The 288,358-nt window shown below is 40.7% G+C and overlaps 1 protein-coding gene and 1 pseudogene across 3 annotated transcripts; one reads left to right on the top strand and one right to left on the bottom strand.

Moving 5' to 3' along the window:
• The first annotated feature begins 60,896 nt into the window (after positions 1-60,896).
• SIPA1L2 (signal induced proliferation associated 1 like 2) lies at positions 60,897-271,881 on the top strand. Of its 3 annotated transcripts, XM_075995462.1 has the most exons (24): positions 62,051-62,315; positions 112,331-112,380; positions 165,245-165,393; positions 166,023-167,771; positions 181,033-181,166; positions 183,128-183,316; positions 189,586-189,760; positions 194,326-194,429; positions 203,038-203,195; positions 207,677-208,253; positions 211,869-212,143; positions 225,722-225,979; positions 227,975-228,058; positions 229,487-229,587; positions 229,977-230,080; positions 231,808-232,196; positions 238,858-239,082; positions 243,313-243,466; positions 245,754-245,973; positions 254,799-254,930; positions 266,037-266,090; positions 266,644-266,767; positions 267,706-267,787; positions 270,431-271,881. In XM_075995462.1, the coding sequence occupies exons 4-24, from the start codon at positions 166,289-166,291 to the stop codon at positions 270,575-270,577; spliced, it is 5,169 nt and encodes a 1,722-aa protein (XP_075851577.1). In that variant the 5' UTR covers positions 62,051-62,315; positions 112,331-112,380; positions 165,245-165,393; positions 166,023-166,288; the 3' UTR covers positions 270,578-271,881. The 3 variants fall into 3 exon arrangements, with proteins under 3 accessions (XP_075851579.1, XP_075851578.1, XP_075851577.1); XM_075995464.1 differs by lacking the exons at positions 62,051-62,315; positions 165,245-165,393 and adding an exon at positions 60,897-60,995; XM_075995463.1 differs by lacking the exon at positions 165,245-165,393 and having other exon boundaries at positions 62,048-62,315.
• LOC105856459 (centrin-2-like) lies at positions 111,020-111,530 on the bottom strand (annotated as a pseudogene).
• Positions 271,882-288,358: the final 16,477 nt, after the last annotated feature.

Raw genomic sequence — 288,358 nt, 5'->3', positions numbered from 1 at the left:
TGTATTGATTTATGACTTCATGTGTAATTCCTGTCTCCATGAAATGTATATAACTCAACCGTGGTGAGACCACTTGCTCAGGGCTCCTTGGGTGTGGCTCTCCGGGCCATGGTCACATATATTCAGCTCAGACTAAACCTCTTTAAATTATTTTACAGAGTTTGGGTTCTTTTCCATTGACACTGTTACCCATCTGGTCTCTGGCTCCTGACCTCAAGTGTCATTCCACTTGGGCCACCCAAAGGGCTAAAATTCCAGGCATGAATCCCCATGTCTGGCCCTCATAAACTTCTTTGAGAATCTATTGAAAACCATGAAGCCTCTCTCCAAAACATACACTCACAGCAAAGTTTGCATTTAATTTCAGGAGGTTCACAGGAGTCGTGAACCCCCTGCTGGGCCCCCTTTGGATGGGTTTCTGCCTGTTCTAGAGAGATGTCATCCGGCAGAGACGCGTAATATAAGGAAATCACACAGAATTTAACAACCTGAGTCCCACTTACCAGGTACTTACTAGCTGGGGAATCTGAGCAGGTCACCTGACATCTCTGAGCCCTGCTCTATCCCACATGGTGTGTTAGGGTCGTGGGCAGACCTATAACAATGCTCAAGACCCAAAGGTTGCCCCAGGAAGCTCGCAGGCTGGCATGCTCAGGGAGACAGAAGGGTACCCATACACAGAGAAGGAGCAGGGTCTCACTCTCCCCTATGCTGGTCCCAGAGAGCCAGCTTCCAGGACACTGGCTGGGACCCAACTGCCACAGGGTGGAGCGGCTGCAGGTTTTGAAAGGTTACATTTGGGCATGCCATGTGGTCTGCTTCTTCCTGCTTCCTGCACTCGGGCTGTGGACACACCCAATCCTGCTCTCTCCCTGCTGCAGCTGGCTGGAGAGAAAGGGGGAGCCGGCTGCACCGGGACTTGACCTCTGGCTCTCTTGTCTCTTCACAAATAAACAGGCTTTTCATTTGGAGTTCAACACTGCCTTTACACGTGGGGAGCTAGAGAGGCCCTACGTAGGCCCAGAGGCTCATCCCGGTGCCGCAGTCTGCAAGGCACCTGAAAGGAAAATACACTGGGCCTTGCTTGGGTTTCCCGTGCATCATGCCTCATGTGTGCATCTCCACCAGGGAATCGGGCAGGAGGAAGAGGGCTTGATGGGTCGAAGTTTAGGTATTCCTGAGTCCCCTGAAAGAGTGACAGTGCCCACACCCCACGTGAATGCTGTAGGTGCTCTGGGGGGACATGAGCTGCTGTGCTGGAGGCGGAGAGGGGAGCATCTTGTCGTGGGTGACGATGTCACTGGGCTGACCTCTTGCTATGTGAGGAGGGCATGAACTGAACGGTACACAGGAGCCTTGCACATTGCAAAGAAGAAAGTGAGATGCTGTAGTCGTATGTATGGGTGACGTCAGTCCCCCAGTTTATCTCGGGGGAACGGGGCTGGCTCGAGTGTGTCCTCCCTTCCTTTTCCATCTCTCCCCCAGGCAGGCCCACCCTCCCTCCAAGAGGACTGCTCTTCAGTCATCTGTCCTCCAATGGGCTACCTTCCCCAGCCCTTTGAGACTGTGTTCCTCTTCTCTCTTCTGGGAAATAAGATTCTGGGTCAGAAAGTCTTCTAAATTTAAAAAGTTTGCTTAGAGAAGAACATCCTCTTCCTCTGCTAAGGCTAAAAGCAACCTGAAACCCCGTGCTAATGAATCGGCAGTGCTGGGTCACAGCTGGGAACTGCCCAGAAGCGGGTGAGAAAAGGATCTGACTTAACTGGAAGTAAATTGTGCTCAAATGATGTGCAATCGCTTCGAGGCCATGTGGAACTCAACTGCAAGCTTTCCTTCTTTTCCACCTTCTTTATCTGCTTTCCTTCTTAGATTCTATGGGCTGTCAAGTCACGTGATATTGGGAAAAGTGTTAGCACAAATGTGGGCACATCGTCTCCCCAGAGTTGCAACCCAGCTCTCTCTTAACAATGGAAAAGAACCCAAACTGTGTAAAATAATTTAAAGAGGTTTATTCCAAGCTCAGTATGCGTGACCACAGCGAGGACAGCCACGGTCTTGCTGTGATTGGGTCACAGGTTGGTTTTATACATTCCATGGAGACAGGAATTACATGTAAAGTCATAAATCAATACATGGAAGGTATACATTGGTTTGGCCTGAAAAGGTGGGACATCTTGAATGGAGGGATTACAGGTTATAAGTGGGGTTAAAGATTCTTTGATTTGTAATTGGTTAAAGAAATGAAACTTTTTCTAAAGGCTTGGAATGTTTTAAGTTAAGATAAGGAAATCTGTTGATCAGAGACAAACCACTGGACATATATTCAAACTCCACTGATCTGTTAAGTAAACTGATGACCTGCAGGAGTGGTGAAGCTTTGTCTTGCACAGCCTTAGGCCCATCAGTGAGTTACAAAGGCTATCTCCAAGAAGTGAAGGGGGCATGAAGAGGCAGGTCTGACCTCCCTGCTCATGGCCAGCAACTCAGCTTTAAGATATTTCTGGGGTCTCACTGGCCAAGAGGGGTTCCATTCAGTCAGCTGGGAGATTTAAGATTTTATTTTAGTTCACGCCCTCCTTTGTCTACAGAGAGAAGGCACTGACAAGCTCCTCCTCTCTTCTGTCTAAATTTAAAATGGCTCAAGTGAGTCCCCTTGCCTCTCGTTTCTTAGATGTGAGGGCTCACCATTTTATATGCTTTGCTTTCTACTCTATAAAGTTTTCCTGTGCCTCAAAGAGCAGGAGCCCTGTTTGTTTGTGTGCCAGTTTGGAGAGCCAGGACTTATCTGCAAATGATTAAGCACATGTGCAGGCCACTCAGGAGCCTGTATGTGGAGCCTCGAGCCTCCTAGGCTGAGTTTCCAACTGGCTCTCAACACTTCTCCATGTGCTCCTGGCTGGGACCCAGCAGGGTGGCATTGGACCCAGCCTAAAGCTATGGCACAGGGTAGAGGAGAAAGAGCTTGATGTTTTCATCTCATTCTGCAAAACAGGATTTTGAAATCAGATAAGAAGACTAGAATTTACACCAGTTTGCAAGTTAATTGTCCGGGATGTAAAGAGATGCAATCTGCATATTGATTTGCATTTCTGATGGCAGGAACAGAAATTCAGTGACTACTTAGAAGAGTAAGAACTCCCTCATGTGAAAAATGACTAGGACTAAATGCCATTCTTGGCTTGGCTAAGACCTTAAAACAAGTCCTCCTCTGTTACATTAACATAGTATTTATTCCTTCACTCTATCAAAACCCTGGTACCCACTTGTATGTGTCAAGCTGGGAACAGGTACTAAACAAGAGACATTTCCTGCCCTCAAGAAATTCAGTCTTGTGGAAGATACAGACAGGTGAATAGTGTAGCATAGTGAAATGGAAATGTTGGACAATTAAAAGAACAGTACTTCTGAGTCATAGAAAATGACACAACCTTCTTTTTCCAAAATGTTGTTGACTGCAAGGGGTTTTCATTCTAGGTCTAGTTGCTCGTCACACAAAAATTCAATTATTGAGACAAGGATTGCCAAGGAAGAAAAGAATTTTTAATATTTTAATATGACAGATGTCTTGCTGGGGGAAAATGGGAGAAGCTGCCTCAAATCCATCTCTCCAGCTAAGGGATACCATGGGCTTTTAAAGGAGGGGCAGGTGGTGTTGTATATCACAAGGGGCTTTAAGCATTGGGGGCAGGTTGTGGGGGGTGGTGAATCTTGGCATTAGGAAGTCTGCTCTGGGCCTTCAGAAACTCAACTCCTTTGTCTTGTAGGAAACCCATCATCTCAGGCCAAGTGTGGTGGCTCACTCCAATAATGCCAGCACTTTGGGAGGCCAAAGTGGGAGGTCAAGGAAGTTCGAGTCCATCATTTCCTGGAAACAACTTAATGGGTCCAATAGTTACTTAAGAAAGAGGATTTAAAAAGCATATAGGAGTTCATGGAAACAGTTACAAAAAATTGAATAACTCCAAGGCAAAGGATCCATAGAATGTCCATTAAATCCATGACATTAAATGTATATCACTTTATAAATGTAATCTATAGATATCTATTTTTCATGGATTACTGATGTTGTTTATTATGGGAGTCATTAAAACAATTAAACAAATTTTTAAAAGCAGATGCCAGGACAGGTTTGTGAGGTCCAGAGTTGCACTCTGTTTTATAGTAGTGACATCATCTCCCTTTTATTTGACACTGTCAACAATTCTACCCCATCCAGATATCATCAACCAAGGTTCTGCTGCAACATGCTGTAGGCTTGTGTGACGAGTTGCAGAAGTGGGGCCAGGACTGGGGGAAGATGACTGCCAAAGAGAGCCAGCCACCACCCCCCAAACTAGTTTGGATGGTCCTGTCTTTGCATCCTGGTTTGCATTTTTGAGAACAGGGTGATCACCTGCCAGGCAAAGTGTTCTCCTCTCTGTCTTTATGATGCTGTGAGCAAAGCTCTGCCCAGGTGCCCCAGTGCCTTAATGATCAGAAAGCCAAGATGCCTGCAGTGAGAACCAAACCTCCTCAGCCTTCTTTGGCCAGGGACAGGGCATCTTTCTGCAGTCCTGGGATCCTGAGGGTTTGGTTTCATGGCTCCCGGGTGACCACTGGGTGATGTGGCCCGTGTCTCATGTGTATTTTCATATATTCTCAGACCAAAGATGCTACTGTGATCTGCAAACTCTTCTAGAAGCTTTGCTACCTCTCTCTCTCTCTTGCATTATTTTTTTCTTTCATTAGGTTGTGTTGAAGTGTTTCTGCAGCTCTCTTAAACTATTTACTGACAAAACACTTTGGCCTCATTTCTATTAGCTTGTCCTTAGGGCACCTCTGGGAGACACTCAATATTGTTCCTTATGCAACACACAAGCAACTGCGCCTTAGGACTTAAAGCTTGGCTGCAGGCAGACGACTCTACAGAATGCTAACTGGGGCCTACGAGAACAAAAGACTGAATTTTTTCTCTTCAAGGGCTTTGATTCTAGTTAGGGACACAAGACATTTACAAATTGAAAAACAACAACCTTTTCTCATAAACACAAAGAGATAACCTCTGCTTCCGCAGCCGTCTGTACACGAGGCCATAGTAGCAATGTTCTCATTGCACTGGACGCTTTGCCCGTCTGTACTCCAAGGAGGATAAGCTCTAGGGAGGTAGGAACCATGTCTTTCCAACTTTGCATCCCCAGGGCCCATCCTGGTGCTTGTTACTTGGTAGATAATCTACAACTATTTGTTAGATGCTAAATTTGTTGAGAGTTAAAGTGGGTGAACCAACTTGTCTCCATTGACTGCCGTTGGGCAGAAACAGTTTTCACCTACTGAGTCGGCTATTCAGAAGTCTGTCGCACACTGTTGGTAAGAGACAGGATCATGTGACCATCATAATGTTAACATCAGCCAACATTTCCTCCTTCCCCAGGAAGTATCACCTGAACACTGCTCAGGGTAGCAGAACAGCAAGAACAGTTCTATTCAGTAGCCATTATGTGGCATATACAATGTGCGTGTGTATGTGTGTATGTGTGCATTTACAGACATGTTACAGACATATGTAGAGATTTATATGTATGTGTATATGTATTTAATATATATTTATTCACACATATATATACATATGTATAATGTGTTTGGAGGAAATACTGAGACAGCCTTTAATAAAAATATTTCCCCCCCATTACCTCTCCCTAGCCAAAGGATGAATGTGGGGGAGGGAGGTCTTATGAAGAAAAGAAGGGCTTTTTCCTGTGTCAGGAAGCGGGTGTTGAGAGGCAGGGACACTATAACCAACTCCCCATCCAATGAATTTCAGCCACCCCTATATAATCCTCCCCCTTAACTACTTGACCTTTTTTGACTTGTTTCCCAGAAATGGTGAATTTTATGCAAGACAAAGAAGCTGAGATTCTGAAGGCCCCTGGGCAGACTTTCTGGTGCCAAGACTCCCCATCCCCCACAACCTGCCCACTGTGCGCGAAGCCCCTGGTGAGACAGACAGGACCTGCCCCAAAGCACTTGGCCCCTTCTTTAAAAGCTCATGATCTCATTAGTCTAGTTGGAGAGACGGATTTGAGGCAGCTTCTCCCGGTCTCCCAGCAAGACGTCTGTTGTCTTAAAAATTCTTCTCTTAGGCTGGGCATGGTACCTCACACCTGTAATCCTAGCACTCTGGGAGGCCTAGGCAGGAGGATCACTCATGGTCAGGAGTTCGAAACCAGCCTAAGCAAGAGCAAGACCCTGTCTCTACTAAAAATAGACAGACAATTATCTGGACAACTAAATATATATATGTGTGTGTGTGTGTGTGTGTATATATGTATATGTGTATATATGTATATGTGTATATATATATATATATGTATATAAAATTAGTCCAGTATGGTGGCACATGCCTGTAGTCCCAGCTACTCACTCAGGAGGCTGAGCCAGCAGGAGCCCAGGAGTCTGAGGTTGCTGTGAGTCAGGCTGACGCCACGGCACTCTAGCCTGGGCAACAGAGTGAGACTCTGTCTCAAATAAATAAATAAATTCCTTTCTTCCTTGGCAACCCTTGTTGAGTCGATAATTGGATTTTGGGCGAGAAGCACACGGAGCTAGACTCAAACCCCTTTGCGGCTTAGATAACACCAGCAACCTGGGACAGGGGAGCAGGCATGAGAGGGCTCCAGGGTGGAGCGCAAAGCGGGGCTCTCCCACCCCAGGTCCAGACACGGGAGGACAAGGGTTGACAGTGATCCTGTGTATTCAGAAGAGAGTCTGGGCGGCTTACCCACGTGGGCAGCAGAAGGGGACAGGGCCCCGCCTTCATTCCCGGGCCACTCCAGCGGCAGGGCGAGCACCGCGGTTCCCAGCCAGGCCGGGCTTCTGGCAGAAAGTGTGTAGAGTCATTAGAAGCACGTGCTTGAGAAGATTATTTAACTTCTTTCAGTCCAGGGTTTATTTTTTTCTTTTCCAAAATGGAGCTACTACTCAAGCTCATAGGCCCGTGGAAGGAATTCAACAGCAGAAAACACTCGACATGGTGCCTGCCACGTAGAAAGAAATACATGGTCGTTTTTATTAAAAAGTCATCAGAAATGCAGGGAGAGGCATCTGAAGGTGGCTGAATTCGCACTACAAACCCCTGAGATGGGGCCAGACCTGGGCCAGACAAGACAGTTCAGGAGAGACAGTTTATATTAACACTTATGATCGTTCAGAGATATCTGGGAAGCATAATCTCTGTATCATAGTCACTTCTACCTTGGTTGGAAAGAACTTTTTTTTTCTGAGAGCTGGTTTGGATTTAAACAGAGAGAAGCGAAGTTAAGAGAGGACATGAGCAGTTGGAGGGGGCGGGAGGCGGGTGATATCCTGGGAGGAATTTCCACATTGTTGGAGAAAATGCATGCTGAAAACAAACTCCTTCCACTTGCCCACTGCGCTGCTGAGTAGAGCAGGGCTGGCCCTAGGTAGTAGCTCCAGTGACACTGCCCCACACCCTCGTCCTGTTCCACTCCCAGTGGAAGTGACCAAAATGCCCAATCTCCTACCTCATGAACCACCACCTCAATTCCCCAATCGCAGAGTTCAATCCCACCTCGTCTGTCTTTCTCTGATTCCCAGATGTGATTCAGCATGCTTCAGTTGCCCCAGATTCTTGTTTCCCACGTTGAAATTAGGGCTGAATAGGTGGAATTTAGCCAACTTGATTCTCTGTCAATTTGGGAGTCAAATCTTATGATTTTTTTTTTTTTTTTTTTAGAGACTGGAGTGGAAAAAAAAATTACTCAAAAGAGAATTATTCTCAGGATACTTCTGATTTATCTAGAGCCAGAAAATTAAAGACATTTATAAAAGGCAGGTTTCTGTAGAAAAAAAAATTTTTTTATCATTCCCTTACCTGAAAGCCAGATTGTGTTTAGAATGTGCAAATTGGAAGCAGATTGAATAAGTGCTGCTGCTTATGACTTGGGCCTTTTGAAGTTGAAAAAAAGCCTAAATGTGAACCAATCGATTTGTCTGCTCTTGGGAGGCTGATGTGTCAGGAGCTATTATTCTACATTGCAGTAGTAAACATGTCTTGCCTACTGAAGAGAGAGGTGTGCAATGCTGCAAACTTCTAAGAGGATATTCTAGGGGCAACAGTTCCCAACATATGTTCTAAGAGGAACTAGCTCCCAAGGATGATAAAACATTATCTAACCAAGCTTGGAAAACACCACATTCTATAAAATAAACTTCAGTTTGTTTTTCCCTGAATGTTTGGTCTTTAAAATAAATCTAATATACATATTTAATATTTATTTGTGATTTTTCAGGAGTAAGTCAATATTTAGCATTTCCCTTCTAAACCACAGTAGAGTCCATTAAAAAAAAATAGCATTTCCCAAGCTTATTTGACCATGGAATTTTTTGTCTATGAAAATAACTGTGAGAAGCTCATGTTCCACAGACCACACTGATGTGAAATATTTCACAAAAGTTATTCATGGGTCTATGGATGACTGGTGCATGATCTACTATAGAAAATAATAAAAAATTTTCTAGCATTCTAGATTCGTGAGCCATCAACTGTCTGAGAGACAAAAACTCATCACTAATTGTAACACAATTAATCAACCTTATTGGAACTAACTGAATATTAAACCAACATAGTTCCTGCATGGAAGATGTTTAAAATAAATATTAAAGGCAACACTCGGTGTTTTGTTCTGTGGATGGAGTGAGTAGAAACTGGCAATTATCAACTGAGCAGTGACTTTTCTTTGTAGCAGATTTCAGCCTGCAGAGACTTATGGTAGACAACGTGCAATCAACCAAGATAATAATTTCCTTTATATTGATTAACATTCATTTCCATCCAAAGAGAGAACTGCCATGGAATATATCGTCCTGACTGAAGGCAGGAGTGTGCATGTCAGGTCTGTGAGCCTGCACGATGACGTTCATTAGGGTGACACGGCCTGAAGATTTAAGGATTCTCAGAGCACCACTGTGTACAGGGAAATAGTGAGCACATATGCTCTCTCTTTCTCTCTCTCTCTCTCTCTCTCTCTCTCTCTCTCTCTCTCTCTCTCTCTCTCTCTCTCTCTCTCTCTCTCTCTCTCTCCTCCAGGTTATGTTAAAGATGAGAAAGGTAAAACCCAAGCATGCTCGCCATCAGAGTAGCAAGATCTGGGATTTTAAACTCAGTATTTCTCATTCTCATTCCACTAAAAGTAGAGCTTTTTCACTGTAGACAGCCACACCACAGAAAGCTGGAAACTGGTTAAAAGAGAGAAAATCAGAGTGTGTTTCTCAGTCTCCTGCTGGGCGATGCCTCTGCTCTAACCCAGGGGTCAGTTTACCAGGCAGCCTCCTGATTCCACACATAGTAAACGCTGCTAGGGAAAAAAAAAATACGCAAATAAAAGTCTTCCCTCCAATAGACCCAAATCGAGAGTGGATTTTATGGAGCCAATTATACTGTTTAGGCAGGGATAAATTGCATAACAGAAACAAACTGCTGATATGGAGAAGAGAGAGTTTAATTCACACATGGAAGTTGCATCGGTCTTTGAAAGATGGGTAGAATTTTAAGATATAAAAGGAGAGAATGTTGGTCTACCAGTTGCCCAAAAGAACATGGTAAGTCAGAAGATGAGGAGTGCTGTTGTTTGGTGACAAGGCTTCACTGGTGACAGACAAAACCAGCTGGAGAAGCAAAGAGGGCTCCAGCGCCAGTCCCCAGACATCTGCACGGGAGTAAGAGCTAGCGAGAGAGGTTAGCAACGTGACGTGATGAGCCTGAGTCCCACATTATGAACTGGTCAGGACCAAGGAGGCATAGGAGACAGGCATGTAGGGAGGAAGTTGAACAGCTAAGACCAAGAGAGGGCAGCCTGGCAGAATTTTGATGGATAATTTTAGAGCCCTGATTTGATCCTGATTTTAAGGAACTCACCGGATTCCTCACTTTCTTTGTGAGTCACTTTAAAGGCATCACAGGGGAAGTGATGGGGCCCAGGAATAATGAACAAAGGCACAGAGGTGAGACAGCGCCAAAGGCCTAGAAACAGCTGGTGTGTTGAGGGGTCAAGGTTGGAACACATAGTCTACCCTTGGTATCCCTGGGGACTGGTCCCAGGACCCTGCAAAAGACCAAAATCTGTGGACGCTCAACTCCCTTATGTAAAATGCTGAAGTACTAATATTTGCATAGAACCTACACGCATCCTCCCAGATACTTTAAATCATCTCTAGATTACTTATAATACCTAATACATTGTAAATTCTATGTAAATAGTTATTATACTGTGTTGTTTAGGGAATAAGGACAAGGAAAAAAAGAAAGTCTGGGAATCCCCAGTATCTATGCAGCTGTTTTTCCCACATGTTTTTGATCCTCAGTTGGCTGAATCCAGAGATGCAGAACCCACAGACATAGAGGACAGAGTGGGTAGTGAGCCCTGCCCTCCTCTGCTCTAGAAAAAAACCAGTCTGGGCATCTAAGAGAAAAGGAACAAAAATATAGACCATAACCCCATCTCTGCTGAGGGAATGACCGTCTCCAAGGGCAGACCTCTTCAACCACGAGCCAATCCCTTCTGTCAAACGAGCCACCACCGGAAGAAGCTGGGCAGGGAATGGCCTTCGCACGTGAATTCTGAGCCATTTGGAAAAGTGAACGCCATTGCAAGGGTAAGAAGGGCTGTTTTTGAGAGGAAATGAAGAAGGCCTCTTCTTGTATATGTAAGGCTTTGAAGCGTCACCCCAAGTTGCTCTAGATCTTTTCTGTTCAAGTAGACAATATGCTATGAGTTCACCCCGAAATACTAGTCACCCCTTAGGATCGCACCTCCTATGGGTGTTTAGTCTAGAAAGAGGGCAGGAAGGGATTCAAAGAGTGGATTACGATCAAGGAATTTTAGACCCAGGGCTTCTGAGAAAGGGAGGTCTTGCAGGGATCAGAGACTTCCCCATTGCCCCTGGAAGTATGGCCTGAGCACGCCCAGCAGCTTCAGGACAGCACTACCCACCATGCACTGCACTGGGTTGGGGGGGGGGGTGATGCTTGCTCAGGGTTGTGGACGCGGCTCGGAGGTAAGGAAGCTGGCGGTGGTCAGAGTTGAGCTAATGCTGCTGCTGACTTAGTCACAGCCCTGGAAGAAACGTAGGGGTGACAGGACTGTCACCAGAACCAGCTTCCCCATCACACCATAGCCTGAGTCAGCACTGGCTCGGGGACAGGTGCCCCCAGGGAAGCCTGGGACGTCAGGACTACAGTTTCCTCTTTCTTCCGGATGAGTTCAGATGACTCTTAACTGAGTGTGTGTTTCGGGAATAATGGGATAGCGTGGGCAAGCCCGGGTCCCGACACCGCTCACCGGGAAGGTGACTGACGGGCTCTGTCACGCTCCCGAAGGAAGGGAGTTAGGATCAGAAAAGAACATGGGCCCCAGGAGGCAGCCAAGAGACATGTTCCATGTCTCTGGGGTCAGCTTTTCCTGAGGGTCTCGGTATCCTGTTTAGAAACGTGTTTCGGTCGTGTCCCAACCAGGAGACATTATCATCAAAAAGTCTTGCAATCTGGCCATCTGGACACTTGGTTGCCCTGAGGTCTGTTGATAAAAGCAGGCCAGAAAAAAAAAACCCACCTATGGATGGGACATCTGGCTGCCACTACAGAGTCCTGAAAAAAACCACCAATGGTGACGAGCTGTCCCTGCAATTAGAGTCACGTCTCTGCCAAGGAAAAGCTTTCCCTTCTGGAAAGTCTCATGTCCAAAGCCATTTCCCAAGTGAGTTGAGGTCCTCTTTAGAAATGCCAATCAGGTATGTCTAATTTTGGGGAATAGCACTCTTGCGTTCACTTGGAGTGCTTCCGTGGTGCTCTGTTGACCTCGTCGTGGAGATCCGATGGCAGCTTTGGCACTTAAATCCACCTGCTGATGCCAGTTCCTGGAACTGCCCATGGCCTTGTAAGCACTCGGTCAGCAGCACCGCAGGCTCATTCCTCAGAGGGAGCCCCGAAATCCCACAGAGGGCCAAGTCCTCTGGCACAGGTGTATTCGATTCCTTCATTCATGCAGCACACATGCAGCAAGCACCTACTGTGTGCAAGGCCCCGTGCTGGGTGGTAGGAACCTAAAGACAGACAGAACATAGTCTGCACATACTTGGAAAAGAAAGCAAACCCTTCGTAAAGAGAAAGATATCTGATGATGTGAGCCAGGGCAGGATTTGAAATATAGGAAAGTGTGAAATTTATTCACTTTGTGACCAGGATAGACTATATACTTTGCAATCCAGCAGTTTCTTTTTTCAAAATGAAGGGAGCGGACAAGATGAGCTACTTCAGACCTTCCACCCTCCATTGCGCTCCTGGGGCGGTGGGTCCAAGGCAAGTCTTTTGTCTGCAGGGTCTCTGCAGAGGAAATGCCAAGCCCCAGAGAAACACCGGCTGTGGGACTGGAGCATGGTGGGGAGTTCTTGTGATGTGGGCGGAGAGAGAGTTTGGAGCAGAAATTTGACAAAGGACAGAGAGGTTTGGATGGGCATTGCCATCTGTGTGAGATAGAAAGAGAAAAAAGGGGAAAGGAATTTACTAGAAGTTTTCTTGAATAAAATAAATGAAATCTCCTTTGACATGTAGTGAGAAAATTCAGTAAAGAATTAAAATGATTTATACTATTGGGATTGCTGCAACTTTTTTGTTTCTTAGATTGAGGCATTATGCTAATCCTGGATCAGGATGTGTGTGTCAGACAGGGTTCTCGGTTACAGGTAACAGGTACTCTCATCGATTAAGGAGAAAAGGAGTTTAATAAAAGGATTTGGGGCACCTCACAAAACTACTGGGAGGGTCAGACAACCTGCTTTGAGCTAAACTGCCAGGACCAATGTCCACAATTATGCTGCAGGACGGGCTTGCAAGAAACTGCGGTGACCTTGCCCCACTGAGCACTAGAGGAAATCACAGTTGCCATCCTACCAGTACTGCTGCCCAAAGCTCAAGCCTGGCAAATAATCTTACCTTCAAAAGCCGAATGGCTCTGCTTCCACGTGCACTAGCAAAATGGATCCATACAGTTCGTCCTTTCTCTAATGTCCAAATGGAAGTTTCACACAAGTGGGTCTGACTGGTGAAGCCTGGGTCTCACACCTGTGCCTTAGCTGCAAAGCAGCAGAGAAAGATGAGTTTTCTATGTTATTCTTTGCAAAAGCCAGGTCCACAGGGCTTGATATTCCCCAAACACAGCTTCTAGGCAGCCCCACAAATGCCAAGACCCCTTAGACTCGTGGATCTCTGAATTCCCCTGTGGAAAGTGGCAAACTAGGCAGAAGGTGCTGACTGTCTGGGCTGACAGGGCACTGACCAAAAGCAATCTGGAAGTTGCTGCAACAAGAGAAAGGACAACTTGCTCTCCTTAGCCCAGCCACTGACCTCTAACCTTAGACCCATCCCTCAAAGGGGAGAGCTGGAAAGAGGGGATGCTGGAAATAAGAAGCAAATAAGGCTCTGAGGGGACAAGGAACGAGCTTCATGGGGCTGCAGGCTCTGCTTGGAACTAACCTGCTCTACAAGAGCAGCCCCCTGGCCACACGGAGCCTCAATTTCCTAGGCCTTTTTTGGTACCTGTGCATGGCCCTAGAGCTACAGGAATAATTTACATCATAGTACTGAGGTAGTCACCTGCTATTCTTGGGAAAGTTTATTCCCACCACTGAGAGAAAAAGAAAAAAAAAAAAAGCACTTGTCCTTCTTGATTTTCTTTCTAACTAGTTTCTTCTCAGCCCCGTGTGCCTAAGAACCTCATTGTTGCTTTGCAAAACCCATTCCTTCCAAGAATAAAAGAGGAAGGAAGGAAGGAAGGAAGGAAGGAAGGAAGGAAGGAAGGAAGGAAGGAAGGAAGGAAGGAAGGGAGGGAGGGAGGGAGGGAGGGAGGGAGGGAGGGAGGGAGGGAGGGAGGGAGGGAGGGAGGGAGGAAGGAAGGAAGGAAGGAAGGAAGGAAAGGAAAGGAGGGAGGGAGGGAGTAGAAAGAGAGAGACAAGAGAGAAAGAAAGAGAAAAAGAAAATTACCAACATCCAAAGCATTTTTCAAAGGGAAAGTCTTTCATAAACTTCTCTGACAGCTCCAGCCAGAATGAATTACCAAGCTCCTTCTATGCCATTGCGGTAATTCTTTTAAACCTTTGATGGTAGCACATCCTGCACTGCACACAGCACCTCACCCCTGCTGCTGTCTGGCTCAGGTGTCCGAGGCTAGATAAGCTCGGCCGTGTTTACCACCCACGGTACAGTTGCGAGTCATTAACCCTGGGTCAGAGTCTGACCTCATTAAGGATGGACGAAAGAAGTACCATAAATTTCAATGTCCATTCTACAAGAGGAGTTTTAAAGTATGTTTGGAAAAAGGTCAGCATTTAGCGATTAACTGGAGAACTCCTTTGCGGTGACTCTTTTAAAAGACGCAATACTTATCTGGATATGTAGGTGTTCGGGGTGTTTGTCTGCAAAGAAAGAAGTCTTTGTACCTAAGGTCCTTATTAGCTTTAGTCTCCATCCAATTGAGAGTGAGGGGGGAGCCAGCACTCTGGCTTTCCGGTCCAAGCGTGGGCAGGATGCATGGTTTCGGCCCCCTCCATCCTATCCCCTCTCCTCTCCCCAAGGGACACCAGGATGCTCAGGGTTTCTCCAGCTTCCCCTATAAACCACTCTGAGGGGAGGACCGGGACTGGCCACAGGCACTGAGGTTTCAGTAACTAACCTAGTTCCACGCGCTCCACTTCCCTTGCCCGGGGAATAAAGGGCAGACAGCCCTAGAGTCTTTGTTTCTGCTTTCTTCAGAGGCAGGAGTTATTTTTAGGCAGGGCCAGATTAAAGGGTGAGCAGGTTGGGCAGCTTCCTAGAGGTAAATCTGAACAGGGCACCCACTATCACTGAGATAAATTTAAATTATGGTGCTTGTTAACTCAGGCTTCCATACACAGCTTCTTACACAGCTGGTGAAATATAAGTTGATCCTCTTTCATTGAAGTTTGACAGAGCCTTAGGGAAGAAAAATTATAAAACAGACTTTTCCTGTGCAACCGTGACTACTAAGAATTTTGAGGCAAATGGGGCAAAGGCAATCAGCTGAAGTTCAGCGGTTCCCCGAACTCTGGCAACCGAGCTAGGCACAGTGCATGGGTGGGAATGAGTGATGCGTGTTATTATCCGCGTGTTCAGACATTCAGTGTGCCTCCCAAGAAGCACTCTAGACCCAAGGAAATCTGAGAATAGATATTTTAGCAAAGTGAGAAAAGTCTCGCCGATTGTTTTGAGATCGTGGATTCTGTTTTGGTCAGTGCTGATTAGTAAACTAATAATATGCTTCTATGTAAAAAAAAGTTTTACTAAGAGATAATCAGTTTGTTTCTGTCTCCCATTAATAATGTTGAACATGAATTTTTAAAATCCATGTTGTATGTTGAACATAAATTTCCAAAAACGTATGTGCTGGCTGGAGTCTCAGCACACCTTCATCCCATAATCCCACAGCGATGGGCCAGGACCGTACACACATGCAAGCTGAAAAGGCCACCTGTGACATGACTGCAGGACTCAACTCTGTCCTGCAAAGCCATTCCTGTTGTCCATCAAAGCCTACAGCCTGCCTGTTCTGACATCCATGGACCACCCAGCCCCTGGCAGCGTATTCCTGCTATGATTAGTCATTCTCACCTCGTAACACCTCTATTAGTCTCCTTGTATACATAGCTGCCTATTTTACCTGTCTATAAGCTCCTTAAAGGATCATTTATTTATTTATTTTTTCTTTATACTCCCCAAGAGCTAGCACAATGCAGAAAACATGGCAGACACTAAGTACATGTCAGTTGAATTTAAAAAAAAAAAAAAGATGAATTAATTACACAGATTTGAACTTTTGCCTGCCTACACTTGCAAGCTTCCACCCAAACTGCCTACATGTTAATACTTCCAGTCCTGGCTCCAGCGCTCTCTGCCTTGCCTTACTGCTGTCTACACCCTGCATAAATAAACACACAGTCTTCAGCCAAAGGAAGTGGTGGAATTTCAGTCATCACTTCAAAGGTGGGGAAAATTTGAATAGAATAGGAAAGGAGGAAGGGAGGGAAAGTAAGAAAAACTTTCCAGAAGTCCTGGATGTACCTTTTGATACATACTATTTTCCCTGCCTTGACTGCATTTTATATCTCCTCCCATTGCCCCCAATCCTGGCAAAAAATAAATAAATAAACACACACACACACACACACACACACACACACACACACACAAAACCATCCTTCAAAGCTTTTATCAAAGGACAAATCTTTTACAAAGCCTTCCCTGATGACACCAGCCAAATTAGTTACTAACCTCCTTCCTCAGTAATCTTAGTATCTTTTTTGAGCCTTTGATTCTAGCACTTTCTAGCACTTACTCCGGGGTCTTAGTTGTTTGTGTTCGTTTCTGAGCTCCACAGCTAGATTGCAGCTTCCCTGCAAATGAGTTTTTCTTTTCATCTTTTTATTCTCTTAAGTGCCTAGCACAGTTGGTGTTCAATAAATATGTACTGCATTAAATTGAAAGATGCTACAAAATTACAATTAGGAGGAACAAGTTCTGGTGTGGTATTGCACAGGAAGGTGACGGTGGTTAACAGTAAGGTAGAGTATATTTTTAAATAGCTAGAAGGAAGCTTTTGAATGTTCTTACTGAAAAGAAATAATGAATGCATGAGGTGATGAGTACTCTACGTACCTTGATTTGATCATCACACAACATACATGTGTATTGAAACACCAAATGGTACCCCATAAATATGTACAATTTTAATGTCAATAAAATAAAAGTAAAAAATAAATTGAAGAATGGCAAAGACTTCCAGAGTGACTACTTTAAAGGACAACCCTGAATTGAATGTTGAGTCACCTGGTATCTGTGTAAATCCATCCTTACCTGTATACCACGGGCATCATTTCCACATTGCTGACTTACTATTACACTTCTGGCTTCTGGTTATCCCCTGACTATTTCAAAGAGTCTTAAGTATCGTAATGATTTTGTATATTGGACTAGATTAACAGAGAAATGAAGTCACTCCTTTTAAAATGAGTGGCTGGCAGACCCGGAAGCCCAGGGCCCCTGACTCTGAGCTCCCTGGGTGCTCCTATAGCCACTACAGTCGCAAGAACGTCCCACACGTACATGACATGGCACCTCTTTCTCTGGGCTTCCATGGAGCTCTATAAACAGTAATTAATGCAGTTTAGACTTTAGACTCAACTGTTTACCCTGGCTCTCAATTAATTAGTTAATTGCCACGCTAGGAAAACACGGTTTGTGTATACTTTTATCAGGGCACGCACAGGGGTGACTCATACTTACAGATCTGCTCTTTCGTGCAGCACAAGGTACACACAGGCTGCGGCGACAGAAACCGTCTCACAGCCAGCCAGGCTTCCAGGGTTCTCTGGAGGCGGGTGCTGTTTATTATAACCTCCCCCCGCGCAGTGGGCGGCATGAATCACCAAAAGGCCAAACAGCTTTTCCAAGGTGCGAGGAGACCTCTCTCCAACTTTGTGTAAAGATTGTTCTGTTTGCGCTCACGCGTTTCAGAGTGTTCAGAGGAAAGGGCTTGTCCTCTTAAAATAACCTGTGTTAACAGAAAACTATAAAGTCCTACGGGAACTTTCCACAGTGCACTGGCTGATAAAGAGGAAGGGAGACGGGCGTTGGGAGCTGCCAGCTGTCCCTGTGACCCAGCTGAGGTGGTCTGGGCAGCCCCTTCTGCAATGCCTTTTTTAAAAAAAATCTTATGCTTTTATTTTTTTAATTAACAAATAGAAATTAGATATTAGATACATTGACTATGTTCAACGCGGTGTTTTGATTTATATATACACGCTTTGAAATGATTACCACACACCAGCTAATTAACCTATCCATCACCTCACAGGGTGTTTTCTGTTCCATTTCGTGGTGAGAATGTTTATGATCTATTCTCTTGACAAATTTCAAGTATATGATACAGAATTGCTAACCATAGCTATTGTGCTGTACATTAGATCCCCAGAATTTATTCATCTTATAACCAAAAGTTTGTACCCTTTGACCAACATCTCTGCACCTCCACTGTCCCAGCCCCTGACAACACCATTCTAATTTCACTCTTGCTCTGGGGAGTTTGGCTTGTTTATATTTCACATATAAGTGAGATTATGTGGTACGTGTCTTTCTGTGTCTGGCTTATTTCTCTTAGTGAAATGCCCTCCAGGTTTATCCATGTTGTAGCAAATAGCAGGATTTCCTCGTTTTTTTATGACTGAATAATATTCCATTATATATACACACCACAATCCCTTTATCCATTCATCATCTGTCAACAGACACTTGAGCTGAATGCCTGTCTTGGTTATTTATCATGAATAATGTTGCAATGAATATGGGAATGTAGATACTGCTTTGAAATACTGATTTTATTCCCTTCAGATAGATACCCAGAATTGGGATTGCTGGATTTAAAATTGGGCAAAGGAACTGAATAGACATTTCTCCAAAGAAGACATACAAATGGCCAACAGGTACATGAAAGGTGCTCAACTTCACTAATGATCAAGGGAATGTAAATTCAAACCGAAATGAGATATTGCCTCACATCAGTTAGAATGGCTATTATTAAAAAGACAAGAGCTAGTGTCGGTGAGGATAAGGAGAAAAAGGAACGCTTGCACACTGTTGGTGGGAGCATAAATCCGTACAGACATTATGGAAACCTATATGTAGGTTCCTCAAAAAACCGAAAATAGAACTACCATGTGATCCTGCTCTGCCTTTGACAGAATGCAAACCAAGAGTGCCTGGTGGGCTCCGGAAGGAATTAGCAAAGCCAGGAAGCAAAGCTCACCCTGCAGGTGCTTTTAAAGCAGGATTGTGCTGAGTGCTACAAGCACAGTGCAAAAGGCTCTGGGTGAATCAAAAGCAAAAGGCTCTGGGAACCTGGGGGGCTCTGGAATGAAAATCAGAGGTGAATTTCAATCTCAGCACAGCATGTGTGCACACTTAGGCATTTATCCTTCATTCACCAGACCAGGAATTGTACAAGGTGATTTTAATATATTTTCATATTGAGCATATTAATGCCAATCACGAGGTGAAACAAACAATATATATTTTAAAAATTATAAGAAGAAATGACCAATGTCCTCAGATCTTACTAAGTTCTCAGTTACTTTCTCTTGCTCTTGACAGCTTTCTGCCTCACTCAATTTTAATTTTATTTCATATTTTTTAACTGTGCAAGGACCTTCAGAACTCCTTACTTTTTTGGATTTCATTTCTGAACCCAGGGGGACATCACCATGGTGAAGACAGTATACTCTCCCCTCCTAAATTCAGTACATCCTAGCATCTAGTGATATTAATATCTTACCTATGTCCGGGCATATAAAGTGTTAGCATCTTACCCAGGCTGTGGGTATAACTGTCACCAGGCCTGGGCCTGGGTTAAGCATCATGATCTTCACCAGGGACTTCTTCCATGTCAGCCCCGAACAGTCAACCGGTGCTTTCTGGAAATGACTTCTGATTATTCAATCAGCTTTGACTCCACCAAAGGGAATTCATCTTATGCATATTTCACAATTTTATCCATAAAAACATCAAGGTAGAATTAAGTTGACATGACATACTCTTAGTAAATCTGAGTTGCGTTAGGTAATGAATATATTATTTTATAAACATTGATCAACCATCCACCTAATAACCTGTTGCATCATTTTCCAAGATATTTTCATAGGTTAGGTGAGCTTGGCTGTGCTTCAGGATAAAACCTCAAAGGCTTGAGTAGGTAGGGACACTGAGGAATATAGGACCAGGATACAGCAATGATCCAAGGGCCAATTCAACTAGGGGACTGGCCTCTGAATTGATAGACAGCCAGTCTAATGCATGTAGTGCCTGAAGAGGCATGGGGAATTTAGGCTTGCTTTGAGCTGGAACCCACATTTAAGGCAGTTCAAGTTATTTGGGTGGATCAGAGTAACTTGAGCTGAGGGAGAATGGTTTTCCATTCCGTGCAAGCAGCATTCTCAGGGTCCTGAGTGGGAAGTCTCCTGAAAGTGGGACCTCAACAGGTGGCTGTGGGTTTGGGAAACTGAAGTAAGCTGCCGGATTGGGGAGGTTGTAAGAGTCAGGCAAACTATTAGAGTCCCAACCACAAAGGTTCTAGGGTAGATGCTAGTCTAGGAAACCGGAGTTACTAATTGAGAGACCTAAAGCAGAAAGCAGGGTCAACAGGTCAGAAGTTTGGGTAATGATACAACATGTACCCCAGGCTCCCCTTGTGTGCCTGAGATGCCAGGTCTCAGGTTCAGGGTCTCAGCCCCCTCACTTCTGATGTCCTGGTGGTTGGGTGAGCAATGGTGAGTGCTCCTGGGAGCAGAGGTCGTCAGCTGTGCGAGTAGAACTGAGCAGCCCTGGGGAGTATTCTAGAAGCCAGCAGTGAATCCTACCAAGTCAAAATGCTCTGCCTTTTCACCGTCTTGAAAATCAAAACAATACTTACCTTGCTCAGTTCTAATTCTAAATTGTATGTTTCCTTAACGGTTGTTAGTTAAACAAAGACAACAATTAGTGTTTAGCTAAAGTTACGTTGTGATCTTAATGAAAGGTTATGTTTTCATAGAGGAAGCAATAGGGGTAGAATAGGAGTCTATTGCTGCTTATCTCGGTGAACCGTGGGTGAAGGATACTGATTTGCTAGATCTGTCTGTCCATTAACAGTCCCCAAGGGCTACTCACCTGTTAGCGTTGTCATTATTGGAGACATAGGGTGGAATTATTACCTTCTTTAGAACTGAACTGCAAAATTAAACCTATTTAGAAACAACATGTGTGTGTGTTCAGCATGCCCTTCCTTCTTTTCTCTCTCCCTTCCTTTACATTTTCCTCCCTCTCTTTCATTTCTTCTTTCCCTTCTGTTCTCTGTCTCTCTCTTTCTCTCTCTCTCCTCCCCATCCCCCCATTAGGGCACAAGGATAATGACCTGCCTGATAAGAGTTGATAGGTGCCCACTCCCTGGGCACGGCAGGGAAAAGACCAGGGATGTCTATCTGAGTCTGGGGTATCAGAGAAGCCTTCCCAAGAGAGCTGAGTCTTCAGGGGGTGTAGGATATGGCCAGACGGAGAAGGTCACCCTCTGTAGAGAGCATCACAGATGTGGAGCCCCGGCAATATATAAAAAGCAGGGCTTATTAGAAGAACCGCCAAGAGTGGGCAAAGCCTGGCACAAAAACACAAAGAGAGGGAGCCGCCCTGCCCTGGGCACCCAGCTCGTGGGACACTGACTTTAAAACCAGCCCTGCCCGGGGCTTCCTCTGCCTTTTTATAGTCTCTGAGTATAAGCTTTCATCATAAATAACACATTTCCTAATGTCACATTTCTTTTTCTTAAAAGACTCAGTAAAGAGCACCCGTGATGGAGAATAACTTGTCTCACATCCTGGGTTTTCTTCATCTCACAGACAGCTCCCTGGAAGACATTGGCGAGCCTTCCTGACTTTGTACGTGATTAGGGCACAGCAAGACGGTGGCTCCTTGCCCACACATGCTGGGTAGGATTTAGATAACCTGGGCGTGCTCTTTCTACATCCAAAGATGTATGGATATTGCCTGTTGGGGAAGGACAGAGACATACTTGGCTCCCGGTGTCAAGAGGTAGAGTGCTGGGTCTCTAGAGGCCAGCCCCTAAGAGGACAATGAGAATGCCAGGGGTAGCACAGAAAATGAATATCAAAGTCTCCATCCTTTGCCTCTCTTAATAATGGCGCCAACCCTCTCACTGGGTGTGAGATGTGTTGTTGACAGGAAGAGCATGGGTTGGGAGGGAATTGGAGATAACACGATCATCTGTAAACTCTTTGGGAAAGTTTCTTTCCTTCAGCTGGGCTTGAGTGTGTCTGCTCTTTTGTTGTTATCTAGCTCTGCGAGAAAATAAAACTTCTTAAGTTCCTTTTAGTTTCCCTTAAGTTACCTTCAAGGCCTCACAGAGACCAGGATCACCAAACAGGAGGGAGATGGGTACCAGTAACATAAAGTTTTGGGGGTAAGTTTTAGAGTGGGAAAATGATAGAAGATACAGCCAGGCTGGGCGTGATGGCTCACACTGTAATCCCAGCACTCCGGGAGGCCAAGGCTGGAGAATTGCTTGAGCTCAGGAGTTTGAGACCAGCCTGAGCAAGAGGGAGACCCTATCTCTACTGAAAAAAATAGAAAAATTAATCTGCCACAGTGACGCATGCCTGTAGTTCCAGCTACTTGGGAGGCTGAGGGAGGAGGATCACTTGAGCCCAGGAGTTTGAGGTTGCAGTGAGCTGTGATGAGACCACTGCACTCTAGCCCAGTTGACAGATCAAGAACCTATCTCCAAGGCCGGGCGCTGTGGCTCACGCCTGTAATCCTAGCTCTTGGGAGGCCGAGGCGGGCGGATTGCTCGAGGTCAGGAGTTCGAAACCAGCCTGAGCAAGAGCGAGACCCCGTCTCTACTATAAATAGAAATAAATTAATTGGCCAACTGATATATATATAAAAAATTAGCTGGGCATGGTGGCGCATGCCTGTAGTCCCAGCTACCCGGGAGGCTGAGGCAGAAGGATCGCTCGAGCCCAGGAGTTTGAGGTTGCTGTGAGCTAGGCTGACGCCATGGCACTCACTCTAGCCTGGGCAACAAAGCGAGACTCTGTCTCAAAAAAAAAAAAAAAAAAAAAAAAAAAAGATACAGCTAGAAACATAGGCTAGGGCCAGACCTTGACGAAACACCACCAAGAAGGGCTTGGAAAGTTTTGTTTTGTTTTTTCTTTCTTTAGTATCACCACAATTCCAGACTGTTTATAATGAAAAATTGAATTTGGGGTGGAGACGAAGAGCTCACAAAGAGATAAGCACAGTTACTGGGATTCACTAAGGTAAAATTCCCTCAACGCTATAAGCCCATTACCTTTGCCTAATATTTCCTCAAATTATTGTGCTAACTTGCTTCTCAAAAACAGCTATAGGTTTGAGTTTATTGGTCCATTATTTTATTTGAGGAACAACCCGTTTGAGAAATAACTACTCTACCATTGGTTATTATATTCTCTATGAATTTTTTTTTTAGAGAAATAGGAAAAGAACACTATAAGGCTATGTAATTTTTAATGACCTTTCATCACCCTTTCACTCTGATGCCATAATTTTTTTCATGCTAATCCAGACACCGAATTTTAACACCATGACAAAAGTCAGGACTGGCAAGAACAAGACTTCCAATCATCAGTGGCAAAAGGCAAGGCTATGTTCTGCTCCCTTCCATGTCACGTCATTTGTAATAGCATGAAATCACCCTCAGATGAACTAGACACATGCCTCTGCCAGGAAAATGGAGCAATATCTTATATGGTCAGGTTAACCAGGAGAATTTCAAAAGACATTAGATTCTGGTAAGTACCATTGTCATAAAGATGGCTTGGAACTAACCATTCTTTGAAGGGGAGGTTTTGAGAATTCCATTCATTTTAATCAAATACTTTCCTGCAGTTGCTGTTGGTTCGGTTACCTGGTGGCGTATTTGGAAGCTGATCCTTGCTGATGGAGTGACAAGGCAGCTATTTTGCTCAACAGACATTTCACAAAAGCATTTTAAAGATTTTCCCATAGCCCTGGTGGGGACAGATTAGTGAAGCCTATTTTGAACATTTTCCAAGCCAATGTCATCTGAGCCTTGCTCTACAATCTCGAGCTTCAGGGACACAATCGAGCTCTTATTCATTTGCTCAAGCAGACAAAATATACCTTCCTGGGAAAACTGTGACTTTACCTGCAAAAATAAAGAGTAAAGACATTTGGGGCTGAAAACCAGAAGCCGAGAATGAATAAAACCATGTGGACCAGGGGCGATGAGAAGTTTAAAGAAGTTAGAATTTTGTTCTGCATTTCTCAGAGGAAGAGGTTAGTATTCTGTACCGGGTACAGCACCTAGCGAGTTACTCAATCACGGGCGGTAGTGGAATTCTTGGTTGTAGATGAGACCTCCGGGGGCAGGACAAGCCATATAATTCGTGGGATCCAGTGCAAAACGAAAAGACGTGGGGACCCTTGTTCAAAAATTAGGAATTTCAAGATGGCGACAGCAGAGCATTGATCAAAGGTGGGATCCTTCTATGCGTGGTGCCAACTAACTGCACAGGTTTCATATGCACGAAGCAGGCCATGCCTGCAGGGAGGAGACAGAGTGAAAATAAGAGTTAATTATGGAATTTTAGGAAAAATCTACCTTTAAAAGGAAGGTAAAAGAGAAGCAGGCAAAGACACTGAGCTGGGGAGGTCTTGTAGGTAGGAAAAGAGCCATAAGTGAATAGTATCTCAGAAGTCAAGGGAAGTCATACTTTTAAGAAGACGCCACATGGACCTTTTTCTCTCTCCTTGCACTTCCAGTACTCTGGCAGAGAATAACATCCAACTGCTGCAGGATGCAGTCACCTGTCTCATGTTACTAAAGGCCAAGTAACATAAGTACTCAAAAGTCTTCTTGCCTGCCATAGCTAAGAAGTCATCACTGGTCTAAAGAAAAATGTCTCAGGAATCCAGTGGGAACAGCCAGACTTCAGACTGCATTGGTGAGGAAGGGACAGGGAGGTGAGATGGGGACAGGGCCAAGCACCTCCCTGATGAGCTTGAGGAGGGAGGATAGAAAGGAGAACAGTCCCTGGAGGAAGGCACTGGACTGTGATAGCCGTTATTGCTGGTGGTGGTAGTGGAGTTTCGTTGTTGTTTGTTTCATTTTAAGCAGCTTTGTACAGAGAAGAAGAATGTCAATAGGAGAAAGTGAAAAGTCCGAGGGAGAGAGGAGAAAGGAAAGAGGAGAGAAAACAGAAAAGGACAAAAGATTGGAAGAGATCATTCCTGAGTGATTGAAAGGCATAGAATCCGGGTGATTACGAAATAGCACAGTCAAAGGACTGAACAGATGAGGGTTAAATATGCTGGTAACTTGCAAATATTTCTGAGCTTTATGGACGATGCTACATCAATCAGATAAGAATGGTAAAGACTTAATGTCCAATCCTGGCAGGGCAGCCCTCTGAGGTTGGGAGTTTTTCTTGGTGATTGTGTACACTAAACTATAGATGAACTGCCATTTGGACTAAACTATTCATTTTTGGAAAAAAAGGGAAAGTATATAATCATATGTATGTGAGGAAAATAAGGTAAAAATGGAGTGAATGATGAATGAATATACATTTTTATGAATATGCTTACATTTTGGGGGAAGAGACTTGGAGGTTCAGGAATTAAAGTATTCCATGCCTTTGTTCTTCCTTAATTTTTTGTATGAAGTAGGAGACAAGGTCGTTTGCTGAGGATAAATACTGAAATACTTGCCTAGTAATAAAAAAAAAAATTACTTTGATTTATATAGTTCCTTCCCTCTGGGCACTTCAAAGTCCTGTAGCAACTGCTACTCTCTAGCAAACTATTCTGGTATTTTGATAGACCTTTTCACTGTGGTATTAATTTCTTTTCCAACAAATATCAAAGACAAACTTGGAAATTTGAAACATTTCTACAAAGACCTAACCTCTATCAGAAATAGGTTTTCTCTCTATAGCATTTTATAGGGCAATCATTTCAGAACACATAGAACTCAGAATCTGAACATGATGTCTGGAAATACAAGACATTTGGGGCAAGCCCCTTGCAACCCTAATTTCCCTGGGAAAGAATATTGTTTGAAATATAGCTCTAGGTGGGAATGATTCTGTTATTTAATAATTTTACTTCCATAATGCCATTGATTCCGTTTCTTTTCTGCAAAAAGATTATATCTTAGTCCAAATGGCAGCTCATCCGCCATAGTTTAATACACACACAGCAACTAAGTAAAAATCCCAACCTAAGAGGGTTATACTGCGAGCGTTTCACAATGAGTCTTTATTATTCTCATTACTATTATCTGATTGATGTAACATTTTTCATAAAGCTCAGAAATATTTGCAAGTTACCAACATATTTAACACTCATCCATTCAGCTCTCCCAAGGCCTTAATTGTGCTGTTTTATCGATTTAACCTCCTTTTAACTTCTATATAGTTTACCTATTTATTATGCTTATGAGTCACGTCTGCCCTCTAGAATGTAGGCTATGTAGGCTGTATGAGAGCAGGAATCACGGCCTGTGTTCCCATCCCTTAGAACCATTTCCATCTATAAATAAGCACTTAGTGAATATTTGTTGAAAGAATAAATGAAAATACATGTTAAATATTTTCTATTTCAGTATACCACATTAACTCACACATAGATATGTAAAATAAATTTCTGTTCTGAATCTATGTTTCTTTACTTAAATCAATGATAGGCAGTCTTTAAAAAAAAACTCTTGGGCCAGGTGTGGTGGCTCACGCCTGTAATCCTAGCACTCGGGGAGGCCGAGGCTGGAGGATTGCTCGAGGTCAGGAATTGGAAACCAGCCTGAGCAAGAGGGAGATCCTGTCTCTATTATAAATAGAAAGAAATTAATTGGCTAACTAAAAAAAATATATATATATATAAAATTAGCCGGGCATGGTGGCACATGCCTGTAGTCCCAGCTACTTGGGAGGCTGGGGCAGGAGGATCGCTTGAGCCCAGGAGTTTGAGGTTGCTGTGAGCTAGGCTGACGCCATGGCACTCTGGCCTGGGCAACAGAGTGAGACTCTGTCTCAAAAAAACAAAACAACAACAACAAAAAAAACTTTGTGTTTGGGTCTGGGGGAAGTGGTAGTTACACCAAACTGATTCGCCCCATCTCTGAATCACAAACAAATGGTAGAGGATAGTAAATCAATCTACCTAAACAGAGAATCTAGAACATCTACAAAAGGGCAATTTTCTATGCTTCAACTTGGAACAGTGCTGGGTGTTTTACATTTGTTAAGTCATTTATTTCTCAAAATACTTTTATGATACAATAATTATTATTCCCATTGTTACAGAGGTAGAAACTGAAGCTCTAAGAGGTTAAGTTGCCCAGAGTTAAAAAGCTAAAAAGAAGTCTAAATTTGAGCACAAATTTTATTTCCAAACCTGAGCTTTTCCTAAAATTGTTTGAGATTTGATGAAGTGTATGTACCGAATACATGATTTGATAGAAGAAATAAGTCTTCGTGTTAGATAAATCGGTAGGGTGACTATAGTTTACAACAATCTATTGTGTATTTCAGAATAGCTAGAAGAGAAGAGTTCAAATGGTTCTTGCATAAAGAAAAGACAAATATTTAAGGTAATGAATATCCCAAGTACACTTATTTAATCTTTACAAATTATATGAATATATTAAATCATCACATGTGCCCCAAACTATGTATTAATATAGCTATTACACATTTATAAAAAAATTTAAAAATAAAAGAAAAAATTTTAGAAAGTGCATTGTGCCAAGAAAGAAAGAAATAGAACAAAACAAGATGTATTTCACCTTTTAACAAAAAAAAAAAGAAGAAGAAGAAAAAGAAAAGAAAAAAAAGAGGGAGGAGAAACACATGCCTGCAGTTTTCATCAGTAATTCCAATAAGGAAAACAAATCTATTTCCAATTTGCGAAGCATCTAGCCCTCTTAGAGAATTGATATTTTGGCTTGGATATGAGAAACCACATAGATCTAATTCAAAAATTATGAGCAATTGAGAAATAATTTCTAGATGCAAAAATGTCTGAGGCAAACTTCCATTTCTCCTCAATACAATGAAGGTCACTCGTCTTTGTTCAGGGCTATGTTCCAAAACTTATTATCTTCCACTTCTCAAGAATGATTCATACAGTTTCATCTCCCACAGACTTGGAGGAGGTGAAAGGTATCAGTAGGTAACTACATTATAAGCCCAGCTCACTCTCTTACCCCTTTTCTCCTTTTTGTCTTTTATTTATAAGCCACCAAAACATCTGGCCAATTTACTTAAAACCCAGATGCTTTTGGCCTACTTTACTTTGCTATTTTTTTTTCAACTGTATGTATTGGCTTTATGGGTAAATATAGCCTGAGTGAAAGTGAGTGAAGGTTGTCAGCTGATGGAAAATGAAACTAACTGGTAATCAACGATCAACATCTGTTCCTCATTTTTCCATTGCTTCCTGGCTCAATCAAAACTAATGTGCCTAATCTTTGAAGAAATTCCTAGAGAAGTAAAAAATCACTTGACAGTCTTTACCTTATCTGGACCACAACCTGAAAGAATCTAGACATGGCCAAAGTCAAAAACAGGATCTATCTCAGGGAAATGTCCTGAGTAGATTCACATCACACCACGGGGGTCAAATTAGGATAAGAATTCAGATCCAAAACTGTCAAAACCATTAGTCACACCATCTCCACCATTCATGTTTCCTTTCCAACTTATCCCAGCATGTTCACGATAAACTTCGTTAATTACCTTGGTATGATGCCATTCTGGGAGAGTCATAGACAAATGCTTCTCAATGCTCTTGGCCTGAGAACTGAAGCACCAATCTAGCCTTAGAAGCTGTGTTGCAACGGGAGTCCAGCCCTGTGTTCCATGGTGGTTGTAATCCTTGACCACATTGTTTGGGTCCAACCAGACAATATGATATTATGTACAAACGAAATCACATGTTATGCCCCTCCGTGCAATTTAGAGCTAATAATTACATTGAAATATGTGTGACCATTCCTATCAAGCTCAAGTTAATTAATTTCTAGTTAACAGGTCACAAGGCAAAACTTTTATCCTATAAATACTATGTTATTGCTGCAGTTCTAGACTTAGAAGCATATTTAATAACACAGAAACACAAAACTTGACCACTGAAATTCACAAAGAGAAAATTCAAATATGAGTTTACAACTATTAGTAGAACTTTTATGTATTTTATCTATTTAACTATTGCCTATATTTCCTATATAACTATTGCCTACATTTGACCAGTTTTGAACTACAAAAACAGCAATTCCATTTGGTTCAACCAAATATTCATTTACTGAGCATCACGAGATAGGTTATTCTATTTACTTTTATAAACTTTGTATGTAAGCATAACATACAAGAAGAAAAGTGCAAAAATCATACATTTGTAGCTTGAATTATCATAATTTAGTACACCTGGATAACTACCACCTGGATCAAGAAATAGACCATTACCATTACCCTTCAGAAAACCCCCCACCCTGTGCACATGGTTTATTCCTTCATTTGTTCAGTTCTTATTTAATTCCTCTCAATAGTGTTTTATAGTTTCTCTGCAAAGGTCTTGTATATCTTTCTGTATATTTATTACCAAGTGTTTGATAGTTTCCAATGCTAATGAAAATGGTTTCATTTTATAAATTTCATTTTCTGTTTATTGTTGGTATAAGAAAATAATTTTTAATATTGAATTTAAGATCCTTGATAAATTTATTTATTCATTCTAATGCTTGTAGATACTTTTGGATTTTCTGCATAACAATCTTGGCAGCTATGAGTAGTGCATTTTGTTTTTTTCCTTCCTAGTCCTTGTATCTTTTCTTTTCCTTGTCTTATTTTGCTGGCTAGAACCTTCAGGAAAATGTTGAATAGAAGTTGTGATAGTAGGCATTTTTGTCTCCTTGATCTCTCTAGGGGAAAACTTTCAACATTTTATCCTTAAGTAAAGTATTTTCTCTGGCCTTTTCTATATACTCTTGGTATTGTGCTTAGGCTGGCCTCACTAAAAGATCTATAAATATTCTATTTTGGGAGACAATTTATGTGTAATTGGAGTTACTTTTTAAAAAAATGTGTGGAAGAATTCACTAATGAAGTCATCTGGGCCTGCAGTTTTTGATTTCAGGAGGTTTCTAACTATGAATTTATTTTTTGAGTGTGCCAATTTTGATGGGTTGCATATCTTTAAGAATGTGTCCAATTCAACTAAAATGTCAAATGCATAAGATTGCTCATTATATCCTCTTATGATTATTTTAATATCTGAAATATATGTAGCTTTGCTCTGATGTTAGTTATTTATGTCTTCTTTATTCTTTTACCTGCCTTTTGTCTAAGATTTAGTAAATTTATTATTTTTCCAAAGAACCAATCTTCAGCTTGTACATTCTCTTCATTGTGTGTGTATTTTCTTTCTAAATTCTGCCCTTATCTTTACTATTTCCTTCCTTATACTTTCTTTGGGTTTTTCTAACTTGAAAAAGATGAACAAATTGTTGACCTTTCTTCTTTTCTGCTATAAAACCGTAAGCTTCTCTTTAACCATGGCTTTAGTTTCATCCTATATGTATTATCACATAATAATTTTTAGATCATTCAATTCAAAATATTTTCTAATTTCCGCTGTGATTTCTTATTTTACCAATGTGCTGTTTCAAAGTTATTGCTTAATTTTCAAATATTCAGAGATTTTCTAATTTTGTTGTGGATGTTCCATAGTGATCAGAGGACATCGTCTGTGTGACAGTCCATTATAATTTGTTGAGATTGCTTTATATCTCAATACCTGGTCAATTTTGGTAAGTACCCCATGTAAACTTGAAAGTACATTTTCGGTTGTTGGGGTCGGCGTTTTATATAAGTCATGAGGTCAAGTTTGTTCATCACATTGCTCTGGCATGTAGATTTTTGTACGTGCATTCATTCTATCAGCTACTGAGAAAGCAATGTTAAAATCTTTTAAAATCTCCCATAATGATTTCAAATTTTTCTATTTCTCTTTTAAGTTCTGCCCATCTTTGCTTTCTATATTTTGAGGTTTGTTATTAGGTGGATACAAATGTAAAATCTTTATATCTCCCACATTCCTTTTTATCTTTAGTAATAATTCTTGCCTTAAAGTCTGTGATGTGTGAAATAAAATATTTACTCCACCTTTCTTTTGTTTGGAGTTTGCAAAGTTTATCTTCTTCCTTTTATTTTCAGCCTCTCAGGTTCTTTTTTTTTTTTTTTCTAGATGCTCAAATATTTATTAGCTCGAAGTTGGTAAGGCTTCAGAAGGGATATATCGAATCCCTGAGAACTAGATAATTCCATCTGGAGTTGCACAATCAGTTTTAAATGGATGAAAAGTGATGAAACACAAGGAGATAGGACTATCAGTCATCTGAGGAGATAATATATTGTAGAACCAGCTACTTAGTCTCTCAGGTGCTTATATTTTATATATATCTCTTCTAAGCAGAATATACATTTTTATTCAGTCTGAATATTTTTGTATTTCAATTGAAGTATACAGTCCATTTAAATTTAATGTAATTACTATTCGTACCAACTTTTTCTGTTCTTATTTTCTTCTTTCTTACCACTTTGGGATTGATTGTTTTGATTATATCCACATCCACTATCTCATTGTTTCACTACTCTTGTAATAGCTACCTAGGGTTTAGAACATCCTTCCTTGACTTATTAAAATCAGTGCTTTTCCCACTTCCTATACAATCCAAGGGCTTAGTATTCTTTAACATCATCTACCCCATCCTTTCAAATTCTCCATATATTTAAACCATCCAAGACATTATTGTTGTTGATTTTTATAGTCAATATTCACTTAGATTTACCCATATATTTACCATTTCTGTTTCTCTTTATTACTTCCTGAATCTCTGAGTTGTCACATGAAATCATTTTCCTCATTCTAGAATTGCTTCCCTTATTATGAATTGGCTGATGAGGAATTCCCCCAATTTTTTCATTCATTTGAAAATATAGTCTTACTTTCATTTTGAAGACATTTTCATGGGATATTTTCTTTCAACACTTGGAAAATGCAGTCATTTTCTTGACTGAAAACATTACTGCCTGAAAGAAATACTGAATGAATAAATAAATAAATAGAGGCATGGTGTTATATCATTAACAATGAATAATCCCATGTGGCTAGAGTTCAGAAGAGGGAAAGGAAACCAAAAGCATGTGGAGGTATACATGTGCACGTACACACATGCACATGCACGCATACACACAGGAACAAAGTCACATATTCAACGAATTCATCAATAAATTCATTAATTTACTAAATTTCTATTTTAATTAGGATATTACTATACTAGATTCTATAATACAAAATATGCAAACATGTTCTTTTAATTGTCCTTGGGGAGCTTATAGTCTATCAGTGGTGGGAACCTGTGGGCTTCTAGGTCTTTAAGTATAGCCTATACACATTCTTACAAATGACTATCTTTGGATAAAAATAATATAATATAGAAAAATAGTGTTTGCGCTAAGAATATCTGTGTTTGATAGCTCAATAGAGGCTAACACACACTTCCTAAAACACACCCAAACTTTATTATTTTTATTTATTTATGTGAGACAGAGCCTTGCTCTGTTACCTGGGCTAGAGTGCAGTGGCATCAGCATAGCTCACAGTAAGCTCAAATTCCTGAGCTCAAGCAATCTTTCTGCTTCAGCTTCCCAAGAAGCAGGACTACAGGTTGCACACCATCATGCCTGGCTAATTTTTTCTATTTTTAATAGAGATAGGGTCTCTTGCTCAGGCTGGTCTCTAACTCCTGACTCCAAGTGATTCCCCCACTTCAGCATCCCAGAGTGCTAGGTTTATAGGCATGAGCTACCACACCCGGCCTCAGATAAACTTTGAATTGGGCAAAAATGTAGGTGATGCTTGCTGGATGTATTCATGTTGAGAAGACAAATAATAAACATTCAGGGCAAATGGAAGGGAGCTGATGAGTAAAGCCCTCCTAGAGAGAATGAATTCAGAGCAGGCTTCTCTAGAAGAGAGGCATGTTACAGGCATAGAAGGAGGAAAGCATCTACCATAGAGTGTTCCCTCTGTCCTGTTGCCTTTGCAAGGCTCCATCCATGGATGGCTTGCTGCTAAGAGCAATAATCAGCAGTCTCGAGCATGGCACAAACGTCCTCTCCATCGTCACCTGTTTAACTCACAGGTCCTTGTCTTGGTTCTCCGCGTAATTCCAACCCTTCAACCTGTACCATAGCCTCCCCAAGCCAATCCAGGCCCTTGCTTCTCTGTTTCTCATTTGCGGGCCCCTCCCCACAACTAGCTGTTGTCATTCTCTCTTGGACCTGATCTGGAACTTGCTCTCATACTCCGTGCACTGTGGCTACAGCTAGAGGAACACTCCTGCCTGTCTTCCCTGTGCCCCTACTGGCACTATTCAATTTTCTTCTTCTTTTTTTTTTTTCTGGTCCATAAAATTAATGCCTTTTTTTCTGGACTCTGCTATCAAAAAGTATTTATATGTTAGACTGTTATAATATAACTGTCAAAGATATGAAAACATTGAATACAAAAATTCAGCAAAAAAGGCTTTAAAGGTGAAGCTGTGTTTTCTTTAGAAATTCATAGGAAGAAGGACAATCTTTAAAAGTAATCAACATTGTTTTCTTCTACCCTGCATTTAGGATTTAGAGAGCTCCTTCAGAAATAAAGAATAAAAATCTGTAAGCCCTACCTTGTGTTTTTTAATAGCCTGGATTCATCTGTTTCCTCTTCTCCATGGTTTTATGGCTCTCTCCTGGCCCATCAATTACATGGTAGCAGGAGGCCCTTCCAGAAGAAAGGGACAAAATGGGATAATTGACATCTCCCCCAATCTCACAGCGCTGGAGTTCGATTATGTTTTGCTTTAATGGACATTTCCCCCCATCTCCCTGCCCCAACATAAATCATATGCTATATGCATTTCTAATGAGCTTCTCAATCTAAAAGAGTAGGCGGCAGGAGAGCTGGTTTCTAGTCTGCCATTCACAGCAGAACTTTGGCATTTATCTACATAGCTCTGTGCCCACCAGCCTCATGTCAGATGTGCTTTCAGTTCAGTGCTTGTGTTGGGAAGGTGGCCACCCAGGACAGGTAGCACAGTGTCTTTGGTAGTGATCCTTGCTTCTTTTGCCAAAGCAATGGCAGACAGAGGTGTAAATGACTATTCATTACAAAAGACTATAATCAATTGCATTGTGCAGTGCAGCCCAGTTAAATCTATTCTCCAAATGGCTTGCTAAGTACTACAGAGACTATTTCAAAGCTCAGATTCCTCCCCTGAGTATATTTTTACTCTAGGGGGGGAAAAAAATCACTCTTCTGTTGTTATTAATGCAATGTGACTTGGCATGTGCCTGCCTTTGGGAAAGCAAAAATCTCTAACTTGAGGTTATTTGTGTCTTAGACCGTTCTGTTCTGTCCATTATGAGGAGTTATAGCTGTTGGCTAAGCAGCAGTTTGATTATTTAGCATATTCTTAAACTCAGTAGAAGCTGAACCACAAAAGCCTCTGAGGATACGTGAGGGCAGACTGAGTCAGGCAGACCATTCCTTCACAGTCACTTACTGATGAGCTCCTATCAATGTAATTGTCCAGGGGGATAAAGGTTTACAACCTGAGATACCGTCAGTCGCTAAACCATATATGTTCACTCTGAGATCTCAGTCTAATATATGCTACCATAAAACACTGAGACTATCCAAACCAGAGGTCACAAAGTCACAAATTGGCAGATAACACTTAAGAATCATAAGATTTCACATAAAAATTGGTGCTTATAGCTTGTCTTGAAAAATGGAGAGTTTGGGTAGCACTAGGCAACATGACCTCCATCAACAAAAGGTAAGAAAACACAGCCTCCTACAGACAGGACTTGGGCTTTCAGGTCACAGATCTGGCTTCCCTGGACGCTTGAGCTTGTGAATCCCATAACTCCTTTCCTAAAGTCCAGTTACTCAGTATAAACTTGCTGCACAGGGTCAGGGGTCCTGAAAGTGTATAGGAATAGGCAGACAGGCATGATAAATCCAGGAGCAGGAATATTGCAGCTTTGTTTCAAGCTCTACCCATAGGATCTGGCCCATTGTGACCAGTGCCTAATAGAATTACAGAATCATAGGGACCATTTCAATCTCTCCATCCCTGCACGTGTAATAACCAGCTTTACCATATGTCTATATCACTTTCATTCTCACTCATAAGATTAGATTCTGTGGCATATACGCTCTTTTTCTTGTTTATGCATGCTAGTCTTGCCACCTTCCAACATAAATGCAAGCTCCTGAAGGAAGGGGGTGTGTCATGCAGTTTCTTTGTATGCAGTTTCCCATATTATTTAATACATATTAAATGTTCACTATTTATTGAATGGGTCAATTTAAGACGTGCTAATTCAACCTTCAATGTCTCAAGTTATTCATTCACAAAAAAAAGAATTCTCCTTTTTATCCTCCTGAACTTCATTTACATCCTTGAATCTATGTGGGACACAATGAGGTTATTTTATAGAAATTGCTTCTCTACTGAGAGTTGCTTCATACACGCAATGCATTGTATTAAAAATAACATTTTGGTAGGAAGAAGCTCTGGTCTCAATGCTATAGAAGGGTATAGTAGTTAGAATGAATCTTAAAGTTGGAAAAATGTGATTTTTGTGTTCATTTTCAAAAAAGCAATTGTCCTAGAGGAAATAAATTGTAATATGCAGGAAAATGCCTCTCCAGATATATTGATAATTTTAATGTGGGTTGTAGGAAGCATTTTTGAAGAAGAGACTATATGAGTGCTACAAAAGACCCACCAAAGTTGGGTGAAATGGGGGTTTTGTACACCTTCTCCTTCTGTGTTTCAAAGTGTTAGATCAAGAACTTAGACCTGAGTGGGAAATCTTAGGTCATTTAGTAAGTAGCTCTTTTAAAATAAGCTATACTGTTACCTCTCCTATTATTACTGTTGAGTTGATTTGAAAACATGCAAAAGGCATCAGTCAGCACTGCAGACGGCCAAACTACCAAGCCAGTGCTGATTCAGAATGTTTCCCCTGTGTTACCTAAAGCTACTTTTCTTCTTTTCATTCAGAATATGTGGCTTTCCCTGAGTTAATAAATCAAAGTTTATTTCATCTGTTAACAATTCTGGAGTAGTTAGAAGGTATGGAGGGGAGGGATGGGGAAAGAATACATTTCCTCTGTTCTCACCATAAGGGACTACAATGACCAGCTCATTGCTGAAAGGTACCAGTTCTTAGGAGAGATGTCTGTTTCTGCCTAAGTCACACTCTTTTCTTTCTGGAAGTGAGCAAAGGGTCAGTTCAAAACAAAGTATCATCCCTTAAGAGTCAGTATTGAAAGTATTTTATTCAATGCAGATTAGCTATTTGACTTATATCCCAGAAAAAACTCATTTTGAAATTGCCTTGAAGAGGACAAAAGTCCTGGTTAGCCACCAACATGACTTTAAGAAGCACAAACCTGGTCATACCAATCAAGTCCTCTTCTCAGATGAAAATAAGCCAGAGAGAACTCCAGAAAACCACTGGTATATAAACTCACAGAGACATTTATTCTGGTCTATGTATAATATTATACTAAAATATTAGGACTACATGAGCTAAGTTTCATAGCTATTATGTGACCATACACGTCATGGGAGATTCATATACAAGAGGGGCGTTTTCAAAATAGCAATACCAACTTAAAATTGCATAACAGCCACTGCTCAGAGGATTTTGCTTCTAGACCTAGTACTGTGTAAGCCCTGGATAATGGAATGAGAGCCTCCTTCATTAGTGTTGCAGTTAACACACTAAGATAGGTGGGACATAGACATTGGAATATAGAAATTTAGTGTGTCCTTTGGTAAACTAGCAACTTGAACTAAGAAAAGTACATCAAGGACAGAGAAAAATGTGTAATTACAAGAGAAAACAACTACATACATAAATGGTAGGAAAAGATGGAGGGGTAACAGTAGATAAGGGGATGATGTCAAAAGGCCGAGAAAATCCCATGTGAGAACCAAGAGGTACTGCACCTGAATCCATGCAGACAGAATTCTGGGTCCAGGAAAAAATGAGCTAGAGAGATTGGAGGGCGTGTAGCACATACCTCCACGCATGGTTTTGAGGAAGAGTTAAAATTTTGGCAGGATCCTGTCTCTAAAAGAAATGTCTGAGAGTGATACTACCGGCTTCATGAAAACAAAAGTCATTAATTACATGGTACCGTTTCCATCTTCACTGAGATAAGTAGAAAGCAATAGGGACTTTAGCTATGATAAGAGGATTTGCATATATCGTACTTGGAATGTTATCAAGAACTTTCCATTTTAGATCCTTCTCTGGACTCGTTTAACTCAGTCCAGGGAAACTGAGATGTGATTCTGCCGAGAACTAGAGGAGAGTCTAGGATGATTTCCCATGGTCCTTTCTAGATCAATATTTGCATAGCATTTTCACAGGTGCTAGGAGCTTTAATTCTCAAGTTATCCCCATTGTGTAGGAATTATTAGTGCCCTTCTCAAAGGGTTTAAGTGTCCTATCTGGCCTTCTGTCCAGATTCACTGACTGCAATTCTCATGCATGTTCAACTATGTCATGCTACCTACAATTACATGAAAATAATGTCTCTTTCTCTTTTTATAAGTCCTTGCAAAGACGAAATGAACCATGATGTGTTTCGCAAAATGAATTTCCTTCTGGGCTTCTTTGTCTAGGGCAGAAATTGAGATAGCAAAAGCAAGTGGACAGCCCTTGAATTTAGGGGAAGTGCTGGTGGACTGCAGGTTTTGGAAAAATCTTCTAGTTCATTTCTTTCTTTCTTTGTTTCTTTTCTCCAGCACAGTCTTTTCCTAGATCAATCATATGCTCTATTCATGGAGGACATTTAAGAGCAAGATATATTTTCTTGTGGTATGTCTTCATGTTCTCAACTTGGACTGCTGTTTTATTTTCCTTCTTAATGTCTAAAGTTTAGGAAGCTAGGTAGGTTCTGTCTCACTGTGCAGCACTGTGCAGCAGATGCTGAGGCTGGTCCCAGCTGCCCGTATGTCACATGGCTGTGCAAATATCACTCTGTCCTATTTGTTCACTTAGAATTGATCTGAAGATATTGCAACAGCTTTTTAAAAATGCATCTCCATAATTAGTTTATGTAGAATTCAAAGTTGTCTATTATCTATTTTGAGGAAAAATCAGTTAAAAAGGAGGCTTTCATCTTTGGCAGAGAGAGCAGTAAAACTTGAAATGCAGTCTCATCACATTCCTGGAGAGATTATATGGTGGCCATTTCTCAATCAGCAATACACAGGGGAATTTATTTTCTATTCACAGCTTTCCTTTCTAATGGATATATTGCAAATACTCTAAATTAACAACAGCCTCCTCTCTTGAAACCATGTCTTGCGTCATTCCTACTGATATAGAACCTCTTCTGAATGCTTATATTTTACTGCCAGCCTTACTGCCTGCTGTCCCTCATGTGCACCTGGGATGTAGCCTCTGCAAATGACAGTTCTTCAGAACACCGGTGACACTGGGGAGTGAATGCCCACGGAAACGGGCTCTTGTTCCTAAGTTTGCAGCAGCTTCTTTGTACTAAATATTTTTTCCCAGAGCCATTCTTTATTCTATGTCTGGGCTTGACTTTAGTAGGAACTACTAAAGTCAATTTAAAGGAACGATTGACTTATCCTAGTATGATTATGGCTAGAAGTTTATGGGAAAAAAAACACAAAGCTATGATGAATCATTTCTTTTTTTTCTTTCTTTCTTTCTTTCTTTCTTTCTTTCTTTCTTTCTTTCTTTCTTTCTTTCTTTCTTTCTTTCTTTCTTTCTTTCTTTCTTTCTTTCTTTCTTTCTTTCTTTTTCTTTCTTCCTCCACCTCTGGGAATCTGTGATGCTTCACAGAATTTTTTAGGAATAGAAAGTAGAAATTAAATTGAATATCTCCCCCTCAATCTTTCTCAGGTTGGGGTTGAATAAGAGACTGTGTTCTTATTTTATCTTTAGGATTTTGTTCCATAATAACATGGATATCCCTTAGAAATGCCATAGTTCATTTGCTTGGTGGAAACTAGTTCAATAACACCATTATATATTTATGTGGTTTTGTGGGGAAGAAAGATCAATAGAGGTCCTTCCAGCCATGTGATTATAATGATGGTTTTCTTTTCCTGCTCTATTTATTATTTATTAAATACTTCAGTGTGAACCACAATGTCCTAGATCTTGAATGTGATTGAATGAGAGGACTGTATATGGGCTCTGCGTAGTGATAGCATCTTGGAACTTTGAATTTTATTGAAATGTGTTTAAAATTATAGAAGATATGACCATGACAAACATTTTATCAGTCACTATCATGTTTCAAAATAACATTGAACCACACTTTCAATTCAATACATATCTTTATATACTTTGGAAATGGACCAAATTTAATTAGAAGCATTCAAGATTTTCTAAAGTCATCATGAAAATGCTGACTTCAGAAAAATGAATGAGAAATGAAATATTTCTCTGCCTGGGTGCATTTTCATGGTGACTTTAGAAAAGTTCTAAATGATCAAGACTGAGCTGAAGCATATCTTATTTCACCGGGTCAACCCTTTCATAAACGTGAACATGAGATACGTTCAGTGCAGATATCTTCCCAACAAGCATAAGGGAGAGGACTGCATTTTTGCAAAATATTGGAGGAGGAATGGCACAGTGGTGGGTCTTGAGTGGGAAGGTCAGAAAGCTGAGAGTCTTGTCCCAAACATGCAAACTGTGATCTGCATAAAACACCAGCTGGGTCTGCCAGTGTTCAGAGAACTTGACCAAGAAGTTCAGAAATGAAAGAGTTTCCTGAATTGGCCCTGAATTACCATGAGTAAATGTCCTCTTCCACTATGGAAAAGTTTGGCATGGGGAAGGAGAGGTGTATAAGTTAGCTTGAGCTCTAGTCTTCACCAGATGCTGCACAGTCTCTCGTAGCCAGCTCGGCTCCTCCCCGGCTGGTGCTGTCACTCGTTCTCCACCCTATTCTCAGGCTTCCTTTCACCTGCTCTTTGAGAGAAAGGAGGTTGAGCTTCTGATTTCGTCCTTGCTGAGATGACAAAGACTACTGAATGCCTTTGAAGCCATTCACTGCATGGTAGCTGGGGTCTTAAAGGGTTCATTTCCTCTCTTGTGGCTATATAGTTTTGAAGTTTCATGAAGGACTGTAGTAAACAAAACATGACACAAGATCAGACCTTGAAGTGGGTGGCAACATGCTCAGTTCTATTAACACATTGTACTGGAGCCAGGGAAGGGAGGACAGGAAGGTAAGGGAAGACAGCTTTACAAAGAGGACCTCATCAGCCACATATTGCCTAAGTGGAGGTGAGTCCTGCTGATTCTGAGTTTACTCCTTTTCCTGGCTTTCCTAGTGGCAGGGGCATGTCCACCCTGTCATTGATTCCGGGTGGAGATAAAGCAGTCTCTCTCTGGTGTTATTCACTTTTCCCTCCGAGTGTCTCTCGCAGGTTTTCCCAGGTGCCTTTGTTGCTATGGTTGCTTCTGAGCGCACACATGATGCTAAAAATAAATTCCAAGTGAAACTTTCCAGCTGCCTGGAAAAAGAGTTTTCTGCTCTCTTTGTACATATATCCAATTGGCGTACAGTTGATATGCTCTGAGAGGCTGGATCGAATACAGATGCCATGCCCGGAATCAGCAGATGGGCTGGGGGTGGAGAGAAACTTTATAGGTTAGAGACTGCCAGCGGAGTCAAAAGCCTACGATCCATGACCTTGCCTAACCGTGTGCCTTTGAGAAAACTGTGCCATTTCTCAGGGTCTCAGTTTCTTTAACTGGGAACTGCAAAGAGCATCAAAGAAGTATTCTCATTTTAAGAGAGTGCTTACTGATTTTGAATTTAAAACATTTCTGTGTACTAGACCTAACTCTTAACCCCAACTGTGAAAGCTTCGACAGCTGATCAGTATTGCTCCAAATTATTATCAAAGAGAACTTTAAAAAAAATATACTTCATGTGACCTGATGTTAGGCTTCATATGACAAAAATTATACACAGACACACAGAGCCCGGTTTTTGCATTTGTTTTTTCATTCATGCACTATTTTCTTCATTCAATAAATCATGACTGTGTTCTTTCAAGGTGCCAGATTTTTTTTTTTTATACAGCTGGCATTGAGCTGAGTGCTGTTAAGAAAAGTAAGTGCTGCAGAGCCTTAGGTATCAAATTAAAAGAATATAGACTCAGGAATGAAATGATATTAACCTTAACAGGGATAAAATATCAACATAAAATATTTATATGTTTTCCGATTATAAAAGATTGTGTTACCTCTTAAATTTATTGGAAAAAATATTTAAAGTTAACATTACTTGATTTTCTATTAACAGTAGTCCTGACATTATATCATTTAATTTCTGTTATGGTAATTGTGCTAATCTGAGATATAAGAAGAAAGGTGGAAAAAAAAACAAACCAAGGGATAATGGGAAATATTAATATGTTCATGAATTAAATGGAAGTCTCACAGAGACTAAATTATGTAGCTGATTAGTGCCAGTAATATTTAATACACACCAAATGTGAAGAATTCAAAGATTCAACTAAAATCTACTTACTAATCTCCAGGAGTGCTCCGTAGGGCAGCAGCCACTAGAATTCTCTAGTTATAGAACAAGAACAGAGTCTGAAAAAGGTAAACCAAGACTCTATCAGCAGTAGACATTGTTTTCCAGAATGTTTAAGCTTTCTGCTAGGCTCCATGCTCTGTATCCTTATGTGGAGGAATCACTACCATCTTTCTAGGGAGAGTGCAGGACATTTTTTTTTTTTTTTTTTTTTAGTAGGTGTATGTAAAGTAATTAAATGTGGTAAGCCTGTGGCTTTGTGTTCTGAAATTAACCTTCCTGGGCTTGGAAAACCTTCCTAAATGACAAGACAGTGTAGAAATCTCAACATAGGGCAGTGTGAGTACACAGACGTGAGGAAGGGTGGAGCTTAGGGACCTTGTGAATTTGCACTCAAATTTAGAAGTAGAGGATTCCTTAGGAACTTTGAAACATATTGAAATGGAAGGTCATGCTTTGAAATAGGGAGAGATGGGAGTCTTCTACTAGCTGCTGATACAAGGCAGAGAAACTGCAGAAGGGAATGAACATTGCATCTAATATCTCATGATAACAAATAGGCCTAAGACTAAACCTTTGCTTTTCCTACCTGCAAACAAGAGGTGAATAAGCAGAATTAATTGGCTGAGTGCATCCACATTGGTAAGTTGAACAGATCAGGGCCAAGAGTAGAACTTAGAGGAACCCAATGTATAAAAGTCTTCCACGCAGTAGGCAAAACTGAAATGATCTATATATGTAGATACCTCCTTCCAAACTTCCCCTTGCATTTCACCTCTGTTTTGGTGTTATAACAAGCACTACAGGAGCTGCAAGAGATATAAAATGAGTTTGCATGTAGTAGGGTGTAGCAGTGGGGAAATTAGCACATGGGTGCTCAGTCAGTAGTGTATGTTGGTGAGATCATTATAAATGGTAATACAGGACAAATGCTAGTGTAAAAAGTGGCAGGTGGCAGTATCACAGACTACACAGGACAATTAATTAACCAGGTAATCATTACAAGAATCTTCTAAATTAGACCTGTCTATTTGGGAAATAGCTGATAGATGAAGGACCCTCAGTTTATTTTTTTTCAACAAATATTCACTCAGTGCCAAATTTATACAAGACATGTTAAAACCCATACTATAAAGATACAGTGATTTTTTTTAAAAAAAATTAATTACTCAAATGTGTACACCTTCTGTGACATCTCACATTTTTTTGAACTGGATTTTGTTAAGGGGGAGAGAGTGATTGGAGTGGAAGCAGTAGACTGTGCAAACATCAGAGGGCAGAAAGTCACAGGCAGCCTGGGCTGGCAGAGAGTGTGCAGTTGGACCACGGAGAGATGGCATGGAAGATTCAGCCTTGGCCCCTTAGGGAGAGAAAAGCAGGAAATAAAGCTGGCAGGGGAGGAGGTGCCAGTAAAGATTTTTGAGCAGAGAAGTTGCAAGGAGAGAGCTGTTATCGAGTTTAATCTGGTAAAATTGCACGTCAAGCTGAGCTGCTTCTATTTGTTCAAATTGATCAGTCTGGGGTGAGGGGAAAATGATTCCATGTGCTCAGAGACTGAAGTAAACATGAGGCTCATTGGACAATTCAGCAGGGAAATGCACATCTGAGCAAGACTCTCCTACTAACATGACAGAAGACAATTTGAAGAATGGTTACAAGTGAGGATTCAGTTGTTGTTGCTGTTGTTTTTCTTTTTTTTTTATGTGAAAGGTCATACTATCTGTACATGTTGGCAACGACAGAATTTCCTTTCTATGCTCTTGCAAGTTGGGAAGGTATTTCATTGGTAAGATCTAATCAGCCTCTCTGCATCCTGTGTCTTTGAGGTATTAAAGCTGAGCCCACTGTTGTACCCTTAGGCTCTGGCCCAAGACCCTTTGATGAGCAAACGATGTGTTTACTTACAAAAGGGCAGACAATATTGCTGGAGAAACCACTCAGTGTAGCCCACATAATCTTCCTAGAAAATTACAAAACTATATCAAACCATATAAAAGTCATTCCTAATGTCCCAACTGAGTATAGGATGGATTAGAAGGAAAAGAGAACAAAGGTTAAAAAAAAAAGGCGATAAGGAGTTTAGTGCACTAGCTCTAGACAAAGATAACAGGAGCCAAAACTAGTCAATGGCAAAGGAAATAGACAAGCAGAAGAGAGGCCAGAGCACTCACAAGGTGGAACACAGAGGAACTGGGAAAGGCAGAGAGACAGCTAAAAGATGACTGATATTTAGCATTAATGGGAAGACAGACAGGACACTGGTTTAGAGGTCAAAGCCAATGTCAGACACACATGCTGGTTTGGAAGTAGTGGGAGGCTGACTGACTTGAAACTCTGGCTAATGTGGAACTGGAATTCAAGGAGGGGCCAGGCACTGGAGGGAAATTAGGGAAATTCTGCAAAGAGGTATTGAAGAATTGAAGGAAATGTCTAAGTTAGTCATATGGATAGGGAGTTTTGCCAATTTTCAAAATTATGAAATGTGTGACAACCAAATCTAAGTTGTATTTTTTTTTCTGGACTGTTAAGACTAGCCTGACTTCTACTCATTTATCTTAATCTTTTTTTCTGGAGCCTTGTTGCTTCACACTGGAAACCTCCTCATCTCATGTGGGTACCCCAGTCCTTGCAAAGTACTGAGTACACTTTCCTTGGTGCCTCCAGAGCCCAGCCCAACCCCCTGCTCCCTGTCACCCCTGGCTGCAGTGGGTACAAAGGCAAATACTCATTCTGTATGCCCTTCTTCTGGCTGGAGGCACAGCTATGACCCACCCACAGGCTGCGAGAGCTCGAGGGGAGGGATACAAAAGTAAATAGGCCTCACTGGGCTTCTTTCCCTTTCATCTTCATCGTACCTGCCACATAGACATTGTGCCTGGAGCCAGGATGGCCCTACCTGCTGTACTGAGGCAAGAAGCATGCAGGGAAGTCCAAGAGAAGTTCAGAGGCAATTGCTCTGATAGAGGTAAGCATCTAAACCAATGCCGGTAGCATTCTACCTTCTGTCTTCCTGTTAAGTGGGCAAATGAAATCCCTGTTTGTGTAAGCCATTCTTATGTCAGGTTTTATGTGACTTCTAGACAATTTTATTCCTGACTGATGTACTTTGCCACTTTTGGGGGGATTTTGGGGAGGAGTCCCTAAAGGGTATATTATAGTTTTCTATTGCCTGTGTAATAAACCACCTGAAAGCATAGTGAATGAAAACAAAAACCATTTATTTTGTGCACAAATCTGCAATTTGGATAGGGCTCAGTGGGGACAGTTTATCTGCTTCAAGTGGCATCATCTGGAGAAGCTCAACCGGGGACAAGAATACATTTTCAGCGTGGTTCATTCGTATAACTAACTACTTGGTTTCGGCTATTAGCTGGGTGAAATTGGGGTTTGAGGCCAGAGGCCTCCATTTCCAACCATATTGACCTCTCTAGAGCTGCCTGGGCTCCTCACAGCATGGAAGTTGGATTCTAATATGGAGTGAAGCAAGAGAACGCGGTGCAAGTTCATGGCATTTTTATGATCTAGCCTTAGATGTTATAGAGCATCACTTTTGTCATATTTTACCAGGTCTGTCAGTCAAAAACACCTACCTACATTTAAGAGGAGTGGCTATCAATGCCATCTCTTAATAAGGGTATGGCAAGGTCCTAGAACATGTGGGATGGAAGATACTGCTACACCCATCTTTGGAAAATACAATCTGCTAGCAGGTATTTTATAATAACTCAAGTGCCACCTGGACATTGCCTACTGTTACCTTTCTTGCTGTACTCTAGAAATTATGTGTGGTCACTTATAGAGAAGGGGAGTAAATCAAAATTAGAGTATTGATTTATTGTAAAAATCCTACCAAAGTTTTCAAAAAATAGAAGTCACAATGGACTCACAGATTACCTGCTTTCTCAGGTGTGGTGTTAACCAGACATCCCAAGGCCTTCCTTGATGATCAAATGCATTTTGGAGAGTCACAGTTAATCATATTCAGTTAAAGGTGTCCTCTCTGGGGTACAGCTGTGGAGGAGCTGGTATGTTTTTCTGTCCCCCATTCAAGTAAGAAAACTCCACCATGTGGGCAAGAATTAAGTGTGAGTGTGTGTGTGTGTGTAAGGTTGGAAGATAGCACAGAGCCTCCTCATAAGAGAGCAAACATAATATCTTTTGATCCTAGAAAAAGCTATAATTACCACAAAATAGTTCTCATTATTTCTTTTTAAACCAGTCAAATTTAGCAGTGTGTGTGTGGGTTTATATCACCTTTGTGACGCTAATGTTAACAAGTTCTGATAACCCACTACCATAAGACCAGCTGAAATAGTTCTTTTTAGATTAAATTAAAATCCCCTTGTGTCATTTGTCCAGTCACATAAGAAGATGTAAAAGGATATTATGCTGGTGAGTAGCCAGTCTGCTCTCAGACCCATCCCCTGCCCTTGCAGTAGCACATAGAACTACATTTGCAAGACCTCTCTGCTATCTGGGGTCCTAGGAGAAGACTAGAGGGTGAGAGAAAGGGAGAAGTCATTCTTCTCTGCTCTCTTTCTGTTTCTGGGCTGTCCTTGGCAGTGTCTGTGTTTCCTTGCATGGTAGACAGCTTTGGCCATGGCTCCCAAGGACTCCCCGCTCCTGGTGTTCAACCCCTACTGTGGCCCCTTTTCCTTGAGAGTGAGTTGCACCTCTTCTAATGAACAGAACATGGCAAGAATGATGGGACGTCACTTCCAAGATTAGGTGGAAAAAAGACCATGACTTCTGTCTTGTTCCCACACTTTCTTCCCTTCTCACCTGTTTGCTCTGATGAAGCCAGTTCTGATTTTGTGACCTCCCTGACGTGGAAAGAAATTGAGGAATGCCTCTGTGCAGCCACCAGTGAGGAGCTGAGACCTGCTAGCAATCGCTTGAGTGAGCAGCCCACACCGGTTGGGCCTTCGGGCGATTGCAGCCCTGCCTTGCCAACACATCAATTACAGGCTGGAGCAACGGAGAGCTGCCAGGGCACCCAGCTAAGCCATGCGTAGGTCCTTCACCCACAGAAGCCATGAGGTAGTACATGGTGCTGTTTGAAGCTTCAAGGTTTAGATGGATTTGTTCCACAGTCAAAGATAATACACAGAGGTTCCAGTTCCCTCCTGAAGCTGCTTCCTGGGCTATCAGCAGACTGGGCTGGGCCTGGACTCTGGTGGCTCCGCTCAGTCACTGAGCCCTGGGGCGGAGGTGGCTCTCTGCTGTCGCTAATTGCTATGTTGCCTCACTGTCCTGTGTTTGGGTTCTGAGATCCCTTATCAGCTGTGTAACCTATTCCTATATGAACTTCCCACCTTGAGTACTTTTTGGTTTTTTACATGAATCCTGACTGAAAAGGTTACAGCTCACAAATTTGGTGAATTTGCAACTCTCTTTCATGTCCATGGAATTTTTTCTCTTTGCACAAAAACCAGAGGCCTGAAGGTGCAGGGCCAAAGCCAGCAGCACAGCGTGAGTGAGCCCTATAGCGCCCGGCACTGGCATGGAGGGAGAGGGGCAGAGAAACGAGGCATGCTTTCATCTCTAATACTGTGTTTGCAATTTTACAATCTTCTTTCTCATAGGGAGCAGATAAATGTATTTAAGCTTCACTTCCATCAGTGTGGGGTCTGCCCCCTAATTCAGAGACACTGGATGCCAAAACCACTGAAGGCCTAAAAACATCTAAATAAAACAGCACTTTAATTACAAAAAGAAAATCCAGAATAAATATTCTACTGCCACTTGCCAAAAGCATTTGATCTTTTTTTATTTTCTTCCTATCACTTAGGCTTTTAATTTCTACTTTCATAGAAAAAAGAAGTACCTAAGGACTTAAAGCTCAATAGGATTTACCTTTGTTATAGTGGACAAACTCATACAGTTAGCTGTCTTTCTTGGACGGCCAACCTCCTGGGCCTTTGCTCAGAAAGCAGGCCTATGTTTTTTCTTACTTGTCACATACCAGGTCTGCTTCCTCATAAAATTCTCTTCCCTTTAGGGAGAGGTTAGTAACTAATGAAAGAAGAATGAATGAGAGTCACTACTACTCCCTGGAGAAAAGCAGAAGTCACTACAGAAGAAATTTCCATGTGACAATCATTTTATTAATGATAGACAAGGCCAGGAAGATCTGTGATTGTGAAGAGTACAATACCTTAAAAGAGAAGATCCCTGCTCAGGCCCAGGCCAGTGGGATATAGACACAGATCAATACTAATGAAAAATTAATGGAAAGACACACTGTCATCACATTAAGATTCTTTAAGGAAAATAAAATTTTAAAGAACTTTAAAACAACAAAGGTTCCCGTTGGTCTTGAATTGTAGCAGAAAAGACCAGGAAACCTTTGTAGTTTTCTTTGAAACTTCCAGATTCTGTGATCTAGGATTCCATTGCTCAGAAGTCATTTCCATTCCACTCAACCAACCTTTAAAATGAAGTGAAAATAATATATTCTAGATGTAACTGCCTTAATTCGCAGAAAACAGCAAGGAGGCTAACAACTCTTTTTGGTCATTAGTTTTAAGAAGAAACATCCTGCCCGAAATAGGCTTTTGTCAGAACAAACACAGAAGCACAACAAATTGTATTTAGAAAGTGGCATTGTCTGAGAGTCACAAATATTTCCCTTTTATAATTGAGCAGAAGCCTCTCCTAATACAGTGGCTTCATGCTAACCTTGTAGGATTGCATCCTTGCATCCATTTGTTACAGATTCCTACATCCTAAGAGCGAGGAGGGATCCTGGAAGTTATTCATTCCCTCTCCATAGTTAGCAGCCAAACACACTGAGGTGCCCAGGGATCTAGAGAAATCCCTGAATCCCACAGTGTGACTGGCAGAGCCAAGCTAGACCTCTGATCACCTGGCTCCTAGCTCAATGAAAGAAGAGACTGTGTTACCTGGCAAATAGGGTTATGTGTAAAGTCATCTTATAATGGCTTTATCTTTCCTTAGAGGCAAATTCAACACTCTCTTCTTAGGAGAGTCTCAATTGTCAACCTTTTTGTGGTAGAACCTGTCTTACCTGAGTGATAAACATTCTGCCATGAAGAGCAATAATCATGGAAGTGATGAATCATTGGGTGAATGATTGGATTGCAACAAAGATGAAAAATATTGTCATATTCTCTGTGGCGTCCAAACTGTTCCCAAGGTAGGAGCCAGATTTCAGTCTCTTTCCTTAATGTGTTTTATTGTCCTTCTAATTAGCTTTGTCTATTTTCCTATTTATATATGGGATAAACTTTTTTTGTCATAGCAGCTAAAAAGGTAATACAGCATCTTGTTTTGACGTCATGTCATATTTCCATTGGAAAGAGCCAGAAAGGCTTAGCTAGCTAAGTTTATGTTCTGAAGGAGAATGGAAAAGCAGGTAAAAATTCTGTAGGTGCCCAATAGTAGAACCTGCACACCAAAAGAGAAATAAAATCTATATTCTCTCAAGTTAAAATAGAATTTCCCTGTAAATTCCAATAACTCAGTACAAATACTGACTAAAAAGTTCAAGAACAGGAGATTATGTTAAGATTTTTTTTCATATAAAAATTACTCATGCAGATTGCAATTACTAAATGGATCACATGGTATTTAAGAATTTATGGAGAATCAAAAATTATGCCCATGTCACATAGGTGGGCTTATGTAGTACTCAGACTTACACTTTTTAACATTTCCTTGTATCTGTTAAATTTGTTAAGTTTCATTTTGCTTGCTTACCTTTCTAGCCAGAAGGTAAAAATGGATGAAATGATAAAGCAAAGAAAAAGAAGAACCTTAGCAAAGCAACAATTTCAGGTAAAAAGACTAGCTTAAGATCTTTAGGTAGTAAATGTATATGTAGGTTTAGGAAATTTAAAAAATTTCATCTTTAAGAGTAAAAGATTTTTTTTTTTTTTGCCTTGTCTCTGAACTGGAAAAAATTTCACTGTATTTAGTTCAAAAACAAACTTAATACACTATAACTTTGAGCTGAAGTCAATGGAAAAGTTAAGATACAGGGAACTATTGCTTTTATCAGCATCAGCTGCAGGGTGTGGAGAGGTGGGGAATAGGTAAAATCAGAGAACAAAGGCATCTTAATCCAAAATAGGCTTCTTCTCCACTGGGCCAATACTTAGCATTCTTTGGGGCTGACTTTAACATTGTATCTCTTCCTGGCTGCTGGAGTGGATCCAAGTCTTAGTGACTATCCTTTTTTTTTGTTCTTCTTTAGAATTTCTCATCTGCCTGTTTGTCTCTTCCACTAGAGACTGAGCTTAAATACCTCTTTGCACAATGCTTGGCATATAGTAGCACACAAAGAATATTTGATACACGAATGGATGGATGGTGGATAGACGGATGAATGAATGAATAAAAGTGACTGAATAGGTATTTACCTTCAGGTTGTTTTACATCTTTGTCACCTGCCCTATAGTCTTTGGGACTTTTCTGCCTCAAACTAGATGTAAACTGGTTTCACCTTTGAGATATACCTGTGGCATTGCACCCCTTCTCCCCAGGAGGGTGCCCAGCACACAGTAGGAGTTCAATATATGAGGCCTGTCCAGAAAGTATCCAGCCATTCTTAATATAATATTTAATATCACATGGCTGGATACTTTCCAGACACACCTCATATATATGTTTGTTAAGTAGCAATGATAGAAAGAGATTCTCTAATCTCCAAGTAACATGTAAGAAATCAAGATTACTGATTTTTCTGAACAGGGATGAGAGAAAATAACACATTTGTAATGAATGAGCTCAGTGCTTCAACTCTATGTTTACACTTGATACAGACACACTTCCTTTTTGGTGTCTTCCCACAGTACACAGTGACCCCCTGTCCCAACCCTCTCTTTATGCCCATGAATTGGGAACAAAGTGCCAGCAAATTTGATTTTATTGTTCCACATGAATGCTAGTCAATTTTCCAAGTGGGAATACTAAAGACGATAATTGCATGTTGTCTCATCTTGTCTGGATAGGTCTCCTCTAGTGGTTTCCTGCTGGTAAACCACCGAGAGCATGAAAGGATCGGAACAAGAGCAAATGAAATGTAATGTGGTGCATTCTTTGAACTAATGGGGACTCCTGTTTGGAGAGTATCACTGATCTGTATAGTGACAGTGTCAGGAAAAACTCAAACTGTTTTTCCTCTGCTCTTATACCAACACAGTAACAGTCAACACAGAGGACTTCTATAACCCTAGAAGATGTGGGGAGTCCCCCCACCAACAAACAAGCAATCAAATCTGCAGCAGACACCATCTGGGTGTCCTCCAATTCAGTTCTGACACCATCCACCTGGAGATCCCACAAGTTGGCTGCTCAGTACCCAAAATTGCTCCCTCCCTTCAGACATCAGTTGCAAACCTGGGCCTTTGGAACTTCTCACCAACCTGCTTCAACTTGGGGTGCCCATGACCCCTTCTTTGGGTTTGACTAATTTGCTGGAGTGGCTTACAGAATTCAGGGAAACACACACATTAACTGGCTTATTACATAAGCTATGACAAAGGTTTCGCATAAAGAGATGCATAGGGTGAGGTATGGGGAAGGGGTGTGTAGCTTCCACATCCTCCCCTGGTGCACCACCCTCTAGGAACCCCCACATCCAGAACCCATCCATCCAGAACCTCTCTGAGCCCTGTCCTCTTGGGATTTTTTTATGGAGACTTCATTGGACAGGCATGATTGACAACCATGTAGAAATGAGCGATTGGCCAAAGAGTGCATGAGCTGAACCCAACAAGGCCTGTCCAGATTCTTTTTGGCCCCTCTGTGCAGCATTCCTTCCTCTAGCATGTGGGGCAAGACCGCCTCTGGAATGAGGGTCTTATAACCCATGGTCAGATTAGAGTCCTGCCTTGGGTAGGCGAAAGGAAGACGGGAGAAAGTCCACGAGAGAGATTCTGTTTACTGCAACAGGGGCCATGGGACTTATGAGCCAGGAACCGTGAACAGAGACCTGTATATATGTATAATGTCACAGACTGATAGACGTAGACATAGTTAGCATATTTTCCCCATTAGGCAGGATTCACTGAGGGAATGTAGTGAGCAACTGTCAATAGGAGGTATGGTAATAAATGAATGGACTTCATAGTTTGGGCACTTGACTGATTACTGTGGCTGGTGATGTTGTAGGTGTCATTCTGCTCCCGGGGAATGCAGGCTACCAGGGCTGGTAGTTGGTGGGTAATTACTAGGCAATCAGAAACAGTCTTGAACAACACACGGGCATAAAAAATCTTATCTGAGACTACATCGCGTCGTATTTTATTTCACATAACTTGTCTTTTGGGAGGAGACGATCATACCCTATTATTGATGACTTGTGCTGTTGCGTGGAGAGAAGGCATGGATAATGAGCATAATAGGTGGCCCTAAAGCAATTGCTTTTGTTATTAGAACGTTGTTGGAGAGGGAGACCACTTTATCATAATTACTTGCCCACATATACCTTCAACGCTCACTCTTCACACCCTTCTTCTCTAATTTCCTCTGGGAAATAGCTGGGTAGATAATGGAGAGAATGGATGTAATGGAGAAATGACCATGTTTACATAGTAAGATTATCAAGGAATTGTGGTTCCAGCCCTGGGTACTTGACAGACAAAAATCCCATTAGCATTTTCCGGGTTTTACGCCCTCAGAGGGGCAAAAACCGATGAGTAATGCCTCCCTCTGTGATATCCGCTCAGAATAACACCATATGCTCTTACCATTCCTCAAAGCTCCTTGAACAGTGGCCAAGGTGCTCAGACAGACTTATCTCCATCACTTATCAAATGTGGTTAGAGAGACAAGACGTAGATTGCACCCATCACAGTAAGAACGGAGTGTTTGAGATTGTATCTATAAAGCCCAGTGACAGTGCAGTCGATGTGTGTGCCAGCAGAGATTCCTTAGATTGGCCTCAGGTACAGAGGGGGCCATGTTCAGAGTAATCATTTGTCTTTCGTTGGCTTTTGCTCCATCTGCTAATACAGAATACCAATTCTCTACAAAATCATTACCTCTCTCATACGTGTCTGGGCATCTTCAGGGGCTGAGTCTTCGTGTACAGGATTGAATCTACTGGTAGCTCTGTGGCTTCCACTAGTGCGCTGTGTCAACTGGTATGCTGTAGCTGGTAATACGGCTGTGGCTTCCTTCGCTGGCCTGGATAAAGCCACACCTGCTAGACACCATTGCCTCTCCGAGCCTCTGGTGTCCCCTTCCTGGCTGCCCTGGTCTCCTGACTGGCTGTGCTGCTGCTTCTGCTACCTCCTGCAGGACATTGCTACAGATGTGCCCATGCTGCGTGAAGGTATGTGCTCAACCTGGGTGCAATCTCTCTCTCTGTTGGGTCCCATTGTAACAGAAAATGACAAATGCAAACGGCTTGTGTCATCGTGCCACACTGAATTTTAACTGATAATTCTAAAGTATAGCCCTATCTCTCCCTGTAATACAGCTATAGGGATATCAGTATGAGTGGTAGGCATCATTTTGTCTTGAAAATCATCCCTGTTCTCCAACTCTAAGGTTCTATAAGTGGCCAAATGTGTCTTTTTCTTAGGATGAATGGGTTCCCTGCCAGCATGTGAGTCCCTTAGCAGAGGCAATAAATCTCTACTGGGCCGAGCTCCTCTGTACCAGCAGAGGTCCATCTGGGGCCAAGGTTGGCATCTTTGGCAAAAGCTATCGGGAGGTTAGATGTAGATTGGGTTGTGGAGAAATGTTCCGTGGAGGAGGAAATTAAGGCTCCTGCACACTTCCTATCTTCACAGAGTTTACATTTTGGTGGGAAAGTCAGAGGCCACATGTGAGAAATCACAATGAGGTTTAGGATGGGTCAGCTCAGGGAGCCACAAGAAGAGGAGCTGATCATAATCCTAAAAGACAGAGTCTCAAATGCTGTAATCCCAAATGTTGAAATCCCAAAAAATCAAGCCTCTTAAAATTTAATTCCGGAAAAAATAATTGAGAAATTCTTTAAAAGATATTTATTTACATTTTTGAAAGGGGATTTATTTGAGAAATGTGAAAATATGACAGAACATTTCACAGGCCACTTTATATAATAAAATAGGCAATAATAACGTACATATTTTTGCAAGCATAAACACTCAGGTATACTAACATCAGTCACGCATTGTAACAGTTATGAGCAGATGAACCATATTCATAAAGAAATAGGTCAAAAAGGGAAATGTGTAAAGGCATACCACTACGGTTGGTAATTGTGTGCATCCAGCTTTGTAACTACAGTCATCTGAAATATGGTGATGAACAACCTGACTCTTGATGAGATCAATCAAAAACCAAGATGAGTCACCACTGAATATGCAGCTGTCTAAAGAGCTGAGATCTCAAGAAATACTATCTTTTACAAATGCAGATGTACAAAAAGGACATCCCTTCATTTACTGAGGAAGTTACAATGTTTTTACATACATGCACAATGCTTACATGCAAAGTCAATGTTGTAATTAATGCTCTTTCATGGAGTCAGATTTCCAAAATATGGATAAAATGAATTAGAACTCTCTAAAAGTCTCTACACAATTTGTACCTCCAGTATTGGAAATAATGTGAAGATGACAGACATAGCATAGCAAATTGTAAAAAGTAATGCTGACCATTTAAAATAATGAAAGAAACTAAGAGAAAAGAAAAAAAAAACCAAAAAATAAAAAGCCTAAAAACAAAACTCAACATATGAAAAAGTGTGTTGCAGGGATAGAGTATGGACAATTGCACAGAGATAGTTCAAAAGAGCTGACCTAACAGGATGCAACTATCTTGTGATTGTGATTTTTCAGGATTTTAGATTTTAGGATTTTGATCTTTGGGGGTTTCAACGTTGGGGATTATGGTGTTTGGGATTGTGTCTTTTGGGATTATGATCCAATACCCCCCACCCCAAGGAGATGTAGGGGTGACCCGGCCTGAGGGGATCAAGAGGGAGTGCCACTGACACCTGAAGGATGAATAGGGGTTAGCAAGGTGGAGGCAGGGACAGAGGAATTGCTGGCAGTCTGTGTGGAGGCTCAGAGGTACGTGTGAGTGTAGAAGGACTGAAAGGTGTTTGGTATTGCTGGAGAATAGGGAGCAGGGCAGGAGGCTGCAGAGAGAAGATGAGGCCAGGTCAAAGAGTTCAGGTATATTCTGTATATTTTATATGTATATATATACATATATATTATATTTGTTTATTTATTATTTTATTTTATTTTTTTGGAGACAGGGTCTTGTTCTGTCACCTCAGCTAGAGTGCAGTGGTGTCATCATAGGTCACTGCAACATCAAACTCCTGGGCTCAAGTGATGCTCCTGCCTCAGCCTCCCAAGTAGCTGGTACTACAGGTGCATACTACCATGCCCAGCTGATTTGTTTTTCTTTTTCTTTTTTGTAGAAATGGAAGTCTCTATGTTACCCAGGCTGGTCTTAAACTCCTGGCTTCAAGCAATCCTCCCACCTTGGCTTTCCAAAGTGCTGGGATTACAGGCATGAGCCACCGCACCTGGTCTATTTATATATTTAGATACATATATATGCCTGGGTTCCTGGGAGCTGAATATATATTCCTGGGCTGTTCATATAGGTTCAGGGGTTCCAGCATAAGTCAACACTGGAAAGGATGGGATCTACCAGGGAGAGGGGGAAGGGCAGGATGAAATCTAGAAGAGCATCAGATGTGAAGATGGTAGAATAGGAGTTTCAGAGGCAGAGAAGTGTGCTTGGAGAGGAAGGAGGGATTCCAGGAGAAGGTAGCACGATGGGGCAAAAGCAAAGTGAGTGTTCCAAGAAGGAGAAGATGTTCTGCAGTGGTCAGTACTGCTAAGAGGTCCAGGAAGCTGAGGTTGGAGCCAGACTGTGGAAAGTTTAAATGTGTGTAAGTTGAGGAGAATTTGGACATTATCCACTCAGCAGTCGGAATCCCAGGAAGGATTGTGAGCTGGAAAATCCATGTGCTTAGGAGTAGTGTGTGCCTGATGGTTTGGAAGTCGGGGGACAGAAAACAGAGAGCTCCTTTAAGAGAGCTGTCCACACTCAAGGACAAAAGCACCTTGGAGGACGGTGGCCCTGCAAAGGGAAAGGAGACTGGTGTGAGAGATCTTTAGAGGAAACCAGAATAGTTCCTTGTCGAATTGTGGAAGGCAGAGAAAGAGAAGAATCCAAGAAGATTCTGTTGGGTCTAGTATTTAGCAGGGTGAAAGCATCTTTATCACAAATGTCACAGTTAGCAAGTGTTTCCAGCCTTTGAGGAAAATTGATAGGTTAGGCTTTAGAACATTGAGTTGTAGACAATATTGTGAAATACTGATGGGATGGGGTTTCTTTTGTAATTGGATGAAAGTGGTGCCTGCCGCAGGCTCTCTACTTAGTCCTTTCTCTGCATTTTTGGAAATAAGGAAGTACAATTTCACAGTCATCAGAGTTCAGTTTTGCAAACTCCACACCTAATTTTACAATTTCTGGAAACAGTGGAATTAGGAGTGCCACAATGTTTTGTTTTTGTTTTATGGTCCTTTTCTCCTTATTTACTTTTTTTTTTCTTGTTTACTCTTGATCTAAAATTTCAGCGTGGGCGTTCTCAGTCCATATCAAAGGTATTTTCAAAAGATTAATGTTATTTTCAGATTTCGTGGCTAGAAGTCACATTTCTAATCCTTCTCCACCTTTCTGAAGTTTCTCTCTGATTACCTCCTGACTCTTTTCTCCTTTCCCATCTCTTTCCCTCAGCTTCCTCTGCACTTAGGTCTGTCCCCAAGAAAACTCAAGTGCAGCTGTTCTGCAGAGAAGCAAAGGCCAGAATGAGGAAATGTGACCTTGCTAATCCACCTGGGAACTAGAAGGCAGAAACTACCTGGTCTTGACAGGAGGTGTCACATTTGTCTGTATTTCTTTCTTATAACTTTTAACATTTTTTTAAAGAATATGTCCTCTGATATGATTCAAATGTCATAATATAAACATCTGCCTCTTAAATGTTCTGATAGTCTTTCTTCATGAGATAGCAAGCACAATCCCAAAAGCATTTAATGCCAGGTGCCCAATCCCTAGTTGTTGAATGAATGAATGAAGAATGACGAAGGCAGGCAGAGCAGTCTGTTTGTCTTATTTCCTCCGCATTGCTTTCAACTTTTTCTAATTTTTTTCCTAGGGGGTGTTTTTTTTTCCCCACCAGCATTGCAGAAAAGATTTGGGAATAGTCACCAACTACTGTGAAATATCTTGCACATTGAGGCTGCTTAGAGTTTAATTAACAACTTCAAATTGTTACAGAAGACTGTTAAAATTAGGATCAAGTGGTTTGCCAAGTTATAGGCAGCCCTAGATTCACAGACAAAATTATGAAGAAATCATATGTAAAAGGGGAATATGTATATATATTAATATCTGTGTATACTGCATATGCCTTTTCTGTATTAATTTCTTTAGAATTATTACCTGGCAGAGCATGTGTGGTGCTTTTAATAATAGCATTATTATTGATAGACGCCATCTAGTGGTATAGGATAACAGCTGCTCGTAGACCAATCCTACTTACATGTCATTATCATTTTTACTTTATTATTTCTTAAAAGTAGAACTCAAAGCACTGGTTAAAGAATAGTGTATGTCCCAAGTAGGAATACAGTTTGGAGGGATAAGACATAAACTTTAAATCTGCTGTAGCAGAAAACAGACAAAAAATACAGTGCTTTATCTCTGGGTGCGATCCATCCACCCACACTCTTATTCATTCATCAGATATTTATCAAGTCCCTGCCCTTTGCCAGGTTCTGTGTGAGGTGCTGGAAATAAAATTCCAGTCTCTACCTTGAAGAAAAGAGCAAAATGGTAAGCACTGGTGATCTACTGCATCTTGCCAGCCACAGCGCTGCCCAGTCATACGGCATCATCACCATGGCCCTCTGAGGTTTTATTACCTCCACTTTTTAGATGAGAGAAATGTAACTTTTTTATATTCGTGTATCTAATATGCTTCTAAGCCAGATTCAGTTAGAGTTGTCTGACCCCGAAGTTGTTAGGCTCCAAAAAACCCACTATTTGGGCTACTAAAGGAAAAGGCAAAGGTGGAAGATGCTTTTAAATTACATGCAGTTTAGGCTCCCTTCCCTTCCCTTCCCTTCCCTTCCCTTCCCTTCCCTTCCCTTCCCTTCCCTTCCCTTCCCTTCCCTTCCCTTCCCTTCCCTTCCCTTCCCTTCCCTTCCCTTCCCTTCCCTTCCCTTCCTTCTTCTTTTCTTTCTAAGTCAGGCAAGATGAGAGGACAAGACACCTGTAAGAGTTATAAGGTTGGTACAACTTGTTTAGCTGTGGGTCTGGACTAGAGGAGGTGAGAAAGATAATAAGAGGTAGAAAATGTAAAAAGCTATGGCCAACATTTTGACTAATCAGAAAAGAAATAACCCACCTGTCTTGGAAGATTCTTGGATTGAGCATGTTACAGCAAAGACAAATATATAGGATTTTTTATTTGTGAAACATAGGATTAAGAACATAAGAAGCCTTTCCCTCCTAAAAGATATTTGTCTCTGGTTCTTGATCATTCCATCTACCAGTGCTTTTCCAGATCTCCATGGTACACATCTACACAACATCAAATTCAAGTCAGCAATTTAAATGTATTGTCTTTGCACTAGTCTTAGAATTGTTTCCTATGTAAAAATCCTGAATAGGCTGTCTTGTATTTCCTTGAGGATGGTCTTATTATTTATATGTAATAATCTTCTGTGTCCTCAGAGCAGAAGTGAGCATAGAGTAAGTCTGACTATATACTTGCAGAACTGAGTTTTTATTTTTTTTTTTATTAGATGGGTTTCTTCTTAGACTTTTATGGATAGTATGGGGTATTTATCACATTATTTAATAATGCTTACATTATTCCACTGGTCCTCATTTTAAGAGGAACATGTGTTTTGTTTTTATCAGCACTACTGGTACACTACCAGACTAGGGCCAGTAACCCAGCTTTCTGAGCTGCCACTGAACCATTTCTTTTTAAATTGCAACAGGACCTGGCACTTCTGATTTTACTGCTCAAGACCATATCCAAACAAGTGTCTGCTATAAGAGGCTTCCATTCTGGAAAAAAGGTGAAGCGCTGCCCATATGCTCATCTGAATGTGCGGATTTCCTAAGAAGAAAACACGACCTGGCATGGATGAAGTGCCATGTAAATGTTTGTGATATAAGTGAATAAGCCTGTGCTTGGCCAAAGGGCACAGCTGTTTCCCAAACACGCCTTTCACAGTCGGTTCCTGTGTCCTTGCCCACTGTGCTTTCTCTCGCCAGTGGTAGCTCTCTCTTTTCTCCTTCTTGCCTGGCCGGTTTGCTATCCCTGAGGAAGCCTTTGCTCCTTGGCCCAAAAGCCACCTGCAGAGAAGGCTTGCTCTCTTGCTCTCCCTGCGGGGCACCACTCATTGGTGGGCCTGAGCACCTGCTCTTAAGTTCTGTTCCTTGTCATAAAATTCACATATTATGATGAATGGCCCTCTGGGTCCTTTGAGTCTAATATAATCCCCTGAATGTAGTATGCACTCAATGCACATTTGTTGCAAATTATAAATACTCATTTGACATAAATGAAATACTTTTTAAAGAGGGTTGATAGTAGAAAGAAGAAGGAAATAGGAGTGGGAATGTAAACCCTTATTTAACTTAGCTATTCAGGTTTATTACAGTGTATGCATATCATCTGTAAGTAGAATATTGCTGTAGTGTGTCAAAAAATTGAAACCCCTGCTTTCCTAAATCCAAAAAGAAATAGATATAAGTAACAGGCAAGGTCAGCCAACAAATTCAAAATCTTGGAACAGGTTAGACAGCTGGTATGTCTTTGAACTCTGTCTCTTTTTACACTTCTTAGAGAAAAATAGGTAAGACTGATGTTGGAATTATTTCAAAAGGAGTGGATGTACTGAATCAGAATTGTAAAGAAAATTAACCCCTTGAGTTTGCTTCTTTAGGCATCCCTAGAGCATGATGAAATTCACAGGAGAAATAAGAGTTTTGAGGGACAGAAAGGGAGGCTTGGGGAGCAAGGGGAGAGAAAGTCTTGGCCTGGGGGAAGGTGAGAGTGAGAAGATAAACACATAGATAGTTAATTTTAGCTCTTAGGCTTCATAGTTAATGTTTTTCCTTAAAATTTCAACAAAATGCATAGCTTTAATAGAAAAAAACTATTTTCAGTAAGATATCCTGAGGCCCAAATGATGCATTGATATCTTCGTAGGTGCTGCAATTCCAGTCTTTGCTGGAAGTTTAAGGCTGTTTACCCTTCCTTAAGAAGACAAGAAACAAGAGGGCTGCTGTAAAGAAGACCAGTGAGGAAAGACATAAGCATTCAATCTAATGGTATTTCTAGAATATATTATTTGAAGAATGTTTGAAATCATCCCTGAGCTGTGTCTCTTGAAGATCTCTCACAGCAGGCCAAAAGGCGGACACCTTGTGTGTCTTGCCCGCGCCTGTGTGTATCACATTGTTCTGCCCAGGTGTGGCAAGAACCCAGGGCTCGCTCAGCACCTGCTTGTTCAGAATGTTCATCAGGAACATTGGATGAGGGCAGGCGGCATGTGACCTGGGGTTCTGGGAAAGCCAGAAACTCTTACTGGACTTACATAAATGCACACAACTGTTTACTCTGCATGATCATTTATGGATATTTTTTAAAATGCTGATGACCTTGGGTTAAGGGCTTCGGATATTTCAATTTTATTATAGTTTGCAAAACACAAGAAGAGGGATGGGAAGTGGGAGAGGAACAGAATTATGACTTATGTCGAGAGTGTCTGGTCAGACTTTTATATATAATCATTAGGTACTGGATCTTACAGAACACATCAGAGGGCTAGGTTCCTTCTCATTGATGAGACAGTGGACAGCTGCAGCTGTAGCAGCAAGACCCATTTCAGTGACACCCCACTGCCCCAGGATCTGCTATGTGCCACAGTCACTGCCTTAGTGGTCAAAACTTCAGAGGAGAGATAGTTCTTTCTTTTCCTCATGGTCCTTACAGAATAGTGCATAAGACAATGAAACAATAATGTGAAGTGTGAGATGTCTTGTGATAATTGTTATCAAGGGAATTGTGTCTTTCCTAGGCACTCCCAGGACAAGTCCCTTATGAACACTCCTGTAGGATTTTGTTCGTACCTCTTGTGGAGCATGTACAACCTATGAAGATCTACATGTGTGAGACGGTGAGCTCTGAAGAGCAGTTCTTATGTCCTGTGCATTTTTATATCCCACTTAGCATGGGCTGGAACATCACAGGGTTGCCATACATGTTTGTTGAGTGAATACAGGACAGTTTTACCAATGCTAATGGGTTGATAATTTCTCAGGAATTTTATCGGGTCACAGGATTGCTTTCTGTCATGTTTGATTATACCCATACCCATATAATATGCCAATGTCTTAAAAAGAGATTGTACAACGTGTACATGCTTTAGATCACAGAGAAATATAGTGTGGGAGGGACTGCCTCTACTTAACTTTGAATAGGGCTGTGTTCTAGGAAGTGTTTGTGATAGAGAAGTAAGATAACATTCTCTCTGCAGGAAGAAGTCTGCCTGTAGAGCAGGAGGAACTGAAAGCTCCAATCCAGTCTCAGGGAACCTAGCCCGAAGCTCTGACCACAGCCTGCTTCAGAAATCATACGGCCTGGAAGGTAAGTCAGAGGCTACCTAAACCTGCTTTATTTATTTATTCTTGCTTATAGGTGTTAGGCACAGACAACTGCAGTCTATCTTAAAAGATTCTTCTGAGATTCTTTAATCGCCCAGCATCCAATTCAGTGTCAAGCAGTTGACATTAATAGTTCCATGCAATGCTTTGTCGCCAGTGATCGACATTTCCTAGGCAAGCAGAGAAACTGCGTATAAAAAGTTGAAGATCCAGGAGCTTGGCCTGGCGGGCAGGGAGGAAGGGGCGAGCGGCCTGGACTGCTGGGCTCTCCCTGCCTCCTCCCTCCTGGCTCCGAAAGGTCTTTCCTCAGCCGCATTTCCCGCACGCTGGCGGCCCTCTAACCTCTAGTTAACATTCTATGTCCTCACGTGTTTCTCCGTGCATCCCACCCCCCAAACCCTGGGCGCAGGGCACCTGCTTCGGCGGTGCGAGCTCCCGCCTCGCGGTGACATTTTCTGAGGGGATCGCTTCAAAGCCTGGCAGCCGTCTACGCGGGCGCGGGGCCGGCGTTTCTGCGGCGTCCTGGGCTATGCGAGTCGCGCGGCCGGCGACACTCAGGCTCCCGAGGCGCAGGGACCCGAGCGCCGGGCCTGCGCGTCCGTTCCCAGCTCGGGCGAGCAGCGGCCGAGTGGGTCGCGTCTGCGCCAGGGGGCGGCTCGGAGCCAGATTCGGGGTTTTTAACTTTCTCCTCAGAGGGGCGAAAGCGAGTCCCGAGGAGAACGACGACGGTTCTCCAGACGCCGGGGTCCAGGTAGGCTGCATCGCCCCCAGCTCCTCAGCGCCCGCCCCGCGCCCCGCAGCCCTGCCGGGGAAGGGCGCCGAGCCCCTCCCGCACGCACCGCTCCCGCGCGCCTGGGCCTGGGAACCGCGGGCCGGCTGCGCCCAGAGCCGGGCGGCCGGTGGGACGGACGGCGCCCGCGCCCAATCGCGGGGCGGGGCCGAGGGGGCCTGCAGGCGGCGGCCAATGGGAGGCCGCAGAGCCGGAGGGGGCGGGGCCGCAGGGCGGCGGGCGGCGGCGTCGGGAGCCGGCGCGGCAGACTGGGAGCCCGGGAGGAGCCGGCGGAGCAGGAGGAAGAGGAGGAGGACGGAGGAGGAGCGCCGCGCCCCCGCCGGCCGCCGAGCGCAGGCCGAGAGCTCTAGCCGCAGCCGGCGGGTCCCGGGGCGCCTCCGCCGGAGCCCGGCGTGGGGAGAGTCCGGGCCGATGGGCAGCGCGCGGCTGCGGCGGGCGGCGAAGCGGCGGCTCCGGTACGCGCCGCCCGGCGCGCGCGGGCTGTAGCAGGTCCCAGCGGACGGCGTTCCCGAGGTGCGTGTCGGTGGAGCGGACGGGGAGCGAGGCGAGGGTCGGCTGGAGGTGGCCCGGCCGGGCGCGGACTGTCCCTGAGGGAAGGGGCTGCCCTCGGGGGTGTCGGTGGGAGCGGCGGGCGGCGCGGGTCCGGCTCCTGAGGCGCCCTCGCTCCGGAGCCCGGGGTGGAAGAGGCGCCGCGCCGCTCGCTCTTCTCCCCAAGTTCTCGGTCGGCGGGAAGGTTGTTCCCGTCTCGGTGACACGGGCGGCGGCAGGACCCTTCCAGGTGCCTGAACTCCGCTCTGACCGGCGCTCGGGGAAGGGCTCGCGCTTGCCCGACGCGGCTCCCGGCGCGCCGGCGGGCGGACTGGGCGAACTTGCCGCGAGGCTGCTGCCTGGAAGGGACGCCCCGCGCCCTCCCCGGACCGCTCTGTCTCGGTGAGGCTGCGGGCAGCCGGCGAGCACCCTCCTCGCCCGGCGCGACCCGTCTGCCCCCTCCTCAGCCAGCTCGTGCCCTGCTCGGTCCCCGCTCCTGGGCCTCTTCTGGGCCCCGCATGCCGGTGAGGGACGCCGGACCCCGTCCGGGGAATATCCCAGGAGCACCTACAGATTAATTCTCAGTCGCGCCGCAAACCCAGAGAATCAATTTCTGCTCCTCACCCGCAAGCGGGAGCCGAGGCTTCCCGGGAAGAGAGAACAACTTGGCATTACCCCTCTGGGAGATATTTGTCATCATTAGCCGGCCTCGGTTAAATTAATTCAGCCCAAGATGACTCCAGCGTGAGTGTTGGAAAAATCAAGTGCATCGGTCACGGAATGGTGTTCACCAAAACGTGATTTTGTTCTAAATACAATTTTAGACATTTTGAATTTTGGTTAGATTTAGACTTGCTTTTGACAAGGATGGCTTTAAAAAAAAAACACAAGAAAACCAAACAAAAAACCCCCAAAGAATCTTGGTGATTCTCATGGGTTTGCTCAGTAAGTTCAAAACAGTCGCGCAGATTTTTCTTTTCTTTGCCTCTTTTGTCTGCAGTTTCCATTTCTAAACGTTAACACTAGATGGCTTTCTTATGACAGGCATTTAGTAAACTGCCCATTTGAGTTGCCTATGTTTGCTGTCTAGGTTATAATTTTTCTAGTCTTACAATTAGTTATTGAAGAAAAAATCTCCAAAGCTGTTGCTTTTTTTTTTTCTTTAATATATTACTTCCTTTGAAAAGTTATACAAACCAGTATTTTGCAATACTGAAAGGTGGCTTATTATTTCTGGCATTCCTAAAGGTGAATTTCAAGAGACAACTTGGTTACTGGATTTAGTCACATATTTAAGAATGTCTGTTCCATGTTTGGGCTTATTCAGAAGAATTCAGAGTTCTGTGAGTTTTATAATCCTGTTTAGACAACATTTCCACTTACAAGATGTTTTCTGCTTGATTGAGTTTCACTGCTTGATTCAGAGAGGTATGAGAGTATATTATTCATGGGAAAGTGTACTCTTTCTTGAGTTTTGGGTACAGATCACATTGATTCTTCCTAAAGATGCTATTGATCCATTTAGGGAAGAGATGCAGCTGAAGTGTATCTGCATGATTCATACCGGGGATTGTATCAGGAACATCTTTATTTCCTTCTTCTCAGATGATGTTTGGTTTTTCATTTCTAAGCACAACCCCTTTTATGACAAGCACAATAGCCTGTAGTTAACCATTTCAGCACCACCAGCAACTGCAGGTTCCCAGTTACATTTTTAAGTACTTTTATTCTAAAGCAAGACCACGGCAGCCAGTCCAAATCCTGCCTACATAGACAAATTTATATATAAACTGGGGAAATATCTTGAGGTTATCTTTATAGCTCTCATTTATTGTGTGCCTTCCTCAGCTTAAACTATGACATGTTCAGTTTGTTTGTTCTAAATTAGAGTGTATTCATAAATAGCTGGAGGAAAATGAGAAAAGAAAAATTACCGAGCAAACATTTGGGAAGTAGGAAATGGAACAGCTTTTATCAGTACCCACATGCTACCTATAGATGGGGTGAAATGAACTTGAATAAGAAGCTGTGTGAGCACTTGGTCTGGAAAATAAAGCCAGAGCTACATCACAGGTATGGGGGTGGAGCTTCTGACTTTGGCGTTTGGGCTGCAGATTTTACCCAGTTGATTTAAGTATATATTTTTCATAAAATGCTTTTTATGTGTTTAAGTCCTACATGTTTCTCAAAGAGCTTTAATTTTATGCAACTTTTAGTCTAATAGAATTACCAGATCATCATGGTATGGCTTCTATGCTTATTGTAGTTAAAGCTGTGTAATATGGGTTGGAAGATTTTCTTTTTTATTTCTCTCAAGACTGGACTGTTATTTCGAAGGATTCCTTGATACCTGAACTTAGTAAACACCTGTCCACCTGGGGATCTTTTTACCTGAGGCAAAAGGGGAAGTAGATTATTCACTTTGAAATGAATAATCTATTTCTGAAAGTGAGGGAATAGTGAGCTCCCCTGAAAGGACAATTGTTTGGTAATTGAAACTGGTTTAAAAGTATTGTGTTTGGGCATCAAAACTAGTTTAATTGTGGTTGTGTTTACTGAATACTTTGTAAGAAGTATGTATTTATGTGGATACAGCTCCCTACCCCAGCCATAATTGGTAAATGCAGGATTATTTTTTGAGACCCAGGAAGGCATTGAGTCTTTGAACTGCTGATCTACTTAGGATGGTGGTTTAGGATTACAAATCCTTTCAAAGGTATGCTGAATTTGAAGAAAATTTAGACTGTTATTGTTAACTGAAAAAACAAGTTTTTTTTTTCCTGTCTCAAACTTGAATGAAATATGAAGTACAGTCCTAAAGAATACAGTGAACCATGACTTAGATTTTTCGCTTCTATTAATATACCTAATTCCCTTGCTGGGTGAGAGTAGAAAGAGAGTAGGCAGAGGGACAGGAACCTTGAACTTCCTGGCTCTTTCACTGTCATGAATGAGTTTGGTTAATGTATTTCCATGGTACCTTTCAGCAATACGATTTTAGGTTTCTTTAATGTTTAAAATAAATATTAGAGTAATGAAAATGCCTGTCTGATTTGGATAGTTTATATTTTTCATGATTGTCTTTTCTTTGTCTTGGCTTATAGTAAGTTTGTGAACACTCATGAGACTTATAGCTACTTGGTTTACCTTGAAATTAATATTCAGAAATTGCTTTTCTGTTCCAGTTGACATTTAGCTATGACTCCTTTTAAAAGAGGGCTAACTATGTGATAGGAATTTAAAAGCTGTACAACTTTAGATATAGATTACTTTTATCCTTTTTGAACTTGATTCATAAACTTTGGTTTCAAAGAGCAGTAATAGTAGAAGGGAGCCAGATCGTACTTGCTGTTTTACATCAAGTAAAGTTCTGTTTCTCCAGAATTTCATATTTAGTGTAACTGAATTCACTGATGATTTTTTTTTTTACCATGCATAACACTATATAATCAATTGGATAGTAAGAAGAAAGAAAATATGCAGCAAGTTGAGTCTAGTTGTCATAATATCTCTGGACCAGAAAGGTCCTTAAAGGTTATCTTTTCCTATTGTTTCTATACTTTTTGTTTTCATCTACCTGTAAAGTTTTTTTTTAAAAAAAAAGCAAGTTTTCAGGGTTTGTCAGATTTGTCAGCATTTAATGTTGCTGCATAAGTGTATTGGAAATTAACAATAGGAAATCCTATCTATTGTCAAGTGCATTTCATTAACATACATTAATACACCAAAAAATGTGGGGGAAGGGGGAAAGATATATATTCTTTCAGGCTAAAGGAGAGTTCTTCCCAACCGGAGAGGAGATTTGTTAAAAATTACCTCACACATGTGCATATACCCACCCACACACAGACGCTTTTTCCTTTTGCATGGATCATTGAAGATTTCACTAAGGGCCAGGGTTTGGAAATCACTGAGCCTCCCAACTAACCCTTCTTTGATACTTGGATCCCTTTATGTAATCTCTGTAAGTGGCCTTCCAGCAATCCCCAACATTGTCAGTAAAGGGTGGAGATCACCTTTTTGATGGTTTTGTGTACTAGAAAGTTTATTTTTTAGTTTTTGTTTTTTTTTTGACCTGTAGAAGCAAAATGTAATTCAACCTGTTTATTCGATTGCTATTCCCTTGGTGGCCTATAGAACAAATCCTCCAGAAATATTTCAGTTATTCAAGGAGCAGTACATATCTGTAAAAGTTGGGCCCACAACTGAATGTTCTTCATGCAACTTGACCTTTGTGGGATGCAGCAGGAGTGCCCTTCCTAGGTTACATGTCCTGCTTGCAATGGTTTAGTCCAAGTTTACATTCATTCTTCCGGTGGCCATGCTACTTTGACTAAGTGAGTTTCCTGTTCACTAAAACCCCAGAGTCCTTAATCACATGCTGCCATAGAGCTATGTCTTCCTATGCTATACTAAATGTAAGACCTAACATTTGTTGTGTTTGATTTGTTCTATTTTAGCCGATCTTTCCCATTGTACTTTTTGGAATTTGATTATCTTATTTAGCACCTTTGCCCGTCCTCCCAAAGAAATACTGCCTGCACATTAGATCATATGGTCTATAAGTCACTGATGAAATTGTTCAAGTGGCTGACCACCACAGATATTGTCTCTGGAAGCTTCCCTGTAGGTTTATAAAGGACTCATACTCTTTGGTTATAATTTAGTGCTAATATGCTTAATTTCTTATAACTAGCTGGTATATCTCCACCTTTCCACGCAGATTTCCTGGAAGAGCTTGTCAGACCTCCTTTGCTGGTTCTGCTGACCAAGTTATTCTGAGTAATAAATGAGTTCATTTTTAGTGTGTCCCTAGTAACTAGGACCATATTCTGCACTGTTTGTGATTAAGAAATAGTTGTTTAATGACTGACTGGATGACTGAGAAACTAGGGCCATACTGTGACCTGTGATTTCTGGAGCCTTAGGCACTGAAAAGAGTATAGAGTTGTTGGACTTTCTTAAACTCAGTTTTCAGTTTGGTATTGTCTTATGTTGAATTGCTTTCAGATAGTAGGGAAGAGAAACACAATCTTTTCCTGTTTTCCTAGTGTTTTAATTAGTTGATACACTTCTCTTCCTATTTCATTAATTTAGCCATAAGAGACATGTTGAACTCTTTCTATTAGATTACTCCATATTTTTCATTTTTGCATATTTGCTAAATCTGTTGTGAGAAATCGCCATTTAGTTGAGCTGTTCAAGAAATCAGAGTAGTCCAAACTAGGCTATTTAGTTGTATATTCAATTACTCTTAAGTAATAAACTCTGGGTAAAGAGCCAATATTAAAAATTGTTACTGTGGAAACTAAGAACTCTTTGGGAAAATAAAAACTTAAGTTTGCTGAGATAAACTATTGTGTGGAGTTATAAGAAAATTTCTGACAAATACTTAGGGCATAGTGTCTTGTATAGTTAGCATAATGATTACTTTTGCTATCTTCTAGTGGTGTTTTTGATAAGACATTTGGTTCCTTGTTGAACACTGGTTTTTCACGTGGTTCAGCAGTATTAATAGTCTGGGATACTGTACTTTTTGTATTGGAATTTATAAAATGTCATTTAGAAACTGAAATTCCAGGAAGGAAACACTGCTGTTTCAAGTGTTTAATGCCCTCAGGGTCTCTAAACGTTTCCCAACATGCATCCCATCTATATACACTCACCTATCTAAGTGTGTCCATATATATGCATATACATACATAAATATGCATATTACTGTCCATATATGTATGCATATACAGATACATGTTTGTACATCTTTGTACATATGTGTATGTCTGTAATACATATGTATGTATATACATATACTTTACTATGCTAAGATATTATGGACATTATAAAACATAAACAAAAATGTAAATTTTAAGATGATGATACTAAAAATAAATAGAAGTTGAAATATTTTCTCTTGCACCTCAGGGGCTCATTTGTTATCCTTTGAAATGTGTAGTTCCTGTCTGAAGACCACTGCTTTACCACTGTGACTAGTTAGAGTTCATAACTGTTCAGAAACAGAATTTCTAAAGGGCCTGCAGGGTCTTGTGAGGGAAGCCCAAGGGAGACTTCAGTCTTAATGGACCCTATATTTATTGTATTTATTCTTTTTTTTCTGAGCTGACTTTGGCTGGTTTTCTTACAGAACTGCTTGTGGGTCACTTGTTTTGACCTTCCTTCCCTCCCTCCCTCCCTCCCTCCCTCCTTCCCTCCCTCCCTCCCTCAGTTATACTTTTCTCCTTGGAAAGCTTCTAGTTGAACTTGGCAAAAGAAGCATCATACTATTACACTCAACCATCACCAGTCTCAGGATCAGGGTAGAAGGACATGACTAATCATTTGCCCATCCAGCAACCTCTAAAAGAGTAGGAACAATGCTACAAATGTGGATTAACAGTGTAGTTTTGTCTGTATGTGATTGGCCAGACAGAACACGGTGCAGAGCCACTGCTGGTTCAGATGAGACCTGGCTTCCCAGCCATTGGTAGAGCATGTGGGCTGGGAATGGATGAGGAGAGAGAACTGTAAGCCTTGCTTGTCTCTCCTGCAGCTTCCAGCTAAACTAGAACCGACTCCCACCTACCCTGCTTTGCAGTTTTAATCTCCAGCACTTACCAATGCTGATAAGATATTGTATCATGTTTACCTTTTATGTTTACCTTCTGTCTCACTTCAGTAGAACATAAGGGCATCATAGAGACAGGGACATTTCTGGTTTACTACTATATTCCTTGCACTTAGGTGGTTTTTGCCACATAATAGGCTCTCAGCAAACAAATATTTATTAAAGAAGTGATTTGGAGTTGTGGATTTGGACATGAAAGAACTTTTTGTATCTTGACTTTTGTTGAATCAAATAGTGTTGCCTCAAAGTTCTGCTTGTTTCTATTGTATATGATCTGTCTCAATAACCATTGTACCTCATTTTATATCTTTTCTGAGTCATTTGACCTGTGATTGAGCTCTGATAGGGAATTGGTAAAAATGTGGAAGTTGTTTCTGAAGAGGGTTTTAACAGTTTTCCATCTGGTACATCAAGACCTTTATAGCTCCATTCAAAGGGGTGTGTGTGGTTCCGGGGAGTCTGGGCGCCCTTGGGTATTCTCCTTTCATGAGAGATTGTGGTTTACATCTTTCCCAGGGTTCAAAGTCTGGTCCCCATTCATGACTATTTGAAGCCTATGAGGCTGCAGTTCACTTAAAAGCCTTGGTTTGGGCTTATTAATAAAGATTACTGAAAAGAAATGATTTCTGAATTGTGCAACTTTATCTGTAGTTGTTTCTCTCTCAACCATTAGCAATGATAATTTCTACAGGAAGTAATGATTTTTTAAATCCCATTCGTACATCTTTTGTTGATTTAGTACTTTAAATTTGAAGTTTGCAAAGGACGTTAGAATTGTATTTATGCCTTTAAATATAGTAGGTGTTCAGTAGCTGTAGCTTAATTTTAGATGGTAAAAATACTTTACTATCCTGACATAATACTAATTCCTTTATTACATGAAACCTGGAGGATATCATTCTAACTTCTGTTTGTTTACATTTGTGTATTAAGGCATGCTATATTATGGGAGCTGTATGCAAGGCTGAGAGAGTCTTATTATATAGAAATGTCCAATTTATTGAATGATTTTGTTTGAGGATCATTTTAAGTTATTTGCTTGGAATAATGGATCAGTTTTCCCATTTAAAAAGTTTTAAATTGTAAGAGTGAGTAAAGGAGACTAATGTTTTTGAGTTATGAACTGAATAAAGAATTGGGGAGAGCTGTCCCCAAAGGCAAATTTGAAAATTTATTATACTTGAACTTTCATTTATGTTCTTTCAGAGATAACTTAACAAGAACCTTTAAGCCTGGTAGGATTTTTCCCTTTTACAGATGCAAAAACTAAGGTTTAATGAGAGAAAGTGGTTTTCTGAATCCTACTTCTTATATATTAAACCTAGGTCTCTTGACTCCAACTGTAGTGCCTCTTCCTTGGTTCTGCAGCTGCTTTGTAAGGTATGGTAGTCTCAGCAAATCTTTATACCAGAAATGAATGAAAAGAGAGGGAGGAAGAAGGGAGGGAGTAAACAAGGTGTGTACGTATGAGAACGTGGAATTATCCTACTTACTCTCCCTGAAAGGGGGAATGTGAGGGCTGAGGATTGGGCTAATGAGCTTATTGTTCTAGTCTAAAAAATGCCCTGGTCAATCAGCTAGTAGATCATGTATTATTAACTAGAAATTTTGTAATTTTAAGTGAGGTAGCAGTTCTCCTGATTGAATCAGGTTATATATTCTTTGTTGAGAAGCAAGTGGGTTCTGTGATCATGCAGAGAACATTTTTTTTAGCCCCTGAGTCTTTGCCAAGATTAAAAGAGGTATGAGAGGAAAACAATTTTTGTTTTGCATTTATACTTTGCTAGATTTGCATAATCTTTGTTTAAGCCAGTTGAATGTGAATCCCTAAATAAATTTCAGGCATTTAAATATTTAAAAGGATTCATCCACAGTACTTTACTCACCCAAAGAATAAGTGCTTACAACAAAGAAAATAACACCCTTGCAGATGTAGCCCATATAGACTTTGTTCACCTTGTCATTGAATTATAAAACATTAATAGCGAAGCTAGAATTTGAACATTCACTGAAATGCTTAGCTGGCTCTGTTCCAAAATATTGTTTCCCTGGTAGGGAAAGCAGGACAATTTGTTTAAAACTGGCAGTTTGCCAGTCAGGATAGCTCTGACGCAATCATTGCAGTAACTACTTTGCTCCAACTGCTAATTTTAGGGCAGTTAAATCTGGGTGATGTCTGATGGCTGCTGTCGCTGTGCGTCTGGTTATGTGGAGCTTTCTAAATTCATCCTCTTAGCTTGGCATCATAACTAAGTTCTTTCTGAAATAAGCTGTGGAGCAGAGGGATGTTGAGTCGGCACAGGATATGTGCATAGAATCAGGAGCAAGGCCCTAGGAGAGTTTCAGGAGACACGCTCTGATCTTACTATTTTGTCATTCCAACAGCAAATACTTATCACATCTGTACTTCCCTTGAGATAGCACCCTGGGAGGTGTTGAGGGAGGAGAGAAGTGTATGTCAAGGCACCTCCCTTCATGGAGCAGGGTCCTGGCAATAAGCACTTGTTTTCCTGCTCATTCCTGCAAGCATTAATGTGTTTAAAGGTGAATTTTTACTTTCTCCTTTTCTGGATAAGGTAAAACTAAGGAGAAAAATGGTAATTTATTTAAAAAAACCTACTTGGAGCATTGTATAGAAGAGCAAAGTAGAATTTCCTGCTATTGCAAGAAGATAGAGGTGGGGTGAAGGGTTATTTCGTGGCCTTGTGTAACTTATTCAGCTTCTTGAGGCAGTAAATATGATCCAACTTTAAAATGAGGATGTGGGGCCACACCATCTTGAGGTCTTTTTAAACTCTGGCATTCTAAGAGTTCCATGTTAACGGGGGCATCCAAAGGTATGAGACCACTGATGGCAGGTACCTTGTCCTTCTCTCCCTATCCTCCAGCTCCAGGTCAGTGTCGGGTACAGTTAGAAAATTAACTGACTTTGTAGAATTTTAGGACTCAAAGGGGCCTTTGGGTGCTTCTCTAATCAGACTTCCTGTAACCAATTCAGAATTATCAGAGAATGGTTTAGCCACTCACCAGACCTATTGCATGGGTGCCTTATTAGGTGATGAACTAATTACCCATTCCACTGTAAGTGTCTGGCAGAGCTGGTAGACAGATATATTAGGAAAAGATTCCTGTGTAAATGAGGGCATAGGAGAGATGGCACTACAACTCCTTTCAGATGAAAGACTCCATGGTTAGCTGAGAGTAAGGTAGGTTTGCTTAGTCAGGAAAACATTCAAGGAAGGTAGAACTTAAGCTCTGGAAAATGGTTAGGGTTTGAATTTTTGCTGAGGGCTTCTTGTACTCAGGGACACTCCAGGCTCTGTCTGGGACCAGCATGTATGTACAAAACACTCTCAGTTGTTCATTTATCATGGTAGTGTCTCTATTAACTCGGTCTGCTTAAAATCAAACTCATCTCTTTGCCTGGTTTAGGTTTTACAACTCCAGATATGGATTTTATTAACAAAAGCAACATCAAAGAGAAGTGATGGACAGTATTTTTGAAGTGGTGATTATTAACTTGTCTATCATACAAGATAGCCATTCTGATTTTTTTTTACTGTAATTTACTAAAGGTTATAGAATATGTCATAAACCTAAAGGAAAAATTATTTTGGATGCATTAGCAATATAATTGATGTTTTGGTATAAAACTACTGAATCTGTTTCAATTGTTTGTCCAGAGTATATACACACAGTTTTATATTTGAAACTCAAGATCATGTGTTTTGTTTTGAGGCTTTATATTTTGGAATTTATAACTTGATAATTGATTTACCAAAGTAATTTGTTTGAAAATTATTCAGAGCAATAAAAGTTTTAAATCAGGGCAGCATTAGGCAGGATGGCTGTGCACAATAAGAGCTTGCCTCACCTGGGTGTCCCATGCACTGTCTGGTGCACCATGCATTTTTCTCTGGGATGTGTGTTCATTTGCTACTGATGTTCTGTTGCATGAGTTCACTTCCATTTTTATGTCCCATGAAGTAACAGAAAGGGCTGGGTAAGATTTGCATTATCCCTTAAAGTTTAAAACAATAAATCTTGATGTAATCACCATATACTTTCCTCCAACATTTTACTATGCAAATTTGCAAACATACAGAAAAGTTAAAAATATTGTGTAGTATAGTGGACATCACTGTACCTACCACCTAGATTCTACAATTGTTACATATGACACTATTTGCTTTATAGGTAGCTATCCATCTTCTACCCATCCATTAATCCATCTTTTTTTTTATGCATTTCAAAATAAGTTGCACACATTAGTACACTTTACTACTAAACACTTCAGCATGCATGTTATAAATAAGTTAAAAACTTTTACATTTTTTTCTGAGGGAAAAGGTAAAGAGTGGAATGCACAAGTTTTAAGTATATCATTCTGTGAGTTTTGACAAGTGCATATAGCCATGTAACCCCACACTTCTGTTTGGATCTGAAACATTCCTACCACTCAAGAAAGTTCTGTCATACCCCTGCCCAGTTTACCCCTCCACCCCTCACCTTCATCTCTGTCTCAGGCAGTCGTTTCCCCTTCCCCCCCTTTTTTTTAACCATAGATACGTTTTGCCTGTTCTTGAACTTTATATACATGGAATCATGCAGTATGCACTGTTTTGTGTAAAGCTTCTTTCACTCAGCAAATTATTTTTTTTACTTTGTCATATACTTTACAATATTATTGCTACACTGTGCTTGCTTTACCTTCATCTTGATCACATGCCCTATTCAAAGGTCATATCCATTTGTCAAGTGCTAGTAGGAGCAATTCCTTTTAGATGCTTGTGTATTTATCTTAAGTCACATCTCAACTTCCCCTTTCCCTACAGGGTTGTGATTTTCATATTGGATCTGGCCATTTTCCTACTGGGTTTCTTCTTATATCCCACCCATATATTCTGAAAATCAGGTGCTGCTTTTGTTAGTTTGCTAAAACTTGCTGCAGGGCTGCTCAGGCTGTCTCACGGCATTGGGCTGAGCTACTGAAGAGATGGATTCTGATGCATTACTTGTTTATTGGCATATGCTACTAGGAACACTTCAGGTGAAATAAAATACATCTGTTTATCTTTGTAAAACTGAGGAATTATTTCTAGTTCAAATGCAACAATTATTAAAACTAAAATTTCCTGAGTTCAGTTTCATGCTACTATATGGAGAAGACTAATCAACTAAACCTAAAAAAAAAACCCAGATTTTAAAATCACTTGTACTAAAGATACTGGCTAACAAAATAAAAACCTAGTTGACTTAAAAATAAAATTCTAGACTTAATTAACTGCCCTCTTTGCTGTTTCCTTTGTTGCTGAAGTTCTGAGTTGCTAACCCTCCCCAGCCATAAACCAAACTAATAAAAAGTTTTCTTGGCTGGGCACAGTGGCTCACACCTGTAATCCTAGCACTCTGGGAGGCCAAGGCTGGAGGACTGCTTGAGCTCAGGAGTTTAAGACCAGCCTAAGCAGGAGCAAGAGCCCGTCTCTACTAAAAATAGAAAACAAAATTAGCTGGTTTTCATGGCACAAGCCTGTGGTACCAGCTACTTGGGAGGCTGAGGTAGGATTGCTTGAGCCCAGGAGTTTGAGGTTGCTGTGAGCTATGATGACGCCACTGCAGTCTACCCGGGGTGGTGGAGTGAGACTTTGTCCAAAAAAAAAAAAAGTTTTCTTCAGCTGTAGTGGGTTAATGACTGTTTTGCATATACAACATGTCACTATAGGAAGATTTTCTTTAGGACCATATCTGTTTTGCATATACAATGTGCTGTCAGTATAGGAAGATTTTTCTTTAGGACCATATTGGTTAGGGTAGCTCTCCCTGCTCTAAAAGCTATTCCAAAATGTAATGTCAGGCAAGAGAGAAGCTGATGACTTTCTTGTGGGACAGCCTGAGGTCTGGGCAGGTGGACTGCTTCCTCCACCTAATGCTCATGGACCCAACTGCCTTCCATCTTGTTCTCTACTTTAGTGCGTTGGCCTCACCACACCGTACTGCATCGAGTGGTCTGCATTCAGGCTTGCTGAAAAGGGAAGGGGCACCCAGGAAGTGGGTTGTCTAAAGTGCTGGCCCAGAAGGGTCTATATCACTTTGCTTTTATTCTTCTGGAGATTTTTGTGACATGACCTAACTTCAGGGAATGCTGGGCCATCCATTGCTTCCATTTTAGTCCTGTGAGTTAGCATTGCCAGTTGTTTGATTTTGCTTTGCTCGGTGGGTTTTATGGTGCTTTGCTTGATGCTGGATATTAGAACTCTGTGTTTGGGACTTCCCTGGTACCTGCCTCTCTATTGCAGAATAAATGTCCTTGTGATCTTGGGCCGCTCGTTGCAGGCCTACCCAGATATTTTGAGTAGATCACAGACGTGCTAAGACTGAGGGGCCTTTTCCATGGTTATGGGACTCATAACTGCTTCCTCTTGAAAAGACTAAGTTTCTGCACCTGTAAATGGAGAAAGTTGGATCTGCCTCATAGTATTACAGAGAAGATTTGTTAAGAAAAGCTGCATGTCTTATAGCAGATGCTCACATGTGTTCATTCACTTGTCAGATACTTACTGGATGCTCTTTTGTGCCACGAACAGTTCTAGGGACTCAAGAAATGGCAGTGAGTGAGGCAGATAGGGTGTTGCCCACGTGGTGCTTTCATTATGGAAATGCAGTTGATTTTCTAATAATATTTCTCAAAGTAGTTTTTGGTTTTGTTTTTTGCTCCATTGAAGGCGGTTTAGTTCTGGGTGGAGGAAGGGAGGCTAAAGTCTAATAATAATGAGATTGCAGACAGATTCTGTAACTTTGAAAGAAATCTTACTGGGGACATGGATCAGGGGATGTGATAAAAGACCTAGTCGCTGTTTAAAATTCAGACTCATAATAGAAGGCTTAAGAGACAATTGATGAATGGAATAATGGTAATCATTTATTCAGGAGCCAGAGGGTTTCCTGGGAACAAAAATTTTTCGAATGTCTGCAGGGCCCTCTGGCTTTCCTGCCATTCAGAGGAAGTTCCATTGGCGTCCAGGCACCATCTTCTGCTCTGAGAAGAGCTGGGACAGGTCAGGGGCAAATAGTAAGGACGCAATTGTGCGTGTGATTCCCCCCCATAATGAGCTCACATTACGCTGCTTTAGCCTGAAAGGACCTTGAGCAGACTGTTGACTAGCATCTTGAAAGACTCTCTTGAAGAGCCCGTTCTGATCCATTGTAGGCTTTGGAGACCATGTGGAGTAGATTCTGAGTCTCTCCAGGCTAAAGGAGGGCAAGTGCCTTGTTAAACACACCATGGTGTCAAGAGGGTGTGGGGGTGGAGTGTGGCCCCATTCCCCAGGCCCCTTGAGTTTTGTGTTCTCTAGAGTTATCCTGTGAGTTTTCAAGGGTGTGTCTAGTAATTTTGGCGATACCAGACACAAATATTCCTTCCATAGGGTCACCTCATAACATCCACAGTATACGAGGAACATGAGCTTATTTCTTGCAGAATGCTGGAGAGAACAGATTTGTGGTCAATTTACTTGAAGCTAAGGGAGTGTATGCAGCTTTGGGCTGAAATTTTATTTTTTTCTTGGAGGTTGGCGTGTTCATGCTCCTCAAGATCTACAAAAGAAGGAAAACTTAGTGATAGGGTTGCATTTGTCACTTTCCACTATTAAATTAGAAGGGTAAGACAAACTTCTGGTTGAAATAAATGACGTGAAGTTTTTTATAGGATGGAAAGGCTGAATGGTTTTTATGTTAACAGGAACATTATGGCATTTTGATAATCCAAAAGTTACATTCTTTTCCTTTCCATTGCTACTGTCTGCTCAGGGTATATTATAGATGGGTTATGCAGATTTTGCTAATTTTTGCTGATAATTTAAGCATGGGAGGATTCAGGGAACCTCCTGAGCAATGAGAACACAGCTGAGCATTTCTTGAGCCTTCCGTTTGATTTGGGGGCAGTAGCTGCGGCTAAGCAGCTGCAGATGGTGTGTTTTCAACTCATGCTGTGGCAGTTTGGGAATTTTTTACATGTTTTTGTTTGTAGTGAACAAAAGAGCAGTGTGGGACTTAATCAGCTAGATCAAATGTATATAAATTTTGAGGATGGTGTTTCTACTGTATCTTAACTGAAATATTAAACTTTTGTATAAGTGAGGAAAACTGGCCTGATGATTTATGGTGTCTGATTAAATCCCACATTAACATGCTTCTAGAATGTGTGTGCTTTCACTTTCCATTAATGGGTAAACATTTACACTGGCCTTTACCCTTATAATTCACGATTGCATCAGCCAAAACCCTTTATCTTTTTCTGCTTACATTGTTACATGAAGTATCTGGTGGCCCCTGCATGGAGCGTGAGCCTGTATTTCACATGACACCAAGGGTAGTTTGTTGGTCAGATAGTTTAACTGAAGGAAAAAAGAGTGCTTCTATAAGAGGGTGAAGGTTTCTCAGAGTTCATGTCTTCGTGGGAAGAGTGGGAGGAGATGCCAAAGAAATTGCAGATATACTAATAATCCTCAGAGAAGTGGTTTTTACACAGCGCCCTCCCACTAAGTATTCTGTTATTTTTGGACTCAGAATAAAGACCTGCTGGGCTGTGCCTCTAATCCTGTGGGTGATTCTTACATTTTTGTGTTCAAAACCATCTTGGCTTCCTGTTGCTCAGATACTGGGTGTGTTCTGTGGGTTTAAAAAGCACATAGCACCTGAAAGATCATATTTTGTGCTCCCTAAATTGATATGAATTAATTTGAGCTACATCAAAACATGTTTTGACATTATATCCTTTTTGTTCTTGAATTATAACTTAATGGAAGTTAAATTTCTAAAAACTGGATCCTTCCAATCTTTATGATCATATCTGTATTTTGTTCACACCTTCTTTTAATTCTTGCACTATTCTTCTGAGTGTTGAGATTTCTAGTAACTTCCAGGATTGTTGGAAGGCAGTTCCATGTCGGACACCTGTGGAGGATGTGTAGAGCATGGTTAACACTTGGAGATGGTTCCCTCGACTCCATAATAAAAGTGAGTGGTTTGCTAGAGACCACCTGTAACTTTACTTTTTCTTCTCTTTATGCCTTCTACAGTGTTAGAGTCAGGATGTGTTTTTTTAAATCTGGTATAAAGGGTCATGCGAAAATATTAATATTTTCAATAATATCTTTTGGGGTAGAGACATTGTAAAGTCCACTGCTTACCTTTCCACCCATTCTGGAGGAAAAACTGATGCATGTGCTAAAGGTCAGAGAACCTTGGTGGCCCTTAGGGCTTTGGGGCTATTGTTAGTGCAGATTCCCTCTTTAGATTCCCTCTTTAGCCCATTTTCTTACAGAAATGTAAGTTAAAGCTACGCCCTCTTATACTACCCTTGTTCTACCTCATGTGCCATCAGGCCCCTGCCCTGGGTTCTGGTGCGTTCCCACTCAGAGATGCATGTTGTCAAGGTGCTTCCTCTCCACGTTGAGGAAGATGAACTGTAAGCTCCTCTAAAGGCCTGGTGTTGGGCCCAGATGTCAGGGTGTGTTGCCGGTGATGTTGTGTGTGTGCTTGTTTGCTTGTTTACTTGTTTTTAAGCCTTGGAGACAGATAGTGGAAAGCGTATAAATATTTTGCTGTTTATCAGTATCTCTCAGAATTATGTATTTTACTTAAAAAAAAACAAACACAGAAATAAGTGAGGCATGTTTACTTCCATACATCTTCTGCAGCACTGAGATTTTGCTCCTTACATTAGCCCCAGAAGCGTGGTGTCCAGCACCTTGGTGGCCGGGCCCTTGCCACGCCTAGCACTGGCAGGGGAGTTTCTCCATGTGAGTTTGGGTCTCATCCAGCGTCTTGTTGCCATCCATGTCACCCAGCACAGTGTATCTCTGTGGCAGAGGACTGAAGGAAATCGAGTTTCTTTCATTTCTAATTCCTCACAGGTTGGTACTTCTGAGTAGTAATTATGAAAAAAACAGAAATATACATTACAAAATTAAAAAGCTCCAGTGTTTATTGTTAGATCTAACAGACATCAAATTCCATTTCTTTAGATATAGTGACAATAAACATAACATAGGAAGAAAAGAAAAGCATTGAAAGAATTGTTTGTTCCCTGAAAGTGTGCGTATCAGAGATTTATAGAGTCACAATTACTCTCATAACTTTTTGTTGTTCAAATAGAAGTTATGAGTAAGAGATCAGTTTTCCGTATTAAAGTCTAATAACAAATTTTGAGCAGATGCCATGCATATCAGTATTTAATGTGATAGGCGAACTTGCTTCCTTTTTGCTCGGTAACAGGGTTGAACTGATAACACACTATTTAAGGGGATAATAGGTATCTAAATAATTTCTCTGTTTTGCTTTAATAATATTCATTATAGAAAGACCCTCTTACAGAAGTACATTGATGGAAATAGAAGAAGTGATTTTAAAGCAATTTCAGCAAGTTCAATATGTTCACTCTAAACTTTTATCCAAAAAGTAAGCTAATGATATTGTATTTCAGAATTTATCTTTGATCTGTCATTGGTGATTAGGTCCAACTGTTCATTCTGTAAAGGAATAGTTAATTTTTCTTTGAACAAAATGGATTCTGGAGTTTGTACACGTTTGTATTAAACAGTTGACAACTAACTATGAAGCCACAGTGGTAATACTGTCCTAATGATCACAATTAGTCACATGACTCACCATACAAGTTCAACAACATCAAAACTGATTTATGGGTAGATTGATGTGGGTGATTATCCTGAGTTACTTTTCAGAGAAACAAAAAAAATTGTGGAACACAAAATTATTAGAAAAGAGGTTACTTTTTATAAAGGGATTGGGTTTGGGGTTAGTGTTAGATATGTGTTTGACTTTATGATGACAGCCCTATTGAGAGTAAGTAGCCAGTGGATTGAGAATTCTTTGAAAGATTTATTTTGGGGCCATGGACTTAAAATGGAATAATGGAATCTCCTAGTCCCTCTGCCTGGGTGAGCCTGTCTACAACTTAGCCACTGATCTGCTTTCCTTTGGGCCAGTTTTCTCCAACCTTTTTGGCACCAGGGATTGGTCTCATGGAAGACAATTTTCCCACATATGACAGAGCAGGTTGCAGGGGAGCAATGGGGAGCGGCTGTAAATACATATGAAGCTTTGCTAGCTCACCTGCCACTCACCTCTTGTGTGCTCCCCCATTCCCGAGTTTCATGGAAGACAATTTTCCCATAGACAGGGTTGGGGAGGTGTGTGTGGGCTGGGTGCAAGGAGGGCAGCAGAGCTCTGTGGCCTGGTCTCTAACAGGCCATGGACTGGTGGATTGGGGACCGCATCTTTGGGGGTATGTTTCTGGTCTCTGTGCCTCTGCCTCCCTAGGAGTACTGAGCGGTCTTCAGCTGTTGATGGACCACCTCATGTGTGTAGTATGTGCAGAGAGATATGGGTGTACAGCAGTAGAAAAACCTTTATTAACTTGAGTCCCCTGATAACACCAAAATGTTAAAATGTTTTTCTATTTTAAATGAGGGAAGGCCATATAAATAGTTGAGCCTGTGCTAAAAGGATAGAGGAAGAGAGAGCTGTTGAACAGAGGGCACAAGCCTGTGAATTCCAATATATTAATTTGTTTTCTGTTATTTCAGAGTCATCACTGCCTTTGCAGATGGTCTGTCCTCTGCAGCAGTCCCCCACTGGATATTTGTTCCCTTGTGTGTGGCTATACCTAAAAGATTTCTCTGTCCATTCCCTTCAAGAGGGGACAGATGGGGAATGGGTACAGAAGGGAATATCAGCAGGTAACCCTACACATGTGCCTACAGACTTTGAACAAAGCAGCCCTTCCATGGCACTGGGTGAAAGATTAATAGAGGAAGAGAGAAGAAGGGACAGTTTTCTTTAATGCTTTATACTCCAAGCATAGTTTTCCATGTTTTCTAGGTTACACCTTGTGCAATTTTTAGTAAAGTAGAAGATTAATAATTGTATGAGGATTTAGGGTACAGAATTTACCCCAATGAAATAATGACAAGTGGTCAAAAAAATTTATGTATAAGGATGCTTAATGTAATATTAATTATAATATGAAAAAGTGGAAAAATATTGGTAGTAAGATATTAAATGATGATACCCCCTAGGATCAATGATTTAAATCAATTAAATATCTTGTTTCATAAGGCTATTTAATGACATGGGAAAATGTTCACAGAATATTAAGTGAAAAAATTTTGCTAAGCAGTAAATATGCGTATGTATTAATGGAACAAGGATACATTAAAAAATTTCCAGTGGTGGTTGCTTGTGGTTGTGTTATGTGTAATTATAGTTTTCTTTTTACATTTGTTTCCAGTTTTTCTAAAATGAACATATTAATTTGATAACAGGAAAAACATGCTATTAAAATACATATTTTAGCTCATGAATTACTGAGTTATGTGCATGTTAAACATGATTAGTCTGTGTCAATGTACTTTCCTGGTTTAGTATAGTTAGGATTTATTTTCTTTTGTTATATAATCTTCCTTGTTTTATTCTTTTAAATATATTTAACAGATATTTTCAAGGCAAGTAATTAGCAAATGTTATTAGACGTAGATGTCTGATAAATATATTTTGGTACATGTGTTTACCATAAAAGCATCTATGATTAAAGTTTACTCTCATGTAGGCAGATCTCCTTTGAAAATTATCTTCTGATCTTATATGATAGAATTTATTATATTTTTTTAACCTCCTGACTACCTCCTTTTATTTAAACTTGTAACATAGGAAGAAATACATATATGTGTATAATTTAAAGGCATTGAAATTAATTTAATTTCAGGATGTTTATATTTTACTGTTAATAATGTAATTTATTGGTAAGGCATTGACTGAATGATTTGCTTTTCTATACATACATTATTTTATTTAATTCTCACAGGTACCCTTTCTCAACAACAGGGACATCTTTCTGAGTTGCTATAAGAATTAAGTTAGAGATTTGGGCATTTACTTTAAAAATTGCTGTTAAAGCTCTCTGCTTATCTTTGAAAGCAGAGATACCTTGACCCAGATAACTTCCATGTCTTTTTAGCAGTATAATTGCCAGCCCTTTGATACTATGCTTTTTGACATTTACATTAAAAATAAAAATTAGCTAATTTGTAAGTTATAAGGTCTCAAAAAAAAATAGTTCATTCCTCTTTCACGCCTGTTAATGCTTCTATTAAAATTCTGAAATGGCTTATTAAATTAAATGCAGTGTCAAAGGCTAATTGTCTCTCTGTGAATTAGTCTACATGACTTATGAAAGCGTGATTTAAGAATTATGTTTGAATAGCAACTCTGAAGTCAATTTTTAGTATCTATCACATTGTAATGATAGTAGATGAAAAGTATTAATAGATTATGAAGTCCATTCTCTTGCTGTTACAAAAGAGGCCTATAAAATATATTCATTGTTAATGCACTTGAAATTACTCGAAATTATTAGCATTGTATGTCTCAGGCACAGATAAGTGGTTAGAATGGCATTGTCTGATGGATCAGAAGGCAGCAACTTTATCTGCTTTGGGGACAGGTAGTGCATATATGATGTGTGTAAGAAATAGTATATTATTGGAGAATTGGAAATCCTAAATTTTTTTAATTTTATTACAATTATAAAAAATTATATTTCACAAATAAGTAAAATTTTAGTGGAGTAAATGTGAAGTTTGGAGTAATTTTTATTCAGCATGTTTTTTGCGTACCTACCATGGTTTGAATGCTGTGGTAACCCAAAGTTTGAATCTGAGCTCTGTACCACCTTAGGCAAGTTCAGCCTCAATTTCCACATCTTTAAATGGGCATTAAAACACCTATTGTGAAAGATGTTGTGAGATTCTCATCATGCTTATAAAAGTGCTTCACATAGTACCTGGCACATAGTAGGTGCTTCATAATCTGTACATTCCTCACGTGCATTATTGAGCATCTAGTTTGTGCTGGGTGACTTGTGTGCCCACCCTAGAGCATAGTGAGAGGGAGGGGTGGCTGGAAAGGAAATGAATGCAACTGCCTATAAAAGCTGAGTGAATTTTAATGAGTGAACAGTTTTTGAAAGTCAAAATATAAAAATTATATTCAAAGATTAATATTCCTCTCATTAGTGAGAGTCAAACCACAAAGTTGATTTGAAGAAAGTTGGCTTAGATTCTTGAGGTGAGGTTCCCTCATACTTGACAACCTGCTGGAATCCTTTGAAATTCTCAAACTGTGATAAGCAAGAATCTGTGGGTGTGTTGTATCCTTCCACTTGATGTAATTAATGGAATCATGTTGATTTGTGTGAAAAGTGCTATTCAACAGGTGCTGAAAGAGATAGCTTATAGGTGACAGTTGTGATTTGAGTATGCATGATGTCCATTCCTGTCAGACTCCCTGTTCACTTCACTTTTGTATTTCAAGAGGTCTGTTTCTACGGGATACCCTTTTACTTAGTGGTCAGAAGTAGGTCACTGGAACCTTTCTGGTAGTCTCCATTAGGGCCTAGAAGAAGATAGGATCTTGGTAAAGACTTATGTAGTCATGAGGCTGGTGCTTGAGCAAGGCCTGAGGACGACATGTGGATCCAGATGTCACTTGAATTGATGGATCACAGGGTCTGGAGTGAGAGGTGGGTCCCCAAGACCTCTTTACTGCTATCCTAGCACCCACCAGTATTTCTGTCCCTCAGGCCCCTGCTGTTGCTGCCACACTCGTGTCCTCAGGCCATATTCCTTATCATCTGACCTGCTGTTTCTACTCTGTGGGTCTGGACCTTGCCAATCCTGTGGCTTGCCCACTGACCCCTTTGTGACTTTCCGTTCCTTTTGACCATGATGAACACTCCCCTGTTTAAACACCTCTGCTTCTCTCTTCTTGGTTCTATGGCACAACTGCCTCCACTTCTCTTCTTACCCCTGATCATTTCTCATCTGCCTTTGCTGCCCTCTCTGCCTCTGACTATCTTTTAAATGTTGGGGTTCTAATGGTCTTCACCATCCAGGTGACCAATCATACCTTCCTAAGTGGCTTCTTTTATTACCTCTATGATGACTTTACCTGTCTGACCTTTTTCAGTTCATTCTAGTCATCTTCCTTGGATAGTCTTGATACATTTCATGGTAAATGAGTCCATTTTGGATCTGTTATCTTCTCCCACAAATCTCTTCATCTTAGTACTGTGCTGTCACTGTCAATCTAATATACCCAGTTAGACAAAGCTCAGTGTCCTCCTTAGCTCACATATGTCTAGGTATATGTCTAGTTGGTCACCAGCATCTGCCAATTCTGCATCAGAAATGACTCTTGAATCTTATTCATCTCCCCTGCTCCTTCCTTACTTTGGGACATATCATTCTTCTTTGAACTTTGAAATAGCTTTCTAGCCTTTCACTTTGAGGCTGTTATCTCTGAGGTTTCTGTAACTTGGCTTGAACATTTTAGCATGGGGGGGATTTTAGGTATATTTAAGAGAATCTATGTCATTGACCTGTATTTCTTTGGTTTTTCTGAATCCAGAACATCCCCAAATAGGCCAGGTTTCACCTATAGCAGAAATACGTTTAAGACTCATAAAAGTTGGAAACCATGTGGAGTCAAGGGGGCATGATTAATCATTAAAGAAGATAATCTGATAAGTTTTGAGTTATTTCTTATTTGGTGCCCCAGAAGTTTTTAAACTTTGGAATAATGCACCATAGTAAGATTTCAGAGAGAGAGGAACGGTTGGAATGACAGGAATGCCCATCCATTTCTGGAAGAGTTTCAAAGGGAAGGTGAGCATCTGGAATTTGATTCCTTAAACTGTCCTTCAACTAGTAGCTCTCCTTGAATTATGCACAGAGCCTCTCAGGGAGTCTTCATGTCCTCACAATTAGGTGCTCATTTGGATGACTGCAGCTCTAGGACAGAGTGATCTTCATCCTGTCTGTGTCCTAGCACCTGGCCTGGCGCTGGCTAGAAAGGCCTGCCTCCCTGTTTTAACTGGGCACAGCCTCCCCAGCTGGTCCCTTGCTCTCCCCTAGAAGTGCCATTGGGGCTGCTGTTGATGCCTGCTGTTGCCTGTCAGTTTGTGAGTTACCTCTGGCCGCAGGAAGCAGGGACTGACGTGATACCTTTCGGCGGAGTGAAAGTATTTTTGTCATGACAAACAATAACTGTGTTAATAGAGGCCTGCATGATTTTATCAAGCATTATATAATCCATTTTGTAGGATGGCAACAATGTGGCTGTGCTGGCTGCCTAGCTATTGATTATGTGCCCTGAGGTTTGCACATGAGTCTTCATGGAGTGACTGCCACCTCTTCTCTGGACCTGAGGACTGGAGGGGTAAGGGGGGGGCGCTTGGGGTTAGCCTCCTCCTGCTCACTTCAGAGGTAGGGCACGTGGTGACCGTTTCCTGGCTAGTTCACAAATAGACCACATTATGCCATCCAGCAGGCACGTTCTTTAATTTAGGTTATTGTCTCTTTCAGGAAATTATATAAGCAGAAACGCTTGGGCAAAAACCAAACCAAACAAAACAGCCTGTTTCAGACAACAGTTTGATTCTCAATCACCCCAGCAACCTGGTTCTCTCATCTCTTCACACTCAACTCCCACTTTATATAGGGGGTAAGGCGTTGCCCAGATGGGACACTCTGGCCCTTGGAAGCTTGAAGTAACCAAATAAGTTAGAAAAACTTGATTACAATATAAAAGGAGTGTTGATTTTTGTCTGTAACTTATTGGGGAGGGTAACTGGGAAAAAAAGTTGATTTTATAATTCTTGTTTTCAGAATGTGTTTTCTTATTCTCCTTACTACAGCACAGTACAGAAATTCACAGAAATGATTTTTTGTTAACTCAATCACCAACACTGCCCCTTACTTTTCAAACACAGAGTGGCTGCCATGCTTATAGCTCCTTCTGGAGCTGAGCTTAAAGTTCTCAAGCATCCCTAGAAAGTACTCAATAAAGCCCCAGGTCTTGCCTTCATGGCCAGTTCAGTGCTAAGAGTGCTACTCGGGGAAGGGGGTAAACTCCAGCATGGATTAGTGTCCATGGTTCTGGCAGGAGCCCCATATACATGCAAGCAAAGCCCAAGTGTTACTGTCTGCTCCCTAGTGCATTAGTTGCTAAATTTTTCATCTGATAAGTCTGAGAGTAACACACTTTTAGGAAGGTGCTTCTTATCTTGGACAGGAAATGCTTAGGTAGATACATGAGTAGTGAATGGTATGTTGACTACTTTTGAGCATATACTTTCATAGAGTAGACTAAGATTGTGTTGTAGCAGTCCTCTAGCCTTGCGATGTTGTGATTGTAGTTATTTTAGTGTGAGGCTCAGGTCTTGCTAAGAAGCTGTTGGCATAAATGTGTTTTACACAGCTCTGCTCAGTGCTGCAGCAGGGGACCCGGAAGAGTGATGGATCCTCTCTGATCTCAGAGGGGGAGTTCTGCCCCAGTGTGCAGCCACTCACTAAAGCTCCGAGGCTGTCACAGCTGGTGAACCACGCAGGGTGGGCACACAGGGGCACACACTCATAGTATGGACTTGTGGAATTGGTGACACATTTTGCTCTAATAATGCACAGAAGATGATACAACTTCCTGCACGGGGTAAAAATTTGCCCTTGGCCACAGTTCTTACTGGCAGAGCTTCACCGAAGAGCTGTCAGCATTTTGCTGCCCTGGATCCGCTGCCAAGTGGTGCACTTAGGGTGAGGGAATACAGGTGTTGGGAACAAGCCTTTGGATTAGGCTCCACTGTCAGACTCATTAAGCTATTACTGGCCTCGGCAGAACGCATAGTATCTGCAGAAGCCACTGTGTTCCAGCAACCTCTGTTATTTATTCAGAGTGTGTAATCTGAATCCAGAACCCCCACCCTCATTCTGGCACACGACAAGGTTTAAAGCATGTAGCTAGGTACTGTTTACCTAGTGCATGCTCATTATTTGCTAAGGAAGTAATGCTATTGAATTTAATAGATTTTGGTCATTAAGGAAATTGCTCCATAAAGCAACTGTTGAATTACATTAAAATGCACAGGCTAAAAATTCCAGCATTTAGAAGTCTTTTTTTTTTTTTTTTGGTGAGGGAGGACTGCCACATAGGTAACAGGCTTGTTTCGCTAGAATTGAGTTAAATGCCCAGCTGCACCTGGGCATTTGTCTTGTTCATCGTAGCTGGCTCATCAGTTTCCACATACTATGATCTGAATATTTTTGTTGCCCCAAAATTCATATGTAGAAGAAGTCTTCACCCTTAAAGTGATGATATTAGTAGGTGGGACCTTTGGGAGGTGATTAGGTCATGAGGGCCGAGCCCTCATGGATTGAATAAATGTCCCTGTAAAAGAGGCCCAGGAGAAGAAGAGTCTCCTTTCACCCTCTGAGGACACAGCAAGAAGGTGCCATTCTGTGAACCAGGGGAATGGCCTCCCACCAGACAGTGAATGTGCTGATGTCTTTATCTTGGACTCTCAGCCCACCAGAACTGTGAGATTCTGTTGTTTATAAACTACCCAGTTTATGGTATTTTGTTGTAGCAGGTTGAACAGACTAAGACACTGTTTGTTATATCTATATATTTCTAATGCCTTATGGAGGAATGAAAGGACAACAGGTGCTTTTGAGTTGGCTACAAGCCGTCTTTCAAAGTAATTATTGATTAAACAAAGCAAGCCTGTGTTTGGGAGCCAGATAATGAAAATTAAGAGATCATAGCCAGGCTGAGGATGAAGGCAAAATTATCGGTAAGCCTTGTTAGTTTTCGATGCAGTCTGTAGCTCACATGCAGGTGTGCCTTACTTTAAGAAATTTGAGCTATAAAGAACTTAATACATAGAACAGATTTTAATAGTGAGGTGTTTCTTTGCATTGTGAAAGTGTTCTTTCAGATGCCTTAGACTCAGCTTGTCTTAAAGGAATTCCCCTTTGAGGTTCTGCCTCTGAAATTGCCGTAGCCTCCACTATCATTAGAAGGCCAAGGTCAGCCTCCCTTGCCTGGAACATGACAGTGGTGGCCTGGGTAAGTCTTCTGACTCCCAGATCAAATCTTGTTACTACTTTAGGTGGAAGTTCAGGTCCCTGAGTCCTACCATAGAGACTGTAGTCACCTGACCTCTGCCATTGCACTATGCTCACTTTTGTGCCTTTTCCTCCAGATCTCTGGATTGTCTTTTCCTGGGGGCTGCTGCCTGGCCTACATGCTCTTCCAGCCCCTTCCACTCTATGCTTGCTTGGCCAGCTCTGCTCACACTTCACTGGTTCTGGATTCAGCCCCATCTTCCCTGGGAGGGCACCCACATCTTCTCACCAGGCACTTATTAATATAACACCTCACTCTACCTGCCTGTTGAATCACCCCTTCCCTGCCAGGCTGCATGCTTTGTGGGATCAAGGACCAAGTGATTGTCTTATTTACCATTTCGAGCCTTGATTTCCAGTATATTTCTATACATAATGGGCAGGATATTTTTGTGGAATGCACGTGTATTTTTAAATTGCAAGCATTTCTAATACATTTCAATAGCCACCTTTCAGATAAACCAATCCTGGTGTAAACTTCGACGTTCTAGTTGTGTGTGAGGGGTGGGTATCTCAGGAGTGAAAGGATCCCAGAGTTAGTTAACTCCTTGAGCCGTTCATGGGTAGAAATGGGCAAGAAGCACTTCTCATTAACAGTAAGCTTCTTAAAAACTCTTCTTTTTAGTGATTGTTTAATATTGATAATGATAAGCTGTTGCTTCTACAGAAAGATAATTATGTGAAAATTTAATAGATTTTTTATTGAATTCAAGTAGTGAAACACCTTATTCTTCCTGCAAATGAACATTGGTATTTTAGAATATATTTGTTGAAATATTTCTTGTTTAATCTTTTTTTGTTGAGTTTATTTCTCTTTAAACAATTCTAAGTGTTTTATAACAGTATGAATAAATTCAGTAACCAAAGAATTATATTAGGGTCCTTCCTTGTTTGTTATTTGGGTACTAATTCCGCTGTGCTTTGAGCTCTCATTTAATTTCAGCAGTAATTCTATGTTTAGAATTCGTTTCACATATAGAAAACACATAGGACAGTTTTCTCGTAGCCATGTGAGTGTTGCAAGACTCTCCAGAACAGTGCTCTGTTTGGTGCTATTTCATGAGGGAAAATGCGTTTGAGAGAGTGAGCAGTGAGCTCAGAATATGCATTGTATTCAGGGTAAGCCTGAGTGGGGGCATCAGTAGAACCACTTCAAGGCTAGCCCCTTGGCTTGCTGGAATCCTGGTTGGCCTTTAGGTAGAGCTTTCTTTGTCTTCTCCTCCCTTTCCTTTCTTTGTGTCTAGGCACCACCCTTGCCCCCATCCCTAGCTTAAAACTTGCTGCTAACCTTAACCTTTCTTTACAAAGGTAGCATTCCAGAGGCATCATTAGCAAATATGAACAGTTTTGGAAACTGCAAGGGAAGTCACTCACTTCTTTCCAATGAACTCTAAGGTAATTGTTAGCCATTGTGGAAAATAGTATTTTCGTTTATTTTGATTTGGTTAAGATTTGATTTGCTAGTGTTTTGGGAACCAGTTGATCATCTGTACTAGAATTTGAATGATTCTGCCTATTTTTTTTTTTTTTTGAGACAGAGTCTCACTTTGTTGCTTAGGCTAGAGTGAGTGCCGTGGCATCAGCCTAGCTCACAGCAACCTCAATCTCCTGGGCTCAAGCAATCCTCCTGCCTCAGCCTCCTGAGTAGCTGGGACTACAGGCATGCGCCACCATGCCCGGCTAACTTTTTGTATATATATTTTTAGTTGGTCAATTAATTTCTTTCTATTTTTGGTAGAGATGGTGTCTTGCTCAGGTTGGTTTCGAACTCCTGACCTCGAGCAATCTGCCTGCCTCGGTGTCCCAGAGTGCTAGGATTACAGGCATGAGCCACCGCGTCTGGCCGATTCTGTCTATTCTTAATGAAAGCAGATTTTTATTCCTTGATATTTTTAAAGGAATAAAAGCTCAAATTTCAAATATCCCTTAAAGTTAGATTTTCCTTTTTTAAAAAAAAGGAAAAAAAAGAGCATCAAAAGAAAATGGTCATTCACAGTGGGAGATTTTACCTAAAGGTATTGTGTTCTCCCCCTCTGCCTACTCGTTGAAAGTTTAGACAGTTTATTTGAAAGTCAGGACTCTGAAAACCTCTATTGTGAGGGGACCACAAAAGATGACTCTGCAGACCCAGAGCAGAGTTTGAGCTGGTGGAATGAGATGAGTGTGCTAGGGGAAACGTGTCCAGTCCCTGGACCTTCTCTCCTTTGTGAGGAAGGTGACAGCTGAAAGGAGTCAGAAGCCTCCAGTGACAGCAGTGACAGTCCAGCACAAAGAGTGGTGTGCTTCCTGCCCTTTGCTAGATCTTCACTTATAGTTAGGAACCCACACTTTTACATTTTTCTCTTTTGTGGCTTAGTTTAATTTGTAGTCAGTTTATTAGAGTAAAGCCTTCTTCGTTGCCCTGAGGCTTTGTGCCAAAAATCAGGTGAGCTGGGGGTGGTGGTGCTAAGTATTCTTTGTATGAAAGAGAAGGGCAGGGACCAGGTAGATGCTGAGTTCCAGACCTCACTAGCCGTGGACCAGGGACTTCCACCTAGCAGGAACCACTTGTAGGACGTGAAGAAGCAGATGAAAAGTTGTAAGGAGGTAATGTGTGGGAGGGGCAGCATAAGTACTCACTAGGAACTAGCTAACCACTGTTATGGAGCTGCTCCTGTTCCTCAGAACAAGCACCTTTGCTAGGGTCTCTGTGGAGTTGTCTTAAATTTGGCTGCCCATTAGAATCACCTGGGGCATTTGAAGAAAATATGAATGCCTGGGCCCCACCACAGAGATTCTGGTTTAATTGGAATGGGTGCAGCCTGGGTGTGGAAGGTACAGAAGTCCTTCAGGTGATGCTAATATGAAGCCTCAGCTGAGAACCCTTGGCCTGAGACCTGAGGCGCTCGCCCACCCTCACTGTGCCTCAAGATCACCTGCAGGTGGGATCTGGGTGCTCTGCTCTCCTCTCTTTTCACCAGTATGGTATGGACACTCTCTTCCTGCTTTGGGGAACTTGAATTTACAAAAAAGTTAAATGGTGATAGATTATTTCAGGAGAGGTTCTAATCAGATCTAAGAAGGAGCCTGTTAAATTCAGGAGACAGTGCTATTTAGGGTTGTTGGACTTGGAAAACTTCAGTGGGAAGAGTGGAGCTATTGCTTTTCCTAAAACCTTAAAGGGAATAGTGAGAACAAGGCTGGGCAAAGGAGCATTGAGCTTGGCTCCCTTAAGCACTGGTCCCAGCAAGAGAGGATGGAACCTTCAGAAATAAGTTACATGGGCACAGCTGCTCCAGAGTGAAGGCAACGCTTGATCAGGAGCATAAACTGAGGTTAGAGCAAGAATCCTTGCCCCGGCTCTGCTCAGTGTTAGCTAATGCCTCTCCTTTGTGCTCATCTTTGACACTAGCTCCTCTGACTCAACTTTTCCTGGTGTTTTTAGCTCTCCTCAGCACCAGCTGTTGATCTTTATTCACTCTGGTTCTCCGCACAGCCTGTTCCTGGCCCTCAGCAGCTCTGTTGCCCTCTCCTTTTCCCCTCCGGTGGTAACGCTCTCCTTTTGTTCTTGTTTTACATTCACTTTTATGTTATCAGTTACGAGGTGCAGGAGTCATGCCCTGCAAGTCTGTTCTAGTCGGATTGGGTAGATGGAGTGAGGTCATCAAAAGATTGGAGGGGAGAGGCGAGTATGCCGCCAGGGTGGGGTTTTGAGAAGTAATTGGGGGCTGAGGTCAGGCTTGTGGGAGGCAGGGGTCAGAGGTTGTACCCCTTGCTCAGGAGGGAGGGAGTTGGTTGAGGTGGGCTGACTGAGGGGCTTGAATTTGCCCTTGTGGCTTTGAGGAGCCCGTGTTAGGGTTGGCATTGATCATTCAGACAAGCTGGACTGTGCCTACTCAAGCAAGGTGCCTGTGATGTGTCCACAGAGAATAGAGGTAGGTCCCTTAGGGGAGGGTGGTCTAATCATTTGCTGAAAGGTGGCTTTTCTAAAGACCTATTCCCTCTCTGTGAATATTGCTTATTTGACATGGTTTTTAGAAATGGGATGTTTTTATTTTGTTTAGTGTGTTGCTGAGAATTTGTATCTTTTGACAACTTGTTGGAAAATCCTTGCCACTCTGCTAACTTCCAAGATGCCTGGCAACGTTTTATAGATAAACAGTTTCTCTCTAATCATTTTAATGAAACTGTAACAAATCATTTTAGGAAAAGCACCCTACAGACAGTAAATCTAAGATTGATTTCAAAATTCCATATTCGGGGCCGGGCGCTGTGGCTCACGCCTGTAATCCTAGCTCTTGGGAGGCCGAGGCGGGCGGATTGCTCAAGGTCAGGAGTTCAAAACCAGCCTGAGCAAGAGCGAGACCCCGTCTCTACTATAAATAGAAAGAAATTAATGGCCAACTGATATATATATAAAAAAATTAGCCGGGCATGGTGGCGCATGCCTGTAGTCCCAGCTACCCGGGAGGCTGAGGCAGAAGGATCACTCGAGCCCAGGAGTTTGAGGTTGCTGTGAGCTAGGCTGACGCCACGGCACTCACTCTAGCCTGGGCAACAAAGCGAGACTCTGTCTCAAAAAAAAAAAAAAAAAAAAAAAAAAAAAAAGATTCCATATTCGGGAAAGCTACATTTCTTAAAATGTAATCTTCTAGGTCAGGTCTTGAACACCCCTAATTAATATCCTGCTATAATTAGGAATATGTGGAAAAATGGAGTTTGTGTTAGCACAGAAGCTAACACAGCCTGTGCCTGCGGTGCGGGTTGCTCATCCCAGGCCACTGTTCCTGACCACAGAAAAGACTCAGGAAAACATGACCCATCTTTATTACTCCCATTAGTTTGTTAAACAGGCATTTGACCAGATAACTCATTTTAACATTTTAAAAACATCTCTATGGGAGAGTAGAATATTTGACTTAGTACTTTTAGAGAAAAATATAACCTTATTTTTCTTAAATGTGTTGTTTTTGTTTGTTATAAATGTGATATAAGGTGTAATAATTTATGCAGCTTCTGAACAGAAGTGTCTTCAGAGTCATTTTGCAGCTGCTGTCTGAGTTCCCTAAGTAATTGGGGTTTACCTGGGTGTGTCCAGTGGCTGGGCTGCTATTAAAACTGAGTCTCCTGAGGTCAGGAGTTACAGGGAACTGATTCTCTTTATTACATGCAACTAATTTCCTCCTTTTGTATTTTTCTACTTATACAAGAGAAGAGTGTGAAACATAGGGTTTAAAAAGAGAAAGGCATTTTCACTTTTCATTTTTCTTTTTCTGTGAATATATAGATAGGATAAACTGAAGCTGGAAATATCAGTGCTCAATTTTATTTTATATTAAGAAATTAGGCTTGTTGCTGGTTTTCTAAGGTTCTTTAAGGTAGTGTCCCCAACCTTTTTGGCACCAGGGACTGTTTTCATGGAAGACGATTTTTCCACTGACCAGGGAGGGTGAGGATGGTTTTGGGATGATTCAAGCGCATTACATTTACTGTGCACTTTATTATTATTACATTGTAATATATAAGGAAATAATTACACAACTCACCATAGGTTGGGGACCCCTGCTTTAAGGCAAGGTTGGAAAGGTTCTGAAAAAGATTTCTTTTTTTTAGTTCTAGAAAACTTATCAGTTTAACAAAGTTTTGGTCAACAATAAACATTCCTTTGTCTGATTCAGAAAGCTTATCTTCTAATTCCTGAGGGCTAGGAGTGTATAGATGATTTGATAAATCAGCTTTTATTTTATTTTCACATATAAACCAGAGTTATTTAGATTTAAGACCAGCAGACTTAATTTATAATAGAAGACTTTTATTTTTAGATGTGAACATTTTAGGTGGCTATAATTGTATCCCAAATTAAGAACCTTTGAAAACCAAGTGGCAGGTGGTCCCATTCAGCTATACCAGTTTAGATGTGTTTACCTTTGGAGATGGAGTGAAAGTAATTGTATCTGGCAGATAGCAGAGCAGAATTGTCTTGGCTGCTAATTATTCAGTGACTTCTATCTATGCAGCTTCCCATTTTAATTCTGACAGTAAGTGTCTGCAAATGTCTGTGCTAAATATTCCCTTTGCTCTCAGACAGCCTCCCAGTAAGTGTGTGTGTGTAAGAACTGATGATTTTATTTTCTTTTCCTCCCTTTTCTCTGCTAGTTTATTTTCAGTAGGAAATTAGAACAGATAATTCAGTCTTCTTTTCCTCATTCTAGTTGTCCCTTTCTGTAAGGGATACAAGGACTCCTTTACACTACAGGCACCCATGGGAGTGGCCTTTCATGACAGGCGACACTTAGAGGCTTAGACTGTTACGTTTCAACTGTTTTTCTTTTTCTTTTCTTTTCTTTTTTTTTTTTTTTTGAGACAGAGTCTCACTTTGTTGCCCAGGCTAGAGTGAGTGCCCTGGCGTCAGCCTAGCTCACAGCAACCTCAAACTCCTGGGCTCAAGTGATCCTGCTGCCTCAGCCTCCCAAGTAGCTGGGACTACAGGCATGCGCCACCATGCCCGGCTAATTTTTTCTATATATATTAGTTGGCCAATTAGTTTCTTTCTATTTATAGTAGAGATGGGGTCTCACTCTTGCTGGTTTTGAACTCCTGACCTCGAGCAGTCCGCCCGCCTCAGCTTCCCAGAGTGCTAGGATTACAGGCGTGAGCCACCGCGCCCAGCCTCAACTGTTTTTTTTTCTTTAAGTGAGGTTCTTAGCATGTTCTAGTAAATTGAAAATTAAAACATGAGAAATGACTTTAGTTCCTCTTAGGCGAGGGTAAACTGGATTGCGAGTGGAATGTCCTCTGTTCACTGACTGGTTGGTCAGGAGTTTATTGGCACAAGGGCTCAGGTGCATTTTCCCCTCTCCTTGTCTCCATGTCTTAAGGTACCTCATTTTTCTGACTTTCTGTTGTCTACCCCAGGGCAGACCCAAGGAGGAGTCAGGCACGCCTGGTGCAGAGCAAGTGCAGCAGCAGGCCGCATGGTGCTCGTCTGCGGGAAACGTTACAGAATAATTCTAATCCCTTGCTGACCAGTGTGGAAAATTTCAGCACTCCTGTGTGTATGCGTATGTTTTCAGCTTTTTCAGCTCAATTAGTTTCCAGTTTGGTCAAGGAAGTAGAGAATCCTGTGTGAAAAATGTTTTTAATAGGCACAGTTACTAAACTTTGTTTTACTTGATTTGTTTACTTTTGCAGGCTAAAGTTGTGTACAACAATAAATTGAGTCTTATTGAATCTCACTGCTCAATTGGTGACACACACCTTGTAGAGAAATCAAGAGTTGTCATTATAGGTTTTCTTGAGTTAAGCTCTTGAGAGGCTTTGAGTAGCCTGCCTGGTAGGGCCCTGGAGGTGGAGGTGAGAGTGTGGGGATGGGGAGATGAAGACCATCTGTCCAGTGGTATGCTCCCGTAAGATGTCTGGGGATCTTGCTTCTCTGGTGAGGAAGAGGGGTAGAAGGGACGGAATTCCAGGCCAAAGGCTAGGCTTGTGTTGTGGGATTACAGGTACACTCAGCTGGGCTCTGGAGGCCTTTTTGCTTGAGACAGAGATGAATTTCCCGTTCTGCTGTGAGCCTTCATCCTAGGGTATGTGTTTTCTGAACTGCGCTGTGGGAAGTGTCCATTTAGCTGTGCAAGTATTGTTTTAGGAAATAGAAACTATTTTTCCTTTTCTGAAATGCATATGCATTACTGTAGATCATGGGAGAATTTTTTCTTTTTTACAGTACTTACACCTGAAACATGCTACTTTTCTAAACAAGAGCAAATACATGAATGTGCTTATCAGTTTTCCTCTGGAATCAGTAAAATGGATTTATCCTAAGATTTGTATAGTAAAGTTGTTGACAGAGAATTGAGGGAAGATCCAAGTGAAAAGCACCAAAGTCTGGAATGCAGTGGAAAATAGGTCTTTGCCCATTTAAGTGTCTGAGTTATTTGTAAGGTATGCCAAGGGTATTTTTAGAATTCAATATCTCATCCTTAGGTTTCCAATTATTTTGATTCCCCAACAGACTCTAAAAGGTACAAGAGAAGTGAGACTGGGGAAAAAAAAATTTCTGCAGAGATAAGCCCAACCGAATCTCACTGTGGTAATTAATTGGCAGAAAATCAATAATTCAGCGTGAAGTCTCTCAGCCAGTGGTGGCAAAAGACAATGCAGTGAATGTTAGTGGATTTGGGAGAATACACAAGTATCAGTGAGCTAATTGGGTGAATTTACATACTGTGTTACTGTAGTGTTAGACAAGACTAGTCATTTGGCAAATTTATGAGATTAATGGAGATCCAAATGTTTAAATAGTTTAATCATTTGACCCTAAAGAGAAACCTTCATGAATATGTATTTGGCTTAATGAATTAAAATGGAACTGCTTTTTACATTCTCATCTGATGATTAGGAAATTTTAGCTTACCTGCTTTATTTCTCAGATTCTTTTCTGTAAATCCACCTCCATGTTTCCCTGTAGGAGTTGCCACCCAAAGGTTTCTTTCACATAGTGGTTCTCAAATGTTTTAGTCTTAGGTCTTTTGATACACTCTTGAAAATTATTGAGGACTCCCAAGAGCTTTTGTTCATATGGGTTTTATCAATATTTATATTAACAAAAAATCAAGGAATTTTAAAAATCATTTTTAAATTTAAAATAATATACCCACTATATGTTAACATAAATAATACTTTCATGAAAAATAACTTTTACAAAACAAAAAATTAAAAAGTATGCTTTATTTTTTGCAAATATCTTTACTATCTGGCTTATTAGAAGACAGCTAGGTTCTCATCTTTACATCTGCATTCAGTCTGTTGTGATATGTTACTTTGGTTGCTATCCAACCAAAGAAAATCCAGGCTCAAAGGTTGTGACTGAAAAGGAAAGGATGTTTTAATTTTTTTTCAGATAATCGTGGTCCTTCTTTGATAGTACACTGGACAGAGTAGTAGCATCTTAAAAGTTGGTTGAGATGTAGATCCAGAAACCATATCTGTGAACTTTTAAAACTCTCTTCCATGTATTTTGAATATCTTGAATTGGCCACTTGGAAAATCTCCCAAATGTCAGTACACTTCACTATTCAATATCAAAAAATCGTGTCACCAATCAGAAGAGTCTTAAGTAGAGAAGTTGTCAAGATCACAGTGAATATACAAGTTCTCAGAAAGTCTGGATTATAGCATAAAAGATTGAATCTTACTTTCCTTGAAAACAAGCTCATCTGTTTTGTTCATTTTCCTTAAAATCTTTCCAGATAGCCTTGCCTGAATAACCAATGTTTGTGTACCCCCTCTTTCAAGGGAGAGGTGCTATCCCCTGAATAAAAGAGGATCACTTACCTCATAGGTCCATCCACAGGTGCTGTCCTTTGTGACAACCATCAGTCTGCTTCTGGAGGGCATCCCCTTTCATCACACAGAATGATTAAAAATGCATGCTTAAGGGTCAGGAATTAATGAAATTAATTTTTTACTTCTCCATCAAGGGAAGCAAATGAGATGGCTTCTTATTTTATCTGGAGTTGTGTGGTAAGATGACGAGTACAGTTTGGTGTTACTTCTTTCCCTTGTGCTAAGGTACCAGCATTTTTACATACTGTTGCTTACTGTTGATGCAGCAAAAAAAGCAATAACATCTAGAGTTATAGTTTGACACCACAGATCCAGTTGAAGAGCCACAGGGACCCTGGGGCCCATGGTTCACACTTTTGGAGAACCGTTGCTTTAAGACATATGGGAAAGGTGCTAAAGGAAACTGAAACTAAATTTATATTAATTTGGTGTTACAGAAATGGGTCAGATGCCTAATGTGTATATGATAGACATGTGGGGGCATGTATGATGCATGTGTAAGAGTTACTGGAGTGTGGAACTTCACTGGGGATGTCAGCTCGTGTACCGTGAACATGGATTTAGTGCCTGGTACATTACTCAGTAAATATATGTAGTAGTTTGAATAATTATATTGAGCATAATGGATGCATAAAATCAGTGTTTTTTTAAAAAATCAAATTGATTTAGTGTTAGTGAATAAAGATTAAGGTAATTTTTTCATATTATAAAAGTAATAAAGTTGTGAAATGTAGCTACACAGCCTCTCCCATTCCATCTTCCTATGATACCATCATCTTCTTCATTTTTCCTAGCCCTTGTATGTTTGTTTCCTATTACCATCAGGGTCCATGACACCAGCTGTGTAGACACACTCCAAAAAGAATAGCTTCAACATTTATCATTATTAGTTTAAAAAGCTGACCAGTGTTTTTTCTCCCATTGGGAATGTGTCCAGTATGAATGGACAGCACCAAGTTGGTTAGGTAATTGATTCTGCTGTTCATGACAAGTGCCATCATTCATTCCTATTTTCCCAGTGTTTTTGCTTTGTAAGTAGTAATTAGGTTGTTAATTTGTTTTCTGTATATGAAGAATCAAAAGTGTGTTCTTCTTGAGTGGCTCAAGAAGAGAAAGCTTTCATGCCTAGAAGAATACCTCATTATTTCTATCATTGCTTTCCTTTTGTTCTTCCTTAAAATAAATTTATAGGGGGGAGGGAAATATTTTAAAAAAAGGAAATTTATCCTGGTGATAGGCTTAATTTATACTTTCACGGGTTAGAGCCTTTTTTAAGCTTTATTTTTTATTTTATAAATTTAAGTCATTCAGAATAGCTGTTTACTTGTGATTTGCTATTTTGACCTATTTTATTTTTCTCTTCAGTTTTCTGATTCTTTGTGATTATATGAGGGGCTCTTCCCAAGGACTTGGAGCACATAGGTTGGAGTAGGTCTTTGGAGCCTGTTGGGATGAGGCCTGGTGCCCTTCAAATGCTCTTTCTGTTAGGAATCCCTGGTCATACAGGCATTGTGGTGATGATGGACTTGTCCAGATAAAATGACAGCATCTGATAAAATATTAATAAGTACATTATTTGACATCTGCTCCTGAAGATGTGGATGAGTGAAACCCAGACATTCTATTTGTGAATATCTTTTTAATTGAGTTCTATGTGACATAGAGGACCCACGTGATCATTGAGAAAATATTAGAGTACAGTGGGCAGAACTGTGGCGAAACTCCTGCCCAGACCCTGTCACCGTACGGAGCAATCAAACAGAGCTGGGAGTAGAAACTGAGTCTTGTGTTTTGCTTTCATGTGGCATTTTTCTGGGTTAGCTGATGAAGCCAAGCTAAGTAAATATTATCTTCTTTTGGTGTTAGCCTTTTGTTTTGAAATATTTCAACTCTGTTTCCTACATAGTTTTCTTTTTATTGCTGCTGTTATTTTTACAGATTAGAGGTGCCACCTTTACTAGTCTTGCTCATCACAGTTTTTCCTACTTCAAGCTGTGAAATATTTAATTCAGTTCAGCAAGCATTCTTGGAGTGTTTACAAGTCGGTAGGTGTATTGTTACCAAAACTGCATCTTCACATTCCACCATGGCTATAATATAAGTCCTTTGATTTGCATGTTCAGGATCAGCACTTGTAGCAGCCTCTCCACTCTGCTGGTCTCCCTTGGCAAGTTTGTAAGATTAAGGGAACCTTGTGGAGAACCAGTCTTCCAGGATTGACTTTCTTCCTCCTTTGTTCTCTTTGTTGCTTCATTGTTGTGCTTCTTTATTCTTTTATCTGTTCACACAGCTTCATGTATAAGCTATTGACTCTTTTTTTGGAATGATAAGTAGTTTCAGAGATGAGAAACATAGGAAGGGAGAAAAGGAGAGAAAATATTAGAGAAGAAAATTATTTTTGATCAAATTTTTAACCTTTGGTTGTTGGTCTCATTCTCCCCTCTCTCCCACTTATACAAAACCCGCACCTCTTCATCTGTGCTTATATAATAAGGTCTGTATTGGTGTGCAGTGATACTATGACCATTTCTGTAGATGAGGTTGTAAATAGCTGCTTTTATTGGGGGTCAGCTAGAAAATAAGCATAATTGCTAGAAAAGTATAGTGAGTATATTTGTAGAACCATTATCTATGGCTCTAATATATTAGTGCTGAGAAAACTGATAGATGTTGTGTTTCCTTGAATACAGTGGATTACCCAACTGTGTGGGTTAAGATTATTCTCTTTTATTACATTTCAAGTGGTTTCATTGTATTCCTCCGAATCATACATCAGTTGCAGAAATTAGCTTTGCATTTTCTGTTTTCAGCTATATAAAATCAAGATCTATACTTCAGTTAAGTGGAGACATAATAGTTTAAATCTGAACAAAGTGAAGTAATAGGGCTTAAACGAAATATCCCCTTACTACTTTGTAAACATTTGATACAAATCAGCTGGAATACTTTCCTTTCTCCCCGTGGATGACACCATAGTTATTATATAACTTTCTACTGGCAGATTTATTTTTTCCCTCCTAGAAGTTCTCAAGCCTATTATAGACAAATCTGAACAAATTTATTTTTTCCTTCATTTTTCTTCTGTGTAGTTTACCAAACTCTTCACAGATTTTCATCAGACATTTTGTATAAGTAGTAGTTTAAGTATGATTTAAGAAATTTATCTGATTTTTTTTTTTTGAGTCTTGCTTTGTTGCCCAGGCTAGAGTGAGTGCCCTGGCGTCAGCCTAGCTCACAGCAACCTCAAACTCCTGGGCTCAAGCGATCCTTCTGCCTCAGCCTCCCAAGTAGCTGGGACTACAGGCATACACCACCATGCCCGGCTAATTTTTTCTATATATATTAGTTGGCCAATTAATTTCTTTCTATTTATAGTATAGACAGGGTCTCACTCTTGCTTAGGCTGGTTTCGAACTCCTGACCTCAAGAGATCCACCTGCCTCGGCCTCCCAGAATGCTAGGATTACAGGCATGAGCCACCATGCCCGGCCAAGAAATTCATCTGATAATAGGTTCTATCCCTTTGTAGGTAACAAGGGAAAATTCCCCTTTGCCCTCTGAAGGCTCACTGAAAATCACTGGTGAGGCAGATTAATGGAGGAAAAGCCTTGCAAATTTATTTGATCATAGTTTTACGTGACACAGGAGCCTTCAGAATAAAGACCCAAATATACAGGGGAAACTGTCCATTTTTATGCTTAGGTTCAACAAAGTATGGACAGCTGTATAGAAATATGATGGAAAAAAAGGGTATGATCCACTGAGTGAGGAATCTCAGCAAGGCCTGTCTATCTAGATTCTTCTTGGCCTCTCTGAGCATGTGTCCCTTTATCTGGGTATGGGGCAGGACCCTCTCCGGAATGTGGGTCTTATAACTACAGTCAAACAAGGTAGGTCAGAGAATTTCTTTGTGGCCAGTTTTTACACAGAAAGCTGGGACATGTTGGAGAAGTTAAAGTAATATTTTAGGTTTTGTGGTTCACTTTGTGGAAGAGGGGTTCTGGTTTCCATGACTCGCATTGCGGAAGAGGGATTTTGGTTCTTATGGCTAACTTCAGGGAAGAATGAGAGGCCAGAAGCAAGAGGGCAGGAGAAGGTCAGAGAGAGTCTTTTGATTCTAAGGCCTTTATTTTGGGGTATTACTTTCTGAGACCCAACACCTTTCAGTGTCAGAAAACAGAGATCGTTATTAGCAAAGATCAGTTGGAGGCATTTTTACCTTTTATGGACACCTTAGTTATTTATGTGAATTTAAACTTCCTTAGTTTCTTATGGTTGCTATTAGTACCTGTCCTTAAAATAGAGAATATTCTTGAATTTCACAAGTATGTTTTATTCTCTCCTTTTTTTTCACTTATTTAATGATTATTATTTTAGATTTATAATAGAGAATTCCCCAGTCTTAAATGCTTATAGCATTGTACCATCAAGTTAAACCCTTGGTAGACTTATATGGAGAATATAGGACACTATGGTTCTCATCATGGGTAGTCCTGGGGTTGGATCAGTGTTCAATTCTTAAAATAACAAGTATAAACCACTACATTACTGAGTGATATTTTTTCATTTTTAATGTTTTGCTTATCTACAAGCAGATTGATAAAGCAGACTAGCAAATGTTGTTAGAAAAGCTTGTACTAGCTATGCATGCCAAGTTTTACGCCCCCCCCCCCCCCCGCCCCCCAAGTATGATTGTGGTGATGCATATTACTTCCTAACATACATCTTTCTGCTAATAAAATTGTTCCTGGTTCTCATACTAAAATGATATTCGTAATGTTTTACAAATTGGGTGGAAGAGGCAGATGTTCACCAAGCAACATCATGACTTTTTGCTGCTCCACCCTCTCTACCTAGGCAAGTTGAAAGAACCACTGTTTGGGTGTGAGAACAAGAGAAGCAGGACAAGGAGCTGGAAAAAAAGATTAAAGAGATTGCCAGTGGCCTGGTTTCCTTGGCTGACAGTTTGGACTTTGTGGTTATTGTGGAGTAGTTAAAGCTTTTTAAGTAATAGCTTTAATTTAGCAGGTATGTGTTGGTTCCTAAGTAGTCTTCCTCGTTTATCTTGTTTGTGGAAATACTGAAAAAGCCAGAGAATTTCCTGTACCAACTTAAGGCCATCCCATTAGTCACAGTAATTTAGTTATTGTAATAATTCAGAAAAGAATTAATGTACTAAATTTATAGAAAAAGGAAAAAGACATTGAATTAATTATGGCAGCAGCAGCAGCAAATGTGGTTTGAATGCAGGAAGCTTTCCTTTTTGTGATTATTCATTTTGCCAGCTATTTTTTTATGATCATCTAATACTTCTTTAATATTAAATAGTTCTAGTTCCATAGGTCTTTATATGTTATGCCATAATAGTGTGAAGTGTTTTATCATGGGAGTGAAAGCTCAAGTTTAAAAGGTCATGGTCATGAGAACTGTCCCAAACAAGAAAAGAACCATCTGGCACATTTGCTAGCTTCCCCCCCAGCCTCCCAGAATGTGACTGTTACCCAGTAGCATCCTTGTTTTGCAAGTTTTTTCAGCTCCTCTGTATGGCTTGTCACAACCATAGGACCACTATTTTGTACTGCATCATAAGCTCTTGCAACCCTAGGAGCAGAATTAGGATCAAAATTCAGATGGCAGCGCATACTTTAAGCCATGTGGACGTCGTGCCAGTGAGTCCACCAGAGTTCCTTTGGATTTGCTTATTCTGCGTTGGAGGTAGCTATGGTGAGAGTGGAGGAACATCATCGTGACCCACTCTGGGGCTCTGCAACATGACCCCTGTGGTGCCAATCAATGAGCCATTCACTGGCTGTTCCGAAAAGATCTCTGGGGCCACGACTAGGTCCTGGTCTATCTGATTCTCATCTTCAGGGTAAAGGCACCCTCCCACTTAAGGAACCACAGAGACCTCCATGGGAGAACTGTCCAGATGTGGCTACGCGATCCTTCCAGAGGATGTATCACCTCATCTAAAGGCACGGTACACTGAATGTAGTCCTGTGGCATAAGTCCAGGTACTACAGGCACATGTTCATCCAGGTGGAGATGCAAGTCTCCATTCTGAGAAGCCCGAACTCTTCAGTGAATTAGCCTGCACCTGGCACCCGGTCTCAGACTGAAGGTCGTGAAAATCTTTCCGAACACCATTCAGTGCAGGACTCAGACTGCAAGAGAACACCAAGGCTTTGACTCTCACCTCCATTTTCATGCATGTCTACTCAGAGTTTGTAGGTCGAAGAGGCCAAGGTGTGGGACTGTAATGATGACCAGAGGGAAGTGGACCGTGTTCGCCTCTGAGCTCTCACGTTTAAACACTGTCAGTGCTGAGGAACAGGAGAAGGTGTCCTCACCAGCAGAGCTCCCAGAGGGCATGCCGTCCTTGCCTTAGGCTTCTGTTTTGCAGAAAGCCACCTTTTTAATGTACCCATCAGGCTTTCACTTTTTGATCTGGTTTGCCACCTTTTTTATCTTCACTGTTGATATCACAGCTGGCCATATCTTTGCCATAGCAGCTACCAAATAAGGAATCAGCTTTTTCAAACTCGCTGGCTAGTGATGGTGGTTATACTACCATGTAACCAGTTTCTTGTTTACTTTGATTTAAGTTAAAAGATTTCAGAAGGTTTTAAGACTCATTTTCTTCATTAGGACTAGTGACCTAATCCAAGGGGATCAACCTCTCTAGAATATTGTCCCCAAACAACTGGAGAGGCTGTGATGCTGAATCTGTGTATTTTTCCAGCTTCACTTAACCTTTGGAGCCATTTTCTGGGCAGCTCTGCTCAGCTTCCTCGCTCAGTGCCAGGGCAACTGCCATTCGACTTGTTCTCCTCCTCCCTCCCTCCCTCTCCCCTCCTGCAGCTCCTGCTCCTGCTGCCTCCCTCCTCCAGGAGGGACACGTAGCTGAGGAGCAGAGCTGCCGCCCTGCGTCCACTCCTGGGCATCAGTGCAGGCAGGGCATGAAGCTGGCAGGCTGGGCCGGGGGTGCACCCTTGCTAACTACTTATTACCTTTTATGCCTAAGGCTTCTGCCCATTAACTCACAGCTGAAGGTAGCAGGTACATCTATAAAGAAATCACATCAGAGACTGACAGAAAAATTTTACAGCAAAAGGTATAAGTAATGTCCTATGGGAGCAATAGAGAGGAAGAGACACTTTCTGTCTAGGAAGTTTTTCTTTAACAATTTTTCCCATGGAAATGTCTGAGTTTTATGGAGGGGTGAAGGACTTTGAGTCTATGAAGGATGCTGGGTATTTCGGGTAATGGGAACATCTTGATAAAAAGGGACAGAGGCAGGAAACTTTAGGGCATGTTTATTTGGGAAAGGTCATTTAATATATTTTCTGTCCGGTAGAGAAGTAGAATTGAAAAGGTACTTGGGCCATATTATGGAAATATTTGAAGGCTATTTTGAGATTTAACTTATGCATAGATATATCTGTCTGGACTGTTGATTATGAGTAACAGAAACCCAACTTAGAGTAACTTAAGCAGAAAAAGAAAGGTATTGTCAAGTAATTGGGATGTCTAGCGGTAGATCCTTCAGGAATTGTCAGATGTATGGGCTCAATCTGTTACAGGGCCTCTCTCTCTCTCCTGGCCCTGCCTTCCCTGCTTTGACCTCTGCACATCAGCCCTCCCTGTGTGATCAACCGGATAGTGGCCAGCAGCCGCAGCTCACACCCTCCTAGCTTAGCATCTTTGGTGGAACTGAACTTCCCAAGATCTTGATGCCCCCCTAGAGAAGACTGTAGATGTCTTTGCCTTGGCCTGTGTACATCCCTAAACTAGTCCCTGAGCTAAGGAAACGATGTGCGCTGAGTGGTCCAGGGGACAGCACCACACCAAGGACAGGGGTGGCTCCTTACACAAACCAGAAGGGGGTGTTGGGAAGGGATATGGGGCAGACAGAAGCTGCAGCTGCCATGGTGTGTGGCAGCACAGAAAGGAAGGTGAGAGGTGAAGGGAGCTGTCAGCCCAGGTAGGGAACTTGGGCAGAGGAGGAGGTTTGTCAGGAAGGATGTGGACTCTGTCTTCAGCATGTTGAATTAGAGGTGCTGTGGGTCATTCATGTGGCAGTTGGTTGTCTGGGCACAAAAAGAGGGGTAAGGCTGGCATTGTAGCAAAATAAGTGATGATAGAGATAGGCGTGGAAGAGCTAAGCTCACTGCGGAGCTTTCAGCCGAGGGATTGAATGAGATTGCTGTTTTTCTTATATCAAAAATAGCAGAAGATTTATGGTTTCATACAGTTCAACCAATTCTGTGGTATTCCCTTGTGGAAATGGCTCTTCTTTCTCTCAGCAGACTCTTGCTTACCCTGTGGTAAATGCCCTGTACTGTGCTATCTCCTGTGTTCTTGTTCTCTGGAGGCTTTCAGTCTCTAGGGAGAACCAGTCGCTCCCCCCTCCTCCTTTCCTGTTTCCCTCCATTTCATTGATTTCTCTCTCCCTGACTCCTTCCTCCTTCCTTCTCCTCTTTTGGAAAATATTTACTGTATGCTTTCTAACTAAGTACAGATGAAGGTGCTTAGTGCTGGGTATGTGGTCACGAACCAGACCTTGCTGGAGTCTAGAATCAAGACAGGAAAGCAGAGTGTTGTAGGGCTTATAGGAAGGTGTGAGGTGTGGTGGTGCAGGGGGCTGCAAAACAAATACAACAACAAACAAAAACAAAATACAGCCTTTCTTTGGTCCTGGCTTTCTCAAAATACTAGCAAACTCATCCTAATAATCAGTGGAGAAATAGAGCTGGCTGGAATATTTTTATTCATCTCAGTGGAAAGAAAATGTTTGACTTCACTTTCTCAGAACTTTCTTTTGCTGGGGAAACAGCTGACGAACCTGCTGGTAAGAACAAAGGGCCAGTCCTGTGCATCTGCAAATCTGGTTTTCACACACAGCTTCCTGTCGAAGTGTGAGGAGCCTCCTCTCAGCCACGGAGGAGCAGGGAGCTGGGAGAGCCTTCCCTCCCTCATGCTCTGCATCCTAGCTCTCAGCCCCAGGTTCTGTGGCCTGAGAAGACTGCTCGGCTGAAAGCTCATTTATTTTTTCTGTCTAAAGCCAAAACAAGGTAAAATGCAACAGCCAGTTGCCTCATATAAACCACCTGCTCAGTAGGAAATGAAGCAAAACTCTGGAGTCCCTGTTGCTACATAGAGAATTTGTGCTTTCCTTTCCTGTCAGTAAACAAAAGCAGTCAGTTAAAAGAGTGGAGTATTAATTGTTTACAGGATGTTTGCCATATCAAAGGAAGGAAAAGTGCCTTTTACAGAGTGTGTTCATTGTGTTGAGGAGATTACAGCATAATTTAAAATGTCTCTTAGAGAAGAGACATTAAACACAAAATATTTAGTCACAAAACACAAAGCTGTTTAAATCAGCAGGACTTTTAAAGACTTAACTTTGTAAACTAAAGTTGAGAGTTTCATAATGTATCAGCATGAAAAATTTAGGGAGGAGAAATTTCCTTAGAGGAAAAAAATGGATCCACAAATTTTAAAAAATAGTGAAGCTTCAAAGGATTTGAATTTTTTAAATTGTAGATCATGCTTTTTTTTTTTTGTAAGAAATTTTTATCATTTATACAGTGCAGTAATATCTCTTATGTAGGCTTCCCGAGGTTGCTTTTCAGTATAGGCATACCTCTAAGATTTGTGGGTTCAGTTCCAGACCACTGCAACAAAATGAATATCTCAATAAAGTGAGTCACATAGATTTTTTTCATTTCCTAGTGCATGTTAAAGTTATGTTTACACTATACTGTAGTCTAAGTGTGCAATAGCATTATGTCTGAAAAATGTGCAAACCTTCCTTAAGAAATACCTTAATGCTAAAAATTGCTAGTGATCATCTGAGCCTTAGTCAGCCATGACCTTTTTGCTGGTGGGAGGGTCTTTCCTTGGTGTTGATGGCAGTTGACTGATCATGGTGGTGGTAGCTGAAGGGTTAAGGTGGCTGTGACAATTTCTTAAACTAAGACATCAATGAAGTTTGCTAAATTGATTGACTCTTCCTTATACGAAAAGTTCTCTGTAGTATGTGATACTGTTTGTTAAGCATTTCACCCACAGTAAAACTTCTTTCAGAATTGGAGTCGATCCTCTCAAAACCTGCTACTGCTTTATCAGTAGTTTATGTAATATTCTAAATCCTTTCTTATAATTTTAGCAATGTTCAGAGCATCTTCACCAGGAATAATTTCTCAGGAAACTACTCTCTTTGCTTGCTCATTTATAAGATATAACTCCTCATCTGTTCAAGTTTTATCATGAGATTGCAGCAATTCAGTCCCATTTTCAGGCTTCACTGCTAATTCTAGTTCTCTTGCTATCTCCACCATACCTGCAGTTACTTCTGCCATTGAACTCTTGAACCCCTCAAAGTCATCCATCAGGGTTGAAGTCAACTTCTTTCAAACTCCTGTTCATTTTATTATTTTGACCTCCTCCCATGAATCCTGCATGTTCTCAATGGCATCTAGAATGATAAATCTTTTTCAAAAGGTTTCAATTGACTTTGCCTGGATCCATCAGAGAAGTTGCTATCAGTGACAGCTATAGCCTTGTGACATGTATTTCTTAAATAATAAGACTTGAAAGCCAAAAATATTCCTTGATCCATGGGCTACAAAGTGGATATGATGTTAGTAGACATGAAAACAACAGTAATCTTCTTGTATGTCTCCATCAGAGCTCTGAGGTGACCAGGTGCTCTGTCAATGAACAGTAACATTTTGAAAGGAATCTTTTTATCTGAGCAGTAGGTCTTAACAGTGGGCTTAAAATAGTCAGTAAAACGTGCTATAAACAGATGTGCTGTCATCCAGGCTTTGTTGTTCTATTGATAGAGCACAGGCAGAGTAGATTTAGCATAATTCTGAAGGGCTCTAGAAGTTTTGGAATGGTAAATGAGCATTGGCTTCAACTTTAAGTCACCAACTGCATTAACCTTTAACAAGAGAGTCAGCTTGTCATTTGAAGCTTTGAAGCCAGGCTTTGACTTTTTCTCCCTAGCTATGAAAGTCTTAGATGGCATCTTTTTCCAATAGAAAACTGTTTTATCTATGTTGTGACTTTGTTGTTTAGGGTAGCTACAGTTATCAGTGATCTTAGTTAGATGTAGTAGATAACTTGCTGCAGCTTCTACATTGGCATTTTTAAATTCTCCTTGTACTTTTATGTTATGGAGATGGCTTATTTTCTTAAACCTCATGAACCAACCTCTGCTAGCTTTAAACTTTTCTTCTGCAGCTTCCTCACCTCTCTCAGCCTTCATAGACTTGAAGAGAGTTGGGGCCTTACTCTCAATTAGGCTTTGACTTAAGGGAATGCTGTGTCTAGGTTGATCTTCTATCCAGACCACTAAAACTGTCTCCATATCAGCAATAAGGCTGTTTTACTTTATAGTCATGTGTTCACTAGAGTAGCACTTTTAATCTCCTTCAAAAACTTTTCCTTTGCATTCACAACTTGGATAACTGAGGCCTAGCTTTCAGCCTGTCTTGGCTGTCGACGTGCCTTCCTAAAACTTAGTCATTTCTAGCTTTTCATGTCAAGTGAACAACGTGCAACTCTTCCTTTCACTTGAACACTTATAGGTCCTTGTAGGGTTTAATTGGCCCTAATTTTCAGTATTACTGTGTCTCAGGCAATAAGGAGGTCTGAGAAGGGAAAGAGATGGGGGGAATGGCTGGTTGGTAGAGCAGTAAGAATATAATATTTATTGATTAAGTTGGCTGTCTTATATGGGTGTGGTTCATGGTATCCCAAAATAATGGCAGTAGTTACATCAAAGATCACTGATACTTTGACTGTAACAGATATAATTATAATGAAAAGGTCTACAATATTAAAATTTCTAAAAAGTGATGCAGAGAAAGCACATGCTGTTGGAAAAATGGCCCTCAGGGTTGCCACAAACCTTCAATTTGTTTAAAAAAAAAAAAAATATATATATATATATATATATACAATATTTGCAAAGCTCAATAAAGTGATGTAGAATGAAGTAAGGCATGCCTTATATCTCATACTGTGTCTGGGTTCCCTGATGTACGTCCTCCATGGCAGAAACTGTTGCACGCATACGTGTACCTTCTGTTCCCAGCACAGTTGCTGATAACCAGGAGGTAGTCAGTAAACATTTGCTGAGTGGACAGCTTAATGAAGGCATGGGTGGATGAATGCTTAGTTGGGTTTAATAAACTAGTGAAGATTCAAACTGTGATATAAGATGCCCAGTAATATATTTTCTAATTAATACTAGGAATCTTTTAAATACTTTGGGATTTTTTTGTTTTTATTATGGTAAAATATGCAGTTCACTGGCATTAAGTAGATTCACATTGTGCCACCATCACCACCATCCATCTCCAGAACTCTTCATCTTGCAAAATGAAGCTGTATGTATTAAATTCTAACCCCATTTCTCTTCTCCTGAATCTCTAGCAACCACCATTGTACTTTCTGACTCTAAGAATTTGACTAATTGACGTACTTCATATAAGTGGTATCATACTATATTTGTCCTTTTTGTGACTGGCTTATTTCACTTAGTATGATGTCTTCAGCATTCATCCATGTTGTAGTATGTGTCAGAAATTCCTTCCCCTTTAAGGCTGAATAATATGCCATTGTATATATTTACCACATTTTGTTTGCATTTGTTCATCAGTGGGCACTTGGGTTGTTTCCACCTTTTTGCTCTTGTGAATAGTGCTGCTATGAACATAGGTGTACAAATATCTCTTTGACATCCTGCTTTAAATTGTTTTTGGTATAAACCCAGAAGTAGAATTGTTAGATCATATGATAATGCTGTGTTTAATTTTTTGGCGTGAACCCAACATACTATGCTTTATATTTTTAAGCTCAGAATTGGCTATATTAGCTGCAAAAATTGTAAGTATTTTTTCCCTGCCCTTACCCCTGCATATAATCTTAAATTCAGCCACAATTGAGGAAATACTAGTAACTTTTCTTCACCTGTTTTAGTGCTTCATAAAAATTGAGACAGATTGCAAAAGGTAGCTTTTGAAAACTGAGACCAGTTGTAGCCATCTTGGTAGGTGACATTATTGTGTATCATCTTTCAAAGTGAAAGGGTTGCTGTTAGTACTGTACTGGGATAAGAAGTAAAAACTGGGACTGTCTTGGGGTTCCCTGCTTATTCGGGTATGTTTTATCTTTTTTCCCAAAAAAAACTAGGGAACGTTTTATTTTTAAGACAAAACAAATAGCATTAATATACATCCAAATGCCAGTTTCAAATGTTAACTGTGTTTTATAAGAAAGAAAATTGCACTCAGGTGTCCTCTAAAAACTGGAACCATTGTAGAATGACCACTGGTTGGGGTGACATGGGTACAACACGTACTTGCCTAAGAAGTCATTCTGTGCTGTGTATGCATGGGAATGCAATGCAAGAATGAAGCAATGCAGGCAAAATGCCATGTGGTCAAAGTTCTAAGAAACTTTTCTCCACTTTAATGTGTTCTTGTTTTGCTTTAGAGACTTAAAGTAATTGGCAAGTCATCTTACAAAGAACTTTAATACTAAAGAAAACTTCAAGGTCACTACTAAAGTTATACAGAGAGATCAGGGCGAGAAAAATAGTTTGTGTTCTCAAAAGCCAGATTTCACACAATGGAAGGCACTAATTCTAGTTACAAGTGCTTGCATTAGAAAAGAAGACACTGACCTTAATAGAGGCTGGTCATCTTCATGACATGCAGGAACTCTTGCTTATTGACTTTTCCATCTCGATCAGTAGTAGCATCAGTCATTTCCTGCAGCTCCTCATCAGTTAGGTTCTCACCTAACTCCTTGCCCATGTGGTTCAGGTTTTTGAACGGTATCTTCCCAGTTTCATCATCATCAAGGAGCTTCAGAGCTTTCAGGATTTCTTCTTTGATATCTTTCTCAGACATTTTCTGAGTCATCATAATAAAAAAGTCACTAAAATTCATTTTTCCTGTCCCTTCCTTATCAATTTCTCTTATCTTGATTTCTTATCTCCTGTGTTCAAAGCCCCCAAGGCCCTCACTGCCACATTAAGTTCCTTAACATGCATTGTCCTAGTTCTATCAGCATGGAAGAGCTCAAAAGCTTCCAGAATTTCCTGTGTCTGCTCTTCAGTAAGCTCATGCTTAGGACTCATCTTTTTTGCAGGGCACTTGATACCATGTTAGCCTTCTAAAAGTTGGAGGCCATAACTGAGGACTCTGCTGCCTATTGTTACAGCAAGTGTCTTGTCTTTTGTAGGAAGCAGAGTGCTGGATCTTGTAGGATTTAGGGAGCCACATTGTTTCCATAAACCTATGTTAATATAGTTTCATCCAACTTGTGTATTCCACATTGTTGCATTTTGAATCCATGCAATGTCCAGCAGGAGTGTGGGCCCCAGGACATTTCATTCTAGTTTAGTTTAGAAATTCGTATGTTTACTGTTTTATAAAATGGTCATTGAAAATAGCATGATCATAGAAGTGCTGCATACGTAATATTCACCATTGCTGTTACCATTAAAAGCAGATGCAGTGTAACAGAATTTAGTACCAAAATAGGTACCTGGAGCAGCAGTTCTCTAAACTTTTGGTCTTAGGGTTCCCTTGACACTCTTAAATTATTGCATCCCAAAGAGCTTTTGATTACAGTAGCATATTTTATGAAAATAACTGTTTTCCAAAACAAAAATTTAGTAGAATGGCATTGTTTTATACATTTGCAAATTTCTTTAATGTCTGGCTTAAGAGAAGCCAGCTGGATTCTCTCACCTGCGTCTGCATTCAATCTTTTGCACTATTGCATGTTCCTCAACTTTTGGAAAACTCCATTGCACGTTGGTGAGAGGAGGACAGTGGAAAGGGTAAATAATGCCTTGGTATCATTGTGAAAATGGTTTTGACCTTGTGGACCCCAGGAAAGGTCTTGGAGACTCAGACCACATTTTGAAAACTGCTGACCAAGAGTTGTTCTGGGAGTCTGAATGGGATCTCTTTCTTCCTTTGTAGGTTCTTGCCCAGGCTGTGTGAGCAGAAGCCCGCTGTTCTTCCCTGCTCAGGTAAGCCTGCTAGCAAGGCTGGGGCAACAAACTCATCCTCGCTCCAGAAAGTCATTTTGATTTTTAAATTGAATTTATGCAGCCTATTAATTTTTTTGAAGATTATTTCTTTTGGCTGATAGATTGAATGTTTTAATATTTTCACTCCTCCACAGCAAATATGCATGAGCATTGCCTTTAAGAAAGCCCATTTTAACTTGGAATTGTCTAATTTGGGGGCGTCAGAAGGAGCCACTAACAAGTTCCTGTGAATGTCCCTTAAGGTGTTTAAAAGAGTATGCTGGCTGGGCTCTGTGGCTTGCACCTGTAATCTTAGCTATTTAGGGGGTCAAGGCAGGAGGATCAGTTGAGCCCAGGAGTTTGAGACCAGCCTGGGCAACATAGTGAGACTCCATCTCCTTAAAAGAAAAAAAAAATATATATATATATACACACACACACACACAGTCTCTCTCTCTCTCTCTCTCTCTCTCTCTCTCTCTCTCTCTCTCTCTCTCTCTCTCTCTCTTCTCTCTCTCTCTCTCTCTCTCTCTCTCTCTCTCTCTCTCTCTCTCTCTCTCTCTCTCACACACACACACACACACACACAGACACACATATTGGTTTGTACATATCTACATGAAGTGTCTGTTAGATGAGAGGGATGAGACATGAGTGTATTGGTGATAAAGGGCTGCCCAAAGGCTACTCCTCGTATAGGACATGCCCTGGATACACTGAGAGAGGCTGTTGTGAGAAAGGTGATGGAGGGACCAGGTAGGACGAGAGGACTGTCACCTAAACCCTTCCTCAGCCACAGAATAAAGGCAGAGCTGCTTTTTCACTTGTGTGTGTTTGCAAATATTACATTTTCTGTAACAGTAGAAAAGAAGATGGGTCTGTGGAGGAGCCCTGTCAGAAGTAACTACTCCCAGCACATTTTCCATAGGGCCTTGAATTGTCAAGCATGGATTCCCATCTTTCTCTTTCAGTCTCTGTCTATACAATGTGTGCACACACACATGCACACACATCCACGATTTTCAAGTTACATACATCCTGACCTTTGATCTATAAGGACTTCACTGTGTCTTTCCTAAGACTAGAGCTTTTTGCTTAGGTGACAATAGTTCAGTTATCAAGTTTGGATCATTTAATATTGATTCATTACTTAAACCCGATCTATTATTTGTATTCCAAGTTTGTCATTTGACCCCAAGTGTCCTTTAGAGTGTCATTCCCCCTCCATACAGGAGTCGGTCTAGGGCCCTGCATTTAGCTACTATGTGTCCTGATCATCTTTATTTCCACAGCCTTTGTCTTTTATGTATGTTGGTGCATTTCAAAGTCTGTGGCCAGGGAGGTTGCCTTTAAAAAGCAAGCGTTTGATTTGAGGATAAACATTTCAATGGTGGCAAAATACCACTGGAGCGGGGAGTGGATATCCATCACGTTTCCTTATTGCAAATCATAAAGACATAAGTACACATATGTTGATTGGTGACATTGTGTGAAGGTCCTTGCTGGAGAGAGAAGAGGGAATTCGAGGAAACAGTAGTGGAGAAAGACTGCCTGAAAAGACTGTGCTCCCTCTTAATGTGCATCTAAACACTTGGCTGAAGTGCTAATGAAAACAGTGGAGCCTGAGTGAATTCTGATGTGGAAATAAAACTAGAGGGGGATAATTAACATCTTCAGCATAGGAAACAGGAGGTGCTACCTAGGTTTGTTTTAAGGAATGACTCTTACTTGGTATAGTTGTCCTGTTGCCTCCCAGTTTTTTGGTTTCCTTTGAAGAATGAGTTTCTTCTGTTACTAGCCTGCTTGCTAGCCAGCTGAGGGCTATCTCATGCCACCTGGACACAGCCAATGACCCTCTTTCTGGTCTTTACTGTGCTTTTGAGTACTGTGGGCAAATAGCTGCTGCCTCAACTTAACACCTGGATTTTCCATAGTCACATTTGTACAGAGGCACACCTAAGAGGACATGATCTCCAGATTAGTTTCCTTATGAGTGATTTTGATGAGTGAAGTTATGAGAATATTATGGTATATGCTACAGTGTAAACTTTTGTGATAATATGCTCACAATTTTAGACATACTACATTTTGTCAAAAATTGTATTCTTTAGTTTTTAAATTTGTAAGTATATTTAGTTCAGACAACACAGAAATGTATAAACTAGAACATAAATTCCTCCTGTAGTCACATCCCTCAAAGGCAATCTCTGTTGACACACTTCTTTTAAATTTACATGTATACTTTTTAAAAAATGAGATAATTTAGTATGTACTATTTTAACCACAGATATGTTGCTTTATTTTCACTTACCAATATATTTCACTTATTTGCTTTATTTTCACTTACCAATATATTGTAGGCATCTTTTCCTTGTCAACATTTAGGTAGTTTCTACTTGCTCTTTTTAATATCATGTGGATTGACATTGTGCAGATATACTATAATTTATTTAATCTCTTGTTGAAGGACATGTAGGTGCTTGTCAGTGTAAATGTCTATATTTACACTTACACAATCACTTCCTTAAGTTGAATTCCTAGGAATGGAATTCCTGGATGAAAGAGTATGCCCAATTAGAATTTTGATGGATGTTGCTAGATTGCCCTTCAGAAAGATTGTATTGCAAAGTCACTCTATCAGTGACTTATGAGTAAGTAAGCCCAGAGACTTTGCCAATACTGAGCAATCTCAGTGTTTTAATTTTGTGATTTTCATACTTCATTGTTTTTATGCTATTCCAAAAAATTACTACTGAGGTTAGGCATCTTTACAAGTTTGTTAGTCACTTGTATTTCTTTTGCTCACTTATCTTTTGGATGATTTTATGTACTGATTTTTCTTTATTTGTGATATGACTTCTTTGTCACATGTAACAAGTATTTTTGCCAATTCTTTGTTTGACTTCGTTATCTTTTGCAATAGAGTAGTTTTGATTTCTATTAATATTTTACCAAATATGTCAGTGTTTCTCTAAGTTTAGCTTTTTTTTTTTTTTTTTTTTTTTTTAAGGTGGTTTCTGGCCTGATTCTCTTGTTAAGAAAATTTCCCCACTTCATGATTACGAAAATTATATTTCATATTTTAGTTCTACATTTGCATATGATGCTTTTTTCCCTTTAATTTTGCATGTGGTATGAAGTCACAGTATATATTTTTTCCCATCTGTTAGCCCAGGTATTCTCTTATTTTTTAATATAATTTTGTTTATATTTTTACTGTTTCAGTTGCTTATGATGTGCATCCGTATGAAATCTTTAAAGCACAGAGTGGACTATAAAGCTGTGCTTCCTTGACTAAGCTGCTCTGTACCAGTAGTCTTTTTCCCAAGTCCATGTTAACATGGGTTACAATTGCACTCCAATTAAAGGGGAAATAGGAAGTCCATACAACATATTTGTTGATTAAAAAGCATGAGTGAAGTTCAGTTTCTTTGGCTCTTTTATTTTCACTTTCGTGATAGCCTTTATTCTCCTATAAATTTATGTATAATGAGTACATTGTTTAAAGTGTACAAATTTTGTAATGGCGTTAGAACCGAGGAGATGATATACTGATTTAATTGCTGACTTGTTGAATAATCCTTTATAGATGATTTTACCTTTCAGTGCCCTCATTTTCCCATTGGTGCAGTTAGGACCTACTCATTTAACCATTTTAAAGGCTTAGAAACTTGTTTATCAGAGGATTAAGAGGCTTGTTCTGTGGAAGAAATTGAATTACTATCATTAGGAGTGACTAAGAAAAATTGGGCTGAGCTCCAAATTCTTGTCCTTACAAAGATGAATAGAATTTTCCAAGATAACTGATACTATAGTGTTATAGTTATCTATATGTCAACTCTCGGATTTCTAGTAAGAATTTTTAATTCCTTAGGTGTTTTCTTATCAGAAAGTTGCTGTTTGATGCCTGGAATATCTTGTTCCTCTTCTCTGCTTTAGCATTATCTTCAACCATCTACCTTTTTGGAATCAAAATAAATACTGGCCGGATTGTGCTAAGCTTTCCTTCAGTCCTGTTCCTTTCCCTTTAATGGTCAATTTCATAAGGCCAGTAGAGTTCTGGGACTCTAATGGACCTTTTAGAGAGGCCATAATTTTATCTTCATCTTTTTTTAAAACGTTTTCAAACTCAATTTCTCGTTGTCTTGCCCAAGTTTCCAAAGAAACATCACAGTTGGTGGGTCTTTACAGAGGGAACAACAGTGGGTTGGATGTCTTTTGCCTGCTTACAGCGGATGTGTGCCGTTTTTTGCTGGGAACAGGATGTTGAGAATAAGCCTATGTTTGTTCCTTTGCTCAGTGTTTGGCCATTGGGACGTGCATTCACCTATATGTAAAACGTTTGGATGATCTCACATACCTGAAAGGCCATTTCTTGCTGCTTATACTCATGGAATCTCAGGGTGGGTTAACACAAACACTTTCCAGATTATGTTTCAAAACATTTCATTGCATACTGCACTATTAGCTGGACGTAGAAAGATGTAGCCACCTCAAGCAGATGGTCCTAAAATCTTAAAACCTGAGGGGAAGGAGACCATGGGCTCTTCTGTTCCATGCATGTTTGACAGTGATTTAGTTCAGTAAATATTTATTGGATAATTTCTGTAAGTGGAGCAGAAATTTCTGTTAGGTGTTTTGGGGGAGGATTATGAAAAGGCAGCTCTTCCCCTTCAAGAGCTAATAATGGAGTGGAGGAGAAACAAATATACACAAATAGCTCTGTTAAAACGTTCATTGCTATAATCATGGAATACTAGGGGAATGCTAGTCAACTGAACTGACCACGGATCTGTGTGTCTTCCAGGGTGCCTGGCATGTTGGAGGCACAGGTTTGAATGGAAACATGAATACGTTTAGACGTGTAAATTTTGGCGTACTTCATTCAGAGTCAAAAAGATGTGTAGAAAGTGATGATGTGGTAGATTTGGGTATGACTTCATAGGGTATGAGGATTTGACAAGGTCATCAAGGGCCTGAGGCAGCCTGAGTAGAAATCCAGCTCATGGACCACCCTCTGTGTGCTTGGGACAGCCCTACTGTTCCTTAGCCTTCTTCTCCCAAGGCCTGGAGCCCTCTTTCTGTTTTCTGTAGCACCTAAACCCATTACATGAACAGAGTAGGATTTGGTCTTTAATTTGATAGGTCTATGAAAGTGGAAGAACACAAACTGTTTTTCCTCTGTTCTTACAGCACAACAGTCAACACAGAAGACTTTTGTGATCTGACAGTGTGTGGGAGTTTCCCCCCACACACCAAGCAAGCAATCAGTTCTGCAGCAGAAACCAGCTGGGTGTCCTCTAATTCAATTTTGACACCATCTACCTTGGGATCCAGTCAGGCCCCACAGGTTGAGGGCTCAGTCCCTAAGACTGTCCCCCTCCCCCAAACCCCCACTTCAAATGCCAATCCCAAGATCTAGGTTGTTTTCCCTGTGCTTCTGATCAACTGGCTATAAATTATTCCTACAGCCCCCTCCTTGGGCTTGATTAATTGGCTAGAGTGGCTCACAAAACTCAGGGAAACATGTTTACTGGTTTATTACAAAGGATATAGATGAAGAGATTCATAGCGCAAGGTATGTGGGAAGGGGCACAGAGCTTCCATGCCACCCTCCGGGAACCTCCACATGCTCAGCTATCTGGAAACTTCCTGAACTGTCCTTTTGGGTTTTTATGGGGGCTTCATTACATAGGCATGGCTGATTAAATCACTGGCCATTGGTGATTAGCTTAACCTTCAGCCCTTCTTCCCTCCCCAGAGTTTGGGGATGGGCTGAAAGTCTTAATCCTGTAATCAGGCCTTGGTCTTTTCTGGTGACCAGCCCCCATCCTGAGGCTACCTAGGGGCTGCCTGCCAGCCATTATTCAACTCATTAGCATACAAAAAGGTATCACTGGAGATTTTTAAGGATATTAGGAGTTGTTATACCAGGAAATAGGGTTGAAGACCAAATAAATATATATTTTAGAGTATCATAGTTCAGTACTTTGGTTTCTCGTGGACTGAGTCATGCTAAAAAGAAACTGCTTTATATTGGGAATTTCTTTTCTTCATTGGCAAGGAAAGATATACTAAATAACTGGTAATTCCTTTCTTTCCCTTCTCTTTTTCCAATTTCTGTTCTTACCATAGGTTCTGGCTAGCTGAATAAATGACGGTGTGCCTTATCTCTGTTATATTACAAATAAGTTTTCCCAAAATGTAACCCTGATCAACTTGATCACAGAAAGAGGTGCTTTGTGATTGAATGTGGCAAGTATCTGTACTTGCTCTTATTAGAAATATATTTGTAGGCCGGGCAAGGTGGCTCACGCCTGTAATCCTGGCACTCTAGAAGGCTGACGCGGGCGGATTGCTCGAGGTCAGGAGTTCGAAACCAGCCTGAGCAAGAGCGAGACCCTGTCTCTACTATAAATAGAAAGAAATTAATTGGCCAGCTAATATATAGAGAAAAAATTAGCTGGGCATGGTGGTGCATGCCTGTAGTCCCAGCTACTCGGGAGGCTGAGGCAGGAGGATTGCTTGAGCCCAGAAGGTTGAGGTTGCTGTGAGGTAGGCTGACGCCACGGCACTCACTCTAGCCTGGGCAACAAAGTGAGACTGTCTCAAAAAGAAATATATTTGTAGGCTATTTCCTCTTCTAATTATTTATTACAGCCTTATTTTCTTTTTTATTGTGTGTCAGGTAATATTTTTATCCTTTACCTAGCTCCTTAAATCTTTCAATAGCACTTTACAGTAGGTGTTATTATCTCCATTAAAAAAGTAAGGACACTGCCCATCAATTCATGAGTGGATTAACAAAATGTGCCATATGTATATCATGGAGTACTACTCTGCCACAAAAGGGATGAATCAACATCTTTTGCAACCATTGGTATGGAACTGGAGACCATTATCCTAAGTGAAGTATCTCAGGAATGAAAACACAGATACCACATTACTTGCTATTAAATTGGAACTAACTGATGAGCACATATGTGCACAGAGGGAAGTAAAACTCGGTGGAAATCAAGCTGGGGCGGGATGGGAGGAGGAGCGAAGGGGCAAAAACCTACCTAAAAGGTACAGTGAACACTATTTGGGTAATGGGCACACTTACAGCTGTTGCTACAAACATTACAAAAGCACTCCATGTAACCAAAAACATCTGTACACCTTAATATTTTGACAATAAATAAATAATATGTTATATGTGAGCATTGAAAAAAATATAAGGACATCAAGGCCCAGGGAGGCTTAGTGATTTGCTCAGGGTCACATAGGTAATCTTTTATGAAGCCGGAGACATCAGACTGCTAGCCCTCACTCTGTGGCAGTGACTTCAGCAGAAGGCCAAGTCATCCTTTTGTCTTATTTTATAGATATTTCAGGATGTGATCTTATTTTCTGCAGTTAGTTGTGAGAAGAACCCAAAAGAAGAATTTGTACAATTATACTGATATCATCAGTATATTTGTATATTGGTCATGCAGAAAGATAAGCACACTAATATTATATAAAACCAAATAAAATCCTCCTAAAACTTCAATGCATACTAGAATAATATGAAACTATTACTGTGTGTTTTCATACTTAAATGAATGGTGGATCCATTTCATGGCCTGAAGACCTGCTTGAAATACCAGGCTTCTCAACATACACTCTGGCCTGAGTGCTGTGAGTGCCAATCTTTTCCTGGTTTGCTGAATCTCCAACTTAAGTGGCGATCAAATGGTTAAAATGATAAATTCTGCATGATCCCTGAAAGGAGTATGGGACTAATAGAAAGTCAGTATATTAGGGCTTATCACTACAGATGTTTAAAATGCAGTGTCAAATTCTGTGCAAGTCTTCTACAAAGTCATTATTTGGAAAGCATTTATAGTATCATATTATAAAGACAATTCTGTATATTCCCTTAGTGAAAAGCTGCTAATACCATTCATAGTTCATGAATCTGAAATCCAGCAGGGCTTTTTCACAAAACACATTGTAATTTTATAAGTTAAAAATCAATATGGTTTGTTTTCTTTCCTGTGTTTGTTTTTATTAAACATTTCTCTTTGGAGGAAGTATCAGTAGTTTTATAAAGGAAACATTTGATGAGAAACACTGGATAGTGTTAAGGTTTTGATTCTTTCATAAAGTAACTGTTTTTCCTTTGATGAGAGCATTTTCCGTGGTAACTAGCAATGTGTCTGATAGAGGCTAAGAGGAGCCATCCCTCTTTTTGAGAGTTATTTAAAACTCAGGTACTCCTGCCTCAGACATTTCTGTGATCTAGGATGGTATAGGACCCTGACTCATTTCGTGCCCTTTGCGCCTTGAGATGGTAGAAACAACGGCCCCCCAGCAGTCATCCATTTAAAACGTTTATTTAGAGAGAGAAAGGAGTAGAGAATCTGTAAGTACACTAAAATGTGGTAGATTTTTATATTGAATTTCCTACTACAAATGGGAACAAGTTTCTAAGCTCAGATTCTTCTTTCTTATATTCAATGTGGTAATAATAATAGCTCAAATTTATTGAGTGCTTTCTGTCCTAAGTCTTGTTGTAAGCACTTTGCAGGTGTTCTTTCCTTTAGTACGAAGCCACTCCTAGTAGTGTCTTCCCTACTCTGCAGATGCTTTAAGGGACTTGTCCGGTTGCATAGAAAGTAGCAGAGCTGGAACTCTTTTCTGAAGAAGTAGATTCTTCTGTCAGGCTCTTAGCCATGAGCATGTGTTGGTCCCCGTGTATTTGCAAAAAAAACATTCTGGCAAATGGGCTTGGTGAAAATAGTGTAATTTAGTGAAAAAGTAAAAAGAACTTCAATTTCCTAGTTGGACAGCAGCATGATTTGCCATACAAGTTGTCTGATTATTAACTTAATGCAACCTTGAGCAATTTATCTAAAGTTTTTAATCAAAATTCAGTGAGGCAATGCTTGTTAGAACTAATCTAGCTGTTTTATTTATTTTCTATTATCTGAAAAATTGACTAAACTCTGTTGGCAAGACATGTATTATTTATTATTTCTCCCATCTTGGTCTTGTCCTGTCCCCACAATAAAAATCCAGGGTAAGAATCTCTCTTTTTTAATAAATACATTGAGATTAGGAGAATTGAATGCTAAATCAAAATTGGAGATTAAGGAGTGTTAAAATTTATCTTTTAACTTTTTACTTTCTTATAATCTTATCTGTTTCTTGGAGCTGCGTATTGTGACTTGGTCTCTAGAAGGGTAGTGTTCCTGGCCTCTTGCCCATTGTTTGCAGGCTTAGTTCCTTGCGCTAACCCTCTCCCTACTAGTTTTTTTTGCCTGCCTCCCTGGCCTGGGCAGTTGACCTGACTTGGTCTTAAAGATGTTTTAAGAAGTGGTTCTAAGCCCTAGCTGCCCACTTAAGCAACTTCTAAAAATACCAATGCTTGATATTTAAAAACAGAATTAAAACTGAATTTCTGACATTTATATTTTTCTCAAGTTCCCAGGGTGATTCTGATATGTAGTGAAGGTTGAGAGAGAACCCTACTTTGGTGTAAGGGGAAACTCGAAAGATGTATTCAATAATTGTAATGTAATCATCACCTTCATGTCTGTTTAATTGGGAGGGTGGGGTGGGAAAGGGTCTCTTAAAAGTGACAGTGAATACTGTGGAAATGTGTGGCTCAGTTCTCTGCTGTCTGCCTGTTCCCCCTCCCACCCCCTGCCATTTTTTTGTATAGGCTATAAGAGCTAAATTGGTTTGCTGTGTTCAAAGTAAGGAAGGAGGAATCCAGGTAGGAAGGTGACCACAGGAGCTTAGGTGCAGACTGAGAATACATTTTGGCCTCTTTTCCATTCCTTTGTCTATTGTTTAGTAGCTTAGTATGTACGAATTATTCCTTGGTATGATCTGCTTGCCGAACCATACTATTTTTAGGCACTACACCGCACAATAGGCTTATAAAAAGGCTATTGAACCTTTTGAGGCTGCTGTATTCTGTCTGACAAGGGCTGAGTTACAAGTAGGCTCTCCCGCCTTACGGTTCAGGCATGTAGGATTTTTATTGTTTCTTCTTTAGAAAATTTCTGAATAGCTTAAAAATACAGTGGTTTGGCAGTCTGACAGGTGATGCCAGATGTCTACACAGCTCTCCTTCCATGCCCCGGTTCTCCAGACACAGCTTTGCAGGTGTTTGTTAGGTTGCTAATTCTTATTTCTTCTCCTTTTCCTTTTAAAATGTGCTAAAATATGCAGAGTTAGTGGTGCTGAGGGAAAAAAGTGAACATGTGAAGTATTTTCTTGTTCTTGAGTCTCTGCTCTCTAATGATGTGTTTTACTCTACTGAGGGGATCCCCTTGTCTGGGTCTGATTTTCAAGTGGATTAAACAGATAAAGCCAATACTAGATGCTTATTATTTTACATATGCTTTTAAAATGACAACCAGATCTTGCTGGTTTCTAATCTATTCTCAGAAATATGCATCAGTACATTAGGATGAACAAGTATTAGGTTACTAGCACTTTCAGTGGAAAAACAGATCTCTCATTATGAAATAATATGATGCCTTTAATATGTCCACATAATAGATTGGGTATTTCTTTTTTTCCTTTATTGTATCTCCCTCCATTAAAATGCTATAATAGGCAGTATATTGGGATTACTGCATGGCTTTGACTTTTTAAAGCATGTTTCTTTATGCAGATCATTCCCCAACTAATTTTCATCCAGGCAATTAGCCAAGTAAAGATTTTTCTTTAGCAGTGCTTAATGAGGGGATAGACTCTAAGTTATCTTTGAGACTTTCATGATTAATACTGAAGGTATTTAACTCCATTCTGTGGGTGCTACAAGTGTATGAGTCTTCTTGGCATTTGAAATGTGCTCTTGAGATCTCTGCCACTCTGTAATGACAGCCTAGGTAGTCTTGTAAAGGAGAGTATTTTGGTTTTCCTAACTACGTCGGGCCATTTCCCCCATTTCTCTTCATTGGAACTTCTCCAAAGTCCTCTACCCTCTAGAACTCCCTGGGAGTTTGTTGGTTATCTGGGCAATTCATCCATACCAATGCTATATTTCTTCTCTCAGGGTCTCTCGGAGAAGCTAGTACAGTGGGATGCTTCAGGTGGCTGGCTTTATGGCTTCCCCTTCACTTCTAGCCCTAGAAAGGGTTTAGTAATTTCCAAACCTGCATCTCAAGAGTCACCTGAGGCCTTTGCCAAAAATATCTGTTCCCAGGCTGACTACACGCTGCCCTGTGTGCCCCTCTCTCCCACCCCTGGATTTTGATTCAATAAGTATAAGATGGGGGCTAGAAAGTGGAATTTCTATTAAGATCATTCTGCTATAACTATCTATGTAGACCAGTGAATGATTGGGATAGTCAGAGCCTGGCAATGATAAGTAACTTACCCAGGATCACACTGGACGACCTGCTAGTCAAAGGTTTGTTTTTATTTTTTTTCTTTTCTATCTATAGATACCACAGAAAAGACTGAGTTAATTGAGCTATTTATCCTGGACACAGGCAAATGGCTATTTTGTTCATTAGTTTTCCATTTCCTGTTATGGAATGGGGTTGGGGGGTGTCTCCCTGTGACAGAGAAGAACATAGGATGAACACAGGATCTGTATATTCACCTGTCCAGCTCCAAACTAAAAGATAATGAGTATATTGAAAGACTTACTGTGAATTGTGTTATTTTGACAATTGTCTTGGCCTCATGTTTGTGTCTAATGAGTGCCCTGGTTTGCTGTGCATCTGATGGGTTTATGAGCAAGTTTTATTAGACAAAGCAGGTACATATCAGGGGCCAGTCAGAATTTGGCACAAAAATATCCAAAATATCCTTAGTCTGATCACATAGTGACAGATACTTATTTGCAAACCCATTTAAAATAATCAAAAACTGACTTCAGAAAATGTGTTTGAAACTTTGCCCTCTTTTACTAGGGTACATACTGATAAAGACGAGTTAGGAAGAGAATCAAGGAGCATGTTGTAGTCATTTGTATCATCAGAAAGGTCCAGGAATTTATATGATTTGACAGACTTTATCTTTAATCAGTTGTCATAGGGATTGCAGTATACTCCTAGGGAACTGGTAAACAGTGGGAATGTAGAAACCAAATGACTCTTTCTATTCTACATGTGAACAAATGTGTAGGAGTCATAATATGTTTGTTTGGAACATGGTAGGTTCTTAATATTTGAATGACAGCTTAATGTTTTAAAAAGGGCTCTTTTTATGTCTATTAAAATTCTAGCTCAGAGTACTGCTGTGTTTTTACTTTTTTCTATATCAAAATATAGACTTTAAAATCCAGTATCTTTAGTAGGATAACTTATATTTCTTTATTATCCAAGTTTTATATCTTAGTATTTTTCTAGCAGTGATGCCTCTCATGATTCTCTTCCCCTGTGAGAAATTAAATCCACACAGAAGCTTCCATTTCTGGCTGATGTTATAATGGAACTTGTTACTGCAAGGCTCAGGGCCTCTCAGGGCTGCTGTGTTCCTGGTCTGGCCATTTAGCCTCCTGAAGGTTGAGCCCTCTGGCTGTGCCTGGGCTTGCCTCCCCTCTCAGTGCTGCTGCTCCTGCCTTCCACATGCAGGGGAAGCAGATAAGCCCTGGAGGTCCTCCCTGCTGGCTAAGGTGACCATACGCAGTACCTTCCTTCCAATGAGGACTAAATGATCATTGGGAGGAAACCTTATATCTGAGGAATTATGCCCTTTTAAAGGAAGCTATAGTAAGTACTCAACTTGATGACTCTGAGTTAAAAAAGACCAGTGGGGCACATGAGCAACAGAGCATAAGCACCTTCTTTCAAATGATATTATTTGGCTAAATAAATTGCAAACAACTGGATTACTGATTTCTTACTAACTTGTGGGTGTAGTGCTGACAGCTGGGGAAGGAGTTCAAGCATGTGGTTTGGGGTAGGAGATGGTAAGCTGTTCTGTCCTAATAGTATGATGGACAGGAAAATGGGATTCCTGGCTGCCATGCTACCTACCAGCATCACAGAGGGAACTTTTTAAATTTTTTTTTAAACACAAACTAAGTTTCTTTGCTGTCAATAAAAGACTGGCTAAGGGGCTATTTCTGTTCTGAGTTAATTCTTTTGTGAGCCCTGAAAGTCCAACAGTTCTGTGTATAATAAAGATAACAGATTAGGCAGGGATCAAACATCAAGAATGAATTGGGAGGAACCAACAGGAAGGAAATTTGTTTTCAGACCGATTTACTGATGTGTAGGTATTACTGTCCCTGAAAATTACAGAACTTTATTTTCTTGATGAACAGATAGTCAGCTTTACTGAATTAGCCTTTACTACAAACATCGTGGCTCACTCTAACAATAGAGCAATTTACTGATTAAAGTAATATGCACATCCTCATTTACTGATAAATTGAAGGATATTTATATTTATATTTATTTATATATATATTTATAACCAAAGGCTTCATTGCTTTATGGGGGTAACCCCATTAAAAGTAATATGTTTTCCATATATAATATTTGGATAGAAAGAAGGAAGTAAAATCTCCCTAATTGCCAACACCCAATGATGAAAACAAAATTTTGGAGAATTCATCATTTTTCTACAAATGGGTGTGTCTAAATGTCCTTATAGTTGTCAATATATATACATTTTGGTGTGCCTTTTTTTAATTTTAACATCGCACATCTCATTATTTCATGGTTTTTATAAACAGTATTTTTATTTTAGTACATTTAATGTATTTATTTTATGGAAGCTGGCACAGTTCTTTTCAGGAACACAAACCTGGGCAGAGGAGGTTTGCTCTTATTGCCCGTGCAGTTCCCAGGTTTGGTGCCTATGGCTGCAGATCCTAAGGCACTCTGTACATGCTGGATCTAGCTGGAGCTGATTGAGTTTATATTATTATTTGCCCATATTGGAAACATCCCTTCTGTAAGAAGATGTGGAAGAAAAAGTTTATTAAATAGGATGTGGATACCCTGTGATTGAGCTCTGCGCAGTGAAAATATTTACTCAGGCTGGCAGATTTCTAGGATAATCCCTGCTATTTCATGGGCTGGCAGGAAGGAAGCTGAGCTTTGGCTCCCTGCTGGGCTCAGAGTGCTGATGTCTGAGGTTGCATGGGTAAATTCAGACATTCTTTTATTTTACATAATTGAGATCACCCACGCACCAGTGGCATTGAGTACTCTAGGGTGTGAAATTAACACATCAGGTGAATTTTATATCATGGTAGCCTTGGGCTGATTTTTGCAAATTAAATTTTTGCCTCAGCCTTGCAAAGGCAGTATTAATTCAGTACTGGTGAAACCAAACTGTTTCCATGACATTTCTATCCTGAGAGGTGAGAGGATAGTTTCATACTAGGACAGTGAGTCTTGCTGAGTAAATTGTTATCTGTTTGGTAAAAACTACTGTTGACCACAAGTGATTACCCTCATAAAACTTGATCTGCACAGTGTAGAAATTTAAAGAAAATATGCATAAATATGAAGGTTTAAGATGGTGCATCGGCTAGCAGAAATGCCAGCTAACTCTTCCAAAAGACTTTTATGAGTGATATTTGTTATCTGACATTCAGGAAAAAAATGATTTTTTTCCAATGCACTGGAGAATGGATCTGTCTCTCGAACTTATCTAGTCACATTACCCATTAGCCTTATTAACTAGAGTATGTAATAAGAATGCCTGCTTAGTAAATTGTAAAAACAAATATGCCCATCATGGAAACCTGAGTGTGGACCTCTTCTCAGCTACACATTCTGAAGGTTGATTGGCACATTTGCCATCAGAGCAAGGGCAGGAAGTGAATTAAACAATGTAATTACCAGCTTGAGGTAATGACTGCCCAGGCAAAGGCACTTCATCTAAGGACTGAGATTCCCCATACTCTGGATGCCAAAATTCACTCCAGTATTCTCCTTTTGCCATGTCCCCAGTCCCTGACCAAAAACTCCTTAGTTATGTTTTGCCATTCATTAGGATACAGTCAAATTTTACAGGCCTTGAAGCTTCTTGCTCTTTAAAGTTTAAATCTCAGTGGGTGATCTTTTCTCCTTATTTCCAAGCTCTCTGGGGAAGTTTCATTGCATGGGATAAAAGCCCATGGCATCTGGCTTTCCAGGTAGGGTTCTGTTTGAACAATGCAGTTAAGATTTGTCACTTTTTCCAGTAAGGCTGTTTCTTTGTTTTGGCTTACTCTCCCTACCGACATTGCTTTGTTGATGTGGAATAATGATTTATATAAAAATATTGTGCCTAAATGTTTTAAATTTATGACTTATCTATCAACTGATGACATAATAGTCAGTGTTGTACTGGTATGTGGTGTTTGGCCTGTTGACACCCTTCAATCTTTGTTTGCTGGCAGTATTTCATTTAGATGACACTTTTTTGTGTCTTCACTGTGCTGATTATCATGTTAGGCAGTGGAGAGAATACAGCATTGAATGGATTTCTTTGATTTCTAGATTCTCAGTCTAGTGGGATAGACAAGCATGTAAATAAGTAATGGTACTATTGGGTCACGTCTGCCAGAACAGAGAAGAGGACAAGAGCTATGGCTCCCTGAGGCAGTGAGAACACAGGGAAGGCATGGTAGCTAGAGAGGAAATATTCTTGTGGAATATTGGGATGTTCATAGTGCCTGCAGTTTGGACTAACAAGGGTGGAAGAGGAAACTCAACGGTGGAGAATGGAAAGACTGGTCAAAGTCATTGGTTGGTAGGGCCTGTGATGCGTTGGTGTTAGGAGGATAAATGACAGGCATAGAAAGAAACATACAAGGAGATTTCTGTAGACCCTTGACTACAATTAAATGCCCATCTCTGCTGTATGTCGCTTCTACTTCGAATATCTACCTGAATCTTTGAGCCCCTTATGTCTAATAGGGATACTGATGACTACATCGTGATGTATCTTAGGTAGAAGAGAATGCCTTAAATGGAGCCCAGCCTGTTTATGTGTGTTATATCCTCCCATTTGTCCTACACACCTGCTGGATTGTGTGGTAGAAATGAGACCAGCTCCATAAACATTTTCACTACCCCCTACCATGGATTGGACAGGCACCATGCTGCATCAGCCTTTCATTTCCTTCTAATACAGTATTTTACTGAGCTGTTTTATAAACTTTTGCTAATCCTCATTTGCTCATGGAGCACACGAGAAAATTCACCTTTGTTGGGTGCGAGAATTCTTCTGCATGGCTTCTTCTCTCTCCATCCTTGACTGCCATCCCAGAGCTGTAATAAGCACTGGCCTATATCTCTCTTGGTCCCACTGATTGCCTCTGTCCTATAGCCATTGAGATTTTGATGTCTGAATCTAAACAATTGAGTGAAATGAAATGAGCTTTCAGAGAAGTTTTTAACTTTTTCTGAGTAAAAATTGTCTTATCTGTTTTTTTGCAGACTGAAGTCTGACCCCAGTGCTCACTACCTCGGAGCTATTCAATTTTTTTTTTTTTTAAGTGTTTGTATAAGGAAGGATAAGATGCCTTGTTTAACAAAGCAAAGGTTCAAAGATTCTCAAGTGCAATTGAAACCCGCTCCTGAAGACACATAATTTCTTTTGCCTTTATCTTGTTTCTTTCTCTGTTAGCTTTTCCCAGACAACACACTTAGCTATCTGGTTTCTCCATATCTGAGCGGAGTTTATGTGCCATTGATAGCTGCCTTCTAAGTTGCGGGGATCCCATTTCCATCAGTGTCTATGAAGCAATAAGGCACATTTGCAGGATTTATCACCTGGTATGTTAAATTGCACTGTGGCCATCCCTTGTTACTAAAGGGAAGGAAGAAATTTTGGGTTCAATCTTTCTTTTAGAAATGTAATTCATATTAGTTATTTGATTATCTTTAACTTAAGCAACAGCAGAGGCAACAACAAAAACGTGGCATGCCAATAGATTAAATAAATGTGGGGGAAATTGGAGGGGCTAGGGCTGCCAGCAGAACTCAGATGAGTTTAGTTCATTCCTCTAAGTTTTGTAACAGCAGGGATGTAAGCTTTTATCACACACAGTCTACACATTAAACTTCTTTAAACAGCTCAGTGGATTCTGAGTTCTTGCTGCAGATATTTTAGACTGTGTACACTTATGTTATCTTTGGCTATAATGTCATCTTTAAGGAATCCTGTGTTAGCTGTTCAGTGTCTCTCACCAAGTTTGAGGTGATCCTTGAACTGTTGATAATCTTCTGGTAACTTTGGCTTGTCATTACTTCAAAATGCTATTCAAGAACATTATTGAATGTGAAGGTTGGTAGGAAAGCAACCTTTTTAGTTAATACCCTTATGAGCTTAATACCTTTGTGATGGATAGGCTTTTTTCTATAATGGAGAATTCATAGAATGGTTTTGTTTAGAAATTTTTTGCGTGCTTTCTAGTACTTAGAATGTAGAGTCCTCTGTCTCCCGCTGTTACTTCCTTTCATCCTTTCCTTTATTTGGAATTTCCAAAGACTGAGTAGACTACTTGGTTCTTTTTTTGAATCTGCTGATTTTTCTGTGAAGCTGATGTCATGGTCTAGACCTTTATCCTTACATATGCTAATTATTAGATTACATTTGGCCTGAGGAGGCTTTATTAGAGGGATTGAAAAAGGTGGCTAGTATATCAGCTGTCTGCTTTGTCTTGGACTTGGTAATACTTTGGTGAGAGCCTGTATAGCAGTTTTATGCTGTTCATTCTGTGGCCTTTGGTTAGTCTGTCTTCAGAAGTTCTGAGTAGGCTTTGGGGAAACTGACTCCTCATTCAGACTGGGAGTGTTAAAGATCAGAGTGGGGTTTTGTTGCTACAGGTTGGCTTTAGGGAGGCAAAGGGTAGTATTATGAGTAGAATTACCTTCAGAATTGGCTCCATAAATACCTGATTTCCCACTCTGGACTCAGATTACTATGGAGGTGAATTGTTGAGTCTGAAACACTTTCATGTTTACTTTTGGGTATGAGACTAACACAAGTGAAAGATGAATATGTTTGGTGGTTTCATTTGTTCAATAGAAGTATCCCTTTTTTTCTCAGTACTATTGAGATTAGTGATGTGATTTAGAGTCTGGAAGTTTTTCAGATGTTTGTGTTGCAACTGTTTTTAAGGTAAAAGCCTCAGCCAAGATTGAATAATTAATGTACAGAAATATGTAAACTTAATTTTTGGTTTAACTTAGTTGCTTTTTTCCCCCATGGACAGGTATTTTAAGGAAGCAAGCCAAAAATTCAATAGAGAGAAAGGGACATTTAATTTTGCTACACAAACGTATGATGGGCAGATTCTTTCACTTAGAAATTGACTGTTGGAAGTTATTTCTTTATTGTTATTTTAATAAAAATAATAGAACCTTTTTAGTCTGTTAGATAAAATTAAACCAAGAAACTCCATGGAATGCTTGGGAACAACACCCAACTCGCTAGCACAACAGCTGCAAGGCCAGGGCGCACACTAAACAAGGCTGATGCAGATCACATTTCTAGAAAGAAAACATCAGCACGTGTGCAGTAGTGTCAAGATTATGTGTGCATTACATAAATATCGCACGCCAGTTAAAATAAGTAATTGCTTTATTCTTTATGACACCAGGGTTCCTGCAAAAGCAAACTGAAGGGAAATCTAAATAGTACCCTGAGAAAGAATAAAGGGAGCTATTTTTAGGGTAGCACTGTGGAAAGACTTTTCCTGTTGAAGGCTCTGGTATTTGAGAGGCTGGATAAAGTAAGTTTGTTAAAAATAGGACTTTAAACGTAAATATTTTATTTCATAATCTCTTCTTATAGCACAGCCACTTAACCATGTCTTTTCCTGTGTGTTATGGACATCTCTATCGTGCTGTTGACGTTTCAGACAGTCCAGCCACTGATATGCTATATCTGACTTACAGATTGTTCCTTCCTTGTCCTTCTCTTCTGGTTTCCTCTGATGACTATGTTTAAATGATTCTACTGCTTGTTAACATTCATCTCTCAGAAGGACAGGCAGGAGATCAAGATAGAAATTTATAATTGAAGGTATCTATTTGATTCTTAATAGTTATTCTGGTGGAAAAAATATTTTCTAGGAGTTGAAATTGAAACTAATGTTGTGGAAAGACTGGTATGTTAATTTTGCCTCCTGTAGTAGATTATAAACTTACTGAAGTCAGGGCTCATGCCTTAGGCATTTTTCATCACCTATCTTGGGGCCTTGCCACTGGTAAATGGTTAATCAATGCTTGAATGAGTTACTAGAATTTTGATTTTGTTGATGCCTTATCTGTTTGTTATCAGAAAATGTTTATTGGTCACTTATTGATAGCTCTAGCTTTATAATGAGTATAAGTCTGTGTTTTTACTGTTGGAATTTATTATCTGATAATGGAGATAAGAAATAGTCACAAACTATAGAAAAATTCTATCTTTAAAAAGAGTTTTATAGTAGAAGAGGACTTAGATATATATTTTATAAGGGGAGGAAAACATTAAATAGTTGCTCAGAGGAGGAAGAGTATAAATAGAGCAGACAGTCGAGCAACTCCTCTATCTAAATCCTGGGTTGGCTCCTTTCCCTCTGTCAGTCTGGCCACTTTCCATTTGTAGCGGGGGCAGGAGACAAGGTGTTGCACCATAGTGTCAGTTTGAGTGGTACTAGGTTCTGGCGTAAAGCAGTGAGTGCAGTTGAGGAACAATGAAACAAAAACGGTGTATTGGACATGAGCCTGACCACAACTGAAGATACAGGAATCTGCTATTCACTCCATGGGTTCTCTCTCTTCCCCTCAGACCATGTTTGCTATGATAATTCATGCATTTATATATTCTTTCATTTAACAAATACTTAACTGCTTACTAAGTCTGTGTTAGATACATCACCAATTCTGTAAGTCAGTAAGAGCCACCAATCTTGTAGTTCTAACTTTATACCCAAAAGGGTCAAGAAAAACACATGATGCTATGTAAATATAGTATATAAGCATATTGTTGTTAATATTCATAAAAGCTGGCATTTAATCACTGGCTAATCTTTGTTAGGCACTGAAAAGTCTAAATACTTTATATAAATTTAACACTTTCTAACTTACAAACCTATTGTTTTCATGGTAAAGATAAAATTCTTTGGCCTGGCTAGTAGGGCTCAACTCTTTAGCTAAACAACCCTCTCTGGCTTTAGCTTTGTAGCTTTTACTGTTTGCTGGAAGAGGAATCATTTGCTCTAGCACGGTTTTCCAGGCCTCCACCATGGGCCTGTGGGCAGTGTCTTCTCTCCGAAGGGAGGGTGAAACATATTCCCAGGCCCCCTTCTCACCTCTGCCACCAGAGCCTCTGTCCTTCCTTGAGATTCTCACTGCTCCTGTTGGGAGTACTACTTGTCAGTTTGGTCATATTGTTTTTCATATTTATTTGCTTTTCAAATACAACCCATCCTCAATTAGTTATTAATGAGTTTTTATCAGTCCCCTCCAGTAAGTATGGAGCAGTAAGCTTGCTGGCACCCAGTGTTCCTTAGGTTCCTCGGATGTTAAATTTGCCAGGTAGTATTTTGAGTCTAACCCTGAACCCTTTTTTTATTTTCCTGAGACAAAGTCTTGCTCTGTTACCCGGGTAGAGTGCAGTGGTGTCATCACAGCTCACTGCAAACTCAAACTCCTGGGCTCAAGTGATCCTCCTCCCTCCGTCTCCTGAGTAACTGGGACTACAGGCACACACCACCACCCCCGGCTAATTTATTCTATTTTTAGTAGAGACAGGGTCTTTCTCCGTCTCAGGCTGATCTCGAACTCCTGACCTTAAGTGATCCTCTTGTCTTGGCCTCCCAGAGTGCTAGGATTACAGGCATGAGCCACCGCCTCATTTTTTCTATAGATGGGGAGACAATTGGTTCTGGGTCATATAATAAAACAGAACTTATTCTAGGGAATCATAAGAGAAGGTAATAAACTAATGTTTTCTTGTTTTGTTTTTGTGTGTGTGTGTTTTTTTTTAAGTGCCTAGTAGATCCCAAACATCTATTATATCATCTCAGTAAATCTTGCCGCCTATCCTGCCATATCCTTTATTACCTCTCTTCAGACGAGGAAGCCAACTTAGAAATGCATGGTAGTTTGTCCCAGGACACACAGCTAATAAGTGGAGGGAGGAGAATTCTCATTCAGGCTTGTTTTTCTCCAAGGCTCTTGCTATTTTCATTTGTGGTCAGTCTTGTCTCATTCGTAATCCATTGGTTTTTTTCCGTTGTTTCTCCATTGCACTGGCTGCCTTAAAACAGTACCTAGTGAGTCCATTTAGCAGTACCTCTCCATGTGGCCCTTCTCCCTTTTTTTCTGCTTAAAATATTCTTGGATATTTTAATAGTCTTGAGCATTTTGATTAATGATTTCAAAAGAGGGTTTTACTGTTTGTCTGTTTTAGCCTATGCACCTGTTGTATTTTCTTGCTTTATCACATCCCCCTGTGGAGAGGAGTTGCCACCCTTGGTTCTGTGGTCTGCAGTGTGAAAACAGTAGTGGTGTTGGATACTTTTAAATGAGATTGATGTTGCTGCTGCTATACTAATTTTGATTATAGCAACAACAGCCACAATTATTAATGTTCTGAAGGGCAGCTGCTGTTCCAAATGTTCTTCTGATTTGTATAATGCTGTTTATGTGCTTCTCTGGTTGAAAATATTGCTGTCGTCAGGATTACTTCTTGAATAAATGAAGGTGGCTGCACAGACTCTTGTAGTTGGCAATGCTATTTGCTTAAGTTAAAGCTATCTTTGTACTGAAATTTTTACATAGATGGGCTAAAATACAAAAAAAAGGCATAATAATTAAGTCTGGTTTGTGGTGGGTGGCTGCATAAGAACGTTCATATTTAAAATACTGAGAAATGTAAATATTTGACTTTATATAATGCAACCATACATCCTTCACTAGATCGTGATTATTTAAACCTTCTGTTGAGCTCTTAGGCAGATGGTCTTTTAAGTAATGAACACTCTCCTTTGAATATGGCAAGATGCCATTTGGTAAACTGATAAAGTGTTATTATTAATAAATATTTCATGCAACAACAAAAAATGTCCAAAGTAGGAGTGGGTAGTTACAGTTTAGAAAAATTCTGAATTTCATTTTATAGGGAGTTAAAAGTATAATCCCTTTTCAGTCATTTGAACAGCTATTCTTCATTTCTGCACAGGAATGAAAAAGAAATTCCCTGTCACAGTTATCACCATCACACTGTATTTATTAAGAATCTCTGCCTGTGTGTGAGTGGGCTTCAGAATGATTTAGAGTCTTCCTCCCTGCTAGTTACTATAATCTAAGGCAGCGGTGATATGGTAAGCTAGGGACATAAAGAAACAAAATAAAAATGATTAAGAAGATAAATAATATTGCCCATTGTTTTTGTTTGTTGAAACTTGAAATGTCAATTGCATCAGCAGATTTTCAGTTTAAGAAAACTTAGTTTTCTCCCGTTAGTGCTTCAGGCTCCTCAGTCCTCCAGAATTTTAGGCAAATAGTGGTACTGTGCCTCACTTATTTGAAATTATTAGGAAAAATGTGTCCCATTTACATAAATTTCCCACATAACGGAAGCTCCATCAACATCAAATAATCTGTCTATTTTAGTCATTTAGCATATATTTTTTAACGATTTCTAAGAGGTTTCTCCTAAAACCTCTTGCCTTCTCCCCTACCAACTGCTTATATTCTAACATGGTCAGCTGGTCAGCTTTAATTCTATATACTTTTTCTACAATCATGACAATGTGGCTTTTAGATCTCTTCTTTGGGGAATAATTAGAGAAAGCCACTTAGAAGAGTGAAAAGCATATTGAAGAGGATGGTGGTGTAAGACTAGAAATATCTTATAGTCAAACCTTAAGAGAAAGAAAGAAGGGACTGGGGAGAAGGTCCTGTGTCTGCTGAAGGGAGGGGGACATGAGGTCTGCCAGGTAGGCTGGAATGGAGGCAGCAGGGGGAGGGCTTTGCTGGCTGTTCTTTCACCTTGGGTAGGGGGAGGACCTTGCTTGAGCCCTTGGAGGGAAGGGTGCTGGTGGTGCAGGCTCAGCACCAAGACTCCATGTCTCTTTCGGTATGCAAACCCTGACCAGTAAAAGGAAGCTTCTCCATCTGTTTTGTGCCTTCTTTATTGAAGCACCCCCTTGTCAGTTGTATTCAGGCCTCTGTTTGTGCAGGGGGCCTTGGTCTCTCCAGAGGCTGGAGCTCTTCATTGCAGTCCTGTACCTCATCTGCCACTCCCTTTCCTGCCTTGTCCCTGCACCAATCATGCAGGCTTTCATTTTGTGCCTTTGCGCATGCTGCTTCCCCTGTCTGGATCAGTGCCAGCCCTGTGTGCTGTGTTCTACCCTGTCCTGATGGTTGGTCTGTGCCCCGTCTGTTCAGGGAAGTTTGGATCCTGGTGGAATGTGTCATTCACAGTATCCCCAGACTGTGGGAGGCCTGGCTGTGTCCCACTTTTCAGATACTCCTGCAGTTCTGGGCTGGCTACCTGCCTTCGAGTAGGCGCTTCAGTATGTATTTGTTGAAAGAGTAAATGAATGAAGTATGTTTAAGGAACTATCATTGTTTGGGGTTAATAAAAGAAATGTTTTGCCTTCTATGAGTCTTAATATTGTGGGAAGATAAATACCAAACAATAAAGATATTCTGGGTTTCAGACTAATTATGGATTGAAGAAAGGGTGTATGGAGGTAGGAAGCAAATTGACATGGTTATTGAGGTTGTTTGTAGTCTGAGAATATTCCCTGGGGAGTAGGGGTGGCTCTTCAGCTGTGTTTGCTTATCATATGGAGCCTTAATCTTGTGAGGATCACTAATAAGGCAGCCATGGTGCTACAGAAGAAAGCCATACAGTTCTTGAATCTGTAGTTTATAGAGTCTATTAGAACCCTTGGGGACTAGGAATCTGTCTGCAGTATATTCATGATTACCACAGCAATATTCACACTAGTATTTATTTTTCTTTCGCTCAAGTAATTGCTCCATAGAAGAGCTTGTCTGTAAAAAGTAGCATGTGTAATTATTTCTCTAGAATATTGGCTTTCTGCTTGCTCTTGAGATTAGTGTATAAGAAGAATAGGAATCATATTTTGTGACAACCAGTAGTGTGTCAGGCCATACATAGTCTGGGCTGTTGTGTATCAGGAGGTTACCTTTGCACAGCACAGATGTTAAACCAGCCACTGTGAGCAGCATTGCTTCCATGCTCGGCAAGTGAGGGACCTTTACCAGATGTTGTTTATTCTAGAGAAAACTGGATACAGGATAACTTTGGTTCATCACCTATCAATAGGAATTGTTTCATTAAACACTGCAGAGGCCTCAGAGAAAGTCCTGAACAACATGGAACTTGTATGGTGGTGTGACGCTGGTGTTCTTTCCTAGATTAGTAATTTCCGAAGGTTTTATTGTTTATTACTGTTTTCTGTGCCCCCCTCCGACTCCCCCACCAAAAGTTGTCCCTTGAGCACACTATGAAAACTATTTCTGGAAATACACGTGACTAGAATGAGACCTCTGATTCTGTGTCTGATTGCCTGATTGTTACACAGAGACCACCTTGCCCAGAAAGGGCTTTTTCATCTTGTGGGGGTTACAGTCCCATATCCCAGGGTCAGTTGATTTGGGAAAGACCTATAGATACCAGTCTCCTGTCATTTATTCCAGCTGTGTGTGCTGCATATAAAATTCTGGCTTTTTTTTTGGTGGTGGGGGAGGGGACAAGTTATTTTTATTATTTATTTAAAAAATTTATTTAGAGAAATATATGTTCACATGGTCCAAAAGCATAGCTAGTGAACAGTTATCTCCCCACCCTCTGCTCTAGCATCTGCTTCCTTACAGCATCCAGTATTACTGGTTCTTGTGTATCCTTTCAGTGATCTGTATGCATATTATAACTTATTTATATTCTATGATTTGCTGGTGCTCTGTCAAGCTTTAATTTTGCCAGCTGCTCCTGCTACCTAGGATGCCTTTCCCTCTTCTTTCCACCTGGCAGATCTCCTCCTCAACCTTTAGGATCTAACTTAGGATTCATTTCTTCTGAGAAACCGTCCTGACCAGCCCCTCCCTGATAGTTGGCTATTTTGTTCTTGATGCTTTCATAGCATTATGCAATCTTTTTCATAATATCTCTGTCAACTTGTCTTAATTATTTGCTTGTCTCTTTACTTTACTGGACTTATTTTCAGGAACTGAGCTTTTGTCTCCCCAAATGCCCATAGACCCACACAGTTCCTGAACCAGCACAGACATTCGGTAAACCAGTGAGACAAATGAACTGTGTTCATTAGTGCGCTACTGGGTGTGATTTTTGTGTGAGACTGTGTTTCCCCATGCAGAGTATGTTAGAGAATGTCTAATTACACCGAGCATCTCCTCAGAATCAAGTGCCTTATTGTCTGGTACCATCCATACTGTCATTCAATGTCATTGATTACCTGGCTGGGCAGAGTCTTCCCATTAAATCTTTTACTAGACGGAATGGGAGTTTCATAAAGTGTATTGACTCTTACTAAGGAAGAGTAGGCCATAAAAACCCTTTTGTAAAAGCAGATGAAACATGATAAGTCAGTAAGGGTGGAAATCTCAGAATAGTGGCCTTTTAGAGTTTTCTTTCCTTTCATGGAAGGCAGTAGACAACAGCAGAAGTATTTTTTGAGGTAAACGGACATCTTTACATGCACAAGTTAAGAATGCATTGTGTACCCAGCTGGTTGCTGAGAAGCCTGGGAAATGCAGAATGTTCTTTTGCAGTCTTCAGCCTACTACAATTTATGTATCTAAATCATTCTGGTTTCCTTTAGTCTCAAGATTTAGACAGGTGCACTAGAAGATAAAAATGGCTTCTTTGTTTTTGTGGTCTGTAGACTACTAACAAGTTATAATTTTTAGTATAACAACATGGTTGCTGATTGTGGGAACATCAGTGACACCAGAAAATCTAAGAAGGAAAGGAAGACATTTCTCAGTCTGTAAATAATTTATGTTCCATTGTCTAGCAATTCTGCATCTATATCTTTAACTCTTAAAGGAAGCTAACTATGACTTATTTAAGGAGTAATATTTTTATTTATTGACAAGGAAAGAAGTCATTGATACAGTAATTTAAAAAATGATATATTAATAGATCATTATTATATATAGAATTGTATAATTCCATTACTGCTAAATTATAAACATTTAGATAATTGTATGTGAATTAGAATTAAAAAACTGGAAGGCTACATATATCAAGCTGTTAATAATACTTCGGAAAAGTTTTTCTTCTACTTGGACTTTTGCATTTTTAAAAAACAATTATCATGTTTTATTAGGAAATAAGCCATGAATCTTTCAGTTTTTTAGTAGGGAAAACAGTCCAAGGACAAGAGGTTAGAAAAATTAGATTAAAATCACAGCTTCTATAAGGGTCATAATATTATGTATAATTATTTTTCTGTCTTATAGTTCTGTAAGGTAACTGGATTACTTTTATAATGAAAAACAAAGCCAACTGTGGTTTTTCTAGGGCACTTGGACTCCAGCACAGAGGCTTGTTAGATATTTGATATAAGTGCTTTAATTCAAAGTTTTAAATCAGATATTAAAAGCAAGTAATGTGTATAATAAATTAGAAATCAGATAGTCACTAAATGTAGATTGTTTATGGGCCAAGTATAAGTCCCTGTGAAAATTGCATTTCACATTTTCAGTGTTTAATTACAGGGAACTTCGTGCAAGAGTTTATGCTTACCGAATTGCTGAGTAGTCTGGTAAAAATCATTAGGCATAAAAGTTGCTGTCAGGTTTCTTGTAATGTTTTTTAACATTCTCACGAATAGAGATACCTTATTTTAATACATGGTTGGCTGCTTTGGTGCTTTTGTAATCATCTACATCTGGCTGATTTTTTTTCTTGGGAACAAAAGATATGAAAATGAGCAAACAGTTGTGTTGCTGGGCCTGACCTGTTTACAAATGTATAAATTTTATGAACTGCTTTAAAAAGAATTCATATGTTCAGTTCAGGCTATAATAGGTTTCACACCCATTTACAAGGACTCTGCCTTAGAGAAAGGGTGAGGAGCCTTTTGAATTGAGATAAGAACATAATGATAAAATTTAAGGCACTCTAGTCCTTATTTTTCTTTTTGTGTAAGAAAACTTGGCTGTGTTGGGGCTTGGGTAACTTTTATTTGCTAGCAAAGTAGGTGATCACAGGGCAGAAGTGTTCTAAGTGGACCTTTGTATTACTTTCTTCCTTTCCTCTGGTATATTTCTTAATTACTCTGCCAACCCTGTGCGAAGTATGTTAGGGCAGATACGCTTTTTGAGAGGTAAAGATAATTATTGCCATTAAAGATAAATAATGCCATAAACATTTTTATATTAGAAAGTCTTTATAGTCATGTAATACATTTCTGTGTCCCAAGATTTCTCAGAATATGAAAATAGTTCAGTGCCTATTTCATGTATAAGAGGATAAAAATTTAATTTTTATATCAGAAAAAAGGAAGTTTTGTGTTAGAGGGGTTTACATAAAATACATCATATATTTTGTGTATACCCATATTTATATATTTATATTTCATGTATTCTCATACTTAAAACATTTGTTGTGAAAATATTAATGGTAATTTTAGAAATTGTAATCTTTTTCAAGTATATACAGTTAACCCTAGAACAACACAAGGGTTAGGAGGTGCCACCTTCCTCCTGCACAGTCGAAAATCCACATACAACTTTTGACTCCCCCAAAACTTGACTACTAATAGACTACTGTTGACCAGAAGCCTTCCTGACAACAAAACAGTTGATTACACACATATTTTGTATATTATATATATTATATACTGTATTCTTAAAGTAAGCTAGAGAAAAGATAATATTATTAGGAAAATCATAGGGAAGAGAAAGTAGATTTACTAATTAAATGGAAGTGGATCATCATAAAGGTCTTCATCCTTGAGTCTTCATGGTGACTAGGCTGAGGAAGAGGAGGGGTGTGTCTTGCTCTCTCAGGGGTGGTGGAGGCACAGGAGGTGGAGGCGGAAGGGGAAGACACAGGAGAAGAGAGCCTGGCACACTCAGTGTAACTGTCAATGAAAAAAATCTGCACGTAAGTAGACCTACACAGTTCAAACCCATGTTATTTGAGGGTCAACTGTATTGATTCTTTTGTAGCATGACAGAAAATCTTTTGGTAAATCATTCAAACTATGTTTGTATAGGATACATTCTTCCATGCTAATGACACAGACCCAGGGTGAAATTATAGTAAGGAGACTAAGGCTTTGCTCTGTCTCTTCCTTCTGTTTGCATAGCAACACAGTCCCAGGCTGTCCTTTGGAAGACAGTGACCGGTTGATTGGTGATTTACAGAGATACACTATACAGTGAGAGGCCCTTCTAGTACAGCTTAAGCCTCATGGAGAGGCGCAAATTTACAAAATTTACTTAAAATAGCTTCTGGAAGATTCTTGGAAAATGTAGCTGTTTTTCTGAGTCTGAGGGAATTAGTAGATGGCAAAGCTTGATTTTTGTCACGTGCAACTACCAGTGTGTACAAACAAGGCAAGTTCCATTCATAGCCTTGGGCTATTTGCAGACACTTAGGGAGGAGTATATATGAGTAAAAGAAATGTGCAGTTCCTCATGGGATGCGGCTGGTCCCTGGAGGTGAAGTGGGGAGACCCACATTGTCAGAATTAAATGAGATAGTGTAAATTCTAGCACCTTCTGGTGCCTACCCTGTAGCAGAACTGAGGTAAGGGCATTTTCTTTTTCTTTCAATGACTCTGGGGCAGGTTGGCCTAAATTCCTTTAACTTAGTCACTTGGCCTTTTGGACAGTGGGAAGTATGGTGGTTTGGAGTCAGGTTGTGGAGGGCCCTGATTTCTAGGATGGGAAATGTGCATTTTATTCTGTGTAGAGGGAAACTGAAGATTTTTGAAGGTTTTAAAGGACTGGACATGATCAGATATTTATGAAGGTCATTCTGGTATCTTGTCTTTAGACTGGAATTAAATGCATTTTAGAACTTTATCATAAAGTAATTATACATTGTATATAAGAGAACTTCTTTCAAGATGCAGTTTTCATACATTAAATCAGCATGAGTAGACCTACTAGAAATAATTCCTAATAGATAAAATGCCCACATCTTTAAGTATAGCATAGGTACAGCTCTCCCTATAGGCAAGAGATTATATTAGATAACCTTAGTATTTTTATTCATATTGGGTATCCTTGAAATAATTTTGAGGATTAATTAATTAAACGAAATATGCCTTTTTCGAGCAGTAGAGAAATAATTATACAGCAGAGAGAGACTTTACCGAGGTTGTATAAGTAAGTGGTAGCAGTCCAATGCTATTTATATTTATCATACTGATAACTTTAAATTATTACATCGTTACCTACAAATGCTGAATATTCAGAGGACATTTTTATATATCAGATGTAATCTGGTACAAAAAAAAGAATAAAAATATTTGTGTCTTCTCTTGGGGTTTAGATAGGTATTTTTAAAATAATAGAGAGTTAAGGCTCAGCTCAAGACTTAACATTCTTTGCCTGCCTCAATACCCCTTTCTAAATTACTTTTTATTTATCTATAGGATCAAGCCAGTCCTTGCCTCTCAGATCATAGAAGTGTGCTCTACTTTTTATGAAGAGTGCTCCTGGAGACGGCTTGTTCGTGAGGGTGTAGTGAAAACTGGGTTTCTGAAAGTGTTAATGTGATTTTCTTTCATTATTTCTTTTTGTTAAAATATCAATAAAAAGCATCAAATGAGCAGATAAAGTTGAGGAGGGATGGGAGTCCAAGTTTTAGTGAACTTAGTGTACAAGAACCAACATGCTGATTTACTTAGAGTTGCAGATAATGGCAAGAAAGGAATTTAGGACTTATTCAATGTCATTAAACCTGAGTTTGGGGGGGAAATATCAATTATCTATGGTATTCGTTAAAACCTTATTTGCACATGGGTGTTAGAATGCAGGACACACATAGAAACTGTTGTTAAATGTTTTATGTCTTCTTTATTTTCAAATATGCTTTGTTAAATGTATCTAGTAGACTCCATTTATTGTTGAAAACAATAAATTATTAATAAGTGGCAAGATACTCCTAAGAACTAGGTGTAATGATCAGCTTACAGTGGGCACTCTGAGTGTTAATGGCAAGGTACCTGATGTTTTTGTTGACTGTTGCTAATAATGATGATGATGATATTATTAATAATGATAATTATCTATTTGGTCAAATTTAAAATTTTATAACCATATTCCATCTACTGGATCCACATCTTTTTTTTCTCCCTCCCTTTTACCTTTGCCTAATTATTCTTCTCCATGCCCAGTTTCTCTCTTGCATTTTTCTGGTTTTTTCCCCAGTTGCTTATCCTTTTCCCTTTCCTTCCTTTCCCCCTGTGACTTATGTAATTGCAAGAGACACCTCTGGCTGGCCTTTGTCATCTTGTTTTTCTGACTGAGGTGAGTGCCCTCCGCCTGTGGGCTGCCTCCCTCACTGAGCAGCAGAGGACACAGGCCGTGGGAGCCCGAGTGAAGGAAAGTGTGCCGAGAGGCCCTGATGGCAGAGGCTGGCTCAGTGAAATGCAGGCTCTGGTCTGAAGGTGGCATTTCATTGCTATCTTGCCTTCAGCATTGGTGCGTTTTATTTGAACTTTCAACTGAGATCCAGACACTCTTTAACATGCCACGAAGGTTTTGGTGTTGTGCACCAGGTGGCCTTCTCCATCCCACAGACAAGTTAGACATAGACCTCCCATTTTTGTCTTGGCCTTCCAGTCTAGACATACATAAGAATGAATAACGGAAACTGGTAAAATTAAGCTCAAAGGAGGCAGATGTAGGTTGACAGGTCAATGGGACCTTCTGATGTAAGCGTGCTGTGCTTCAGCTCCTGGTGGACGAAGGCTGGCCCCAGAGTGCAGCCCGGATCCCAGCCAGGTGCTGAAGCAGCAGCCAAGATTGGTTCTGTAAGATGGGGGTGGGGGATTGATTTGGGGGGCCGGGTGCAAAGTGAGAGAAGAACTGCCCCACGGCAGTCCTTTCTGCTCTTCCTGTGCAAGCAGAATGAGATCCTTGCCTCTAAAACCTCAGTCTTTGTTCTTGTTGACGCAGTGCTGTGCACTGAATTTCTAAGGTGATGGGACCAGGTCGGACTAGAGGGAGTGCAGAATGGAGAGAAAAGATGCAGAATAGGAATTCTCTTCCTAAGTCTTCTGTCATCCTTGGAGAAATCCAAATGATTTCCAGGGCTGTTTGACTTTAAGGAAACTACTTAATTTCTATTGGCCAAATGAAGATGGTAAAGTGATTTTGAATTTTCTGGCTTGACCTTTGAGTGACCCCTTAGACTTACTGCATTTGGGAAGTACTGGGAAGGACTCAGATTCACTTGAATACCCCAAAGCCTTACCTGAGGAGTCAGCCAGTTACCAGGAAACCCTAGAGAAGACCCTACCCCAAGGGTTTCATTTGGCCTTAGGTTAACTGGAGGAGTTCTGCTGCTTTACCTACAGGGATGTGTATAGTTTACCTGATGGAGGGCTGGAGATTGCAAACTGATGATGGTAAGAAAACAGACTTGCTGTTTGCTTGTGTCAAGCTAAAAGGAAGAGGCTGAGGCACAAAATGCAATTTATAGGGTTTATTTGAGCCAAAGTGAAGACAGCTGCCCAGGAGACTGAGACTCACATGACCTTGCATATGCACTCTGTTTGGTCTTTGTTACAAGCAGGTTTTCGGAGGCAAAAAAGAGGGACAGGGAGTGGGCTGATGCAAAATTGTTTGTAAGAATTCTCATTGGTTTACAGAAATAACATGGATTAGTGATTGGCCATATGTTAAGATATGGGGTGTGGGTTATAGTGTCAGGTGTGGCATTAGATTAATTTATAGCTATTCGTGGCTATAGCAAGCAGTTTCAGGAGATTGATGCATAGCTTAAAGGGGAGAGTAGGATCTGATTGCTGTCTCATTTTAATGTCTCTCTGAGCCTGATAATTTAAAAGGGCTCACATTCCTCAGATAAAAGTTCTTTTCTTTTCTCATTTGACAGGGAGACACTGAGGAGAGGATTTTCATTCTGTGCTGCCATAAACAGGCCATGTGACTAGTACCTCCCCCAGTAATCAAAACAGGTTTAGGATGTGTAGAAAATGAGGTAGATAAAACTTGTGTCTCTGGAATGTTCGTCAGCTGGACTGAGTAGGTAACAAAAATAGGAAAAAGAACATGATACTGTATACACTTGCAGATTTAGATGCTGAGGTCAAATTTTGTCTTTCTCCTTAGTGGTGACTCAGCCCACCCACTGTCATGTTCTTCACGGACTGGTGCTGTGAGCGCAGGGAAAATGTGAGCTTTCTCCTCAAAATGTACCTTCTGTGGCCACAAAGGGATTGAAACAGTTTTTCTTATTTTCTCAGTTAAATGTGTGTGTGCATGTATATGTATACATATACTTTTTGATAACAAAACATTAAGCACAGGGGATTTTAAGATGGCACAAAGTAGGAATTAGCAAAATAAAAGCTCTTGGGAATGGCAACATCCTCTATACTGCTTCTCCTTGGGTAGTTTGAAACCAGCAAGATTAGATCTGCAATTTTACTTGATGCTATTTGAGTACCAGTGGTGAAAAGGTTTTCATGGAAACTAACATGTGGGGGCTTTGTGGAAAAGGAGTTGGTGCCTCCGAATAATGAATGCCCTCGTATAGAAAAATGCTTTGCAAGAATCAGATAGTGCAGTGACACTAGGCATTCTTTCAGTATGGCTCATTCTGGAAATATGACCCTGACTGAGGGTCAGTTACTGCCGTGTGTGTTTGAGAAGGGAAGTGAATGTTTGTAGGGTTAAAAGACTTTTGTAATCTATCCCATACCCCCTCTTCTCCTGCCTGATGTGACTGAATCTTTCCTGTTCCTCTGGATAGACCAGTGTCCTGTGAAGCCAATATCAGCAGAAGATCCCCATTCCTGCCTCCCTCTTGGCCTGACTAGTGATCCAGCCCATGGTATAATAAAATGGGAGTAATTTGAGCTTTGTGCTGCTATCCTTGAAATCACTGGGACTCTGTTGTTGTTTATATTTAACCAGTGTTAAAGAGGGTTTGACCCTAGCATTTGGTCCCTGATGGAGTAGAGAACTCTCCTAGAAGATTGTCACAGATAACTTAAATGACATTTATTACAAAGAGTAATAGGATATTTTTGTCTTTCAGGATATCTTTAATCAGTGAATAAATAATGGATAAGCTTAAAATATCTAAGAGGTAGAAATATTGTGTGGTAGCAGGCTTAAAGATCATGAGTGAACAGTAGTAACTGTTGAACACATTGTGTATGGGGGACACTGTTCTAAGCCTTACCTGCCTGCAGTCCCTGTGAGGTAGGGTTGTATGATTATTTCCATTTTACAGATGAGACCATTGAGGCTTATCAAGGTCAGGTGACTTGCCTAAGTCACAGGGTCAGTAAGTGTGGAGCTGTGGTTCCGACCTCATCATCTGACTCCACAGCCCGCCTGTGCTATTGGTCGTATTATGCCATCACTCCTACCATGAAATTAAAGTTTCGGGTACTTGTAAGTTAAGAAAATTAAAAATTTTTCTACATCAGGAAGTATCCCTTGTTGCTTCATGTTTTTAGTATATATTTAGTATCGGACCTGGTTTATTGCTATTATTATTCTTCTTAAGCAGCTCTGATGTTTTGCTGTTACACTGTTGGTTTAGTTACATACTTGTACACATATGAATATTTATTGATCAGAATAGGAATTGAAGTAATAGGACATTCTATATTTACGAATTGTTAGACACCACCAAATTAATACATAATGTAATTAAGCCATGATATATAGAATAATTCCAAATTAAAGCAGTCTTGAGATAAACATCTTCAACCTTTAGACATCACAAATATTTGGACACAGAGATACTGGTTTGGGATGGTTTAATCTATGTCACCTCAGTTATTCCTCCTGTCAATTGTCTTAAGTTTTTTTGGGGGGTGGGGGCAGAGGACTTTTTATTCATTACTTTTAAAGTAAAATCAGCTGAGTGTGGTGGCTCAGGAGTTTGTGACCAGCCTGAGCAAGAGTGAGACCCCACCTCTACTAAAAATAGAAAAAATTAGTGTGTAGTCCCAGCTACTGGGGAGGGAGAAGGGGAGGGATGGTGGGGGAGGAGAGGGGATCATTCACAGCAATATTTGTTTTTGGAGAACTTTTTTTTTTTTTTAACCAATCTGTTTACAGACATGTAGTGGTATTGTGGGCTATCTTTTAGTTTAGCTAAAAAGCTTGTTTATTTTGTAGCCTGATTTCTCTTGTTCCTGGGCTTTGCATGACTGGTGCCATACCATGTGAAGTAGGGTGAAAGGAAAGTGGTTCCTCATAAGCAGTGGCTCAAGAGGCCAGGAGAGCAGTTGTTTGGGCCCCTTAAGCTAGAATGTGGCCTTGAGCATCCATGAACTCCTGGGCCTTAAATTAGGGTCCCTCCAGTTTTCCTTAAAGGTGTTTTATATATGAAACACCATCTACATACACAGGACATTGGTGAGAATATTCTGCTTCTTGAGAAGAGGCTGTGTTTGCCAATGGAGAGAACCATTTAGGGGGAGGTGGGAAATACTGGGGGCATAAGCTAGAGTGCTATGATCTGATTTTAGGTAACAGTGACTTGTTTTCACCCTTTTCCAGCTCCTGCCCTCTCAGATCTCAGGCCTGTCCCTCTTCCTGAGTCTCCTTGGCTCTGACGTGGTAGCTAAAGCTCATCTTACGAGGTTCCTCGGCAGGTGCTCAGCAGCTTCGACCAGGCTGCTAGTGAGTGCCCTTTGCTCCGTTAGCTGCCAGATTTGAGTTTCAGAGAATCCTTTCTGTTTTAGCTACAGAGCATGAGAAAGTCACTTGAGACTGCAACATTTATAACTTTAATGGAACATTAAATCTCTTTCATGAGGAGTATGTCTTTCTTATGTTTCTGTTTTAATGTGTATAAAATCAGTATGCCTGATAAAATGACTAATAGCAGTGTTTCATTGCTTTTCAACATTTATAATGCATACATCACAAGGTAACTTGTTCAAAAAAATCTAATGATACACTAAAGAATTCCTTACTATGAAGTATAATACATTTGATTTGAACTTAATGACATTCAGTGGCATTTGAACGCAGGCTCATGGTGCATATCCATACTCAAGATGCAGAGTTAAATGTGATTTCTTTAGATATATAGCAATTAATATTATATTAATAAAAACATAACAGATTTTTTTTTTTTTTACAAACCTAGGGTAAAATCTGTAACTGTAGAGTTATCTACAGAATTTTTCTTTTTCAATTTGCTTAGACTAATTTCTAGACATGTGGGCTTGCAGGAAACTGCAATTTTGGTTTTCTAGTAAAACCATTTTGCCAATGAAGAGCATTAAAATTCAGGCTTCTACTTGTGTCATATTTCAGACTAAAGACATTTTACAATCAAACCAGGAAGATGTGAAAATAGAGATTTATAATGGAAATGTTGATTCAATTTGAGCTGAAGCCAGACATTCATGAGGGAAAATTAGATTAAACAGTAGATGTTTAGAGAAGACTTTAAATTATGACAGCTTTAAAAAAAAAAAAAAACATATGTTGTGGATGTTTCCCAGGCTTTAGAGTACTTTCTCTGGCAGGCTGGGCACCTAGCTCCTTGTTATTTAGCTATTTATTAAACTATTTTCTTATCTTTCTTTGGACTAGTGGACACCAAACTTATAGTGTGGAGTCTGGTATTTGGGAAATAGATCTTATACATTACTGTAGGATCAAAACCTGATGTTGTCAGTGGAAGTAATTTTGTCCTGTCATACCATATTATATTTATGAGTATAAATTGTCATTTTAGGTTGTGAGTATAAAGCTACCAGTTACAACTGATTTATTCCATTTGTCAAAGCCTAAGGGATACTTCATGCAACTAATTTATTTTCATATGCTGTTCAGATAGAAAGGGGAAGTGCTTGAAGTTGTGAGGAACTGGGATCTGCTGGGGATAATGGTACTGGCAGGATTCCTTGAATGGCTGGGTATAAATGCTGGAGTGGGGGGTGTTCCCAGGGATACAACACCACAGGGCTTTGCCTTGCTGGGACGGTCAAGACCTCAGTGTAGAGGTGATATCCAAGCCTAATGCAGGCATCTGGAGTCAGTGGGACAAGGTGTGCTGTTTAAGCTCCCCCTTTACCTGATACATAATTTATAAATACTTTCCCCCATTCCATTCCATGGACTGCCTTTTCACTTCATTCTGTGTCCTTTGCTGCATAGAAGTTTTTAATGTTAACAAAAGCCACTTTATCAGTTATCTTTTTTTGTTGCCCATACTTTTCATGTCGTATTCAAGAAATCATTACCAAATCTATTATCATGTAGCTCTCTCTTTTTTCTGTCAGTTTTATAGTTTTAGTACTTATGCTTAGGTCTTTGATCTATTTTGAGTTAATTTTTTTTTTTTTTTTTTTGAGACAGGGTCTTGCTCTGTTGCATGGGCTAGAGTGCAGTAGTGTCATCATAGCTCACTGTAACCTGAGTTAATTTTTGTATATGGTGTTAGGTAAGGGTCCAACTTCATTCCTCTTGTATGTGGATATTCAGTTTTCCTACTACCATTTGTGAAAAGACTGACCTTTCCCATTGAATGATCTTGGCATTCTTGTTGAAAATCACTTGACAATATATGTGAAGGTTTATTTCTGGGATCTCTATTCTATTCCATTGGTCTATATATTTGTCTTTTTTGCGAATACCATACTGTTTTTGATTACTGTAGCTTTGTACTAAATTTTGAAATCAGAAAGTGTGAGACCCTTCACTTTGTTGTTCTTTCCTCAAGACTGTTTTGGCTAGTTGGAGTCCTTTGAGATTCTATATGAATTTTAGTATAAATTTTCCTATTTTCACAAAAAATATCATTGGGGATTATGATAGGGATTACATTGAATCTATAGATTGCTTTGGATAGAACATACATCTTAACAGTATTAAGTCTTCTAATCCACGTACAGGATATCTTTCCACTTGTGTCATATATATATATACACACATATATATATATTTTATATTTCTTGATGGCAAGAGTACAGATTTGATTATAGCCAGGCAGACTTACTGTTGGATACTTGCTCTGCAGCTTAACACATTGTGTGACTTTAAACGAGTCTCTAAAGTATCTATGAGCAAGGTTTCCTTGTCTTTAAGTAGAAGTTGTGTGGACGTAGTATATTTATATCAAGGGTCTAGCAGAATGTGTGGGACATCTTTCTTTGTGCCTGTCTGCCTACCTGGACATTTAAATGTGCACCAACTTTGTTCTTTGTGATTTAACCAACACTTTGCCTATTGTCTCTAATATTTTAGACGGAACATTGACCCCAGGACACCTACTCTGACATAAAACCTGGTCTCCATTTTCTCATTCAGTTTACCTGTCTCAGATTCTGACTCCAGTTTCAGGCCAACGGTAGCTGCACTCCAGCTTTCTGTAGGGATTAGGGTCCAGCCGATCTCTGGACCACCTGGGATCCAGCATTTGGAGGAGGACTGTGACCTTAAATGAACATAGTCATGGGACAGGAGTGACTTTAAAGGGTAACCCAATCATTAGTACTATTTCTGAATTAATGGGTTAATCATGCCCATGTATTTGTGTAGTGTTTTATATTTTCCAAATTACTTTCCTACTCCAAGGATCTCAAAGATGAATCAACACCAGAAACACCTGAGGAACTTGTCAAAAACAGTCTGGGGGGCCCACACCCAATCTCATGAGTCAGGATTTCTAGGAGAGTGGCTAAGGAATTTGTGTTTTTAACAAACTCATCAGCTAAATCTCTGGTAACTGGTCTGGCACCGGTCCACAGGCCTCTGGGAACCCCTGGCCCATGCTTCTGTCAGTTTAGGAATCTTATATTCAAAATTGAACAGGATTTTAAAATCTGGACAGCTAATGACAGAATAAAACATTGAACCCCAAAAGGCAGATTTTTGTCTTGAAACCCAATCTCATCTTGTTTTAAAGCCCTCTTCCAGGGGCTTTAATTCCACATTCCTCTTTAGTACTTCTACAGTGAAAGTAAGAATCCCATTGCCCTGCTATACTACTCAGAATTTTTAACATGGACATGAAATCTGCATTTTGTTTTGTGTTTTTCTTCTGTCAGCCTGGGTATTTGTCCTGATTGGGCCATACAGCAGCTGAACCTCAGAATCTTTTTTCAAAATTCAAATTCCAGTTTCCTGGACACTTCAGTTCATTTTAACAAGTATTGTGGGATATGCTTACTGCCCTCAGGAAACATGTAAACAATTTTGGAAGCTAATTTTATTTTTCCTTCCCCCACCCCCATTGAGAAACTGCACAGAAATGCAAGGCAAATCAATATTTATTACATGCCCAAGTGAATTGAACACATAGTTGAGTTTACAGTAACAAGTGATCAGTGTGAACTAGAGGATTCAAGATCTGACCTGGGATGGTGAGAACAACAGCAAAAAGAACTTAGTATTTATCAGGTCCTTACTGTGGCTCAGGCCTTCTGCTTATAAGCATTTTGCAAATGTGATCTATTTAACCATAAATCCCTGCTCCTCTTGCAGCCTTCTCCCTCTTAATGAAGGTCAGCTTTATTCTCCCAATTACTTAGGCCAGAAACTTGAGGTGTTACTGACTTTTCTTGTTCTCCTGCTCATCCTGTTCATCAGCGCAAGCTCCCAGTTCAGTTTTCCCATGAGGAAGCCATCTACTCACCATCTTCACTGCTATCTGGTGAGAAGCCCCCATCACCCTCTCTTGCTTGGATTGTTGTGGTGGCCTTACCTCCATCCCTTTTCCAACCTTTGTTCCATAGAGGCTTTCCTCATTACATTAGACAAGGGTGGCTGTTAAAACCTAAGTCAGATCTCAGTCCTTTCTCAGAACCATCCAGAGTGAAAGTCAAAGCTTTCCTATGGCCCATCAGAGTACTCCAGGATCTGAGGCTGTTACCTCTCTAACCTGTATCCTTGCTGTTCTTTGCATGGGCCAGGCTTGCTCCCAAATCCGGTGCCTGGGGGAGATTTTCAAGGTGGTCTTAGTGTCTTGATTGGTAAGCTGGATAGGTGGAATGGAACTCAGTTTGGGTAGAGCCTTTAATGCTGTATTGAGGGAACTTGGGAAGTTTTACTTTAAATTGAGGGTGATGATAATTCCTAATTCCTACCACATAAAAGTTCTTGGAGTTTAAATACTTAAAAGTTATTTAGAAAGTGCTTGGCACATAGAGAGTGCTTAATAATTGTTGCAATTTTGAGTATATCTTGACAGCAAAGCAAACCTGGGCTATTCTCACCAGAATAGAAACTTTTAGTGTTTTAGACTCATATAAATGGTTTCTAGAGCATTCTTAATTTTAAATTTCATTTCTTTTCTTTAATACTAAAGAACATAGCCAGTAAATAAATTGGCCAGCTTTCAAGCTATTTAATCTGAGTGAAAGATGGTTTAGTACTTGAGAAGGGGGAAATAGGAAGATTTGAGGATCATGCATTTACCTTTATTTTCATCTTTTTTTAGAATTGTGTTGAAACCAGTAGCTTCCAATGCTGATGTGCATGAGAATCACCTTCTTAAGCTCTAGTTTCCAGGGTTACTCCAGGCCCTCTGAACTGGAATCTCTGGGGCTAGAGCCCAGGAATCAAGGTATAAAAATCTCTTAGGTAATTTTGAAAATGCATAATCAGGTTTGAGAAACCACTGGTCAAAGCCACCCCAAACTCGTTAACTTTTTCTTAGAAAGAACATTTACCTTTTTGCTCAGAAATCTGTTCCCAAATACTTGAGAAACCTTTCTAGTTGTACTGTACCTTTATGGAAGGACTCAGGCCTATGCTTAAAGGAGAAACTCTGGCTAAAATATGCAGGGCACCGTAAATGCGAGTAGAATAAATGGTGAGGGTTCCTGCCCCCAGAGATGACGAGAGAGTTCTGGTTATACAGGAAAGAAGACAGGAGAAACAGGTTGGTTCCCCGTCAGTGACAAGGGTCAGAGGAGTTCTGCTTTAATCATCAGTGACTGCTCATACTGAAGTCTGGGAACCGGCACTTCTCTCCCAAACTGCAGGGTTGATGGTGAAATGAGGCTTCAGGTGCTGATGACACATCACCCTGCAATAGGCAGGGTGGTGCTCAAGAGTGTAATAAGGACCTCTTACGGCTTGCTTTTTTGTCTTCTGTTGGCCAAAGTGGGCAACATCTTTTTTTCTCCCTCACAAGAAATAAAGTAAAATTTGCAACTCTTCACTCCTAGCTGAGGAAAGAGAGAAGGAAATTGTGATATTTTAATTGTAATCCTGTAGTCGGGTCCTAGCTAGTCTCCAGTTTTGCAAATGTGTGGATTTTTAATCTTGGCAACTAGAATATGGATGGGAAGGTGTACAACTCTGGATATTATTTTAGCTAACATGAGCCAAGAACAACAGCCAGAAATCCTTAGTGGGGCCTTCTTTTAGCCGACCTGCACTCTGGCACCCTTGAGCCCATGTTCATCCAGTGTGCTTTGCCTCAAAGTCTTCCGCAAGCCAGGAGCCATGTCTTCCATCCTCTTTGCTGAGTTTGGTGCTAAGTAGGTAGAGCAGTAGATATGTTGTTTGTTGATGGATGAATGATCTAATAAAGGAACAAAATACTTTGAAAGTAAAGTTTCGGGGCAAACATAAGTTGTTTGGAGGGGAAAAGAGTCACAGATAATGGCTTTGAATGCATTAGATTTGCCACTTCTAATGGAAGAAGAAAGACATTTCAAGTAAGGGGAACTATATAAGCACAAGCATAGAGGTGGGAGGATATAGGACAATGGTATAGGTGTCTTTAGCCAAGCTGATACATGTATGTGCCAAAATTGATCATTTTTGTTAATGCCACATTCAAATAAAAAGTAAAAAGCATGGTGACTATTAGCATTTTGGGACCCCAGTAGGGAGTCAACTTTGTTCCCAACTGGTGGTATGACCTTAGGCAACTCACTTAACTTCTAGGTTTGTAAAGTTGGGGGTGTGAGAATAGATTATCTCCCTTAAGATCTAATGTTATGATGTGCGTCTTCTAAGTAGGTGATTAACACTCAAAACACTAGGCAGTGCTTTCTGAACAGGGGAGAAAGAATGTGTGAGGCAAAACCAAAAGGATCAGTAAAATGTGATTGTTAGTGGTGGTGTGAAGTTTTGATAGTATTTGGTGATGTTGTGGCTGGGATCATGTCCAGTCTGCTCTGCCAGTCAAACACTTGAGATTCCCTGGCAATATTTGGGTAAATAGCAGCAGCCAGCTGGGAACAAAGTACCCCTTGATTGGAAGCTGCGCCTGTGCATAGGACTCTCTGGTGATGCCAGGCTGGAGGAGCTGCTGCTGCCTTTCAGGCCTATGTACAAATCTACCCTCGTCTGATTCTAAGTGGGGTGAAGAGGAGAGATGCCTTCTACAGGAAAGAGGAGCAGCAGAGTCGCTTGAAGTTAACAAATTTGGGTTCTGCTGGACAAAGTCAGTAATTTTTATTTTAGTTTTTAAAAATTTTTCCTTAGTATTTTTATTTCTAATTTATAAAGGCCATGGATAAATTTGAGAACCTATAAGTAACAGTAGAAAGAATGAAGCAACTCAGGTTCTAGTTCTGATTCTCCTGGCTCAGAGTCATTGGATCGTAGGCAAATTACTTAGTCCACTGCCCTAAGATTTTTTTCCTTGTTTGTTAAATGGGGAGTGCAATCTCTCTTTTGTCTTCAGAGTTTTTCCTAGACAAAGTGTTTCAGAAATGGTGAACTCCTCAATAAATATAATACATTAATATTAACATTTTGTAATAAGGGTTACATTATTGGTCAGACAAGTTCTTTGGGTCTACTTGTGATTTTTAGAAAGCTTGTGGTGATTTTTACACACATGCATGCCACCCACACCTTGCTGACTTGCTAATGTGAGATCTGTTTTCACTGCTGGATATTCTGTTTGTCATCGTAAGTGCAGTTTCTACGTCTCACTTATTCATTAACTTAGAAATGCAAAGAAAGTCGTGATTTCCTATGACTATAATTTTCATATGGAAATGGGGTTGTTAGTGTTCCTGTTATTTTAATAAAATATTATATATCATATTAAGTGGTCATTTTTTTACTTTTTTTCTTCAGGTAAAGATCTTTGTTAGTGTAACTTTTTTAAAAATAAGCCAAATTGATCAGTGTGCATCTGTAATTAAAAGTGGTTTATGTTTCCTTTTCATATTTGGCATTCAGTTCATACTTTAAAAATTCCAAATAAAGTGTGTTTAGGAAGAGTTTCCACCTCAGTGCACTGGAATTTACTCCCTGTGACTAGGGAATTGAAATTGTATCCCTTTGGAAGCAAATGGCTTATTAAAGAAGTACATTATGGGAAAAAATTCCTTAAGGATTAATTCTAACATGACTCTTGGATTTGAGTTCCCAGGAAACTTTGTTTTCTGGAGAACTGAACAAGCTAGCGTTCTAGCTAGTCAGCAGAGCGAGAACAATTATGAGTGAAATCAGGTAATTAAAAAGTAGGAAGTCCCTTCTGCATCTGTCCTCTTTTCTACTTAATTTAGTTGACTTTGGAAGCTGTGCCACAAATTTCATATTTTCTTTTAGGACAAGTTTATTGCCACAGAGGGATGTAGAATTTGGACTGAACACAGTGGATCCAGTATTTTTCTTCACCCTCTGGTTTATTTGTTGGCCTGTCCTTCTGGGAAGTTAAATTGTTTTATTGTGTCAGTAACTGTTGGACTGACTCCCTGATATTTCATATACATTTTGTCAGGCCCCCAAGAAGACTAGTGGTAGAGCACAGGGAGCTTTGGGGAGTCTCCCTCAGAGATGGGCCTCATGGTAGTCTGGGAGAAAGGACCCCTGGGGCACGGTCGTTGGTCTCTCCTCAGATGTCAGGGAGGGGACAGTGTCAGATGAGTGACTTCTGTCTGTGCCCACCTTTGAAGGATCAGTTTTAACTTTAGGATTGCAAATTTAGGGCAGAGTATGTGTCAGGGGACTGTGTGTAGATTCTGGAATTGGAAGAACTCCCAAGCAGTGGGTTAGGGAATCACGTAAGAATTGCACACACCATCTGGCATGGTTTGAGGAGTTAGACTTGGGCACTGCCAGGCTCCCGCATTCCAGGTAGAAAGGCAGGAACAAGTCTGGGGAGGCCAGGTCTGCTTTTTCTTGCTGCAGAGTCCAATTTAGCTGGCTTTCAGTATTTGATACTACAGGGAGTAAAAGAGTCTCAGAGAGGTTAGGCAGTGAAAGATCAGTCTGATACTTAATGGCAACATTTTATGTAGATAATATTCATTTTCTCAATTACAATTTTGCTAGCAACTTGGTCTGTTTCATTTCCTGATTGTCCTCGCTCTCTGGGCTTCTGATTCCCAGTTTTTAAATGAGCGCAAGACTCATTCGTTGATGGGATGGAAAGAACATTAACTGAGGACTAGAGACTCGCACAGCAGCAAACCACTTAACCTCTCCGACCCAGGCTTCTGTTTTTTCAGTTATCAAGGGATAAGCAGACTCAAGTTTTGCATTTGTGTGGTGCTAAATATTTTAGAATGTTTATGTATACTTTCTCATTTGGTCCCACAACAACTGAGTATGCTAAGCAGACATAATCCCCATTGTACAGATGAAACCAAAGTAAGTGGATTGTTCAGGGTCCCAAGTTAATAATGTCCCCAGAGATATGACACAAAGTTCTTAATCTTTTGTATTGTCTACCACACTGCCAGCCTTGCAGTATACCAAGCATCATGTGTGGTGTAAAGCATATGAACATATATTTGAATGTAAGATGATATTATCCCAACCAAAGTAATTTCCAGTGTGTGGGAATGAAGGACAATATTTTTGTAAGTACCAGTCATGAAAAAAACATATACTTTTAAGGTGAATTAGCAATAGGTATTGTTCATTCACCATTAATATCCATTTCCATCTTTATCTCACTGTGGACTTTAAAAGGGAAGAGAGGAAGCTAACAGTGCTCTTATTTTATGCAAAGAAGATTAATATGTGTAACATGTTCTATGTAATTTAAACATCCACTGGTATTATGGAGGACTATTTAAAAAATTTTTCCTATTTATTGAATTTAAAGTTTGTGTGTGTGAATATATGAATTAACTTATATAGTTATGTAATTTGGGCATTTTAGAAAAATGAAACAAAGCAGAAAGCATGTGTATAGCTGCTTGGAATAGCTAACCACTACCATAATATAGGGATGTTTCTTTCCAGTACTTTTATGTATACAGATTTTTAACATACTTTATTTCATGTTTTATGTAAAGTTTTATACATGGCTGTTTACACAATGTTATGAATCCTAAATGTCATGCATATTCTTTAAAGCATTTGGTGCTGTGCTGTATTCCATTGTATAGATATACTCTTTTTACCCCTGGCTACCAGCTGTCAAGACTGTTTTAGGTTTTTCATTGTTTTAGATGAATATCTTTCTTTTTTTTTTTTTTTTTTTTTTTTTTTGAGACAGAGTCTCGCTTTGTTGTCCAGGCTAGAGTGAGTGCCGCGGCGTCAGTCTAGCTCACAGCAACCTCAAACTCCTGGGCTCAAGCGATCCTCCTGCCTCAGCCTCCTGAGTAGCTGGGACTACAGGCATGCACCACCATGCCCGGCTAATTTTATATATATATATATATCAGTTGGCCAATTAATTTCTTTCTATTTATAGTAGAGACGGGGTCTCGCTCTTGCTCAGGCTGGTTTTGAACTCCTGACCTTGAGCAATCCGCCCGCCTCGGCCTCTCAAAAGCTAGGATTACAGGCATGAGCCACAGCGCCCGGCCATGAATATCTTTCTGTATAAGTTTTTCCACATCTCTTATTTTCCACATTTCTGATTTTTCAGTTGTAGACTATTGAGCCAAATGATTCAAACAGTTTTGTGGCACTTAGTAGGTATTACCTGATTGGTGTTCAGAGAGTGGTGTCAGTTTGTATCCATCCGTAGCATGTGGGGTATCCATCCCCCCAGACCCTCACTGGCATGGAGTGTGTGTGTGTGTGTGTGTGTGTATGACACACGTGTGGCACACATGTGGACAACTTGTATCTCTTGCTTAGTGAGAGGTGGTATCTTTTAACTTTGTCTCCTATGACTTGTTATTCATGCACGTGTCCTACCCAGCTAAGCTTTCCGAGGATAGGGAGCTCTCTCATTCATCTTCCATGCTTCTCCCACCCTCAGCATCCAGTACAGTGCCTAATAGAACTGAATACATTGATTTACTGAAGTAACAAGAGGTTTTTTGTGTCAGATAATAAACCGCATAAAGCTGTTCAACAAAACTCAGTATCTTATAATTCAGATAAACACGAGAACAGTGCAAAGATGCCTTTCAGTGTGTGAGTCACAGTGAATGGAGTTTCTTGTGTATTTGATACTAAAATTACTATTTAAAAAAAATCAAATACTAGACTATTACATGGATTGGCAAGGGTTTCTTTTCATGTCCTTTATGCTAAATTGAAAGGAAGTATCTTCAGCTTTGATGGCTTTGTGGTTTACTTGTTGCATTTTAACAAAGAATACATTGAAGCTATCTGCTTTGTACTGTTTAGTTGAGTTTTTAATAGTATTGATTGATTTTAGTTTTGTTGAGCATCATGATACAAACCCTTTGCAAGAGTTTTCACTGTGAAAGAGTTTTCAGTGGAAAATAATATTAAGAGAGATGGGAGGATAGCTTCTCTTTGGTGTAAAAAACAGGAAGGATCTTTAATAGTATTTTTTAAGGCTTCAATCCTGCCCAGTTTTTATTATAAAATGCTCGGGTTCCTTTCTTTGCTACCCAGTGTTACTAAACTTTCATTTAAAGAATAGAACAGATTATTTCCTATGATTTTTAAATGAAAATAACAAGTACAGTCTACACTGGTTGACATTAAGTGGAAATTCTGTTCTTCTTTTGCTGTGCTTTCCTCAGACACAAATGCTTCAGCTTAAATTATTAATTGGAAGGACTGATTTCCCACTGTGCCATCTGTAATTCAAGGGCCACATTGCTGAAAAGATGTATTAACTAATAACCTCCTTGGGGAAGGAGGTGAGGGCCATCTCTTTTTATCTCTTTCTGATTTAAAAGATTTAATGGAAAGCAGTCAGTCCCCACAGCTGTTCTTCTGTCTTCTTCAAAAAACTCCACGATCAAATTGTTCATTTAACAAAATGGCTCTTTGTTTATTCTGCTTTTGACAGATAGATGGATAGGATAGCAGTTTGCTACCAGGAACTGATTCCTGTTTTTTATTGACACATAGGAAGTTAAAAACTCTAGAATAATCTCTTTCCAATACAATGTAAAGTCTCTAAACTAATTTTAAATAGAAGTTGTAGTTGGGAAGAGAATAGCGCCTGATTGGACGGAGATGTTTTGAGTGATTCCCTCACCTTCTAAAAGCTTCTGTTTGCCTCTTTGAGCATCACCTTAAGTATTACAGTTGGTTACTGCTTTGTGTTTCTCTTATTCTTTGTACATAAATCAATTAGCAGTCACCTTGTATTTTGCGAATACTTTTCCTTTACTGTGTTCATTTGGAATAGTTATGGATCTTATTTGTTCAATTTCAAATCAATTTGTTAATAAAAACTCAATTTTTTCAGCTACAAACTTCAGAACTTTAAATCTCACCGAATCTTTACAATAATCATTTGAAATAGATGTGATTATTCCCATTTTACAGATAAGAAACTGAGCCTCAGAGAGGATAAGCAGGTTTGCCATAATCTCAGCCAGCATTTGATAGAGGTGGGTGTTTGCTAAGTATCCATTTGCAAAGACATGTCTGTGTCATCACAGTGCTCACAGTTTAGAGGAGGAGAATGACAAGTAAATAAGCTGGTATGAAATAGCATGGTGTAACTTAAAAGTAAGAAAAACCATGCAGAATACTATAGGGACCCAAAGTAAGATCAGTCACTGAGAGCCAACCTTAAGATTTTAGAAGGCATCCGGAAAATTCATGAGCTAGGTGTGACTGATAACACCTGTTAGCAAGTAGGGGACAAAGTGTCTTGGAGAGGATTTGGGCTGGGGAGCAGCAAGTGCAGAGCTCCTTGGATAGGCAAGTGAAGGTCAACATGTATGAATATTGTGGGTAGAAGTCCAGCAGTTGGACAAGGGGCGGGGCAAATACTCATGGACCAAATCATGAGTGGCCCAGGCTGCCTTGAAGCAAGCAGGCTTTTTTCCTAGGGAAATGGTTAACTATGGAAGGATTTCATCATAATCTAGGAAAACTGATAGTGGTTCTAACTATGGTGGTAGTGGTTGAGGTGGAGAGATGGGCACAGATTTGAAGAGCATTTAGAAGGTAAAATTATCAGAATTAGATGTAGTCTGTGAAGGGAAGGCAAGATGAATGCTGGTGTTTGGTTTGTGCACCTGGGTGGTTGGTGCTGTCATCCCTGAGCTGGGTGGGAGAAGGAGCAGGTTTGGATGCGGGGGGCGGTGGGCAGGAAGACAGGCTATCGTAGCACAACTTGGAAATGCTGACTGTGAGACATCTTTGATCTTGTTGCTAAAGATTTATGAATCATCAGCATAGAGATGGGATATGAAACTACTAGGATTGCACAATGAAATCTGTAGAATTAAAGAAGAAGGCAGACTAGGATAAGCCCCAAAGAGCATCAGAATTTAAAGAAGGCCAGAGGAGGAAAAGCCAGCCGGGAGACCAAAAGAGAGAAATGAGAATCACTGTGCTCCATGCATGTGCTGTGACAATGTGTTGACTCAGTACTTTGGGGTACTTTGGCGTGGAGTCATTTCTGTTTAGGTGGATGTATGTAAGTTAATTGTGACTGCCAACCACGTGCCAGATTCTACGGACTGGGGGTGTAAGCAGTGAATATGGCAGACCAGCACCCCGCTCAGATGGAGTTCCGCCAAGCTGCTTCACTTACAGAGCTACCCAAGAGAACCACCCAGCAAACCTCAGATTTGAGCTCTTTTTCTTCGGTGTGAAATACAAATCAGAATAGACTCATAATATGGGGTTCTTGTGGAGACTGAGTCTTTCAGGCACTCTTTAGTTAAGTCCTGCTTTATCCCGGTGAAACAAACAATCCTTAGCTACAACAGGGAGATAAGCTCTTCTGGGGACATCATTCAAGAAATTCTTTCAAATAACATGTAGAGTACATAAAAAATTAATTGGTCTAACAGCAGTGTGAACTGTCCACCAATAAAAGATTTTGTTCCCCTTTACAAATTACAGGTTATTCCTATGTGATAAAACCCCAAAGAGGAGAATTCTGTTAAAAAGTTCTCATGTCCAAAAATATTTATCTTTTGTACCATCCCAATGTTTAATTCAAGATAAATTTCTAAGAACTAATTTTCATGTTCAAATCTATCAAAAACTTACCAAAAATATTATTGAATTTCCATATAAATTTATAACTGTTACTATTTAATAATACCTCATTTATCAAATTGTCTCTTATCCTTGATTCTAGTAATCTACTATAATGTGAATGTGAGTTAATGGATTGTTTTATAGCTACTTAGTTATAACTTAATATCCTACTGAATGTACCTGGACTTAGTCTCTGGGAAATGCATTTCAGGTGATCAGACCTGAAGTGCGAGCAACACCTCAGCTCTTGATTGTCTTTTTGGCCACAGAGAGAGGGTAAAAGTGCAGTCAGTTTATCCTTCTTTTTATTTCTTGCCCAATTATACATATTAGTATTAGAGCTGATGAGGTACTGGTATGAAAAATAAGTATTTTACTATAGTTATACTTGCATTATAAATCTATATAATTTTAACCATTTTTTCCCTTGAATGGGGCTCATAATTTGTGCATTTTGTGATTTTTCAATCCATTTGCTACAGCTGCAGTCCTGATAAGTGGCTCAATTATAACTATAATATTGGTCTTAAACTCTTAGTGATGTCTCATGGAAAACTTTGAAAAACATTCTATTTAAAGACAATTATGCTAAAATATCGCATGTTCTCCATTTCTGTTCTATCCTTTATAAATTATTACTAAGACCATTAGCATAAGAACAGAGTATTCTTTCAGGCTCTAAAATTCTTTAATTTCTGTTTGTCCATTGCTACATTCCCTAGCCCTTTCTCCCTTGGGGACACCCTCTACCTGTGAGGTCATACAAGTTGCCATGTAGGTTTTTTTAAATTATTTACTGGATAATGAAATTAATTACTGGGTTGTAGTGTATGCAATATTTTCAACCTTCAGAAATAGAACCCACTTTATTATTTTATTTTTTTTATCTTTTATAAAGTGCTCACTGAGTGCTGATGATGATTTTTTTATTTTTACTGAGGAGCAGAAGCCACAGAATTTGATGAAATGCAGGAATAGTTGGAGACTATGGAAGAGAGGAGCAATGCCCTGGACATTAAAATTAACTTAAAGTAGGGAAAGAAAACTGTCTTTAGAAACAATGCAGAGATCCATTTTCATTAATGACTGTTCTCAGGTAAACTCTGTATCTTCTTCCTGCTCCCCAGATCAGAATCTAGGTTTGGGGAGTTACCTGGAAAGAGGATATTCATGTTGCCGGTGAGGTCATAGGCCTCGATATGAAATATTAATTTATTCACAAATATATTTATAATATATTTAATATATAAGTAAATATATATTAATAATTATTATATAAAGTCCTAGGGAAGGGATTAAGTCACTCTTGCATTTTCCTTGATGTTTAAGGTTTTTTTTAGCCACACCAATTTACATTTAAGTTTTTTTTAGCCACACCAACTTACAAGTGTGAGTTCATTTAGCCATTCACTCAGGAAAGTAATGTTTTTATACCCTTACTTAGAATAACCCTATGCATGTACAATGAGGATCCATGTTATGCTACACTGTCTTAGTATTTCATTAAATGCCACTTTTGCTTTTTGAGGAAAAATACCACAGGCCTTTTGTTTGAGAACTCAGCATTTGCCAGTTTAAAACTATCACAACCAATTTTTATAATGTTAGGATGATAAGATTATGTAAAATCACAGAGAAGGACAGGAGAAGACTTACAGCTGTTCATGAAGAAGAAGACAATGTGGGGATATTTTGCTTCATATAACTTCATCTTTAACTGATGGGAAACCGAGGTGCACTTTTGATGGGTCCTCTGATTGTTTGCTTTCTACGTGCCATCCTGTTTTGGAGTAGTACCATTCACAGGCATATGTCCAGAGCCCAGGAAGCTGGCAGCATGCCACCTGAAGAAAATGGAGCTCTGTGAACTATCTGCTACTCTGCCCAGCACAGAAGAGGACAGGGACTGGTGGCAGGGTTTGCCATTTAGGTCTCATTATTATTTACCATGTTTGGGAATGGGCCTTTGGCCCAATAGAGGAAGCTGCTGAGATGCTTAGAAGATGAACTATGGCATTCTTTTCCATGTATACAATTATAATAGAAGACATGTCTGTAATCACCTCATTTGGCTGGTGCAGAAATGAGAGTGGGAAGCTCACTTTTCAGAGTGGAATAGTTGTAGAATTTTATGTTCACCTGTTGTAAGATTTGGGAAAATGCCTTAGGGAGATTAGTGGTCCTAAAAAGTACATAGTTTATCTGACTTCAATGAGCAGTTTTCTGGAAAGTCTTTTTAAACTTACATGATTATAGTATATTCTATAACTGCAGAAATTTCCCATTTAAATATTTTATATTAGGGGTCTAATGTGTTTGTTTAGTAATTTACTAATCTATTAATATTTACTGGACATCTACCACATATTAACAGCTGCATTAGGCACTGCAGATAAAATGGGGAACAATACAGACAGTCTTGGAGTCACAGAGCTTTCTGCTAGGGGAGGTACACACAGAGAGAAGCAGGAAGTCGTGATGAGGCATGGAAAATGGGTGTTTGGGAGGTAGAGGACACCATGGGAATATGTTGCAGGGTCACCCAGTCAGGGAGGAGAGTGATGACTGTGAGTGGCTGTCAGCTCAGCCCAAGCAGCCCATACTCCAGTGAGATGGAGCATCTCTAACAAAGGTCTATGACAGAGAAGTATAGAAAACGAGGAGTATGAGAAAGTAGAGAGACAGAGAGAATACATAGCTTCAGCAAGCTACAGTGCAAATCACTGTGGCAGGGGGGTGAGGCTCTCATAATTGGTAAAACCCAGGTCACACCCCCCAAGGGAATTCAGAATACCATTATCAGAAGAAAGGGGAGTAGATCCTGGACAGGAAAAATTAACAGCTGTCCACTAGAGCTCATGTTCTTATAAAAAATCATAACTGAAGGAATATTTTCAGATATCTTTAGTTTTGTGTGCTCTGAGTTTGACTTAGTTTTTCTTCTTTGTAACCTAATAAAATTCAGCATAAATTCATATATTTCAATTGTATATATTTATATGTCAAAATAATCCTTATTTTTGGACTATATATTTCTTCCATTTCTTTAAGAGATTGGAATAAACATTTTGTATTTTTAATATTGTCTGTTAAACAGTGAGAAAGTTACAAGTGTAGAGGGACGTGAAAGCTCAAAATTTTCAAATAAGAGCATGAACCCAGTAAATTCTGACAGCTTTATAGTCAGGTCTTCCAGAGCTAATTATTCAGTGTATGTCTTGTCTTTGCTAATCCTAGTTTTAATATTTCATAGTTTCTCTGGGTTGGTTGGTGTTTTTTTTGTTGTTTTTTTGCGCATCTGTTACTAGGTGGCGTAAACTCAAGAGCTTCCCCATGGAATGTGGTGAATAGGTCACAGGTGTGGGGAGATGCTGGCTTGCTCAGCTCTGAGGATGGTGGGTTGGGCCACAGGTGGTCAGTCTCTTAACTCTGCCTCTAGTCTTGAGCATTTTCCTGCTTTGACTCCTATGTGCTGTAGATATAATATTGGTACTTCAGTGTATGCCATGACATGGAAAAGGAAGCAAGGTAGGATATGTCCTAATTTTTTAGACAACATTTATTTGATCTTATAAACAGGAAGATAAAGGAGTTTCAAAGCAGTAGTTCATATTAATGTGGTTCTTTGCATTTCCTATATATATTTCTTATATCATTTTTAGTTAGCAAATGGTTATGTACCAAAGTACCAGAGTACAGTTTCTAGTTCATGATGCCGCAAGCAACTTGTTAAATATGCAGGGTAAAATAAAGGCTCTTAGAAATATGAAACACCAAAATTTATCCATGTGCTGGCAGAAACTTGATCTAATCAACTCTCTTTAATTACAGGTATTTTTCTTCTAGCTTATTCTATCTTTAATTAGATAAAAGTATTTGCAGGCATTATATATTTTCCCAACTCATGACAATCTTATTCATTGGCATAAGAATGAAAGAACAACTCTCCATCTTCTGAAAATTCTAATGATAATAAAAGTATAATATAGCCAATTGCCCTCATTCTTCACCAAAGCATAAGAAATAACTGCAATTCAGCTGAAAAATGTTAAAACCCCAACTAGCTAAACAGCATAAGAACTCTTTCCGAAAGGGCTCTTAATGACTTTGAGATGAGCATGTGGTGTAGTGTCTTGGAATAGCAGATATTTTCTTATGATGGCAGTTGTTCTCCCCCACTATAAAAAAAATTCAGTTGGGGCATGACAACATGCTGTCTGTTCCCAGAGCTATTCCATAATTGAGGAAATATGATGATATTTTAGGATGTGGCAAACAAAGGGAAAATGAGCAGTCAGATACTTAGGTGCACAGACATACTATCCGTGGTTCTCAGATAAGGTAAATGGCTGCACCTTACCTATTTCACTCAGTATTATGTGTTTAAAAGGATCAAGGATGACTGAATTATAGTTATTTCTTATACAATTCAGGCTATTGTCAAATCCATTCCTGGAAACTGAAAAAGTGAAAACTGAAGCATAAAAGAAAACAACTTTTTACCTAGTATCTCTCTACTGAAACGTGTTTGATGTATGAGACACCAGATCCTTGAAGACCTCTTCCCACTTTGAGGATCTCTGTGAGTTCTAATTTGATTATGAACTATCATTATGAAAACTCACTTGTTAGTGTCTAATATTGACTTTTTGTTGTAGGACATTTTGAGTTTTAACTATTTTGAAAGAAAATATAATAATACTCAAACACATTATATACATGACTTTATGATACTCTTATAGCTAATTTATTCATGGAAATGTTGCATGATTACCTAGTGTAAGCCAGGCTGTATTAATGGCTAATGTTGGTACAAAGCTGAAAGGCATGATTCCTGGCTTAGAGGAGCTTGAAGTCAGCTAGTCAGTAAACAGCAATTAGAGATAAGGAAAATTGCTCTGTTGGTTGTAAATGCCTGTGCTGTAGGATCCCAGAGGAAGCACTGTTTGCTCAGATGTGGGGTGAAGGTGGGAGACATTCTAGGAAGGTTTCTCAGAGAAGTTAGTGCTTGATTCTGTGGTGTGAATTCTACCTAGCCATGTAGAGAGGGAAAACAGGTGTTCCAGAGAGTAGGAGAGGTATCAGCAGCGCTGTGGAAATATGAAACTTCATGAGCAGACGCATGAGAGAAAGATAAGAAACTGTACTGTAGAATGTATTGAACCTGAACTATATTAATTGCTAATGTCTATTTCCTGTCTTTTAATTCAGGTGAAGGAAATACTCACAACCAGATGTCTTAAGGAATACTTTTGAAAAGAACAGAGGTGTACAAAATTATTACGATGATGGAGAAGCAAGTTGGTTTTGGAGAAACTGTATTCTGAGGATGTCATTTGCTTTTGGTTAAAAAGGAAAAAAATACTACTGTAGACAAAGCCTATACATCTGCATTTATTACGGCATTGTAAATAACCATGCAATTAGATTTACACCAGTCTTCCTGATGAGGCTTGGAGCATCTTGCCTCAGTAAACATGAGTGACCCAAGGCAGTCACAAGAAGAGAAGCACAAACTTGGCAGAGCCTCTTCCAAGTTCAAGGATCCTCCCAGAATCATGCAGTCAGATGATTATTTTGTTCGAAAATTTAAAGCCATTAATGGCAACATGGGACCTGCTAATTCTTTAAGTGCTTCAAATTCCAATGAGGGTAGTGGTGGTGGTCCAGCTAATGGCACCCCAGCTGTGCCCAAAATGGGCGTGAGAGCAAGGGTGTCTGAATGGCCGCCTAAAAAGGACTGCTCCAAGGAGCTGACCTGCAAAACGCTATGGGAAAGCCGATCTCAGACCAGTTACGAAAGTGTCACCTCTGTACTGCAGAATGGACAGAATGACCAGAGTGATGGTCAGCAAGAGGAGCAGCTTGATCTGGACTTTGTGGAGGCAAAGTATACAATCGGAGACATCTTTGTTCATTCCCCTCAAAGAGGACTTCACCCCATAAGACAGAGAAGCAACAGTGATGTCACCATCAGTGACATTGATGCTGAAGATGTCTTAGACCAAAATGCAGTCAACCCCAACACCGGGGCCGCCCTGCACAGGGAGTATGGAAGCACATCATCCATCGACAGGCAAGGCTTATCTGGTGAAAACTTCTTTGCTATGCTCAGAGGGTACCGAGTAGAGAACTATGACCACAAAGCAATGGTCCCTTTTGGGTTTCCTGAGTTTTTCCCCTGTGATCCCACAATCTCTCCCAGCCTGCATTTAGCAGCACAGATTTCTAGGGGAGAATTTGTCCGCATCTCAGGATTAGACTACATGGACAGTGCCCTTCTGATGGGGAGAGACAGGGACAAGCCTTTCAAACGGAGGTTAAAATCTGAATCTGTGGAAACATCCCTGTTCCGAAAGCTGCGAACTGTTAAAAGTGAGCACGAAACTTTCAAATTCACATCTGACCTGGAGGAGAGCCGTCTTGAGAGGGGTGTTCGCCCTTGGAATTGTCAGCGATGTTTTGCACATTACGATGTCCAGAGCATTTTGTTTAATATCAATGAAGCCATGGCTACGAGGGCTAATGTGGGGAAAAGGAAAAACATAACCACTGGGGCTTCTGCAGCATCCCAGACGCAGATGCCTGCAGGCCAGACAGGAAACTGTGAGTCCCCTTTGGGGAGCAAGGAGGACCTCAACTCCAAAGAGAACCTGGATGCTGATGAGGGTGATGGGAAAAGTAATGATCTCGTCCTTAGTTGTCCCTACTTTAGAAATGAGACTGGAGGAGAAGGTGACAGGCGGATTGCACTCTCTCGGGCCAACTCATCCTCTTTCAGTTCCGGGGAAAGCTGCTCCTTTGAATCGTCTCTCAGTTCGCACTGTACAAATGCAGGTGTCTCTGTCTTGGAAGTGCCCAGAGAAAACCAGCCCATTCACAGGGAGAAAGTGAAGCGTTACATCATAGAACACATAGACCTTGGGGCCTACTATTACCGCAAATTCTTCTATGGGAAAGGTAAGGAAGAGCCTGGATGTTTGCATGTGTGTCTCAGGTATGATCTCTCCAGGGCCAATCACAGTGTTTTATTTTGTGTTGGAGCAGCTTCCTTGGAGTAGTCTACTGCTCTTGATTTTGTTCTCCATCACAGGCCCTCCGTTGCTGCCAGAGTAACCTCTTCTTTCTAGAAATCCCCATTTCTTGCCTTTGCTGTTTTGTAATGCCTCTCCCCATGTGGAGTGCCTTTTATCCTTTTTCTCCCTGCCAATTTGTGAACATCACATATCTTGATTTAGATTTTACCCCTTATAAAAAGTCCCCTGCAATTAATTCTGTCTCAGTCCTGTTTCTCTGAATAACCTTAGACTGCTTACAGTGGGTAATTCTATGGCTTCCCCTCTAGTCTGGCTTGTACTTTGCTCCCACTGCATTGGATGTGTTCTATCTTTGTTGAACGAAAGTATGAATTAGCATGGTAGACAAATTTAGTTTTCTTTCACTTCTACAAATGGGCTTAAATTAATGTTAAGAGAATTATGTACAAATAATTCTATGGTGTTAATTAGAAATTCTTTAATTCTATGTGAACTAAATGATTTTTGCCTTTTATTTATATCTTTAGGCTTGAAGGATACATTCTTCAAAGGTCAAGTAGTTGAATCCTCAGCCTTTAAATAAGTGTCCTTAATTAGCTCAGGGACACAGAATCTGCTTTGTTTTAGAGACCTTCAGAGAAACAGGCTCCCCACACATGTCAGTGACACATGCCAATGAAACACTCAGGTAGCTCTCAGTACCTTGTTATTGGGTGCAGTTGGCCTCCTGTGCCCCTTCCTTAGAGTACCCCTACTTTTCAGGGCTTTATTTTCCTATCTTCAGTTTCACCTGCTGTCCCTCTTCCTCTCTTAGGTATAACGTCGTGGGGCACCTGAGTAGACAGAGGAGGGCCCAGCCAGACTTCTCCTCCTCCTGTCCTTTAGTGAATAAACTATTCTGCCACTAGGGTGGGTAACTGTGAGCTGACTGTACTGTTAATTTCTTTAGTATTAGTTTCTGTCTCCAGAATGTTTACATGTAATCTTTGACTCTAGTTGTTTCTTTTTTGGGGGCTGGGTCAGGGGGTAACTCAGACCTCAGGAGGTCACTCTGTCCACTTAAGTCTCTTATAACTGTGGTCCCCAAGCCCTAGCCTAGTGTACCGGTCCATGGCTTGTTAGGAAACAGGCTGCACATCAGCACCTGAGCTCTGCACTCCCCCATCCCCCACAATACCCCACCCCTCCACCCCCCAGTCTGTGGAAGAATTGTCTTCCATGAAACCAGACCCTGGTGCCAAAAAGATTGGGCACCTTATAACATTACAACCCCTATGAAAGCCCTTTTTTTTTTTACTTTTCCCATGGACTGCACACTTAAAAGAATTTGTTTACCAGATAACTTCTGATTCTTAAATCAGTGATTTCCCCCCTTCTGTTTTTGCATCAATCCAGACTTAACTAGTCTTCTGTAATCATAATCTTATGACAACACCTAAATGAGAGAAATGATTCTGATGTAATAAAGCTAAATAAACAGACACTTGCACTGCAGCTGGTCATCACTTAGAGTTGTTGCTCTGTCCTCATACTGATGACATAACAGGCCTGAAATAATTTTGTCAACAGGTCTTTGTTCCCTGTTGTGTCTCCTCTGCTCTTCGCTTCCCCCGCCCCATGTCAATTCTGGCTTCTGGCATGCATTGGCATTACCACCATGAGTAATTTCCTGCCAGCCAGTAAAATCAAAGAATCTTGGAGCTGCTTTTTAGCCTATGCTGTGAAGGTAACTGTGTTTGTGCAAGGGCATCGCGTCATAGAACACTGCTCAAGGTTGATCTCTAGGTGGAAGTTAGTTATTTTTGGAAAGGGAGACCATGGAGAAATAGGCTTCCTAATTAAGGTTGTTTTTATTGATAAAGCCATGGCTGCCAATGCTAGCAATAAAATAAAGCCTCCTGGATTTATTATGCCCTAAAATCCTCTGGTTATTAGTCATTCTGGCTAGCCAAGTTTTGTAAATAGTTTGTGATTCATCCTTTAAAATATCAGAACATAAAAATCATACGTATGTTTATATTTATGCCAAGACTTATTGCCAGCATCTCTTTCATACTTTATTGTACCTCTTAAGTGTATATGGAATGAAAAGCTGATGCTTTCTGTACCCAGGGTCACCACCAATTGATTCATTGATGTCCCCAGGGTCTGTTCTGTGAGATGATTTCAGGTTGCTGCATTCTGTTAGTTTTCTTACTGCTGCTTGTAGATTTTCGCCTTGAATTCTCAACTGTCACTTCTTAATAGTTTTAAAGACCCCCTGGAAGTGATTTATATAGGTTTGAATGTGAAATCATAAGTAGGCTATGTGCGGTGGCTCACACATGTAATCTTAGCACACTGAGAGACTGAGGCACGAGGATTGCTTGAGCTCAGGAGTTCAAGACTAACCTGAGCAATAGTCAGACCCTGTCTCTACAGTAAATTTAAAAATTAGCTGGACATGGTAGTGCATGCCTGTAGTCCCAGCTACTCAGGAGGCTGATGAGGCAGAAGGATCTCTTGAGCCTAGGAGTTGGAAGCTGCAGTGAGCTATGGTAATGCCATTTCACTGTAGCCAAGGCAACAGAGTGACACCTGTCTCAAAAAAATAAATAAAAATAAATAAGACACAGGGTACGGACACCCTGTGAATGCATCCTGGGTGGATGTAGACATACCATCAGGCAGTTCAGGATTGTATAAGGCTCGCTGTCTGGTTTTGAGCTTCGCTATGGATCTGTGAACTAGCCAGAAAACTAAAGTCTAGACTATAGTTACGAATCACTTAATGATGGGAATACAGTCTGAGAAATATGTCAGGAGGCCATTTTGTCACCGTGTGACCATCACAGGGTGTACTTAACACAAACCTAGATGAGATGTACTGTGTTTCCCCTCCAGATAAGACAGGCTCTTATATTTATTTTTTCTCAGAAGACACCCTAGAGATTATTTTCAGGGGATGTTTATTTATTATATTTATTCAAATATAGTTAAGTCGCCTTCTTCTGGAACATCATAACTCTCCAAACCCCGAATTCCATCCTGAATTTTTTGCGACTCTGTTTCCTTTAGAACCATTGGCCCCAACTCTCATGTCGAGCAATAGAGCTCTCATGGGGCAGATGAGAAGGGCTGCTCATCTTCTTTACTGCTCTGTGACGAAATGCATGGGCTATGCATATACACTGGGTAGCCACACTCATCTTTAGGTCTTATTTTCGGGGTAGGGCTTATATTGCGCAAATGCTTAGAAATCCTGCTAGTGCTTATTTTATGGGTAGGTCTTATTTTTGGGGAAACACGGTATATAGGATTTACATATTTGAAAACCAGATGTTCCAGCAACATTGCTGAATATCAGTCATTTCCTATAATTCAATTGCCATGCCAATATCAAGTGCTATATATCAGATTTCTATATATGGCTTTATTATAATCTTATGGGACCACTATCATGTGCAGTCCATCATTGACTAAAACATCATTATGTGCATTACTGTGCTTTGCAAAGCCCTAAAAACAAAAGAGCAAGGCAGCAGTCTCTGAGGTCGCTTTGTCTTCAGTTTTCTGTGCTGTGCAAGGTGCTATTGTGCCAGCAGAGGGGCTTAGGGGCAAGGGGAAGGAGAAGCCACCAGGAGAGAGAATGAGGCTGAGCCCTGGCTGCTCTGCTGTGCTCTCCCTCTCCAGCACAGCTGTGAACTATGCCCTGCCTCTCCTATATTTAGCTCTTCCCTTGTGGCCCAGTGTGACTTGAAAGTGAAATTGGCTACAGTAGCATCTGTTTCTGCTGGTCTGTTTGTAGAGCCATTAAGGACCAAAGGCAGAGACAGCAGCCCAGATTCCTGAGTTGAAAGGTACGGTAAGGTTAGAGGCCTCCCGTGTTGTGGAAGTAGAGTCGGGCAGCAGCCTCCAATCCTGGCTTCACCTGCTGGACACAGCTATGTGTGGAGCTTTTCTATTTGCAAACGTCACAGGTTACATGAACATTATTATGTTTGAAAACAGAGGCCCTGGGCAGACTGGCAAAGATACATGGTGTTTCTACAGCTAGCTTTTTTCTTTCCCTTTTTCTCTTTTTCCTTCTCTCAAGAGTTTCTCACTTTGGACAGTGGCTTTCAGGGATCTTTTGATAGTTTCCAGAGTGCCTTTTATGTTGTTCTCTGCTTCAGGGCTTTGTGTGAAACTTCATTTTCAAAAGAATTAAATGGCTCCCAATCACTGGCAAATGTTTAAAGTACAGAACTTTAATAATGTGGTTTACTTTTTATTGGACAGTTAATGTGAAATGGCTTCTCTTTATGCTGAGGTGTATTCCTATGACACATAGTCACTGAAGGGCTGGTTAATAACTCTGTAAAAGGATTTATGCAGGGGAGTGGCTTGCCACAGTAAACTGTGTAGCAGCATCGCTTGCCCAGGCAAATCCATATGTAGCCTTCAGTGAAACAGCTTTTTTAAAAACAATGAGGACAGTAGTAAGCCTAGTGAATGCTCAATAATGTTTCTTCCTTTCACTGGCAGTGACCGTGAAGAAACATTGGTGCAACTTGCCATACCACACTGTTTCTCTGATGGACCTCATCGTGAAAATGTTGTTCGCCTCTTCTCTGAGCTTTGCATTTGTCAAATAGGCCATGACAAAGAGCCCCTCAGATAGGGATTCTAGTTGTACTCGACCACAGATCAGTCATGTGAGCCTCAGTGAGTCTAGTTTACAATGTAGCAGAGCAGCAGGCTTTGCCTTCTTCTGGACCTATTTGGCACTGGGAGCTGCCACCAAACAATGGGGCTGTCACCAGTACAGCTAGAGCTGGAGCTACACAGTGGAGTGAGAGACACTTGTGAGTTCTCGCTTGATAATGAAGTCTTTAACTTTTTAAGGAAATTGTGCACCTCTTGGGTTACTCAGGAGTTCTAAAACTGTTCTGTGCCCTACTTCATGTCACACAGACCAGAATAGTTCTGGGAGGTGAAGTGAGTAATTTGGGTAAAGAATAAAACCAGAAGGTAGAGTGAAGCTGGGCCTCCCTGGTGACTCAGAGGTGTAGTGAAGTGTCTAAATCACTGTCTGAGCCTTTGGGAACATTGTTTTACTAGACCCATTCTGCTGGTACAATAATATGTGTTCCTCTGAATGTAGGGGCGGGGAAATAGTGAGATTGACAGTATATACTTTTTTTCCACTTAGAAGTTTTAAATGGTGTTTAAATGTCATATGATTATATGAAAATAAGAAAATGTAGAGAAGCTAGAAATTCTCCCCAAATCCATCAATGATAGTCACCATTGACAATTTTGTCTTTACCCTTGTAGGCTTTTTCTGATGCAAATAAATTAATGTAAATGGAACCTACCCACTCTTGCTATTATTATAACATGGGACTTGCTTTTGATGATCATCCTTCCCTGTCATTATGTATAGAACTGCATCTGCATTTTAAGAGCCATTATCAGTTATCTTACTGTAATTTGCAACGGGTCTTTGGGAGATGCCAGGTATTTGCCAGCCATGATCTGGGCAGTTGAATTAATGACTCTGTTTGCTCTGCTTGGGAGAAAAACCTGTCAGCTTGATAGAGAAGTATAGTAATGGGTGGAGGGGGGGGGCATATATTTCCTATCCTCTTAGATGCAGTATACCTGCAAAACAGCTCATCAAATACATTAATGAATGTTCATTTTAATAAATCTTTACCTGAAAAACTAATTTATCATTACAAAAGTTTGTCATAGTCTCCCCACCTCCCCATTTGAGTACTAGCTGCATTTAGTGACTCAGTTCCAAAAGATAGTGTATGGAAAGGAGGGGACACATAACTGTACAATGGAGACCTGGCAAACACTACCTCAGCCAGGGGATCAAGGTCAGTGTCAACAGTGGTAAGTCCTGTAGATAGTTAGTGCCCATAACCCCAGTCCAATTAGGGAAAGGCATTAGACAAATTCCAAATGAGGGACATTGTACAAAATCCCTGGCCTAGTACTCAAAACTGTCCAGGTCATCAAAAATAAGAAAATGTCACAGACCAGAGGAGCCTAAGGAGACATGACAACTAAATGTAATGTGGTGTCTGGATGGGATCCTGAAATAGAAAAGGGACATTAGATTAAAAACTAAGCAAATAACGGATATTATTTATCTGACTAAAATATGGACATGAATAATATATCACTATTGGCTCATTAATTGTAACTAAAGTATCAAAATAACTGAAGATATTAACAACTGGAAAACCGAGTGAAGGGTGTAAGGGAATTCTTCACTATGTTGGCGACTTCTCTATAAATCTAAAATAATTTTTAAATAAAAGTTAAAATTTCTCACAAAATGCAAGTCATAAATGCCGATGACTATGCATTTAAAATGAGAATCTAAAAAAAATGAGAATCTATTTCTTTAAAACAAGAAGAATTTGTAAGCAGTTCTTATAAATAACAAACTTACAGGTTTATGTTACTTTATTCAACTGGCTTAAGATTCCTATAAGCAGACAGCTTCACTGTCTCTTGTAACTACTCTCTTACTCAGCTTTATGTCAACTCACCCTTTTCTTCAATGCTGATTTTTGTTGTTAACTGAAGGATTATATCTTATACATAAATCCTAAGTGAACAAATAAAAATTCTTCCAGAATTTATGTAATAGCCCTTTCACTATTCTTGATACCAACTTACCATTTTGTGGCTGGGGAATTCTCTTTTTGCCATTAGGCAGAGTGTCCATCCATTTTAATTGTAGTTGGAGGTTACCTCTTGGTAAACAGAAGTCTATGAATGGCAGGCAGGCAAGGTGGCATCACTTAAAGTGGAAAGCATGCCTGGGTTCATCCCAACTCAGTTTGGGGGCAAGTCCTTGAACTGCTTTGTGCCTTAGTTAATCATCTGTAAAATGGGATAATAATACAAATCTCTTCTATAAAGGGCTTAGAGCAGTGCCTGTCAATAGCATGCCCTCCCTACCAAGAGTATCTTAAATAAATGTGTAAGACTTTCCTTTCTAAAAGGAAACTATTGTCTATATCACTGATATAGCACTTAAAGGGTAGTACTTTGTTTCAATCATTAAAAGATGAAAAGAGAAAGAAGTAAAGGGAACCATATGGCAGGGTGGTCTGGGGAAAGGTGTCTGGTGAAGTTGGCCACCCCATTCCAAACGCGTTCACTTAAGTGTCACTAATGTGACAGTTGTAGGCAGGAGTATACCTTTACATATCAAATGAACCTCACTGCCCAGTGATGCATGGCTGCATTTGCTTTGAATTTCATGCCTGGTGGCTTTTTTTCTTCTGGTTTTATACAGTCATTGACAAAAATTAATAGGGAGTTGGACACTATTAAATTCATACGGGTGAACAGAGTGCCATGTAACAATAGTACTATTCTAAGATACAAATTCCTCCCTCAGAGGACATAATCGACTCAATTCTTAACCTCTCTCCCTGGCCAGTATGGCCTCACCAAACAGAGGTCCCATTGAGTCTCAGGGGGGCTCTTAGCAGGGAGGAATTGCCCAGCTTCACATGAGATTCATGGTTCTGTCGGCTCCATGTGACTGACAGTGGAAAGCACTCAGGCTTTCTCTCTTGCAGGGGCGCTGTGTTGGAGTGGTCTCAGTTCCCATCCACTGCAGCCTTGTAGGAACTGGTGAAGGGACTGTATGCTATTTCAAACCTACTAACCCCTGGGCCCCAAAAGGCCTTTAGTCAGTTACTGAGGAAGAGAAACTAATGCTTTGTTATTTCCCTGGAAAGAAGAATGAAGACTCTAATATTTCTATACAGCTTGGATCATGTGGAAGTTAACTAGGAGCATTTGGTGGCATTTTGCAACTGGTACTGTAAGTTGGAAGTAAAGGTCTTTGGAACATAAAGTCTTAGGGAAACCTAGAAGCTTTGAAAAACCTACCTTGTATTTGTTCAGATCCAAAATTTATTTCACTGTTGTTTCCACATAAAAGCCAGAGAACTGTCCCCTACTCAGTGGACTCCATCTCCTTTAATTCATGGAAATCCTTTCATACTCTCCTAGTGTTTTCTTCCTCCCTTTGAGCAAATAATACTAAAAATTATAGATTGTTACCGGAAGCCTTGTGATAGCTGCCAGTCTTTCACTTTTTATTCTATATTTCCTAAAAATTGTGGCTTTCAGGATACCATCCTTATGGTCAGGGTAGATTTGTTGTCTCATCTGTAAGTTTTGTTCATTTACCTGTATTAGTTGATTTTTATAATTTAAACTTTTACATGAATTCCATCACCCTCGAGTTGCTTTCTATGAGAGAACTCTAGAGTCAGACTGCCTAGGTTCGCATCCTAACTCCTTCACACCAGATTGTGACCTTGAGCAAGTCACTTAACCTGTCAGCTTTAGTATAATATTATCTGTAAAGTGAACATGATAATTGTGCATCCGCATAGGTAGAGAAAATGAGTTAATTTATGTAAAAAATTTATTGTAGTGGCCTTAGGTTTTTTTAAGCTTCAGCTAATACTTTGGTTAAATTTGATTCAAAGGAATGTCAATGGAAAAGAAGCCAAACTCTGTAAAATAATTTAAAGAGGTTTATTCTGAGCCTAATTTGAGGACCATGGCCCAGAGCTATGCCCAGGAAGCCTTGAGCAAGTGGACTAGCAGAGGTTGGGTTGCAGTTTGGCTTTATATACATTTCAAGGAGACAGGAATTATACATAAATCATAAATCAATACACGGATAGTGTACATTGGTTTGGCCCAAAAAGGGAGAATATCTCAAAATGGGAGCTGACAGGTTATAGGTGGGTTTAAAGAATCTTTGATTTGTAATTGGTAAAGAAATGGAGGTTTGTCTAAAGGCTTGGAAAGTTTTAAGATAAGGAAGTCTGTTGATCAGTGATAAGCTATCAGACATATACCCAGACTCAAGAGATCTCTTAAGTAAACTGAAGGACCCTGTAGGTGTGATTTAAGTTTTGTCTTGTATAGCCTTAGGCCTGTCAATGAGTTACAAAGCATATTTCTAAGAAGGGAGTGGGGCATGATGAGGCATGTGTGACCTCCCTTCTCAAGGCCAGCAACTCAGCCTTAGAGTATTTCTAGGGTTCCCTTGGCCAAGAAGGGGTCCATTCAGTCAGCTAGGTGGGGGAAGCTTAAGATTTTATTTTAGTTCACAGGAACGAAAATTTACACAGTAAAAATCCATCTTTTTTTCCATCATGATAAATTCAGTAATTCATGAAACATTAACAAAGTATTTGAGGTTTCTTGAGATTGTTGAATGACTCTTAATGTTCTACAAAAGTAGGTGGATATTATTCATTCACTTATTTATTTATAGGTCCCTTTTTACTTTTTATTTATTACTCGTAGGTTATTAGAGAACAGGGAAGGTATTTAAAATGTATACACAAGATTATTTGGAGGGAAAGGTGAAAGAAGACACATAATAGGTAGGAATTAGACAGCAGCCAACTGTAGACATGAATATAACCCATCTCAGCAGAGCTGGCAATTAAATGATCAACTAGCTCTTAAAGAACCTTTAAACTACATCTTGTGGAGCAAGTGAGCTTCTGTTACATCCACAAAGTAAAGGGCTAGAGGACACAGGTGCAAGGTGGTTTGTGGCTTGGTGTACTTCCAAATGGTACTGTGGCCAGTGGGATCGAACAACTTTGATATATCAGGGAAGGCGGAACTGTGAGTGATTGTCTTTTACATACCTGGCCTCAAGAGGCCATGCAGAGTTGTGAATCTTACCTATCCAATTCATTAGTGAATTATCAAATCCCCTTTCCAAGATATCATAGTATCTAGAAACAGCCTCTGGGCTAGGGTCCCATGTAGGGTCTCCTTCCCCTCATCTTCTTCCTCTTCTGAGTTAGGATTATTATTATTTTTTTTTTTACCGAACAGCTACAATGTACCACAGAGATGCATAAAATCTCATTTCCATTTCCTAGGCTGCAATCTTATTAACTGACTTTTTTTAATCTTGTCCTGTTGTATTTGCATGATATGTGGATTTTCATTCAGCTTCTCAACAGTCTTTTCATAGCTTCCATTCTGCCAGGGAAAGGTTTCATTTGGCTCAACCTTGAAGCAATTGTATGGAAATCATCTGCTTAGAATAAGGACAGCCTCTGGGTGGGTGAGTGTCTGAATGCAGGCAACTCCAAGGAAATCATGCTTGTCTTCTGCCTGAGAGGGGAAGGAGGCCTCTTTTGCTGGATGGAGATTGACAGAGGTATCTTTCCTGAAACGAGATGCAGGATATCATTTGAGAGAGTTAACTTTTTTGCATCCTGGAGACTGTGAGAGGAGGCACAGTATCTCTGTTCATGTCTTCATGGTATATAGAGATGCCCTTTCTAAAAGCTAGACAGAATGTTACATTAAGTTAGCAAGATTTTGATTTCTTTAGAAACCAACTTTAACTTACTGTAACTTTTTTTAACTTTATAAACTTCTTAATCTTTTGAACTTTTTGAATCTTTTGTAATAACATTTAGCATAAAACACACATTGCACAGCTATACAAAAATTTTATTTCCTTATTCTATAAGCTTTTATCTATTTTTAAAACTTTTAATTTTTTTCTAAAGTTTTTTGTTTTGAGTAATGTGTTGTGCTACAATATTACAATGGCTGTGATGTATGTCACTGTGTGATAGGAATTTTTCATCTCCATTATTATCTCATGGCACCACCATCTTATATGTGGTCCATCGTTGACTGAACGGCTGTCATGCATTGTGTGACTGTATACCCAAGGGAGTTCCCCCTTAAAAAAATAAAGATAAAAAAGACTCGTTTCCTTTTTTTTTTTTTTTTTTTTTTTTTTTTGAGACAGAGTCTCGCTTTGTTGCCTAGGCTAGAGTGAGTGCCATGGCGTCAGCATAGCTCACAGCAACCTCAAACTCCTAGGCTCAAGTGATCCTCCTGCCTCAGCCTCCCGAGTAGCTGGGACTACAGGCATGCGCCACCATGCCCGGCTAATTTTTTCTATGTATATTAGTTGGCCAATTAATTTCTTTTTTATTTATAGTAGAGACGAAGTCTCGCTCTTGCTCAGGCTGGTTTCGAACTCCTGACCTGGAGCAATCCGCCCGCCTCGGCCTCCCAGAGTGCTAGGATTACAGGCGTGAGCCACCGCGCCCGGCCCCTCGCTTCCTTTTATACAAGCCCAGGACTATACTAATTCAGTAATTCACCTTTCAGCCCTTAATGTAGTTTACTTGCTACTTCCAGACCTGACTGGGCTTTAAAGGGAAATAATGTCAGCATTAATCCTATTTGGTTACAAACAGTAAAGAAGTTAATGATTTGCTTTTTAAGAGTTAGCCAATATTCATTAGTGGCTTTGGATAATATTTGCTCTGAGTGATGCAGGTGCTGTTTTCCTTTGTTGATCTCATCGTGTTTTCTACTTCCACAATAATGTTTCTTATTCCTTCATAATTTATTGTGGCAGAAAATGTTGGCATAACCCAAAGCCTTTGAAATATCTATGGGTTTTTTCCAAGCTTAAAAATGTTTGTAGTATTATGTTTCTTTAAACTAAAAACTAAGAGGCAAGATTGGCCAAGACCAATAAGGTGACATTCAAAACGGATAAATGTGATGTTTTGCATATAAAGGCGCAAAAAATCAATTTTATGAGTATACACCTTGGAGAACTGACCTGGCAGCAGTTCATTAAGAAATAAATGAATGACACCTGAGGGTTTGCATTTACCACCTGCTCTGCATGAATTATTGGTGTGATGGGGCTGTTAAAAATAGATAAATTTTTAAGCTGCATTAATAAACATTTGGATAATCGCACCCTCTATTTTTTATGACTTGGACTGCATCTTAAGTGTTACATTAAGTTGAGTTGTTTCAGAGGAAACACTTAAGCAGTTTGGAAGTTGCAGCGAAGCATTTTGACCACTTTTAACCGAGCTCACTGGACAAGAAACCTTGTCCAGCAGTTCAGGGGAAATTCCTTACAAATCTGTGAGCTTTATGTCATTAGAAGGGTTTAAAGTAGAATATTTGCTTCAGGAGTAGGAATTGTTTTCTGTAGTGTTCTCTGTGTGTCCTGATGGCTGAAACAATGCCTGGCACTTAGTGATTGCATATTTGAATGAGAGACTAATGACCATCTCTCAGGAAGGATGGCCTCAGGGTACACTCCTACAGTGAGACTATGTGATTTTAGATCCTGCAAGGATCAGTGATTTTATGTGAAAGAAATGGTTAGCTGATAACATTGTAAGCCAAGTTAAAGGATTTCTAGATAAAATTTGACCTTAGCAACTTAATGACCTTTTACATATTTTTCTGTTGCTAAATTTGGCTTTAGAATTTAGGTGTTTTAGTGACATAGTAATGAAAGGGTGATCTTTGCTACTTCACTGATGGCCAGGATTAACCTGGCTGGTCTGAGTGGTTAGTTAGGTAACCTCTGGTGCCCTCCTTCAGTCAAAGAAGGTGACCTTCCCAGATGAAGGGAGACTGTTTTCTGTAGGATTTACAGGTGACTGTGTTCCTCTTTTGGCAGTTTCTAAGAATGGCCACATACTGTTTCCAATGGTGCTTTTCATATAATCGCAAAATAACAACTTTGGGGTGAGAGGCTTCTGCTGCTCATGAACGAGTAAAAAGCAGCATGAGAGGAGGAAGTAATAGAAATTGAGATGTAAAAATATATCTGGGCCAGGCGTGGTGGCTCACGCCTGTAATCCTAAGCACTCTGGGAGGCCAAGGCGGGCGGATTGCTGAAGGTCAGAAGTTCGAAACCAGCCTGAGCAAGAGTGAGACCCCTTCTCTATTATAAATAGAAATAAATTAATTGGCCAACTAATATATATAGAAAAAATTAGCCGGGCATGGTGGCGCATGCCTGTAGTCCCAGCTACTTGGGAGGCTGAGGCAGAAGGATCGCTTGAGCCCAGGAGTTTGAGGTTGCTGTGAGCTAGGCTGATCCCATGGCACTCACTCTAGCCTGGGCAACAAAGCGAGACTCTGTCTCAAAAAATAAATAAATAAATAAATAATAATAAATAATAAATAATTAAAATAAAGTATATCTGGTCTGGAACAAAATCAAATATATGAGAAATCATTATGTATGAGCCACATGGAATTTCTTCAGAGATTTGGTAAACTAAAAGATATTCATCATTGTACTTATTCCTTTCTCTTTCTTTTGATGCCACCTCTCTCTTCCATCATAGAGCACCAAAACTACTTTGGAATCGATGAGAACCTTGGCCCGGTGGCAGTCAGCATTCGGAGAGAGAAAGTGGAAGATGCCAAGGAGAAAGAAGGGTCCCAGTTCAACTATAGGGTGGCTTTCAGAACAAGTGAGGTAATGGGACTGCTTTGTGTTGTTACCAGTCTGAACGCTGAACTGCTTTCAATATTACTGCTTTAGTTTGTTTTAGATAGGGTACCAATTTTTTTTAATGTTAATGATTGCAACATTTAAGGTAATTGAAAAGGATGTTGCAGTATTTTATTTCAAATGAAAAATTTGGCAACATGTCATGGATGTTAAGTGGCAATAATTTTACTGCTGCCTTACACCATAAAGGACCAAATGATAAAAATTGAAGATTTTGAGGGCTAAGACAGAGGACAAACATAAACTATACAATTCATGTCAAAGTTTAAAAACAACTTTAAAATGTGGTGCAGAAAATCAGGTCACCTGTGATGGGGTAAACATCTGACTCGTGTTTTTACCAGTGTAGTAGCTCTGTCTACCCACGCTTCCTTACATTGAGGACCCAAGTTAGTTCCTTGCTTGCCTTGCTTTGAATGAAAAGTGAGATTATTATACAAATGGCACAATATAAATAGCTAAATATGTGGAGATGCTGATTTATATAAAGAATTAGATCTGAAGCCAGGTAGTCCCAGCTACTCAGAGGCTGAGGCAAGAGGATCATTTGAGCCCAGTAGTTTCAGGCTGCAGTGAGCTATGATTGTACCTGTGAATAGCCACTGCACTTTAGCCTGGACAACATAGACCCCATCTCTAAAAAGGAAAAAAAAGAAAAGGACTAAATCTGACATGTACTTTAGGTTTTATTTATTTGCTTAGCCCTTTTTAAATTAGAGGGACATAATTAATACAGATGGCAAATATTACAGAATGTGAATTTTGGTTGAATATTTCCAGATCAAACAGAAAAAAAGCCATTTTGTAGTTTCCTGCACTTTGCGTGACATGTGTATCCCTGTGCATTGACCTAGGCTCTATGCTGGGTATGTGAGATAAAGCCCCTTTCTTAAAGTGACATATTTTAAGTTATAGACTTATGCTGTCCAGTTCAATGGCCATTAACCACAGGTAGCTGTTTAAACTTAAAATAATTAAATAAAATTAGAAATTCATTTCCTCAGTCACATTAGTCACATTTCAAGTGCTCAGTAGCCAATGTAGCTACTGAGTTAGTGCAGATAGAGAACATTCTTGTCATTGCAAATAGTTCTGTTGGCCAGCGTTATGGAGCATCATGTAAACATTAGGCGTCATTTTTATGACCACCACCACTCTAGCTTCTGTCCTTAGCATTCTGACAACTCTGTTGCCAACATTAGAGGAGGTCAGATTAGAACCAGCTCTCTTGATTTTTGGTTCTGGATTTTTTTTTTCTCATCATACTAAATTTGAGGCATATGCTCAGAATTTTGATCCCATGTTTCTGTGATGTGTTTGAGGATATCTAATAAATTATGAGACAAAATTTGATGATAATCTCAGCTCTGAATCACCCAGCCCATGGATGCCACCAGCTGTCCCCATTCAGTCTGAGGAATAGAGAATTAAATAGAAAAAGATAAGAAAGGGAGTGGAAGGAAAAAAAAAATGTAGAGAAATGGGGAAATAGGAAAAAGGATTTCTGAGGCATGTTTCATTTTTTAAAAAGAAAAAAACAAAAGGAGATGGAAGAAGACTGACTAAGGTTAGGCCCAGGATCATCTTCTAATTTCTTCTTGGTATGTACCTTCCCACATGGGTTCAGAGAGCTGTAGGAATGTCTTAATTTTTGTAGCATTGCTCTGTCTTGCTTCTCCTCTTTCTTTGGAATACATCTGACCATTTCACCCCCACTTGGCTGACTCCTGACCCCCTGCATACTGTTGTTTAAAGACTATTTGAGTGTTGATTTTGCTTCAAGTGGAATGCTTTAGCCCCTTTTGGCCCAATCAAAAGAGAGCCTTGCTTCTCTTCTTCTTTTTTTAAAGACAACCGGACAGTTAGGTTCTAAGTAGTTAACCAGGAATAAATATTAACTGAAGTCTTATGTTTTGCCCTTGCAGCTTACAACACTGAGAGGAGCAATTTTAGAAGATGCTATACCCTCTACTGCTAGGCATGGTACTGCACGAGGACTACCTCTCAAAGAAGTTTTAGAGTATGTCATTCCTGAGCTGAGCATTCAGTGTCTGCGACAGGCTTCCAACTCACCCAAGGTCTCGGAGCAGCTGCTCAAGCTTGATGAACAAGGGGTGTGTATAATGTATGAGATTGTGTGTGAATTTGTGTCTTTGTTTCTAAAGGGTGTAGAGTTTTCTTATCCGTCTTTCTTTTAAGGCCATTTATTTTAAATGCCTTGGAGCATTTTCTTTCTAGTTTTCTCCAAATATGCCTTTATACCCTTTATACCAGTTTAGAAACATGATGTCCTTATGGTATAACCTACCTCCTGTTGAATTGTGACTTACTGTTTTTACCACAGTTTTGGTATATCCCAGCTAGCAAGAGCACATCAGAATGCATGATTAGTAGAGGTCAGTAGTGCTTTTTCCCAGGGTTTAAAAATCTCATGTTGACCCTTTCCCTGAACCAACATTTATTCTTGTCTACCATGTGCAAGGCATCATGCTGACAGATGTGTGAACAGCATGCATTAGGAAGATTGAAGCTGACTAAAACCTAGTCCCTAGCCTACAAAGACAGTAACAAAGGCTTCTGCAAGGCTGAATATGGTAAGAGATCTTGGAGAGGTGTAAATGCAGTGAGTGCTTTGGGGAAAGAAGAAAAAACATTTGGCTGGATAAATCCCCTGAAGGAGGTGGCATTTTAACTAGGCCTTTGGACTTGGGACAGAATTGTTAGAAGAAGATATGAGTTGTTGGCAGTTTTAAGAACTTTGGCTAATCTAGTTTCATTACAAACAAAAGAAGGTGGGGAAAAAGTAAGTTGAATCTAGAACAAATGAGACCTTGAATTGTAGGCTAAGGAGCTTGCATTTGTTTTAGGCAATAGGGAACCAGTGAAGGTTTTCCATTAGGATGTGACATGATTAGAGCTGTATTTCAGGAACATTCTGATAGATGAGGATTGGATAGGCTGGTGAAGATAGAGACTGTTGGTGACATGGAGCTCAATTATGTGATTATTGACATTGTCCAAGAGAGAATCAATGATGGACATGATTGGGACGGTAGCCCAGAAGATGGAAAGAGGTCTTTTAAGTCTCATATGCAAATAACTTGTAGGGGAAACTGAGAGGTAGCTGTCCAAGTACATGTAATTTATTTTAAATGAGTAGATTTGTTTTTAAATCCATGATTTAAAAAAAGACAATGATAATGTATATTTTCAGAATTTCCTAAGAAAACTTCTTTTGCATGTTTTATAGGAAATACAAGATATTTCCTGTTTGATCCAGTAGCAATACTGTGGTGAAAGTAGAATATTTGACACCTCAGATGGCTAGAATTCTAAAAGTGATGAAATTGTAATTGGTCTAACAAGTTAACACTGCATTATTAGCAAAAAGAAGTGGGCATTGTAACACTCAGAATGAATAATCCTGAAATCTGTCTGTCTTAGGAATGAAAGGCTGACATAATTAAAAACAATAAAACCAAACCAAACACTAAACTTGGGTATTTGATTTCTGAAATTGTATGATACAACAGGTTTACCACAATCACGATTGGTAAAATATGTGGAATGTATGAAATGTACATTAAACAGTTGAGGAAAACGTATTGTGGGAGAGGTAGAGAGGATGTATGGGGTCCAAACGTTCAAAGTTCAGGCAGGCTTTGTGAGAAGAATAGCACTCATTTTCATGTTGCAAGAGATTTGGTGAAGAGAACTTGCCACCCATGTGGTAGTTCCTTGTCCCTTTATGTTCATAGGATATCTTGGTCCTCCCTTTAAATTTTGTAACTGTATTGCATTGCAAGTGTGTGATGAGTAAGGTGTTTGGTCCCCTGAGGTTGCCCTAGAAAAACTCCATAGATAGTCCAAGTTCCCCTGAACCCCTCAAGGCTCTGCAGCTGCTGCCCATCTGGGGATTCTCTTGTAGAGCAGTGAAAAGGCACGTTATGCCAGCTGTAGATGACTGCCACCCTACAGAATGGAGCAGGCATTTGAGATATCTGTGTAGTTAAATAAGCCCAGAAGCAGTTTTTACAATTAGGCATTTTGAGTACTTTTAGTGAACACTTACTTACAAAAGGAATTAATTTTGAAAATTGGATACTGCTTTTATACAAACTAGTATATTTCGTAGTTCTAGTTATATTTCAAGTACTTCTTATTTAGATTTTATATTTGTTTGACTTTGATATACTTTCTTAATGGTGTTCAAACTTAACCACAGTATGGCATTTTAACTTTCCACAACTCTTAATAGTATCTGATTCCCACGATACATGAAGAAAAGATACTGCTTACTTTCATCTCTAAAACAAATCGGACAGCTTATTTTAACATCTGGTTTCTAAGGGATCCTTAAAAGTTGCCGCAAACTTGTTAGGAGGGTTAGGAGTTTATTCCAGGTAGTGCTGTTTTTATTCATTTCTCTAATAGTAAATCTGCCCAGGAGAGACTGGGCCAATTTTATGTTTCTGTTCTAAGGGATTTTTTTCTACTCTTAAAAAAGTGTTTAAAACATAACCTAATTACCTATATTTCATATATGTAATTACATATATTGCCAGTTTCTGTTTTCTTGGAGTTTGTAATGCATCCTTGTTTAACATACAGTCACTGAGTATATCTGCTCTGTGCTAGACAGTGAGGTAGGAAAATCCATAGGTGCTCAGATCACTTATGCCATGCTTTGAGTTTGGTAAGACTTTTGGAGGAAGAAGACTGAATACCATGGAGAATTATAAGAAAAGTAGTTATTAAGAAGGACCTTGATGGTTTTGTTACTTTATATAATTTCACCTGTCCACTTCTAAAATCCCATTTTTCCTTTTAAAAAGGACTTTCAATTTATATAATAAGCTCACAAAATTATATAGGTTGACTTTTAAAAATATATTAAATAAATTATGAAAGCTCACTATCTTAAGATATTATGACATCTTTGACAAGAGTGATTAATTTATTCATAAGGCCAACAGTCCCCTTCTCTTGTCCACTCCAGATGTGTATGTTTACTTGCATATCAGGTTTATAGCAAATGAAGTAAGCAGGTCTACATAAATGAGACTACATGCTTGGAACAGGTAGATTGAGTCAGGAGAATGAAGTGGAAGGGTTTACTGCACACTCAAATTTATTTTTAAGGCAGTTTTGAAGCTTTGGGTTTTTTTCCACCTCATTTTAATTTAAATTTTCTTGTCAATAATGACAAAGTTTCTGGCCTTGGGAATAGAGCAGCCAGTTTTTATCCTGTCTGAGAAAGAAAATGAGACGTGCGCTGCATCCTCTGCTGTCTGGGCAATATGTATGTATGTCCAGCTGTCAGTGCTGAAGCCATAGGGAATTTTGACAAGTGAGTATTTTTAGTTTGCAGCAGTACTCACGCCCAAGTGCTAACTTAGTTTTATCCCAGGACAGTGGGACTGGCTACTGTTCATACAGACCAGTTAGATAAAGGTCAGTGCAATGGGGTTAAGTATTAGGTTCAGCCTGAGGGGTTAGAAATGAAGCCTTGGCCTGAGAGAATTAGGAATTTTAGGACATGAGGAACTAGAGTCTCTCCTTTGCTTTATATCATAATGGAGCCTGAATATAATGGAGTTGTTATACCCCTGGAGTAGTAGTATTTGATACATTTTGATTGTTGTCCAGGTTTCTGAAAAATACTCAGATGGGAGAGGTCTTGTTCTATTATTGCTTTTGTGAATCACAACCCTTGTTGTAAACAAGCCAGTATTGTTTATTCTAAGTCATTGGAGACTTTTAAGTTTCACCAGGAAAACTGATCAAAGAGGCAATTGGTGAATACCAGTGAGCAGTAAATGTGTGGCGTGCCATGCCACACCATGTGTGTAACAAGGTATTTTCACTGGAGCTAGAGTCTGGCAGCTGTCATGAGACACTCAGCAGCTTTGCAATCTGTTTTAGCCACATTCCCTGATTCCCTTGGGCCCAGGAGTTTCTTGGATGGAAACACAAATCTTCTTCACAGTAAGAATCTAGACGCTTGTTTGTCTGATGGCTGGGAGGAGAGGGGTGTGAAGTTGACAGCACAACAGTCAGCAGTGAGTTCTTACGGGATTTCAGTCCTCCAGTTATTTGGCCTTTGCCTGAACGAGCATCCACAAGCAATACCAAGTCTTCAAAAATCTCAGAGTCAGAGAAAGTGTTCCAGTCTAGTGAGGGCTCTGCTTGACCACACGGTGCCCAAACCCTGGGCCCCCAAATAGCCTTGCTCCAGCACTCCCCTCAAAAAGCTGGATGTGAGCAGAGAAAGAGATTTTCTCCTGGATATGCCAAAGCAGACTGGGACAAAAGCTGCCTTGTGGCCTGGAGATACACAGATGTGGTGACACGTGGTGCTGGCAGTGGTCTGAGGTGAGCAGCAGATAAAGGAGCAAAAGATGGACAAACAGAAACTACAGCCACCAGGACAGAGTGAGCTCTGAGATGAGGATGATGGTGTGGCGATCTCTACTGGGTGCAGAAGAAACGGTACAGCAATGCGGAGTTATGCGTGGCAGCCATAGTATTCTGTTGTATTAGTGAGGGATTAAAGCCAGAGCCAAATAACTGGAGAGCTGAAATCTTTTCATGATGAAAGAGAAGTCAGCTAACATGACATCAAGGATGTGAGGCAGTCATTTTGAGGCCATTATAGTATTAATACAGATTCCAGTAGTCACTAACAGCATCAACCTATGTGTAATAATTGCTAGTCATGAGAGTTTCCCCTAATGCACTTTGAGATCCTGAATGTCTTCTGAGTCACTCAAGAATGATTAATGCTTATAATGAGATGATAGTAGGCATTTTTATTATACTTAATTTTTTTTGAAGATAAATGTGGTATATCATTGATTTGGATAATTGAGTTGATCAGAAACATTTATTCCTCAGTCTCTGGATGAATGGAAATTTTTTTTTCCTTGACCTTACTAAAGAACTAGTTCAACAAAATTCATAATACTTGGTGTGTTAAGTCGTGTATGCGCACCATCTAATACCCCCACACTTAAGGTATAGTTATCTTCTCTGTACAGTTGGGGAGCTTATAGCTCTGACAGCAACAAAGGCCCATGAACTACAATGCCATGGCATTGATTGATACAGGTAGTTGATTTGGTCAGGTTGTAAACAGGTAATGTTTCCTTTTATATTCTCCCATAGCACTTAGTCATGACCTGAATGCATTCAGAATATATTGGCACTTGGCTCTACTTGCTCACCTCTGAGTTTATCCAGTGCACAATGAATGTTTCCTGCAGTTGGCTGAGGTCTCCCAGGCAGATGTCTTGTGCCTCACCTACATTGTATGTTGTGACTAGGTAGTAATATGGATGAGACTGCTTTCATTACTTTGCTGCTTAAGGGAAATAAGCATCATTTTGCCTTATTTTGCTGCTATAGTCAGCTATGAGTTTTGATTAAAAGCTCTATTTTACAGTTTGATAATGAAAGTGAACAATGTTATGGATTGATGTCTTTAGGGAATCAGTGATGTCTGATAATCTGTCAGTCCTTGAGGCTCAGATTGCAAGTGGTAAGCTTAAGAGCTCGACTGTATAAGTGAGAAATAGTTCCTATCTGGGGAAAATAAGAAAGCTGTAAAAATGAATCCAGTTTATTCCTGGCCTTGGGAGGAAGTCCTGCAGCTTCCAGCATGACATGACATTGACTGTGAGATAAGATTACAGCAGGGACTCTTCAATTGCCATTAAAATTCTTTATGGTGTACTATATATTTAGCAGATGTTTTCAAGATAGTAAAAAATGTAAGAAATGAATGTAATCATACAGCCAAAGGTACTTTTATGGAAAGAAAACATTTTTCTGTTTATATACATATATCACAATTTCCATTGGGATCCTATTCTTACCAGACTTTAATTTGATTTGATTTTTTTCCTTACAGTCCTACATATTTCCATGAATGTTCAAGTAAATTAAAGAAGAAAAAGACATTAAGAACCAGAGAAGGAAATCTTTTAAAAGTTCATGGCCTTTTTTTCTTCTAACTTGGAAGATAATGCTAATTACTGTATGAGGTGTATTAAGTATTTCCACAGTTGTATTTTTGAGTACGTGCTTAAACCTGACTGCGTATCCTTTTTGGAACCTGACAGATTCCACAGGGCCATGACCATATATTTTATCTTTTAGGGTTTCTGACATTTCTCCAGCCGTATTTTGGGGTTTTTAGGTTTGTTATATATTTGTAGCATTTTGTACAGTAATAGCTGCCTACTCTTGCTTATTACTTATGGGGATTGTTCTGGCATACTTTCCTGAGAACAAAATTCTAAGCTTCTGTAGTTTTAATTTTACCGGTAGTTAGCTTGTCTGGTATTCTTTGCCAAATAATTACATTTCTCCCTCATTTCAGCTGAGCTTTCAGCACAAGATTGGGATCCTCTATTGCAAAGCAGGCCAGAGCACAGAGGAAGAAATGTATAACAATGAGACGGCGGGACCAGCTTTTGAAGAATTCCTTGATCTTCTGGGCCAGAGAGTACGGCTGAAAGGATTTAGTAAATATCGAGCTCAGCTAGACAACAAAAGTAAGCTTCATATTTGTGTGTGGGCACAACTTTAATTCTCCAAAGGTAGGCATACTACGTAAATCTAAGCAAAGGATCACATGCCCTGCTGTTCCTGACCCCCGGAGCAGCCTAGCAAGCATATTTGGGATAGAGTTTAGATTTCCTCAGATGAGCAAAAGGAAGCACATTACTCATGCAGTATGTGCTTTCCATCATAAGCTCAAAAGGTCAATTCTTTTTCCTTTGTAACGCCTGCAGAGAGATTCCCCAGTGTTGCAGGAAGAATCTTTGAATATTTTTTCTTTCTTTTAGCCTAACCTCTTCTATTATACCCTTGTTTCAGCATATCAAGGACAAGAACTGCATTCATTTCTAAAAGACAAAATATTAACATATTTTATTCATGCCATATTATTGGGCTTATTTATTTATTTTTTCGTTTCCAGAGTCATGATGTTAACTGGGGAGTTGGAGCAATGATTAGAAAGCTGATGCATCCTATTTTTCAAGGGCCTTAGTCAGGTTTCCTTGAGTGATGCACATATTAGCTGCAAGGTGCCAGATTGGCCAATTCATATAAGTACCGCGCTAACCGATTGCGCCACTGGAGCTTCAGATTGGCCAATTCAAAGCGTGGGCTATATGCCCTCCTATGATGTACTGTTATTTAGTTGCTATCGGCATGTAAAATACCAGGCAGAGTAATTTTATGTATTTTGGAAAATTGTGCCTATTATCAAGTGATTAACTGCTTACTCTTTTAATGAAAAGCTACAAGTAGATAGATTCTAAACTTGGAGAATCTGAAATAACATCTAGCCCCCACTCCTAGCAGAAGTGACAAAAAGGGAGTTTTCCACGTGGGAATGTCGGGTATGACTCAGCTGGGATTAGAACCATGGAGGCCTTGTGCTCTGTGGCTCCCTGCCTTCTATTCTCCCTTAAGTCACAAAACCCTGACCCCAACGCCCACTCCACTTGGGACCTCGATGGATAGATTGGTATTTCTTCTAAATGAGGGTGGTGCCTGTAGTCAGTTCTGTTTTTAGATGTTTTTGAAAATTACAGTTCTAGGATAGATCACGAGACCCAGCAATGGTCTTAACTCACTGGCAGGCCCTGTGTGTCCTCCACACAGGGCTGGAGTTTAACTATTACATTAAGTGTATGTGGCTCATGCCTCAGATATGTAAAGATAGGGAAATAATTCATGGTACCCAAAATACAAACATCCATATATTTTAAGAAAAATTAATGAGACCTTTTCCGATTTTCTTTCCCTTTTCTTTTCAAACTCCCCTTTCTTACAAACCACCATTCACCCCCTAGAGATGCTGCTATACTGTCCTTAGGGATGTCCTTCCACTGCTGACGTGAACTCTTATTACTATGATTATGTGTCCTCTCTTTCCAGTGAGTAGATTTAGAAAACATTTGAAGAACTTCTGATCTGTGTATAGTCCATAAAACTACAACGTAGATAATCCAAATGTTTTTCTGTGTATAGAATTGACAACAGCTTTGAATTTTTATGACTTACGAGATGTCCTTTGTACAGACGTGTAGTACTTAGGCACCTTAGCTCAAGGAAATGAGAACATAAGAACTAGATTTTGATATGTTGACTCTAATAATTAGCTAACCTTTAGGTTATTTTTATGAGCAAGGCATTCTGTGAGATGCAAAAAAGTCTTAACATTCCTTTAGTAGAGAAGAGATGTCTTTAAGAATTAGGTATCATGGAATGGTCAAATAAAAAGTATGTCTGTCAAGGAATGGACAAATAAAAATCTTCCATTTAAAATTGGAGGAATTGGGTTCTAGTTTTAACTTTCTCTGCCCATAGGACTTTGGTCAAATCTGGGCCTCACTTTATTCCCAGAGGGTGTTGGGCTAGGCTATCTGGGATATTCCTTCAAGCTCCCAGATGAGTTGTTTCTCTCTTGAGTACAAAACAACATAGAGCAGGAACAGGGGATTTGAGCCACTAAGATGTTCCACTAGCCAGAGTGCAGAACTGCCACCACGGGCAGCCTTTATTGGTCTAGGTGCAAAGAATGATAAAACAAATAGCCTGTGTCCCTCTTCGAAGAGAAATATTTGCAGCAAACCCCAGAACCAGCCTTGTTAGTTTATCTTCTCGATTACCATGCTGATGTTTCAGAAAAAAATTCAGAATATTTAATTTTAGAAATTCATCTTTTAGCACTGCGTGGGATAAACAAATTATGATCACATTTTTCTCTTTATTTATTTATGTTTTTTGAGACAGTATCTCTGTTGCCCAAGCTAGAGTGCCGTGGTGTCAGCGTAGCTCACAGCAACCTCAAACTCCTGGGCTCAAGTGATCCTACTGCCTTAGCCTCCCAAGTAGCTGGGACTACAGGCATGTGCCACCATGTCCGCCTAATTTTTTCTATATATTTTTAGTTGGCTAATTAATTTCTTTCTGTTTTTTTTGTAGAGACGGGGTCTCACTCTTGCTCAGGCTAGTCTCGACCTCCTGAGCTCAAAGTATCCTCCCGCCTCGACCTCCCAGAGTACTAGGATTATAGGAGTGAGCCACCATACCTGACCTATGATCACATTTTTAAAAGTGTTTCTCCCAGTACATTTTCCTTCTTTTGCTATAGTTTCCTGAATCTGAAACCTAATATCAGTCAGCATTTCTCTTACTGATTTTGAGGGGCTTTTTGTTTGTTTGTTTTGAGAGAGGGTCTCACTATATTGTCTGGGGTAGAGTACAGTGGCATCATCATAGCTCACTGCAACCTCAAATGCCTGGGACCAGACGATCCTTCTATCCCAGCCTCCCGAGTAGGTGAGACTACAGGCACATGTTGCCATGCCCTGATAGTTTTTCTATTTTTTTGTAGAGATGGGGTCTCGCCATGTTGCTCAAGCTGGTCTTGAACTCCTGACCTCAAGTGATCCTCCCACCTCAGCCTGCCGAGGTGCTAGGATTATAGGCATGAGCCACCATGCCCGACCTCCCTTACTGAATTATAACCATCCTAATAACTGTGTTGTGATGGGGGTCATTGCATGACTGGGCTGTTTCATCATCTGGCCTCTAGTTTTGTTGTCAGTGAGTCAGTTGTCAGTGAGTCAGCTGTTCACTGAAGGAGTGTTCGTTGTTCCCGTGTAACTGTGTGTGCTTGCTTCCAAAGCTGCATTCATTGTCAGTGTTCTGAGCCAAGACAATTAAAATGGAATATTACTTTCTAAGAAGTCCTGTGAAAACTAATAAGTATATATTGAATGAATAGTTGAAAGGAAAAATTTCTTTATTTGGGGACTAGTTGATATATAACTTATCCTATCCCACCATCTGTAAGTTAATTTATCAGTATCTGTAATGTAAACATTTTAAGATTCACCTTATTCATGAAAGTGCCTTCTGTGAGCGCCTTTTGGGAGAATTGTTTATGATATTTTTTTCTAGAGAATTTTTATGACTGTCGATTGGAAAGAAAGACCACAGGATTCAGAAAGAAAACAGTAGACGTCCATGAAGGTTGAATATTTTAGTGTTAAAGTAAAAATTTATACTTGTAGGTTAGAAAAATATTAACCTAAGATACCTAGTTAGGTTTCTCCCTCAAACACAATGGAATAAATGACGTTAAACAGTGTGGTTCCTTGTTTGAAAAGTAGAAAATAGCCTATATAGAGATTAAGATTGAGAAAAGCAGTCCTGAATTCCATTGGCATTCTGCTTTCTATATATATATTTTGTCTTCATCTGTCTATATGAAAAAAGGCATTCAGAACTTCTCTCCAAAGTTATTACCTAAATGTTTTATAGTCACTGGATTAGTTTGAATGCCTGAAACTCTTAGTCTGAGGTAGCATCACTGATAATACAGATGGATTTTAAATTTTCAAAGAATCATTCTGCTCTTCAAAAGATGAATAGCTCTTCAAAAGATGACTAACAGAGCTTCAAATGTCATAGCGTTTTAACATGTGTCAGTATGTAATATACTGTGAGATCCCATTCATTCTCCATATTCTTAATGCATACGATGTATTACTGCACTTCCTCTTGAAAGGAGAACAGATTATTACATCATTCAGGGAAGGAAGTGTTTAAAATAACATTTGTTGTTCCCATTTCTATATTCAGTCAATCCTGTTTCATTTTTCTGTGTTCTTGAAGACTAAGTGCCCAGGAATAACTAAGAATTAACTGTAAACACACAAAAGGATACGTATGGCAAGGCTATCTTAGCTGGTTAGTCTTACCCTTTAGATAATTGCACCCAGACCTGCACCGGCTTCTTTCCTTAGCTGCTTACCTGTGTGCTGCAGGTAAGCAGGAGCACCTTGCCCTCGGTTGGTCACCTAAATCTGTATTATGAGGGCAAGAACAGAGAGAAAAGGATCCCCTCAGGCTGCCGCTGTGGGTTGAGAGGTGGTAGAAGTGGTGTTTGGTGAGGGCAAAATGTGCAAGATCCATATGCTAGTAGGATATAGCTCCATGGGGTTTTTCCAGTCCCATTACCCCTTCTGTAATAACCTAAGTATTAATGCCCTAATTTTGTAGTTGCCTAACTTTTGTGATTCATTTTTGCTTTCAGCTGATTCCACGGGCACTCACTCCCTCTATACCACGTACAAAGACTACGAACTCATGTTCCACGTGTCCACCCTGCTTCCCTACATGCCCAACAACAGACAGCAGGTATGTCCTCTCCAGCCTCAGGCTTCCTACCCTGAGTGCGAAGTCTGAGGTCAGCCCACTGACAATACTGATGCATTTAGAATTTGCAAAGAATCAGTGGAGTTTTTCTTAAATACCATTAATAATCTTTGGTTCTTCTATCATTTGGAAGTATTCGGGCTTCAAAAGGAGTATCATTGCACTTTTTCCTGTAAAACTTAGAAACTCTTCCGCACTCACCTTTATTGCTTGCTAGGCAAAATCTTAAGAAGAAACCTGTGTCAAATGTGTTAATTACAAAAGGGCCAGTTATGTTGATCTGACTTAGGTTTCTGTATTTGGGTAAATACTTATTTATAGAAAATACTATTTGCAGTTGTTACTGGTGCTATTTTCAAATATTCATTTAGTTTTTATTATTTTAATTCAATTTATTGACCAAATTTATTGACCTTTTTAAAGGAAAAAAAAATTAGTGTGCATCATGCTTTGAACACAGCCACTCAGTAAGAATTAAGAATTTTTGAAAACTTGAATGATGCATAGAACATCATAAAATAATTCACATCACTTTTTTGTGTAACTGTAAAATCTGAGCAAGTTCTTTTGCAAAGATTGCTAGAAATATTTTTTTTCCTTGTACTAGAAATATTTGAAATGCTGTCTACTTTATCAGCTTGAGAGGACTTTGAGGGGTTGTTTGGGATAGAAAACAATCTGTGTCTTGAACAGAGAGGATCTGTGGAGTAGAGGAGGCTCCATTCTATATCTTAGAGTCTTGTGGGCTCTACCAATGTTAAGCTGAAGGCTTTTTGGAAGATATCGACTGCTTGGGCTTCCATTTGTTTATGGAAAGGTTTGTAATTTACTGGGATCTTACAACTGATTCATTGGCATAATCTAATTTTAGGGGTTTGATTTGTGTCCGGGTTAAATCCAGAGTTAAAGTTTATTTTCACGCTTAGGAAACTTAGTCCTTCTGAAGTCACTTAACTCAAACTCCTTTGCTCTAAATCTATTAAAGCATCAAGGACTTGCTCAAGAAGTATTTGTCAAATGAATGAAACATGATGGTTTCAGAGGATTTTTCTCTTTTTTTAAACACTCATAAAATTCTATGAATTTAGTCAAAGTCTGCACATTTTCCAAAGACGAACCAGCCTCCCACCTCTCTTTCTCCCACCACTAGTTTCAGGAAGCGCCTTAGCCTCGGACCTCACAGCCAGGATGAGAGGGCAGGCCCCTTGTTCCCAGGGCTCTTCACAGTGGGGACACTGGCTCCCTCTTCATGTCTCTTCTGGTCCTGGCTAGCTGGATTTTCTTGCCACTTTCTATCTATTACTTATGTTAATCCCTTGTCCTTCTGAATTTTCTGCAGTGTTTTCTAATCATGTTCGTCACGCCACCTTCAAATATTCTGTCTCTAGACTACACATCTGTGTATTTTTTAAGAGCTAGAGTTACAATCACTAAATCACATGTATGTATTTGTATATGTTTTAACCTAAAGGATGTTAGCTCTTAAAAAATTTATTTGGAATAATACCAAACAGATTCACTGGATATTAAGAGGCTTAATTTAGACCAGTATGGTTGTCCAACAGATATTTGTGAATCATTCAGTAATTAAACTATGTGGGAGTTGTTGCTCAGAAAACTGACAGGGTTTATTTAGGCCAAGAAAGTCTGTCAGTGCGTTAGCAGAAATAGAGCCAGTGACTTTTGACCTCCCATCATCGAGTATTCAAACCACAAAGCCCTTCCAGTTCCCTAATGATTTGAGTCATTGGACTCCAAACTGAATTGGCCACAGTGTTTCCCGTGTGGCAGCCTTTACAGTTTTGAAGTCTTTGCTGTTACCAGAACTCAAAACTGGCTTCCCCGCCCCCTTTCATGATATGGTAATTAAAATATATGGGTTTTGCAGTTCTCTGTGCCTGACTTCATTTCACTGACACTGCCCTTAAAAAATTCCACACAAAAAATTAAGAGACCCAAGAAGGGAAAAATGTAGATGGGAATGGGGGTGGTGGATGAGTGTATGTTAAACTTCCCAAACTAGAGATTAAAAGAAAATACCTGTAAATTGAGACTACATCACAGACTTCCATAGCCCGAAGACCTATTTTTTAGCTCACCTTTTCTGTTTTTACTTGATTGAGAGCCCATGGCATTGTATAAGGTAGCTGGTAGGTCAGAGATGGAAAACAGTAAAAACTACTTGTTTCGTGTTTTTAATTGCACTTCCTGTATGTGGAAAAGGTATGATCCTGTGTGTGGGTGGTTGGGAAATCTGTATACTAAGCGTACCGTGTGGGCAAGGTAAGCATAACATGAAGATGTTGCGTGAATCGTGCAAGGTAAGAGACAGCAGACTTGCATTCTGAGCCTGTCTCAGTCACTTACTTGCTCAATGGCCTTGGGTAAGGTTCTTAGTCTGTCAAAAACTGTGATGATGATATGATGAGGCCGTAGTCTAGACAGTCAGGGTAGCTGCTTGGAGCACTGTAGTGAGGAGGAGGAATCTAGGCTAGCTATAGCTTTAGGCTGAGAGGGAATGAGCGCCGTCTTGTAGAGATAGCTTCCATGGGTTTGGGAATGGGAAAATATGGCATACATGAGCAAATTTGGACTAGATGATGTATAACATCCCCTCACAGCATGAGTGTTCTGTGATGCTAGGGCCATCTTCTTCTAGGTTGAAAAAAAAGCGTTAGCAGAACACAGGTGTTAAGAGCAAGAATTCTAGAACCAGACTCCCTGGATTTGAATCCCAGCTACTTGCTTTGTGACCTTGGGCAAGCTTCTCTGTGTTTTAGTGTGCTTTGTCCCTGAAAGCAGGAATTTGTGTCTGTTTTTTTTTTCACTGAGATGTCCCCATGTACCTAAAAAAGTACCCTGAGCATGGTAAGTAGTCTGTAAACATTTGTTCAATAAATAGATGAATGAATAAACAAACCTTGCTTAGGTGGTAGTTTATGAGAATTAGATGAATTAATACATGTAAAGCACTCAAAATAGTGCCAGGCATGGAGAGTGCTCAATAAATTCAAGTGGTTATTATTTTATAATTCATTAGATATAGAATACCAGTATTTTAGATGACTTAGTTTGCATTTTATTTTCTTGTTCCCAGTTCTAAAGATCTATTATGAAAAGCTAGAGCCTGAATGGCTAAGAAAGAAGGAAGGGACTATGTTTATCAATCATATCAGAAATTTATTTTTCCTTTGGCATTTAATAAAATGTTTCATTATTTATGAATTTTCATCAGAATGTTTTGTCTGTAGATAAATGATGCCATATTGCAATCTTGGGACGTGTACTTTCCAAATTTGTTATGGGTTGTATTGACCCTTTCCACTTTTCTCACTCACCCCACCCATGCCCACAAATTATGTTAATACCAAGAGCAGAAATGTCTGAAATGACCAGCTGGGTTCATGGGTGCAATTTGATGCCACAGGACTTAGCAAAGTTAACTGGCCTGTACTTGACTTATGCCTGTAACTTTGGCCTCATTAGCACCACGGTGTTTGTACGTGTTTAACGAGTCCAGACTCATCCACATAAGATCTAATTTCTTGTGTTCCTTCTTGTAATAAATCAAGCTGAAAGCTGATTCCAAGATGCATTAAATGTCTTGAGAGAGTTCACCATAGTTGCAAAACAGTTTAATCTTTGGAATGTCTCTGACTCTCACAAAGAAAACCTAGCCAGACTGAGAGAATGATAAGAAACCTGGCTCTTAGAGTATTTTCTTTCTTCACAAGTTAAATCCCACAGATCTCCCTGGGCCTATTTGGCAATCCATCCACTTTTCCCAGAGCTGTCTTCCCCTGTGTGTGCTTCCCTTCTGCTTGCCCTGTGGACAAATCATGGTTAAGCCATCATGGGATGTCATCAGTGGAACTTCACAAATTAGCTTTAAACTTCATTTTTAAAGAGAAACCATTACTTTAAACTAGATGTATAAAGCAGGTAAAGGCATCTCAGTGCCTGACACACAGTAACCTTTTTCTTTTTTAATGTATGCATAAAGTTTGAGTGGCTGTAGTTGGAAGGGGGTATCCAAGCGCCATGGAGGTGCCTAATCAGTAAGACCAAGCCCCTAGGTTTTTGAGATTACTGTTGAAGGATACTGGTCTAACCCTAGTAATGGACTTGATCTCATAGAGGTAACAGTGGCCCAGCTTATTACATTTGGGCTAGGCCTTGAACCCCTTTCTCCACATTAGTTAAACTGATAATAAGCCCCTGCCTTAAAGACTTTGTGTACTTCCCTAAGTCCCTGATTGATGCTGCTGAGGACCCATTTAAATACTGGAACAACCTGCCTGATTAAATGCTCTATGAGCCAGTCCTAAGTGTACTTGAGTTCACCTATAAATAATACTATAGAATGTTTTGAAAGTATAAAATATTTATGCAGCTTTCCATGACTAGCTTTATTCCCAGACCCTAAGTAGGAGTGTATACTTATATTAGATAACAAGGATTGCAGCTTAGAATGAGAATTGGTATTGCCTAATGTCAAAAGAAAGATTTTTATATCTTCATAATCATTTTCGTCTTTACTGTTATGAAGTCATTAAACAATCCACATTCTTAGATTATTTTTGTTTGTCCATTTTCAAAATATTCAGCTTAACTGGTTTGTACATTTAATTTACTCTTGTTATTGGTAAAATATGATAATACAAAATGGTAAATCAGTGATGAATCCTTGAAACATAAATTTGATATGAGCTTCTTGCTGATCCTGGGGTAAGAATGGTTAGCTAATGTTCACTTTTTTGCAGGGGGCAGATAAGGCTTTTTCTTCTCTAAGTATAGATCTTTTGTATTTATGTGCATAAGTTGACCCTCATTACTTAGAGTGCTTTTCTATGTTCACTTTTTCCATGTTTTTTCATAGAAACTATAGCTGTCTCTTAAAAATCAAGGCAAAATTCTAATCACTGGTACAAACTCTTGAGTATGGAGTCTGTGAGGAGTGTGTGTGTGCACACAGGTGTGTATGTGTGTGTATGAATGCAAAATTAGGACAGTCTCTCTAAAAGAGGATAATCCAAGGAACTTTACCACTAAGGGATTAGCAAGTACAGAATACCTTGGGTAAAAACAAGTTGTCTTGTCAAAGGGACCAAGTGACTGTCTAGAAGATGAGGCATAGGTGAGGAGGTCAGAGAGGTAGGAAAGGATTAGTCCAGTCTAAGGAGTCTTTGTTGGCCCTCTTCATATTGACAGGACTTGGACTCAAACCCAAGAACTAGAGCTAAGAACTCGTGATTGCTTTCTTATGGGACATAGATGTGCTTCTTTCTGTAATATTTTGCTGTTATCTGTAATATCCCTACTGTACTATTGAATACTAGAACTTCTGACTATATTTTTACACCAAGTTAAAACTGGACTTATGAATCCTAAAGTGTGTTTAAGGAATTGTGACTAAACCTGTTGCTATATATGCTGTTTCTTTAGCATCTATATACTTTTGCCATGGAATTGGGTAAAGACTCGCAGTTTTCACTTTCTTTGTGATAACGAGCTTCTTCACGTTTCACAACTTGAGTCAAATGTTGGATATTTAGTAGAATTGACCATGCAAATCTATCTAATACAATATTTATTAATACACCTTTGCAGTTGAAAACACTAATTAGTTGGTTCTCTTGGTGTCACTGAAAAAGCATTATTAATTTTACTTGCCCAGAAAGAAGATAACCCTAGAAGATGTTATTTCTTTAATTCCCCAAAACAAATAGTGCCTTCAGGTTTTGCTAGGCTGTATTCATGGTTTGCCATCCCTTTCCCCCTTCCATTTACAGACTCTGATTATATAGAATTTCATTGACCAGTTAGAAAAAAGCATAAACTAAATACTAAAGAAAATATTTATCTTCTTTTTTAAGAGAGCAAGAAATTACTTAAGTTATTTCATGGTTGGCAAAATCTTAAAGCAAAAAAAAAAAAAGAATAATTTTAATTTTCCAGATGTTTCCTTTAGTCTCTGAACAAATTCAAGCATCCTGTTAATGGATAAAGTGTTCATTTTTATTCTCCTTTAAAGAGCTTTAGATTTTACTCTTAATGAATTTTCTTATTCCCCCTCCCCACACTGCCTTTTTTTTTCCCCCCACAAAGTGCATTATACCACCATGGTTAAATTAACTAGACTTTTAAAAACATTTGTTGGCCCATTTTACAAAGCAAAAGAATAGGCTTAGAAAGGGACAAAAGCCATTTTGTATGTTGTGAAAGTAACCAGCCTTAAAGTTTCCTTTAAATATTCCTATGGTGGAGTATAGAATTGGACCTAATGTCTTCCTTCAGGAGGAAGAGAAATTGAGTAAGAATAGCTGTCCAATTTGCTGTTGCAGTCACAGCAGCCAGGAGGCACCGACTGACTCCATCTCTGCACTGTGTTTGATTGAGAGGGCCGGCCAACACACAGTAGCACACGCAGTCACTCAGGAAGGAGGCTACCTGGCACTCTCTGCTTGGCTTTGCCCATTGAGAATTCCATCTTTGATTTTTCAGTCTGAGAATCCCTGTGTTTCAGGGATGTCGAATGGAAGTACAGCAGGAGTTACTATGTTTTCTATTCTGCAAATACACTGAAGACCATATTAGGCATATTTTAAAGCTATTTATTTGTTCCTCATTTTCCTCGTCTTATTACAGTACCTATGAATCATGTATTTCAGTTACTGGGGAAAAGAGGGAAGAATGTCTTTGCCAAGTACAATTTTCATGGATTTTTTTAACACTCATTTGAAATGGCACATTTTACTTTAAATATCTAGCAAACCTCTTTAAAACTATAGATTTCATATTGCCACACTAGAATTTTTTTTTCCTTGAGGCCACAGTGTTTTATTATGAAAATAGAATAAAAAACTTCAAAAATAAAACGATCTTTTCTAATTTAATGAAAAATTTATTATTTTTTTGTTTTTTTGTGTGAATTATAGGCAACTTGAAAAATAGTTCTTGCAGCTCCCAAGGTGAAGAGACGTATGAGTTACATATGCTTCACGAGGCCCCGGGCTCAAAACTACCATGAGTTAAATACAACTCACATGGCAGTTAATGTGTTAAATGAGGTGGCCCACTGGGTCTGTATTATTACATATTAATGTATGTTTCAAATCTTTACTCAATAAGGTAACTTTTGTGTATTTATAACTTTAACCCTGGGGATTTAAGTAGGAATTTTCTAGCACATGAATCAGCAATTTAACTGGGCTGTAGAAAACTCTGAAAGAATGAACATTTCATTCCTACTCTTCTAGGCCTTTTATCATGTGAAATCACAAGTCAGGGACCTGACAATGAAATCCTTTTTGTATCTGGATTTAAAAGGCTTTAAAAGTTGAACTTTATGCTCTTTACAGTTGTATATGCATTATAGGTGCCAAGTAAATTTAAAGGCAAGGTCATGGTCTTTGTTATTGCTAGTAAAGAGAGATTTACTATCTGAAATTGTCCCATTCCAGCAATGATTTCACCAACTCATGTGAGGATTATTTTATGTATTAAAACTAAAGATCACAAATGTTTAGAGCATAGATCTATGCCTTCACATGCATAAACTTAGAGTGCCATGTGTGGGAATTTATTGGCATGTGTTCATAGGAAAGAAGTGATCACAATTTTAATGCACAGTGTTATATGTCAGTAAACATATTTGTATCATTCGTTTAGCCAAATGTATATCAGGTACTTACTGTGCTTAGCATACCATTAGGAACTAGGAAGGCAAAAGTCAGTAAGAAACATGCCTGTCCTTAGGAAAGTTATGACCTGATATGTAACCAGCAGAAGAGACAGTACAACAATTAATGCAACAGAAATAGGCCTGGGGGTGTAGGTGGGGTATCAAAGTAGTCTCGAAGAGGAAGTTTCTTTCCATTGAGGTGACATCTGTGGAGACCTGAATTGTCTGGGAGAAACTTTGAGTGAAGGAAACATTCGTGGCAGGAGGAAAGACAAAAGTAAAGGCACTGGTAAAGTGGTACTACTCTGGGCTTCCTTCTCTCCTACCAGATTTGCAATTTTTAAGATTATAAACTATTGGGTTTTCTGGCTATTAATCCAGTGGAATTCTGCATTTATGAATTACATTTTAAAAGCCAGGTTTCAATTAATTAGTTCAAATTATTACCCACCAAAATGACAGTGTTCTGTATTTTTGTTGCAGAAATGCATGTTAACATGGGAGCACACAGTATAAGCTAGGGCCATTCAATGTAATAATGTAATAGTGTTTTCAGCTAATCTGTACCCTCTCTTAGACTCTGTGTTATGAGTTCTAACATGCTGTTATTTTAAGGGTAAAGAAAGAAGGAACTGGATAAAGATGAAAAGGGGAGAGAATGCAAGTTGAATTTTAAAATAAAAGAGATAAAGTTAAATTTTTAGGTGTTTCCACAGGTCTTTTGGATGAAGCTATTTTGCCTTATCTGTGCCAAATTTAGGAGCAATAGCTTCCAAACAATAACTCTGCTTTTTCATAATCACTTCTTTAATTGGAATAAGTGAATGTATGCATTTATATATTTTGTTTTAAAGAAAAACTTGTTGGTAACCCTATATATGTGTGTGTTTACTTTCTTGACCACAGCTTCTGAGGAAAAGGCACATAGGAAATGACATCGTAACCATCGTCTTCCAAGAGCCTGGGGCACTTCCTTTTACTCCAAAAAGCATCCGGTCTCATTTTCAGCATGTCTTTGTCATAGTCAAAGTGCATAATCCATGTACTGAAAATGTGTGTTATAGGTGAGTCAGTAATCCCTGATTTATCGTTCTCTCAGCTTTATTTCATTAAAATGTCTACCAAAATATCTCTGTCTTCCAATGATTATTTCTAACTTCATAATTTTCTAATTACTCAGCCACTTTCTATAAGAAATAATTGCCTTTTTCCCATTTTGCCCCCTTGAAAAAGTGAAATGCCCAGCAGTTCAAAATGGTAGATTACACATTTCCTCTGTTTTTCCCATAAAAACTGTATCCAGCCCCTGCCAGAACCAATAGTTGAATGAGTATCAGCCTTTGAGTTGGATGGTGTCGTCATTTAAGTTCTTTAGGAGAAGTATTGTGGCAGTAAAGTATTTCTTTTCATCAAAGATCTTGGAAACAATACCACAGGGCTGCTGAAACTAGCAGTGGACACTTGCTTTGGTGACTTCGAAAGGCCATGTGTGCGCCTTGGAATTCTGAGGCTATTTCTGACAAGGCCTACTTTTAGTCTTTACCCCTACTCTTGGATTCTGTCTTAGAAAACAGCTGTAATGGTCATACTGTGTGGGGGATTGCTAAGAGACTGGGCCTTTGACCCGAATTTGAATCCACCTTTACTGCTTATCACAGGGCTTTGTGTAAGTTATTTTTGTTAGCCTTAAATTCCTTGTCTTAAAATTAAGGATAATAGTACCTACTTAAAAATGTGGTTATGAAGAAAAATAGCTTAAATTATGGAAAACACCTATTTAAACTTCCTGGCATTCATCCAAGGTTATTTTCCTTTATAATCTTAAGTAGTAGTTGTGAATTCAGCTTCCCACTGGATTTAGGTATGGGACATGAATATTCGTTGTGAGGGCATGGTGGACCCTTAAAGATTGCAGAGCTTACCCCTTAAAGGCAAAAGAGAAACTAGTCTGTATGTGAGATGCTGCCAGTTTATATTCTACCCAACGTCCAACCCCATCTTAGGAGAACAGAGTCTGCCAGCCGTGGTTCTTAACCTGAATTTTGCCTGCTGGTAAGCTTATTAAACATAGGGAGTCTCTGGACCCACTGTGTGATGTACTAATGTAATAGACCTGCAGTGGGTCCCAGCATTCCTCTCATGCCATTCTTATACAAATCTGGGTTTAACGCCACTAGCCTAAAAGCTCAGACCCTACTTTAAATAAATGATATTTGAAGAAATCTAGTATCTATTCTGCACAAATGATATGCTTAAAATAGATAGTATTGGTACAAACATGTTGAGTTGGCTTTTGTCTCTGGGATCTCACCCAATGAAAGGTAATTATGAAGAATAAAATGAACCTTCCTAATGGGTTGGAAACTTAAGCCTAGAGCTTTATTGTATTTGGTATTATTTTATTGGCTGCTATTTTTAGGTAAAATCAAGTACTTTTAATTATTTTCCTTCTTTGTGTTTATATCATGAAATGGTTCACTAGTATCCAAATTCATAAAGATAAATTATATCTATTCATTTTTATTTCTTTTAGGTTTTCTGGTTTTAATTAAGTTACTGGGGGAAGAATGTTGAAACCAGTATAGATCTTACATATAAACAAAGTACATCACATTATTTTTTCTCTGATAAAAGATAGCTTATGCAAATCGTTCGGAGATAGAGTCATTGGTTTTTAAGAAAGCACATTGTTATCACTAAGTTAATATTTACTAATGAGAGTCAAGTGTAAAGTCTGTAGAGTGCCTCACATTTTTGTAAGTGCCTCATCAACTTCATTGATGTTACTTAAAAACATCACTAGTATTCCTTAAAGAATGAATAATAATAATAATCTTTAGGAATCCTGTGGTCTTACCCTGAGGCCTGACAGGATTAAGTAACTAGCTCTAAGCACTCAGTAGTAGAGCTGGATGCCATGAGGGTTCCTAAGTCCAAAGTATGCTTCTTATCAATTTCTTTATTGCCTTTTGACCACCAGGCTTTACTAAAACCTTTTCATGTACATATTTTTATTTTTACTTTTGGTAGAGGGGTCTTGTATATCTAAAGCATTTAATAAATGCTATCAGGTTGTTTGGGTAAAATAAGGAATTCCGGTACACATTCTCATTTCATCACATTGGGGATACCAAAGAGTATTCCTTCTAATTTGAACTCTACTGAAAGAATTAAGGGTCATATAAATTTTTGTAACCAGTGATCTCTATTTTATCTCTATGCCCAGAATATCATAGCAATCATGAAATAGCCATGATTAATTCTGCTGCTTCTCTAGTACAACTTTGAGACACAGGGTTTCAGTTTATTGAACAGGAATATAGCATACATTGTGGAGAAAATCTTTAATTAGATATTAGGGTCTATAATTTGGTCCAAAACGAATTGCCCTTTTAAAAGTTAGAGTCATTGTGCCTCCCTCTGTCCACTGTGTAATACCACAGTGAGAGCCATCTTTGAGCATGTTTAGATGTAAGAAATTTCCCGACATTTTAGCCTAAGGGCATGCAAGCTGCAGTTAGAGAGTAACACAAGATCCACAGAATGTAAAATGTGTAATGTAAAAAAATAAAAAGTCCTTCAAAGCTCTGGTCCCCAATCCCTGGGCCTCGGCCTGGTACTGGTCTGTGGCCTGTGAGGAACCGGGCCACACATCACCACTTGAGCTCCACTTGCCCCCTTTCCCCTCTCCCCCACTGCTTCCACCAGCCCATGAAAAAATTGTTTTCCGTGAAACTTAGGAACCTTGGCCACACACAGCATGAGGTGAGCAGTAAGCAAGTGAGTGAAACTTCATCTGTATTTACAGCCACGCGCCATTGCTCACATCACTGCCTGAGCTCTGCTCCGCCAGACCCCCATCTATGGAAAAATTATCTTCCATGAAACCTGTCCATGGGGCCAAAAAGGTTGGGGACTGCTGCTTCAAAGTGTCAAATGAAATTTGGCCTTCTCAGCATTCCATGGGTAAAATACTGCTTGGAGGTTGGGCATGGTGGCTCATGCCTATAATCCCAGTACTGTGGGAAGCTGAGGCAGAAGGATCGCTTGAGGCCAGGAGTTCAAGACCAGTGTGGGCAACATAGCAAGACCCCATCTCTACAAAAGAATAAGAAAAATTAGTCTTCCATACCAGGGAAGACCCCTTTACAGCCAGTCATCCGTCTTGCTGCTATATGTGATTAACTCCACTAAAGAGTGTGCATGTTAGGCACAGGTGAGAGATAACCAGAGCCTGTGATCTTTTTACAGTCTAACAACCACATTTCAGAAGAGGAGTTTGCATCTTACAGAACAAATTTGGACAGAATGTTTTCATGTCAAGATTTTCTGCAGTGATTAAAACAAAGCGAAGATTGCTTCCTTTCATTACTCCAACATAGCAGATATCTGTCTGGGCAGATGTGGGACTAGTACAAATTCTTGGTCTGTAGTAGCTACTCAGTAATTAAGGAGCAGATGCTCATGATGCTGTGGGATTCATTCACTTGCTTACTCATCTTAATCATTCCTTTGTTAATTCATTGATTGACTATAATTTATCTTATTCAGAAAAGGACTTGAGACAACTAAAGCAGCTGTCTGATGTTAGGAGAGCATTATTGGTTTTGATAGATTAAGATGGTGGTTACCAGTATACATTTGATCATTTCAGGACCTGGGATCTCTGCAAACTTTACTCCCATAAAGCCTTTAGATTTTTTTAAATGTGATGAAGTAGAGTGAGCATTTTCTTAAAAATATTGACACTTAAAAATTTTGGCCCTGTAAGTATGGTCATTCTGTCCTATGTCATTGAGATTCCATGAAGCCAACTGGGGCTAAATGCACTTTGGCTGGAAGCATTATTGTCTTTTTCAGTGATAACTAGCCCCACAGAGTTAGGGAGCCACCCTGGTGCCATCTAAAACTCACCCTGCATGCTGTGGATCCATTACCCCTGCATTTGCTAGCACTGCCATACAGATACCAGAGCCTGGGTGGCTTAGACAGCAGACAGTTATTTTATCATAAATAAGACAAAGATGTCCTTTCTCTTGGAGGCTCGAAGTCTAAGATAAAGATGTTGGTGGGGTTGGTTTCTCCAGTAGCTTCTCTCCTTGGCTTACAGATGGCTGTCTTCTCCCTCTGCCTTCATGTGGCTTTCCTCTATGTGCATGTATCCCTGGTATCTGTTTTCCCAAATTTCCTTGTCTTATAAAAACACCAGTTAGTTGGTTTAGGGACCACACCAAAGGCCTTATTTTAACTTAATCACTTCTTTAAAGGCTCTATCTCCAGATATAGGCACATTTCCAGGTACTACGGGTTATGACTTCAACATGTGGATTTTGACAGGAACAGAATTCAGCTCATGATACCTCCTGTCTACTAACTTTAAAACATTTTTCTTAAAAAGATCCTCCTTGGTATCAAGAAATTAGAAGAGCACAAACCTATGAAATAGACCAGTTAAGTTGAAAGTGTGGGTATATGCCAAATTTTAGAAAGTAAATATTATGATATCATAGCCCATCTCATTTTGTTTCTCTTTTTTCTTCCATAGTGTTGGAGTTTCTAGATCAAAAGACGTGCCACCATTTGGTCCACCAATTCCCAAAGGTGTAACTTTTCCAAAGTCAGCAGTGTTTCGGGACTTCCTTTTAGCCAAAGTAATCAATGCAGAAAATGCAGCCCATAAATCAGAAAAGTTTCGAGCAATGGCCACTCGAACGAGGCAAGAGTACTTGAAAGATCTGGCAGAGAACTTTGTCACAACTGCCACTGTGGATACCTCTGTGAAGTTCAGCTTCATTACACTGGGTGCAAAGAAAAAGGAGAAGGTAAAGCCAAGGAAGGATGCCCATTTGTTCAGCATTGGAGCAATCATGTGGCACGTGATCGCACGGGACTTCGGCCAGTCTGCTGACATTGAATGTCTTCTTGGAATTTCCAATGAGTTCATAATGCTGATTGAAAAGGATTCCAAGAATGTTGTATTTAACTGTTCCTGCAGGGATGTTATTGGGTGGACATCTGGATTAATGAGTATCAAAGTGTTTTATGAAAGAGGAGAATGTATCCTTCTGTCCTCAGTGGATAACTGTGCCGAAGACATAAGGGAAATTGTCCAGCGATTAGTAGTAAGTACATGTTTTATATTTTCTACCATCCTTAAGTCTTCAATCCCAGATTCATAATAGCTTCCCATAAGGAAATCCCATCATGATTGCAGCACTTAAAGAATGAATTACTATTTCTTAGGGATACAGAGCTTAATTTCAAATGTTGAGGTTTTGTGAGGAGTTACTAAATACACAAATGGTGGAGAACCATCCTTCATAAATTTTATCGGAAAAGTCAATTTCCAAGAGACAACATTGGGATATATTTTTATAATATTTGAAAGAAAAACAGAATTGTGTAGACTAGATATTATGTCCAACGGTAGAGACTGAGATGACAGGCCTGCCCAGTGGGTAATTAATGGGTACACAACTGCTGTTCATTATGAATGATGAATCCTATTGGCAGCTTCAACTTGTGCATGTTTATACAGCAGATATTTTTATTTAATCAGCCAGATTAAATATATTATTAATCTTCTAGCCGCAATTTCTTAAGGAGGTCTTGTAGCCATTAAGTTAAAAAAAATCAGATTCTTTTTAAAATGTGATTTTTTTTTTTTTAGTCAAAACCACTGAGTTATGTCCATGGTGTTTAATAGTTATATTTCTGATCTCAATTTTAAAGTAAGATTCAGATTTTAGTTTAGATATATATAGTAGAGTAATAAGAATAAATCAAACTATTTCCAGTTTTTATTGTTTTTAGTGGTATAAGAAGATACTATGCTTTGACAATCGACTTTATCATGTATAAATATTCCTCCAAGGGCGATGTATTTTTTGTGTGTTATTAGGAAAGATTTAGTCAACTATGGATCATGAAAAAAGGAGAAATTATATCCATTTCTTGCCCCATTTCCTTCTAGCAAATATAAGTCTGTCTTTTGGCATTAGAGACCATGTATAAGAAAGCACAAAATCAGATCAGTGCCTGCTGGTCTTAGAAAAATAATTTCATCATTTGCAGAGACTATTTAAAGTGTATTCAACAGTATTAGGTATATATGTACAAACCTAGACTAGCATTTGGGGATGATTAAGTATGTAATTAATTTATATGTCTAGAGAATTGAGTCTTCATTTATATTGTGAGTCTCAGGATACATTGTCCTTTTTGGTAATTGCAAATATTTCTTTTTAGCATATCCGCTGAGTCATCATAATCTGTGCTTCCAAAAATACAGCAGAAACAAATGCCACTTAGCTAACCACCAAAATATACTTTCCATGGGTATTTACACATGGGCTCTCATACATTCGCTATTCCATGGACCCCATCCTACTATTTTTCTAGAAGAGTGTATTATTAATGTGAGTTAAGGTGCCTAATGTCAGGAACATATTGTGGGAAATATATTCTGCAAGTCTAGGATGACTTGCAGCATGAGACACTAGAGGTAAGCCAACCCAAAGACTATCGAGACAATTCCATCATAAGGGTTGGTAGAGGGCAGCCACAACCGAAATGAGAAGAGAAAGGAAGATGCAGTTATAGTAGAGATGCTGGGAATGAGTGCCTGTTTGGCTGATGATAAACCCGGTGTCCATTCTCAGGTCATAGGAAATGGAACTAAAGTGTCTGTTATGCAGATTAGGATTCAGGAAGGGAAATGATAGTTTATACCAAGAAGGCCAGGCAGGACTGGCTTCATGGATGTGCAACCTGCACCATTGCACAGGGGCCCTCTTTCAGAAGCTCCCGTGCTTGGTTGAACTTTCTGCTGTTGCCATCTTGAAATTCTTAATAATTTTTGAATGAGGGGCCCTGCATTTTTATTTTATATGGGCTCTACAAATTCTGTAGCCAGTCCTGGGTATATGGCTAGGAGGCCCCTATTTTCATGTGATAATTGAGTCAGAAGAAGTATGTGAGGAATCCAAATAAATGGAAAACTTAGTCCTTCAGACTTTGGGGATGAAAGAAGCAAGGAACAGAGGGGATAACGAAATAGCAAGAAGTGGAAGTAGAGGAGGTTACGGGTGGACGGAGGAATAAGCAGAAGAGCCAGAGTCAGGAGTACTCTTCAGTGTAACAGAGATGTGAAATTTCACCCTACAGTTGCATTGATATTTGAAAGAAGGCAGGGCATATGTTATATGTAGCACTTTGGTAGGGTGGCTTAGAACAGAGTTGAAAAAGAAGTGAAGAAAAACTTTATATTTATTGTACATATTACAAAAGTACTTTTTCAGCAGTTTTAAATTAATTCAGTTCATAACTTTGGAAACTTCAATCTTTCAAAACTTCACCACTGACTAAAACCAGCAATCCCTTTCCCTGTTTTGCTGAGTCCCAGACTGGACTGTCATGCCTGTCTGGGAGAAGCTGATTGGCACTGTGTGCCTTTGTGGTAACCATGGAAACATCAGACACTGTGGTGATAACGCAGAACCAGCCCCAGTGTCACAGCTGTACTTACTGTCATGGGTCTCATTAAATAGGTATCTGTGTATTCAGAGCATGCTTCATGGAAATGGGGCATTCATTAAACTGAAATTTCATACATTGCCCCTGGGCTTTTGAGGATAAGAATATGGTACCTCCCAACTTGAAATTTCCCACAAATAAGTGATGTCGTAGTCATCAAATGATACTTAATGAGCCTGTGTTTTTCTTTCATTGCCTGTAAACTATACTCAGTAAGCACTTTTGAGGGTTTTAGTGCACCGAGTGGGATGCGAACCACCTTTCTTCTTTCCTGTTCCTTTTCGTGGTACTGTTGTAGACTCTTCCCTTTGGGGAAAGGCACATGTGCTGGAGCTTCCGCTGCTTGGACTCGCCTTTGGCCCCCAGGGCACGGACCCAGTAGAGGAGAGGCAGCTCTTGGGCACAGAGGGTCCCTCTGCCACCTGCCAGAGCACCATCCTGCACACTTACCTTGTTAACAGATGGCCAGGGAGTCTGGCTAGGCTGCCCCCACTGTTGATCTTGAGTAGTACCCACCACCCCAGCAAGCATGGAGAGGGTCCCTAGGGGACGGGACCTCCACAATATGTCCCCAGGGCTAGTGCACAGAGAACATTTAGAGTTTTCTTCACACTTTCTGACTTTCTGCTGTTGCCCTTCCTGAACCTAGGGGTGGGCCACTAAGTGTTAGCTTGGAAGTGCTTTGGGCCTTTTTTTTTTTTCTTTTTGAGATGAATTAAATTGTCTAATAGATTTTAGTGCTTAGTGGTAGAAACTTGCAATAATTTCCAAATTCTTCACATTTTTTTTCTGTAGCTATAATCCATGTAGAAGAATGGAATTTATATGCTTAAGGGCCAAGTTAATTGACATAAGAAAGGAGAGGAGGGAATTATCAAAATCCATCTGAAGTTCCCAATGTCTGGGTCAGTGGCATCTAAAAAAAGCAGGACACCTGTATCAGGAATATAAATATGCCTTTGGAGATTGAAACCATTGTTGTAATTTTGTTATTTTCTTTGCACTTGATGCCAAGGTCAATTGTGGTAATTCTTTGCTGGACAGTTTGAGGGAAAGGCAGAGAGAGAGAGGCAAAGGCACTCTCTAGGCTGCGAGGACCAGGGGGAGAGGATCTGGTGCGGAGGCCTGTATGTGCACCTTTGACAGGGCCCTGCAGTGTCCTAGGCAGGGAGGGCATCTCTAACAGTCACTTTCTCTCTCAGATAGTGACAAGAGGCTGCGAGACTGTGGAAATGACCCTGAGGAGGAATGGGCTGGGCCAGCTCGGCTTCCATGTGAATTTTGAAGGAATTGTAGCGGATGTGGAACCTTTTGGCTTTGCCTGGAAGGCTGGCCTTCGCCAAGGGAGTCGCCTGGTGGAGATCTGCAAAGTGGCCGTGGCCACTCTGACCCACGAGCAGATGATTGACCTGCTCCGGACTTCTGTGACTGTGAAGGTGGTCATCATCCAGCCCCACGATGATGGCTCGCCCCGCAGGTAAGGCGTGGGAGGCCCAAGCAGTGCTCACTCCTCTTTGGCTGTCCTAATTGCTCTTGCAAGGTCCTTAGAAAATGTAGTCAAGTGCATCTCCAGGCAGTATTGTTGGGATGTCAGCCGTTAGATCAATTGAAAAGAGCTCTAAAAAGTTACTGGCATGTAGTCTATGATAAATTATTTTCTAAGAAACTTGATATATAAAAGCTGAGCTATTCTAAACTAAGGGCATACCTGCTTAGTTCACCTGGACCAGTAAGATAATCTAAGAGGAAATATTATCACAGCTAAGCCTCTTGCAAATGAAATACTTTACACAACTAGAATTTCTTTCCATAACATGAAGTCATTATTAACAAGACATTTAAGAGATAAATACTATTATCTGTGAAGGAATATTGGAACACCAGATTTATTCTGTGTGGTGACTACTCCATTCTACAAATTGAAGCTTGAGAGGTTTTGAACTGGATCAGGGCATTGTCATAACCTGTCAGGAAAGACATGAAGAGAAATGGCTACACGTGGAAAGCTGAGAGGTGGATAGGTGGAGGGTAGGGATGGGAATGGAATTAGAAAGCAGTATTGTTCCATTTCCAATAGAAAATAACCATGCCCAACATCAGGAAAGATACAAGGCCAGAAGAATGAATGCTCATGGAGAAGGAGCCATCCATTCAAGCTGTGGCCTACCACTTGTGGAGTAGCATGTGTGTCTAGAGCACAGTCTCTCTATCTTCATCCCAAATGGAGTTCCTACAGACAGCCTAAGAGCTCTGGCTTTGGAGGGATAAAGTGTGCTTGGAATCCAGGCATTTGCTTTGTGGTCTTGAGTAATTCACATACTCTCTCCAAGCCTCACTTACTCTCTCTAAGGCAAAGATTATAGTATTAGTATTACCTATCTCCTGTGGTTTGTATGAAGATTAAATAAGATGATATTTACAATGCACTTAGAACCTTCTAGCATAATCCATACCCCACACATTATAGTTTTCAATAAAGAAAACTTTAGGATATTCATTTTCATTTCTTTCATATTAAAAAAGAAATTCTTATCCAAAGATAGCAGGATTACTGTGTCCACTTTTTAAAAAGGTTTTTCTTTCTTAGGTTTTTCTTTCTCCATCCTTCAAACCAGTAGCACTTTCTACAATGATACGTTCTGTATCTGTCCTATCCAAAACAGTAGCTATGAGCCACATGTGGCTATCACATACTTGAAATCTGGTACAAGGGAGGACATGGATTTTTCATTTTAATTGATTTAGATTTAATTAGCTGCATGTGGCTAGTGGCTGCCATGTTGGAGGAATCAGTCTTATATCATTTTCCTCTATGGTCAATAAGCAAAAGTTTCCAAGAGTCTGTTTCTATTCCTTAACTTGCCATTTGTTCCCAGCCTGACTTTCTATGGCCCTATTTCCTGTATTTGTTCAATATGTTTATAAAATAAAAGTTTATCCTCTTTATAGTGTCAGTCCCATGTCAAGATGTTTCTTGTTGCCTTGCCTGATTCTGTCCTGTTAAATCTGTCTGCTCTCCAAGAATCCCCATGAATCACACATAGTAGTAGGAGTCCAAAGAAAATAAAGACGAAAAACTACTTTATTAAAAATGAGAGTTGGCATTAACAAAAGGCAAATTCTTTAGGCCTTGGAAGCTAAAATATTGTATCTTTTATAGTAAATTTCAAGCCAATTAGAAATTTTTCCATATAGTCAGCTTTCTGTCTTGGTAGAAATACAGATTTGTAACTCTTACGGTGAGACCCAAGTCTTCTGTGTGTCTTAGAGGCTGATTACTACCATAGAATTGGACAAAAATGTTACTGTGTTCTTCCTTTGGATTAAAAAAATAACACTTCTTGCCTATTTTTAGTTTTGGTCTGTTGTTCAGTGAGAAACTTTTAAAGCTTTCAGGAGATCTCGTTAATAAAAGTGGTTAAGTTATCATTATGTTTGGTATTTAGAACATATGATTAGAAGAATAGAATTTCCTAAGAAATAGTAGGTTGTTTTGTAGGTAAAACAAATAAACAAAACTACAACTTAAAAGTTCCAGCAGCTGTTATCTTTTGATCCAAGGACATGTTTTTCTTCTAAGAAGTCAGTTATCTGCCTTGGTCTGCACATAATTAATTCTTTGTTTTAAATGCAAATTCTCTTATTGAAACTAGTCAAGATATTTATTTAGAGATTTTGCCCTTGCTTTCTTGGAGTCTCATTAATGTCATTCCCTAAAGATACAGATTTTTTTTCCTCCCAATTAATCTGTAATAACTGTCTTCTATATTTTAACGTTAGCCGGAAGGATTCGAATTATATTTGCTTAGTAGCAACACTCCAAAATAGGCACACCCATCACCCACATTTCTGCATGTCATTGAAGGTTTTAAGCCTAGCATGTATCATTTAAAACTCTTTTAATTCAGTTTTCCAATTTTCTGTGAATCTGAATTTTTAAATTTTTTAATCCATATTTTTGTTAGTTTGGGATTTGTTTTCTGCCTGCGACTATCTGGGTGCCCTGATAAAAGTATGCACTGTCATCAGACAGCCTCCCATAACCAGACGTTACCCTTGCAATGCCAGCCCTTTGCTTTAGACTGCAGTGTGAGTAGGAAATGTCATTTTCAGTTTCATCCTTGCACTCATCATGTGTAGCCTTCTGCATTATTAGATTTGTTAAGAAACTGCAGAAAAAGGGCTAAAGGGGAAATGAATAGCACTTGACTCATTTTAAAAATTAAAATACAAACCCTTTAAACTAAACATCCTTCAGTATCATTAACCCTACAGCAAAATATACAAAGATTTGCCTCAAGCTGAAGCTACACATTTGATTTGTGGCATGGAAAATTACCTGTTTCTTCCTTCACAAATTGGCTCTTAGTGCTTGTCAGAGAAAAAAAAAAATCATTTAAATGGACATGTGTATGCATGTGTGTTTTTGTGTGTATATGTATATATACATATAAAATTTTTTCTTTTAAATCATATTTAACATAAGTACCACAGGACTACAAAAATAGTCAAATTAACGAATTATATATTTTAGTCTTCATAAACACTGTGAAAAATGCTTCATTTTTGCCAGTTATCATCTCAATATTCATTCTACAAGGTATCAGGGAGAAAATCATTTGACTCGGAGCCCAGCTGCTTCTGTGGGCAGCATGTCAGAAGGCCTGTCACTTAATAGAGTGGCTTCTGTTGTTCTCAGGTCAGAAGGCGTTTGGTTCCGACTCAGAAGCTGCTGGATTAAATAAAGTCTTTAGTAGGGAAAGTATTTATGTTGAATCAAAAGCCACTAGGGTTTTGAAGTTCTGCTCTCCAGCCTAAGGGTGATGACAGTATAGCTGTCCCTCAGCTTGAAAGGAAGGCAGAGCCATTTTTAGTTTTCCTCATGGAGTTCCAGGGAACAACAAGCAGGGAGGAGTCCCCCTTTGGGAATGCTTATTAACTGATCTCGTGCTGAGATGTATCCTGGAGTGAATTTATATACATCAGGAATGAGTGGCAAGAGGCAGTTTGGGAATAGCACTCTTCAAGTGGAAATGAGGTTTTAAAGGGAGTTGGTGTTCCCCACGCAGGCAGTCTCTGTGGCAAAGATGAAGAGTTGCAGTTGCTGGAGATGCTTAATTAAGAGCTTTCTTGTTTTTGCAAGGGGTGGTTTACAGCCCCTAGGATGGCCCCAGCCTCTAGCCTTCAAAGGTGACTGACATTCTATTAGTGTCATTTAAGGAAAGCATATCAACCTAAAAGGCTGATGTAAAGGAAGTAACAACTCATCAGAATTATGCATGAGTTGTTACACAATGTGAGTGAATTTAGTAAATATGTCCAATAAAAATGGAAATGAAGTTCCTTGCTGCGATGCATCTGTTTTGTGTGATTTTTCATACTTTGTTGGCATACTGTCCAAGACATTCTTCTATATAACCCAAACAGTAGAAATTTCCTCATGTTATCATGAGTCTAAATTATTATTTTCTCATCATGCTATAAAATTAAAACTTTTATGTTCTTCTCTTGTTTTGCTGTCTGCCTGACTGTTCAAGTCCCTGAAGTACACAGGGAGGAAGATATGGAAATAGAAATAAGAAGGAAACTCATATCAGTTTAGAGATAGATAGATAGATAGATAGATAGATAGATAGATAGATAGATAGATATAGATATAAATGGTGAGTTGAAATCTGGACTAAAGCTTTTATGTTAGAGTTTTAATTAGAATTTTTTATATGGATAATAAAAATTAGTCATATCTGATCTGATATTATCTTATGACCCCACCAGTAATGAATTTTAATGTAAAAACTATACATTAAAGGTTTTAATTACAATACATTACATACAATACATTGAGGTTGTAAAAGCAACCTAAAATACACTCACTATTCTGAGTCCTTTGCCAGTTCCTCCAGTCTAATGTTCAGATTATTCTCTCACTCCCTGAAGTAAGAACATAGGATGACAGAATGTAAGGTAGATGGCCTTGTGTTCACTCATTCAGTCAGTCTCTCTTAACTGGTGTGTACCAGAAACTGTGCTGGGCACTAGGGCTATTAAAATGGACAGGACGGATGTAATCTTGACTTTTTTGGACTCTTTTTAGTTTTTCTGGTCTTCTAAAATAGAGTACTTCCTATTCATATTTTGGCTTTTTAAAAGTGGTTTTCTCAAACTGTAACAATAACTTATTACTTAATAAGTGTCTCAAACTTAGTGCAGAAAATGCTGTCACCCTCTCCAGTTCATAACCTATACTTCAGTGCCCATGGTCCTTTGCATTTTGAATGTTGGAATGTTACCATCACTGTCACAGAAATGCAAAAGGTGACAGTAAAGCATGAGGATTCTGTTAGTTAGGTCAGCAACCAACTCATACTTGACAAGTTACACCATGGCTACGATAATGGACAGCCATTAGATGTTCTCCCTTACAGGAATATGTTCATCAAAAATCGGCCATCAGGTAGCTATTGAGAATCTTCTCTATATAATTTTGAAGTATTATAATGCAATAAAATGTTATTACTGCTGTCGAGCTTTCTAAGAAAAAGGGAGGAAGCAGTTGGTTTCAGCAAGAACTTTCTGAGCCTCTGTTCATTGTTGTGCTAGGTACTAAGCATACAAAGACATAGTCTGCCCCTGTGTCTGTGACTAGTGAGGAAGGAAAGGGAGGGAGGGAAGCTGGTGATTATTCAATGCCAGACAACCTCACTTGCAATTTTGTCTGATATACACCTTTTTCTCCGAGGGCTTGGTCAAGTGGATTTATGCTCTAAATGTCCCCTTTTCTACCTATAGTCTACGTGTCTATTTCTATCTGTAAATTAAAGAAATGTGTTAAAAAGCAAATTAGTATTTTATTTAGTGCCTATTTTATGTATGGCACCACCCTAACCTTTACAGTAAGTTATACTATGTGGTTATGTCCCTGTTGGAAGCTTTTGATTTTTTATGTACCAGAAAGAGTTTGTGATTCAAGTGAATGAGCATCAATTACCCCTGTCACCTTGTTGGATGATTTGGAGAGTCTTTTAGCTATTAGCAGGCTATTAGCATAACAGACATTAAAATGATTAAAATATTGGTGATTACTTTAATCCCTAGAGCTATAAAAGGGTTCTTTTACAAAGTGCATAATATAGGGAAAGCATTTAATTTATTTGAGGGAATCTGCTTTTATTTCCAAAGATTCTTTTAGCTTCTAGTGGAAAATAGGACATAATGTGGGCTGCATTAATTGATGGTTTTCTTAAAAAAAAAAAACAGTAATAATAACAGCCATGTGTTTTGGAAAGAGCACTGAACTTCGACTCAGGTCAAAGGACCTGAGTTCCAGTGTGAACCCTGTCTGTAATTAGCTATATTATCTTTCCAATCTTTCTGACCCTTCTGAAAAATTGAGATTTTCTTCTTACCTCAAAATTTTTGTGAAAATCAAATGTTGTATGGGGATAACCTTAAAGTGCTATACAAGGTAGGTTGACAGCTTGAAAATAAAACATAACATTGCAGTATATGGTAAGACTTTTCATTAGGTTATTGGGCTTAGCTAAAGATTCTGTATGATGCAACCAAGTAAAGTAAAACCAATAGGCCAGGAGTCCCCAACCTATGGTGAGTTGTATAATTATTTCATTGTATATTACAATGTAATAATAATAGAAATGAAGTACCTAGTAAATGTAATACAGTGAATCATCCCAAAACCATCCTTCCTGTCTCTAGTCTGTGGAAAAATTGTCTTCCATGAAAACGGTCCCTGGTGCCAAAAGAGTTGGGGACCACTGTGCAATTTCAGAGTGTGGTAATTGAGAGTTACAGTCGTGTGGTTAGATTAAGCTGTGGATGCACAATCTGTGGTTTACCTGGTCTAGCTAATCCCCCCCCCTTTTTTTGATAAGAATATGAGTTATTCCTTTAAACTTTCTCAGTTTTCTGGGTTTTTGGTTTTGTTGTGTCACACATCATTCCCCTAGGACTTTTGCTGTTTCTTAGTTTTGAAGTAGCATGATACAAAGTTATGTATCCTACATTTATGTAAGATGAAAAGAATAAAATAATGGGATAATGGTATATTGTTCTCTAGATGAATGTAGATGAAAGGAATTTTACAGCTCTAAATTATTTTTAATTTGAAAATTAAACTTTAAAATTCTAGAATTCTATAAATGTCTATTATCTAGGATTTTTGTGGAAGTTTGTGTGTCTTTTGCAGTTGGTTTCCTCTGTTTTGTAGAAGCAAAAAGTAATCATGTCTTTGTATTGAGCTGTCACTTCAGGGAAGTGTACATATTTGGTATAATTTAATCTTGACATACCCTCTGCTCTTATTATTCTATTTTCAAGAGGAGAGTCTAAAGAGGTTGTCACATTTCTAAGCTATACAGTGGCAGGTCTGGGTTTTGAGCCCAGAACCTAGACTCTTTAATGGAGAACAGTTTGACTGGGGTTCCTGCTGGGAACAAATGGAGAAAACCATACAGCTTGACTGGACTAAAATAGGGATGGTTCTGATGGTCAGTCTGCAGAGGTTACAGCAATCAATGCTTTAGAACCAAGTCACCATCTTGCCAGTGAGGATTCTACTTCCAGTTGTCCAAATTATTGATGGTAAATGGAGGGCTCTTCTGGAAACTAGAGGTGTATTTTAAATAAATGGGCCTGGGTGGGAGGATGGCATCTTGGGGACTTCTCTAGGTGTCTCTGAAGTTGTGGGGTGTGTACACTGCAGTGCTTGGCAGTAGTATGGGTGTCTTAACTATGAGCAAGAGTGGACACCCGTTCTTTCCTGCTCATGCCCAGCAGCCAGGAAGTGGTGGCAGCTGTAGACCAAGAAATCTTCTAGTGGGAAACTCTGCTTTAGGCAATAGGAAGCTGGGGAGAAAGCCTGAGTCTGTGGATATGAGTAAGTTAATGAACGTCCCTTGTACGGAATTAAGCTATCCCAGGAAGTCAACAGTGGTGAGTTCAGAAGGATAAGTAGTAGTACTTTTCAGAATGCAGCAATAAAATGGAAGACCCTGTGAGGACTCCAACCAGTGGAACTATCTGTCATTCTTACAGTTTTGTAGTGTCACATTTTTAACTAGCACATTTTCAGTGACCTCTTCTTGGTTTACAAAGTGTTTTGCCTTCCAGGAACTTCTAGTGAGAGAGAGACTCAGAAAAGTTACCGGCTGGACAAGAAATGTTTAAAAAAACTATATTCATTTTTAACCTGAAGCTGAGTTTTTATTGATTCTTAACTAGCATAGTAATTAGAAGCATAAGTCAATGTTGTGTACATTTGTTATGGAGCAAGGAGGAAATCAATATGCTTACATTTAAGTGATCCCACAGCCTTATCTAACACTTTTTAGTATCTCCTATTGGCAATCAAACGTTAAAGAATGTACCAGAAGCTTAGAAATGCAATTCTCATCCATTGACTTGATTTGGTATGTCAAAGGAAATCAAGTACATGTATCGATGAAGTCTGAATTTTAATACTGTAGCAGGAAAGCAAAAGACTTTTCTTTAAAAATGTTTCACTTACAACTTTAACAGCTTCATTTTTTTTTTTTTTTTTTTTTTTCAGGAATGTCGTTTTGTGTTAAGTCTTTTGCGTTTGGTCTGTCTGGGTTTCAGTTGGCCTTTACTTACTGATCAGAAATACTTGTTGTGTGCCCCTGCCCCCTAGCCCCAGGTCTGATGCTCCAGATGAGCTAGGTTATCTTGCCTGGTGGTATCCTGAGCTAGAACCACACAAAAAGGAGGAAGGGTGGAATGCAAGGGCAAATGCAGATCAGTTTCTGATAGGCACTGCAGCCCGAGGGCCTCTGCAGGCTAATTTCTAGTTCTTCTTTTGTGCCTTTTCCATTTTCCTAGAAATTGGTTGAATTTTCTATATGTATCCTTTAAGGAATTTCTTCATACTTATTGAGCAGAACTAAGTTTGACTAGGTTTGATGATAACTTCGTTATAATCAGTACTATGTATGCGACATCTTAGTCATAGAAGTAAACACAAGAAAATTTAGTTTATAAGATTAGATGGCATAAAAGAGTCACATAATAATGAAATTTTTAAGATAAAACCATTCTTTTGAGAGTAGCTAATTTTCAGTAGAGCACAGTATGCCATTTTTTTAGTATTTATAAAATACCTTTCACATTTTACTTTCTGGAAGAGGTTGAAAATGAAATTCTACCCTGATTCTCTCAGCTTAATGCATTGCACAGTTTTTTTGCCAGCACTCTTTAAAACATTAGTCATGATTATGCATTTATATGATGTTTTTCTTCCAAGACTCAAGCTAACTTACAGTGTCTTATTACAAACTACAATATATGGGCATGAATTAAATAGACTGCACTACTCAGCCATCTGCCTCATCTTTCCTTCCTTTTAAAAGCCCAAACAAATAAACTTGAAGTTCATACAAGCAATGGAAAGTAGGCTTTTTGAGCCACAAGATTCAAAGTTCATGTTCCTTTCATTGAAAATATAACTCCAGGACCTTTAAATTTGGTGGTAGTCAATTACAGGTTCCCTATTCAGGCAGCTGGAACCTTTGAGGCACAAGAAAACCCTGGAGTTTACTTGAGCATCCAGGGACTTGCTTAGAGCATCCATTAGGGTAGAAGATAAGAGTAGATTTTCTTGATGGTGTCTGTCATATCCAGCCTTTGTGATTTCTAATTAGGTTGTTGGCCATATGGATAAATCAGTAGTCCCAGGGATGTGGTATCTAATTAAATAGAAAAACACTTTGAAACAAAGTAAGTCCACAAGTAAAAATTGTAGAGCCTTAGCATTTTATAAAAAAGAAAAAAATGCAATCCAATGTAAATTTTGAGTTACTGAATTTGACCAGTAATTTAACTATCAAACTCAGTAAATCTAGAGTAATTTAAATTAGATAAGAGAAGAATTTTACTTTGGGGAAAAAAGTAGATTTAAAAGATAACCAAAGTTTATTCATGCACAAAGAAATCACTACCCCATCCTATGTAAACAGGCATAAGTACCTCTTTGGGAGGATGTATTCAGTCTACTCTTCCTGCATTTTCAAAGAGTCGCATGACCATGAATTCACCTTCTCAAGTCAAAAATTAGAATGTTGTTTTTGATACTTTTTTTCCTCTCTCTCTGTCCCAAGCTCCAAATACTATTGATTTGACAGGTTAGAAATAACTTTCACCCAGGATTTTAAAAGCATTACCTTTATTATATTTTATACCCCCCAGTGTAGCTGTTAAGGAGCATGGGAGAGCCGCTCTATGCCCCAATCCTTAGAAACTTAGGCTCTCTGCTGTAACCCAGGAGTCTGAATGTCTCAACCATATGTCTTTACATGGATCTTTTTTCACCTGTTGGGCTGGGCACTCCATGGGCCTTTTTATCTGGGTCTTACGTATCTTTTAGTCCTGGAAATTTTCTTGTATTACTACTTAATTTTTCCCCACGTTTTCTTCTCTCTTTTCTGGTACCACTCTTTGGTAGATTTTGGACTTTTTGGATTGAACTTAAATTTTCTTACATTTCTCTATCCTGTAACTTTTGGGGGGAGAGTTTCTCCATTTACCTTCCCACTATCTCAGTGGATTTTTATATTTAATTTTAGCTATCATGCTTTTAAATTTCAAAAGTTTCTCATTCTTTGAGGATCTGATTGGTCAGTGAGCTTCCCTGCAGAGGGAGTAGACGGCTTGCTTCTACTTGTCTTTTCTCTGAAGAATGATGTTCTTTTGTCTGTGTGGGGTGATAAGCACTGTGAGGCCGAGTTTGAAGAAAAAAGTGACCTTGGGTCTCATCTTGCCTAGGAGCGTGTGACTCAGCCTTTTTATGTGCATCCTGTTCTCTGTGCCTCTGGCCTTGAGTCTGTATCTTTTCTGCTGAGTTTTCTAGAGACCACTGCTCTGCCCCACCAGAGGTAATAAAAGGGGTTACTGCCTGACTGGGCCAGGTGCCATGAGGACCTCAGGGCCCAGGGCCAACCTTCTCTTTGTCCCCTGCTTTCTAAATAACCCCCATGCCATACACCTTCTCTTTCACCTGGCCCTCTGCTATACCTGGTACTTCCTGTCCTTGCACCTTTTTTGGAATCTTGCAAGGGGAATGGTCTTCGTTCTTGTTGATTTTCCCTCTGCACACCCTTGGGTTTTGCCTTCTCCACTAAACCATATCTTTCTTCCATTTACCTTCCTACTTGACTTACTGTGTTTTAGAGTTTCAGGTATCTCCAAGTTCTGTTGACCTTTGGAAATTGTTTTGTTTCTTGTTCTCCTTGTTCTTTTGTGATGATTTTCAAAAGAGGCTGAAACAGTTTTTCTCTGCCATATTGACTGTGGAAATCTGCTTTTTAAGAGAGTGATACCTTACTCTAGTAGATTTCTCAAAGGGCAAATATTAGGAAGGTTTTTTTTATGTTGAATCTGGAATGTGTAGGGAGAGACACTGGCTTTTGGGATGCTGACTGCTTTACCAACATGGTCAGTTGAAGTGATTTGCTCCAGGATTCACTTACCTGGTCTTCCTGTGTCCTTGGTGATCTGTACCAGTTGGCTCTGCAGGCTGGCTTTGATCAAGTTAACAGTACTATTTGTACTCTTTAATTAATGGGAAACTTAAGAGATACCTGACTTAAATCATATTTTTCTGGCTAAAGGGTCTTAAGTGCCTGACTAATCATTTGACACATGGGAAATGTGTCTAGGAGGTAACCTTTGGGAAGCTCTGCCTCCAGTTTAGTAGAGTAACTATGGTGGCTAAAAAACATACCTGTCTTTGACATGATGGACACTCAGATTTTCCCTGGACTATGATGGATTTTACAAATCGTGTTTTTCACTTTCTTCAGATGCAGTAGAAAAGGTGATATGTGACTCTGATTTGTGATTACATAACTATAGTCTAAAATATCTGTTCAGATTATATAGGTGAAGCATTTTTAATATATTAAAGTTTATTCATGACCCATGTTCAATGTTCTTGATTCTATTTATGCATATTTGTTAAAGTAACATTTGGGTCTGTCCTTGAAGTTTGCAAACTACCTAGACAGAGAGAATACGTATATAAAATCCCTAATGGCAATATCTGTCAATTAGCCACAGCCAAAAGCATGATACTGGATCATAAATAGACAAGGCCACTGTAAGCCAGGGACAGGCTTACAGTGTCTTACAGGCATACAGCATAAAAACTGTATGCTTTTATGGCTGTGTCAGAAAGGCACCTGCCTGCAGAGATGAGTGACCACTAGAGTCCAGCTGCTCTCCTCTGCCCACAGCCTGTGCCTGACCAGGGCACCTGTGCAGAGCACACACTTTTATTCAAATCTATACCATGGCTTGCTGGCCTTTGTGCTGTTTACCACAGTTGGCAAATCATGTGGTGATGGTAGGATTTGAACTGAGATTTGGGCCAGATTGGGAGATGTGATTGCCTAGAATAGGGCATGGGTGGACCAGCCAGCTGGAGAAAGATAAGACATGGGCAGGGAACAGTAGGCAGGCCAGGTTATTGACCAACAGGTTCCTCTATAGCAGGGCTGTCCAATAGAAATATTTCATCTTGAATTTTCCATTAGCCATATTAAAAGAAGTAAAGAGAAACAGGTGAAATTATTTTACCAATATATTTTCACTTAATATCTTCAAAATATTATTTTAGCATCCAAAAATATTTAACAATTATTAGTGAGATAGGTTACATTATTATTTTTTCTATTAGGTTTTCAAACTCTGGGGTATATTTTACACTTATATCTCAACTGAAATGCTGAGTTTTCATCCCAACTACTTGCTGTGTTTTGATTTCACAGAATATATTGTTGAAAAATTAGATTCACATACTCAAGTGATTCTAAGCATACATAAAAAATGAATCTGAGTATCAGTTTTTAAATTTAAATTAATGACAATGAAATCACTCTATTCCTCCATGGTACTAGCCCACTTCAGGTGCTCAGAGGCTGCATGGGACTGGCCGCTGCTATGTTGGCAGCGTGGCTGTGGAATGATGGTGGTTGAGTCAGTGGCAGGCACAGGCATATGAAGTCTGACCAGAAGGCAATAAGGAGACATTGAAGTTTTTAGGAAGATAAATCTCATACAGGATTTGTAATAAGAAGGAACCACAGACAGAGAAACCAGTTAGAATCCACCAACTTCATTCAACATGTTAAACACTCTGGTTAAAGTCAGTTTTATAGAGCTTCAGACACGGTCCAGTACTTTTGCTAAGTTGACTGGCCTTCTGTTATGTTGCATGTGACCAAAGGCTTTCCTGAAACATAAAGTGTCAGACAGAAAGCGTTTCTCCTATTTAAAAAGATTTTTCTTACAACTTTATTGAGGTGTAATGGATATATGATAAACTGCATATATACAAAGCATACAATTTGAAGAGTTTCGGGACGTATATTAAACAGTCACCAGAAATAAGATAATGAGCATTTCCTTCATCCTTAAAATGTGACTGACATTGGTTTGGGTTGTCTTATTTCCAAGGTCTGTGGGCAGGGATGTAGAGACCAAAGGTCCAGTCTTGGTCCTGCTCAGTCACCTTGAGCAAGGTGTTTAATATTTTTGGGCTTTTGATTTCTAATTACAGTAGGTAGTACTTGTTATCCCCAAAATGCATTTAAAATATTTAACAACTTTCAGAGTCCCTGAGCCTCTGTTGTGCCGGTAGTTAATCCTTTTAGTTATGTGTGAGGGTCTGAGGCAGTGGCTCCTTACCCACTGGGAGTTAAGCGTTTTGATAACCATACAATCATATCAGCAAGTACCAATGTAGGTGATGTGTGCACCTGCATAGCAGCCAGGCAAAGGCACAAACAGCCTTTTTAATTCCTGAACTCAGTAATTGCTGTTAGGAGAGGAACTGAATAGTAAGAGAATATTGTTTTACCTTAGGTAAGATGCACATTAGGGAAGATTGCTCTGTATCATTGACTGGGAGCCCCAAGGAGCTCATGACGTAGTGTCACGTGTGCTGATGGGCACCGCCACGAGCAAGCCAGGCTGATGGCTCAGCTGTGAGCCTCCCTCTCACCATCTCTTCTTGGCCCAACAGAGGGTGTTCAGAGCTCTGCCGCATCCCCATGGTGGAATACAAACTCGACAGTGAAGGCACCCCCTGTGAATATAAGACCCCCTTCAGGAGGAACACCACGTGGCACCGGGTGCCCACGCCTGCTCTGCAGCCCCTACCTAGAGCCTCGCCCGTCCCCGGGACGCCCGACCGGCTGCAGTGCCAGCAGCTGCTCCAGCAGGCCCAGGCTGCCATTCCTCGCAGCACCTCCTTCGACCGGAAGCTGCCTGATGGCACGAGGTAATGTTGGTACTGGTTCCTCCAAGACAGCCCTTGTATAACTGGGGATGAGAACTTGAAATTGTAGGGAAGGTCTTTTTACTTGGCTTAATCCCTTCTAAGTTAGCTTGTTCCTAACAAGTTATCAGGCCAGGTAGCAGGGCAAGATGCAAGATTGCCAAGGATCCAGCCCACTCCTGGTCCCACCATGGTGCTGATAAAATGCAGGTCTTGCCCACCATGGCCACAGCTATTCCTCTTTTTTTTTTTTTTTTTTTATAAACTCTACTCGTGTGGAAACAGCTATTCCTCTTAATGCAGCATCTCCCGCGCCCTATGAACTGGCTCTCTGAACCATCTTGGGAAAGACCCCCAGAAACTATTCTGCATGAGCCTCAAGAAAAGTGAACAGGCTTGAGTGCAAATAAAACAAAACTGAATAATCAGTGGTTAAAATCTATCACCATAATGCGAGTGAGACTTTTAAAAGGTTCCAAGATCATTACCACTTCTTTGCTTTTCTCTCTCATTTTAAACAAAGCAAGTTGAGTTTAAAATTAATTTTTCAATGAAAGAATATACTTGTTTAAAAGTGAAAGCCAATAGCACTAGAAGCCAGTGAGAATTTCTGGGTGCCTAGTTTGCATAGGTCATTTTAAAGGAACAAAATAGTGAATTTGTTTTGTTATTGTTAATTCTTACTCCTTTTATTTTAGCTTTTATATAACTCAGAGGCCATGGAAATGCCACGGCTTCTAAGTTACATGACGAGTTGGCAGACAGGGTAGTAGGGCAGGCCCCAGATGCAGGGGTGCCTAGACGTATGGCGATGCACCGTGTCCGCAGGATGACTTGTCAGACTCTGGTCTGACAGATCATGGACTAGGAGGGAGGCCACGTGGGCTGGAGTCACGGCTCTAGCTTCCTTGATGTGTCATCACCTTGGACCTGGTACTCATTCTGTCCACGCCTCCAGTTTCCTCACCTGACAAATAAACATAGTGACAATACAGTCCCCATCAGGACATTCTGAGGATTGACTGGATCAATGTATGTAAGATGCTTAGAATTGGGCCTGGCACGTAGTAAGCCTGTATGTATTAACCAAAATTAATTGATAATATTAAAACGTGGTCGTCCCCTGCTTTCTCCAATTTATTCTTTCCAGAGTTAGTTCAGGAGTGGTGTTACTTTCATTTGATGTCAGATCACCTTGGCTCTAGGTCTCCTTAAGTCTGCTTAGGGAGAAACCCATATTCAAAGAAACGTACCTAGGTATCCCTGGTGAAAGGGGCAGCAAACAGCAGACAACATCTGGAAGGAAAGGGGTCTGCAGAACTGCCTTTATTTAAGTAAACTTGGGTAATTTAAGTAAATCGAATTAAAATTTACTTAAATTAAAATTAAAGTAAATTTAAGCAATTATAATTTAAGTAAATTATAGGGAAAAAACAGGATTCTAGTAGCAAAAGGGAAACTTGGCAAGCATATCTTCATCAAGTGAGTTTTCATAAGTAGTACTCATTTTTGTATGTCTGGAAAAAGATAAATAGGATTGCATTTTAGCGATGTGTGAAAATAGTTTTGCCAAATTTAGGTTTTTCTCTCTGCATAAGTTTTAAGTATAGAACCAAAACGTGACTTGCGTTAAGTTTCACGTAATAGGAATTGGTAACGTTTTCATAATTCTGTGTTCTCGGGGGTTATATTTCTGTTCTTCCATAATTCACGGTGCATGGGGGGAGCCATTATCTGTGCTTTAAATCTTTAGATGGCGAAGTCTTGTCCTGCCATATCTCTTTCTTAAGATAAATTGCCAGCCATAAACCACCTGATATCCCATGGCATCACCAATTCTTAGTTTATTTTTTCATGATTTATTCTGTTTCACATCTCAGTGTGATTCTTTTTCTTTGTCATTGTCAAAGTGAATTTATTTGTGAAACAAAACAGGCCAGATCAAGGTGCTTGGCAGATAGCTCAGTGCACTTTTAATGATTCTAGTAAACCTTTCAGAAGCTCTCCCAGCAACCAGTCGTCGTCCAGTGATCCCGGACCCGGCGGGAGCGGACCCTGGAGACCGCAAGTGGGCTACGACGGGTACCGCTCATTTTTACCTTACTGCTGTTTCTGTGACTCACTCAAAAGCATTTACTGCACGCCTGCTGCACCCGAGGCCATTGGGGAATATAAAAATGCCAGGCGTGCTTTTAATAAGTGACTTGTCCAGGTTAGAAAGCTCATTATTTCTATGTAGGTAGCACTCATCTATGTTCTCGGCATATATTTTTTTTTCTTCTTGATAAGGAAGGGCTTCTGAACATGAAAATTAAGGATTTGAGGACTTAGTTTCACCATCATTTAAATTGCTGATGAGGAAACACTGCTCAAAATCAGGAAAGCAGGTTTAGCATTTGGCTTTTTTTGCTTCTTGTCTGAGAAGCACTGGGAGGTTGCCTCAGTACACTTAGCTGAGAACTGTCCTTTGTAGTACCCACATGGTCTCCAGGAGCCAGCAGCTCAGGCAGAGCCCAAGAACTCCTTTGAACAAAGACACTGAATTGACTGATGCCAAAACTTCTAGGAAGAGAAGGGTGAGCATCGCCCCTGGGTGCTCTCCTAAGGAGTGATCTGCTCAGGCCACAGTGACTTGGCATGCTGCAGTGGCGTGGGTACAGTTAAGGAAGTGGGTGCATTGATTTAGAAGAAAGGATGTCCAGTCAGTGGGAAGGACTCCACTGTGGGGAAAAGCTTATGTTATTGCTTCCGTAGGTGTATAGGGCCATTTCTCTCCCTAGAACCTGTGTTTCTGGTTTGGGCTTAGAGGTAGATATGTGTTGTCTGTTATATGTGTTCCTTACCTTAAATAATAGATGGAGTTCTTAAAAGTTGTATGTCAAGTAATGTTTCTAAATAATGTTGCATTTTAAAAGAAGAGAGGAGTTGTGCGTTTTTTTGTTTTTGTACAAATGGAAAAACCTTTCCTGGCTTTTTCTGTGAACCAGGATCTATAAGCAGGATTCTATAAATAAGGATCACTTTGTAATGTGAATACATTTTCTTTAATCTATCTCTCACAAGATTATATTTTCCTATTTTGGGTTTTCATAAAACAAAGCCCACTTGGATATAGTCTAAAGTTAATCATACTTTCTTTTTCTTAAAACAAATTAATGTAAAGATGTATCAAGGCCATGTGTACTAGGCACAAGGGGAAAAAATGAGGTACTCCTTAGCCTGCAGAGACATTGTCTGATCCTGGACAGTCGTTTAACCCCTTGGCGTCAGCAGCCCTTCTTTATCTGTAAATGACTGTCATCCAAGCACCTTTATTGACCCTGTGGTGAAACTAGATCCCCAACTCCAGATGCTTTTATCTTCTCTGGCAGGGTTCAGCCAACAGAGTTTGCATTTCCCTTTGCCAGAAAACAGCTTGTGACTGGGGATTTCCCTTACATGGCCCATTTGGAAGCCATGCCCTTGCTGGTGGGTGGCATGTGAGCAAGGACGAGCTCTGTCTTCTTCTAGGTGCCAGTCTCCTCTGCTGCTCGAGCACCAGGGCTCAGGCCCTCTGGAATGCGACGGAGCCAGGGAGAGAGAGGATGCCATGGAAACAGGGAGGCACCCAGGTAATCCTGGAACTGGTAACTCCTGGAAATCGACCTCCTCTGCTCCCCTTCCCTACTCCTTGCTCCCTTCTCTCCCATCACTTGTTCATTCATTCATTCAACCCACATTTGATGAGCACCTATGTGCCCCAGGCTGATATTTCAGCTGGGTTTCCTTCCTGATGCAGGAGGGGGTGTGGTTATGATTGGTTGTCGTGCCTGCAGAAATGGACATTTACTTTGTGGTGGTGGTTCTGTCTACTTTTGTGACATATCCATTAGTAAGTACACAAAGTCCTAGAAACCCAAGCCTGTTTATTTTTACCAAACCGTTTGTTCAGCTCCTGTTTTTCTTTACTCTTTTGCTAACACTGGGCGTTGTAAATTCAACTCATTTCTCTGTCTGACAGAAACCAAATGGCATGGCCCACCTTCCAAAGTCCTGAGTTCCTATAAAGAAAGAGCCCTGCAGAAAGATGGAAGTTGCAAGGAGTCCCCCAATAAGCTTTCTCACGTAAGTCCTTTGTCCATAAGCCAGCTGCTCACTTAGCCAGGGCCATCCAGCTCAGCACACAGTCGACAGGATACTCAAGCACATTACCTCACAGGCTCTTAGAGGTGAAGTTAGAAAAGGAAACAATCTCCCTGATTTATAAAGGACCTCAGAGAAAGGTCACACAGCAAATTATTGTCAAAGCCAAGATTATATTCTCAGCCTTTTTTGATCCTCAACATCCATTGTAGTAATTACTAAATCATGCTCCTATCTGTAATCTGTTAACCACTTACCAACTTAATGGCATAACATGCAAGCGGAAACTGTGTAGTGGTGCGTGTGGTCAGGGAAGCTCTGCCCTTAGGTAGCCACTGTACAGTCAGACGATTTATAACAATCCCAGTAGCAGCCAGCTCCCTTGTGTGTCGTGGTAGAATGATGCCCACACAGTAGTTCTGGGTCATTGGCACATGCTGCCTTGTTTCCCCCTGGAAAAACCCTGGGAGGTGAGTCTCCAGAGAGACTGTAGGTAGCTCAGTGAAACAAAACTTCCATTTAAAGGTGGAAGCAGGGGTTAGCAATTATTGACAAATAAAACCAACATTTTATTGTGGCTTATTTGCAAGTGAAGACAATTTATAAGCTCTGAATTAAGTTGTTCCTTTCCATTCCTTACTGTGTCATCTCTGCGAGCTTTACAGTTGTCCATTAGTGAACAGATGGCTGCGTTTCTTCCCTTTGCTGTGGCTGTGGCCTTGTCTTGAGTCAACCTTACCACATCTGTTTAAATCCACCTCTACAATTTTCTCTTACTGGTTTTAGCAAAAGGAAGGAGGGTTAGGGTGTAGGCATGAGAATATCCATGTGGGCTGAAAAGGTCAGTGGGATTTGCTTAAGGATCTGGCAGGGTGGCATGAAAAAAGAAAAGGCTGAACCACTTTAAAATGAACCAAGGCATAGCGTGTTCTCATGACTCCAAAGCCCTTTGCTGATGCTTCAGACCTGGTTGGTTTTCCCAGGCTCTCAAGAGAAGCTGTGTGTGTACAAGGACATTGGACAGACAGGGACATTTCATCTGTTATGTTTGCTTTGTGTCTTCCACAGACCCCAAAGCATTGAGTCTTTTTCAGACCTGTTTACTCTAAAGGGAGTCCTGTCTCTTTAACCCTGGGGATATAACTTGACTCTCAGTTCTCTCTCAGAGCTAGATCGTGTTTACTTTGTGTACTGCAGCTGCATAGGGCTTCTGCATATGTTATCTCATGTGCTTTGCACGGGAATCACGGTATTATAAGTACAGTGAGGGTTAACTGACTGACCACAAAGTCTGGCTATTGTGATTCAAACCTGAGTCTTCTGCCCCAAACTGAGGGCTGACACTGTACTTTGTCACAGAAGCATTTGATAAATAGCTGCTCTCTTCCTTTTAATTTTCCATGTTCCTTCCCAGTTCATATAGCCTTTGTCAGTTATTTTCTTATTAGTGACATTGTGGCCATGCTTTTGTGCTTCATGTGCAAGTAATTGAACAAGTACTTAAAAGATTACCCATTGAACTTCAGATAAATTATGGGAGGGATTATGAATTAGGGACTTCTGCATAAAATCAAGATATTTTTGAAAAAGGAAATTCTGTCACTGCCCATGTTGAAAAGTGAGTGGAAAGGGTTGGGGTGAGATATCCGGTGAGATGCAGCTGAGTTCAGGATTCACTTAAAGGCTCTCTGTTCCTCTTTCTTCTCTAGATTGGAGATAAAAGTTGCTCCAGTCACTCCAGCAGCAACACACTCTCCAGCAACACCTCTAGCAACAGCGATGACAAGCACTTTGGGTCTGGGGACCTGATAGACCCTGAATTGCTGGGGCTGACCTACATCAAAGGGGCCTCCACTGACAGTGGTATCGACACAGCCCCATGCATGCCCGCCACCATCCTTGGCCCCGTGCACCTGGCAGGCAGCAGGTCCCTGATCCACAGCCGGGCTGAGCAGTGGGCTGACGCTGCTGACATCTCGGGACCTGACGATGAGCCGGCCAAGTTGTACACCGTGCACGGCTACACGTCTGCCATCTCGGCCAGCAGTGCTGCTGAGGGCAGCATGGGCGACCTCAGCGAGATATCCTCCCATTCCAGGTAAGCCTTGCCACACTGCCAAGCTGTACCTGCTGGGGCCAGCTGGGCCCTGCCTACTGGGTTGGGAAAGGGGCCTAAAATTCAAGCTGTGGAGCATATAAGGTAGGTTGTCACTGTTTCCCTAACTCTGTCTTCATAGGAAGTAGTGGTTTCTATAATCTAATTGTGAAAGTTTGCATTTAAGAAGTCACTTATTTATGATCTTACTTTCCTTTTTCTTTACATTTGAAAAGTGGGAAGGCAATAGAGATACTAATCACTTATGTTTCTCTCCCAACTCAATCTGTTGTCCCTATACATTTTGGACAAGAACTGGCAAACTCACTAATCTTCCGAGTACAGTAGGAAGTCACGAGAGCAGCACATGGTTCCCTACTGTGAAGACATGCACACCTCCCCCCTGTTCCTATGGTGTGACAGACAGCAGGGAGACCTGAGATCTTCTGCATAACAGTGAAAGTGTGTTCAGTGTGGCAGCTGGGGTTTATTTAATAAAGACTAGGTAAATGTAAAGGAATTGTGTTCTAAGTGTCCCAAGTGTAGATGTTTAATGTATCATTATACATGGTTTTAAACTCTTATTGACATATGTCTCTACAGTGGATTTAAAACTCCTAATTTGTGATTCTTGCCTTCACTTTCAAAGACTAGGCAAAGAAATATATTTATTCAGGTTTGGCTGTGGACAGAATTTAACTATTCACTCCAACTCCCACTGTCATTTTTTTTCTTGTCTCCAAGTTACTATCTGATTCTTTCCCAGAACTCTTCTAAATGCTGAATGACAGAGTCAGATGAACTAAGAATGGGAGTATTTTCCCAGTTACCTAGTGTTGTGATGGAACCTGTCTCTACCCAACGGTGCTCAAGGCAAGCCTGCAGGGGTCACAGTGACAGGCTTTTTGTGCCCCTCAGCTCTGCTTTTCAGAGTCCTCCCTCGAGCTTTCTCTTCTTCGTCACCCAGCCACTGCTAAGGGATACTGAGTGTCATTCACGGATATTTACATCACAAATTAAGGAAAATTCTACTCCGATTGGTTCACAATACTTACTTTGAAAAGTAAGATTGGTTCACAATACTACCTTCAAACAAGGTAGTATTGGGGCTCATATAACCAACAGGTCCAGAACTGTCAAGTTTCTGCTCGACCCAGCAGCTCAGAGGGTACTATTGCCCAAGACCGGTCCCTCCATCCCTAGGCTCCATGTCACAGCCCCCCAAAATATCAGCATTCCTCTCTTGGCTAAAAGCAGCTATAGCACCTGCAGGCCTCCCCTGCTTATGCTTCTCTGTCCCCTGGAAGAAAGTGGTTCTTCTCCACTTTCTGCAGAAGAGAGAGGTCTCTGCCCCCTCCAAAGCTGCCACCCTCCCCTCATAGCTCCTCACATGTTCTTGGCTTTAATCACTGTGGTTAGCTGGTGGCATTGCCTAGGATAGTCAAGGCCATCTCCTGGGGTTGGTGATCAGTCCCATCCAAGCGTGCAGCTGAGGAAGGGCAAACATAGCCACTTCCCCAGAAGAAAACCAGAATATTATTTGCCTGGGAGAGGGGCAGTGGACATCAGACATCAGAAACCATACATGTCTACCACGTACTGTCTTTTGTCCACTAGGGAAGAAGGGAGCACAGGATGTGGGCAGTATTTTCAAATTAGACCTTTCTACTACTTTTTACCAGTTTGTTTAGTAATTTGACTTAAAGTAGTTTTAGTACTAATAAGTAAAATAATAGTTAAGAATTATCAGTGAATTTGGTTCCTTGAATTATTCCTATCTTAATTTCAGGAACAGTTAAAAATTGGCCATACTTATAGAAACCATCTTGGGATTTTATAACCTTCCAATGTCCTATCTAAAGCTTAGATGATTTGTAAAACATCTGATTTCATGATACCTTTTTAGACAAATGTAATTGGCATCACAAAGTTTTATATTACTATTACGTAAAATTTCTGTAGAAACTGCTTTCAGAGCGCATTCATTTGCTATTTGGTAAAGATATCTACAGGCATTTGAAGTAGGTTTTCTTGAATACCTTAACCATTTACTAATCTAATGGGCTAGACTATTAGAAAAATATATAAAAGTGCTAGATTGAATATCTGATTGATTTTACTTTTTCCCCACCACTCTAAATTGAAATGTGGGCACAGCTGTTGTGGAAATGATGTATGTAGAGTGAGTGGAATTTTTTTACCATGACTGCCGTTTGTAACTCTTAGTTGACAATGACTTTGAAGCCACATTTCAGCTTGTGTTTGTAAGCTTTTGCTCAGTGCGGAATCAGTTATTGAGTGGAATCTTTTTAATGCTTCCTCCTGTCTGGCCTCTGACCTGTCCAGGAGACGAGGAGGGGGTAAGATTTACAATATTTGCCTTGTTTTCTGAGATGAAAGGCACTTGCCTCATTAGAGCCTAAGGAGTCAACCTTATCAGGTTATTCTGAGATTCTGCAAACTCTGAAATGCCAGACTCCAGCTAGGGCATGGGTTGCTATAAGGGTGTCTCCCTCACTCCATACTTTCTTTCCTCTTCTGTCCTGGTTCAGGCTTGTGTGTGGTTACCTCGGAGCTGAGGTCCACTGCCCAGAGTCTGGGTTGTGACTGGAAGTATCCTAAGTTACAGAAAAGTGGAATAAATTTTCAGGAACTAACATTGCTGAACACCTGGCTAAAGTCCCACCACTGCCCCCAAGCACTCTGTATCCCTGTCCCGTGTTTTATTTTCTTCATAGTACCCAGCCTTAGCTGAAATCGTGTGTGCATATTTGTATCTCTTCCCACAAGGTGGCTGTTGCTGCCTTCCCTCAAAGAGCATCTATGTTTCGTGCTGATGGGGTCACGGCCTGTCTTGTTGTCTTGTATCTGCAGCACTTAGTAAAGTCCCTCGCACATGGCAGGCATATGAATATTTGTTGAATAAAGGAAGGAACTAGAAAGAACACTTGATAAGTGCTTACTGATGGAGTGAATAACCAGTGTCCAGGTAACCTAAAGAAGTAGAAGGAACATGGGATTAACCATTCCCAATTCACAGTATCAGGAACCGAGATCAGTGTATGGTAAACTCTTAATTATCTGATTCTGGTTTTCCACCACCAAAACCACAGTACTTTCCCTCCAGCCCCCGCACACACATGTATACTCCCTGGCAAGCACCTGGGAGTGAAGTAAGTCAGGAATTGTGTATATGGCTCGATTCCAGGATTGTACTGAAGAGGCAAAGGGAGGACTTAAATCTAGTTAAGACAAGCTACAGGAAAAGGGCAGGGGACAGGAATCATCCATTAAGCAGGACAAGCATATATCTAGTCTACATTCTCCTGCTGCTCAGTTCTTAAAATGCAGCAAACTTTTTTTTTTCTTCTTTGAGGGCAGAACACTTAGATAAGAGCTCAGAATACAAGGCAGTATTCATGTGAGCATAAGCAAGATTTTGCAAAGTGAAATAAATCAATTGCACAACAGAACAACACACACAAAAATACCCATGTTCTGGATTCTCCTATAAATGGCTCATGTGATTATCTGTTGTTTATTATTATTCATGTCACCATACCATTCTCCTAGTACAAATGATTAGAAGCAATATAACTCTAAAATAAGAGGATTAGTCTAAAAGGAAAAGATGGCATGAAAAGTTTGTTGCCAACATTCTTAAAATGCTTACTAGCTTCAGAGAAAACTTTTGTGATGATGATCCTGCTACTAAACCAATTTGTGCTGCATTACTCATCAAATAGATTCAGTACTTTTGTTTTTAGTTAACTTTAAATTATTTTACTATTGGGATAAAAGACATTTTTAATCAAGTCTAATTTAGAAAAATGTTTTTTATAATACAAATGGAAAAACACATAAGTTTGCAATCATGCTATCATTCACTATACATTTTCAAAAAGGGTACAATTTGGTGATTTCAGGGGACCAGTGTGAGTAAATACAAGTGCAGCATTTTAACTTTACCATGACTTTGGGTACCCAAGCCTTTTAACTATAAAACATTTCAGAAGTTATCAAAGGTTTTGAAATACATGATGCACATAGGTAGCTAAAAGCAGTGCATAGTCTTTCATCGGGTTCTCAGTGGGGAAACTAAGGCCATAAGCATTATTAGGACAATTGAGAGACTAGCATATGGACTGTATATTGTTAATAGATAGGAGTATTATATTAACATTGAATTTTCTGAAAATAGTAATCACATTGTTAATTATGTAGGAGAATGTCCTTATTCTTAGGAATTAAATGCTGAGATATAAGAGTATGATGCTATAATAATGTTTGCAACTAATGCTCAGATGGTTCAAAGAGGAATATATGTAGAGGTACAAGATAGATAGTGCCAGTTAGTGGATCTAGATGAAAAATATATGGATGTTTATTTTACTCTTCTATACCTTTTTTATAGATCTAAGAATTTCCAAATAAACTTGGGAAAATAATATATAGGCCTTCAGAGCCCCTTATCTAGATATGGGGCTTTCATGTTAGGAGTTTGCTAACAGGTGTGCACCCCAGTAAATGGAAAGAGTTCTTTAGCTCCCCTGAGTGCCTGTTTGTAGCTTGCTGTATTCCTTGGGTCACCTTGGATATGTTACTTTACCGTTCTACCAACCTTGTGTTTCACACTTGTGGAGGTGGCTGGGAAGACAGGACTGTGGACAGTTAGGGCCCAGAGGGAGGGAGTGTCTAGTCGTGTTGAGGGGCACCAGACTGGCCACCAGCCAGTAAGTTATGTCGTGGGAATAGATGGGCTGTTTATTTGTTTAATTCTTAAAATACCACAGTGTATTGCAAAATGCAAAGACTCAAAAGAGGGTCCGTTTATTGTTACTTCCTCTTCAACCTCTATAAAAAGTCCATTTTAATATCATTTTTTGTATACTTTTTGTCTTCTATGATACTTGCTTTATGCATACCTTTTTCAGAAAAGGTATGTGCTCAGCAGGGATTTCAGAATAAGATATTTCAGCATACCAGAGGAGCTTGTTACCCAAGTAGCCCTATATTAAACTCGAAATAGAACTCCTACTTTTGAATAATCCTTTTATAGGTCGCTTTCTAAAAACTAACTACATTTACATAATACTTATACTATGCTATTAATTGTTCCAAGTGCTTCACTAATATTAACTCAGATAATGTTCAGAGCAACCCTCTGAGGTAGATACTGCTATTATCCCCATTTTACAGATGAGAAAACTGAGGTTAATAAACTTGCACAGGGTCTTGCAGTGGTAAGTGACAGAGGTGGCTCTGGGACCCAGAATACTTGGGTTACACTTGGGTGTTAAGTTTTCTGCAGGTAAAACCTACCTACCTTTCCGAACTCTGACATTAGAACTGTAACTTAAACCCTTAACGTTTTTCATATTATAAATATGAAAGTAATTTCTAATCTCTATTTTTACTCATTTTTATCAAACATTATATGGTTGATCCTTCTGATTTAAGAAAGGTACTTAGGTTTCTAAATATATTTCTAGCAGTTGTCATGCTGTCCACTTAATTCCTCCTTCTGGCCTTAGCTTAACCACTAACCTTTAAAATTTTTGTTTTTAGGGATTCTGTCTGTTTCAGTCTTGTTGCTGTTGTATCATATGATAATGCAGCAAACACCCATGTAACTACCACCAGGTTAAGGACTAGAACATTGCTGTGTATGGAAGCTCTCTGCATCCTACCCAATTACAACCCCTTCTCTTCTCCCTTGAGGTAGCCACTAACCTGGATTTTGTGATAATCATTCCCTTGTTTTCTTTATATTTTCCTGAACAACATGTTGTTTACTTTTGCCTGTTTATGAACTTTATTAAAAAATTGACTCATGATCATCATATTCTTTGTGACTTGCTTCTTCTCTACATTGTGTCTGTGAGGTTGCCCGAGTTGTCTGTAGCCTCAGTTCGTTCATTCATAGAGTATTCCATGTATTTGTTCATAGTTATTAATTGAATATATTTTTACTGTTGATGACTTGGGTTTCTGCCATTGGGGAGTTATTAAGATCAGTGCTTCTAATCAACATTGTTTCATGTTTCCAGTTGCACACGTGCAGGGGTTTATTGAGTGTATACACTTAGGAGCAGAATTGCTGGATCATATGCTCCGCAGGTGCACACACCATCATAGATAATGCTTAAACTGTTTTATAAGCCTTTTACTTCCACCAGCAATAGGAGAGAACCCATTGCTCTAGGTTCTTGCTAACACTGAGTCACTAGCTGTGGTCAGGCACTCCAGTGTTTATCTATCTAATGAGCATGTAATGGTATTCCATTACAGTTTGCTTTGGCATTTTCCTGGTCACAACTGAGCTTGAGTTTACCTTCTCTGGTAAACATATTCACCATTTGAGTTTCTTCTTTCTGAAACATCAGTTTTAAGTACGTTGCCCATTTTTCTATTAGATTTCCCCAGCGATGTTTTTAACATCCTTCTTGCCACAGGCACACAACTCACACATGAGCAACCGTAGCCTACGTAAAATGAGGCTTTCTGGCAAGCTGCATGGTAGAAAGAAGGCAACATCTGCCTCACTGTGCCTGATTATGCTCACATAGAAGGACCCAAGTAAAGCCATGTGGCTCTGAAGTTGGCCATGTGCCAGCACTGCTGAACTCTGATTGTTACAGCTTTTGTCTGTTTTTCTCCTCAGTGGTTCTCACCATTCAGGAAGCCCTTCGGCCCATTGTTCAAAAAATAGTGGGTCTCTGGATACGTCCAAAGTCTACATCGTGTCTCACAGTAGCAGTCAACAGGTTCCTGGATCTGTGTCCAAGCCCTACCACAGACAAGGGGCAGTGAACAAATATGTCATTGGCTGGAAGAAATCGGAAGGCAGCCCACCTCCCGAGGAGCCCGAAGTGGCTGAGTGCCCTGGGTAAGTGGCTGGCTATTCTTTCCTGGGCAACACCGTTCATTGTGGGGATTGGCTTAGTAAGTGTACCCCCCCCCCCAGGGGAAATATATTTTCTAAAAAAGAATAATCTAAAAATATCTTTTTTAAACTCTTTAAATGTTGGTGTTTATATTTCTCTATGTCTTCTCTTTCTTTGATTTTTACATACAAAATGAAATCTGTGTTCTTTGTTTTTATATTCAAAAAGCTACCTGCAGTAGAAAAGTCATGGTAAGGTGCTACTGACAGTGTGAGCATAGAGTCACTATAAAGACACAAGGTCAAGGGCAGTTTGAATTCCCACAGAGTCAGTATGTTTCTTAAAGTTGCTATGTAAGTGACATGATAAAAAGTATTTTACCTAATTTTAGCATGACTTCTGATTTCCCTTTCAGTTGTTAGGTTTTGTGAGGATAAGGTAGGGGAAGGATTAGGTTTTGTGAGGGTAAGGTAGGGGCAGGATGCTTTGTATCTGAAGGAAAAGAGAAAAAAAATACTGATGACCCGTTTTATAAAAGTTGTAAAAATAATGCGGCTGCCTCTGTGAGGAGACAGGTACAGGAATCACCTGTCAAGGGTGCAGAGCAGGGATCCTCATGGCTGTTTAGTGATTGGTTTGCTTTTTTTTAAAGATTAACAACTTGTGTTAAATTGTCAGGTCACTGTGTTCTGCTGCACCTGCGTGTGGCAGTGTCATCAGGCATGTGGTGGTCAGTGCCGTGAAGACTCTCCAGAGAAATCGTCTAGATTTTTTAAGCGTGATCAGTGAACTAGTATCACTTTTTTCTCTTAAAAAATTATCCCATGTCTAAAATATATCTTGCATGATAATGCCTTCTAAATTAAAAATCATTTTAGTACTAAAATTAAACATGAAATCTTTTTGATAAAAAAAATCATGTCAGTAATTGCAAGGACTTCTTTAGGAAGGAATTTTATAGTGATAACACCTTTTTATTATAAATGCAAATGTTAGAATGAGACATTGGTGCTCCTGTCTAATAAGAGTATTCTGAGTGCTTCACAGAAATTCATTCCAAGCCTTTTTTAAGTTCTATGAAATATTTTTTAGAAGCATTTTGTAGGTTGCCATAAGTACTATGTTTGGACGGAGGCTTCTCTGGAAGAGTCAGGAAAGTGTGAAAGGATCCCATTTGGACAGTTATGCAAAAAAGCCCAGAATTTGTGCATTTCCACTTGCTGGTTTGATGGCAGTGACGTTCAGTGAAAGAGAGACAGCATCAGAAATGTTGTGAGAAAGAGGTTTGCGTGTCTGGGTGGCGGTTTGTGTGCGTGCCAGAAAAGACTTAGAGTGGGTCCCTACAGGAACCTCTCATCTGGAGACTCTGGCTGGGCCCTGTGGGGCAGGTGGCAGCCCCCACACGTCTTGGGCACACCTCGGAGAGAAGAGGCTATAGAAGTCCTTCAGTCTTAACTCATTTTATGGGGAGGATTTGGGCTCAAAGTGGTTATCACAAGAGCCTAGTGCTGAGATTCGAGACCAGGGCTCCCGGTGGTTGTGTCAGCTCATCCTGTCAGATGTGGCAGGCATCCCAGGCCCTGCCAGCAGCACAAACTGTGTAAGGCAAGGCACTCATATGGGATTGCACTGGCTATTTGAAGTTTTGTCAAAATAGTGTCATGCCAGGTCACTGAAAAATATGCTTAGAAAACTATCTGCCAAGTCTAGCATGTGTGTACCACTGAGAATTAGGGAACGTTGTGTGCAAAATAGAAAATCACCTGTGCTCTCCAGGAGAAGCTTCACATAGGCCAGTTACTGCTTTAAAATAATATTGTAGAGCCTTACTAATTATTTTTGTTAATAATATAATCTTAGCACTTTAAAATAGTTAAAACAAATGAGCAGTTCTGTCTGAAGCTTCTGTGTTGCCTTTATGCTGTTCCTCTGCCTACACACCCTGCCTGAGCTTCTGAGCCTGTCAGCACCCTCCCAAAGGGGGCTCTTCCCTACGCCCTCTAGCCCAGCACTTTCCACGGTGACTTCCCACTCAACTGGTCATCCGTGCCTGCTCTGCACACACGTAGGCGCACACAGGCACGTGCACACACACAGCAAACATACACCCAGGCTGGGGATCCACTCACCTGGTCTGAGCCCCATGTCTTGCTTACCTCTGATTCACAATGACTGGCGCACAGTAAACCCTCAGAGCATGTTTATGACATACCATTGGATAAGTTTTCAAAAATTATTTAGCAGTAGAAGCTAGTGATTTTTATTCAAACACATATAGAAACTAGATTAGCACATTGTAATCATATAGGTATAACATTTTTATCTGTTTAGTTATTGGTAAGAGCTGGGTTTTTTGTTGTTGTTGTTTCCCCATCCCTGCCCCTCCCTCCGGCCACCACTGCATCTTTCTCAGAGTAAGTAGGGCCTAGAGCTCCTGAGCACCTCCCAACTCCAACTCTCAGAATCAAAAGTTGGGTACTTCTTAGATGCACTCTTCATAAAAACTACATTGCTTTTTTCCTTATCTGGCTTTTGTGCAAAGGCCCTCCTGAATCTTGGGTTCTTCCTGTAATTCCATTTTCATTTCATGCCATCCCTCAAACCAACCAAATCTTAAGTCATGCTCTAAAAGTTTTGAGAAACTTCTTTTTCACAGTGTTGTTTGTAAATGTTGTCAGTGTAGCTTGTGCTGCAAGAAGTGAGAGGTGCAGGGAAACCTGCCCTACCTTAGCAACGAAGCAAAAGCCATAGAGGTTTTTAAATAAATCATTCTTAATTTTGAGCATGTCTATGTAGGTGTCTTACTCTAATAATTTCCCAGTGAGCTGTCATACTGTGACAAGATAGCCTTGCTTTTGAAATACAGAGTCATCTCACATGTCCTTTTCCCCCCGACCTGCTTGGTTTCCATTGAGTTTTGCTTCCACATGTGCACATGAGTGTTGAATGTTTAGTTCTAATTTAATAGTGGGTACATGTGTATTTGTTTTTCCATTCTTGCAATACCTCACTTAGAAGAATGGTCTCCACTTCCATCAGGTTGTTACAAAAGGTATTAGTTCACTGTTTTTTATGGCTGAATAGTACTCCATGGTATAAAAATACCACATTTTATTAATCCACTCATGTATTGATGGGCACTTGGGTTGATTTCACATCTTTGCGATTGTGAATTGTGCTGCAGTAAACATTTGAGTGCAAGTGTGGTAAATTCACACCTAACGGGTACAATGCACACTGTCTGGTGGTGGGCACACTTATAACTTAGACTCAAACTGTACAAAAGCAAGTATGTAACCAAAACATTTGTACCCCTGTAATATTCTGAAATAACAAATTTTAAAAATTACTAAAAGGAAAAAAGAGTCATCTCAGAGGCACAGGACAGTAACATTCAGGTCACTCTCTGTAGCTTGCTGCTGCCATGGGCCGTGAATTCCATGGAGTGTTGTATTTCAAGTCGTGAGGCGAAGGCTATTTGCCTCCACTAACAATACAGCCATGATTATTTACAGCGTCTTCAGGAATGTTTGGTTGCTCAGATAGCATTTCAGAATAAACCTTTTTCAAATGACACCCCAGTTTTCTCCCTGTAAAGGAGATGAAAACAGTAATTCAGTTTGACAGTCTTTTGTTGTCTATAAATACATTTTTATATACTGATAATTAAGGGAGACAGCTGCTTTATTTATCTAAACAGCTTTGTGAAATTGCTGATAATAAAACATGTTTGGCACACGCCGGAATTGATTACTCTTAAACCCCAGGCTCCCTCGGGTGACTTTCTCTCTGCTGCCTGGGTGTGACTGGGGGTCTGGTTGTCCAGCCTCAAGAGAGAGGCACGCTCAAGTTTCTGAGTAGCACAAGGGTTGCTTCGAAAGACATATGATAATCTCTGATGAATTATTGAAACTATGTTTTCTGACACAGATTTGGAAAGGGAAAACAGCCTTATTTTAAAAGTTAGCTACATATATATATTTTTTTCATCCTGGGCTTTGGGAATCTGATGTGTTCCTGAATTATTCAGAAATCCAACTTTGCAGTTGAGCTCATTTCACAAATGTGAAACAGCACAGGATTTGGAACAAATGAAGCAAAATTGAACTGCCTTAAGAATTGTATGTATGTGTTTGTGATCGTTGCAACTGGTTACTAGGTTTTTATTTTTACTGCTACATGCACAGCACTTTACATACAGGCTTACTTTCCATTCTGATCTGTTTGAACAGGATGTATAGTGAGATGGATGTGATTTCTACTGCAACCCAGCATCAGACGGTGGTGGGAGATGCCGTTGCAGAAACTCAACATGTTTTGTCAAAAGAAGATTTTCTGAAACTGATGCTTCCTGACAGCCCCTTAGTGGAAGAGGGGAGAAGAAAGGTTAGTGACTTTTGTGCAGCTTCAAAGTTACCAGAAACACTAAAAAAAAAAAAATTCTAAAGAAACTCTAGGGTTTCCAGAGCACTCCCATGTGCATCACCTCTGGTGACCCTACTGACAACTTGGTGCATGTTGGCATTTGCAGTTTTTATTTTATCAGTAAGCAAGGGAGCCTAGGAGACATTATGAAGGGAGGTTTTTCTAATCTTGGATAGAGCTAAAAGTCAGGCTGGCTCACCCTCAGATCCCGGCTCCAGCGATGATTAGCTGCATGACTTTATGGAAGTGCCTTGGTTTTTTGGTCTCAGTGTCCTGATCTGAAAAAAAGACATCCTAATACCTGAGAGGTGAAGTTAGAGCAAAGGTAAGAAGTAAGGTGTGAAGAGCCTGGTACAGTCCTTGGACATAACTGTGATCGTGAACAGTAACTGTTAAAACTCACACCACCTGACTTTTGTTCCAGAACTCTAGCCTCTGCTCCAAGCTGTCCCTCCTTATATGTAATCCTGTTCCAGAAAGGCACTGGAGTTAGACATGACACTGCCTTCCAGGCGTTATAAATAGGGTTGGAACTGTATGCTGCCATCCATATGCAGCGGTCACAAGGGAAGGCCATGCTTAAATTTTATACACCAACACCATGTTCAGTGGCATAGCTTCATCATTCTCAATGCAGTAGTCCCCTGATAATGTTAGATTACTTATTGTTACTAGTTTTTGTTTTGTTATTATTATAGTCCCTTAAACCACTTTGCTAAATAATGCAAAGTATTAAAGGAGACTTACAGGCAATTTAGCCCAATCACCCCTTTTTGCAAGTAACTGAGGCCCCAGATAGTAAAATGTGAAGTCCATATAAATACTTGGTGCCAGAGTCAGGAATGGAATCCTTGTCTTTCACTTCTGATCCAGCACTCACTCTTATTTCAAATGAAAAGGAAAAAAGAAATCAGGCGTTGCATTGCGCATGTTGACCATGGTGAGGGTAAACAGCAAGTCTTTGTGTTTCTGTCTTCTCTATAGTGAAACAATGCTGCAGTTAACCTAATTGTGTTTTTAGAACAACACTCTAATTAGATAACTACCTCAAAGCTGCTTTAATCTAACATGCCTGTAATCAAGTTCTGAAAAACCTGCTGGTTGTGTGTGAAGAGGGAATCCCCTAAGAACTCAGTCATAATGAGTCTTTTTTTTTTTTTTTTTTTTTTTTTAGCTTGAATCAGATCACGTATATGGTACTGTATATGCTTGGGTGCAAAGGCAGACTGTTGCACAAAGAGTGCAAATAGCTTTTCTTTTTGTAGGAATGAACTTCTCCTTGACATGTTTTTTTTCTTCTGAGACAAATCACCTTCTTTTCATAGTGTAAATTTAACTTTGTAGCTCGTACACATTCCAGTTACCATTCATCAGTGGGGAAGACTTGACAGAATGGAAGGAACACATACAATAGGAATATTTTTAGCCTCCTTGCTGCATTCACAAATGTAAATAGCCATTTCTGTACTTGTTTGATGTGAACATTCTGGCCTCTATTGTTTATATAAAAGGAATGTATTTCAGTATGCAAAGGAAGTAGTTGGAAATTCAGATTTTATTTAACTTAAGTAGTTGACTGCTTGCTTCCTTAGAACTTTACTTATCCTATCTCTGATTTAATACACATAATTTTAATGACTCCTTTAAATCTGATTATGATACATTAACTGGACATTCAACAATTACAGACTTTTGCAAGTGATACTACTAAGTGGACAATAAGATTTTACTGGACTGATACCATGTTTTAAACCTGTTTATATGGCCTACAAAGCTTTAGTGTTCAAAATTAGTTTTATTATTTAGATTAGATTTAACTGAACATGTAGTTGATTGGTACAGAAATTGCCTGATATTAAAATATAGTCATTTCAAATTAAAATCAAGCCAGCACTATGTGTGGTTTTGAATAACTATTGCCTGAAATGGCAACCTTATATATTTCCAGGAACTGTCACTGCTATAAGGTTATGGAGGTTTCATTTAACATTTCAGAATTAATAAAGCTGTGCATGTCTAATTCATGATAATATTTCGCAGAATGTCAAAGGAGGAAAACATAAAATTCATTAACTGCACCGAAGCCCTGGTGTATTTGCCTTGATGGCTAGCATGCCTGGCTTAGCATTCCTGAGCTAACAGGGATAGCTCAAAGAAGCTACCACAATAGTACATGAAACCACCGGACTTAGATAAATTCTTTCTGGTTTTTAATGTCTTAACCCTTCCCATCTTTTTTACACCCTAGTTTTCATTCTACGGGAACCTGTCTCCAAGGAGGTCACTGTACCGCACACTCTCTGATGAGAGCATATGCAGCAACAGGAGGGGGTCCTCCTTTGGCAGTTCCCGAAGTTCTATCCTTGACCAAGCCCTGCCCAACGACATTCTTTTCAGCACCACGCCACCCTACCACAGCACGCTGCCTCCAAGGACCCAGCCAGCACCCAGCATGGGGAGCCTGAGAAGTAAGTGAGGGGCTCAGCCACACCTGGCAGCTCTGAGGTTGACCTGGTGGGACTCTGCCTGCCTCAGTGGGCCCTTCAGATGGGGCATCTCCAGCACAGGTCTGGGGTTTGTTTGGGGGCTTTAAAAAATATATATATATATATATATATATATTGTTGTTATGTTGTTGTTTGTTTGTTTTGTTTTTTTCTTTTAAGTAATTTTGAAATATAAACGCCCCAGAGTGGACATTTCCAGAAAGTGAGGCAACACCGTTTTGAAGGAAATTGAAAAATCCATATTAGACAGTTTTATCAAGTCCAATAGTGACTTCGTATCATATCTGTATCATATCTCAGCTGTTGTATCTATAAAGGAAAGGATGCCTGAAGCCTGATGTTTTTAAAAGAAAACTGTGGTGTGAGGGCTGGGTTTTCTGGACAGCAGGCAAGAAGAAAGTTTGGTTTTCTAGCCTTCTGTTTCTTCTTGAAGTTCAATACTTGGTGATGGCAAAGGTGACAGGTGGGCATCGGGACAACTGGGTTCTGAACGTGGCTTTATCTGTGGAAGGCTTTGTGTCTGTGTGCAGGTGACTTGTGTTCTTGTGTCTCAGCTTATTCTAGTTTACTAATCACAGGTAAACCTCATTTCTAGATGATTTCCCTTCAAATCCTTAAAATCTATAATTTTTACATAGTGTCAGTTTTTTATTAATGTGTTAGTTTTTAAAGGAAATTTTAAATTAGCTTTATTTACAGTTTATTTCTGTTGTACAGAACAAATGGAAATTTAATCAAATATATTCACTGTCAAATATTTTTTATTTCATCATAGAAAGCATTATCTTTAGAACCAATTTAAACTTTGTAATACACATAGAGGTCCCAGTCTAAATGAAATTAAAGTTCTAATAATGTTTCTAATGTTTAACATAGTTGGAAATGAACCTTGTCTCATAAAATTCTTAATCTATTTCTTTAAGTAACATAATAACTTACCTGTTATAATGGGTCCATTTACCTCAATTGAAGAAATCTTTAAACTCTTTCTTGACAACCATATGAAAAGTCAAGCAAACATATTCTAATTTTCTATTAATAATGTTTTCCAACTATTTTCCTTTTTTTATATAAATAGGTGATTTTAATGTCCTCTTAAAAGCTTTTGTAAAACCAAGAAAACTCTATTTTCCTGCAAATGTTTCATTTACATTGCTCAAAGTGTGCTTGTGAACTCTATGGTGTATGTGTTAATGCAGGTTTTATTAATACATTCTACCTTTTATTTTGCTTCAATGTGAAGGATATATATTCATTTTGTTTAGCTTCACTTTTTACAAAAATAGACTTTAAAAAGTAAACCATAGAGTTTACTTTTTAGAGCAGTTTAGGGTTCACGGCAAAATTGAGTAGAAAGTAGAGAGATTTCCCATGTTACCCCCTGCCACGGGTTTCCAATATCCCCCCAGAGTTACAATCAATGAACCTACACTGACAATTATTAACACCCAAAGTTTGTAGTTTGCATTTTAGGGTTCATGCTTGTGTTGTATATTTTATGGGTTTGGACAGATATATACTTACATGAATCCACCATTACAGTATCATACAGATAATATATGATACTGTGCTGTATGATACAGTACTGTACTGTATGATACAGTACTGTACTGTATGATACAGATACTGTAATTTTTAGTACAATACTGTACTGTAGTTTCACTGCCCTAAAAATTCTCTGTGCTCTGCCTATTCCTAACTCCCTCCCATCTAACCCCAGCTAGCCACTGATCTGTTCACTGTGTCCATGGTTTTGCCTTTTCCAGAATGTTGTACAGTTGAAATCATACAGTGTGTGTTCTCTTCCATTTAGTAATAAGCATGTGAGTTTCTTCCATGTCTTCTCATGGCTTGATACCTCATTGCTTTTTAGAGCTGAATAATACTCCATTGTCTGGATGTACCACAGTTTATTTAATCTATTCATGTTCTAGAGAACTGTATCCTTTTTTAAATATCTTCAAAGGCACAATTAGGAAATAGGCAGAATGCACTGTTTACTATCCTAGTTGAAAACTACCTTCTTTGTCTTCATTGTTTATTTCTCTGGGAAAAGCAATAAGAGTTGCCCTTGCTATTTGCATAAATCTTTAATAAAATCTTATCTGGTGATATGTCCCCTCCTGTTCTATACTTAAGAAACTACTCAGAAAAAATTATCTAGGTTTGATGGGTGAACTGCCAAAATATAAATAAGGGAGCTGGAAATAATTTGTATTGATGTCTGTTCTCCTCAAAACTTTGGATTTCTTCTACCACCATCCTCCCGTCCGCCCATGGAAAGTTTAAGCTTCAAGGACCTAGTTGTTTGGAAGATAGAGTTCCTGGGCCCTCTGACTACAACAGTCAGCTAGTGATTACAGATGCTCCTTGATTTACGACTGGGTTACATACATCCCAGTAGATCCATTGAAAGTTAAAAATGTCTCAGGTTGAAAATGCATTTAGTACCCCTAACCTACCAAACATCATAGCTTAGCCTAGCCTCCCTTCAATGGGCTCAGGACACTTAGCCTACAATTAGGCAAAATCATCTGGCAACACAGTACACTGTATAGTATTAGTTGTTTACCTCGTGATTGAGTGGCCGACTGGGAGCTTTTAGAGCTGTAGGATCGCTGCTGCCTCTCAACATTACAGAGAAAGAGTATTGTAGCTCATCTCACCAGCCTGGGAAATGTTCAAAAGTCTAAATTTGAAATATGATTTCTGCTGAGTGTGTATTGCTTTCGTAACATTAAAATCTACTCAAGCCAGATTTTAAACACCTTTACCTTTCTGTGGTTTCTGGTCACTCCACAGTCCCTCTCTAAGAAGACTACCCTTTAAGAGTAGTTTGACAGGCCGGGCACAGTGGCTCACGCCTGTAATCCTAGCACTCTGGGAGGCTGAGGCAGGTGGATCGCTTGAGGTCAGAAGTTCGAAACCAGCCTGAGCAAGAGTGAGACCCTGTCTCTACTAAAAATAGAAATAGAAAAAATTAGCCGGGCATGGTGGCGCATGCCTGTAGTCCCAGCTACTCAGGAGGCTGAGGCAGGAGGATCGCTTGAGCCCAGGAGTTTGAGGTTGCTGTGAGCTAGGCTGACGCTATGGCACTCTAGCTGGGGCAACAGAGTTGGGACTCTGTCTCAAAATTTAAAAAATTATTTAAAAAAAAAAAAAAAAGAGTAGTTTGACAGTCTGATACTGGAACAGCCCAGCAAGCTGAAATGTAAGTGTTAATACCCGGAAGATATCTTTGAGCGAAAAATGAGGAATATTCGAAGTTACCCAGTAGTTTTCTCTTAGTTTGTCAGAGAGACATAGCTTCATGTTAAAACTTGGAATGGAGGTTGGTTCTGGATGGTTTTAAATAGCCACACAGATAGAGTTAAGCAAAAAACTTGGAAGGCACACATATTCTTCTTTTAAACTTTAAAACTAGAGCATTCCTAGGAAGCATCTGATCTTCTAAGAGAGAATCGTTTACCAGCAGAGACTCATTCAGAGCCAGATCATAATTTGGAGGGAGGGTAGCAAGGGCAGAGGCCGGTAACATACCACCTTGTCACAGTGAATACTGGAAGACCTGATCTCTGTGCCTTTTCTACATGTAATTATGGTCACAGGCTTCACTTTCAGATATTTTTAGCTTTTACAAAGCCTAGATTTGAACCTGTCTTTGAATCTCTATTCTCTTGAGACTGAGATCTTAATCCAGTGTTGTGAAACAGATACTTAAACTCTTTTTGCATGTAATTCATGTATATTTCCTTTGAAGTTACTAAAATGTGCCATATTTTTGTGTCTTCATCTAGGAGGTGTACAAAGACCACCTGATCCAGAAACTGAAAATGTTTCTGAAGTGAAATGTTTTCACATTGCTCTTATAGGGTCTTTGTCTTCATCACTGGTGGATTGCAGAAGAAAATTTCTTTAATCACCCATGTAGGGGGAAAAAAAGAGGAGTGGCCACAGTGGACACAGTTCACAGGCCAGATAACCAGTGACATTGAAAAGCAGTCATGGTTTTCTTTTCCTCCTTGACAGATAGGACACCTGGGTTCATTCAGCATAATCACAAGCATTGGCAGGCTCACAGGTTTAAAGAGAATTCCTGGGTTTTTATGGAGTGGAGATCAAAACTCTCCAAGGAATGGTGAAATCTTCCTATGAGGAAAGACTAATGAGAGTTCTTAAGTTTCCAAAAAAAATGAACAGAGAATATTAGTTTATATGTGGTCCTAAATCCTGTAGTTCTGACCTACGTACCTCATAACGGATGATCCTTGAAGTCAAAGAGGAATATGAGGGTAGAATAAATAAAAAGAACTAGTATTTTACTTATAATTTAATACTTGCACAAGTTGCTACAGACCCCAGGTGTAGACTGGATGGTCTTGTGTTGTAGGTGATAAGGACTACCCACCACTGGAAGAACCATCCTCGCCAAGGCTGGCATTAAGGTGTCCATGACCTCAAAGGCATGGTTTTGACTATTCAATGTGACATTCTTTTTCTTTTCTCAAATGTCTGCAATCTTCCCTGTAATCAATATCTGTTGGTTTCTGTGGAGTAATTGTGAAACCAACAGGAAATGCGGTCAGGAAGGCTCCTTGGCATTTATAATAAAAGTCTTACTCAGTAAAGATGGTTACTGCGATTTCATATTTTGAGTAAACAGGTGGGAAGCCACAAGATCAATGTCCTGGGCCAGAGAACAGGTCCCCAGGCAGTGGTGCCTCGACAGTAGCCATGTTCCAGAATCCATGAGTCCCTTGATAGGCCTGAGTTAGGTCCCTGGGCATCGTGAGCAATAACAATTGTGAGCAGAGAGAAGTGTCCTTGAGATGTGAAGTAGAATAGCTCTACCCACTGTGCCTCTGAAATGCCTTTAGACAGCAGGCCTTTCTTCCCTCCCATTTTTCAACTCATTCTGAGAACTCCCAGAAATATGCATGTGAAATAATTTCAGTTACTGTTAATATTATCTTCTACTCAGTGTCTTGTCTAATCTGGAATAAGTATGTGATGATATGTTCAGTGTCAGTTCAGATTTCTAGTGAGAAACACTCTGTGAGGAGCTTGATGTTATCCCCAGAGGACTCTGTGCTCAATGTGGGAACCTGCGAACGTGCCCCCCAACCTTGCGTCACCTTTCTTAATTGCCCAGAAGAGTGGTGTGAACTCCTCTGGATTTGAAATAACAGGTTTTGATCCCTAAGGCAAATGGTACCTTTTCTATAAAACTCAGGAGACAATACAGTTACAGCCACTGTGGCATCGCAGAGCACAGGTAATCAATCACTATTGCCTCCTTCAGGTCTGCACTACAGACACCTTATCCAAACCCCTGTCAAACTACCACCAACAAACTCATCTGCTTATTGAGGGCAGAACCTGTGCCTTACTGGTTGTTCTGTCTCTAAGTGCTGATGTAACACCTGGCATTTTCTGGAATATAGCAGGTACTCAGTAAATATCATGTGGGTGGTGGTAATAGTGATAAAAATATTGTAAAGAATTTTTACTGGTTTGGAGTCTCAAAAATACAAAAAAAAGATGATAATTTTTTCTAATTATATGATTTTTCCAACCAATAGAATTTTAGAAATTTGGATGCTTTTTATTTTGATTATTTAGGAAGAAATAAAGGTAGCTCTCAATTCATCTAAGGAGCCTGCCATTGACATAGGGCTCTTCCTGCTTACTGAAAGATGATGGATTTATATTTAAATCCATACTTTCTCAGAGCTTTAATTCCAGAACTATGCCCTTCATCAAGCAGGTCCTTATCATTTGGGTCTCAGCCAAGTGTCTCCTCCTTGGACGGGCTTTCCCCAAACATGCCATCAAGCTATGTCGATGTTTTATTTTCTGCAAATAACTTATCACTACTTGTATTTTGTCATTTATTTATTGTCTCTTTCCTTCATGATGTAAAACTTCGTGAGAGTTGAGCCTTGTCTGTGTTACCTACTGTTGTGCCCCTGTCACATGGTGGGCAGTGCTCACTCATCACATTCATCATGCATGCACTGGAGAGTGGATGGAGCTCAGATAAACTCTAGAGGACAGGAGACGTCTAATTTACCAGCCCTCTTTGCCAGTTCAGCAGTATCGAAGAGATGAAAGTCCCATTCACAACTAGAGGAGGGGGGACAGTAATTTCTAATAAAGAAGAGAAACCACAAACTCTGTTCTTCCTTTTTGCTCCCTGTTTCTCCATAAAATTGTAGGTGGTGAACAGCCTTGCCTCAGTTTGCATTTGGCTGTGAAATGGACACCCTGAGAAATTCTCAGATCCCAAAGCCATCAGTGCCATTTAGCAAATGGTCTCTGTGTGCATTGTGTACAGGATAGTGGGCAGAGACCTTAGGAGCTGGTTGGCTAGGCTGCTGTGTGGACAGCTGGGTCCACTCACTCACTCTGGGCATCAGCCTCTCAGCCACCAAGAATCAGATTTGTGCCTTGGCAAAATTATAAGTGGCCACTTGTCATGGAACTTTAGGGTGCTTAGGAATAGTCAAAGCTTTAATTATTTAACCCAATACTGTCAGGAAACCACTCCATTGAGTATTTGGGGAAGATGGCTCTTTGAGCACACAGCTGCAAGAGGAGACAGAGCAAGGAACATTGGTCTCACACCCCATCTTCTGAGTTGGGGGACCAGCCACTGTTCCCTCCATTCTCATTGCATTTTGCTCTTCTTGTCCCCTCCGTCATTTTTTCTGTCTACCTAGCTGCTATTAGAGCCACTAAGGACCTTGTTGTCTGGTGTTAGGGAGCAAAGTAGACAGCACACAGAATGTGCATTAGGTTTGATTTTAACCTTCAAGAATGCCAAAGCTGGAATGGTGGATTATTCCTTTATAAAGGCAAAGAAAACCCACCAGTTGGCATTTCTTAGTAAAACTGATGAACAGAATGTACTTTCTGTAGAAGTGTTCATATACCTCAATAAAGTTTCCATTCCATTCTCTGATGTTTCCCTCTACAGTGAGGGAAGGAGAGGGGAGTACACCAGTGGGCCCAGGTTTCAGCCAGCCTGGCCTCTCTACCCGTCATAGAACTGTACCACTCTTGCACAATTTCCTGAAGAGCTTGGCCACATGGAAATCAGTGGCAAAAGTAATTGTCACCTAGTTATGTAGTTATATAATTTCTTTACACTTAGTGTAGAAACCTACCTTGAGCAATACAGCACGTGTATGTGGAGAGACAGAGGGAAGTGATTTGTTATGTGAATGAAATTACTTGGGCTTCCTTACCTTTCTGCTTGAGGGTTGAATCTTAAACTTCTGGTCAAAGACAGCACCTGAGAGCCATGTTCAGTGCAGTCTCTGGTCAGCATGGTGAGCTGCTCCTGTGCCTTCCTCCTTCCCAGTTCCTGCATGGCTGCTTCTATCCTTTCCTGGTTTACCACTTAGCAAAGACTGAGCACACCACATGTCAAACAAATAGAACAAGCAAGAACCATTGTTGTTTCAAAGAAGAGCGTGTGGAGAAGGGAGAGTTGTGGAAATGATGTGGACAATACATCTATTACCGGGTTCCCTTCAAAATGAAGGCTGGGAATAAATCAGTGCAACAGTACCCCATCTTCTAAAGGTGGTAGCATTGAGGATAGGGGTTTGCCTGGCTTAGCCGTAACTGTTAAAGGTCTGTTAAGAGATGCATTTGTCAAGTGTGTAAAAAGTCTGTTGGTCTCCCTTAAGGCCAAATTTAGAAATGCTATCTGTCTTCCTCCAGATGCCAGCATTTCACAGCTACCCAAAAGGATGTGGGAACAAAAAATTTACAGGTGCATTTGGTTAATTATGCCCTTTACTTAACTTAATTGCAGGCTCAGGCAGCCAGGTGGTCATTATTTTGATTGGTCTAATTAGTCAAATGTGTTCACAAGCAGCTGCATGTAGCATTCTGGGCAGGTTCAGAAAAGGCACTCTAAAGAAAGTCCAATTTAAGCCTTTTCAGAACTTGTCCTCAGATGCATAGTGAGTCCTTAACTAGTATTATTAATGACATAAACACTTAAAGTACCATGATGAGAGTTTAAGGAGAAGAAGAAATGGAAAAGATCCATTTGTAGCCAGAGGACAACTGTGAACATTCATTGCAGGATGGGTGAGTTGTTTTTGGTTCAGACATTGATATAACCATCTTACTAAGTTAGAAAAGCAATCCAACCACCATTTTTGTGCATCGCATATGAAATAATATCTTCTCTTTCATCCGTGAATAAGAACAAAGTTAGTCTTACTGCATTTTTATAATAAGTTGGCATTGGAGGCATCTCAAATGTGCAGTGCTCAGCATAGATAACTGTGTTCCTCAGTAAGCTGTTTAAATCATCAGGATAGAGATTGCTCCAACCCTTTTGTACAGCATTGTAAAGCCTGCAACACTTTTAAAAAGGGGAAAGTCACCCCTGAAGAAAACAGGAATTTATCCTGCAATAGTTAGACTGGGATATACTCAAGAGAAGCCTTCCCAGAAGGAAACCTTTGCGATTACAATACTGTCAAAGGCTCGATTTGCATCTCCCTGCCACCAAGTCCTTACATCCTGGCCGACCTCCCATTAGTTTAGACTTGGCTGCTTTTTCCAAACTTCCGTTTTTCCAGCTGTATGTGTTTTAGGTAATTGCAGCATGTTTTCTTTTCTCATTGAGAGCAGGAGGAGTTCCCTTGGCTACTTTGGGAGAGGATGGCAGTGCCTGTGCTCTGACCGACTGCCTGCCTCTGGGAAGGGACGGTGGTGCCCGTGCTCTGACTGACTGATGCTCTGGTTTTGTTTCTGTTTAGATGAGTTCTGGTTCTCCGATGGGTCCCTATCGGATAAGTCCAAGTGCGCAGATCCTGGCCTGATGCCCCTTCCGGACACAGCCACAGGATTAGATTGGTCCCACCTCGTGGACGCTGCACGGGCTTTTGAAGGTAAAGACTTGCCACCACCAGGCCTCATCTATTCCCCTGGGGAGTCTTTTCTGCAGGGCCTGTGTGGCATTTTAGGGAAGGTGTCTCTGTCTTAGATGGTCCAGTTCAAGTTTTGGATGGCTTGCCATGTTGTATGATGGAAACAAGCCGAGAAAGGTCTGGGCTATGACTGTGGATGCTTCCCAAGAGAAACCATAGTGTTTAGTAAGATGAGGACCAGGCAGGGACCCAGAAACTGAATTCTAGTTCAGACACCAGCTGTGACCTGGGTGGGACTAGCCATTTGTCCCCTTTGACCTCTGTTTTCCTATCTGACAAATAGAGGTGGTCTTATAAGGACACACGTTGTGTCTTTCCTTACAGTGTAATGAGGTGAGATAGGAGGGGAGGCCCTTCAGGAGGTCAGAGCTGCTGGACTTGGCCAGATGAGCTTGAGTGGGGGCCTAGAGACTTGGCATGAACACAAACTCTGGCATGACTGCTGGACCCTCACATAGCCTGTCCACCTGCCTGGGCCTCAGTTTCCTTCTCTATAAACATAGGTGGTTTTAGAGAAGCCAGTCTCTAAGGGCCCTTCCAGCTATCACACTGTGTTGTGCATTTTTGTTGTTGTGACTATCAGAAGGTTGAAGCTCCCCTTAGGTAGGGGACACCTTTTTTCCAACTTGCTAATAAAGGTAGACAGCAAGGAAGATGCTTGCTTGCATCTTCCTGGCATCCTCAGGACCTCACAGGTGATCTGGTGTCAACCACTGGCCCCCAGGATCATGACTTTGACCTTTTGCATTTTGCTATGGCATTCGCTCAGTGTTTTTTCATGATGGCAGGTCCTGCCCTTGGGTACCTGGCAGCTAGAACTGACAAAGGAGACAGGGTCATTTTAGCAGGGGCTGTTTTATCACCTGCCCTCTCTGAGACTCTCCTGGTGTAACTGAGTCACGGTATCCTGGAGCACTCATGTCCCCTCAGGCCTGGGGCTCCTTGTCTCTCTCTCCTCTTCTTCTTCTCAGTCTCTGGTAGCTTTGCCTCCAGCACCTGTGACATCAGACCTCAGGAAATAAAATCCGGTTCTTTTCCCAATTGGGCAGGTACATTTTGAAGTCAGGCTGTGGTAGGGCGGGGTCTGCTGCTTTCACTGCCCCTCACCTAGGTTAGAGAAGCCTGCTTGTGGCTTTGCTCTATAACTAGTTGGTGTCAGTGCCCCTGGTCCTGAGCATCTGGGGGAGGAGTTGGAATCGCCCTCAAGTTAGTTCAGACTACAGGGAAGGATATAAAAGGAAACCTATTAGGAAGAAACATCCGTAGCATGAATATGCTCCCTTGTTAGAAGGAACAAGACTGCTTTTGGGTTCCCTGCTTCACAAAGCAAGTGCTCCTTATAGAAGTTTTGGAATGCCCCTATCTGCTGGTGCTGAGGCCCTCATTCTCTAATGTTAACAGAAATTAGTTAAACGTTGTGGAAGCCCCAGGCCTATGGCCCTGTTGCTTCCTGGGCTCTCTGTGCTTCTAGCACTGGCATAGATGTGTCCCAGGACTCGAGCACAGGAACACTGTCTTTATCTCTATCCAAAAGCAACCCAGGCAGCAGATAATAGCATTTTCCCTGGCATGTTCTTTACACACTACATTCTCTCACTCTGACCAGATCTTACTGCCCCTAATATGAGAGCATCCATTCCGTCCTCTGTGTACCCCTACTGTGTAAATACCTGCAGAGTACTTACCACACTGAATTCACATGTCTGTCTGTTCATATTAGGTGATGAGTTTCTCAAGGGAAGGCTGCTTATTTTATTTATCTTTATTTATCAAGCACATATCAACATAACCAAATGAGAAGATCTAGTACCAAGGAGTAAATAAGTATTAAATACTCATAGTTCTGTGCAGCCTAAAGCTATCCCAACTCATAGCGTACTTTTTGACTTCTGAGATCCTTGCACATTTTGTACTTATCTTTCAGATTTAAAATAATATTTTATCACCTTATCTCTGTATCCACCCTCATTTGTGTCTTTGATTGGTTCCCTTCTGCCCTCTTCAGATTATCCTTCAGAATAAAATCATTGCTATAAAATAAAATTTTTTCAGAGGTAGAAGAAGTGAAATGATGTGTGCAGTAGTTACTAACTGAATCATCCGTCCAGGCATCTGAATCATAATCGCAGCTCCACTGCTGGGACATATATACTTTGTGCAAACACTATTCCAAGTCCTTCACAAATATTAATTCAGTAAATGTTCAACAGTAATTCTCTGGGACACGTCCTTCAGTCTTCTCATCTATAAAATGAAGAACTTTGCCCAAAGAACCTGTAAGGTTTCTTCTAGTCCTAAATCTCCAATTCTATGGTTCTGTTCCTGAGGGAGTCTTTCTAAGCTGAAGTAATAGTATATATAGGTTGTAGCTAGCACAAAAGGGAGAAGAACATGACGTGGAGATTTCCTTTAGCCAGGACTTCCAGGTGTATTAATGCCTAAATGAAACAGAAAAGAATGAGGGATTCTATTTTCTGGAGGAGAAGACTATCTGACCTTTAACATTGTTAGAAAAAATAATATGGAAAGAATTAATGCCATATTAAAAAATTTCAGTAGTTTTTGATGCTACTGCATAAGGTAGTGTCCCATGGTGAAACAGTAGTCAGCTTATGAAAATTCTGTTGAGAATTTGCAACTCCTTTGGCTAATCAAATTCTCCTGTATCAATGTCACTTCAGTTTATATTCCCGCATCCTGCTGCACTCTGATAGGAGTTGCATGGTGGTGACAGGGAAGAGAAATGTCTTCTAGATAGTCCAGTTGCCCTGCTCATGACTTTATATTTTTGTACCCATTTTGAAAGCCATTTCTGAGCTAGAGTAAACATTATGATGAAAAGATAGTCCTAAAAATGTCCATGTGCTTGTTTATGTCATTGTTACAAACTAATAAAGGCAGTTCAAAATAGCTTACAGAGTTGAGACTCCTCTGGACTAATCCTGCACCCATATTTTGACATAAGCAGTCAGCACATCTGAAAACAGGCTTTTGAAAATGGAATCTATCTGCCTGTTGGATTGAGAGCCCAGGACCCCCCTATAAAATCCTATAGTGTAGTTGATCCCTAGCAGACTTTCTGCCCCCCCCCCCATTGATCTACCTCATTTATGCTGCATGTTTCCGCATGTATGTTCACCTTTGTTTAAGAGCTAAAGTTGACACTGGACACATGAGTTTAAGAATTTAGATTTTACTGTACCATTTGAGAATAGAGGCACCAAAGTAATCTGCCCAGTCATGGTTGCTTAAATAGGTTTAAACTCTATTACGAAGAACCGTAATAGACAGTATGATTGTGGGTCAGAGACGCCAGGCGTTCTGTGCACAAGCACTCAGTAAGTTCCCTCCAAAGAGGAGGAGTGTTTCTAGACCACATTGCTGATCACAAAGCAATGAAAATAGAATTAAATAAGAAAAATAGAAGCAAAACACAGACTCTAATCATTTGGAACATTTTAAATATGACTCTAATAATAATTATGCTGAGAAGAATTAAGGAATATAACAGGAACATTTTTTTTAAATGGGTGATGATGAAAAATATGCTATTTATTAAATCTGGACTACCACCAGAAGGAGAGTAGTTCTTAAAGAAAAAATGTTTCAGGAACATTTATTCCAATGAAAAAAGTAAAAATTAACTAACTTAACAATACTTCAAAAAGATTCCACAAAAACTGTGAAAGGAAAACTTAAAAGGAAAGAAAAGAAATGAAAGAAGTTTTAAAAAAACAACTGGCAAGTGAAATTTCACTGCAATTTATAAATAAAATCAATACTGTTTTTTTTCTTTGAATATTGATAAGCCAATAGCAAATTTGATCCAAAATTGAAAAATACAAATGAACCAAATAAGAAAGAAGGTTGTTAACATAAGAGAAAGGCAGTGGGTCTAAACTGTGTAGGCTGCCTACAGAAGGCACTGGGCTCTGCCTTACCCCTCAAACCGCATACTAGCTGCAGTGACTAGTTATTACGTCCAGGTTAGGAAACCTCTCCTTGGCCTGGGTTATGGAGACCTCATGGCCATTTAGGGTCTTGCAGTCCCCTCAGTAATGCAAACCAGGCCAGCCTGAGTCATAAAATCTAGTCAAGACAAGACTCTGCCCTTACTCAAGAACTTGGTTCCCTGTAAAACCAAGTGTGCAAATGTACAGTACTAGGAATTAGCTATAGAGGCTGAAGGAAACCTGTCAAAGCACAATCTATGAGATGCAAGCTCACAAATACCCTCCTCAACTCACTGCAGCACATATACCTTTGTGCTTGGCTGACCACAGTTACGAGGCTTCTAATTCATGCCACAGTCACTTTCCTGTTTTTATCCTAATGTTATGAGATGATGCCCTTGATCACTTAATGTTCTGCAACTCTTTGGGGGCTTCTTGGCTGATTTCTTCTGCATAAAACACTGGTACACCAGCCTAACCTCCATGCCCAGCCCCACATGGATCTCAGCCCTCTATGTTGTCTCATTACATGTTCTCTGGGTGACATTTTAAAGAGAGAGAGAGATTTTTAAAATTCCTAAGGAATACCAACCAGCTATATAGGAATAAATCTGGTGAATAAGGTAATTAGGTTATTTCTTACAAGAAAATAGAGGGAGCATAAGAAATAGTCAAAAGACCAAAGTATGGAAGGCTTGGAAAAAGTCATCCAAGAATATACCAAAATCCCAAATATTACCTGAAGCTAGTAAGTTTAGTTAATTGTTCTTCAGAATTTCAAAAAATAATGCTGCCCTTGCATACATTTTTCTTGAAATTCAAAAGTAGCCTTCTTACATGTTATGATTCTTTTCTGATACACACAGAAAAAAATAATCACAAGACAATCTCAGTCTTTAATGTTGGTGTGAGAAAGCTTAGATGAAATTCAGTAGTAAATTGAAAAGATTATTCATTATTACTGGTAAGAGTTTAGCTGGTTTAATAAAAGAAATACTTTATAGTAAGTTACAGTAGGTGAAGGAATTAAAAGTTATATCAATTTCAAAAAATATATCTAATAGAATTAGGACCTATTTCTACTAAAATTAAAGATTTGAGAGATATTGCCTAAGCCTAATATCTCTTTCTTACAAATAGTTACATACTATTTAATAGAAACATTTTTATAAGTATATCCCTTAAGCCCAGAAACTAAACAGATTTTCTCTTTATGACTATGCACTTTTCTGTAGTGCAATTGTTGACATTTAAACAAGTAATGCAAAGAAAAAAACATAAATGTTGAAGGTGTGTGTATATATATATACACACACACACATATTTTAGAATGATTCCATATGTAAAAAATATAAAAGGTCAAAAGGAAATTATTATAGATTATAAAATAAAGTAACTAAGATATTTTAAAATGTATTTTTATATTTTTATAAGCATCATTTCAAAGTGTTGTTTATTTTTTCAGTTATCTATTTCTATATAACACCACACCAGAATTTATGGCTAAAAAACAATGGTTTATTATTTCTCATGATTCTCTGTGTTGGCTAGGCTTTCTCATGATTCTTCTGCTCCATATTATACTACCTGGAGTCACTCATGCAGTTGTATACAACTAGAGCTCAGCTGGGATTGGAGCATTAAGGTGATTTCACTCACCTTATATATGTGTCTGGAGTGGCTGGGGTCTAGCTGGACCCGTGTCTCCCTCAGGGTAATTATACTAATTCACACTGGGCTTAAGGAATCAGAACAGCAAAAGCAAAAGCTCTATGATCTCTTAGGGCCTGGTCTTGGAAGTCCCAAAACATTATATTCACCACAATATATTTAGGTAACAGCAAGTCACAGGGCCAGCCAGGTTCCGGCAGTGGGGACATGAACTCACCTTTTGGGAGGGTTGGCATGTGCTTACAGGGAGCCAGTGGCACCATCTTTGCAGACAGCCTTCTACTGTAACCGGCATAAGACACCTTAGATATAACAGCAAGATCAAATTATATATTCTTTGGGAATTAATCCATTAGAATTATGATAAGAGAATTCCAAGAAACACTTTAGTAACTAAAAAATCTTAATATAAGTAAGGAATAGGAATGGATAGAAAGCATTTATAGTAAAGATGACGTCCTTCCTGAATTAATTTGTTGAGTTAGTGTAATTTTAAATGAAATATCTACCAGATAAGTTAAAGAAGTTAATCGCATCCATTGGGAAAATAGTTAAACAATATTCAACCGAAAGATCTATTATAAATAATCAAGCAGCATAATAATGATTCAAAATGGGAATAGGAACTTTTGAAGAAAAAGAGCTCAGACAGAAAATATATTTAAGAATTGGGAAAGGAATTTATGTATTACATTTGGATTTAGGTATTAGAAAAGTCAATTTTAGAAAAAGTAAAAGGAAGATTACCATTTTGGAAGCAAGGTTATGCTTTCATATGGAGTAGTGAGATAATGTGCAAAATATAATATGACCAGATAAAAGTATTTAAATATTTAGACCTTTTATGAACCTGAAAGAGAACATTAAAATGAAAAGGGAAACATTGGACTATAAGAAAAGATTTGTAATAAATGTGATAGGTAAAACCAGGATGTCTAAAGTACATAAAGGAACTTACTCAGCAAAAAACACCAAATCCACAGTAAACAAATGTTAAGGCATATGGATACACAGTCCACAAAAAAGAAACACATAATAAATAAGTAGGTGAAAAATGTTCACCCGCACATATGGATTTAAAGGCTAATGAGCTACCAGCTCACACCTTTTGAATATGAAAAATGATGCAAAGGCTCTAGGAAGCTATGAAGAATACTCACAGCTGGTATCATTATAAAGATTATAAAATGATCCATCTTTTCGTTCAAGCAATATGATAATATATAGTTTGCGCCAGAAAACTGTACCTACCCTTTGACTAGAAATCTAATTCCTGAGAATTTGCAGACAGGAAATTATTCAAAAAAATTAAAAAGCTTCCAAGAGAGAAATATGCAGCATTATTAAAAATTAATTAAGGAGTTACTAGATAGGTAACCAGTCTCTACCCAAAAAACTAAATGTCACAAAATCCAAAGCCCTTCGTAGGTCCAGAAGGGTAAAGGTATTATAATTTGGGTGCCATGTGCCCCTGCTGGCAGCACAGGCCTCCTGACTCCCCGTGTTTTGAAGGTCTGGCTGAGTCACATTTTAGACTTCGTTATAATGTATGCAGTTCTTTTGTTTGGTGGAGGACAAGATGTGCCCTTTATACATCAGAATTCCTAAGTAAAATTGACTAGTACAATACAATCATCATTTTGCAACCCTGTAGTGCTTATCATATCCTCTGTTATGTAGAATAATGTCAGGTTTAGGGGTACCTGATAAATGTATATAATAGCTTTCATCCCCCCTCGAGCATGGTAATGGGAACAAACCCAGCTAGAAACCTCCTGTTAGTCAAACAGTGAAGCAGAAGAAGGGAGGTGGAATCTCTTGAAAAGTTAAAGGTTTTAAAGTATAGTAGTTCTCATTAATTAAAATATCAGGAGGCAATTGGTATATTCTTGAACATTTGCTGAAGGGATGATGTTAAGTGAAAACAAGCATCAAAGGCAAAATGCCCAACTTAGTGATCTTTGATTCTGGATTCAATGTCTTCCCCCCCCCCACCCCCCAGAAGGCCTGTCCTTCTCTCTAGATTTTGATGACGATCATCTTCCCATAGTTGTTTGGGTGTCTGAATGTATGTTTGCCCAGTGTGTAAGACACTTGCAGAGTTAACAATGCATGCCAGGCACCACTATGGGAATGAAATGTTCCACATAAGCATATTTTCAAAAAAAAAAAAATAGAAATCTATATTTTTAATTGATTATGTTCCATGTCCCTTTGGTTTCCTAAACAAAACATAATCATCAGTTTTTAATGATAATTTTTTTAGTTCTGAAGCTTCATCTTAAAGTTGCTATGGTTAACATTATTGATATTTGACCACTGTGTGTGTGTGTGTGTGTGTGTGCGCGCGCGCGCGTGCGTGCACACTAGCATAAACAAAATGTGACATACTGGTAACTCCTAATGGTAACATAATTAGTGGGGGGAAAGAAAGAAATCTTTGCGTATTACATAGATGAAAAATGCAAAGTCAAATTTAATATAGTAAATTGATTTAAATCATTTCAAAAATAAAGTGTTTCAGGCCAACACCAATAGTTGTGTTTTAAGTAAAGAATAATGTCAGGCTTTTTCTTGTTAATTATTCAAAGGCTGATTCTAGACCATTTTCTTTCTAAATGTATTGATGGGCTGCCAGAGGCCTAAACCAAAGTATTTTATGTTGAAATTAGTACAATGTAGCCTTTTTTTCCCCCCTTCCTTTCCTGGCAGTTGGTTAAGTCAGTTTCTGCATTCCAGTAAGCTCCGGTGTCAGAATCAAAACCTTTCATTTTCTACATGTAGCTACAAAGCCCCACCTTGTCTTTAGTTTGTAGTTCTCACAAAGACATATTGGAACAGCTTTGTTTGTGGAAATGGGTTTAGTTTAATCTAGCCTCATACTTGTGTGTCCCATATGACAAGTATCTGACGCATGCACTGTTGTCCTGTTCCTCACCCTTGGCAGACATTATGAGTTGATCAGACTTGGCCTTACATTGTTAGTGCTACAGGCAGCCTAGGGGAGGTTATGGGAGTTATTTGGAATCACCTGTTTTACCATCTCAGTCCTGATTTATACAGAATAGTCTGTTGACTGTTCATCTTCTTGTTTAGGGCTAAATGCACTAAAATAAGAAACAGGCTGCACATGTGGCATGTGGGTAGCTGGATGTGTACTGATGGTGTGCGTGAAGTTCATACTCCTGTGCTGCCTTTTCTGATGGTTTTGTTTGTGCCATTGGTTCCATATTAATAATCACTTAGTTATTATATCCTTATCATCACAGAAATAAGCTGGAGGGGCATAAAGCTTCCACTGGAAACTGTCACTAAGATTAGCTATTTTACAAAGTAGTTTAGCGTCTGTACTTAATCAAGTAGCATTCTGTTTGTATTTCAACCTCCCAAGCTTTTCAGATCCAAAGCAGAATCCTTTTTGTGAAATCACATTGCTAGCAAAACTCTTGTTTTTGGCTTCTTGCCTCCTGACCAGTAGGACCTCGTTTCTCCCCAAGGAACATCTGAATGGCTGCCCGTAGCAGATTCTGTTGCTGTCAGATATGTGGGTATTTTATCAGTTAAGGTAAAAATAGATGAAGCACACCAAGATGTTTCCACCAGACATTTAGATGTGCCCATCAGACCCAAATATATTAAGAAAAATAGAAATATGACTGTGTTATCGCTGGGCTGCATAAAAAGAGGATGAGTCAATGGAACTCTTAATCGGTGAGGGAAGTATACTGTCCATTTTCTTTTGACCTTCATTTTTACCCAGTAGTTAAATTCACTGTGGAAAAAAGTTATATCTCCTGTTGATTTTTTTTTTTTTAAGTGTCATGTGTTCCCTTATTTGGGGCCCTGGCAGAACGGGATATGTTGGACACTACAGCAGCCCAAACCTCCCACCCAGCCCTTAGCAGCTGAGCCCCAGCCAGGATCCCCTGCATTTCTTCCCTGCCTCTGCCGTGCACATTGCATCGTGTGCACAAGCGGGCAATGCCCACATTACACTCTTAATTTTCATTAAATTGCGGAGTATTTCATCATATGCAAAAACCCTACTGTTCGGTGCCAAATTGGTAACGTGATTGTGTCTCAGGAAAGTATAGTTACAGAATCTTTTCCATCTTGCAGAGGACTTGACATGTGGAGTGTTACAGAAAGATTAGTTGAAGGTCATCTGCGTGCCTGGGAAGGGACGAGTAGCTTCTCCACATGGCTGGAGAATGCCCTTGTGCGATGGGTCAGCATGACATCCGGGAGGGCCCAGGCCTCTGTCCCCGCACCAGCCCTTCAACACCGTACCCAAGGCTCGAGCCCCTGCTTTCTTTCCTGTGCTCCTGGCAGTGTCAACATGGCCATCCTTCTTAACCCTCTTAGTGTGGCGGGCTGATATGTCGGCTCCTACGTAGGAGGATATATCGGCCCACCGCACTTTTCACCCTAGACGCAAAAGCCGATATTTCAGCCCACCACACTAAGAGGGTTAATTAACTGAAAGTGTATGACCCTCCATAAACCAAATAAGCAGGTAGCCTCATTAGCAGACTCATCCAGCAGCCGGGGGGAGACAGAGTGGGATAAATTAAGAACAGAGCATTCCTGACACAGCCCTAAGTGTGGTCTCCCCACCATGACTCCATCTGCATGAAAAAGATTGCCATAGCACTGACACGCCTCCGTGTCCCTCCGATTCCAGCTATGTGTGTGCGCGCGCACGTGTGTGCTCAGAACCCAAGCAGAGACACGAGGGGATGGGGATGGGGATCACTGCATAGATTGCTTGGTTCTCACTTCCACATGGTTCAAAAATGACTTTTTCTGCATGCCAGCCAGTCAGCATTTCCGGACCACTGTTCTTGGTCAATGCTCAGCCCCCAGAGCTGGGCCAGTCTGGTACCCGTTCTGAAGAAACCACTCTGTTTGCTTTCCTGCCCAGGTCTTGAAACATGAAATGCTACGTTCCTAGTGCTAAACAGAATAAGATAAGGCATTGTAGGCATATACTGATCATGGGTACTACTGCTATAAATACTTTGCCCCTCAGATCTTTTGTTAAGGGTTTCTAGTGAGATTACTCTTAGCTAATCTCTCTCACCGCCACTCTCTTTATGTTCATGGAGTGAGTCATTTAAGGAAACCTGAAATTGTGGTGTGTGTTTATGGTTAGATCTGTTTGTATGTGGCATGCCACTTATCTTGGTTGTACATTATAGCCCTGCTTCCAACCAGGACCGATAAAACATGAAATGTGTCATCTCACCACATTGTGTAGTGTTATGTCATACTGACTCTAGAGGACTTCCTCTGGTTTCTGTTTCTATCTCTCTCACACATATACACATACATACACACATGCACACCCACTGTTTCACGTGGCCCCCTTATGTGGGCCCTGGAGATTCTCAAGTACAGAGAGAGACTCCCGTTCATAGGAAAATTCTAAATCTTATTTCAGGTCTTGACTCAGATGAAGAACTTGGGCTGCTCTGTCACCACTCGTCCTATCTAGGTGATTGTCTGGGGCCAGTCAGTGGTTCCTCATACCCTGTAACCTTTTCTGTATCTTTCATGTGTCTGCACGTCTGCATGGGTAGTCACGCTTTGGGGGCTGGGGGTGCACAGGGGGACATGTGCCCTGGCTGTTCTGTCCCAAGAATGTTCTCCTGGTTTGGGGACAGCTTGAGGAAAGGTCCCTCTCCTTGGTTCTGTTCATCAGCCGAGTCATCTTGCAAGTGGTGTTCATGCATAACTGGCAGCTTTGGCATTTCTTTGGGGTGTGGAAAGAAGAAAGCAGATTGGCTCTAGCAAATCCAGTATCTGCTAATTGTCCCCGTGGCTGTGATGTGTGTATGCCATGCAGCCCAGTGGGACAGCCAATCTCCATGCTTTCTCGTTGTCAGCAGCTTGCCTGAGTTTGTTTTTCTTTGTTTTGTTTCAAAACAGGGCAATAATGGATTTGGGGGGGGGGGCATTGTATTTAGCTACCACATTAATTTCCACAAAGAAACATTGCCTTGTGGCTGTTACTAACCCCTTTTTCTGTGTGTTTCTCCCCTCCCCAGACCAGAGGGTGGCATCCTTCTGCACCCTGACAGATATGCAACACGGGCAAGACTTGGAGGGGGCCCAGGAGCTGCCCTTGTGTGTAGATCCAGGCAGTGGCAAAGAGTTCATGGACACAACTGGGTATGTGAGCCTCTGTGGACCCCTCCCTCCTGCTGTCCCAGGCCAGCAGTTAGCAAGGATACAGCTCAGCCCCAGCCAGGCAGGAAACCACGTTCTACAGCACCTTCCCCCAGCCCTGAGAAATCCAGAGAAGGGATTGAGGGGGGCTGGCTCAGCCTCCTGCCCTACTGGGGGAGACAGCGCTTGTCTGCATGACTGTTCTGCCCGTGGGCAGGTCCTACCTGCCAAGACCCATGACCCCACACCCACGGTGGCAAGCATCACTGGCACAGTGGGTGAATGAGGGCCTCAGGGCCAGTGTCTGTTGCCTGGTTACTGCTATGGGCACTGGGCAGGAGTGCCTCGCCGATCTGCCTTCCACCTGCCAGGCCACACATGCTGGCCTGCCAAGGGCGTAATTCCTCCCAGAGCCTGGTCCTTGGTCTGGCCTCACGTCCTCCATTGAAGTGTGTCAGAACATGCCAGCTCGTTGCCCTGTATTCATCCTCCCTGAAATGTGTGTTCTTTACCAGTGTCCTTGTTCCCAATTCCAGCTTCTGTATGAAGCGAGTCACTGTTAACTTGCATGTTCACCTTGATAGTGAGCCTCATAGTATGTTTTTGAGACTGAAAGGCAAGTTGGGGAAATGGAATCGACACTTGGTTCCCGGGACTTCATTCTGATGTACCCTATGTCGGTTGGCCAAACTAATTTAATTAATCTGTCTTTTGTTTTCTTACCAACCTATATATCTGCAGAGATTCTAAATCAGTAGCATCCCAAGATGGGTTTTCCACCAAAGCAGCAATATGGGCACTTTCCCAATCTGACATAATTTATCACCTTGCTGAGTTCTAAGCACATGAAATAATTATTTAAGCTTAACAACAAAAATGCTGAACGAAATGTCATGACTTCCCCTCTCTTGAATCTTTCTGATTCTATCCTCCTTTGCTAGGGAGCGTTCTCCATCCACACTGACTGGCAAAGTCAACCAGCTGGAATTAATTCTCCGGCAACTCCAGACTGACCTTCGGAAGGTAAGAGCACAGTCAGAACTCTCTCTCTTACATAGTCAGCCCCTTTTAACTATTACAAGTAGGTTGAAGAGTCTCAGGAAAGAAAGCTGCCCTTAGCCAAAACCAACGGTGAATAGAGACTCCCGAGGCCTGATTCCATTTTCTGACCTGCAGCTGATAACAGATTGTTTTGGGGGTTGCAGGAACCTGGTGGATATGAGTCAGCCAGGACGAGCCCTCAGACCAGCCAGCAGTTGTACCAACTCTGTGAGCTGACCTAAGACGGGTTAATAACCCCTCCTTTACTAAAAGGATTTGCTCAGTAAAATTTAGATTCAGTCAAGAGCCCACACTCAAAGATCCAGAAGGCCACATGTGGGCCTGAGGCCACAGGTTCACCAGCCCTGGTCACCGCCCAGTCTCCATGAGCTCTGTCTTCCTGCTGAGTCGGCTTCACAGCCCTGGGAGTAGGGACCCTGTGTGCATAGATGCCAAAGTAGAGCAGAGTGCATGTGCACGTGTGCACATATGTGCATACATGCATCCACACACACATAGTACCAACAGAGATGGGTATTGGTAGGTGAAACTCTGCACTGATTGTTTCTCTTTTTTCCAGACTGGGTGGTGGGAAGGAGCACGAGAGGTTTGAGCATAGAGCATGGGGGTAGAGTAGAGGGCATAAGAGCATGGGGGTAGAGTAGAGGGCATATTGACAGGGTAGACTGGCCAGATGAGGCTAAAGGCACATTTGAATTTGTACCACCGCTTTTCTCCAGCACGGGTGGCCAGCTATCCCAGTTTAGCTAGGGTGGAGAAGTTTTCCAAGACACGGAAGTTTTAGTGCTAGAACCAGCAAAGTCCCAGGCAAGCTGGGATGGGTAGTCACCTTATCTGCAGCTGTAAGTGTAGAACAGTTGGAGAGTTGAATTTAACCAATATTAGGGCTTAAACAGGAGCTCAAGATAAGGACACAGACAAGGATCCTGGCATGTGTACACATGTGATTAAACTGAGCGCCCCAAAGTCTATACCAGCGAGGAAAAATAACGTCACTGCTGGGGGTTGCTGTTGATGGACAGTGAAAATAAGAATTAGATTGGGTGGAGTGATCATTATTGGAGGAGTAGATGCTGGAGAAATTATCTTTAAAAGACAAGGGATGGTGGTCAGGAAGTGGGAGCTTGAAACTGTTTTAGGAAAGGATGCAGTTACTGGCAATGGCGAGGTATGGGATGGGGCTTAGGGAGGGCTGGGTTTGTAGGTCAGTGAGAGGAGGACATGGGAAGGCTAAACACCAGAGTTGGATGAAACATCTAGGTGGATCCGAAATCTTCAACAAAGAAGCAGGAGTGGGCTGGGGAGAGAAGAATGAACCAGGTTCTATTTCCACTAACTATGGGAAGGATCTGGGGATACAGTAGATAATTGCAACAAGGAGGGGTGTGGGTCCCAATGGCTTGTGTCTTAGAGGAGCTGGAATTACAGCGGGAGCAGCGATCTAGACTGGGCAATGGGGGGTGTTTGCCTGCTGACCTCCACAGTGAGCTGCTGGGGACAGTGTCCTCGGGAGAGATCCAGGGCTCACTTAGAACACAGGCGTGAAGGGAATGTCAGGGGAAACGGGAGTGAAGAAAAGGTCTTCATGACAGAATACAGGTCCCATGGGTTACAGTAAGAGGCTTGCAGGTCATGGAGAGCGGAGCAGCTGAGTCACAGCAGGGGTGCTCTGAGCCACATTGGAAGTGACGGTCACGGTGGTAGGGAATGACCAAGGAAAGGGCCAGGGTGGCCTGCCATTGGTCCCTACAGGGAAGTCAGTCACCAGCTCTCATTCAGGCCAGTGGTGAGGCAGGTGGTATTGGGGAGGGCCTGGGAGGGAACAGGAAACAGGAGGAAACCTCAGGAGCAGGCCAGACATGTCACGGGTGGGAACATCTAAAAAGGCCGTGGTCACCAGCTCACCCCACTCAACACTCTAGCACAGCACTGTGGGTGCTGTCTGGTCAGAGCTGGCAGTCAAGTTAGACCCATTAAAAAAATACCGATTGTTATAATCTGACAGTGACCGCACTCTCTATTTGGGGCAAGGCATCCCTGTTGGCACTAGGGAACTGAAGCTCGTGTTGGACAGTTTCGTTACTGTATGTAGAAAATTCCAGATGTGATTCTTCAGAAAATGTTGATTATTTTTACATAATTTTAATGGCAGACTGTAGAGATCATCATGGGACTATAGTGTAGCAGGAAAGCTCCAGATGGAATGAAAGGCCCAAGTATTTATTTTATTATAAACATGCATAACAGCTATGTTAATACCAGTTTTGTATAGTAAGTTCTCTTGGAAAGCTCTTTTCATTTGTCAAAGGGTATTACTTTTAACCACACTGTAGTGTCTCCCTTTTTTGGAAAGCGGGTAATATAAACTGTGATGAATGCCCTTCCCGTATAAAGGCCATCTTGACACCCCTTGAGAGCAAAGGGGACTGAAAGGAGAGGCTGCATGGAGTCATTCACCCCCATCGCTTTATATCAGGCAAGCCGCCTCACTGAATAAACTAAATCCCCAAGTAAGAATAAAAATAAGGGATTCTTGTGCCCCAGCTTGGGAGGAGTGAATGGAGCAGTCAGCGTCATGACTCTGTTTGTTTGTGCTCATGCCAGGAAAAGCAGGACAAGGCGGTTCTCCAGGCAGAGGTGCAGCACCTGAGACAGGACAACATGAGGCTGCAGGAGGAATCCCAGACGGCCACAGCTCAGTTGCGGAAATTCACAGAATGGTTTTTCAACACCATCGACAAAAAGTCTTAGCTAGTCCACACCTCATCAAGGGACCATTGGGAAATGCCTGTTGTCCCTTCAGAGTTGCAAACGTGGTTTTAAGTGTGCTTTCAGCCAATCGTAGATGTTTTTGCTGTCCCATTCTGTGTCTCACCATTCACCCCAGCGGGCAGGGAGCCTCGACTCCCTCTGGGTAGCCGCAGCAGGGAGCAGCGCCTGCAGGAACGTGGATGTCACTCCCGGTGTGAAGATGAATGTAGACCCTGGCGTCAGTGCAGACCTTTCTCCTTCAGACTGTTAAGACAGTGCTCTGGCTGGGCTCACCTCAAGAGGGAAAATAGCTGGGTTTATTTCCTATGTATCAGGTGACTTGGTAGAGACGTCAAAGCAATTTACCATAGTTTGGGCTTTAGTATTGTAAAATAAACATGAAAACAAATAATCAGACATATACTTTAATGTTAAAGGTGCTCTATTTTTTTGGATGTACAGTAGTTTTATTTCCACAGCCACATTATCATAGCAATAAGAAAGGAGGCGTAGTAAATAGTTGGAGAAGCTTTGTCAGAGGGAGAAAAGCACTGATGTGTTTAACACTAGTTCTAACGCAGTTACTTTAGAGACTTATTTATTTGCAGGAACAAATGGTGCCTGAATATTAACAGTGTTTCGACTTAAAAAAAAAGATACATATGCCTTGTAAATGGCTCACTGAGTTGTCAGTAGTCACTTCAACTCTTAGTTCACTTTTGTATAGTTGCTCTGCTGAGAAAAACAACAAAAAGTAAATCTGCTTACTCATAGAACCCCCTGTATGCTGTGAGCCGGCGGAATCACTTGTACAATGCCAGATTTGTTTATCTTTGTACAGAAGCTTTGATGAAGTGTCTTGTATTTAACACCCTTATTTAAGCTTATTTAACCTTAAATTGTTAATTTTATAAAATTTGGTTTTACCTGCACTACGATGAGGGGAGGGAAGGTAGCAGCAAGCCCAGTCTTTGCTGGGCTTGCCTGGAACAGCCCGAGAACGCAGGGTGGGGAGATTCTAACAACTGGATGCTGCTAGTACGAGTTGTTTGTATTGCTTTACCATTTTTAACTGTTATATTGGAGGTGAACATACATTTTGCTTTTTTAATAAATGTTTAAAAGAAGTCCACAAAAGTAATGGTGTTGTCAAGTGAATGTGGATTTTTTTTTTTTTTAATGATCTGTTAACAGTCTGTATGTGAATTTATTTCTGGCCATTTAGGATCTTGATTTGTATTAAATACTGTTTAACTGCCTTCTTGCAGCATCTCAAACTGATTTACAGTAAAGAGTAACTCGTATTTATTAGTAGCCTGCTGTGTGCCGGGCACCATTCTCTGAGCTTTTCATCAGTCTCATTTAATCCTAATGACACACTTAGTAGCCCCAGTTGCAACTGCATAAGCTATGGCTCAAGTTAAATAATTGGCCCAAGGTTGCCTTTTCTTATAATTACCATCTTATTCAACATAGAATTTGGTTATAAGAAAATACAACAAAATAGTAAGAATGTGAAAACTAGTCAGAAAGAGGTAAACTGTAAATTCAATTCAAAAGTAAGACAGAAGGAAGACACAAAGCATGGAGCCCAGTGAGAAGGGAAACCCTGGAAGGTACCTTGCTCTCAACCTTCTGCGAACAGAGAGCATATCAAGAGTTTAGAAGAAGCAGAGTGATTCTTAAAATTGCCCTGGATGGAGTTTCCCATGTGGGTTTGACATGAGAGGTGTGCTGGATAATTAACTGTCCTGTCGTGGGTGTGCAGGCGGCTTCCTAATGCTTTTCTGGTAGCCACTGGCCATGAAACACACAGGCACACCTCCAAAATGCACCCAGGGAATAAGGACTTGCATCATCATCCTCACTCCTTTCCTTATTATCACCATGTGCCAGGCACTGTGCTGGAAGCTAACATGTGGAGACAGACATAAGATCACTTCAAAACATGGAAGATGGAAATAAAGAGTGCCTGGATGGGCTAACTGGATTATTCTAAGTGCCGACGTCATTGGAACACTTCTGGTTGCCGGGTGCTGTTCCAAGCCCTTTATTCTCTATGCAGCACCCTCCGCCTCTCGCTCTGTGGAGATGAGATGGGGTGGTCCCTGGGCAGGTGAGTTATCTAGGCAGAGAGGACGCGGGTTCTACAGCTCCCAGGCTCAGTGTGTTCAAGAAATCTGTCAGAAGCCAGAAGGTTCCAGGAAGGACAGGGTGGTAGGTGGGCCTTAGGAGCAAAGCCCACATCATAAAGGAACTGGTGGCCATGGTAGAGTTTGGAGTTTTGTCCCAAGTCAAGAGGAAGCCACTGAAGCAGGAAAGCAGGCTCTTGTGAGCTCTATTTTAAATGAGTTATTCTGACTCCCAAAGGGGACTGGATCATACACATCTTTAAACTTTTTCCGTCTAGGACATATAGTAAGTATTTCAGGCTTTGGGAGTCATATACTATCTCTGCATATTTTAAAATTTCTATTTACTGCCCTTCGAAAGATGGTAAGAACCATTCTTAGCTCGCAGGGCCACCTCCTAGCATGGATTACTGGACCCCAGGTACAAGCAAAGAGTAGAAGAGGAAGACCAGTCCAGGTGAGCGAAGGTGCTGGTGTGGCCAGCAGAGAGGCGGTGAGGGGGGAGAAGTGTGCAGGCCACACGTGACAGTGGATTTGGAGGTGGAGCCCACAGAGCTGCTGATGGGCCAGGCAGGAGGGAAAGGCTGAATCCATAAGCCCTAAACTTCGGAAGAATTAATGAACTGCATGATCTTCAGACAGTTTTCCATAAATATTTCTTGCCTTTAGTAAAAGCTTAACAAAAGACAGTTGTCCTGGGAAGGGCCTGGAACATAGTTCTTCCGCATCACCGATCAAGGGCGGATGCCTTTGCTTTAGAGAGCAGCTAACCAGGTGGAAAGGTTGACATTGTTTAGAGAAAGTAAAGGCATCTGACCACAACCTAGCTGAGTGGAAAACCATCCCAGCAGCCTAAGGTGTACCTGTGGACAAGACCAGAAAGTATGTTTTGAAAACACCATTCTAAGTCTCTATTAGCAAAAGAATGAATAATCTCCCAAGTCTGTCTCCAAAGGGCCATGCCAAAAGACAAGGCCAAAATGATTTTGGTCTCTTAAACTTTTTGAAACAGATGTTTCCAGGCAACAACGAAGCCATAGCAAAATGCCCCTCGCGCTCTCACAGGACACAAAGTTTTGAGTAACTTGACATCCTGGTGAACGCTGTTACAAAATGCACCCCCTTAACTGAACATGTTGACTTACTATGAGGACTTACTGGATATGAACTAAATATATTGGAATATATCGGCTAACAATTTTATTTTAGAATAAGCAGGTTTGTTTTTCTAACCACATTGAGTGAACTATTATGTATTAATATTAAAGGACATTTTAGTAGGTGACAAAGTTAATTAGCATATAGAGGCTTTTGTCCTATTCTCTGTAGCAGGGAGAAGGCTTATTAAAAATAAAAGTTACAGTTCAGGGGGATAACTACGGTCCTGCCTTTGCTGATCACAATTATCTTTTGAAATGGCAGGAATCTGTTGTCCTTCTAGCCACTAACATGCAGAATTTGATTACATGTCATTAACCAGAAGTCTTTAGACTCATGAAGCCACAAACAATAGCTGCTTGTCTGCACAGCCAAAGATCAAAGAGATAGCTATATAAAAACTTGAACAAGAAAATCACTTGCTCCTGGCATGAACTATTGGCCTGAAAAACCTGGAACTGTCCTTTAGGGAAAGAATTGGCATAGAATTTAGACATTCATGCATTCTCTAGTTTTAGAGAAGATGGGAATATAACCTCAAAGAGTCAACTTTTGTTTCCAACCAGATGGAAGGTCTGTGTCACTAGAAACGAGCCACTCTCTACCACAACAATCACTGTCATACCCTGAAATATATCTGTGCGAACGTAAGAGACAAAGGCCTACCATTTTTAATACCAACCACTTGAAATCATTAAATAGTCTCAGATCGTCTGAAATCAAGTCGCTGTTGGTTCTTCAGAATTTCCAAATGGGGGTGGGGTTGGGGTGGGGGAGGTGATAAAGTTTTGCAAACATTTTGCCCCTTTGAATGACTGGTTAGCAAAAAGCAAGTTCAGTTCATTTGAGTGTCTGTGGATTTTGTGCGTATAAATTTAAAACTACTTCCCTAGTTCTAGCGTAAGCAATTCAGGCACGCTGCTCACTCCCAAAAAAGAAAGACGATCGAGTTGAATGGGCTTAGTTCAACACCTGTTGACAGATAAGAGGCAAATATATTTGTTCATGACCCACAGGAGGGAAAATGCTAACAGACTTGCCAAAACCCAAAGAATGCCTTAGGTTTCTGACCTATGACCTCCATATTAAACCAAAGTCCAGGCTTCCTGATGTTTAATAATAGGAATTAGGCAGAAACTTAAACACAAAGAAAGTTTTCTCCTTGTGTATTTTATAAAAGGTTTAAATGAGCATCACCCCAAATGTCACATTCTTGCATTTGACACTCAAGATTTGGGGACTTTTAAGTTGCTAAAATAACAAAAAAACCACTAATGAATCCTGCAAGCCCTCTCCAATTCTTTTTAATGCCAGAAAATGTACCATACTCTTAAATCCCTACTCTATCAAAGTTTTCATTCATCAGTTAGCATCTGCAGACATTGGAAACATAACTGATCTCTGTTTTCATCTCTAATATCAGTGACCTGCCTAAAATTTGCAGAACAGCCTGATTTTTCAGAAGAGCAAATGAAAAATAATGAGTCCCTTGACATGCAAATACCCATTGGCTGCTAAACTATCGCTGAGTTGGTAAAAAAACAATAAGGGGAAGACTCCAGTGTCCCGGGCATGAGTGCCCATCCATCCATCAGGCTCTTGAGTACTGGTGTTGCAAGTCTCATTTTAATACCAGCTGCTCTCCGGCCGTCCTGTGATCCAGTGAAAGCCACAGGGCTGTGTGCAGGAAAGGGGTTCAAAGCGGTAGCACGTCAGTGAATTATCTGCCCGGACTAAATCGGTGCTGCTATAAATACACATGTGCAGGTGGAGATTTCAGACCCTGGCAGAGTCTCCTCCATCGCTGTGTATAAAATAAATTGGGCCTGGGTGTCTGGGTCCTTGCCCCTCTTCTTCCCCACGACCACAATCGTGGCAAACCAAGAGGACCCAGCTGAGTGCTCCATTAAATTGGGGTAATTAGACACGCGGCCCTGCTGCTCTAGGCGCTGATTAAAGGCGGTGCGGAGCCCCATCTGGGCGCAGGGCTGGCCAAACAGCAGCTACAGCCTGCAATCTCCACTTCCAGGAATATGAAATTCCAAAAATGGGCATTCTGTATCCTTTTAAATTGCGTACTTGAGAATTTAAATAGCACTGCTCAGAAAAGGAAGTGTGCTTACCTGCAACGGGGCACTGAAGTCAGGGTTTAACCTGTCAACTCCAACTCGATTCTTTCTCATTGGTACTCTTTTTTTTTTTTTTTTTTTTTTTTTTTTTGAGGCAGAGTCTCACTCTGTTGCCCAGGTAGAGTTCCTTGGCGTCAGCCTAGCTCACAGCAACCTCAAACTCCTGGGCTCAAGCTATCCTCCTGCCTCAGCCTCCCAAGTAGCTGGAACTACAGGCATGCACCACCATGCCTAGCTAATTTTTTCTACATATTTTTAGTTGGCCAATTAAGTTCTTTCTATTTTTAGTAGAGACGGGATCTCACTCTTTCTCAGGCTGGACTCGAACTCCTGACCTTGAGCGATCCACCCACCTCGGATTACAAGCGTGAGCCACCATACCCAGCCCCTCATTGGTACTCTTGAACTATTTAAAGGTCGTTATTCTGCCAGTATCATCTTAAAAACTTTCCTTTCTGATGATTGTAAAGAGGGGACTGGTAGTGACTTGGTTAATGACACTGGCATTTGCAGGCCACACTGCTGGGTATTAACTGAATTGTTGGAGTGAGCTCTGAAGCCGGGTTTTCCTCCCTAACAGGTTCTTCTTCTGTTCTTTCAAAGCAAGAGCCTCTTAAGTTATTTGTCCTGAAATGTAAAGTTGAACCAGACTTGCCTACCCTAGTTGTTGACTGCCTCATTGTGTAAGGATTATGCTCGTCAATGACACTGATTTCCAAGTCCAAAATTGTATTTTTTAGAATAATATCCAAAATGATAGCCATTAAGGAAAGACTCTGTACGAATCCCACCCTCACTTGTCCAAAGAACCAAGTTAGGTGCCTGAAGTCAGTTCTACCATATAAATGCATTAACACATGTGAACATCAAACTTATATGTTTATAGATACATTTTATTTATAAAAGTAGTTGCCCACATATATGGCCATTTTCAATATTCTTGGTTAGAAAATTTGGCCCACCCAGACCTGCTGTCATAGCCCTTGGTTCTTATAGAAACATCTTGCCTTTATTCTCTGAGACTTCATAGTGCATGGCCTTGTTCCTCCCTGAATTACAGCCTGCAATGAATTGTATTATAAATGAAAAGGGTAGGGTGGGATGAGTGTTGGTGAGGGTACGGAGAAACCGGAACCCTCGTGCACCCTTGGTGGGAATGCAAAATGGTGCAGCTGCTGTGGAAGACAGTACAGCCATTGTGCAAAAAAATTAAACATAGAAATTACCACATATGGCAGTTCCACCTCTGGGTGTATATTTACCCAAAAGAATTTAAGAAAGGGTCTCAAAGAAGTCTTTGTACACCTGTGTTCATAGCAGCAATATACATGACAGCCAAAACGTGGAAATAACACAGATGCCCATCAGTGGATGGATGGATAAACTAAATGTGGTCTGTCCATACAATGGAATATTATTCAGCCTTTAAAAAGGAAGGAAATTCTGACACCTGCTTCAACATGGATGAAGCTTGAGGACATTATGCTAAGTTAAATAAGCCAATCACAAAAGGACAAATACTGTGTGGGTCCATTTACACGAACTAGAAGAGTAGATTCCTAGAGACAGAAAATAGAATGGTGGTTGCCAGAGGCTGGGGGGAGAGGGAATGGGCAGGTATTTAATGGGTGCAGCGTTTCAGTTTGGGAAGATGAGAGAGTTCTGGAAATGGAGGCTGGTGATGGTTGCAGAACAGTGTGAATGTCTTTAATGCCACTGAACCGTCCTACTTTAAATGGTTAAGAGGCTACATTTTATGTTATGTTTATTTCACCGGAATTAAAAATAAATAATTTTTTTTTAATAAAAGGATAAGGATGAGGCCTGAATAAGTTTGCGGGGTCTTAGGGTGGGTGAGCACAGGGGAACCAGGAAGCTTAACCTCACACACAAAAAAATAAATAAATAAAGACCTGTTGGAACAAGTGCACAAAAATACAGAAACACCATCGAAGTGCTCTCTGGGTGTTAAACGCAGCCAGACTTTGACTGATTGCCGTCTATTCCGAGAGAAGAGACGTCATCCCAAGAAGCTTTGCTCCGGGGGCCTGCGGGAGGACCAACAGGGGAGAAGAAGACCTCTCTCTGAAGAGTGATTAATTTGGTAATTAATGCATAGAAGAGGAAGATTGACTCTGAAATGTTTGCTCCAGGCCCTAAATTTGAACATGTAGCTCTGCAATCGGAGGATCTGGTAAGACTGCGAGGTTGGATGAGCAAAGGACTGAGACCAGACCCCAGGACCCCAGGGGAAGGGATTGAAGATGAATCGCTTCAGGGGTGCTCGAGGCCTTGGAAGCGTGGGCACGTTGGGAAAGAAAATGCTTGGAAAGAAGGAAAAACAAAGGCCATTATGAGAAAGTCCTGGTACTGACCAGGAGGAGGAAGAGCCACAGAGATGGACAAGGCCAATCCCTTGAGGTTACAGCAGACGGACCCTGGAAGGGTGGATGGAGGGAAGTGGCACTCGGGCAAGACCAGACCTACACCACGGTCTGCAATAAGATTCTTCTTTGCTTATGGCAAAGGCAGTGCCCTGTTTGTGAATATCGGGCACCATTTGCATTTTGGGTAAGGATATCTGCATCTCAGTCAAGTTAGGACAATTAAGACCTAGAAGTAAAAATAAGAGAACAGGCCCGGTGTGGTGGGTCTCACCTGTAACCCTAGCACTCTGGGAGGTCAAGGCAGGAGGATGGCTTGAAGTCAGGAGTTCGAGACCAGTCTGAGCAAGAGCAAGACCCCGTCTCTACTGAAAACAGAAAATATTAGCCATGTGTGGCGGCACATGCCTGTAGTCTCGGCTACTTCGGAGGCTGAGCCCAGGAGACTGAGGTTGCTGTGAGCTAGGCTGACGCCACAGCACTCTAGCCCAGGTGTCACAGTGAGACTCTGTCTCAAACAAAAACTAGATAAATAAGAGAGCAATCATTGGATACCTTTGAGAGGAGGAATTATTAAGGAAAATCTAATTTTTCAAAATTGCCTTAAGTCATTATCGGACCTGCCTGCAGCCTGGCTCCCACAGCAATTCCCCCAGTCGTGGGACACTGGGCACAGTCAAGGTGCAGGACAGGCCGGACTCAAGCAGAGGAACCGCAACCAGCTCGGCCTTGTGCTCACGGACTGCCCAACGGGAAGGCAGGTGGGGTTTGTGCTGGTGGAGGACCCCGGGCAGGGCCCACTCGCTTCCATTTCAGCCTCTTGGGGCTTCAGCCTCTTGGGGCTTCCTATTGCCTCGCACACTTGTGCGCACCTAAACTGGAAAGATGGCTAAGCAGTGCAATAAGCAGTTTCCAAAAGGCTCTTCGAGCAGCTTTTCTGTGTCTTCATAGAGCTTCCATGGCTCGTGCTAGCCGTGCTTGCGATTAGTGAACTGGGAAGTGTCCCTCGGTGCCCTTGCACGCTACAGGGACAGAGGACAGAGTCCTAACATGCTCTCCCTAAAAAGCTCTTCCTCTCAGCCCCAGCCCTGCAGGAAGGGGAGGGGACGGGCTGACCCCTGGGCATGGGGTGTGAATGGCTCTGAAGTGAGGAGGTGCATTGTCTCAGACGGCTGCCTGGTCAGGGTCTGACCCCACAGGTAGTGCATCCTTGCTGTCCGTCCCCAAGTGTCCCCCGCTGAGGTTAGGAGAGGGGACAGGGCCTGGCCTGTGTTGAAGGAGACAGACAAGGACTCTGTGCTTGTTACAGACACTCTAGTCCCATTTTCCACCCCAGCTGTCGAGATGGAGAGCCATGTGGCCACTGCCTCCACTTTTCAAGGGTGACAGCTGGGCCTAGAATTTATTGTCAAATATCCAAAAGCCCTGCAAGGAAAAGTCAGGACTATATTTTTTTTTTTTTTTTTGAGACAGAGTCTCGCTTTCTTGCCTAGGCTAGAGTGAGTGCCATGGCGTCAGCCTAGCTCACAGCAACCTCAAACTCCTGGGCTCAAGCAATCCTCCTGCCTCAGCCTCCCGAGTAGCTGGGACTACAGGCACGAGCCACCATGCCCGGCTGATTTTTATATTATATATATTAGTTGGCCAATTAATTTCTTTCTATTTTTATGGTAGAGACGGGGTCTCACTCAGGCTGGTTTTGAACTCCTGACCTTGAGCAATCCGCCCGCCTCGGCCTCCCAGAGTGCTAGGATTACAGGCGTGAGCCACCGCGCCCGGCCAGGACTATATTTTTTTCCTCAGTCAAATTGGGATGTCTGAGCTCAGCTTTGAAGATTCTTTTTCTCTCTTATGAGATCGTTATGGACAACATTCTCTTTTTTTTTGAGACAGCGTCTCACTTTGTTGCCCAGGCTAGAGTGAGAGCCATGGCATCAGCCTAGCTCACAGCAACCTCAAACTCCTGGGCTCAAGCAATCCTCCTGCCTCAGCCTCCCGAGTAGCTGGGACTACAGGCATGCGCCACCGTGCCTGGCTAATTTTTTCTATATATATTAGTTGGCCAATTAATTTCTTTCTATTTATAGTAGAGATGGGGTCTCTCTCTTGCTCAGGCTGGTTTCAAACTCCTGATCTGGAGCAGTCCACCTGCCTCGGCCTCCCAGAGTGCTAGGATTACAGGCGTGAGCCACCACGCCCGGCCTAGACAACATTCTCAAATGCTCTTCCAGTTCTCACGGGAGCTATGTGCCGTAACTGACCTTAATTGGTTGCATTCCACTGTAGTGTAACCCCTAACCCCACATTATAGTGCCCCTTCCTTCCAGTCGGCCTCCTCTTCTCCCAGAGACTGGGTGACTCCGGAGTGCGGGGCAGCCCCGTGCTGGGCCTTGGGGATGCAGCTCCAGATGCTTCCAGGGGGTGGGGGTGGGGGTGGGGGGTGGGAGATGACTACATCAGCTGGGACTCACCATCCCCCCTGGGGTGCACAGTGCTGGGTGGGGAGGAGGCTGCAGGGCGGAGGCTGTGCCAAAGGACGTGCACGCAGGTGCCGTGCTGCCGAGGGACACAGAAGGACCGGGGCTCTCCAGGCGGGAAAGGAGAGAAGAGATGTTGACCCATCCACGACCGCAGAGCCAGGAATCACGCACACAGTACAAGACGGTGGTCTACCGCCACCCTGCGGAAACCACGAAGGCCGGTGTTTGTGCGGCCCCGGAGGGAAGCGCATGGCCAGGCAGGTGGTCGTGGTCAGCTCGTGCGGCACGCCGGGCACGGGCTGCAGACACCGGGCGTGATGGTGGAAGCCAGGCCAGACACGGGACTAAGCTGGGCCCCCCAGGGTGTGCGAAGTGCTCCTGGGCACGTGGGACCCACCTAGCTGCCCCCTGGGTGCCCGCAGCCCCTGCCGTGACCCAGCCACTGAGCGCCTCGGGGAAGGCCTGGCCCCGGGGCTCCCAGGCCCTGCCACCCTCACCTGGAGCGTCCTCAGAGCCGTGAAAGGAGGCGCCGAGGGGCCCAGCAATGCAGTCTCCGGGCCGGGGACCAAGCCCCATACGGGATGCCAGCACGCCCCCCTCGCCAAGCAGGGGTCCCCAGTGGAAGCATTTCCCCTCTGCAGATTTTCAGTGTTTAAACCCGGCGGGCGGATGAAAGCAATCTGTGGGCCCGTGCCTGGTCCCCGACTCCTGTGCTCCTCCAGAGAGTGGGGAACACCCGCAGGCTGTTTCCTGCCCCTCACATTCACACCCTATGTGTCCAACTCAGCCAGCTCTGCTTCTGGAAAGTTCTCCAGCCTCTTCCATGAAATTGCTTCAGCTAGAAGGAGCTGGAATTGCTGGCCCTACTGAGGGATGGTGCTCAGGTGAGCAGCAGCAGAAGTATTAGAAGGGACTGAGACAGTTCCCTTTCTGGTTCTCTTCACCCCTCCAGGTGGGATCTCACATCAGCTGGGCTGGGCCCTAAAAGCACAGTTTTTTTGAGGTTGATTCACCAGACTTTGGAAGTAGCAGGAACAGTGGTCTGGAGAGGATTGTGCCTTGGCCAGGTGTTGCTGCTCTTACAACCAACTGTGAACCCTCCCAGAGGACGTGCTGTGTGAAAAGCCACCTGTGGTTCGAGAGACAGGAGTGACCTCAGTGCTGTCACAATGGAAACCGCAGGCCGAGGCCAACGCCTCGTGTGTCCTTCCCTGCCTCGTCACTCAGGGCAGCATCTTTGGGTGCCATGCGTTGACCCTAGATGCTCCAAACTCCAGGGTGCTGGCAAACATCGCCGGGGACAGAGCCCTAGGGGTGCCAACCTCCCTCCGAGGGACCCTCTCTGGCACGTGGATGTGTCCTCCGTGGCGCCTCTCTGCCCACTCATCTACAGGTGACAGCGGAGACAGTGGGATGTCTTTTTCCTATTCGTGCAAACAGTGGGAAGGGGTGAGAGGAGGGCAGGGAACAGTAGCGTGCTGCGGGGGTGGTGAATGTGTGTGCACAGGGCGGGGAGTGGTTACCTCCATCTCCTGTCCCTGGTGGCTGTGTCCTCAAGAGTCAGTAGGCTGGACACTGCAGAGTGACAATCCAGCCCGTACTTGGACGGAGCTGCAGCCTCAGGACTCACAGCCAGGGTGTGTGTGTGTGTGTGTGTGTGTGTGTGTGTGTGTAGAGGGTGCAGCCAAGCTGGGCACTCTTCCTTGGCCTCAAATCAAATGCTAAACTGCATCAAAGGATGACAGAACACAGTTTTCCTTCGGTATTCGTGGGGGCTTGGTCCCAGGACCCCCTCGGATACCAAAATCCATGGATGCTCAAGTCCCTTATAGAAAATGACATAGTATTTTGTGTAACTATGCACAGCCTCCTGTATACTTTAAATCACCTCTACTATACTTGCAATACCTAATACAATGTAATGCTGTGTAAATAGTTGTTACTTTGCAGTGTTTAGGGAATAATGACAAAAAAGTCTGTACATGTTTAATACAGATGCAACCATGCTTTTTCCACCGTATATATTTTCTATCTGAAGTTGGTTGAATGCGCAGGTGCAACCCCACAGATCTGGAGGGCCGGCCATCAGCCACAGGGCAGGAAACTGGTCACAGATAAAGCTGAGGACAAAAAGTGATGTGTATCTAGGAATTCTTAGCTGGCATAAGAAACGGCTATAAGATTGTCCAATTGCCAAGCTCCGGGCTATTATGGTGAATCAGTACTCTCAGTTATTCAGTCTGGGGGATTCTCCAAGTGCTGACTTTTTTCTCTGTTGATTCCTTGATGCTCATTCCCACTTTTTCTGTTGGTGTGAAAAGTTACAGAATTGTAGAAAACCAACCCAGTACTTCTCACAATTAAAATTTTTAAAACTCCTGATTCATCACATACCTAACTATAAAGGGCAAAGCTATAAAGCTAGACAAAAGTTTTAAAGCTATAGAAAACTATAATGCTAGAAGGAAATGTAGATAGATATCTCTGTAGCTTTGACTGGGAAAAACTTTATTAAGCGAAATACAAAAAGGGTACCCAGAAAGGGAAGCAATGTGATTGGTGTCACTAAACGTTTTTGTTCACTATCCGGCGTCAGAGACTAAGTTAACAGATGGGTAAAAATATTTTCTGGGAGAAATTATCTCCGTTTCCTATACCTGAAAAAAGCCTGGTATTCAGAATCTATAAAGAACTCTCGCAAATCAGCCAGAAAAAGAAATTACATGCGATAGAAAAACAGGCAACGTATATAAGTAGGCGTGTCACAGAAGAGGAAACTCAGAAGCTAATGAGGAAAAGGAGAGATTGTCAACCTCACCCGCAATCAGAGCAGCACAAATTAAAATCACAGAGAGATACACATTACCTGTATTTCCTGGCCAACCTGGCTAGTTGGGCAGAATGGAGTGTTGGAAAAGAGTGAATGGTGGTGAGAGTTTGGGAAGACCAGGGGCAAGTGCAGCCGTTTGCAAAGCAGCCAGTGTTTGGTGACACTCAGGAGGGAAGGAAATACCACAGTACACATTTTTCATATATATATATATATGAAATATATATATATCTCAAGTATATATATATATCTCAAATATATATCTCAAGAGCAATTTGCACACGTGCACACGAAGGAACACGTCTGAGGACATCCACCACAGTGCTGCTTCTGCTGGTCAGCTGATGCCACCATCCCTGGGACAGTAAATGTGTGCTGTTGACACAGCAGATTCCCTGCAGCCAGCGGAAGCCGAGAACACGGTCTGCAGAGAGCCGGTGATCAGGCCTTGAAAACATAATGTGAAGTTCAGAAATAAGAAAAAGGAAGAGACTCCAATCCCAACGCCATTCCCACATCATTTGAATCAGCAGGTGACTTAGGCAGCTCGGGCTACTGCAACAGAGCGCCACAGACTGGATGGCTTAAAGGACAGAACATTGCTCCTCACCCTCTGGAGGCTGGAAGTGCACATCAAGGCACAGGCAGTTTGGTGCCTGGTGGGGCCCTGCTTTGGGTCCACCTTCCTGCAGCACCCTTGCACAGCGGAGACAGGAAGAGGATGCAGCTCTCTTGCAACTACCTCTTCTTGGGAGGGCGCTAATCCCATGCGTGAGGGCTCCACCCTCATGACCTCGTCACCTCTCAGAGGCCCCGCCTCCTAACACCACCACCTTGGGGGGACAGGTTTTCAATATATGAATTTGGGGGTGACACAAACATCCGGCCCATAGCAGCAGGCAAGCTGTGCTTTGGTCTACAACCAGGATGCCCATTAGGAAAGCCAGGAGCCACACTGGCTATGGGGCACTGAGCAAGGGGCTGGCTCCCACTGTGACCGCTGTCAGTATAAAATGCACACCCGGTCTCCAAGATTGACGACGAGCAAGTAAAGACATGTAAAATAGCTCGTGGATCATTTTTATTTTGATGACACGTTCAGAGAATAATATCATGGATATACTGGGTTCACAAAATGTATTATTAAATGAATTTTACCTATTCCCTTTACTTTTTTAATGTGTCTACTGGGAAATGTAAAATTCCACAGGGGACTTGCCTCCTGTTTCAATTGGACAGCTCTAGTCTCTAGCTTCCAGACCCCAGGATAGCCCTGCCTGATGTGTGTGTGTGTGTGTGTGTGTGTGTGTACCCACCTGAGTAGAGGCAGTGTGAAGAGAAGGATCCAGGCAGGTAATTCCTATGCACCCACCTGAATGAAAATAGCACTCTTGGATCCTTTCATGTCCAGGAAACGCTAATTGTCACCTGCACGGCCTGTGAAACTGGAGGTACCCACAGCTGCAAGGCTCCCAGGGTAGGCCGTGGTCCTCACCCGTTCCCTCCTTGCCACACTACACCCTCTCCCTCCTGCAGCCCCTCCCATGCACCACGCTGCCATTCAGTCAGTGGATCTTGGAGGACATGGAGCAAGGTGCTCAGTGTCACACAGCCCCAGACACCTGTCTGCTGGTCAGGGGCCAGCTCACCCCTGGGTCGACCCAAAGGCTCATGCAAGTATCTCTCCTTCTCTTCCAAGTCGTTCCCTTTCAAGGTCTGTGCATCTGCCTAAAGACAAAAGCACATAATTGGCCCCTGGAGCGGATGAATGTGGCCAGGTCTGAGAAAGGGAACAAACTTCCTTCCAAAAGCAAGGCTGAAGGCGGCAAACTGAGGCCGCGTCTCCAAGCTCCCAGCCCCCACGAAGCCTCCCTTGTTGCAGACTCAGCCTGGGCTGCAGAGAGGGGAGCCGATGAGAATGACTGTCCCCTGAGTGCAGACTGATTTGGCCTGTGTCCCTCCGGGACATATATCATCTGCCACTAGCCACCCCCTACCTCGAGCACTCATTCCCAGGCTGGGGAGTGACTTCCTAGTTGTCGAGGTCTCCACGGAGCTCGGAGGGGTCATGAGAGTGGCCCTCGGTGCAGGGGAGGTGGGGGAGGGAGGAGGAAGCCAAGCTCCATGGGGCCGGCCACTTGGCAACTAGAGTCTCGGCTCCATGAAGCGGCTTGACAGCAGACTGGCGGTGCCTTCCGGTTCGATTCTGTGAGCTAAAACCCTGGCTCGGGTTTCTTTCTCAGTTGCTCCAACTCACGAATGAGACCAGTTGCTATTTGTTCTGTAAAACAACTCCCTGGGTCAAATTTGGAGTGATGGGAAACGTCTCAAGGAATGACAACTGCACAAATACTGTCACCCCTCCCGGCCAGGCCCGGGCTGGTCGTCCGCGACAGCCCCTGGGAACGAGTGCCCGGGGGGGCTGCCCGCCCTGGGAAACCCAGAGGGGCCTCTGGGGAAGGGATTCCCACGGGTGGCTCCCCGGCTCCTAAAGGAGCTAGTTGTCACCCTTGGGCCTGGATTCCAACAGAGCAGCCAAAGGCAGCCTTACTGTTGCTTTGAGAAGCAAAAAGGAATCTTCTTGACTTTGCAGTTCTCTGCTCTCCCAGGCCAAGCCTGTCTGACTCAGGGTCACAGGAGCAGCGGGCCCTCGGGGAGGCCTCAGGCTCCCTGGTGGGGCCCTCCCTCCTACCGGCAGGCTGGCTGTGCGCTTTGACAAGACAGCGGGGGTGGCGGGAGGGACAGACAGGGAGCTAGTGCGCTGTCTTCCCCCACCTGCCAGCTCTGGCAGAGCCGGTGCGGCAGACAGCTTTCCAAGGCAACTGTGCAAACACCGGCGCAAACCACATTCGCTTCAGTCCAACCTTCTGTCTGCAAAATCCCCCTGGGAACACGGGCGCTGTGCCCTTCAGGAGGCTCGGGGACTCGCCTCCCGGGTGCTGGCAGGGCTGTGGGACGCCCGCTTGTTTTTATTCGTGGGTTGGGGTCCTTTAGTGAAAGAGGAGCTTCCAGAGGCCGTCACGCTTGGCCCCACGTTTGCCAGTGCTCATCAAATTATATCACTCTCACTCGGATGGTGCGTCTCTGCTCGAGTCCCCGAGCAATGCTGCTTTGAGGTCGGGGACCACATCTCACCAATCTCCGTGCCCACAGCGCCTGGCACGTGCTAGATGCTCCAGGAAGGTCTGTTGTGAGCGGAAATAATACTACCATGTGCCAAAGAGAGGGAAAAAAAGGAAAATATATGAACGTCGGTGTGAATATGATTTTGAGCTCCAGTTCTGTGTGTCTTTAGTCAAATCACTTAACCTTTCCGAGCTGCTGGCTCCTCACTGGCAAAGTGAATACAATAATGCAAACGTCATGGCGCCGTGCTGAGCGTCGGACGATAGAATGTGTTTAAAACGCCCGGCCGGCTGGAAGAGCTCGCTGAGTGCGATTCCCCAGCAGGCTGTGTTGCTTGAGTCCCCAAGATCACGGGGTCATCACTGCGGGTGGAAGGAAGGCTGCTCACTGCTCTCCCACGTGGGCATGACGCCCCGTGACAGGTGGCGGGCGCATCCTCAGCACTCAGGGTACTCAGACTCAGTGCCAGGGCTGGGCTGGGTGTCCCGGAGGACACGGAGAACCGGCTCCTGAACCTGCCAGGAAAGGTGAAGCTTGATATTTAGAGGGATTTAGTACAAGGAAGGCAAACAGAAGCTTCCAGAGTCCAGCAAGGACAGCGTGACTTAGCGTCTGAGCCCTGGGTGGGCTGTGACGCTCACCCATCTGGGAGTCATCTGTGTGCGTGTGTGTGAGTCCGTGTGTATCTGTGTGTGTGCGTGCGTGCGTGTTGGGGGAAGGGAGGGGATAACTAGGCACAAAGGTGAGGACTTGGAGGAACCAGCATCCTGGTTGACCCACACCTATGCCAAGGCTGCTACTTGCCTTAAAGCCATCTTTGTATGAATTAGGAAGGGTGTCCCCCTGGGTGGACTGTTTAGAAAGGACCTCCCGCCTTGGGCCAGGTTCAAGGCTAAGTGAGCTAACCAGACTGGACTGCAGGGCCCGCTCACCCCTTAAGCCAAACTGCACCCTGCACATGGGGTGGGCAGTCTGTCTGCTTCCCACATGGGCCACTCTGTGACCCCAACGTATGGATCAGCCGTGTCCAGGAGGCAGGTGGCCCGAGGGCTCGGAGTCAGCCTTCCACACTGCCCCAGCATTCTCACGCCCTGGCGACCTTTTCTAAATCAGGCTTTGTCCTCCGGCTTTGGACTGACCTTGGCTGTTGGTTTCCACTTTGCAGCGCTAACGTGTTTGCCCCTCCGTGACCCCCAGCCTGGCTCAGATCCTCCCTCCTGATCTTGGATTCTGTGGGGCGGTGGAAAGAATCCAGCCCGCTCATGTTTGAACTTGAATGGCCTCAGGCGAGTGACTGCATCTCCCGGGTGTGAGGCTCCGGGCTGCGAGGCGGGGGTAGCGATGACACTAACAGTGCCCACCGCACTGGGGTGGCGTTGGATTAGATCAGCTCCCCCCCCCCATCTTGGGGTGCCCTAGTAAGTGCTCCAGCGGTGTGAACACTACAGCTTCAGACACGGCCCTCCCCTGCCACATGTCCCCGCCCGGTCTCCACCCCGCTCTGTGTCCTGTTCCCAGTGTTCAGCTCCGATCCTGAGCTTT

The sequence above is a fragment of the Microcebus murinus genome, chromosome 19, assembly GCF_040939455.1.
Source record: "Microcebus murinus isolate Inina chromosome 19, M.murinus_Inina_mat1.0, whole genome shotgun sequence".
Taxonomy (NCBI): domain Eukaryota; kingdom Metazoa; phylum Chordata; class Mammalia; order Primates; family Cheirogaleidae; genus Microcebus; species Microcebus murinus.
Note: the sequence above shows the minus strand (reverse complement) of the source record. Positions and strands in the feature narration are given on the sequence as shown.

Bases quoted from the DNA above. Each gene is read 5' to 3' on its own strand.
- SIPA1L2 (XM_075995464.1), top strand. From the start codon at position 166,289: ATGAGTGACCCAAGGCAGTCACAAGAAGAGAAGCACAAACTTGGCAGA. The intron at 181,167-183,127 runs GTAATGGGACTG...TTGCCCTTGCAG, and splicing joins TGGCTTTCAGAACAAGTGAG to CTTACAACACTGAGAGGAGC. The intron at 243,467-245,753 runs GTTAGTGACTTT...TTTACACCCTAG, and splicing joins TGGAAGAGGGGAGAAGAAAG to TTTTCATTCTACGGGAACCT.